We start from the raw sequence: 214,472 nt of genomic DNA, 5'->3' as shown, positions 1-214,472 counted from the left end.
AAATTTGGAAACTTTAGTAGATTACACTGCTTTTAGAGGTGGAGAGGTAGTCAGTCTTTTACTCTTTACAAAATACGTGTGTTAGTAATTTGGGGAAGAACAGTAACTCACCTGAACAGTGTAATGTGAATATGTCACTTACTAGAGGAAAGAAGGCACTTGAAAAACGTCTCTAAACCATATAAAAACAATTACATCATAGTGATGAAAACCCAAGGAATTTTTTTAGAAAACATTACCAGGGCTAATAACAAAGTACAGCCACATGTAATTTATCTTCCCTTTGTGTCTGTGTGAGAATTCTAGAGTTATATTTGTACGTAGCATGGAAAAATAAGAGGCTAGTTTATCAACTAGCTCATTTTTAAAAGTCTAACACATCCTAGGTATAGGTGAACTGTCCTCCTGTCAATGTATTGCACATTTGTACCCAGATCCAGCATGGGGTATGTTTGCCATTTACAAATGTTATGTCTTAAGAGAGGAAATATGAAGAGCAAAACAGTGCATGCCAGAGAGAGAAAGCTGATACAAATATAAATGAAACAATAATTAGAAAAATTGAGAAACTACTCATTTTCTAAATTACTCATGTATTTTCCTAGAATTTAAGTCTTTTAATTTTTGATAACATTTCATATTCAAATATAGCATCCCAATGTGAGATAAGATAAGTATTAGTGATGGTACGAGTAATTAATATCTGTTTTTTTTTCTTTTTATTATTATTATTATTATTATTATACTTTAGGCTCTATGGTACATGTACGCAACGTGCAGGTAAGTTACATATGTATACATGTGCCATGCTGGTGCGCTGCACCCACCAACTCGTCATCTAGCATTAGGTATATCTCCCAATGCTATCCCTCTCCCCTCCCCCCACCCCACAACAGTCCCCGAAGTGTGATGTTCCCCTTCCTGTGTCCATGTGTTCTCATTGTTCAATTCCCACCTATGAGTGAGAATATGCAGTGTTTGGTTTTTTGTTCTTGCGATAGTTTACTGAGAATATCTGTTATATAATATTCATTTTCATAGTGGAAGAAATAAAATAAAGGTTGTGATGATTGTTGATTATTTTTTCTAGAGGGGTTGTCAGGGAAAGAAATTGCTTGCTTTCTTTCTCTCTTTCCACTAAGAAAGTTCAACTATTAATTTACGCACATACAATAATTACTCCATTCTAAAATGCCAAAAAGGTAATTTAAGAAACTTAAAACTGAAAAGTTCAAGATAGTCACACTGAACTATATTAAAAAATCCACAGGGTGGTTGGAACTAGGCCTTATATTAAACAGGATAAAAATTGCAATAAGACCCCAGGCTTTAAATATGGCTTTAAACTGTGAAAGGTGAAACTAGAATGAATAAAATCCTATAAATTTAAATCAAAAGAAAGAAACAAACTGAAATTAAAGTTATTATACAAGAATATGGTGGCCTGGATCTAGTGAACATATAGTAAAGATAAAACAATATTTCTGAAAAATCCTGAAAAATCTTTTGGGCTAAAATATTTTAGAATCATATGTAGGTTTGGCATTAACGGATGAAGACTAGAGGATTTTCTCCCTCATAAAGCGTTTGGACATACAGTATTTGATTAAAATGATGACACCATTTTTTGTAAAATATGATTAATTTTGGCATAATAATTTATTATGTTAATATTTCAAATATATACTTTGCATTTAATAAACCACTGAATAACTGAAGATAATGGCTTATAAGCATGTTTTTGCTCCATACACCAGGCTGCTATTGCATTGAAGGCAATGAATTCCATCACGGGGATTATATGATCCAGGGCTGCAGATCACTGTGAAAAAATAATAAGTTAATAAGTAGTATTTTCCTAATACGCATAATATAAAATTTCCAATCTCAATTCTTTTAAGTGTATAGTTCAGTAGCATTAAGCATATTCACATTGTTGTGCAACAAATCTACAGAACTTTTTCATCTTGCAAAACCGCAACTCTATACCCATTTCCCTGTTTCCCCAGCTGTTGGCAACCACCATTCTACCTTTGGTTTCTATGCGTTTCACTAATCTACATACCTCATACAAGTGGAATCATACACTGAAAGTTTTAACTATTTACTCTGAGATTCCTGTTAAGGAGCGTGCAACCTGGATCCCTCCCATGCACGCTCAGTTGACAATAGGGTTGGTACTCCTATGAGAATCTAATGCCATTGATGAACTGACAGGAAGCAGAGCTCAGGCCATAATGCTCACTTGCCCGCCACTCACCTTCTGTTTTGCAGTCTGGTTCCCAACAGGCCATAGACCAGTACTGTTCCCTGGCCTGGGGTTGAGGACCCCCGCTTTAAGTTACATAGCAGAAGCCACAAGAGGTCAACACTACAGGAGGAACCAAATGTGCTTCACACATGGCCATCATAACTGTATTTTAGGTGGAAAGAGACTGCATTTTTTTCTAATAATCTCCTGATTTCAAGTCCTATTTCTACCACTTGCTAAATGTGCAATTTTGAAAATATTAATCGAATTTAATTCAGTCTGATCATCCCTAATATGAGGATAATGAAATCATGAATTTGATTAAATGACATCTACTACTGCATGACAGAATAGAAAGAAACCAAGGTCAGATACCATCTCTGTCACAGATTATCTTTGGTATCTTAGGTAAAACAGTCAACTCTCTTAGTTCCACTATCCTTATTTTGTAAAACAGGTGCAATACAATAATAACCAATTTCATAACATTAATGTATAAAAAAAATCACACAGTGTATCATAGGCACTCAATAAATGCTTAACTTTATGCACTCAGGAACACTGCGTCTACCAACCTGTTCTATTGTGGATAAGGGGATGGATATCAGGTGGTGCCATCAAGCCTCATAATTGGGCTGGGGTCTTTGATTATTCTGTTCCTCTTTTTCCTATTGCAAATGTAGTTGCCCAAGGATCTCAAAATATGTTAATAGCACATCTATGGCTTGTTTATTATGGGCCATCAAAGAAAATTCTTTTTCTAGCATCATGATTCAATGACACAAGTTAATATTTGAATCTAGTTCATACTATATTTTTAATTTCATGTCATTTACTTTTAAAATGTATTTTTCCAAATTGGGAAATATTTTACCATTTTTTAGAGGAAATATTTGCCATTCTATGTTCCAAAGAGTTCCTCAGTTTTAATAGATGTTTTATTTGGGAGAATAATGTTTCAGATGGAAAAAAGTTTAATTAAACAAAGTAGATTTATTTCCTCCAGTGATAACAACAGTATTTGAATTGGTAATCTACACAGTAAGCTTCCAATGATGTTTCTCAAATGTGTGTTGATTATGGCACATTTTCTCTCAAAACACACCTTAATATTTATTGAAGAACAAATGTGGAAATGTTGAGCAAAGATACTAAAAGTGTTAAATTATTACACATGCAGAAGAGAAATCTGCATGCAGTCTTTACACATATGCTTTATATTGATTATCAAAAATAGAAATGACACCAGCATAAAATCATCTAAATACAAGCTTAAATAAATATGACTTTCTAGTTACTATTCTTAGAATTAATAAACCCTCATAGTATGATATGTGTAACATCATATAGTTCCTATGTGTAGCACTCCTTCCCAGTATACATACTAAAATATTTTTTCTCTGTTAAGTAGAACTGGGGGAAAATGTTAAAATGTTATTTAAATTTAAAGTACAAAATTAGCCAACTCTTTAAATAAAGAGACAAAGAAGGATTTGCGACTAATCAATATTGACATAAAAAACATGATAAAGTACAAAAAAAAGTTATGAACTTTGGATAGGAAATAATTTCTTAAAAAGGAAAATGCACTAACCATAATGTAAAACATTTAATATTAAAATTAAGAAATTAATTTTAAAAATCATAAAAGTAACGATTGGGTAAAATAAAACTGTGGAAAGACTCTCCAAGCAAGATGGACTCCCTGTGGCTAACAGAGATGCTTTAAATTTGAAAAGAGAAGTAGGCATTCATAGTGAGGTGAGAGGCTGGTGAGTGGTCACATACTTTGTGTTTCTCTGAAGAAAATACAGCCTTTGACAACAAATTTTCTGCCTGTACAACTCCAAGCTGGAGTATCTCCTATAACCAAAGACTGAACATTCCATAATTGACCATCTGAAAATCCTCAATGAAAAGGGATTTGTGGTCTCAAACCTGTAGGCAACCCAATCACTCTGTTGCCTCAACCAGTCAGGGCTTGGCTACATCAACCAACTGGAACAGAACAAGTTTGAATCCCTCCTTTTCATAAACAGACATGATTGGGAACATGGGTAGGAACTTTATGAAAGCCAAACCCTCTCTTTGTTCTCTGCAGTGCACCTTCATTTATACCAAAGGCTGTGTCTCCCAATTCCATCCATTGCTTCTCAGAAAATATAAGCTTTCCTTTTGGCCTTTGCAGATCTCATGGTCTTTTGTTAACGATAGTCAAGGAATAAAATTCGGAAAAAAATTGCAACTATATAATCAACAGAAGAATGTTATTCAGAATAAATAATTAACTCATATAAATCAATTAGAGAAACAAATAAAAACTAATTTAAAAGTAGGCACCAAGGAGAAAATACAAATGGTCAACTAATGGCTTTTTTTGTTGAGCCAACAAAAAAGTACTCAAATTAGATCTAGGAAATCCAGATAGACATCAGAATGTAATACATTGAGAGTGAGATGCAAGAACTTCCAGTGAACTAGGAAGCTCCAGGCCCTCATTCCCCCATGAAAACATTAAATAAGTAACTAGAGACTGGCCAAAATAACTTTACAAGAGCTATGGAAACCAGCCATAGGTCTATAGCAATTAAGTAAGTTCTGAATCCAAAAAAAAAAAAAAAAGCCATGTTGGAAATGATTAAAAAAAAATTGTGGCATTTTTATTCACCACTGTCCCACCTCCTTCCCAATGCAGCTCTGGAAGGTTCCATCCTACACAACTGAGAGAACACAGCAGACGAAATTTACGACCTTCTGACCTGTATGAGAGTCCCATGCCTGTGGGATGGGTGCAGTTCCTGAAAACCACAAGGAGACAGCAAAGGGGAACATAGGTGGGGCAAGAGATTCCTGAAAAATATAATATAACATGTAAAGCCCAGATAAGCAGCAGGAGTGAGCCTCTTAGAGAAATTAAGACATCTAAAAGCAGCCATGTATACAGAGGATTCAGAAAAAAAGCACATGCTCAGGACTAAGCATAAGAAAAGATGTTCTACATCATTAAGCATAAGAGAAAAATAAATCAAAGCTACAATGAGATATCAGCTCACAACCATTAGCACAGACACTATTAAAAAAACAGAAAATATGTATTGGTCACGATGTGGAGAAATTGAAATCATACTTGGTGGAAATGTAAAATGGTGAAGCTACTATGAAAAACAATACAGAGCTTCCTCAAAAAATTAAAAATAGAATTACCATGTGATCAGGTAATCCTGCTTTTGGGTATATATCCAAAAGTATTGAAAGCAGGATCTCTAGGAAGTACTGTATATCCATGCACCCATGTCCATTGTCACATTATTCACAATAGCCAAGAGGTGGAAGCAACTCAAATTTTCACTGAGAGATGGGAAAAGTGTTAGATCTGATAAATTCAGCAAAGTAGTAGGATACAAAATTGATACACAAACATCAGCTCTGTTTGTGTACATTAACAATAAATAATCCAAAAGGGAAATTAGGAAAATAGTTCCATTTAAAATACAATCAAATAATATTTAGGCATAAACTCAACCAAGGTGGTGGAATAATGTATACAATAAATTACCAAAAATTGTTGAAATAAATTCAAGAAGACACAAATAAATAGAAAGACATACCATGTTCATGGGTTGGAACACAATATTAAGGTGTTAACACTACACAAAGCTATTGATTCAATGCAATCTCTATCAAAATCCCAATAACATTTTTTTCGTGAAAAACAAAAATCCTTCTCAAGAGACTCCAAATAGCCAAAATATTGAAAAAGAAAAACGAAGTTGAAAGTCTCACATTTCCTGATTTTAAAACTTACTACAAAGCTGCAATAATCAAAACAGTGTGGTGCTGCCAAAAAGACAGACATACAGACTAATGGAACAGAATAGAAAGCCCAGTAATAAATCCTTGCATATAGGGACAAATGATTTTCACAAAGGATGCCAAGATCATTCAATGGGGAAAGAACAATTTTTTTCAACCAATGGTACTGGGAAAACTAGATATACACAGACAACTAAATGAAGTTGGACTCTTAGACCATATACAAAAATTAACTCAAAATGAATCAAGGACTTAAGAGCTAAAACTGTAGAACATTTAGAAGATGACACTGGGGAAAAGCTTCAGGACACTGGATTTTACAATGATTTCTTTTTTTTTTTTTTTTGCATATTTTTGTATAATACACAACCTTTTAAACGTTACTGCTAATATCTGAATTTTTGTGTTTGTGCTTCAGTCCCTCTGAGTCATTGGTCTTCTTTTGGTTCCCGTTTGTATTTTTCACATTGTGTGTTTCATAGTAGTGCACACAAATTTTTTTGGATTGTTACTGCTGTACTGCTCACTTCCATTCCTTAGATGTAAGCATCCTGCAAGTTTTACTTGAATATTCCTCTTCCCTCTGTGACTTCCGCTTATTTCCTTTTTTGGGAGATACTGTGTATCATCTACATCTTCTTCAGATATTTTTCTCTGCTCTTCATGTCTTTCAAATATCTTTTCGCTTAGTCCCTTGGATATTCCGACTCCTGAAAACTTTATAGCTTTAGCTTTGTCTAAAAACTTCTGATATTTAGCAATATTCTCATCTAGAGCTTTAATAATGGCTTTGGTGTGATTTTTCCATATGTTCTTCCTCAGATTCCTAGTAAGACTCTTCATCATCTCTTGCTTCTGCTCCTCTTCAATAGAAAAGCTCTCAAGCTCTTTCTCCAGATATGACATATCCACAGGAACCAGGTCATCCCCAGAAGACTGAGGCACCACACTGAGTTTGCCAAAGTTTTGCTGAACCCATGCACAAGAATTGGTTGCATCTCTGAGTTAGCATCCAGTGACTATTGTCTTCTTTTTCTTTTTCAATCACAGATTCTGTCACTTCACCTGCAGTTTTGGTATTCGTTCTGTCACTTCCTCTTCTGGATTGTTCTGGGCTGCTTCTGTGGCAACTTCCACAGACTAGGAGGGTGAAAGCTGGGGGGCCACAGGTGACTCTCCATTAAGCAGCTTGACAAAGAAAGGAATCCAGCCCTCTCAGCCAGTCATTGAGGACTATCCACCCACAGTCAGTAAGTTACTCTACCCTTTAGTAACTTCCCAGTCCAGAAAGTTAGCTTCTCAATAAAGTTCTCAGCATTCTACCAAGAATTAATCTTTTATGTCTTGCTGATATATTCTGGCTTTACTTGTTCAAGTACAACATCAGTGCAGTCTTCAGGGGTCTTAATTTTTCCTACTTAACTCCTTTTAGCACAATGTCTGTCTTCAAGTCCTCAGAAGAGTAAACCAAACCTGGACAGTCAATGAAGCATAACCAACATATCAAGGTAATGTATTTCCAGATATTTCATCTACAATGGGGGGACCACATTGCAAACTTTCTTGGAACACTATGTTTATATCATAGAGCTCTTGCCAACATTTAGATAGCCAATGAACCCAACACTCATCTGTTTCTTGTCAGTGTACAACTTTCCAAACTGCCACAGAAGCTGAATAAATGCTCCTTTGCGAAAGGGGTCAGTAAGACTTGCATGGAAAGCAAGTGTTGGCTAATCCAAGGAGAGGACAGCAACCCATCATTTTGTTGCCCAGGTTGGAACAAGGTCACATTTGTTATGTACAAACATAAGGTGTTTCCAGGGTTTAGTCTTTTTCAAGTATGGCTCAAGGCTCAATGTGAAGGGAATGGGTACCCACTGGATCTCTAGCATCAGCAACCAGAACTACAACATCTGGTGAATCTATAACCCTGGAGAGCTCACCCTATATTCCTTTGGACTGTCCCTTTTTACATATCTCTTCTTGTGCTTCATTTATCCCACCAGTGTCTTCAGTTACTGAATCATGATCTTTTATAGAAACTGGTCATAGCTCTCAGTGGACATTTCAGCATTTTCTATAAAAGACTGCATATCACTTGCAAATAAATTTGGTTGCTTCCTTTGTGACATAGGGCCAAATGTACTTTTAAAACTTTCAGTATCAGGAATGTGCACCTTTGAGTTGAGGCTGGATTCAATCTTAGAGAAGAGACATTGGTAACTTGCTTTGTTTCATGACAACTGTGTATGAATCCTTCATAACTGTATCCACTTCCTCTTGAAGTTTTTGTAATCATGACTGCTTAATCACATGTGCATTTTCAAACTATTTGATATTTGGCTGTACTTTTGCCACTGTGCCAGAAGCCACCTTTGATTGATATTCCAGGGGCTTAATGATCTTACCACAACTGTTCTTGTATTTCTTTTGCCTGTACATATTCAGGCCTGAGACTGTGGCCTGGTCCCTCATGTTTTGACCTCCTGCTTCCTGCCCTCAGTCTGGGTTTGTACTGGCATTGAAGAGGTTGATGGTGCACTGTCCTTTTGTACTTGGGCTTTACCATCTTGGCGATGAGATGGGAACTGAAGTGCTAAGTCCAGCTTATGTTGGGTAAATGAGTTCAGAACTTCCCAGGCCTGGCTGAAGTGACCTGTTTTATTACAGCTTCAATCTCAGTAGTTGTTATTGGTCTCCTCAGGTGTTAGATTTTTTCATAGTTCAATCTTGGTAGGCTGTATGTGTCTAGGAATGTCTTCTAGGTTTTCCAATTTATTGGCGTATAGTTGCTCCTAGAAGCCTCTAATGATCCTTTGAATTTCCATGGCAGCAGACACAATGTCTACTTTTTTACCTGTTTTTATTTATTTTGTCTTCTTTTTTTCTTAGTCTGGCTAAAGGTTTGTTGATTTTGTTTATCTTTTTTAAAAATAACTTTTTCATTTCATTGATTTTTGTATTTTTTATTTCAATTTCATTTATTTCTGCTCTGATCTTTATTTCTTCTACTAATTTGGGGTTTGGTTTGCCCTTGTTTTTCTAGTTCTTTAAGAAGTATCAATAGGTTGCTAATTTGAAGTTTTTCTGCTTTTGTTGATGTAGGTGCCTATTGCAATAAACTTTCCTGTACTGCTTTCACTGTATCCCATAGGTTTAGGTACATCATGTTTCCATTTTCATTTGTTTCAAGACATTTTAAAATTTCCTTCTTAGTTTCTTCATTGAGACACTGGTCATTCAGGAGCATATTGTTTAATTTCCAGGTGTTCATATAGTTTCAAAATTCCTCTTGTTATTCATTTCTAGTTTTATTCCATTGTGGTCAGAGAAGATACTTGATATAATTTCAATTTTTTGACTTTTTAAAGATTTGATTTGCGGCCTAACATATGGCCTATCTTTGAGGATTATCCATGAGCTGAGGAGAAGAATGTGTATTCTGCAACTGTGGGATGAAATGTTCTGTGAATATGGCTATTAGGTTCATTTGCTCTATAGTGGAGATTGAGCCTGATATTTCTTTGCTGATTTTCTGTCTGGATAATTTGTCCAATGCTGCATGAAAGTAGGGTGTTAAAGTCTCCAGCTATTATTGTATAGGGGTTTCTCTCTCTTTAGCTCTAATACTGTGTGCTTTATATATCTGGATGCTCCTGTGTTAGATTCATATATATTAAGAATTGTTATATCCTCTTGCTGAATTGATTTCTCTATTCAATGACCTTGTCTGTTTTTATACTTTTTGTCTTGAAATCTATTTTTTTTCCTGATATAAGTATAGCTACTCCTGCTCTTTTCTGGTTTTGCATGGAACTTTTTTTAACCCTTTATTTTCAGCCTATGTGTGTGTCTGTCTGGGTGTAGTGTGTTTCATGTGGGCAACAGATTGTTGGGTCTCGTGTTTTTATCCATTCAGCTCTCTATGTCTCTTTATTGGAGAGTTTAGTGCATTTATATTCCATGTTATTACTCATAAGGAATTACTTTTGCCATTTTGTCACTTGTTTTCTGGTTGTTTTGTGGTCTTTTCCTTCTTTCCTTCCTTCCTGTATTCTTTTTAGTGAAGGTGATTTTCTCTGGTGGTATATATACATATCTGTTGTGTTTTTTGATTTGTGGTTACCACAGCCTTGCAAATAATATCACGTAACCTATTACTTTAAACTGACGACAACTTAATGTTGATTGCAAAAACAAACAAGCAAAGAGAAAACTAGTAAAAACTCTACAGTTTAACTTCATCCCCCTCTTTTTAGCTTTTTGTTGTTTCTATCTTATTATACAGTGTTGTGAAAAGTTGTTGTAGTTATTATTTTTATAGGTTCATCTTCCAGTCTTTCTACTCGAGATATGAGTATTTATACACCACTATTGCAGTATTATAATATTCTGTTTTTTTGTGTGTATTTACTTCAGACAATTTCTTATTGTTCATTAACATCCTTTTCCTTCAGATTGAAGAGCTCTCCTTAGCATTTCTTATAGGCAAGGTCTGGTGGTGATGAAATCCCTCAGCTTTTGTTTTTCTGGGAAAGTCTTTATTTCTCCTCCATGTTTGAAGAATATTTTTGCCACATATACTATTCTAGGATACAAGTTTTTTCTTTTTCTTCCTTCAGCAATTTAAATATGTCATACCACTCTCTCCTGGCCTATAAGTTTTCCACTGAGAAGTCTGCTCACAAATGTACTGGAACTCCACTGTATGTTGTTTCTTTTCTTTGGCTGCTTTTAGGATCCATTCTTTATCCTTGACCTTTGGGAGTTTGACTATTAAATGTCTTGAGGTAGTCTTACTTGGGTTAAAGTTGCTTGGTGTTCTATACCTTTCTTGTACTTGAATACTGATACCTTTTTCTAGGTTTGGAAACTTCTCTGTTACCATCCCTTTGAATAACCTTTGTACCCCAACCTCTCACTCTACCTCCTCCTTAAGGCCAATAACTCTTAGATATGCCCTTTAGAGGCTATTTTCTAGATCTTCTAGACATGCTTCATTCTTTTTCTCTTTTGTCTTTTCTGACTGTATATTTCCAAATAGCCTATCTTGATGCTCACTAATTCTTTATTTTGCCTGATAAATTCTGCTGTTAGGAGTCTGTGATGCATTCTTCAGTGTATAAATTGCATTTTTCAGCTCCAGAACTTCTGCTTGATGGTTTTTAATTATTTCAATTTCTTTGTTAAATTTATCTGACAGGATTCTGAATTCCTTCTCTGTGTTATATTGAATTCTGTTAAGCTTCCTCAAAATAGCTATTGTGAATTCTCCATCTGAAAGGTTACATATCTGTTTCTCAAGATTGATCACTGGTGCCCTATTTAGTTCATTTGATGAGGTCATGTTTTCCTGAATGATCTTGATGCTTGTGGATGTTTGTCTTGGCATTGAAGAGTCAGGTATTTATTGTCGTCTTTGCAGTCTGGGCTTTTTTGTACCCATCCTCCTCAGGAAGGCCTTCTAGATATTCAAAAAGACTTCAGTGTTATGACTGAAGTCTTTGGTCACTGCAGCTATATCTGCATTAGGGGGCTCTCCAAGCCTAGTAACACTGTGGCTCTTGCAGACTTGCAGATGCACTGCCTTGGAGGTCTTGGGTAAGATTCAGAAGAATTCCCTGGATTACCAGGCAGAGACTCTTGTTCTCTTCTCTTATTTTCCCGCAAACAAACAGAGTCTCTCTGTGTGTGCTGAGCTGACTGGAACAAGAGGAGGGGTGACTCAGGCACCCTGTGGCAACCACCACCTGTGACTGCACTGGGTCAGACCTGAAGCCAGCATAGCATTGGGTTTCACCCAAGGCTCGTAGTCACCACTGCCTAACTACCACCTATGTTCACTGAAGACCCAAGGGCTCTACAATAAGCAGGTAGTGACTCCAGCCAGGCTCATATCCTTTACTTCCTGTTGGCAAGTTTCCTCCAGCTCTAACTGGGTTCAGAGATGCCATCTGGGAACCAGGGACTGGAATCTACCTGGTCCTCTATTCTACAGCAGCAGAACTGGCACCAAAGCTGCAAGACAAAGTCTTTCCCACTCTTCACTCCCCTATCCTCAAGCAGAGTAGTCTCTCTCTGTGACCATCATTGCCCCAGGCCTGCAGCAAGTATTGCCTGGCTACCACCAATGTTCACTCAAGGCCCAAAGGCCCTTCAGTCAGCTTGTGGTGAATGCTGCCGGTTCTGAGTCTGTCCTTTCAAGGCAGTGGGCTACCCCCTAGCTCAGAGAAGGTCCAGAAATCCTATCCAGGAGCGATGGCCTGGAACCGGAGACTCCAGGAGCCCACTTGTTGCTCTACTCCACAAAGCTGGTATCCAAGCTAATGCTTGATTCTTATGAAGGTGCTTTTTTGTGTGGATAGTTGTTCAATTTGGTGTTCCAGCAGGAGGGATAATCACTGGAGGGTTCTATTTGGCCATCTTACTTGGCCTTCTCCCTGTTTTGATTTCTTTTACGTGATACCAAAAGCACAAGAAATAAAATAAAAATTGGGTTCTATAAAAATAAAACCTTTTGTGTATCAAAGGACACTATCAAATATAGTGAAAAGGCAACCCACAATATAGGAGAAAATATCTGCAAATCATATGTCTGATAGGTGGTTAACATTTTTTTTTTATTTTAAACTCCTATAATTCAATAACCAAACAACCGAATTAAAAAATGGGAAGAAGACTTGAATAGGTATTTCTCCAAAGAAGATATACAAATGGCCAATAAGTATATAAACAGATGCTCAACACTACTGACCATTAGGGAAATGCAACTCAAAACCATAATGAGATACCACTTCAAACACAATCAGATGACAAGTATCAAGAAAATGGAAAATAACTAGTGTTGGTGAGGATATGGAGAAATTGTGAGCCTTGTGCATTGCTGATGGGAATGTAAAATGGTATAGTGGCTATGGAAAATCACTATGGTGGCTCTTCAAGAAATTAAAATAGAATTTCCATATGAATCAGCAATCCCATTTCTGGGTATATGCTCAAAAGAATTGAAAGCAGTGTCTCAAAGAGACATTTGTACGCATTATGGACAATGTTTGTGTCCCTCCAAATTGATATATTAAAGCCCTAATCTCCAATGAGGCAATATTGGAGATAAGGTCCCTAAGGAGATAAATTTAAATGAGGTAATAAAGGCAGGGCCCTTATCTGACAAGATTAATCTTCTTATAAGAAAACAGACCAGAAACACTGCTATCTCTTTCTCCATGAATATGCACCAAGGAAAAGCCATGTAAGGACAATACCAGAAGGTGGCTGTCTGAAATCAAGAAGAGAGCCCTCTCCAGAAACTGATCTTGGACTTCTAGCATCCAGAATTGTAAGAAAATAAATTTCTGTTGTTTAAGCCACCCATTCTATGAAATTTTATTATGGCAGCCTAATACAGTATATGTCTAAAATAACTGAAAGCAGGATCTCGCAGGTATTTGCTTACCTGTGTTTAACGCAGCATTATTCACAATAGCCAACAGGTGGATGTAACCCAATGCCCATCAGTGAATAAATGAAAAACAACATGTGTGTATACGTACAATAGAATGTTATTCAGCCTTAAAAAGAAGGAAATTCTGACACATGCTATAACATGGATGAATCTTAAAAATATTGTGCTAAGTGAAATAAGCCAGTCATAAAAAGACAAATACTATATTATTCCACTTATATGAGGTATCTAGAGTAGTCACATTTATAGAGAAAAAATGTAGAATGGTGGTTTTCAGGTGTTGGAAGGACAAGGGAATGGGGAGTTATTATTTAATGGGTACACAATTTCAGTCTAGAAGTTGAAAAAAATTCTAGAGATGGATGGTGATGACGATTTCACAACAGTGGGACTGAAGTTAATGCCACTGTGTATTTAAATTATACATTTAAATACACTTAAAATGTTAAATTTTATGTTATGTACATTTTACCATAATAAAAAGTGATATATACACATTCATATATTTAAATTAGCTAATATCTACAATTTGATTATGCCAAGAATTCACATAGATATGGAATAACAGAGTTTCTTCCACACTACTGTTGAAAATGTATTAATAAAAACAACTGTGAAAAATAGTCTGATATATTTTAATTAACTGCATATCTTGTGACCCAATATTAGATAAAGACCTTTAAGAATCTTGAACAGAATATATAAACAAAAATATTCATTACACCACTGCGTGTCACAGCAAAAAATTAAGAACAACCAATTTCAACCAACAATAAAACAGACATGCACCCTGATATATTCATATAATGGAAAATTATACAAAAATTAAAAAATTTTAAATAGTGTTATAATCACAAAAGTACAAACAAATTACACACATGTGGTCAACAATAATGTGAATAGGTTAAAATAACTATAACTGGATAGATTTATAATTAGATAAATTCTCAGTCTTGACTGGATAGAGTCTCAATTTTGATATTTAAAAATCCAGCTGTATGCTGTTAACACAAAAATATAAGTTTAAGACAAATTAATACATACATATGCAAAGCAATCACAAAATCTCAACCATGACAATTTTATTTTATGTGACTGGAAAAACCATTTTAAAATTGGCAGCTTTTAACAAGAATAAAAACAATGATCTCTACACATAAGACATTTTTGTAAGTTTTAGTAATAATCATAGATCAGTAAAATAAAAATCATAATTCTTTAAAAGACGTGTATATATGTATTTTATATGTTTAACATATGTATATGTCTATTTATATGTACACATATAAATACACAAATTAATATGGTATACACCCTTACTTCATAGACCTGAGGGTAAAGAAACAAAATTATGAAATTACTGAAATAAAATATTAGAGATTTTTTTCATGCTTATGAGATAGGTAAAACTTTCCTAAGAAGAAACAAATATAATTGCAAGGGGTCCAAAATACTCAAAACATATTTAAAAAATGAACAAAGCTTCCAGATGCAGTGCCAAATTTCAAAACTTACTACAAAGCTACAATAATCAAAACAGTGTGGTACTAACATAAGGAATTGCCTACCACCAATGAAACAGAATACTGTACATAAATAACCTCATACATCTAAGACAACTGATTTTTCAACAAGGATACCAACACAATGAAATGTGGAAAGAACAGTTTCTTCAGCAAATTATTCTGTAACAACTAGATAGCCACATGTCAAATAATGCAGTTGAACTCCTACAACACACAATTTATAAAAATTAGCTCAAAATGCATTGATGACCACTTTGAAAAAAATATAGGGGTACGTCTTCATGATTTTGGATTTTGCAATGGTTTCTTAGATATGACACCAAAAGCATAAGCAATAAAAAATAAATATAAACTAGACTTCATTTTAAACCGTGACCAAATGGACAATATTATGGATGTGAAAAGAAAAGCAGAGAACAGGTAAAAATATTTGCAAAGCATATATTTGCTGAGAATCTAATATACAGAATATCTAAAGAGCCCTTACTACTCAAAAACAAATAAACAAAATCCCAAGTAGAAACACTGGCAGAGGATTTACGTAGACATTTCTCCAAAAAAGATACATAAATGGCCACTAAGCAAACACAGGAAAAAATGCTCAACATCATTACATCATTCAGGAAATACAAACAAAAACTGAATGAGACACTATTTCACATATGCTAGAATGGTTAGAATAAACTTTTTTTTAAAAAAAAAGGAAAATAGCAAGTGTTGGCCAGGATGTGAAGAAACAGGTACTCTCATACATCACTAATGGGACTGTAAAATGGTATATCTCTTGTGAAAAATGGTTTGGTTTATACTCAAAAAGTTAAACACAGAATAAGTAGAAAATAGAATAAAGTGGAATGACCCAGTAATTTCACTCTTGGTATGTACCCAAAAGAACTGAAAATGGGCACTTAAATATATACTTTTCATGAATGTTCACAGCAACAGTATTCACAATAGCCAAAATATGGAAATAACCAAATGTCCATCAATAAACAAATTGTATATATACATAAAATGGGATATTATTCAGCCATAAGAAAGAATGTAGCACTGATACATGCTACATCACAGACAAATCTCAAAAACATTACGCTATGTGAAAAAAGCCAGATACAAAATAATACATATTGTTTTATTTTATATGAAATATCCAGAATAAATAAATCCATAAAGATAGAAAGCATAGTGATAGTTGCCAGGGGGTAATGGTAGACATGAATGAGGCGTAACTTTTTAATAAGTACGGGGATTCCTTTTTGAAGTGATTAAAATATTTTGGAATTTGGTAGAGGTGTTTGCAAAACATTGTGATTGTACTAAATGCTATTAAATTGTTCACATTAAAATGGTGAATTTTAATTAATGTGAATTTCAACTCAATTAAAAAAATAAATAGAGCTTCGTTTGATCTGTGGACCAGTATAAATTGGTGTAACACATGTGTATTTGATAATCAAAAGGAGAGGTCAGTCAATCATGCATAAAACAATAAATGGTTAAAAGCAGTGAATTTAATGAATGACATAAATGAGCAGGTCAAAGATACCTGACAAACATTCCACACAATATATACAAAGAACTCCACTTTTAGGCACTACAAACTGCTATTTATTTCCTGTATAGCTTGGAGAACTTCTCTATGAGTTTAAAATAAAGATAAATGAGTTTTAATAAAGAGAAACTCCCATAGCTATACAGGAAACAAATGTAAAAGCCCATCACATCACAGGCAGGGTGGAGGGATCTATATAACTAGAAGCTCTCTTCTCATCAGAAACAATAAATGCTAGAAGAGAATGGAGCAATGGTTTACTAGACATAAAAGTAAATTTTACAACTAAGAAACTATCTTTTGAAACTAAGGGTAAAAATCCAATTTGTAATAAAAATTAGAGAGACATATTATCCAGGTAACAAAATAATATATTCTCCCAATTCCTGCAACATGCAATCTGTAGAATCAATCTGCACATGTACCCGTGAATAAAAGTTAAAAAAAGAAAAACTAAAGGAAGTTCCTTAGCCTGAAGAGATCTGTTACCAGATGTAATAATAGGAAATCCAGGTATCAACTTGCCTGAAACAATGAAAAATAATAATAATCATTCAATATACATAGAAAAAAATGGCTTTCAAGACATTAGTTATCAAACCACAAGGAACTATAATTCTTTGGAAATGAGAAACAAAAGATGTGAGCCCTACAATTGTGAGCCTACAATTAGTAAACTAACTTCCATAGCTTACTGTCTTGAGTGAGTTTTCAAATTATGTTACAGGGAACTAAGGTGGAGCCCAGCAAAGTCCCTCAATTGAGGAGACCAACCTAAGAGTCAGAGAAGACCAACACTGCTGGAGTTAAGACTATGTCCCAGAGAGGAGATAGCTACATACACAGAGAACCCCAGAGATGAGTAGAATATTTCTCCTAAACATGTTACACAACAGCAATCAGCAGGTATGTGTGAGGAAGCTATGTTATGCTGGGAAGAGGAACATCTATTTTGATAGCAATAGAGGGAATAGTGCCTGGCAGTCACTCAGGATAATGAACAGTGTCTGCTCCCAACAGCCAGTATGAGAAACTCAAAATTCAAAAGGCACTGGGTAAAGCACTTGGGAAGGTAGTAGGAAACAATTACCTCTGGAGTGAATATTGAACAAGAACCACCTATCAAATTACAAAGCAATACATAAAATAATCAAACAGCTTCCAAGAAATGCATTAATTGCATGTGAAAACAAAGACTCAGAAGAAACAAATTTTTAGGAACATCAAAATATCCAGCACCAAATAAGGCAAAATTCACAATGTTGGAATCTAAACAAAGATTACTGTGCAGTAATAAGAGGCAAGAAAACATAACCCATAAGCAGGGAAATAATCAAACAATCAAAACCAAACTGGAACTAAGGAGGTAAAATACACTGAAAGCTATAAAATATTGCTGAAAGAAACGAAAGATGACCTAAATAGACATTCTGTGTTCATGAGAATAAATACTTAATATTGTTAAGATGTTAATATTACCCAAAGGGATCTAGAGATTCAATACAATCCCTGTCAAAATTCCAACAGCTTTTATTGAAGAAATGGAAATGCCAACCCTCAAATTTATATGGAATTCAAAGGGCACTAAATAGTCAAAAAAAATTAAAAAAGAAAACAAAGTCGGAAGATACAAAACTCCCAATTTCAAAAATTACTACAAAGCAATAGTAATCAAAATAGTGTGGTACAGGCATAAGGACAGACTATATAGCCCAATGGAACAGAAATAAGCGTATATATCCATGACCAGCTCATTATTTATAAGGGTGCCAAGTCCATTAATTATGGAAATAATAGTCTCTTCAACAAATGGTAAAGAGACAAGTGGATTTCCAACTGCAAAAGAATGAAGTTGAACCCTTACTTCATATCAAATACATTAATTAACTCAAAATGGATTTATGACCTAAATATATTAGAGCAAAAACTATTAAATCCCTGGAACAAAACATAAGGTTAAATCTTCATGCCTTTCATACAGCAACAAATGCTTAGATCTGACACCAAAAACAAGGGTAACAAAAGAAAGCACACGTAACTTTGACTTCATCAAAATTAATATTTTGTCCATCAAAGTATATTATCAAGAACTTTGCAAATTGGCAAAGCAGAAATGTTTACAGGGTCTAAATAACTGGTACAATATATAAATACTAAACATAAGAAAGCTGGAATGGTTTTATATTAATATCTAACAAAATAGGCTTCAATGTAAGAAATATTATCAGGAATATAAAAATGTACTACATAATGATAGAGGAGGAAGTGATCCGGAAAAAACAGCAATCCTAAATGTCTATTTAACTAGTTACTGAGTTTCAAATACGTGGCAAAACTAAAAGGAGAAATAGAAAAATTCACAATGATAGCTAGGAGTTTCAAACATTCTGTTCTCAAAAACTGATATAACAAGTTAAAAATAAAAAAACAGGGATATAGAAGATTAACTTAATAAAACCAAAAATATCAGAATAAACATTTTATTCATGCGAGCATATAACATTTATCAAGATGTGCCAGATTTCTGGCCAGAAAACAATCTTTAGAACAACTGAAAGGACTGAATTGATATAGAATATGTTTTCTGAACATAAGATACTTAGTTGCAGATTAACAAAAATTATATTGGAATTGACCAGATATATGAAAATTAAACAACATACTAATGAATAAGACCTGGGCCAAATCAAATTATAAAATTAGATAATATTTTGGACTTATCAAAAACTTAAAAATCAACAAAAATAAAATTAGTGGGCTATAGATAAAGCAATGTTAGGAAGAAATGTAAAGCTTTTAAATACTTACATAAGAAAAAAGAGAAAGTTATGAAATCAATGTTCTATGCTACTCTCATAACAAACTAAAGAAAGGGCCAGACGCAGTGGTTCACACCTGTAATCCCAACCCTTTGGGAGGCCAAAACGGGCGGATCACAAGGTCAGCCATTCGAGACCAGCCTGGCCAACATGATGAAACCCCATCTCCACTAAAAAAACAAAAATTAGCTGGGTGTGCTGGTGTGTGCCTGTAATCCCAGCTGCTCTGGAGGTAGAGGCAGGAGAATCACCTCAACCTGGGAGGCAGAGGTTGCAGTGAGCCGAGATCACGCCACTGCACTCCAGCCTGGGCAAGAGAGCAAGACTCCGTCTCAAAAAAAAAAAAAAAAAAAAAAAAAAAAAAAACTAAAGAAAGAAGAGCACATTAATTTTCAGATAAGAAAGGAAAGACTTTGGAAACCATTAAAGGTATTAGCTAAAATTAATGAAATAGAAATCGGATAAGAGAAAATTAATAAACAAAATGCTGGCTCTTTAAAAGGACTACTACAATTGATAAACTTCCAATTAAAGTTTGGTAAAACTTAAAAACAAAAAACATATGTAGATGAATAATATCAGGAATTAATGAGAAAACATCACTACAGATCCTATGACATTAGAAGGAAAATAAGAGAACACTATGATCAATTTGTGGAATAAATTTGACATCTAAATAAAATAGACAAACTCTTGAGGATATATATTATCAAAACAGGCTCAGAAAATCTGAAAAGCCCTATATCAATTAACCACTGAATTATAATTAAAATCCTTTGCACATGGACTTATCATTTTGTTGTTATGGTCTAAGCCACTAATATCCAGCCATCCCATTGATTACAATTATATACTCAAAATAATTACATTGTAAAATAACTACCTGAGTACTCTAAAAAGCAAAGAGATTCAAGTGAATTTAGAAGGATGGTTGAAAGAAACAACTCACACAGGGAAGAGTATCCATTCTGTTTGTCTGTTTTTAAATTTTCTCTCTCTCACATTTATTACCATTATTATCTAGAAAAATCTTAAATATCTAAAAATATTTTGAATTTAATAACAATGAATATATAACACTGAAATTAATGGGATAAATCTAAAGCAGTGTTTGAAAAAATATCATTTTATATGTAGCTTTTATTAGGAAAAAATGGAAATTTCTAAATATCAATGCCCTTATTGAAAATTTCAAGAAATCTATTTTTGAAAAGTCTCCTAAAATATGTAAATTTAGCAAAGTAGTAGTAAGCAAGGGCAACGAACAAAAACTATTATATTTCTAAGTACTAGCAATAAACGATTACAAACCAAAATTTAAGCCACAATACCACTTATAATAACTCCCTCCAAAATGAAATAACTATATGAATCTAACAACCATGTATAAGATCTATATGATGCTAAGTACAGACTACCAATGAAAGAAATAAAAGACCTAAATAAATAGATGGGCATGCTATGTTCATGGATCTAAAGATTTAATACAGTAAAATTATGAAAATTCCACAAATCCTATATTGAGCTATAAGTGTAATACAATTGCTATCAATATCCTAGAATAATTTTTTTTGTAAATACAGATAAACTAAACTTCATATGGAAAAGCAAAGAAACAAGAATAGCTAAAATTAGCTTTGTGAGAGAAGAAAAAAGTAGGAGAAATCACACCACCAATTTTAAGACTTAACTAACCATAGTAATGAAGACAGTGTTTGCTATGGTTTGAATGTTTGTCCCTTCCAAACTCATGTTGAAATTTAATTGCCATTGTAACAGTATTTAGTAAGATCCTTAAGAGGTGATTAGACCACGAGGGCTTGGCCCTCATGAACTGATTAATGTCATTATCATGGGGGTGGATTCTGAGTTTGGCCCCTTTGTCTCTGTTCCTCTCTCTCTCATGCCCTCTCTTTGCACTTCCATCATAAGATTACACAATGAGAAGGCCCTCACCAGATGTCAATACCTTGATCCTGGACTTTCCATGCTCCAGAACTGTGAGAAATACATTTCTGTTCTTTATAAATTACAAAGTCTCAGATATTCTATTATAGCAGCACAGAGTGGATTAAGACAGAAAATTGATTTTGAGAAGTGGGACTGTTGCTAAAACAGTCCTCTCATCACAGGCCCAGAGTGCGAAGGTCTGGGAGAAGGAAATATGTGAAAAGAGAGGCCTAGTGGGCCCTCAGGACATCGAGGCTTGCTTCCCAGGGAAGTCTCAGCTCTCTGCTCCCTGCATTCTGGCACAGGCTCCTCAGTCACCCAGGTGTTGCTGAAGGAGGCCCCAGATAGGACTTGAGCCACTGATTGTAAGAATACAAGCAACAAATCTCAGTGGTGTCCACGTGGTGTTAAGTTTTCAGGCAGGCAGAATGCAAGGGCTGTGGAGGCATGGCTTCCTCCACCATTATTTCAAAGAACCTTGTTGTGAACAACCTGGGGGCCCAAGCAGAGACTTACCATAGGGGCTGAGCCACAGCAGAGAGCCTCTACTGTGGCAATGCCTGGCAGAATTGTGTGGTCAGAGTTTTCAGAGAGTCTCCACTACAGTAATGCATAGTAGAGCCACAAGAGCAAGGCCATGGGAGATAAGCCATATCAGCCTGGCAGAGCAGCAGGCATCTGACTCCAACCTACAAGAGCTGTTGTTTGAGCTATGACCAACAAAGCCATAGAAGTGTGGCTTCTCGAGCCGGAGAGGGCACAACCCCCACCCCAGTGTGCCCAGAAGGCAGGACAAGGGGTCAAGGAAAATTATTCTGGAGGCTTAATATTTAATGTTGTTTACCTTGTTGGGTTTTGGACTTCCTTAGAGCCATTTATCCCTTTCTTCTTGCCTATTTCTCCCTTTTGGAAATATATCCTCTGCCTGTTCCACGATAATATTTTGAAGTAGATAATTTGTTTGATTTCACAGGGTCACAGCTGGAGGGAAATTTGCCTCAGAATGTATTGTGCCTTGAGTCTTGCCCACATACATCTGATTTAGATGAGAGACTCTATACTTTGAACTTTTCAGTTGATGCTGAAACAAGTTAAGACTTTTGGGGCTACTGGAGAAAAATGACTGTATGTTATATGTGAGAAAAACATGAATTTTGGGGGTCAAGGTCAAAATGGTATGATTTGTATGTATCTTCAAAAAGGATATGTTGGAAACTTAATCCCCAATCCAACAGTGTTAGGAGGTGGGGCCTAATGGGACGTGTCTAGGTCATGATGGCTTGACCTTCATGAATGGATTAATGCCAATTATAGAATGGCTTGAGGCTGAAAGGTCAGTCTCTTGCTCCATCTCACTCTTTCTTTGGCCATCATGAGATGACACAGGAAGGAGGCCCTCATCAGACGCCAGACCCTTGATCTTAGACTTCCCAGCTTCCAGAACTGTAAGCCAATAAATTTATTTTCATGACAAATTATGGAGTCTGTGGTATTGTTTTATCTATGATAGCAGCACAAAACAGACTAAGACAGTGCTTTATTAGTGCAGGGACACACACATAGATCAATGGAACAAGCTGGTAACCCAGTGAATTCCATTAAATATCAGAGGACAAAATAATATCAATCCTACAGAAGCACTTTCAGAACAGTAGGAGAAAACAATGTCCAACTCATTTTATAATGCCAGCATAACCGTAATCCAAAATCACAACAAAGAAATTATTTAAAAATACAGAAAAATACTCTTGAAAAAAGTATAAATATTAACAAATCAAATAATAAATAAATGGACCATGACCACATAGGTTTTTATCCCAGAAATGCAAGGGTTGGTTCAGCATTAAAGAGTCAATCAAAGCAAATTACTATACTAATACAATAAGTGTTCTCAGATGTTCTTTGTCGGTTTTCAAACTGGCAAAGAACATCTCAGATAACCCTACAGCTAATACCGTACTTAAAATTGAAAGAGTTATTGCTTTTCCTCTAATATTGGGAAAAGGGCAAGAATGCCTTCTTTTGAAATTTTTATTTAACACTGTACTAGAGGACCTAGTCATTGCAATAAAGCAAGCCAAAAAAAAAAGAAACAAACATCAGAAATAAAGAATTAAATCTGTTGCAGAACATATATTTATATTAAAAAGGATCTACAAAATAATTATTATATCTAACCAATGAATTAAGCATAATCACAGGATCCAGGTTAATATTTTAAAAATCCATAATATTCTTACATACTAACAGGAAAATTAAATCAAATAACATGCTAACTGGAAAATTAAATCAAATAACCATTAAAATAACTCAATTTAAAAGAGAGCAAATAAAACATAACATTCTTATGAATAAATCTAAGAGATTTGCTAGAAATCTGAAATGAAAACTATAAAACATCCCCAAAACAAATTTAAAAATAATTTACACACATGGAGAATCAACATGTTCACTATTTAGAAGACTAAATATATTTGAGATAACATTTAATTAATTTTGTCTTTAGAGTCAATGAAATCAATTCAAATTACAGTTGAACTGTTTGTAGAAATTGATATGTTAATTCTAAAATGCATACAATAATTCAAAAAACAGGGAAAAAAGCAATTTTTAAAACAAAAACAAAGCTGGAGGATTATCCTATGTGATTTCAATAGTTACTATAAAGCTACAGTAATCAAGATACTTCAGTATTGTTCAAATAACAGACATAGATGAATGGAGCATAATTAAATGCACAAAATTGCAGTCAGCTGAATTTTTGACAGAGGCAACACAGCATTTTAATAGAGGAAGAAAAGTATCTTCAACAAATGGTACTGGATCATTAAGATATGATATCTTTATGGTAAAAAATGATCGTCAACCTTTTTCTCACACCAAACAGAAAAATCAACTCAAAATGGATCATGGACCTAAATGCGGAATCCAAAATACTATTAAAAAACACAGAGGCCGGGCGCAGTGACTCATGCCTGTAATCCCAGCACTTTGGGAGGCTGAGGTGGGTGGGTCACCTGAGGTCAGGAGTTCGAGACTAGCCTGGTCAACATGGTGAAAGTTCGTCTCTACTAAAAATACAAAAAAAATAGCTGGGCGTGGTTGTGCATGCCTGTAATCTCAGCTACTCGAGAGGCTGAGGCAAGAGAATTGCTTGAACCTGGGAGAAAGAGGTTGCAATGAGCTCATGCCACTGCACTCCAGCCTGGGCAGCAAAGCAAAACTCTGTCTCAAAAAAAAAAAAAAAAAAAAAACCAGTAGAAAATCTTTGTGAATTTAGAGTAAGATAAGGTGTATTAGAACAAAAACACATACATAAACTATAGAATAGAATAAATAAAATATACTTATCCAACTTTTTTATTTAAAAACAAAAATGCAGGCCACAATCTGAGAGAAAATACAGCACATATATCAGCAAAGGACTTTTGTCCATACTATTGTAAGGACTCTTACAAGTCAATAATTAGAAGATAAACAACCCACTTAAAAATGGGAAAGATAGTTAAACAAAGTATAAAACACATACCAATAGCCATTTGGAACTTGAAAAGATGCTCAAGATATCTTTTAATCAGGAAAATGAAAACTAAAACCACATGAGATACCACAATACACACATACTGGAATGGCTAAGATGTAAAAGACTGACAACACCATGCTTTGGAAAGGGTTTGGAGCAACTGTCACCTCACATATTGCTGTATAACTAGCTAAATTGACTAAAAAAGAAAGAGAGGACCAAATTACTAAAAATCATAATTTAAAAGTGAGGATATTACTATTGATTTTATACAAACAGAAAGAAACAAAATACTATTAACAACTGTATGCCAACAAATTGGATAACTTAGATGATACTAACAACTTTATAGAATACATAATCTATAAAAAATGACTCAAAAGAAATAGAAAATGTGAATAGATGTATAACTAGTACAGCAATTGAATCAGTAATCAAAAACTGTCTTATAAACAAGACCCCAGCAAGATGGTTTCACTAGGAATTTCAAACAAACATTTAAAGAAGTAACACAAATCCTTTACAAACAATCTAAATGTTTGCAGAGGAAGGAACTTCCTAACTCATTCTATGAGGCCAATATGATCATGACACCCAAGCCAGGAAAAGACGTTACAAGAAAACTACAGACCAATATCCCTTATTATTACTGATCCAAAATTCAATAAAACATTAGAAAACAAAATTCAATAACATACTAAAGGACTATATACAACGACCAAGAAGGTGTTATTTTCAGAATGTATGAATGGTTTAACATGTGAAAAAACAATCAATGTAATATACTACGTTAGCAGAATGAAAAGGAAAAAAACTACAAGCTCATGTCAATTGATGCAGAAAAACCACTTGTCCAATGTCAATCCCTTTTTTCTGATAAAAATATTCAACAAAGTATGAATAGAATAATACTCTCTCATCATGCTAAAGACTTTATATGAAAAATTCACAGCTAACATCACATTCAATTATGAAATGATGAAAGCATTTCCCCTAAGATTAATAACAGGGCAAGGGTGTCTACTATCCTCACTTATATTTAACATAGTATTGAAAGTTCTAGCCAGAGAAATTGAGCAAGAAAAATAAATAAAAGACATCCATCTGGAAAGGAAGCAAAATTATCTGTTCCCAGATGACATTATCTTTTTTGTATAAATCCTCAAGATTCTAAAAAAATCAAAATCTTTTATATCTCATAAACATATTCAGTAAAGGTGCAACATACAAAATCAACTTGCAACAATAGCTGCATTTCTGTACATTAGCAATGAATAATCCAATGGAATTTAAGAAAACTACATTTACAGTAACATTAAAAAGAATATAATGCTTAGGAATAAATGTATGCAAGGAGGCAAAACGGCGTGTACACTGAAATCTGTAACATACTGCTGAAACAAATTAACTCATAAATAACTGGAAAGGCATTCTGTGGTCATGGATTGGTAGATTCAATATTATTAAGATGGCAATACTACCCAAAGCAATCTACAGATTCAGTATTGTCCCTATCAAAATGTCAAGCATATTTTTGCAAAAATAGGAAACCTCATCCTAAAATTCATATGGAATCTCAATGTACCACAAATAGAACAATCTTAGAAAAGAAAAAAGTTGAAGAATCCACATTTCCTGATTTTAAAACGTATTACAAAGCTACAGTAATAAAAACAGTGTGATAATGGCAATAAAGACAGACATATAGACCAATGGAACAGAATAGAGGGCCCAGAAGAAAAAACACTTGCATAAATTGTCAACTGATTTTGACAAGGAAGCTGAGACTATTCCACGGGTAAAAGATTGTCTTTACAACAAATGGTGCTGTGAAAACCGGACATCCACATGCAAATGAATGAAGTTGGACCCTTAACTTACACAGCAAACAAGTAATTTAAAGTAAGTAACACACCTAAGCTAAAACTTTAAAACTGTTAGAAAGCCTAATGACACTGGGGGAAAAGTCTGATGACACTGAATTTGGCAACTACTCCTTGGATATGGTAACAAAACCATAGACAACAAAAGAAAAAATCTGGACTTAAAGTCTGATGACACTGAATTTGGCAATTACTGCTTGGATATGGTAACAAAACCATAGGCAGCAAAAGAAAAAAAAATGGACTTAACAAAAATTTATAGCTTTGTGTACTTAGGACATTATCAAGAGAGTAAAAATACAACTCACAGAATGGGGAGAAATATTTGAAAAATCACACATCTGATAAGATATTAATGTCTAGAATATATAAAGAACTCCTAAAACTCAATAACAAAAAACGCAACCTAATTTAAAATTGGACAAAAGACTTGAATAGACATTTCTCCAAAGAAGATATACAAATGGCCAATAAACACATGAAAAGATGCTCAATATCAATTAGTCATTAGAGAAATGCAAATCAAGCCCACAATGAGAAACACTTCACATTCACTAAGATGGCTAGTGTAAAAAACAAACAAGTAAGTGTTGGTTTGGAAATGGAGAAACTGGAAGGCTTGTGTATTGCTGGTGGTAATATAAAATGGTGCAGCTCTTGTGTAAAAGTTTGACCTCTCATAGAATGACCATATGATTCAGTAATTCCACTCCTAGGTATATATGCAAATATTTGTAAGTTGGGATTCATATAATTGTATACTAATGCTAATAAAAGTATTCTTCACAATTGCCAACAGATAGAAACAACCCAAATACCCATTAATAAATGAACAGGTATATGTAGTAGAATATTATTCTACCTTAAGGAATTTAGTTCTCATACAGGCTACCACATGAATGAACCTTAAAAATATTTTAACTAAAATAAGCCAGACACAAAAAGACAAATACTGTATGATTACACTTGTATAAGGTACCAAAAGTAGACAAATTCATACAGACCGAAAATAGAATGAAGAATACTGGGAGATGAAGGGAAGGGCTAATGGAGTTATTGTTTAATTAATACAATTTTTGATAGCCATACAAAAAGGATCCTAAATGGATAGTGGTGATGATTGCACAATATTGTGAATGTACTTACCACTACTGAATTTTACACTTAAAAATTGTTAAAATTGTATATTTTATGCCATGTATAATTTACCAATAAAAAAAAGCAGAGCTTCTGGGAGACATGGTTAATGAGAAAGTTTGGGCAGGATAATTAAAAGGCAGGCCTGGAACATGTTATGATGCCATAAAGTGAGAAACTGCTCAAAAAATAATGAAGGTATATTTCATGAGTACAAATTTTACTTTACAGAAACTATAATGGTGAAATTTTGGATAACTTGAACAACATAATAATGATGGCAATGAAAAATAACTAAAAAATATTCATAAATCCATAATGGCAAAAAAACAATAAATTGGGAGAGAATATAACTCTCCCTTAGAGTAGAATTATAATCAATAAATATAGAATAATGAATACAGAAACTGCCATTAGGCAAACAACACAGAAACAATTGTCACATGCAGGAATTATCACTGGATGCTAAAATTAGTTCATCATTTGATGTTAAACTTTGTCCATACATTTGGGAAATGTCTGATGAATACGCATGTTTCTGTAGTCTCAAACTACTTTCTAACAAGACTTTAAGACAAAGCAATGAAATAGCATCAGATCTGGTGCTTGGCATCCCCTGCATTGGGGGACTTGAGTGCAGGTTTGCCCAGCCCAGGCAAGAGGCCAAGCTGGGCAGGACTGAGCTGGGCAAACCTGCACTCAAGACCCCCAGTGTGGGGCATGCAAGCACCAGATCTGATGCGGGTCAGGGAGCAGTTCTCAGGTCCCTAGAGAAATGTCCCATTGAGGAGTGGAAGAACTGCTGCCATGCCAAAGACCCAGCATGGGGAAATGAGTGACTGGCTCCACAGCCTAGTGAGCAGTTGTAGGACCCACTTTGCTTTTATCCTCTAGACCCAGTGGCATTCCCTCCCATGCCCTGACCTTGGCAGCAAGTGGGGACAACAAGTTAAGTCACAAGCAGTTTGCTTTCAGTCTGCAAAACTCAGGCAAATAGCTTCCTGCTACAGTTCCATGAAGGTGGCAGGGGTCAGGGGTGTCATACTCATCTGTCAGTTCTGGCTATGGGGGCTCCTACCTTCCTCAAGACCAGAGTGCCAATCCCCAGTCTGAGATTCTCAAAAACAGTGACTGCCACTGGTGCTAACTGGCATGTTCCCAAGCAACTCACTAGGATCTAGGAAAAGGAATGGCCTCCTCTTTTGGTGCCCAGGTCTGGGAGCATGTTTGGTACACTTCCCAGTGCTGTTCCTTCTCATAGTTTCCTGACTGCTCCCCAAGTCAGATTCAGGGTTTGGGAGGGTCAAGGAGCTCTGCTGTGGCCTGGATTGCCTGGCTACCCAGTGGGAATGTGTATCACAGAGACACTCTCCCTCTCAGGTACTGGGCTTTCACACAATTTTTCACTGGACCTCATCATGTGGGCTACTGCCCATCTTCTTTTCCCAGAATACAAAGTTTTCTTTCGCTTTTATATTGAACTCCCGTGTTCTTCCTTGGATAAAAATTCTCAGTGTGAATCTCTATACACTATTTTGCTATTTCCAAGTGGGTGAGGTGTGCTGGCAAAGCCTCTATTCTGCTATCATTTTTTGGCTTCCAGGATGTCCTGGCATCCTGCATACTAATCTAATTCCTTCAGTTAACAGGTCACAAACGCTTCATAAGAGTCACCTGGGGTCTCCAGTATCTCAGGAGAAGAGGCAGTAGACATGGGACTCTGAGCCATACACACTGAATTTAAATTGATCGTTTCAGTGAAGTATTTTTTGTTCCAATTGTACTTTTTTGTCCCCTTTCCAACTTGGCTTCTTTTGGATAAATAAAGTGGAGTTTTGGGGTAACTTTTTTTCTACCTACTAATTGTTATATACATACTATTTTACTATCTTTTAGTGGCTGTCCTAAAGAATACATCATGCATCTTAATCTACTATTACAATCTAATACCAATCATTACTTATACCAGTTCTAGACAATGGTTGAAACTGAAAACATTTTATTTACTCCTCCTTGCTTTTGGTGTTACCATGATCATATATATTTAGTTCTACATATTTTAAGCACATAAAGCATTATATATTTTTGTGTAGTCAATATTTATTTACATTTATCTCTATGTTTTTCCTTTCCATTGCGCCTTATGCCATCCTGCATGAACATGTTTCTGCCTGGGATCATTTTAAACTAACTGAAAAATTCCCTTTAGTCCTTTTTTGAGTGTAGATTTGCCTACAGCAATTCTCTCTTTTATTATGTCAAATGGTGTTCTCATTTTCCATCATGTATGATGATATTTCCATCAGGTATAGCATTATAAGTTGACAACTGTTTGATTTCAGCACATAAACATGTCATCCTATTGCCTTTTGGTAACTGTCATGCATTTCCACACACCCCCTTCTATCCATGACAGAAAGGAAGGGAGCTATGCTGCCTCTTGAATCCTTATGCCCTGACATTTTACCAATGTCTTTAATAGAATGAGTAATTTTTAAATTTTATTAGACGTTTCTAGTTTTTCCAGAAAGAGCTTTTGTCTGCTATAAGCTACTTCATCATGGCCAGGAGAAGCACTAATTTTTGTTTTTTAGATTTTGACCCAGTAAGTCTTTATGATATTGTTAATTCTTCAACATATGTAAGACAGTTTCACTCAAATAAGTTTTTCAAATTACATGGACTGCTTTTACTGAAAATAAACGTATCGGCCGGCGCAGTGGCTCACACCTGTAATCCCAGCACTCTGAGAGGCGGAAGCGGGCAGATCACGAGCTCAGGAGATTGAGACCATCATGGCTAACATGGTGAAACCCCGTCTCTACTAAAAACACAAAAAATTACCCGGGCATGGTGGTAGGCGCCTGTAGTCCCAGCTGCTCGGGTGGCTGAGGCAGGAGAAGGGCATGAACCCAGATCCCGCCACTGCACTCCAGCTTGGGCGACAGAGCAAGACTCCGTCTCCAAATAAATAAATAAATAAATAAAAATGTATCTATTTAAGGAAAATCTGGGCATTCCACACTGCTAATCCATAGAATGACCTATCCATTGGCCATGATTTTTCAATTATTTAGTTTCTTCAGAAATATAATGATTCAAAATAAGAACAATGTCTTTGTGGGTCGAAAAGGCGGATGAGTTTTATTTCGTACTGATAATAGAACTATTTAAATACATGTAGTGAGAACGACGCAAAGGAAACTTTTTTTCTCTCTGATCTTCTGATGTAAAATCAAAACAAGGGTTCAGGGATGCAAGTCTTTAGGATAAATTTATTGACTCTGAAATGCTTTATTTAAAAACATTTTTACCTACTAAACAATTTGTTTTTCCTGCATAGTTAAAGTACCAATGTACACTTTATTAATAAAACCATCTCAAGATGATTAAATATGCTAACCTGCAACTTAATCATTTCTGTTCACACACACAGATACCGTGTCACAGTGAAAGAACTCCCTGCTGGAATTTCCATGTGATTATCAAAAGGCTTGAATCAGCAATAGCTATTCTTTTTTTAAAAAAAGAGAAAGCAATAGGAAAAAAAGTTGTCTAATCTATTATTGAGCTACACATTTAATCCATAATAATCAGTGGCAAACAGTCTGCTACCTCAGCAGAAGCACGGGCATCCTATCAAGGTACTGCCTTATCAAAACTAATATTCTGACATTCTGTGTGTTGCCTTATCAACATTAATACTCAGATATCTCAAACTCAGTGTATGTAAGAATCACCTAGGAAGCTTATAAATGTAGATGTCTGATTCCTAAGTATTGGATATGTTTTGAGAAAATCTCCAGGAAATTCTGATACACCTAAGAGTTTTAAAACCACTGCCATAGTTTAGAGAGAAAAAAATAGGAAGGGATCTGGGGTATTATGTCAAAGAATGTTACTTGACCTACAAGTTTGTTTGTTTTTTGTTTTTTGTTTTTTTTTTAAAAAATTAGCAGAAATAAAATGGGGGAAGTTGAATATACAAGCTATACAAAAATATAATAGAAATTGAAAAGTAAAGCATTTCAGAATCTGTGTTTTAACAAAATTCTTTTAAAAACAATGTAATATTTGGCTAGTCTTTGGTTGTAGTATATTATATAATTTATAAGATTATAAGACACTGATAATTCACAAATTTAATAAGTCTCTCTTTAAAGTGCCAAAACTGATTAACAAAATGATGTACATAATAAGCAATGGTAAATGTCAAATCACAGAGAAGCTTTTCAGTATAAATTAATTTAAAAGTACTAAATAAGTTAGGAAAAAGAAAAATAATATACGTAGAAATGTTAAGTCTTCACTAATTTATAAGGAAACAAGTTTTGTCTTCCAGAAAGAAAAGAACAAATCTGGTGCTTATTTCACCTACTATGGAGAAAGTAAACAAACTTCCCTTATGTCATAAAATGCTTTGTCTCAATCTTGTTTGTTGAATATAAACATGGTATATCATTTTATTCTGGACAGAAGTTGTTTCATGAGATACCTCATATATTTTATGAGCTCATCATCATTTTATCTAGTAGTCAGTTTCATACTTGAATAAATTTTAAATTCATTTACTATATTAATTTTGTCTTTTAACTAGTGTCATCCTAATTTAAAATACAGGGTAATTTGTTAAATCATTTTCTATTCAGAGAATGATTTAAGTATCTTTTTGAGTAGTTACATGCTTTTCTAAAATGTTAGGGTGATAACCTTCTGTGAAATAAACAAAAATTATTGTTATCCTATGGGTTCCCGAATGTTACATTAAGGGAACTGAATCTTGCTTAATAGCTTACAGGAATGATAACACAAAGATAATTATAAATTAAAATGTTTATTAACCATAAGATGGCACAAAATGAAATTTAGCAACTCACTAATTAATAAGTCTATTGACCAATGATGAAAAAATCCAAAAAATAAATTTTATTTTATTTAAGCAAAATTCCCCCCCATAAACTTGATGCTCATTCATGCTATTGCTTGGATGGTACTTGCTATCCTGGTATCCTGCAAAGTAACTTCCTCAAGACTCAAAGACAAGTCTCACCAAGAAAGCCGTATCACAATTACATTGAACCCTTGTGATCTATCCTATTGCAAACTCAATTTTCTTTATATAATCTTCTTGCATTTTTTCCCTTAATAGTCTCTTGTTCCCTAATTGTTTCATGGATGCATCTCTTAAGTATATAAACTCCGTGGGCAGAGATCAAATATTCAGGAGCACAAAACAGTATTTTAGAGACAGAAAATATTTTTGAGATTCATGTTAAATTTTCTCATATACTTCTTATGACGGGAATAAAAACAATTAATTACCTTGATCAAATAGTGTAGTACATAATAAGTTGAGTGTAATCATTACATGGTGAAATTAGAAAACATTACAATTGTGTTGTTACCCAAAGTTTTTAAATACAAAAAAAAATTTTAATGATAAAATTATGTGTAATTCTGACATTCAAAGCTACTACTTCACTTGAAAGAGCTATGTTTGACAATTTCAAACTACTTATAATTGAGGAGATGCAAATATTTTAACAATTTTAGTTTAAGTCTTTTTTGAATAATGATATAAATATATGTAATAGACAGCTTAACTACTATGTTCCAGTTTATTTTTTGGGTATTTCTATGTTTTTCTTTATCCTTATCTGTGTTCTGGAGTTATATATATATATAAAATATATATAATATAATATATTAGATATTAGATATTATGTATATTACATATCTGTGTTCTGGATATATATCATATATTATATAATAGATAAATATATATTTATATATTTATACTATATATTATATATCATTATAATATAATTTTATATTATAATTATATATTATATTTATATTATAATTATATATCAAATTATATTATAATTTAACTAATAAAATTAAATTGTATTATAATATGTTATGTATTATATAATATAAAATAATATAATATAATATATAACATGTAATATAAATATATAATATATAACATATATTATATAAAACAATATAAAAATTAATTTTTCAGTCTTAAAAGAGTTTAAACAATTTATAGTAATATCACTAAATTTACATCTGTCTTAGTCTGTTTCATATTGCCATAAGAGAATATTTAAGCCTGGATAGTTTATAAAGGAAAATATAGTTCATTTGTCTCACGATTCTGATGGCTGAACAGTTTGAGACTGGGCATTTGGTGAGGGCCTCGGGCTGCTTCCACCCATGGCAGAAGGTGAAAGGGAGCCTGAGTGTGCAGAAATCACTTGGTGAGAGAGGAAGCCAGAGAGGGGGGCAGGTGCCAGCCTCTTTTGTATAGCCAGCTCTCACAGGAACTAACAGAATTAGAACTCAGTCACCCCTGAGGGAGAGTATTAATCTATTCATGAGAGATCTGCTCCCACAACCCAAACCTCTCCCACTACACTTTACATCCCAACATTACCACATTTGGAATTAAATTTAGACATGAGATTTTGTGGGAACAAACAAAGCATATCCAAATCATAGCAATATCATTCTCATTAAGTCATTTCTAATTGTTCTTTTGTCCTTTCTTTCTGCAATTTAAGTTAGATTAAAAGCCTTTTCATAAAATAGACTACTGACTATTCCTTTTACTTTGTTTTCTTTGATTTGGCTAGAGTTATCTTTATAACTTTTTGTGTTTTGTTATTTAAATATATGAACTTTCACAAAAATATAGTACAAAGGTATATTAGGAAATAGGATACAAATTAAACAAATAAATAACTTCCAACTGTTAACTTTGTAACTATTTTTAAAATTGTGATTATATATATTATTTTATATATATAAAATCACTGATTTTAAATATCACTGATTATTTCTATCATATAATGTAAGTTATATATTATATACTTATATATAATGTAATATATATTTATATACAAATTAGAAATATTTATATATGTTATATATAGATCATATATAATTATATATTATATATAATATATAATACATATGATATATATAATCACTGATTGTAAAAATAGTTACAAAGTTAACAGTTGGAAGTCATTTGTTTAATTTGTATTCTATTTCCTAATATACCTGTGTAATATATTTTTGTGAAACTTCATATATTTAAACAATAATGAAACACAAAAAAATTATAAAGATAACTCTAGCCAAGTCAAAGAAAACAAAGCAAAAGGAAGACCCTCACTGAATGCTCAATCTCAAACTTCTCAGCCATCAGAATCGTGAGACAAATAAACTTTTTTCCTTTATAAACTATCAAGGCTTAAGTATTCTCTTATGGCAATATGAAACAGACTAAGACAGGTATAAATTTAGTGATATTAGTATACATTTTTAAAACTCTTTTAAGACTGAAAATTAATTGGCCCATTAATCTCTCAATAATAGAAATGCAAAGACTTTGAATTCATGTGCTCAATCTAAGTCAACAGCCTCTACAGAACTCTCTTCTACAGTAAAGATGAAAAAGAAAGAATGAATGTCAGAGAGCAGCTCAGATCCTGTAGTGCTAGGACCAGAAGTTAGAAAAAACAATTGGTAATAAAACAATTCATATACTTATTTCAAAAGGAAGGAAAAAGTCACAAAGATATCTACTGTAGACTATACAAACCTAAACTCATCAATAATAGATTCTAAAAGATATATTAATTGGCTTTTTTTAAAGTCAGGAATTCTAAGTGACTCATAACTATTATTATTTGTGTTTCCTCCCAGATAACTGCCTAATGATCCTAAACTCCCTTGCTGTAATATTAATACCAAGGCCAAAATTAAGTCAGACTGTTTTTCTTTCACATCTTTAGATTCACTTTTCAAATAACACTACTTTAAATAAACTATGAAAAAATACCTAAATGATAGTAAAAATAAGTGATAGGCATTCACTTAGGCTTAATGAAAATAAGTAAATTTTCAACAATATAAAACATGAAATCATAATTCATTACGTACCACAGCACTCAGGACATTTTGGATGTTGCTGGATATTCATTCCATACCCTGGAAAGCAGCGATTAATCCAAACCATTTGGAGAGTACCTTCAATATAGTATATTTGAGGTAATTGTTCTGCACGTCTGCCAAGAATTTCCACTTGTTGATTAAAAAATCTCTCTATGAGATTTTTAGCCTAGAATATAAATACAATTTGATAAACTGTTAGCCATAAAAAATGTAATTTTAGAACAAATAAGGATGCATGTGGATTTAGAATTTGAAGAAAACAAAGTCTCAAGGTCATTTTTTCTTGCACTCACAGACTATAAATAAAACACACAAAACTGAAAAGATGTCATCTATACACATCAAATATTTCCAAATGCATTTCCAATTACAATGCAAAGAAATCATTTGAAGATTTCTTTTTGGTCCCTTTGTATTTTGAATAATATATGGATAAGTATACGAGCAAAATCAAGAAAGCTCTTTGAAATTGATTAAGAAATGTAATGTACTTTAAAATAATATATTATAAGCATCTGTAAGAAGCTTACCCTGAGGCACAACATCAACTCTTTTCACAAAGAAAAATTTAATTTAAAAACAAGAAAAAATATAACTTCTAGCTCTGTTTCAAAAATTAAGTCCAAAAAAATAAAGCATCATTCTGATCTATAATTATCTTTATGTTTGTAATAATTATACTGGCTTGCCTCCTAAAATTAACAAGAGCCTTAGACTTCTCTGACTGCTAAGATCTATGCATTCAAGTATGAGGTATGCATAAATTCAAACTGCTACAAGCTAGTTAGTTCTACTCCATTCTGTCAGACTAACTTGCACCTCCAATCTAGTCAGGAGCCCCAGGGATAAATGGACCACACAGGCTGATCTATAACTACTAATGGTGCACCTCATGTCTACTGAGTTCTTCCAATATCTTGTAAATTACATCTCTTCCATTACAATTTCTATAATGTCCAGGTTCTCCCATGCAAAAACACCCACAAAGGGTGATAAAATAATAACTCTGTTTCACACATAAAGTAACTTAAAATATTGCATAAAATTATTTTCAGGTTATCTGTATAAGGCAGTGGTTCATAACCTTTTTGGCACTAGGGAATGGTTTTATGGAAGACAGTTTTTTCACAGACCAGGGTGGCAGGATGTTTTTGGGATGAAACTGTTCTACTTTAGATAATCAGGCATTAAGATTCTCATAAGGAGCATGCAACCTAGATCCCTTGCATGTGGAGTTCACAATAGGGTTTGTGATCCAGTGAGAATCTAATGCTGTCACTGATCTGACAGGAAGCGGGGCTCAGGCAGTAACGTTCACTTGCTGCTACTCTCCTTCTGCTGTGTGGCCTGTTTCCTATCAGGCCATGGACTGGTACTGGTCCGAGGCCTGGGGATTGGGGACCCCTAGTATAAGGTATATATAAAACATAAATAAATTTTCTATTTAGATTTGGGTTCCATCCCCATGATATCTCATTTTATATATATGCAAATACAGCAGGTCCTCAAATAATGTCCTTTCCTTCAATGTCATCTTATTATAATGTTGAAGAGAAAAAAAATGCTTCCTAGCTAGGCCACTGTGCATGTGGAGTCTGCATGTTCTCCCCATGTCTGCATGAGTTTTCTCCAGGTACTCTGGTTTCCTCCCACATCTCAAAGATGCACGTTACATTAATTGGCATGACTAAATTGGCCCCCTGGGAGTAAGTGTGGATGTGTGTGAGTGCACCCTGTGATGGAACAGTATCCTGTCCAGCGTTGGTTCCCACCTTGAGCCCTGAGCTACCTGAATAGGCTCCAGCCACCTGTGACACTGAACTGGAACAAGTAAATAATTATTACACTTTGTTTTTATTACTCTTTCTTAAATATATGTATTTCTCACATTTATTTCAATGTTTAACATTAAAAATGTTTTGGGTCTTTATTTCAAAATGTGGTGATATTTTTGCAACCGGAAATATGCCAGAGCAACTTAACTCTTGTTTATATCATTTAGCCTGTGGTAAAATTTGTTTTGTTATATGTCATTTTGCTTAAAGTTGCAGTTTCCAGAAGCCTATTGATGAAATTAAGTGAAGACTTACTGTATTTCAAAATCTGAAAATATCTGAAATCTAAAATACTTCTGGTTCCAACCATTTCAGATAAAGGATACTCAAAATATGTATAAATGTGTTATGAAATTAATTGCATTTAAATTTGAGACTATAATTAAAAGTGTCAGGAGACACATTCCTAACCACTCAGATTATGTCACACAGAGCCTAATTAGGCTTCCTAATATCTCATGCAAAAAAAAAAAAAAAAAAACCTAAATGAAGTTAGACCTGAGAAAACCTAGTGATAGATGCAGGAGGCAGATAAGGGAGGATCCCTGGAGAATCCCCAACCCACCCCACAAGTGTTTACATCAGATGCTTTTGTGCAGATGTGGGAACCTGCCCAGGGTCTTGTCTGCACATGCTGGCAACAGACTGGGGGCCTGCCTGCACACTGGGAAAATGGGGTGCAGCCACCGGGGATTCATGCCTTAAGCAGTGAGAAGGGGCCTGGCCTCTTCAGCTGGTGTGTGTGGTGACCTGGTATTCAATCTGTGAGTTGAGAGCCTGCTGGCAGAACCCCTTTTTCTTCACTGAGAGCTTTCTTTAATAAATTCCGCTCTCCTCAAACTTTCAATGTGTCCATGCACCTAATTCTTCCTGGTTGTGTGATAAGGACCTAGATTTTAGCTGAACTAAGGAGAAAAATATCTTGTATCATTTTGGTGGCCCATGTGGGGACATAAGGAAAGGTGAGTAAAATGCAGACCAAAGCATCTTGTCCCCTCTTGTATCTGAGCCTTTTTGTCCTTGGACTTCTCAGAGTAGAAGAAACTGCATCCCTCACCCCTCATTGCTCTTGGGGGTCAGGAATGTCAACCTTGGTCTAACCCAGCCTTTTCTATGGCATTTTCCTTCTTTTTGCAGAAGTGTAATGGCACCACCCCACCACAATGGCCGCAGGCACCCAAGGGACTGAAAGGCAAGCAGCAGCACCCCATTCCCCCTTCCCTCCCAGCTGGGGCTGGGGCCCATGCCCAAAGGGTCCTGCGTGGCAAGCTGGCCAGCATTCCCTGCCATGTGTGTATCCAGTGTCTTCCCCTCCCTTGGCCAAGAAGTCCAGCTCTGTTCCAGCCCCAGGGAAGAAACAGCAATTAAGTTTCCCTCCTTGTTGGAAGAACCATTCACATAAGAATAAGAGGTTCTTCCCTCAGTTAACACAGCCCTGAACTTTAAGCTGTTTTTCTTTTTTTATTCTCCACCAGGTCAAGAGTTAACTTTTATGCGAAAGGCTTTTTTCCTTTTAGAAGATATTTTACTAGGCCAGGACCCCAACTATTACTGTTTATATTCTCCATAAAGTTTTATTTATGAAAAAGGATTTGTGAGGCTGGTCTTAAGTTATAGCCAATCTGGAGTGCTTTACATGTCTTTACGGTTCTGTCAAAAAGAGGGATACCTTAGGATGGGATATGGGCCCAGGACTCCATAGGCCCTCTATTAAAGACAGTCTGGTAAACTGGTCAGTGGCAAACTTCGCTGCAGGCCTTCATCTTGTTTTATGTCCTTGGAAGCATGACCTGTAAGCAGGTGGCAGTGCTTTTAGCCCCCAACATTTTACAATGGCGGCCTGGGTTCAATCTTGGCTTAGGGAGTGAGTCCTTTCTGGTTTGATATCTGTGTGACCTTTGACATTTGTTGATTCTCTTCCCCTCCACAAACCACCTTGAATTTTCCTCTCTCTGAGCACCTGGGAGATTACCTTTGATAAAGTTTCAAAGCTACAAATATTGGCTGTTTGGCATGGATAAAGTCAGGTAATAAGGGATTTAAAAGGATTTTTTTAAAGAGTACTCAGCTTAATTCAAAGTGGATATCCAAGTTATAAGTATATTTAAAAGGCCTTTATGATTTTTCTCTTCCTAAACTTTATTTTCCTGGAAAAAGATTTTTTTTTCAGTCGACTAAACTATTTTTCTCCATTTTGCCTTGCCTATCTTAATGTGTGCATGAGAGGCCCCAAGATAATTTCTCATGGCCTGGGACTCCTTGGGAAAAACAGAAAAGGTGCCACAAATTCCATTTTGGGAGAGACCTCTGTTTCCCTAGCAATTAGAGGTGGATAGATCCCTCTCAAAATCTGTTTTTATCTTCCAGCTATACCTGTTTATTAGGTGCTGGAAACTGCATGCTTTCCTAGCCTTGCTTTAAGCCTTTCCTAGCCTTAGAGAGTTCCATCCAGAGGCCAATAATCCAATTAGGAGACTGGAAAACAAAAAGTCTCATAGTTACTGGATCTTCTTCTGCCTTTCTGTGTAGTTATATATGTGTTGTGTGTGTGTGTGTGTGTGATGTCTATAAAAAAGAGCTCTAATTAACTGACTTAAAGAAGGATAAGCACTTGGATCAAATATTTTTTAAAAGGAAAATAAAAGCTGTGGTACCTTTTAGTTCACGTGACATTAATTTTTGAAAAATAAAAATAGCCTTAAAGACTATTGGTAAAATGCAGATGTTATCAAAATGTAAATTTTTGCCTAGGGTTAAAGGATTGTTTTGAATTAGATAAGACAAAGCCAAAAGTTCAAACAAGTTGTGGAAGAACTGTAAAAATTAATCTTGCAAAAAAAATTTCATGTGTGAATACATTAAATTCAACAGAGTATTATATGGCTTTTCTGTAAATTAAGCATTAAAATAAAAGCATAACAAAATACTCTTAATGCACTAATCTGCTCTTTAGCTAAATCTGTAAAAGGTTATATAAGGTTTTTGCTTTTAAAAAAAATTCTAAGTCATCATTTTGGAAAAATAAATAATATGGAAATTTGGAATTCTTTCATATCATCAAGTGTTTTAAACCTCTAACATACTTAACAGGCCTCCCCAAATCAAACCTCAGTTTCAAAAATTGTCTTTCCCGACACCTAGCTTTTAGATGCTACAGAGGGCCCCTGGAGCATCTAGAAGAGTGGTAAACAAGATTATTTGACATGTTTAGGTACATGGGATTGCCAAAATGATGCTTAATCTTCTTTAGGTTATATTTTATGTAATAATGTTAATTTGTGTTCCAAAATTGTATGGGATTTCTAAAATTCTGAGTATATGCTATCAATCACAATTAAGGTTGTTATGCTAAGTTATTATAAACCACAGAGATAACCAAATTTCTTTGTTAATCATGTTTCTAACTGTAACTACCATGGACATTTTATTATTCACAGATAATTGTTGTCTTATTTTAATCCTCTTCAAAGGATGGTTTATAATCAGCCACAAAACTTTGACAGGCAGTCTCAAATGCAGGTTTCTGAAAACTTTGGAGATTTTGACATTGGAATAAAGAAAAATATACAGGACTCATGAAGAGTTGAAATGTTCACAAATATCAAGCAAAACAAGAGTTAGCTGAATGGACTGAACTAATAGAAAACTGAAGTAATGTTTTCAGTAACGACTTTTGATTGGAACATTGCTGATCCTTGTTTTGTTTTTCAGAGTCAAGGAAGCTTATTTTGAGCTATTTATGACATTTAATAATTGAGTAAGTTATACTCCTATGAACAAAATTTGGAGCATATTTCTCTCTCTCTCTCTGTGCATGGCTTCTTCAGAATTTGGAAACTAGTTCTGAGTATTCTTAATTTATGCCAATATAGTTGTTTGCATCAGTACAATAAGGATCCATTTTCTTTTGCAACAGGAATGCAATTGGAGAAATTGGTTGTTTTACCAAGGCTTTGACTGGAAGGGTATGCTTCCCTTTAAGGAATCAAGCTCAACTTGCAGATAAAGGTCCCATGGGAGAAACTGGCCTCATACCTTGTGTACACAGTCCCCGTACAGGGTTCCTAACCTGTGGTAAGTAAAGAATGTCAGTTTCTAACAGGCCCAGGAATCCCATGCTCTAGGGACCTCAAGAAGAGAGGAGTTTGCCCAACACACAGGTTTGAGGGTACAAACCCATGGCTGGGCTTGGCTTTAGAAAGTCTTATCTGAGATTCCTTGTGGAACAGAGTTCCATCAAAGCAAATCTAAAAGGTCTATGTAAAAATATTCTTGCTGCATTTTATGCAAATAATCAGGCCAAGTATAAGACTAAAGTCTATTTTGCAAACAAGCTAGTCCTATCATGATTTGTTTTTAACAAAAATGAGGACTAGAGAGAGAGAAATTCTGTTTCAAAACTTATCATACATTTGTCATCAAAATCTACACTCATTAGTTGCTTTTAAGTTTTTGCCTACATTTTAGAGTAACCCTGCTTATTCCTGTGAACCAACCAGTAATCTCTGACTGCAGACCAGAAGGAGAAAAAGGGTATGGGTAATGTAAAAATCTGGATCAATATTCTAGTTCTGAGCAACTATCCTGAAAATCCTGCCAGGTGATAGGAATAAATAGGGTGCCCATTACCTAGAGTTTTCCTTTTTGGGAAAGCAAGATCAAGGGAGCCAAACAAAGTCAAGACCCATCACCCAAATCTTAGCAAGCATAACTATAGCCACCAGTTTTCTTGGCATGTCACAGGATATCCTTTTCTCTCCCTTGTTGGAAGAGGACTCAATTTTACAGCTTCACCTTAGCATTCAGTTTATGATAAAGAGTCCCCCCAAAACACATTTTTGTCCCAAATTCAATTCCAAGCTTCAGGTCAAAGCCCTAGGAAAGAAAACCGGTTCTAAGGGATCCAGAGGCAGACAATAATGGAAGTTAAAAGGCACAGAGCAGGTAAGCATAACTAATTCCTGCTGATTAAGCCAAGCCTCCTGTTTCATGGATAAATGTCATTCTAGTATCCATGACATAAATGAGGTCTAGAAAACTCAAAGGCTACTGACAGCAGAGAGGATAGGGCGTATGTGGGTAAGAGCAGATATTCCCACCCCCTTGGGCACCCCATTAATATGGGTGAAAGCCGCTTTGACACCCATGGACAGCACCCTGTCGTAGTCACCAGACTCAGGGATACAAGGATGGATGAAAGAAAGAGGGATGCCTCACTTTCTCTCCCTCATATACCCTGGATATTCACTAGGAAGAGAAAGGAAACTGGGATGAGTCGCTCCCCTCTTTCTAGATGAGTAACCATTCATCTTCAGTTTGTACCCCTTTGGAATGCACCCTGCAACCCTGGGACTCCTTTGAAAAAAACGTCCCCTGAAAAGAAAAGCTTTATAGAGGGATTAAGTACATATGGGGGGGACTATGTTTTACAATAATTGGTCGATGGTTCAGGAAACAAAAAAAAAAACCTGTTACTGTTTCAACAATGAGCAATCTGTAAAATATACACATTTTTGCATGAAAATGAACAGCTTATTTTAATTACTACAATCTGTCCTACTGGCCATGCCAAGCTCATTGTGAATAAATATGACTCATTAACATATATTAAATATATGTTCTAGATTGGTCTATATATTTAATATATGTTCTAGATTGGTCTAACACACCTAACAAGAAGTCTAACAAGATTAGTTAACTAATTAGTCTAACAAGAAGGCAGCAACTAGCATTATGCGTGTTTTAGGATAGGCAACAGGTATCATACAGGATTATAGTCCAACTAGGGCTCAAATATCCACTAGGGGAGAACTAGTATTTACAAGGTGTTACAGATATTATACCTATAAAATAGAGTTCTTTGAATATCTCTGATTAACACCTATATTTGGGAATCTCTGGGATAAATGACTGTAATAATCAAAAGGGGTTGGAAAAATAATTTTAAAAAGGAGATGGAAACACAAACCTGTCTTGAATGAACTGGAGACAAATGTGAATTTTTGTAGGAAAGGTATTATTTTGATGCTCAGAATGCAAATAAGAGATAGGGGTGTACAGACTTTATAACATAAAGTCTCTACAGATAACTATAAAAAATGATTAACCAGAAACTCAAAATTGTCCCTCTCTTGTTAGGAACATCAGAACAGGAATAATGTGATGTCATATTACTGAATTAGGCAGAGATATATGAGATTGAGCTAAATTTGAGAGCAAAAGCAAAGGAATGAGGAAGAAAGTAAGGGTTTTATAATTTGAATTCTATGAAAGCTGGAATTCACTCCTAAGAAACATAATTAATCCTAAAACTTCAGATCAGAAAATTTTCACTTTGCAATGTAGGGACAACTTCAATCCTGAAGCAAAAAGCAAAACAATCCATTCTTCACTTTGTTTTTTCTCCAGAAACTGAAACTTGCACTAGAAAATTAGGCTCTTCAAAAGAAAGATTAAAGACAAATTATAATCTATATTTTGAAATTATTAGAGAGGTAAACTGGCATATTAAGTTTTTTTTAAGTGGTATATTTCTCATTGAAAAAAGCAGATAAGACAGAGAGTGGGCAGGTAGAAATGAAATTTAAAAATAGGAAAAATATGTCTATTTTTAACCTTGTGGTGTCCTAGATACCCTGAAAAAACCTCCTGTCAAAAATCACCTAATTGAAACACAGATTTTGTGTAGACACATTTCTACAGTAAGAGAGGGTGGGAGAAAAGGAAGAAAGAGAGGGAAAGAGGGAAAAAGAAAAGCAAGAATGTAGGAAGGAAGGGAGAGAAAGAAGAAAAAGGAAATGAGAGCTAAAACTGAGGAGAAAACTACAAACCTAATGATAGCTATGTCCCTAATTCACAGTGGACAAAGAAATTAAATTTGATTATAAAGGGGAGAAAACAAGGATTCTTAGAGGGTGGTAGAGGTAGGGAGGGTAGAGAGGTTGGAGGAGGAAAACTCCAGTATGAATTCTTAGACCAAAGTGGCTATCTACTTACTGATAAAGGTCTAAAAAGCACGGCTTTATCAACCAGAATTATGAAGTAAATAATGAAATGAAGAAACATCGAAGCCACACCAGCCAAATTAGATCATCAAGCAATTCAGATAAGTGAATATCAGTTACGTAAAATACAAAATGATTTTAAAAGTGTATTTAAAATATATAAGCTTAAAATGGAATGAAAACATAAGGGAATTTATATCATGAAAAGAGAGAAAACACATTTGAAAAATAAACTATTTGAAAACACATAATGAATGGAGTGAAATTAAAAATTAAATAGACAGCTTTAGCAGCAGATTAGACCTAAATGTAGCCACAATAATGAAACACAATGAATAGCTGAAGATAATATTCAACATGAAAAACATAAACAGCTGGAAAAAAATATTACAATAGTATAAGAGAGATGGAGAAATCAATGAGAAAATCCAAATTACAGTGAATAGAAATTTCATTATTTTAGATAACTTCATTGAGATATGATATAATTTACATAAAATGCATTTATTGCAAGTGTACCACTGAACTGAAAAGCAAATGCAGAAAAGGGAATTTTCAAAACAATTCTGGCTGAAAATGTTTCTTAACTGCTGACAGCCAATGAATCCTCAGATCTGGGAGGCACAGTAAATTCTGGAAGAAAAATGACAAGAGAAGGAAGGACTAAAATATACAAACAAAAGCAAATAAATAAATAAAATTGTGGGTAAATCTAAACAGACACTGATATTCTGAAACAATAACAAGTAGAAAAATAAAAAGAATAGAACTAAAATACTAGAAACTAAAACAATGAAAGATAAAAGCAAGTCAGGAGAGTTAAAGGTTCTTAAGGCCTTGTATATTTCAGGAGTGTAAAATAAACTAATTTTCAGGACTGCTGCCTGGTACATATGTTAAACTTGAAGCAAAACCACTAAAATAAATATTTAAAGTGTACAACATCAAACAGAAAAATAAGGTAAAAAAAAGTTTAATCAATTAAAAGAGGAAAATCTGAGGAACAGAAAACCAGGATAAATTATACATAAGAGAATGCCGAAAATCAATCCACATAGAATAATAATTGTGACATGTAAATAATAAAGAAACTACCAAGGTAGAGCTATGAAAAGGAATCATTTTTTAAAAGACACAATCTAAAGAAGGCAAAATAAAAGGAAAAGGGCTACAAAGAACAGATAGGAAAAATAGAAATGACAAGATGTTGGATTTAAATCCAAATATATTGATAACTAAATTAACCGCAATTAATTTAAACATTCCAATTAAAATGAAACAATTGTCAACTGGATTGAAAAGCAGTCACCAACTATAGTCTATGAACAATAAATGTTTTTCTCTGTATTAAAAACAATGAATTGTAAAATAAAATTTAAAAATATTTGTAACAACATTAAATAAGAAATACTTAGAACAAAAATCTTCCCATTCACTGATGAATGGGGCCTAATGTAATCAACCTGTCACCAGGTAGCTGGCTGATCACCATAAAGAATGGTGCCATGTAACAGGGTTCAGTGTGGGTTTCTGTTGTTGGCAGACTGGGCACTTAATGGTGGCCACAGTCATACAAGGTTTAGTGAATGGGAATCCATATTGCTGAACCCATGCATAATCTCATGCCCACCACCATGGCCATGTTGTTCATGAGCACATTGGGACATGACTGTGGTCGCTGAGGAGAAAGGCTGACAGTATCCACAAAAGGGGTCATCCCATCCCCTGCCTTATTAAAATTCCCCTTTGCTGTAGTCACCCATGAACATTCACATGGGACACACATATCTTCACTTTCTGCCCATTCAGAGAGGTCTTTCCACATTCCTCTTCTCCAAATATCTTTGTCACCAACTTTCCAATCATCATCTTCCCTAGTCGCTGAATATCCAGCCAAACCACTGGTGACAGCCCAAGAATTAATATATAATTTCACATCTGGCCATTATTCGTTCCAATTGCACAGTTTTGATGCATTGCCCAAAGTTTTCCCCACTCAGATTTCCCTTCACAACTGTCCTTCGGGGATGTCCCAGGCAGGAGGCTGTAGTCCAATAGCTGTCCAATTTTGGGTGATCCTGCATATTGTTGAGAACCATCTGTAAACCAGGCCTGAGCTCTTCCTCTGTCAACTGATCATAGAGAACTCGCCATGAAGCCATAGGTTCAGACTGGGAGAGAGACGCAGTATAGCAGGAATGGGGAACATGGGCATTTGAGCCACTTCCGCACTAATTTACTTGTGCTTCAAGGTCTGCTCAAGCCCAATCAAGTGAATACCACCTCCACCTGCTAACAGTGTTGCTGTGCATGATCAACTTTATGGCTTAGTGGGTTAAATAACACCCAGTTCATGATGGGTAGCTCAGGTCACATGGTAACCTGGTGGACCATGGTTAAGCATTCAATATTTCCTAAGGCCCTGTAGAAGAAGTTGTCTCTCCGAAGGAGAGTAATTATCGGCAGATGTCAGGGCCTTCCTCCAAAATTCTAAAGGCCTGTGATATGACTCATATATTAGGGCCTGTCAAGGGCTCCAAGCAGCATCCTTATCAGCCACTGATACTTCAACCACCATCGGATTTGCTGGATCATATGGCCTACATGGCACATAAGCTTGTACAACAGCCTAGACCTGTTGTAGATCCATTTCTCTTGTTCTGGGCCCATCAAACCTAGCAGCTATCAGGTGACTATGTAAATGTGCCAGAGTAACATACCCAAATGAGGAATATGTTGCCTCTAAAATATAAATAAGCCTCCTAGGCATTGTACCCATTTTTTGATGGAAGGAGGACCCAGATGCAACAACATACCCTTCAACCTATAAGTGTTATCTCAAGAGGCCTCATACCATTGAACCCCTTGAAATTTCACTGAGATAGAAGGTCCCCAAATTTTAATCAGATTTATTTCTCACTCTCTGACACATAAAATGTCTTATCAATAAGTCTAAAGTAGTTGCTACTTCTCACTCAATATCTCCACTTAGCATAATGTCATCATAATGGACCAGCGTGATATCTTGTGAAAGGGAAAGGTGATCAAGGTCTCTGACAACCAAATTATGACATAGAGCTGGGGAGCTGATATTCTTCTGAGGCAGGACACTGAGGGTGTATTGGTGGTTTTCTCAGCTGAAAACAAACTGCTTCTGGTGGGCCTTATGGACAGGGATGGAAAAAAGGTATCTGTCAGATCAACAGCTACAGATCAGGTACCAGGAGATGTTGTAATCCGCCCAAGCAGTAAAACCACATTTGGTATAACAGCTGCAACTGGAATCACCACTTGGTTAACCTTAAAATAATCCACAGTCATTCTCCAAGATTTATCCATTTTCTGCACAGGCCAAATAGGAGAGATAAATGCGGATCACCACATCTGCATCTTTTAAGTCCTTGATGACGGCAGTAATCTCTGCAATCCTCCCAAGAATGCAGCATTGCTTTAATTTACTATTTTCCTGTGGTATATATACATAATGGAATACTATTTGGCCATAAAAAGAATGAAATCCTGTGATTTGCAACAACATGAATAAAACTGGAGACCATTATGTTACGTGAAACAAGCCAGTCACAGAAGACAAATATCACATGTTCTCATTCATATGTGGGAACGAAAAAGTTGTTCTCAAGGAGGTAGAAAGTAGAATGACAGTTACCAGAAGGTGGGAAGAGGGTGTGGGGGCGGGCAGTGAAGAGGGGTTCATTAATGGATACAAACATAAAGTTAGACAGAAGGAACAAATTCTAATGTTCCATGGCAAAGTAGGGTGACTATAGTTAACAACAATGCATTTTATATTTCAAAAAGGACTTCAAGTACTTCCACACATTAAATTAATAAATGCTCGAGGTGATGGATATTGTAAATGTCCTGACTTGATCATTATGCATTCTATACATTTAATAATATATTACATGTATTCCGTCAATATGTACAAATATTATGCATTAAAGACTTTCTATTTTCCTGATAATGGCAGCTCTAATGGCTTTCACTTGGCTTTTCTCACCATAATAGCCCTCACTCCATGGGTCACAAGACTTTGCAGGGGTTCTCCCAGCTGCTAAATATGTCTGTTCCAATTATGCAACTGGAACTGGGGAAGTAACCATAGGATGGGGTTGGGGACCCATGGAACTACCATGAGATGGACCTGAACTAAAACTCTACTGACTACCCGACCTCCACACATCCTTACTCTGACTGGAGGGCCACAGGGACATTTTGAGTCTTGGAATCAATGTCAGTTCAGAGTCAAGTCCATGAGTCCCTGGAAGACCTGATTATTTCCTTTTCCCCAATACACAGTTACCCTAGTAAAAGGTCATTAAGTCCCATTAGGGAAGGCTGGGAGAAAGATTAACAGTATAAATTTTTGGTTGTTTACTAGGGTCTTTTCACAAGGGGATCCAGCCACCAATTCAAGGTGGTCTGAGTCTGTAAACTGGTTCAAGCCTAGGAACTGATTGAGGTGACTTGATCTTCTGCTTTTATTTTATGAGTTAGACTTTGTTCATTTGACCTGGAACTTTTCTACCTAAACAGATCAAGTAGCAATTTAGTAGGTGTCTCATCTATTTCACTTCTAGGAGCACCATCATTAACTAGCCAATGCCATAGGTCTGCATATGTCAGACTATGCTGATGGCTGCCTTGAATCTGCTGTCCCTTAGGGTTACTATGCCCACCTTGCCTTTGGTGGTTGAGTTTCTCACTTAGTCTCTGCTAAATTACTATTAACTCTGAATCCAATTACTTCCGTTGCATTTAGGCTTCCAATTGATTGACTGTGTTTCCCACTGTAAAGTCTGGCCTACACAGAAGAGCAATTAACTATTGAGTTCTTCAAGGATGCTGGGCTCTGCTCCCATATTTATTTTTCATAGCATTGGTGAAAGATATGTCTTCTGAGCCCTACCAATGTGAGTGAGTAGGTCTTAAATCACAAATTGACTTTAGCATTCCAGTCTCCCTAAACCTTTGAAATCCTTTGTCTCATTAACCAAGACAGATCAGGCATTTCTAATTCACTTACAGTGAGCCAGCCATATTTTGACCCATGTTTCAGCTAATCAACCAAACTGTTAGGCCCCTTCTAACTCCATGAGCTGCGATATTAACTGCAGAATGTCTGCTTAGTGAGCCCTTATCAGTAAATATGGCCTGATCCACCTTTAACATCTAATACCCCATAGCTCTAACATTCATTCACACACATTTTCCTTAGATTTCACTTGCATAAATTAGAAAACTTAAGTAGTTATTCTGAAGTATGGCCACCTCCCTCATTGGTCACACTTTGTGCTTCACCTTTAAGGGTCTTCTAGGACTTGAATCCAATTAGAGGTCTAGAAGTAAAGGGAGGTATTAGTGTTGTTTCCTGACGAAAATCAGCATTTTCTTGCATGGCAACTGCCTCGGGGGAAGCCATTACCATGTCCTCAGGCAATGTAGGATTGATCACCTCAGAGAGAAGTGGAAAGGCAGATACTACCATTGGAAGGGATGCCCCACTGTAGGTGGAACACCACTGTCATTAGGGCTGAAGAAGCCACTTTCACTGTGGTTAGAGAAGCCACTTGTGCTGGCAAAGAAGACTCATCAGAATTTAGGGGCTCGATATTTTCAATTTCATCAGGGGCTTGCAAAATGTCCCCATCCCACCTTAAAGGATCCCATTCTTTCTCAATTAAATGTCTTTACTTATTTATTTATTTATTTATTTTTGAGACAGAGTCTCACTCTGCCGTCCAGGCTGGAGTACAGTGGCGTGATCTCAGCTCACTGCAACCTCTGCCTCCTGGGTTCAAGCAATTCTCCTGCCTCAGCCTCCCAAGCAGCTAGGACTACAGGCACACACCACCATGTCCAGCTAATTTTTGTATTTTTAGTAGAGACAAGGTTTCACCATATTGGCCAGGCTGGTCTCGAACTCCTGACTTCGTGATCCACCCACCACAGTCTCCCAAAGTGCTGGGATTACAGGCATGAGCCACCGCACCTGGCCTAAATGCCCTTATTTTAACAGTAGATACCCTGTGAAGCTGAGACTTCAATTTGCTTTGTAATTTGGCCAGTCACAGGATGGGGTCCTGCAATTGATTTTCAGCCCTGCAGCTATAGGAGATAAAACTCTCCCCTTCAGGGCACACCTGGAATGTCTGAAGCCATTTATGTGATACTTGAGCTGGAAATTCAAATATCTGAGCTAACCCTTTCCTTTTACTATTTTGTCCAGTGACATTAGGAAAAAATAAGAAATATCACTGAATTCCATAAATTTTCAAAAATGTTCAGAGTCACCAGGCTCCTTGCTTCTTATAAGTGGTTGACTACAAGTATCCACGGTACATAATTTTCACATCTCAATAAATACTTCCCGCTGCAGACTCTCAGTGCTCTCTTTAATATGAGAATCAGAGTAATTCGTATCATTAAATCTGGTAAGACTAGAGAGCCAATTCCAGAAACTCCAGAACTATTTCAGAAAACTTACCCTTAAAAATCTGTTCCTCTAGAACCACTCTTCAGAGAAATAGGATAGTGTATGTGCGTGCACACCACACACAAATGCACACAAACACAAACACACACACACAGGTTGAGCATCTCTAATTTGAAAATTTGAAATCTGAAATGGTTCAAAATCCAAAACTTTTTGAGTCCTGGCAAGAAGCTCATCGTCGCATTTTTGAACTTTGTATTTTTGAGTTAGGAATGCTGAACTGGTAATTTTAACATAAATATTCCCAAACCTGAAAAAATCCAAAACCCAAAACACTTCTGGTCCCAAGCATTTTGGGTAAGGGATACTCAACCTGCTGCATATACATACATACACAGACACACATGTATATAATAACTCTCCAATTCCTATAATAAATCTCCATATATATGTATATATATGCATGTGTGTCTGTATATGTATATATATGCATGTGTGTCTGTATATATATTTATATATATGTGTGTGTATGTATATATATATACTATATATATCATATATATATAAAACGTGGTGGTGTTATAATTTTTGCTTCAAAAGCTGGTGAGGAGAGAGTCTATTATCCTGTGATTTTTATGTGTCAAGCTGACTGCACCAAAGAATGCCCAGTTGTAGTCAGTATAATATTATTTCATATGTATAATACAAGGAGTAGATCTCCAAGATTTACTATGGGAATTTGTTCATGCAATTATGAAGGACAAGAAGTCCCACACTTTACCATCTGCAGGCTGGAGAACCAGAAAAGCCAGTGGTGTAAATTCCAATACAAGTCCAAAGGTCTGAGAACAAAAGGATGATGGTCTAAGTCCCAATCCAAGTCCTAAGGCCTAAGAATCAGGAGCACTAATGTTTGAGGGAAGGAGAAGATGGATGTTCCAGCTCAAACAGAAACAAATCCTCCCTTCTTCTTCTATTTTGTTCTATTCAAGTTCTCAGTGGAGTGGATGGTGCCCACCTACATTAGTGAGTGTAATCTTTACTCAGTCGAACAATTCAAATGCTAATCACTTTCAGAAATACCTTTCTACACACACCAGAAATAATGGTGTACCAGCTACAACTGGGCATCCTTTAGCCCAGTCAAGTTGACACATAAAAACCACAGGATAATAATCTATCTTTCTTCTCACCAAATTTTGAAGCAAAAATTATAACCCCACCTGATGTGCTTGATGTACACAGAGGAAATTAGTTATTTTTTTTAATAGGGAGGGTAGATAGAAGTAAATAGATGTAAGACTTCTACACTTTATTTTTAAAGTGGTAAAATATCTATACCAGTAGACTGTGATAAGGTATGTATAGATATTATAATTTATAAAGTAACTACTATGAAAACTGTACAAATAAAAGTAGTCAAAAATGAGGATATAAAAATACATATTTGAATTTTAATATTCTAATTTTAAGCCTTAGTAATTAATTGCAAAGCTGTCAATAAATAAGAATCAAATATGTTTTGTGATGATTTCTCATTCCCAAGGAAATAGATGTTGATCATTTTTCTTAAAGAAATTATTAGACATGTATGTCCCTTTCCCAGGGTCAATTAAATACTCTGAGAGAAAAGAAAATTTAATACTTGATGAATAAAGCACTTGTTTAAAGAATTTTTTGATGACTACACCAACTTGATTTATATTCCTATTAAGTAGAGATCTGCAATTAAAAGTATCAAATAATATAAGAGAAGGTCCATAACTTCTATTTTAAGGAAAAGCAATGAAAGCATCTGATGACCTCCAATGCAGGTCTCCCTATCTTGCTACCTGTTCTCCAGTAACGTTGGACTGAAAGCAAAACTTCTTTATACCCATCTCACTACAAAGTATACTGCATTAACCCAGCAAATCTCAGCTTCATTCACCATCCAGAAGCGGTACAGGTAGTATTTGAATGATGCTCAGCATTATAGTATTTTGTATGGAATAAAAAATAAATAAAAAACCTATAAATTGTTCTTTATATTTTGATGACCCAAGCTGCAATGAGCTGATTCATGCCCCCACCCCTACATTCATATGTTGAAGTCCTAACACCCAGTACCTCAGAATGTAATGGTATTTGGAGATATGCAAAAGATATAGGCCTTTAAAGATAGGACCTTTTAAGAGGTAATTAGGGTAAAATGAGGCCATTAGAGTAGGCCCTAATTTAATGACTGGTCTTCTCATAAGAAGAGGAGTTAAGGACACAGACACACATACAAAGAGGAAAGACCATGTGAAGACATGGCCATCTGCATGCCAAATAGACAGGCCCTTGGCAGAAACCAACCCTGCCAACACACTGATCATGCTCTTCTAGCATCCAGGACTGTGAGACTATAAATTTATGCTGTTTAAGCTTCCTGGTCTATGTTATAGGCTACAGCAGCCCTAGCAAACTAATAAACTAATCTTTCATCTTATTGTGCAGAAGTGAAGAACATGAAACTTCTGGGGAAGTTCTACAAAATTTTACCGTGATAAAATCAGAGACTTCAAAGAACCTCACCTTACGAGTTGTACAGTATTTGCTATGACAGAAACCTAAAATTTTCTCCTGGAGGCTTTTTAATGCTTGGAGACAAAAACTTTAAACAATATAAGGAAGAAATAATTGAACATCTTTTCCTCATTCTTTCCACTCCCATCAGTTTTTCATTTGTTATACATATAGGTGGGGGAAGAAAACTTAAGAAAACCTGTTCCTCTTTTTTGTATCTGGTAATGAGAGGAACATAAAATTACTGAGAACTTCTGCCTCTGGCCAAGAATGAGTAACAGGGACTGCCACTTGATAAAAACAAAAAACAGACAAAATATATGAAACAATAGTTTATAAGACACACACTGGGCATCTTGCAATGAAGGAGAATAACCCATTCCTAAAGAGCACAAAACAGATGAGGTGAGGTGTCTGAATACTTTACCTTACTACCTTGAACAAGTTTTAGCTGTGGTAATGATGGGAAACCCAGGAGGACCCCTGACTTGAAAAGATGGAAATTAGAATCTGGGAATGCCAACATGACTATTGTTAGTAGTAAAATGTAAAAAAGAGAAGAGAGAGCTGCATAGAGTGAGCCCTCAGAACTGTGAGGGTTATCCTCAAGTATTAATATTTATTTTGTATGAATGTATGCATGTATTTTTTTTAGATAGGTCTTGCTCTGTCACCCAGGCTGCAATGCAGTGGCACAACCGAGGCAGCCTCCTAAATAGCTGGGACTACAAGCACACACACTACCACACCTGGCTAATTTTTAATTTTTTGTAGAGACAGTGTATTAGTCTGTTCTCACACTGCTAATAATGACATGCCTGAGACTGGGTAATTTATAAAGGAAAGAGGTTTAACTGACTCACAGTTCCACATGGCTAGGGGGGCCTTACAATCACGGTGGAAGGCGAATGAGGAGCCAAATTATGTCTTACATGGCAGCAGGCAAGAGAGCTTGTGCAGGGGAACTCTCACTTATAAAACAATCAAATGTCATGAGACTTATTCACTACCATGAGAACAGTATGGGAAATACCACCCCCATGATCCAATTATCTCCACCCGGCCCTGCCCTTGACATGTGGAGATTATTACAATTTAAGGTGAGATGTGGGTGGGAACACAGCCAAATCATATCAGACAGGGTCTCATTATGTTTCCCCGGCTAGTCTTGAACTCCTGGGCTCTAGCAACTCCTCTGCCTCAACTTCCCCAAGGTGCTTAGATTACAGTTATTAGCCACCACACCCAGCTCATTCTCATGTATTTAGCTGAGTATTCATCAGCATATGTACAGAATCTTCCCAAGACCTAAAAAGAACTACCCAGAAGGATAAAGTATCTTAAGATAATACCAGGTCAGAAATGCTACTTCTTAATACTACCAGAATAGAAAAGCTGAACATTCACAGGACTTCTAAAGCATAAAGGTCTTGCCTTAGAAGTAAGGAATAATTAGATCTAGATTAAACACACTGCTCAGATCCTACTTTAGAAGTCATAAAAGCAATACTTGAATGAATCAAGCTGTTTTCCAAATAACTTGTATTCCAGAACAAAGCTCAGGAACATTTATAAGAATATCAAAATTCCCAGCACCCAACAAGGTAAAAATCACAGTATTTGGGATAAAACATTTATTGATAAAATGATTGTTATGCTACCAAAAAATCTAAAACTAAGGGTAAAAGTTACTGTATGTTTTCGTCCATGCAAAAATGCAATGTGTTATTCCAAAGCTAAAACAGAAATTATTCTACAGACACAATTTCCTAATAATTCCCTACTTGTTTTGTAGGAAAAACCCTAAAAGACATACTAGTACTGAAAATGGTATGGGAAATACACAAATATACTGTTAACATAGTATTATCATGATTGATTCTTCTGGACTCTAATTTGATTTGAAAGTGAAATAAAAATTCCACGTGAAGTAACATCAACAAGACAGCAGACTAGGAAGTTTCATGTTCTTTTTCCCCCATGGAAACCCTGAATAAACAATAATATATGGATTTAAATGGCTTTGTAAGAACTCTGGATACTAGCTAAGAAGCTGCAGAACCTAACTTTAATGCTTGACCAGGAAAGAGCTGCAATTAGAAGAGGAGAAAATGTCATTACATTTTGCTCACTCTATCTCGGACTATCCCACCTCACCTCCAGTGGCACAGCACAGTGCAGTTGAAGTGAGGATGCCCAATTCTTCATTCCTCCATAGAGAGAGAAGAAAAGGTATGGAATGTGCTTACAGCATTCTAGCTGGTCTGGGGAACTACTTGAGAGACTAATTTCTGTCTCACTTGACTTGGAGAGCTGATGGAAACAGTGGCATAGTTTGGATACCAGATTGGAGGCCACTGACAGCAAAGGCAGGTGATGTGGTGCGCTAGAACTGCAGAAAAAGTTTGAAGGGACCCAGAACTCATATAATGGAGTAATTGGGGAAGCACTTCTCCGCACTAAGACACAGAGACAAGGAAAAGTGGCTATTTGTTAAACACTCAAATTTCAACAAATGTTTACAAAGTATATAAAGAAACAGGAAAAAAACGGCACATTCCACAGATAAAAATAAATCTTCAGAAACCAACCCTAAAAAACACACATCTCTTACTGAACTGACAATTTTTACAAATTTCCCTAAATATGCTTAATTACATAAAAGAGAACATGGATAGATGAACAAAATCAGGAAAGCAGTTTATGAACAAAATTAGAATAATAATAATAACGTGAGCATGTCTGCATTGAGGGATGCCTAGATGGCCGGTGAAGCATTTTTCTGGGTGTGTCTGTGAGGGTGTTGCCAGCAGAGACTGACATGTGAGTCAGGGGACCTGGAGAGGAATACCCATCCTTAAAGTGGGTTGCACCTTGTTCAGCTGCCACCACAGCTAGAACAAAGCAGGTGGAAGAAAGTGGGATAAGTTTGCTTGCTGAGTCCTCTAGCTCTCTTTTTTTTTTATTCCCATGCCAGGTGCTTGCCTCCTTTCCTCCTGCCCTGGGATGTCAAACTCCAGGTTTTTCAGCCTTTGGACTCAGGGACTGGGACCTGCAACAGCAGTCTTCCAGGAACTCTCAGGCCTTTGGCCTCGGACTGAGGGCTACATTGTAGGCCTCCCTGGTTTTGAGTCTTTCATTCTAGGACTGAGCCACTACTGGCTTCTGTCTTTCCCCAGCTTGCAGAGAGCCTTCCACTGGATTTTGCCTTGTAATTCTGTGAGCCAATCTTCCCTAATAAACTCCCTATTATAGATACATATATCCTATTGGTTCTGTCCCTCTGGAAAACCCTAATACAATCTACAAATAGACAGAAATAATAAAACCAAACAGAAATTCTGGAGGTTACAAGTACAATAACTGAAGTGAAAAATTAATTGCTATAGAGATTCAACAGCAGAACCAATGAGGCAGAGGAAACAATCAGTCAACTTGAAAACAGGTCATTTGAAATTAGCATCTGTGGAGGAAAAAGAATAAAATATGAAGAAATATGAATAGAACCTAAGCGATATGTGAAATACCATGTCAAGTTGATCAGCATAAGCATTATGGGAATCCAAGGTGGAGAGAGAGAAAAGGGCAGAGAGTTTATTTAAATAAATAATGGCTGAAAATTTTCCAAATTTATACAGACAGAAATGGCCACACAAATACATAAAGCTCAGTGAATGCTAAGTAGGAATAATTTAAAGATACGATATAAGCAGAAGTTATCATTAAACTGTCAAAGAAAACAACTGAATCATTTTAAAAAAAAAAGGCAAGAGAAACCTGACTTGTCACACACCAGAGAAACTCTGTAAGATCATTGACTGATTTCTTAGTGAAACCATGGAGGCCAGAAGATAGTAGGATGATATATTTCAAGTGCTAAAAAAATTTTAAATGCTGTCAACTGTAAATTATATATATAACAAAACTGTCCTTCAAAGAATGGAGGAGAAATTAGAGTATTTTCAGATAAACAACAACTGAGGAAGTTCATTACCACCAGCAGAATGTGTCTACTTGGAATGAAAGTTCTCTAGAGAATAAATCAAAGTCTTATAAAAATATAAAGTAATTCTGTAAACAAAAATATGTAGAAAAGTATAAAACCCTGCATTGTTGTAATTTTGGTTTGTAAGTCAATTTTTAACTCTTAAAAGATTTAAAAACCAAAAGCATAAATTTATATTAATGGACACACAGAATATGAAATTGTAATTTGTGACATCAAAATATGGGAAGGTGCAGAGCTGTAAAGGAGTATAGATTTTGCACGTGACTGACATTAAGTTGTTATCAGTTTAAAATGGATTGTTATAACTTTAAGATGTTCTATCTAATGCCCCAGGCAATCACAAATACAATATCTATACAATATACACAAAAAGAAATGAGAAGGGAAACAAAGCATGCCACTATGGGAGATCAACTACACAAAAAGGAAGAGAGTAAGGGAGGAAAAGAGGGCAAAAAAGCTCTAAGACATACAGAAAAACCCCAAAATGTCAATAGTAAGTTCTTCCCTAATAGTAATTACATTAAATATAAATGAGTTAAACTTCATAACTATATATATGTGTGTGTGTGTGTGTGTGTGTGTGTGTGTGTGTGTGTTTTGCCTACATTAATATCAGGTTCTAACTATATGCTTTCTATAAGAAATTCACTTTAGATTTAAAAATACATACAGGTTGAAGTGAGAGGATGAAAAAAGATATTCCTTGGAAAATAGTATTCAAAAAGAGCATATTAATATCAGAAAAAAGACAAGTCAAAAAATGGTTACAGGAGACATAGCATTATATAATGATGAAAGGGCCAATTCAACAAGAAGCTATAATAATCATAAATATATATACACCAAACATGAGAATGCCTAAAGATATGGAGCAAATATGGACAGAATTGAAGAGAGAAATACATAACAAAAATACCCCACTTTTAATAATGGACACAACAACCATAAAGAAGATCAGTATGTCAATAGAGAACCTGAACAATACCACAGATCAACAAGACCTAAAAGACGCACAGAACACTCCACCCAATATGACAAAATACTTTTTCCTAAAGTGCACATGGAACATTCTCCAGGGGAGACCATATGTAAAGCCACAAAACAAATATTTATAATGTAAAAGGTTGAAATAATACAAAGTATCTTTTCCAATCAATTTTCCATTTCTAATTTAATATGATTAAATTAAATACTGGAAAATCCACATATATTGATTAAACAAGATATCCCTAAACACGAAAGGGTCAGAGAAGAAAGCACAAGGGAAATTTGTGGGATTCAGTTAAAGCAGTGTTTAGAAGGAAACTTACAGCTATAAATGCTTACACAAGGGATAAACATTTCAAATCAACCTATCTTTACAACCTAGAGAATTAGAAAAAGAACAATTTACACCTATATATAGCAAAAGGAAAATAATTCAAAAGATTAGAGCAGAGATAAACGAAATAGAGGATAGAAAAATTCAGAAAACTAACCAAAACAAGAATTGCTTCTTTGAAAGATCAACAAAACTGATAAACGTTTAGCTAGATTACCTAAGATAAAGGGAGAAGAAAACTAAAATCAGAACTGAAAGTGAAGAAAGTACAACCCATTTTACAGAAAGTAAAAAAAAAAATAAGAGAATATTATAAACAATTGCACTATGGTCTGAATGTGTCCCCCAAAAATTCATATGTTGAAACTTAAATGCCAAGGTAGGGCCTTTGGGAGGTGATTAAGTCATGAGAGCAGGATCCTCATGAATGGGATTAGTGCCCTAATAAAAGAGGCTGAAGGGAGCTGTTGTTCCTTCTGCTATGTGAGAACCAACCAAGAGAAGGCACTATCTATGAAACAGACAGTGAGCCCTCAGCAAGCCTCTGCTGAAGCCTTGAGCTTGGCATTTCTAGACTCCAGAACTGTGAGAAATAAATTTCTATTATTTATAAATTACCCTTTCTAAGGTATTTTTATAGCATTCCAAATGGACTGACAGAAAAAGTATGTCAACAAATTGGATAACCTAAATGAAATGGACAAAGTCCTAGAAACATACAACCTACAAAGCCTCCATCATAAAGAAACAGAAAGCCTGAGTAGACCTGTAACTGGTAAGGAAATTGAATCAGTAACCAAAAACTTTCCAACAAAGAAAAGCCCAGAACCAGATGGCTTTATCTGAGTAGACCTGTAACTAGTAAGGAAATTGAATCAGTAACCAAAAACTTTCCAACAAAGAAAAGCCCAGAACCAGATGGCTTTATCTGAGTAGACCTGTAACTAGTAAGGAAATTGAATCAGTAACCAAAAACTTTCCAACAAAGAAAAGCCCAGAACCAGATGGCTTTATCGGTAGCAATGTCACTGATCATTTAGAGAAGAATTAAAATCAATCTTCCTAAACTCTTAAAAACTGTAGAAGACAGAAACCTCTAGACTCATTCTATGAGGCCAATACTGCCCTAATCCAAGGCAAGACAAAGACTACATGAAAAGAAAACCATGAATGAATATCCCTGAGGAATACTGAGATAGAAAACTCTCAACAAAGCAGAATCCAACAGCACATTAAAAGAATTATTGTACGCCATGACCAAGAATGATTATTGCTGAAATGATAAGATGTTTCAACATACAAAAATCAATCAGTGTAATACATCACAACAGAATGAAGGAAAAACTACCTATTTTTCAACTGATGTAGAAAAGGTATTTTTTAAAAATTAATGCACTTTCATAATAAAACACTAAAAAAACTTCAGAATAAAAGAAAACTACTTCAACATAATAAAGGCCATATAACAAAAGTCCACCACTAACATCATACTCAATATTGTAAGACTGAAAGCTTTCCCACTAAGATTACAAATAAGATGAAGATGCCTGATTTTGCCTCTTATTTTCAAAACAGCACCAGTACTCCTAAGAACAGCAATCAGGCAAGAAAATGAAATAAAATAAATCCAAACTATATAGGAAAAAATAAAATTATCTCTGTTTACAGATGATATGATCTTACATACAGAAAATTTGTAAGATTCCACACCAAAAAACATAACAACACTGCAATAAATGATTTCTGCAAACTTGCAGGACAGTAAATCAACAGGCAAATATCAGTTGTTTTCCTATACATTAAAAACAAACTATACCAAAAGGAAATTAAGAAAACAATTACACTTACAATAGCATCAAAAAAGAATAAAACACTTAGTTAAAAAATTTAACCAAGGATATGAAAAACTTGTATGCTGAAAATTAGAAAATATTGCTGAAAAATACTTAAAATGATACAAATAAAGGAAAAGACATCACATTTTCATGCATTAACACATTTAAGATGTTAATACAACCCAAAACTATTTATAGATTTAATACAATCCCTATCAAAATGCCAATGCCATTTTTTTTGCAGAAATAGAAAAACCCAACCTCAAACTCATATGAAATCTCATGAGACCCTTACTTGCCCAATAATCTTGAAAAAGAACAGAAAAATTGAAAGACTCACACTCTGATTTCAAAACTTACTACAAAGTTACAGTAATCAAAACAGTATGGTACTGGCATAAAGACAGACAAACCGACCAATGGAACAGAATACAGAAACCAGAAATAAGTCCTCGTATACATGGTCAAAATGATTTCTAAAAAGCATCTACAAACAATATGGTGAAAAGATGAATGCCTTCCCCATTGCTGGAGAACAATGAAAAGATGTCCACCCTCACCACTTTTATTAAGCACAGTACTGGATGTTTTAGCCACTGCAATAAGCAAAGAGTAAAGAAAGACACATACAGGGTCAGGCACAGTGCTCATTTTGCAATAAGCAAAAGATTAAATGAAGACACATACTGGGCCAGGCACTAGTGGCTCATGCCTGTAATCGCAGTACTTTGGGAGGCCAAGCCGGGTGGATAACCTGAGGTCAGGAGTTCAAGACCAGCCTGGCCAACATGATGAAACCAAGTCATTACTAAAAATACAAAAAAAAATCAGCCAGGCATGGTGGCACGTGTCTGTAATCCCAGCTGCTTGGGAGGCTGAGGCGGGATTATCACTTGAACCTGCTAGGTGGAGGCTGCAGTGAGCCGAGATTGTACCACTGCACTCCAGCCTGGGTGACAGCAAGACTATGTCTCAAAAAAAAAAAAAAGCACATACTGATTGGGTATGTTTTGTAAATTCTTAAAACTTAATACTTTCCTGATACTTCAACATCCCCTCAAACAGACTGTGAGCACCCCACCCAGATGGCCAGGTCCAGCAGTGAACCTGCCACAAGTTCACCTTCTTGCTGTCCCCTGATTAAGGCATTTGCCCAGTGGTTCTCTAGTCGTGTCTCTCATTCTGCACCCCCCTTACCCGAGCAGGCTCCCCACTTGCTTGGTTGCACTTACTCTCTGAAAGCTCCTACCACAAGGCCTCCTGCTTGCCATGCCATGCCCCTATCTCTAGGGCTGGTGGGTATTAAAAATCCTTTAATTTCATATATCTCTCTGAATATAATTTCTGTGGTCATGTTAGAACCATCCCTAAACATCTCACAAGTGAGACTTACTCCCTATATATAAAACACAGAGGAAACAATAAAACTATCTCAGTTTACAGCAGACGTAATTGTGATAGAAAATCCCAAAGAATGTAAAACAAAACAAAATGAAAAAAGTCTAAAATAATTGAATATATCAAGTTTACAAGAAACTATATCAACACATAAAAATAAATTGCATTTGAACATACTAATAATGAACATTTGAAAACCAAAATTAAAACATAACATTCTTCAAAATAACTCCAAAGAAAAGGAAATAATTACATACAAACTTACCAAAACACGTACAAGATCTGTATACTGAAAATTACAAAATACTGATAGAGGAAATAGCAGGCCTAAGAAGATGTAGAGACATATCATGTTCATGGACTGGAAGAATCAATATAGTAAAAATGTAAGTTTTCCCCAGAATTATATATAGGTTTAACACAATCCCTATCAAAATCCCAAAATGATTTTTGTACACATATGCAAGCTTATTCAAAATGTATATAGAAAGGTATGACCCTAAAATAGCTAAAACAATCTTGACAAGAATACAATGGGATGAATAACACTACCATTAGTAAGTCTTACTAGATAGCTACAGTAGTCAAGACCATGTGATATTAGAAGACATAGAACAATGAAACAGATTAAAGAACCCAAAAATAGTCCCACACAAATATGCTCAACTGTATTTTAACAAAGGTACAAAAGCTACTTAATGGAGAAAAGATGGCATTTGAACAAATGATTTTGGAGCAATTGGACATCCATAGGCAAAAAAAAAAAAAAAAAAGTAAAATAATCTTTAGCTTAAATCTCATACCTTATAGAAAATTACTAAAAAATTATCACATCTTTGACAGGAAATGTAAGACATAAAATCCAATGTAAACAAATCAGTTGCACTGCTGTACACCACCAATGACCAAACTGAGAATCAAATCACGGACTCAACTCCTTTTATAACAACTGCAAAAAAAGTAAAATGCTTAGGAATATACCTAACAAAGGAAGTAAAAGATCTCTACAGGAAAAACTATAAAACACTGCTGAAAGAAATCATAGATGACACTAACAACTGGAAACACATCCATGCTCATGGATGAGTAGAATCAATATTGTCAAAATGACCATCTTACCAAGAACAACCTATAAATTCAATGCAATTCCCATCAAAATACCATCATCATTCTTCAGAGAACTAGAAAAAATAATCCTAAAATTTATATGGAACCAACAAAAAGGCCCCACATAGCCAAAGCAAGACTAAGCAAAAAACAAAACAAAACAAAAAAAAACAAATCTGGAGTCATCACATTACCCGACTTCAAACTATACTATGAACTACAGTTGCCAAAACAGCATAGTACTGTATAAAAACAGGCATGCAGACCAATGGAACAGAATACAGAACCCAGAAATAAAGCCAAATACTTACAGCCACCTGATCATCAACAAGGCAAACAAAAACATAAAGTGAGGAAAGGACACCCTATTCAACAAATGGTGCAGGGATAATTGGCAACCCACATGTAGGAGAATGAAACTGGATCCTCATCTCTCACCTTATACAAAAATCAACTCAATATGGATCAAAAACTTACGTCTAAGACCTGAAACCATAAAAATTCTACAAGATAACACTGGAAAACTCTTCTAGACACTGGCTTAGGCAAAGAGTTCATGACGATGAATGCAAAAGCAAATGCAACAAAAACAAAGATAAACAGATAGGACTTAATTAAACTAAAAAGCTTCTGCACAACAAAGGAAATAATCAGCGAAGTGAACAGACAACCATGTTGCCCACAAAGTCTAAAATATTTACTACGTGGTCCTTCACAAGGAAAATTTGCCAACCCATGACAGAGATGATCTGAACAACACTATCATCCACTTTTAGATAATTATAAAACATCACACCCAGCATCTACAGAGCATTTTAATATGTACTTAATATATTCCACAAGGCTAGATAGCATGTTGAATAAATTCAGAAGGACTTAAAATATACAGAGTATGTCTTTAACCAAAACAGAATTAAACTAGAAATTGATAATAAGATATTAGGAAAAATTCCCAAAATCTGGAAATTAAGCAACTCACTACTAAATAACTCAAGAATCAAAAAGAAAGAAGGGGTTGGGTGTGGTGACTCATGACTGTAATCCCAGCACTTTGGAAAGCCAAGGCGGGCAGATCACAAGGTCAGCAGTTTGAGACCAGCCTGACCAACATGGTGAAACCCCGTCTCTACTAAAAATACAAAAATTGGCCGGGCATGGTGGTGAATCAGAAGGCCGAGGCAGGAGAATCGCTTGAACCTGGGAGGCGGAAGTTGCAGTGAGCCAAGACTGCACCACTGCACTCCAGCCTAGGTGACAGAGTGAGACTCCGTCTCAAAAAAGAAAAAAAAAAAAAGAAGGAAATTAGAAAAAAAACTGAAGATGAGAGAGAACACATATCACTCAACATATCAGAAAAGAGAGATAATCACTACAAATCTTACAAATATCAGACAGATAATATTAGAAGCAATTTCATGCCAGAAAAATTTGACAATTTTGATCCAATATATGAGATTTTTGAGACATGCAACTCACTAAAAGTGAACAAAATGAACAGGAAAATCCAAATATCCCTACATGTACTTAAGATATAATTACTTATTGAAAACCTACCCACAAAGAATACTACAGGACCCAGTGCTTCAACTAGTGCGTTCTATCAAACATCTTAAGGAAAGTAAGCTAATAACTAAAAACACTTTCAGAAAATATAAGACAAGGAAACAGTTACAAGTCATTTTGCAAGGCCAGTATAGTCCAAATATCAAAACCTGACCAAGACATTACAAAAAATAACATGACATATAACTTATATATATAAATCCTTAATAACACATTAACAAATATAACACAGATATAAGTTGTTTTCAACAAGATCAGAAAAAATATTTGAAAAATGTAACACCCATTTGTAATGTAATCGCCCCATAAATTGGGAATAGAAGAGAACTTCCTCATTCTGATAAAAGGTATCTATGAAAACCTAGAGTTTGCATCATACTAGATGGTACTTTCCCCTTTAGGATCAGGAGAAAGAAAAGGACGCCCATTCTTGCCACATCTATTCAATGTTATACTGTAGATTACAGGTATTCAGAGAAAACGGAATACATAAATAAAATGTACAAAAATAAAAATAATGAAGTAACACTGTCTCTATTTGCAGATGACATGACAGATTACATAGAAAATCCTCAGTAATCTGTAAAACAACTCTATAATTAACAAGTTAATTTAGCAAGGTGGCATGATACAAGGATAATATGAAAATATCTGCTGAAAACTGAAACAACTAGCAGGTGAATTTTTTAATATTCCATTTAAAATAGCATCCAAAACCCCCACAAAAAACTTAGGAATAAATTTAATCCAAATGACATATAAGACCTTTACACTAAAAAATGCAAAAAGAAGATAATTTTTTTCAAATTGATATATTTAATTCTGCAGAGATAAAATTATTACATAGAAGACTGTTCCAACCCTAGCCCTACTATTTTATAATATAGTTATTTAAATTATTTTACAGTATAGTCGTTATAATGTCACTTGATGTATGAAGTTGAAAAAGAGGAATATAAAAACCTGCATAATGTAACAGTGATTGAAGAAAGGCATCACATTTCTCTGACTGTAAAGAATAGGGTAATTTCCATGGGAGAGCTCATGAAGGAGACCACCATATAATGAAGTTCTTTTGGCATGTACAGAAGTTCAACATTAAACAAATATAAATATATTGCAAATAAAATTTCTGTGTAAAGCCATCAGTAGCAAATGTCTTGTTATATTTATTATTATACTATTTCCAATTCTAGGTAATAATAGTCTATTTTGAAAAACATAAGACAATGGCATTTCTCCTTTCAAAGACTAGTTTTTATTAATAATATTATAAAGAGATATAAAAATAATGGATTATGAATTTTCCAATATAAACTTTACCCAATTAAAATCTTTTTTTAATATTAGGGAATATTAGTCATCTTTCTTAAGAGTGATATGTCAGAGATGACCCTGATATGAAAGACTCAATAGATTATTTTCTGGGTTGTAATCAAGCTGCACTTGGTCTGATTTTCAACTGAACACTTGAGTCAAGTAATTATACAATTATTTGAATATAATGACACTATGATAGCTTGACTTGCAAACATACTTAAAATAAATGGATGAATGAGTAAATACCATCTGCTATGTATGGCAGTGGCATTGTTTTTCTTCTTCAACTTCTAGAAAAAATTAATCAATTATATATTATCCTATCATCCTTTATCTATTTCTGTTACAGTAACTGCTACATTGCATACATAAGGTAACCTGTCTATATGTTGGTTCTCCTACTTTCTCATGAACTTCTCTGAAGGAGGAGACAATATATTATTCATCTCCAAATAATCATATATGTTAATTTTTTTAAACATAGAGAGAGAAATGTAGCATTTTCATGTATTGGAAGATTGAATACTATTAAAATGGCACTTCTCACCAAATTGATAATTTCAAGGAAACTCCAATCCTAACCCAAGCAGTCCTTTTTGAGAAAATTGACATACAAGCTGATTCTAAATTTTCTTGGAAAGGAAAAGAACCTAGAACATCCAGAACAACCTTGACAAAAAATCGAGGTTAAAAACACTACTGACAAAAGATAATGAAGAAAGTATGGCACTAGCATAAGGACTGACAAAACAGAGAAGAGTGGAAAGAAAATGGTACACTTAAGAAATATATTTAGTTATTATTTTTTATTTATTCTTTTTTTTCTTTTTTTTTTTGAGACGAAGTTTCACTCTTGTCGCCCAGACTGGAGTACAGTGGTGTGATCTTGGCTCACTGCAACCTTCGCCTCCCGGGCTCAAGTGATTCTCCTGCCTCAGCCTCCTGAGTAGCTGGGATTACAGGCACCTACCACTACGCCCGGCTGTTTTTTTTATTTTTAGTAGAGATGGGGTTTCTCCATGTTGGGCAGGCTGGTCTTGAACTCCTGACCTCAAGTAATCCACTTGCCTCGGCCTCCCAGAGTGCTGGTATTACAGGCTTGAGCCACCACTCCCGGCCTAATACAATATATTTAGAACAAATCTTCAAAAGCTAGATACAACATCACCGGGACAAGTATGCCAAAGTAAATTTGGCCTTACTGTAGTCTGGAGACAATTTCAGTTACTTAAATCTTCCTAAAATCAAAAGATTGTATTTAATAACATATAAGATGCTAACACAAGATGAAAAGGTACTAAAGTTGAAAGGGAAATGAGACCAACAATGAGACAAATACATCAAATAATTTTTCAGATTTTTAAATGAAGGTGCTTTTGTGAAAATACCATTGCCTGCAAATTCTGAATTCTTTCTACATATGCCAATATACTGTTCTTATACTATCATCAAGACAGAAAAGCACCAGCTGTTCTTTATTTTGCTGTAACAAGCCAAATAAGAAACTTCTGTGCTGAAGAAGAAAGAAAGATAAACATATTGCATTTAAAAAAAAAAAAGTTTCCATGGGACAGGAAAAGTCAGACAGCAGATATTTGGGGAGGGAAAGGAACAAATGAACTTAATGAAACTACAGACCTCTTGTACTCAAAGCTTCATCGTTTGGAAGCTTTAAAAATTATTTTGAGTTTCTATATAAAGCATAGCAATAAAATTGCCTTTCAGTAGAAAATACTGAAATTTCATCCCTTCATTTCACCATACATAAAAATCAACTCATGATGGATTAAAGATTTAAACTATTAAAAACCCTAGCAGAAAGCTTAGGACATACCACTCTGAACATAGGCCTTGGCAAAGATTTCATGATGAAGTCTCCAAATGCAATTGCAACAAAACGAAAAATAGACAAATGGGACCTAATTAAACTAAAGAGCTTCTGCACAGCAAAAGAAACTATCAACACAGTAAACAGAAAACCTACAGAATGGGAGAACATTTTTGCAAACTATGTATCCAACAAAGGTCTAATATCCAGAATCTATGAAGTACTTAAATCAACAAGCAAAATACAAACAACCCCATTAACAAAAGGGCAAAGGAAATGAACAGCCACTTCTCAAAAGAAGACATATAGGGAGCCAGCAAGCATATGAAAAAATGCTCCACATCACTAATCATGAGAGAAAAACAAATCAAAACTGCAATGAGATAGCATCTCACACCAGTAAGAATGGCTATTATTAAAAAGTCAGAAAATAACTGATGTTGGTAAGGTTATAGAGAAAAAGAACACTTATATACTGCTGGTGGGAATGTAAATTAGTTTAGCCACTGTGGGAGGCAGTTTGGAAATTTCACAAAGAAATTAAAACAGAACTACAATTTGACCCAACAATCCCATTACTGGGCACATACCCAAAGGAATATAAATCATTCTACTATAAAGACACATGGATGTATATGTTCACTGCCACTATTTACAATAGCAAAGACATGGAATCAACCTAGATGCCCACCAATGGTAGACAGGATAAAGAAAATGTGGTACCTATACACCATGGAATACTATGCAGCCATAAAAAAGAATTAAATTCTGTCCTTTGCAGCAACATGAATGCAGCTGGAGGCCATTATCCTCAACAAATTAATGCAGAAACAGAAAGCCAAATACCACATGTTGTCACTTATAAGTGGGAGCTAAACGTTGAGCACACATGGACACAAAGAGAGGAACAACAGACACCAGAGCTTATTTGAGGGTGGAAGGTGAGGGTTGAAAAACAACCTATCAGCTACTATGCTCACTATCTGGGTGGCAAAATCATTTATACACCAAACCCCAACGATGTGGAATTTACCCATGTAACAAACCTGTACATGTACCCCCTGAATGTAAAAGAAAAAAGAATAAATAAAAATGACATAAGAAAGCTCAAACAATTATCACCTTGAGCCCACCATCAGGGAAAATAATAAAATGGATCAGATTCCGTCCCCTACTCCTAATCCCTATGCTTGAACACACATTCCAACCCCATTTCCAAATAAATTATCCTAGCTCAGGGTCTGTGACTGTTTAAGATTGGTAGAGGGTAAAAGATGTGTTAGGTAATAACTGACTAATGTTTAACACAGTACTCACATATTAAAAACTGAGAGAAGAAAATTAAGATTAAGTGCTCTCTTCATGGTGCCTCAAACCCTAAATCTTATTTCAAGAGTTAAAAAGAAGAAAACCTATCCCAAGGAAGAGAGGCAATGCTTAAGAAAATTTTTTAAATGGAAATATAATATGCGAATTGATGACTTAGACCAGCAGTTCCCAGCCTTTTTGGCAGCAGGGACTGGTTTCATGAAAGACAATTTTTCCACAGACTGGGAGGGTGGGGAATGGTTTGAGGGTGACTCAAGGGCATTACATTTATTGTGTACTTTATTTATATTATTATTACATTGTAATAAATCATGAAATAATTATACAACTCACCATAATGTAAAATCAGTGAAAGCTCTGAGCTTGTTTTCCTGCAACTAGAAGGTCCCATCTGGGGTTGACAGGAGACACTGGCAGACCATCAGGCATTAGATTCTCATAAGGAATACACAGTCTAGATCCCTCACATGCACAGTTCACAGTAGCGTTTGCACTCCCATAAGAATCTAATGCTGCGTTTGATCTGATCTGACAGCAGAAGGCAGATCTCAGGCAGTAATGCAAGTGATGGGGATGGGGGACTATAAACACAGTGAAGCTTCACTCTAACCTGCCACTCACCTCCTGCTGTACGGCCCGGTTCCTAACAGGCCATGGATTGGTACCAGTCTGTGGCCAAGGAGTTAGGGATGCCTGACTTAAACTATATTTCAGGAGGCTTACTGAGTACAAATTAAGAAATAATCCCCTTGTCAATTTCACTAGGCAAAAATAATGGATATTGATCTCTGTATACAATACTTATACCTTTAGTAGAAACACTTTACAACCATTATAATGTAAATAATTATATATGCCAAACATTTAAAAATATTACTGTTTACAATGTGTTTATGGTCAGTAAATTATAATTAGGCATAGGAAAATATTTTCATAAATTCATTGAACATGAACAATATATTAAGTATAATGTAAAAAACAACTAATTTAAATTGCTTCTAGAAGATATAGCATCATTTTCATCCTAAGCATAGATACAGGATGCCGGGTATGGAGCAAAGCAATATGAAAATAGATTATAAAGATGGTTCAAATTTGCTTGTTATTTATGATGGACAATGGTAACATGGACAATATTCTATCTGAATAATAACTATAAATTAATTAGCAATAGCAAATAAGGCAAAACAAATAGAAAAACCATTCTTCTTCATATAACCAATTACAAAAGGCTAAATTTGAAAGTATTTTATAAAGATAAATTCTATTAATGTCTTATCTTTTATTAGCGGGTAAAGTTTTATTTTTATTGTTGAAATCCTTAACTGTGGGGATTCAATGTATTTTATAAATAGCTAGGATGCTTACTTACACATGGGGCATGTTCATTTAACTTTTTTTTTCCTTTTACCAGCCTCACATAACATACCTTAAAAAGTCTTTTGGAAGGTTCACAATTATGGTCTGTACATGGCTTGGGTCCTTTTTCAGTGTCTAGAGATGAAACTGAGAAAATATATTATATTTTATCATGGGTATAATGTATTCTGTCACAATATTTAAATTGGCTTTTGAAAAATGAAAGGATATTCTAATATTTCTCTTCCATTAAAATATTAAGCAATTTTCCTAGTGCTAAATGACTCTTTTTAGCAAAAAACCTAAGTCAACAATTTGCTTTCTATAAATCTAAACAACCTTATTTCTTCAGTGAACTTAAGAATTAATCAACTTTCCTGATAATGTCTGGCCGTTGATTTTGTAAAATCTGAGCAACAGATTTGTTTCAATTTTAATAACATACATATGTATATGTATGTATACATTTATGTGCATTCATTCAATACTCTATTTAACTCTATATAATATACTGTGTGTCATTTAACTCAATTCTTAATCTCTAGCTGCAAAATGATAGAGGTAGGACAAACTCTGATCACAATACTGGAAAGAGAAATGAGGTTGGATTTTAGTAGGGGCCATGGTAACTAAAATGATGAATATTTACATTCAGACATACATTCATTTATTTAATAAATAATTGCCAGGAGCCTACTGTGTGCCAGGAATTACTCTAGGTGCTTGGGATACGTAAGTGAACAAAATCAACAAAATCCCATTGAATTTAGCAATGTAGAAATGAGTACCGTCTCTGCAAGATCATCTGAGAAATGTACCTATTGTACATTTCCATGTACTTAAAAAATACATGGAAAGAAATCTGATTTCTAGCCTGAGTTCTACAGGAGGTCTACTAATAAACATAGGTATAATGTAAAATAACATTTGAGGCTTCTACTCTAATTTGTAAAACAAGGGGCTGAATAATGTGATTTTTGTCACCCTTTCCAGTTATGAGGATATATTTAAAAACAAATACTTTACCCCAGCAACCAAAATCTCTATAATTTATCTACTACCAATCTTGACAATTTTGTTTTTCCCATAACTCTACTCGGATGCTATCCATTCGCTATTCTACTCCAAATATTGCTCTATGATGCCTGTGTACATGACTTTAAGTTGTTCATTTTCCATAAAATTCTTTCAAAACACCAATAATTTTTCACGGGCCTCCTTAAGTGTTCATCTCCTTAATAACACCTTCACTTCCTTAGAACCCATAAAACACTTGGTAACTCTTCTACAGTATTTACATAAGTTGTACTATTATTATATGAATATTTTCTTTTTACCATAATATAATCTTGAAGAGGGATCCTTACTCTACATTACCAACATTTACCTAGTATGTCATATAAAATATGTCTGATGGACAACTGTTGATATGAAGATCATAAAATTGATCATAAAAGTATGAATATATGCAGAGTATATTCCAAGAATAATGGGAAATCTTTATTTTGTTGTTTAAACATATTTCTTTCATACCTTCCCAAACCCATAAATGGTGTAAAACTTCACTCTTGCCATCTGAGTTGATATTATGAGGTACTATACAATATTATAGACAAGACTACAAAATCCAACCTAGTGATTTTATAAAATTAGATCAGTTAATTTCAGACAGAGGTCCAACTAGGGTCACAGACTTGGGGGAGAAAAGGTTTTACTTATATTCTACTTTTACCTTAAGTCCTTTTAAAATGAGGTTATCTAAATCTAGGCCCAAGAAAAGTTAAATCTCTAAATTTTATCGCTTGAACCCGGAAGGTGGAGGTTGCAGTAAGCTGAGATTGCGCCACTGCACTCCAGCCTCAGCAACAGAGTGAGACTCTGTCTCAAAAAAAAAAAAGAAAGAAAAGAAATATACGTAGAGTTTTGAAAAGCACTAGCAAACTGTAGCCAGGTCTTTTAAATATTAATAACCTAAGGTACAGCTTTTGAATGTACTATCCACAAAGTAATTCAGAAGGTGGCAGACCTGAGTCTACCAATGCATCATAAAATGATTATGAGATTGAATCATCACGATGATGTAAAATTTTCTTACTTTTGAATCTTTATACAAGTTTAAGGCAATTTTTAACATTCATTAAGATCTACTATTCATGAAACTAATGCAAAACTGTCAGAAACCACAACATAGAATCAAAAGAAATATAAGGTCTTTTCTTATCTATCTTTTCAGAATCAGTATACATAAAAGATTGCTAAAGTAACAAATATCTAGGAGACTGTTTCAGCCCAAGTCCAGTATTAATGGTGTCAACAGCCAACAGACATTATATCCATCCCCACCGTATCAGGCAAAGCACATGACACTCATGTTGTCTGCATCAGCTATCTCCTCCTGAGCTTCTTGCACATCCCCTCTTTATTTAGGCTAGCTGACTAACCTCATCCTGTATACAATCACCTAGCTTTTTGTAAGATAAGTTTTCTACAAGACGAAAAAATAAAGAAGATAGGAATGATGCAAGCAAAAATAGTAAAGAAGAAAACAGCTGGCCACCTTTTTCCATAGAAACATGGAAAAAAATGAACAAAAATGGTCAGAATCAACTTTTGTCAGAACTCCAGAAAATGATCAAATGTTTACAACAACCAAGTGAATGCTAAATCAACAAAAGATGACTTCAACACAGAATTTAAGAAAATCTCTGTCAAGTCAGTAGCTAACCACAAAGGTTAAAGAGAATTCAAAGGTTAAACATGTGTATGTAACAAAAGTTAAAGTAAATAGAAGACAGACCTCAGAGGACATGACAAAAGAAGAAGAAAATTATGAAACAAACAACTACAACCCACACAAGCAAGAACCATACACACTGAAGAGGCAGAAGGATCTGATTTCAAAAGTATCCATTAAAATATTTTAAAATGTAAAGTTTTCAAAAAAAATAGAAGTTATATAAAGAAACAAGAATGCATGGCTCATTCACAGAGAACAAAATATAATAGAAATTGTCCCTGAGGAAACACAGACATTGGACTTGCTGGACAAAAACTCTAAATCAGCTATCTTAAATGTGCTCAAAGAACTAAAGAAAACCATGAACAAAGAACTAAATAGGGAAAACGATGCCTTCACAAATAGAGATTATCAGTAAAGCAAAAGAAGTTACAGAACAAAATCTAATAAAAATTATGGAGCAGAAAATTGTAACAACTGAAATGAGGAATTCACTAAACATTTTCAACAACAGATTTGAGCAAGCAAAAGAAAGAATTAGTGAACTTGAAGACAGTTCACTGAAATTATCCAGTCAGAGAAGAAACAAAAAAAAATTTTAAGTGAAGAGAACCTAAGACATCTGTGTAACAACATCAAGTGTACCACCATATACACGATGGGAGACACAGAAGGAGAGAAAAATGAGAAAGTGGCAAAAAGAGTATTTGACGAAATAATGGCCAAAATTTCCCAAATTTGATAAAACACATACAAGATAAATAGAATCCACATAGGGTAAATACAAGGAACCCCACACTGAGACAAATTATAATGAAACTTTCAAAAATCAAAGACAGAAGCTTCTAGGTTGCTGAACATGCGGAGATACTGGGTGGTGGCATGCCCAAAGTGGGCATGTAAGCTCCAGGCCCCTTCCCACGTGCCTTGCCCTGTGCATCTTTTCCATCTGGCAGTATATCTGTATCTTCTGTAATATCATTTATAATAAATGGGCAACCATTTTTTAAAAAATCAAAGACAGAGAATCTTAAAAGCAGCAAGAAAGAAGTAATTTGTCACACACTAGGTGTCCACAATAAGATGAACATCAGATTTTTCATGAAAAACCACAGAGGATAGAAGGCAGTGGGATGATATATTTAAAGAACTGAAATAAAAACACTTCAACCAAGAATCCTGTATCTGGCAAAACAAGCTTTCAAAAATGAAGGAGAATCTAAGATCTTCCAAAAATCAACAGCTGATGAAGAATAGATAGTAACTTGTTACTACACACAAAAAAAAATACTGGAAAAAGTAACTACACAGGAGTACATCTAGGTAAATATAAAATGTAAATATAGATAAACATAACAGTCAGTATTCTTTTTTCACTCATCTTTTTTATATGATAATAGTGACAAATGAATAAAACAATAATTACAAATCTATGTTAGTGGATACACAATACATAGTAATGTAATTAGGGACAACAGCATAGAGAAGGAGTGACCTTCACAGGAGCAGAGTTTTGGAATACTGTTAGAACTAAGCTGGAATCAATTCAAACTAGTTTCTTACGAGTTTGAAATTCTAATTATAGTTCTCAGGTTAGCCACCAAGAAAACAACTAAAATATATTACTAAAATGAAATGAGAAGGAAATTTAAACGGTATTCTATAAATAATTAAACACAAAAGAAGGTAGTAACAGGGATAATCAAACAAAAAAGATATGAGACAACTTCTGGTTTCTATTTGACATCTAAGGAACTTGTCAGTTGTCAGGCCTGTATCAACAACAACAAAAAAATCTGCAACTTTTCTTAGACCCATCAGAAAATTGAGCTCACTGGGAAAACTGCAGCTTCCAAAAATGTAGAGGCAGATAGGTGTATACAGAGAATCACAACTTACCAGGAGCAGAAGACTGCTACTGGAGCCATTACCAGGATAATTTAAATTATAATTGAGGGACTGCTAAGAAATTCAGAGTGGACAAGCTCCACAGTTAAAACTGCAATGGGGAGCATTCTTGGGCGGCAGGGGAGGGCTTCCAAACTTTCATGAGTTTTATGTCTAGGAAACCCAACAAGTTCTCAGGGTTAAGACTGGAGGAAAATCTCCTTGTGCTTCTAGCAAATGGAAGGAGAAAAGAAATCACTTAGAAGTAAACCAAACCAAAGTACAACAGGAGCATCTGAAGTACAACTAGTATATTGGAAACCCTGCCTCAAGAGAAATACCTTAACAAAGTTTCATTTTTACCAGAGTCTCAATGACCTGGGGGAAGGGAAATACCAAATTCAAACACCCTCTAGCCCTCTCAGTGTAAATTGAGAAAGAGAAGCACTTGTGAAGATCTCAGGCAAAGGACTCAGGCTCTCTGAAAAAACTCAGAGCAAATCACAGATTTATAGGATGCTTACCCCCCATACATGCATATATTACCATTATATTTACAGAGTTCCATATAATGCCATGGTATTATTATGGCAAGCATTTCAAGTCTTATTCAGGAAAAAGTCTCCATATCACTGAAAGACCATAGGAAAGACAATAACAAGACGATCAAAAAAAAATATAGCCTCTAGTACTACGATAAACAGAACAAAGCCCAAATCCCAGACAGATAAACAGAAATATCACACACTAAAAGAACTATTTAACCAATTTTTTACTACCTGGTGCATAATGTTCAGCTTTCCACACACACACACACACACACACAAATGGAAAACATACTAAAAGTCAATTAAACACAGTTTCAAGAAACAGAGCAACCATCAAAACCAAACTCAGATATGGCAGAGATTTGGGAATTATAGTACAGAAACGTAAAATAACTATGAATAATATGCTAAGAGTTCTAATGGAAAAAATGGGACAAGATGCAAGAACAGAATGGATAATACAGTGAGAGAGATGGAAACTCTAAGAATCACAAGGAAATGCTAGATATCAAAATCACTTTTACCAAAATGAAGAATGCTTTTGATGAGCCCATCAGTGGGGCTGGAGGAAAGAATCAAATAGATTGAAGCTTGAAAATACATCAGTAGAAATTTCTCAAAAAAAGAATTGAAAAAACAAGAAAAGAATATCCAAGAACTGTGGAATAATAGCATAAGTTGTATAATACACAAAATGGTAATGCCAGAAGGAGAAGAAGAAAAAAAGGAAAAAGTGCTTAACATCACCAATAATCAGGGAAATGCAAATGAAAACCACAATGGGATATCATCTCATGCCTGTCAGGATAGCTATTGTCAAAAAGATGATAGATAATGTAGTGGTGAGGGTGTGGAGAAACTGGAACCCTTGTATACTGTTAGTAGGAATGTACATTGGTACAATAATTGTGGAAAACAGTATAGAGGTTACTAAAGAAATTAAAAATAGAACTACCATTTGACCAAGCAATCCCTCTTCTGGGTACATATCCAAAAGAAATGAAACCACAACCTCATACATTTATCTATGCTCCCATGTTCACTGCAGCATTATTCATAACAGCCAAGATGTTCAATGATGGATGACTGGATAGATATAAATAAATAAATAAATGCATTATACACACACACACACACACACACACACACACACAGAGGAATATTATTCAGCCTTAAAAAAGGAGATTCTGCCATTTGCCACAATACAGATGAACCTAAAGGACATATGTTAAGTGAAATACTATAGGCTCAGAAAGAAAAATACAGAATGATCTCACTTTAAGAAAAAAAAACATTGAATACATAAAATGAGGAAGTAGAATGGTGGTTACCCAGGGGCAGGGCAGGGGTGGGAGTAATAAGGAGATGTGAATCAAAGTGTACAAAGTTGTAGTTAAGCAGGATGAATAAATCTAGAGATCTGATGTTCTGATGTACCACATGAGGACTCTAGTTAATAATATGGTATTATATGCTAAAAACTTGCAAGAAGAGTCATTTTACCATGAGTCATGCTCTTACCATGGGGTGGAGAGGAAAAGAAAGGTAATGATGTGAGATAATAGATATGTTAGTTTGCTTGACTTGCAATAATTATTTTAATATATACATATATGTGTATAAACATGTTGTATACCTTAAATGTATACAGTTAAAAATTGTTTTAAAAAGTCAATTGCTTTCCTATGTACTTGTAATAAACAACTGTAATTTGAAAACAAATGCCATTACACTAACAAAAATGAAATATATAACAAAATATGTGCAATATCTGTATGAGGAAAACTGTAAAACTCTGATTAAAAAAATCAAAGATCTAAGTAAATAAAAAGATATTCCATGTTCATAGATAGGAAGATCCACTATTGTTACAATGTCAGTTCTTGCCAATTTGATATATACTTTAAACTCAATGACACTCAAAATATCAGTAAATATTTTGTGTTTATCTACAAACTGATTCTAAAATTTATGTGAAAAAGCAAAAGACCTAGAAGAGCCAACACATTATTAAAGGCAAGAACAGACGACCAACATTACCCAACTTCAGGACTTACTATAAAACTACAGAAATCAAGACAGTATAGTACTGATGAAAGAACAGACAAAGAGACCAATGTTAAGTGAACAGAAATCCCAGAAATATACCCATGTTAATATATTCAACTGATCATTCACAAAGGAAAAAACGGCAATTCAAGGGAGAAAATATAGTCATTTAAAAAATGATGTTTGACCAACTGGATATCCACATGCAAATAAATCTAGACTTATCCTTTTCACCAAAATTAACTTCATAATATAATCACAGACATCTTTGTAAAATACACAAAACTGGAAAGCTGGAAACAAAGAAGAAAATTAAAGTGACCTTGGGTTTGTTAATGACTTTTTACATACAAATATGCATGTAAAAATGTGTGTGTCTATACTTTGCTCAATTTTTCTGTAAAGTAAAAACTGCTCTAAAAATAGTCAATGTAAAAAAAACCCACACAATAGAGAAAATGTGCAGCAAAAAGGCAAAAGTAAGTCCTCCCTTATCAGTAACAATTTTAAATGTAAGTGGTTTAATTTAAAGGCACCAATTAAAAGGCAGAAGTGGACATAATGGATAAAAATGCAGAATCTAACTATTGTCTGCAAGAGATTCACCTTAGGTGCAAAAACAGAAAAATAGGTTAAAAGTAAATGGACGAAAAAAGATATTTTGTGCAAATAGTCATCAAATCCAGATAAAACGGACAAATTGCTGGAAACACACTACTCTACCAAAACTAACTCAAGAAGAAACAAAAAATATAAACAGATCTCTATACAAACATCAGAGAAAACAAACTTTAAGTCAAAAATTGTTACAAGATGCAAAGAAATGCATATTTTGATAAAAGGGCCAATCTATTAAAGAAGATATAACATTTATAAGTATATAGGCCTCTAACAACAGAGTCCCAAATTATATAAAGAAAAAATTGACAGAACTGAAGGCAAAAGCAGACAATAATAGTGGAAGACATCAATACTGCACCTTCAATAATGAATATAAAAGGCAGAAGATCAATAAGCAGATAGAGTACTTGAACAACACTAGATCTATACAATATATACAGGACCCTCCACCCAACAACAGGAGAATACACATACTTCACAAGTACACATGAAACATTCCTCCAGGTAGACCATATGTGTAACCACAAAAGAGTCTCAGTAAGTATAAGAAGATGAAAATGATATAAAGTAGCTTCCATTATCTGAGAAACAAAAATAGATGCCCCTTTATCAACTAAGATGGACCCCAAGGTTAAGAAAACAAAAATTAGCTATGAGCTAAAGTTTCAGGGCTCAGCTAGCATGTCAATTCCCTAAATTTCTATGGCTACAAAAAACAAACAAACAAAAAAAACCACACACACACACACCTTGCTAAACTCTTTAACAACAGGAGCTATCAGACAAATTGCCACACTCCCTTCCTAACTCTGATTTACAACCCAGACCACTAAAATTCTGACTGAATAGGGAATCTGCCTTACAAATACTCCTTCCTGAAAGGCAACTGCAGACCTTAAGCCAGTTTCAGCAAGCTCATAGAGACTGCACACAAATTGTGTTTTATAGTCAACCTTTCAATAGACAGAGCCAAATTCTACCTCATTTTAATGCTAAAACCCCACCTGAAAGTAAACATGGAATGTAAGTTACATACATGTCTACCCATTGAACATGTGCTCAACCGCCCTCATAAATATGTATAGCTTTACCCAAAACAAGCTGAATATATAAGACCCTATTGTTAATATGGACCCTTTCCCTTTGGAAGAGAGAGTGCCTTCAGTCCACACCACAGACCATATCTTCCCAAATTGCAAGTTGATGTCACCAATAAATCTCTTCTTTCTACTATTTAGCTATCCTGGTGGTCATTTGCACTAGACTTCTATGACCACAAAAGAAAGAAATCAGGAAGCCTTAACAGAAGGACGTCTAGAATGTATACAAATATGTGGAAATTGAACAACGTACTCCTAAACAACAAACAGGTCAAAAAAATTATAAGGGAAGTTAGAAAATACTTGCAGATGAATGAAAATGAAAATACAACTTACCAAAAAGTATGGGTTGCAGTTAAAGCAGTACTCAGAAGGAAATGTATGGGTGTAAACATCTATACTTAACAAGAAGAAAGATTTCAAATCAATTACTTAATGTCATACCTTAAGAAACTAGAAAAAGAAGAATGAATTAAAACCAGAGCTAGCAAAAAGAAGGAAATAATGAAGAGTAGAAAAGATATAAAATAGAGAACAGAAAAAGCAATAAAGAAAACAAAACTGGTTTTTGGAAAAAATGCAATAAAATTGACAAACATTCACATAGAGAAATCAAAGTAGAGACATTACTACCTACCTTTCAGAAATAAAAAGGATAACAAGAGAACACTATAAACCATTGTAGGCCAATAAATTAAGTAACCTAAATGAAATAAATTGCTAGAAACACACTAACTACCAAAATTGACTCAAGAATAAACAGAAAATATGAATAGGTCTATAACTAAGTAAGGAGTTTGAATCACTAATCAAAAACCTGCCAACAGAGAAAAAACTAGAACCCAAAGGCCTCAGTGATTAATTCTATCAGTTAAAGAAGAATTAAATAAAATTCATCTCACTTTCTTCCAAAAGAATAGAAGAGGAGGTAACACTTCCAAACTCATATCATGAAGCTAGCATTACCCTGACACCAATGCCAGAAAATTATATGATTACAGGCCAATATCACTTATGAATGCAAAATTCTTAATTAAAAAATAGCAAACCAATTCCAGTAGTATGGTAAAGAATACACCATGACCAAGTGGGGTATAATCCAGGAATGCAAAGATTGTTGAACATATAACAATCAAAATAGAGTACACTGCATTAATAGAAGGCAGGGTGAAAATAAAAAAAACACATGATAATTTAATTTCATATAAAAGTAGTATTTAACAAAATACAAAGTCCTTTCATTATAAACCCACAGCAAGTATCATACTCAACAGTGAAAGACTGAAAGCTTTCCTCCTAAGATCAAGAACAAGACTAAGATGCCAATTGTGCCACTTCTATTAAACATTGAGCTGGAAGTTCAAGCAAGAGCAATTTTGCAAGAAAAAGGTGTAAAATGTATCCAGGGTGGAAAGCGTGAAGTAAAACTATTGCTATCCACAGACAACATGATCTTCTATATAAAAACTACTAAAGATTTCACAAAAAAAAAAAAAAAACACTATTAGAGCTAATAAAGGAATTCAACCAAGGGTGCAGAATCCACTTTTTAAAAAAATAGCCAGTGTATTTCTATACACTAGCAATGACCAACGTACAAAGGGAATTAAGAAAATTCTACTTATAATAGCATCAGAAATAATAAAATACTTAGAAATACATTTGTCAAGAGTTACAGGACTATAGTTATACACTGAAAACTGTAAAATGCTGCTGAAAGAAATTAAACAAGTTCTAAATAAATGCAAAGCTATCCTGTGTTCACAGATTAAAAGACTTAATATTGTTAAGGTGTCAATAATATCCAAAGCTACGTCCAGATCCAATGCAATCCCTATCAAAACCCCAAAGGTGATTTTTGTCAGAAATGGAAGAGATGCTAATAATCATATGGAATTACAAACAATCTCAAATTACCAAAACAATTTTAAAAAGGAAGAACAAAATTGGAGGCACTCTCACTTCTCAATTTCAAAAGTGCCACAAATCAAACAGTAATCAAAATGGTGTACTGACAGGAGAACAGAAATATAGAACAATGCAATAGAATTGAGAGTTCAGAGATAAGCCCATATATTTACAGTTAACTGACTTTCAACAAGAGTGCCAAGACCATTCAATGTGGAAAAGAATGGTCTCTTCAACAAATGTTCTTGGACAACCAGACAGCCACATGCAAAATATGAAGTATAAGGTTGAACCCATACCTCATACTATATATACAATTAGCTCAAAATGAATCTTAGACCTAAGTGTAATAGCTAAAACTACAGAAGGAGTAAATCTTGATGACCTCAGATTTGGCAACATATTCTTAGAAATGCCACTGAAAGTACAAGAAACACAAGGAAAAAATAGGTAAATTGGACATCATCAAAATTAAAATCAACTGGGCATCAAAGGATATTATTAAGAGAGTGAGAAAACAACCTATAAAATGGAAGAAATATTTGCATATCACATATTAATAAGAATACAGTATTTGGAATATATAAAGAACTCTTACTACACCACCAAAAAGACATAAAACCCAATTTTAAATTGAGCAAAGGACTTGAATAAACATTTCTCCAGAGAAGATACACAGATAACAAATAAGCACATGAAAAGATGGTCAACAACATTTGCCTTTGGAGAAATGCAAATCAAGCCCATAATGCTTCATTTCTATTGGATATCATCTCTTTTATGAGTCTAGTATACTTTCAACTTTTTTTTGTTTTTTTTTGTTGTTGTTGTTGCTGTTGTTGTTGTTGTTGTTTTAACAGATTCTCACTCTGTCAGCCAGGCTGCAGTGCAGTGGCACAATCTCGGCTCACTGCAACCTCAGCTTCCCGGGTTCAAGTGATTCTCCTGCCTCAGCCTCCCAAGTAGCTGGGATTACAGGCCCACGTCACCATGCCCAGCTAATTTTTGTACTTTTAGTAGAGGCAGGTTTCCCCATGATGGCCAGGCTGGTCCCAACCTCCTGACCTCAAGTGATCCAGCTGCCTCAGCCTCACAAATTGCTGAACCTGAAGAGAGCCAAACTTTCAGGTTTTCTAAGGACTGATCTACCTATTAAACAGACCCAGGGGCTGGAGAAAAACTCTCAATGTATTTCTGGTGAAGAGGAGAGAGAGGGAAGGACAGGGAAGGGAAGGGGAATAGCAAGGGGAGAGGAAGGCAGAGGAGAAAGAAAGAGAGAAGAAGAGAAGGGACCAGAGGTGAAAAGTAAGGAAGATAAAAAACAGAAAATGAGACTGAACTTCTCTTGTTTTTTTCCCTTAAAGTTTCATGCCTCTCAATTGTGCTTCTAAAACTTCAATCCTAGATGGCCAAAAAAGAAGAGAAGGGAAAGTCAGGGAAATGGTTAAATACAATCAAACTCTGATAGCAGAGAAATAATAATTTTTAAAAAAAACACTAAAAAAGGAGGAAGGAAACTAGCAAGCAATAACATTTGAGATGAAAGGGGAGGGATGCCCTACTATCACTCGGACCCCTTAAAAACACATGGGTGGGTATTCCTAAGTGATCATTCATAAACCATTATAAGTATAAAGATAAATATAAAGATATAAATATAAAGTCCAATTCTTTGTTTTCCAGAAAATACTGGGCCTCTACTCCACATTATTAAGAAAAGCATACTAAGCTGGACGGTTCCTCTGGTCTATGATATTAACCCATCTTATAATTAGATGATTTTACAAATTAAATCATTATATCTAAATATCATGGCATTCCTTATATTAAATTCCACTCTACAGTAAATTATCATAACAGTGTAAGTTATTGAGGGAGCAAACTTTTCATTAGTACACGAATCAGAATTCTATTTGAGGGGTTAACAGCACTAAGTCAAAGTAGAGAACAAAATATATTTGGATGTGTAGTGTTTATATCGTAAAAATGCTGTGAGTAATTAACAACATTTTTTTAACTATTAGTTATGTGTTCTCCATTTGCTTTTCTAACAAATTGTATAGACTTACCTGAAAATGCAAAGAACAATTCATTTTGCAAACCAGCTCTTTGCATTTTAACATGATGGCATTCAGACTTAAGTAAGGAAATTTCACATGAAAGGTCAAGAAGCAGTTTGCTTAAAATCTGAAGAAGTTTCTTCTCAAAAGAAATATTATAAATACTATTGCAGGGAGCTGCATGATATCGAGCTGTGAACTGATAATAATAATGAGGCTCACGATAAGCTGTAAAAAATTAAGAAGAGAAAGACACAAAAATGGTTATTTAAATAATTCAAACATATCGCAACTATTTAAGAAATATCATTATTTGGTATAAATTCTTGGTACATGTTTTTAGATATAATTATATTTATTTTTAGTTCACCAACACTTATCTTGCAGTTACTAAGTACCAAATACTATGATAGACACTTTACAAATAGTGACTCATTTGAATCTCTCAACATCATTAAGATTTTCTATTCGTCATAAAGAAATTGAGGGAGGCAGGAATTATGTCACATGTCCAATGCCTATGCTATCAAAACTAAGATTCTAACTTACGGAGCCTGGTCCCAGAGCCTCTTCTATTAACCTCAACACTATGCTGCTCAAACTCAGGTATAACACTTCTCTAAGTTTAAATATTTATCTTGGAAGAAATTAAAGTCATATAATTATGAACAATATTCAAAAATATATGTTTCTAATAAATACACAATTAGTTTTATTGAGTTGAGTACAACATCTGGAACTGAGAACACACACACACACACATATATATATATATTTTGCCCATCCCAAATTCTCACTGAAATGACACAAGAAAAATAAAAATGAAAAGAAATTCACTACAATACCAAAAGTCAGAAAAGTTCATCTTCCAAAACAGGGCGCTCTGTTGCTACTTCTGTCAAACAAGGGAGACTTCCCTGCCTGTTGCTGGATTATGCTCAGGAAAAGCTTCCTGCACACACTGAAGTGCACCCAGCTATTGTTTACCTTCCTACCTACACATTTAAGCTAAAATTAAGTACACATACTTAGCTACTGTCCATCTTTGTATTCGGAGTAGAGACCAGACAGCTTCTAATTGCTGAGGAAACCTCTATAGGTTTCATTTCTGAACAGGAATTCTAACATGCTTTTTGTACTGATTCATCCATCAGTGTAGGTACACATTTATCATGTATATATTACATATATCATGATTTATAATATCAAAGATATATAATATATACAAATATCACATAGAATAACTGAACCTGAGGGGTCAGAGCTGGAAATATAGTTGAGTCACAGTATGACTGGGAACAGGGAAAGAAAACTTTTTCTCTCCAGAAATCTGACTCATATCAAGGTATTACCTGAAATAGAACTAAGTCTGAATTTAAGTCAAAATATCCCCCAAATTCTCTGAAACACTGTATCAAAAGTATACTCTTCTGAGTGTCCAGCAGAAGTACACACAAACCAGCAACAATTCAGGATCAGCTTATGTGCATAAAAGAGTTAACGTTGCAGGTGGGAGGCTGCTTGCAGGATTAGCCCTTGGCTGGTAAACACTTCCCTACACAGACAGGAATCTTTTTCTTCACGATAAAACTGTCTTCTTAACCACCTGATGCACTGAACATCTTTTTGCCTTCTGGGAGTCTGAGATTGTTGTAGTTGCTAGGCAGAAGCGCCTACAGAACTGGTCCCTAATAAACATTCTGGATGTATTACTGTTTATTCTGTTGCTTTTGTTTTTTCTTCAAAATCTCTCGCAAATCCTAAAGTATCTTCAAGAAGATTCATGGAATAGACTTTAAATACACTTAAGTACAGATTTCTGACATCACTGAGATAATACAATTAGACTAGGTAAGAATTTGAGTAACTCCAATTTTAAAAACTGGACTCATTAAATTGCTAATCTAACATGAAGCAGAAAAAGAATTATGTGGGACTGAACTGATGCAGGACTAAAATTATTTTTATGACTTTTTGTTGAAAACATTGCTGATTACTTTTTTTTTCCCAGAGTCAAGAAAGCTTTTTTTTTAGCTACTTGTAGTTTGCAGGAATTGGGTAAAGTATATTTTTGTAAGCAAAATCAAAACATTTACCTTTCTCTCTGATTTCTTCTGAATTGAGAAACTAACCATAAATATTTTTATTTTATGGCAATATAGTTATTTGCATAACATTAATAAGAATCTGTTTCCTTTCATGATAAGACACAGTTGAAAACACATATTACAAAGGCTTTGATTGGGATGTCACATTTTCAGGTATGACCAGGCTGCTTTAAGGAACTAAAGGTTAACTAGGATCCAATTAATCCCTTGGAAGAACTGGCCAAGTACCCTGTCTACATGGTTCCTTTACAGGGTTACTAGCCTTGTGGTAAGTAAAAAAATATCAGTTTCTGAGAGGCGCAGAATACTCTAAATATTTTGGGGACTTCAAGAAAAGAATTCACTCAAGTACTACAGGTAAAATCCGAGGGTGAGTCCATGGCTTGACTTCCTAACCTGGAGAGGATTTTAAAAGTCTTTTCCTTATGACAAGTTCCAGCAAAGCCAACTTTAAAAGAGTCTATAATAACGTCAATCACTATTCTTTCTACAGTTTGTTTATTTATTTATTTATTTATTTGGAGATGGAGTTTAGCTCTGTTGCCCAGGCTGGGGTGCAGCAGCACAATCTCTGCTCACTGCAGCCTCTGCCTCCCAAGTTCAAGCGATTCTCCCACCTCAGCCTCCCAGGTAGCTGGGATTACAGGTGCGCACTACCATACCTGGCTAATTTTTGTATTTTTAGTAGAGATGGGGTTTCACTATGTTGGCTAGTCTGGTCTCGAACTCCTGACCTCAGGTGATCCACTTGCCTCGGCCTCCCAAAGTGCTGGGATTACAGGTGTAAGCCACTGTGCCCGGCCTTGCTACAGTTTATATAACTAATCAAGCCAACTATAATGAGGCTAAAACTTATTTTACAACAAAACTGGACTCACTGTGATCTTTGGTAGAAATAGGTGACCAGAGAGAGAAAAATTATGTTTCAAGAAAAATTTAAAAACTTTAGTGCGCCTGTTATTAGATTCTAGCTTTGTCCATTTGTTTTTGAGGGTTTTTTAAAAATTATCTAGGCTGAGTCTTGAATTTTTAGTTTCTTCCAATATCTGACTATGACTCTCCAGACTAAAATTTCCAATATTTTTCCCACACACTCATCTGACTTGAAATCCCTAGACATCAAAACTGCTTTTTCTAAAGCCGTGCAAGTTAATGCTAGACAATCTGATATAAACTTTGAAGAAATCACTACAACAACTTATGTATGTACAGAAAGTTCAGTGGAACACCTGATTCAAATGACAATCTGGGAAAATCTATTGCCACTCCCTGCCCATTCCAACTGAAATGTTTTGAGTCAAAATCTAAAATATTCTCAGCTGACTGCCCTCCAAACTCAAAGACTAGTTTGCAGACTGCTCCAGATGTTAACTTTTGTTTTTCTGTGTTTTCCATAAAAATGATTCCACACTAAATACCAGTGTGCCTATACCATATAGAAGCCAAATTTGAAAAAAAACTCACCTGTAACACCACCTCCTGAAATCAGGCTCACCTGTTCAACTAAGCGTATTATTCTCAGGACTAAGAGACTCATTCAATAAGATATGGAACCCAAATTTGTTCCTTTCTACTTGTTTCAATCTGTTTCTCACCCTTTGCCAGGTTAGAACCTCTAACCCAAATCTCCCCAAAGCTACCAACTTGGACTTTAATATGTAAAACTTTCTAAAACTAAAGCTGTAAAAGGGAGACTGAAGAAAAACAGAATATTTCTTCCCCAAATATTGATGATTGTAAGGTTAAAGACACTGAAAATGGAGGGGACCATTCTGCCTTAGCCTCTATTTGCCCCATGGCAGGACACCAATCCTTCCTTACTGGAGACAACACTTGCTAATCTGTCCAGAGAAAGCCCCAGCAGGCACCAAAGGAATCTGGGAACAGATTTTACTATCATCCCACATTTTCTAACCTTTTAGAAGACTGGAACTGCTCTCTCCTATGTTTTGTCACTAAATTGGATTTATGGCTCTTTGTTAAAATATTATGTAAGCAAGGCCCCTAAGCCACCAATCAGGGATACTTTTGAATTGAGGCCTCTCCAGCACGATAGGTACAGCACACGCATAAACTTCTGCCACTTTCTCCCTTGTTAACCTGGCTTTTGTTTTCAGCAGTGTCTCAACTAAGAAGTTATTCAATTGCCAGTACAGTTCAAGGCCACTGCCTTGCTTTCTACTAAATAGGTGACAGTAATTCACCCACCGTAAGTGCAAATATCAACACAGTAGAAATAGCAAATAATGTCTTAGTATAATAATAAATTAGTTTTCACTTTACTGATCCCTTGAAAGTGTCTCAGGGACTCCCAGAGTTTCACAGACCATAATTTGAGAACCACTGATCTATAGTCAAAGTACTGTTAGAAATTGACAAGAGCACAAAAACAGGAAAACAGGCAAAATATATAAACAGAAAATCTTATATGGGAAAATAAACATACATAAATAGATGCTCAAAGATAACAGTGTTAAGAAAAATGCAAATTATAAATGATACAGTTTTTTACACCCACTATATAGGTTAAAAGAGCAATAAAACCTATTTTGTTGGTGGTAAGGATACAAAGAAGTACATGTACATTATTAAAACTTAATAAAATGTAAAAATGTAAATCCTCAAAATGTTAAAGAAAGGAATAAATTAAGAACAGGAAATTATAAAACAAAAACAGGTGGATAACACCAAAAACAAGTGGGGATTAAAAAAATGCAAGATCTAATATATTGGAGAATGAAAATATAGTCATTGAAATAAAAAGAAAAAAATCACCAAAGTTAAAAAATAAATTACTTAAGTGAAATAGATAAGCCAAATGGCAGACATAACATACCTGAAGAAACATTTGGTAAATTGCATGACAGTACCTAAAATACAACACATTTGAAGATTCTGGTATATGAAAGACAAGCTAAAGGTTTTGAATGATAAGTTAAGAAATCATAATAAATATGTTTCTTTGTTTGTTTGTTTTGAGACGGAGTCTTGCCCTGTCGCCCAGGATGGAGTGCAGTGGCGTGATCTCGGCTCATTGCAACCTCCACCTCCCAGGTTCAAGCAATTCTCCTGCCTAAGCCTCCCGAGTAGCTGGGACTACAGGCGCCTGCCACTGAGCTGGCTACTTTTTCCTTTTTTCTTTTTAGTAGAGACGGGGTTTCATCATATTGGCCAGGCTGGACTTGAACTCCTGACCTTGTGATCCGCCCTCCTCTGCCTCCCAAAGTGCTGGGATTACAGGCATAAGCCACCACGCCTGGCCAATAAATATGTTTAATTAGCATTCCAGAAATAAAAAACAGTCAAAAGGAGGCTTTGAAAGAAGTCAACAAAATCCAAAACTTCAACATTGTAATATGTAAACCACATTCTCTGACACACAAATCAAAATAAAAATCAACAACAAAAATCCCTCAAACATTTTTAAACAAATAAAATAGTACTAAATAACAAATGACTATAAAAGAAATCATAGTAAATATGACTAAATATTTAGAAATGATGATAAACATATCAGTAATTGTGGGATTCAATTATAGTAATAAAAAGTAAATATATAGTCTTAACTAGATTTACCCAAAAAATAAAAAGAAAATAAATGAGCTAACTGTACAACTCAAGAGTCTACATAAAGAACAAGGTTAACACAAAAAAGGAAGTTAGGGAAAGAGAACAAGAAAAATCAAACAAGGAATGAATCCCTGAGAAATATAAAAAATAATTATAATTTAGGTAGAAGGACAGTAAAATCCATGATACATAAGGAAAACATCAAATAATGTACTAATTAACAGAAAAAACTGTAAAACTTAATATATAAAGAAAAAACAAATAACTACATAAAACACTATAAATATCTTCATGTCAATGAATTTGGAGAGTTGGATTAAAACTATTTCTAGGAGAAATTAAATTATTATTCATAATATGAATTACTATAATGTGTGCAAGAAGAAATAAACTGAATAAAGTAATAACTACTACTAAAAAAATAACTGGGAGACAGACTTCTGACTAGACAGCTGGAGGAGCTCTGCAAACTCCAACAAACATGCTATAAATTCTTTTTTAAAAATAACCATTGAACAGTCTTTGGAAATTGTCCTAAGAGCATAGAAAAAATAAAGAAACATTTATTCAAATAAGTCTATCGAATGTCAGTAAGAATTGTGTAATAGTCTGTTCTCACACTGCTATAAAGAACTACTTAAGACTGGGTAATTTATTAAGAAAAGAGGTTTAACTAACTCACAGTTCTGCAGGCTGTACAGGAAGCATGGCTGGGAAGCCTCAGGAAACTTAACAATCATGATTGAAGGCAAAGGGGAAGCAAGCAGGTCTTACTATGATGGAGGAGGAGAGAGAGAGAGAGTGCAGAAAGAAGTACTACACACTTTCAAACAACCAGATCTCATGAGAACTCACTATCACAAGCACAAGGAGGAAATCCACCCCCATGATCTAATCACCTCCCAACAGGTCCTTCCCCCAAAATTGGGGAGTACAATTAAACATGAGATTTAGGTGGGAACACAGCCAAACCATATCAAACAGTATTTGAACAAAGCATATGAACCAAGACCTGCTCCCTTCCTCCCTCCCCTCAGCTCAAGGAGAGAGACACTCCATTCCAGATTTCTACAGCCTAACCAGCTGACCCAGCTTTCAGTCAATAGACTATCTCCCAGGAAAGGAAGAATGCCAGCATTTCTCATCCTAGCCCCAGCTCCGTGTTGCTGAAGTAATTAAGTTGCAGGTGAATCTGGCTGAGAGATGATGGCTACCTTCTTCCACCTAGTCCTACCTCCTGAGACAGAGGCTCTAAATCAGGTAGAGGAACACTGAGAATATTGAGTCCTCCATCACCCTTACCCCAATTCATGGTGTAAGGGTTCCACATCAGGACTATAAGCTGATGATACCTATGACTCCTGCTACCCCTACATCAAGTGCTCAGCTCCTAAAGCACGGTGTCACCCAGAAAGAAGCACACCACTGTCCCCAGCCTCAGCTTCAGTGCTATCGCTCAGAGAATTTATCCAGGGAAGAGAACCAGGCTGCAGAACACAAAGCTCTGAATCTCAAAGGAACTGGTTTCACTTGCATGTAAGTGTAGACAAGCTCAACTGAGAACAGATTCATAGATTCACTGGCATTATAAGCTGAACTACAAGTTGGCCAGACAGCAACACAGAGTCACCTGGGAGAAGCAATACTGGGATCAGAACATATCTCAAACACTGATCTAAAGAACTAATACTTCAAGAAACCCAAATTTAACTGGATCAGTAGAGCAATTTGTTTCCTAGGGCACTGTTGAAAGCAATAGATCAATCATCTGAGTGAGTATGTTTAGGAAAAGAGACAGAGATAACCCTGCCAAAACTGCTGTGGGTACACCCAAGCTGCATCTTCCAAGCACATACATCAGAGGCTTCACCTAGCAACTTCACCCCAGAGTTGCTACAATATGCAGTCATGTGCTGCATAATTATGTTTTGGTCAACAACAAACGGCATATACAATGTTGGTACCATAGATGATAATACCTTATTTTTAGTCTACCTTTATTATATTTAGATATGTTTAGATACACGAATACCACAGTATTACAACTACATACAGTATTCAGTACAGTATCATGCTGTGTAGGTTTGTAGCTTAGGATGAAAAGGCCATACCACGTAGCCTACGTGTGCAGTAAGCTATACCATCTAGGTTTGTATAAGTAAACTCTATGACGTTCACAAAATAAAACTGTGTAATGACACATTTCTCAGAATATATCCCCATCATTAAGAAACACATAACTATATTATCTAAAATGTGAAGTTTCTGACAAAAATTTGGGAAACACGTAAGGAAACAGGACATATACTGGAAAAAGGGAAGCAACAGAAACTATCTGTGACAGTGACTAGATGTGGGATTTAAAAAATAAACACTTCAAATAATTCATTATAAATATGTTAAAAGAATTAAAGGAAACCAAAATGGAAGAAGATATGATTATAAAATCACATCAAATAGAGAATATAAATAAAGACTGAAATTATAAAAAAGAATGAAATGGAAATGCAAGAGCTGAAAAGTAAAAATACTAAGAGGGCTCAAGAGTAGATTTAAACTGGCAGGAGAAATAATTAGCAATATTTGCCACATACCTAGCTTATAATAAATTCTAAAAGAAGTGATTCAGAATTAAAAAATGTGATGCCAGCCAGTAATCTGAATCCACACACCAAAAAAAACAAAGTGTACCAATTAAGGTAATTATGTAATCAAAAAGACAGTACAACTATGCAGTTCTTCTACTCTTTTCCCTTTTACTGATTTAAAAGCAATTTCACAGAAGAATTTATATATAACATATAAATTGGGCCTATAACACATAAATATATATTTGCCAGTAATAACACAAAAGAGGTGGGTGAGAGAAGCTGTATTGGACTAAAACAAAATTCAGATGGTAACTTGAATCCAGGGAACAAATGAAGAGAACCACAAATGATAAATAAGAAGGCTCTATATGACAAAACCTATAAATATATACTTCCTCTCCTTTCTACTCTCAGCTTATTTGAAAGATACAAAATTACATAAAATAATAACAAGGTATTGTTTAGTCTGTAACATTTAAAGATGTAATATGTGTAATATTGATACCACAAAATACAGAGAAACAGAACAGAAGTACAAAAGAGTAACATTTCTATAGCTTGCTGGAATTAAATTAGTATAAATCTAAAACTGATTCTGATAGGTTAATATGTATGTAGCAAGCTCTAGAGAAATTAATAAAGAACTGGAAATAAACAGCAAAAAGTAATTAAAGAAATGAAAATACTATATTAGAAAATATTCATTTAATTCAATAGAATTAATGCAGAATAGAAGAACACACATGAAGAATATGGAAACAAAAAGTAAAATAGCAAAGTATATCCAAGTATATCAATAATAACATTAAATGTTAATGGATTAAACAAGCCAATCAAAAACCAGATGGTCAGACTAGATTTAAAAAGTTATATCCAACTACACTATATATTGTCTACATGAGACGCACTTTAAATTCAAAGATACAAATAGGTTGAAAGTCATAGAATGTTAAAAGATATACCATGCATACTGCAATCACAAGAATGCAATAGTGGTGACACAATTACCAAACAAAACAGACTGTAAGTGGCTGGCAAGATGGCCGAATAGGAATAGCTCTGGTCCGCAGCTCCCAGCGAGATCAACACAGAAGGCAGGTGATTTCTACATTTCCAACTGAGGTACCTGGTTTATCTCATTGGGACTGGTTAGGCAGTGAATGCAGCCCACAGTGGGCGAGCTGAAGCAGGGTGGGTGTCGCCTCACCAGGGAAGCACAAGGGGTCAGAGAACTCCCTCCCCAAGTCAAGGGAAGAAATGAGGGACTATGCCATGAGGAATGCAGCCCAGACACTACCCTTTTCCGACAGTCTTCGCAACCTGCAGAACAGGAGATTCCCTCGGGTGCCTACACCACCAGGGCCCTGAGTTTCAAGCCCAAAACTGGGCGGCCATTTGGGCAGACACCAAGTGAGCTGCAGGAGTTTATTTTTCATACCCCAGTGGTGCCTGGAACACCAGCGAGACAGAACCATTCACTCCCCTGGAAAGGGGGCTGAAGGCAGGGAGCCAAGTGGTCTAGCTCAGCAGATCCCACCCCCACAGAGCCCAGCAAGCTAAGATCCACTGGCTTGAAATTCTCGCTGCCAGCACAGCTGTCTGAGGTCGACCTGGGATGCTCGTGCTTGGTGGGGGTAGGGGCATCTGCCATTACTGAGGTTTGAGTAGGCAGTTCTCCCCTCACAGTGTAAATAAAGCTGCCTGCAAGTTTGAACTGGGTGGAGCCCACTGCAGCTCTGCAAAGCCACTATAGCCAGAGTGCCTATCTAGATTCCTCTTCTCTGGGAAGGGTATCTCTGAAAGAAAGGCAGCAGCCCCAGGCAGGGGCTTATAGATAAAATTCCCATCTCCCTGGGACAGAGCACCTGGGGGAAGGGGCGGCTGTGGGTGCAGCTTCAGCAGACTTAAACGTTCCTGCCTGCCAGCTCTGAAGACAGCAGTGGATCTTCCAGCACAGAGCTCAAGCTCTGCTAAGGAACAGACCACCTCCTCAAGTGGGTCCCTGACCCCCATGCCTCCTGACTGAAAGACATTTCCCAGCAGGGGGCGACAGACACCTCATACAGGAGAGCTCTGGCTGGCATCTGGCAGGTGCCCTCTGTGAGGAAGCTTCCAGAGGAAGGAATAGGCAGCAATCTTTGCTGTACTGCAGCCTCCACTGGTGATACCTAGGCAAAGAAGGTCTGGGGTGGACCTCCTGCAAACTCCAGCAGACCTGCAGCAGAAGGGCCTGTTAGAAGGAAAACTAACAAACAGAAAGGAGTAGCATCAACATCAACAAAAAGGATGTTCACACAAAAACCCCATCCAAAGGTCACCAACATCTCCAAAGGTCACCAACATCAAAGACCAAAGGTAGATAAATTGATGAAGTTGAGGAAAACCAGTGCAAAAAGGCTGAAAATTCCAAAAACCAGAACACTTCTTCTCCTCCAAGGATTACAACTCCTCACCAGCAAGGGAACAAAACTGGATGGAGAATGAGTTTGATAAACTGACAGAAGTAAGCTTCAGAAGATGGGTAATAACAAACACCTCTGAGCTAGGGAGCATGTTGTAATCAGATGCAAGGAAGCTAAGAACCTTGAAAAAGGGTTAGATGAATTGCTAACTAGAATAACCAGTTTAGAAAAAAACATAAATGACCTGATGGAGCTAAAAACCACAGCATGAGAACTTCAAGAAGCATACACAAGTATCAATAGCCAAATCAATCAGGCGAAGAAAGGATATCAGAGATTGAAGATCAACTTAATGAAATAAAGCATGAAGACAAGATTAGAGAAAAAACAATGAAAAGGAACAAACAAAGCCTCCAAGAAATATGGGACTATGTGAAAAGACCAAACCTACGTTTGATTGGTGTATCTAAAAGTGACGAGGAGAACGGAATCAAGTTGGAAAACACTCTACAGGGATATTATCCAGGAGAACTTCCCCAACCTAGCAAGACAGGCCAACATTCAAATTCAGGAAATACAAAGAGCACCACAAAGATACTCCTCAAGAAGAGCAACACACCACGATCAAGTCAGCTTCAACTCTGAGATGCAAGGCTGGTTCAACATATTCAAATCAATAAACGTAATCCATCACATAAACAGAATCAATGACAAAAACCACATGATTATGTCAATATATGCAGAAAAGGTCTGATAAAAATTCAACACCCCTTTATGCTAAAAACTCTCAATAAACTACGTATTGATGGAACGTATCTCAAAATAATAAGAGCTATTTATGACAAACCTACAGCCAATATCATACAAAAGCTGGAAGCATTCCCTTTGAAAACTGGCACAAGACAAGGATGCCCTCTCTCACCACTCCTATTCAACATAGTATTGGAAGTTCTGGCCAGGGCAATCAGGCAAGAGAAAAACATAAAGGGTATTCAAATAGGAAAAGAGGAAGTCAAATTGTCTCTGTTTGCAGATGACATGATTTTATATTTTGAAAACCCCATCATCTCAGACCCGAATCTCCTTAAGCTGATAAGCAACTTCAGCAAAGTCTCAGGATACAAAATCAATGTGCAAAATCACAAGCATTCCTATACACCAATAATAGACAAACAGCCAAATCATGAGTAAAATCCCATTAACAATTGCTACAAAGAGAATAAAATACCTGGGAATACAACTTACACGGGATGTGAAGGACCTCTTCAAGGAGAACTACAAACCACTGCTCAAGGAAATAAGAGAGGACACAAACAAATGGAAAAACATTCCATGTTCATGGATAGGAAGAATCAATATATTGACAATGGCCATACTGCAGAAAGTCATTTATAGATTCAATGCAACCCCCTTAATGCTACCATTGACTTTCTTCACAGAATTAGAAAAAGCTACTTTAAATTTCATATGGAACCAAAAAGGAGCCTGTATAGCCAAGACAATCCTAAGCAAAAAGAACAAAGCTGGAGGCATCATGCTACCTGACTTCAAACTATACTACAAGGCTACAGTAAACAAAACAGCATGGTACCAGTACCAAAACAGATATGTAGACCAATGGAACAGAACAGAGGCCTCAGAAATAATACTACACCTCTACAACCATCTGATCTTTGACAAAACTGACAAAAACAAGCAATGAAAAAAGGATTCCTTATTTAATAAATGGTGTTGGGAAAACTGGCTAGCCATATGCAGGAAACTGAAACTGGACCTCTTCCTTACACCTTGTATAAAAATTAACTCAAGATGGATTAAAGTCTTAAATGTAAGACCTAAAACCATAAAAATCCTAGAAGAAAATCTAGGCAATGCCATTCAGGACATAGTCATGGCCAAAGACTTCATGACTAAAACACCAACAGCAATGGCAACAAAAGCCAAAATTGACAAATGGGATTTAATTTAACTAAAGAGCTTCTGCACAGCAAAATAAACTATCAGCAGAGTGAACAGGCAACCTACAGAATGGGAGAAAATTTTTGCAATCTATCCATCTGACAAAGGGCTAATATCCAGAATCTACAAGGAACTTAAACAAATTTACAAGAAAAAAAAAATGACCATCAAAAAGTGGGCAAAGGACATGAACAGACACTTCTCAAAAGAAGACATTTATGTGGACAACAAACATATGAAACAAAGCTCATCATCACTGGTCATTAGAGAAATGCAAATCAAAGCCACCGTAAGATACCATCTCACACCAGTTAGAATGGCAATCCTTAAAAAGTCAGGAAACAACAGATGCTGGAGAGGATATGGAGAAATAGGAACACTTTTACACTGTTCGTGGGAGTGTAAATTAGTTCAACCATTGTGGAAGACAGTGTGGTGATTCCTCAAGGATCTAGAACCAGAAATACCATTTGACCCAGCAATCCCATTACTGGGTATATGCCCAAAAGATTATAAATCATTCTACTATAAAGACACATGTATATGTATGTTTATTGCAGCACTATTCACAATAGCAAAGACTTAGAACCAACCCAAATGACCATCAATGACAGGCTAGATAAAGAAAATGTAGCACATACACACCATGGAATACTAAGCAGCCATGAAAAAGGATGAGTTCATGTCCTTTGCAGGGACATGGAGGAAGCTGGAAACCATCATTCTCAGCAAACTAACACAGGAACAGAAAACCAAACACTGCATGTTCTCACTCATAAAGGGGAGCTGAACAATGAGAACACATGGACACAGGGAGTGGAACATCACACACCAGGGCCTGTCGGGTGGTAGGGGAGCTAGGGGAGGGATAGCATTAGGAGAAATACCTAATGTAGATGACAGATTGATGGGTGCAGCAAACCACCATGGTATGTGTATACCTATGTAACAAACCTACACGTTCTACACATGTATCCCAGAACTTAAAGTATAATAAAAAAAAAGAAATGGTGGGAGATGTCTTCACAATATATCATGCTTCCACACCCTTTCTGATAAAATTATACACTAATGCTAATGATATACTAAAGGACAATACCAAAAAGTCAAGGCTCAGGTCAAAAAGGAGATGGATATTCTTACAGACCAGACACAGAGTACATATACAATGTGGGGAAAATGCCATAGGGTTGCTGGTCTATGGACACAGTACCAGGGAAGTGGCAGCAGGAACTTGGCCTCTGTGGAGAATAGCCTTACATGATTTTTATGTGAGATAGGAGACTAAAACTAGACTCACAGAATAAAACTAGGGACTGAGTATAGCACTCTGCTCATAGAAGCTAAAAAACCCAAATGGCAAAAAAAAACCCCAAACGGCTACAATTGGTGCTTGAAGCTATGGCTCATAACAAGCAGGGTGCGTCATGAGAAAATGATCGAAGTTCCTGCTTTCCAGCCAGGAACTAAACCAAGTCCCTCACAGCTTTCCTGAATGTATGGCAATATCTCCGTATCACAATAGGTCATTAGAAGACCTGATTTGGAACAGAGGCCCAGTGGGTGGAGTGCACGAGGAAGCACTGGATGCAGAACCACTGGACAATGAGAAATATGTTTCTATTGGATTTAACAACAAGGGGACTATTGATAACCTTAACCTTAGTAGTTTCATGCAATTGCAGATGCAAGTACCAGAATAGTATGGGAGGGTAACTGAGGGTGAAAGGAGGAGTTGAGTGTAGATATCTTTCTCAAGAAATATAGACTACGCTTCTCCTACAGAGTCAGGTACAAGGAACACTGAAAAAAAAAAAAAAAAAACAGACTTTAAAACAACAACAAAAAGTTACTAAAGAAACAAAAGGGACTTTTATTATGATAAAAAGGTCAATATATCAGGAAGAAAGAACAATTAAAAACATACAGATATTAAAGAGGAATTAGATAATTCAATATTAATTGGAGACATCAATATCCCACTTACAATGATGAATAAAAAAACTAGGAAGAAGATCAACAAAGAAATAGAAGACCTGAACAACACTATAAACCAAATAGATCTGAGAGTCATCTACAGTAAACCGGCTAACAACAGCAGAATATGCATTCTTCTCAAATACACATGGAACATTCTCAAGGATAAAGCATATGCTAAGCCATAAACCTTTGAAATAATCCAAATTATTTTCTCTGATAAAGTAAAATTAAAAATCAGTAACAAAAGAAATTTGAAAAACTCAGAAATGAAAATTAACAGACTCCTAAATAATCAATAGATCAAAGAAAAAATCAAAAGATAAGTTAGAAATAATCTTGATATAAATGAAAATGAAGACAAAACATGCCAAAACCTATGGCATGCAGGTAAGACAGCACTTAGAGGGAAATAATATGCCATGCCTATGGCATATTATAAAAGAAAGCTCTCAAGTAGCCTAATCTTTTATCTTCGGACAATGAAAAAGAAAGAGAAAATAGAAAAACTAAATATAAAGCAAGCAGAATGAATAAAATAATAAAGACTTCAGCAGAGATAAGTGATAAAATAAATAAAAAATAGTGAAAATCAATGAAATCAAAACCAGGTTTTTAAGAAATCAACAGAATTGATCAAATTTTAGCTAGATTTACAAAAACAAGAGATAGAAGACTCAAATTACTAGAATCAGAAATAAAAGGGGAGAGAATATTGACCTTAAAGAAATAAAAGAATTATAAAGGAATACTACAAACAACTCTATGCCAACAAATTAGACACATTTAGATAAAATAAATTCTTAGGAAGACACAAACTAGTGAAACTGACTCAAGTAGAAATAGACAATCTGATTAGACTTGTAACAAAAAGGTCGAATTAGTAATCAAAAAACTACCTATGGAAAACAACCCAAGCCCAAATGTCTTCACTGATGAATTCTACCAAACAGTTAAGATATATTAGCAACAATTCTTCACAAACACTTTCAAAATTGGAACAGAAGGGAATACACCCGAGCACATTCTATGAAGCCAGTAATACCCTGATACCTAAACCAAAGACATCACAAGAAAACTATAAACCAATATCTCTTATGAACACAAACGCAAAAATTCCCAATAAAATACTGGCAAATCAAATCTAGCAAAATATTGAAAAAAATCATACACCATGACCAGGTGGGATTTATCCCAAGAATGAAAGTTTGGGTTAATATTTAAAAAATCAATTCATGTAACAAACCATAGTAATGAAGTACAAAATAAAAAACACGTTTATATTAATTTATGTAAGAAAAAACATTTGACAAAATCCAACATCCTTTCACAATAAAAACAATCCTCAAATATAAATGTAGAATAAGGGAATTTCTTCCATCTGATAATGGGCACCTACAAGAAACCCACAGCTAACATTATATATACTCAATGGTGAAAGACTAGATTATTTCCCCCTAATATTATGAGAAAGATAATGATGCCCACCCTCAACATACTTTTTCAACATATATCTAAAGTCCTAGGCTCCTCAATAAAAAAAAACAAAAATAAATAACAAATACACAGACTCTGTCTCTGTGTCAACATGCTACGAATGTCTCACGAAGAATCTACAAAAATCTAAAAATCTAGTATTGTTACGTAACTTTGACAAGGTGGCAGGACACAAAATCAACACAAAAATAATATTTATTTCTACATATTAGCAATAAACATGTGTAATTGAAAGTTTAAAATATAATATTATTTATAATTATTCTAAAAAATCACAATAACACACAGTATACACTTAACAAAATATGTATATGCAAATAAAAGAAATCAAAGACCTAATTAAATGGATAGACATACCATGTTCATAAACTAGAAGACACAGTATAGGAAGGATGCAATTCTTCCCCAAATTAATCTATAGATTGAATGTAATTCCCATCAAAATCACATTAGGATATTTTGTTGATGCACATAAGAATATTCAAAAATTTATATGGAAAGGGACAAACATTTAAATAACAAAGACTATTCTTGAAAACTATCTTGAAAAGAACACTCTCCTTGGTATTGAGGTTTTCTATATACTTACAGTAATCAACAGCGTAGTACTGGTAGAGGAGGTATAAACCTATAAATCAATGGAAGAAATTACAGAACCTAGAAAAAAAGTACCCACACAAATATCTTCAACTGATTTTTGACAAAGATGCAAAAACAATTCAATGGAGGAAGAAAAACCTCTTCAGGAAATAATATTGAAGCAACTGAACATCCATATGTAAAAAATAAAAACAATAAAAATCAACCTTAAACCAAGCCTCAGCATACTTTACACAAAAATTAACTGAAAATGCATCGCATAGTTAAATAGAAAAAGGAAACCTGTGCTGGGAGAACTGGCTAGCCATATGCAGAAAATTAAACCTGGACCCTTTCCTTATACCTTATTAAAAAATTAACTCAAGATGGATTGAAGCCACTGCACTCCAGCCTGGGCGACAGAGCGAGACTCTGTCTCAAAAAAAAACAAAAAAACAAAAAACAAAAAACAAAAACCCTAGAAGAAAACCTAGGCAATACCATTCAGGACATAGGCACAGGCAAAGATTTCATGACAAAAATGCAAAAAGCAACTGCAACAAAAGCAAAAATTGACAAATGGGATCTAATTAAACTAATTAAACTTCTGCACAGTAAAAGAAACTATCATCACAGTGAACACGCAATATACAGAGTGAGAGAATATTTTTGCACTCTATTCATCTGACAAACATCTAATATTCTAGAATCTCCAAGGAACTTAAACAAATTTACAAGATTTGTTTAAGTTAAAAACAACCCCATTAAAACATGGGCAAAGGACATGAACAGACACTTCTCAAAAGAAGATATTCATGGGGCAAACAAACATATGAAAAAAAGCTCAACATCACTGATCATTAGAGAAATGCAAATCAAAACCACAATAAGATACCGTCTCACACCAGTCAGAATGGCAATTATTAAAAGGTCAAGAAATAACAGATGCTGGCGAGGTTGTGGAGAAACAGGAACACTTTTACACTATTGCTGGGAGTGTAAATTAGTTCAACCATTGTGGAAGATGGTGTGGCAATTCCTCAAAGATCTACAACCAGAAATGCCATTTCACCCAGCAATCCCATTACTGAGTATATACCCAAAGAAATATAAATCATTCTATTACAAGGATACATGCACTGATATGTTCATTGAAGCACTATTCATTGAAGCAAATAATGATTCCATGTCATTGAAGCAAAGACATGGAATCAACCCAAACACCCATCAGTGATAGACTGGATAAAGAAAACGTGGTACATATACACCATGAAATACTATGCAGCCATAAAAAGGAACAAGATCACGTCCTTCACAGAGACATGGATGGAGCTGGAAGCCATTATCCTCAGCAAACTAATGCAGGAACAGAAAACCAAACACCACATATTCTCACTTATAAGTGGGAGCTGAACAATGAGAACACATCAGCACAGGGAGGGGAACAACACACACTGGGGCTTGTCGGTGATGTGAGGAGGAAGAACATTAGGAAAAATAGCTAATACATGCTGGACTTAATATCCAAGTGATGGGCTGATAGGGATAGCAAACCACCATGGCACATGTTCATGTGACAAGCCTGCACATCCTGCATGTTACCCAATAACTTAAAATAAAAATAATTTTTTTTAAAAAAAAGGAAACCTACAAAACTTTTGGGAAAAAAACAGACTATCTTTGGGATCTACAACTAGGCAAATAATTTTTCATCTTAATACAAAAAGCATGATTCACAAAAGCAAATCTGAGAAACCAAATTTTCAAACAGGCTCTGCAAACATCCTGTCAAGAGGATGAAAAGACAAAATACAGACTGGTAGAAAATACTTGCAAATAATATATATCCAACAAAGAAAGAGTATCTCTCTGTGTATGTGTATTAAATATCAAAAAACCCAATGGTAATACATCAAACAATCCAATGAAAAAATGGTCAAAAGATATGAACAGAAATTTTACCAAAGAGGATGTACAGATGGCAAATAAACTCATAAAATATATTTAATACATCATTAGAAATTATAGAAATGCAAATTAAAACCACAATGAAATATTACTTCACACCTATTAGAATGGCTAAAACAAAAGATAATTATAACACCAATTGCTGGTGGAGACATGGAGTAACTGGACTATCCTTACATTGCTGGTGGGAATACAAAATGGTACAGCCATTCTGAAAAACAGTTGGCAGTTTCTTATAAAACTAAATATGCAACTATCATATGATCAACCAACTGCATTTTAGGTATTTACCCCACAGAAATAAATACTTATGTCTATAGAAAAACAATCCACAAATATCCATAGAAGCTTTACATGCAACAGCCAAAAACGCAAAGCAACCTAGATATCTTTCAATGTGTAAGTCATTAAACAAACTGTGGCATATGCATACTATGGAATGCAACTCAGCAATAAGAAAGAGTGCGTGATAGATGCACAAAACTTATAAAGGAATTTGGAAAAATGAAAAAAAGTCAATCCCCTAAGATTATGTACTATAGTACTGTATTTGAATAATACTTTTGAAATGAAAATACAGAATTAGAGAAGATTGGTGGTTGCCAGGAATTCTGGATGGAGGTAGGAGGGAAAGTGGGTTCAATTATAAAAGGTCAACACAAGGTATCCTTCTCTTGATGGGACTGCTCTGTATCTTGTCTATGGTTGTAGATACCTGAGCCTACCCATGGGATAAAAATGGCAGAATTACACACACACACACAAAAGTACACATAAACCTGGAAAAATATGAATAAGATGGGTAGACTGCAACAAAATCAATATCTTAGCTTATAAGATATTACGATTTGGGGAGGCTGGGTAATGAATACATGTGATCTGACTGTATTATTTCTTGCAACCATACGTTAATCTACATTTATCTCAAAACAAAAAGTTTAACCTGAAAAAACAGGCCTAAGGTTTAACTTGCCTTTTCAGGACCATTCTCAGTCTACTTTTCTAAACTACTGGAACTTAAATTATTGAAAACTTAGTAATTGCTGAACATACAATAACCTTTCCTTGTATGTAACTGAAAATGGTTTAAGAGCCAACAATTCAAGTATGACAATGAAGCAGAACAGTTCTAATGCTCAAGCACTTCTGTTCTTGTGTATGACTTGCAGCCTTAATTTTCTGTGTGAAAATGGTTACATTATTTCCTTAGCTTTGTTTGTTGGAGACAAAGAAGGAATGCTTGTTAAGTATGTCAAAACATAATCTTACCTTGTGAATTTTTGTTAATATATTATAGAAGATAGATTTTTCATTTGCCTAGAAAGCTTGTATAACGCATTTGGAAATTTCTGCTCTGTAACATCTTTAGAGCTGACAGTCTGTTTTTTACTTCATGCTGAAGTATCATCTGGCGGTTTTGTGAACTGGTCAGAAATTCACAGGTTTTAAGCGTCTTAAGAAAATTTATATTGAACATTGCTCTTTGTCTAACAAATAAAAGATGTTAATTTATTCCTGTTTAAAAAAAATAGGCCTAGAAAATATAGGAAACAATTTTTCTTTTCTTTTCTTCTTTTTTTGCTCTCTAAGGCAGAGTCTCACTCTGTCACCCAGGCTGGAATACAGTGGCATGATCTGGCTCACTGCAGCTTCCGCCTCCCAGGCTCAAGTGATTCTCTGGCCTCGGCCTCCTGAGTAGCTGGGATTACAGGCGTGCACCACCACGCCTGGCTAATTTTTTTGTATTTTTAGTAGAGACGGGGTTTTTCCATGTTGCCCAGGCTGGTCTTGAACTCTTGGCCTCAAGTGATCCACCCACCTCAGCCTCCCAAAGTTCTGGGCACTTTTTATTCTCTAGGTAGGAAACAATATCTTAGAAAACAAAACTAAAAAAACAAAAGCAAAACAACTCAGAGAATTAAAATTGATAGCTCTCATTACAAAAAAAATGGAAACTTCTGTTAGTATAAACATCTTAAGTGAGAGAAGGTAGAAATTATTTAAAGCATGCATAAGAAAAGACTAGTATCCAAAACAGCAAAACATCTAAAAATCAGTAAGAAAAAGACAAACTATGCAAAAGGAAGATGACACTGGAATTGAAAAGGCAATCTACTGAATAATAAAAATATGAAAAGCTGTTCTAACTTACTAATAATTAAGAAGTGTATATTAAAGCAATGAGTCACCATTTTATACCTAGTGTCTTGCCATATTCAAAACCGATAACGATTCTTGATTTTATTTTTGTAATTTTCTAAAATTTTTAAAGGTTTTATATATATATATATATATAAAAAATTATAAGTTGATTTTACTTCTTACAATCCAGGTAATGGTGAATATCTTGCTCAACACAGTAAAAAACATGAGTCAAAAAGAAAATGCCACTTGTAGTTTATATAAAATTTTTAAATTTGCAATTATCCTTTACTTAGAATATAAGAGATTAATAAGCTAAAAACAAAATACAGAATACAATGCATTTGACATAAAATTAATATCTACATAGCTATATATCTCTTAGTAGCTACTCAGACACACACACGTACACACACACAGAGCTCACACAAATAACAAGATTTGAATAACCCACCAAAGACCAAAAAATGCATATTAAAACTACAAAATACCATTAATTTATTATATTGGCAACACTTCAAAATACAGCATTAAAGGGGTTTTAGAAACTGAGGTTCTCATCTATTATAGCAAGGTTGCAAACTGCTATACAAAAGAATCAATCAAAATAGCACTATGAATTCCCTGCAGATTTTCCTTTATAGAATTCATCTTTCTGAAAGACTAACAACTTATCTTACAAAATACAGCAATGTTAGTATGGTATGGGGTATGGTGTATGTGTGTGTATACACAGATCAATGACAGATGGATGGACAGATATTTAAATGTTTCATACAGTACCATCTGAGGTAGGGAAAATGTGAAACAAACTAAATAATAATTAACTGAAGAACACTCAAATAAAATCCGAAACACCATGTAGCTATTAGAAAGATTAAAGGAGGTATGTATAATAAAATAGAATCAATTGCATTTGTTTTAAGCATAAAAAGAGTAGGTCTCCAAAGTCAGTTTATTAATCTGGTCTTCATCCTGCTGGCATTCATATAACAGTGGTGTACATAGTAGGATATCATAAAGCATAAGAATACTAACTCTAGGACCAGAATTCCTAAATTGAAATCTGAGTTCTCCCCTCCCCTACTTAATAGCTATGGTCTAGAGAAAGTCACTTAACCACTCTCAGTTTCCTTACATTTACAAGACCAAAAATAGCAGTGCCTACATCACAGTTTGTTTTGAAATATATTTAATATAAATAAATCAGAACAATGCTTACACTAAGCAAGCATTATATAAATATGGATTTTGCTGTTGTTGTAATAATTACTTGTAAAAACACAGCACTGCCTGGTACATCATAAGTGCTCAGTAAATATTAGCTATCATTATCATTATTATAAACCAGCACTCATTTTAGGCACTTTTACATTTGTTAGCATATGTGAATATGTACTTATGAGTGATTCTGAAGTACATTTATTATAAGTTAGGTACATGAAGTAACAAGATGGAGATAACTACTATGTAACAAAAATGAAACATGACTGATTAAAAGGTTTAAACAAATTATTTGCCTAACAAAGTTAATTATCTTACCAAAACATTATGTTTCTCTTTGGCTACATGGGAAAGTATTTTTTGATTAACCAAAATATTATCAAGAAACCACTAATAATTCTGCCAGTTGTTTGGCACCTTTGCTGTCAAAGTAATGATGTGTAAGTTACCTTATTGACACTGTAACAAATTACCACAAACCTAATGTTCTAAACAACACAAATTTATTACCTTATGGCTCTGGAGACCAGAAATCCAAAATGAGTCTTACTAAGCAAAAATCAAGCTGTATTCATTCTGAAAGCTTTAGGGGGAATCCAATTCTTTGCCATTTCTAGCTGTAGTGGCTGCCTGCATTATTTGGCATGTGGCTTCTTCTTTGATCTTCAAAGAAAATCACTGCAACTTCTCCTTTTGTCAGCACATTTCCTTTTTCTGCCTTTGACCCTCTTGCCTTCCTCTTAGAAGGAGCCCTGTGATTACACTGGACCCACGTAGATAATTCAGGATAATCTCCTCAACTCAAGAGCCTTAATTTAATCCATCTGCTAAATCCCTTTTGCCATGTAGGGCAACACACTTACATGTTCTGGATGTGACTAGATATGGACATGTTTAGGAGCCATTATTCTGTCTGCCACACATGGGTCCCACCAGTGAGATGGAACCTACAAGCAACTTGAGCTCAGGCTGTTCTCCTGGCTACTCCATATTGACAGAGCAGAAGCAGCGTCATCTCGGACAAACCCCGCCACTTTAAGTTCCAGCTCCCTTTCTAGCCTCCCGCATTTCAAGGAAATCACCTCTCTTCTAATTACAAGCAGCCAGAAAGAGCAGACAGTAAAACACAGATAAGACAGCTGGGGCACAGAGGGAGATGGGGTAAAGTCTCTCAGGTAACTGCCAAACTTCACCCTTACACAATGGGCCCCAGTAAAACAGTAGGCCTTGGCTAGGTGTGGTGGCTCATGCCTGTAATCCCAGCACTTTGGGAGGCTGAGGTGGGCAGATCATGAGGTCAGGAAATTGAGACCATCCTGGCTAACACGGTGAAACCCCATCTCTATCAAAAACACAAAAAATTAGCCGGGCATGGTGGCATGTGCCTGTAGTCCCAGCTAGTCGGGAAGCTGAGGCAAGAGAATCGCTTGAACCCAGGAGGTGGAGGTTGCAGTGAGCTGAGATCGCGCCACTGCACACTCCAGCCTAGGTGACACAGTGAGACTCCATCTCAAAAAAAAAAAAAAAGTGGGCCTTAATAAGCACATTCCTTTCCCTTCGGTTGCACTAAGAGAAGCTAAAAGCAGACTTGGGGGATATGCCTGCAGCTGCAAAAAGATGTATGGGAACAGACATACAACTCTCCCTCCCAGATAAGCACAACAAAGAGACACAGAAGCAGTCCAAGCCTCTGATAAACTCTCTCACCCTGAATCCTTAAAAACTCTTAGTCTGTAAGAGTGTGTGCCTCTGACCTAACTCGGCCAGAAGGCGCCTCTCAGGTTTGTTTTCTCTAAAATAAGTCTGTCTTGACTGGCAAGCCACCTTTTCATGTTTCTTTCCTCTTTCTGTAATTCTTACACATATCAACTGAGCTCTGCCAATTGTAAGCCTCAAAAGGTCAATCCACCAGAAAAAGAATTTACAGTGGTGTTTCACGCTCCTGTTTTGGGGGATGGCAGTGTACCAGAAATCATGATACTCAAATTTAAAATACTTAGAATCTAATACAGTACAAGCCATAATATCATCATAATAATTTGAAAACATTTATACATCCCTGGCCCTAAAATTTATCTGTGCGTACATGTCAACATTCCCCTGAAGAAAAATAAGACTACGATCTGTTAACCATTCTGTGCCTTCACCACTAGCCCTTTACAAAGTACTTATACAGGGAGGCAGTAATTCTTTTCTAATTAAATGAAACTAAAAATAACAAAGTCCCTTTAAGACAAACCTACTTAAACATATTTAAATGTTTAAAATCATTAAGAAAGGTTAAAACACAACTAACTTTACTTCTTACCATATATAGCATATTTTAGTTGAAGACGTTTAACAATTTCTTCCACAGTAGGTTTATATTCGAGGAAACATGTATAAATTCCACTCATACTCTCCTCAAAATTTTGGAATACAAGGCTTCCTGTGGATGTTATTTGTGCAGTGCGGTTTCCTACTAAAGGAATAAGATACAGTTATGAGTTGCTTAAATTACATGAGACAAGTATCAAAATATTTTCTCAGCAAGGTAAAACCATCATAATTTACCAACACAGTCAATGAAAGGAGTGGGGGGGCATAGCTAGGACACTGCATCTGGTGTCTGCTAATAGTGGATGCCAGGATAACCTTCTTACTGCCAGATGTTCACTAATCAGAGTTCATCAATTGCATTGTTGCCTAAGTAGAAAGAGACTAACAAGGATACATACAGAATATGCTCCTAATCTGCTCCTTGCATTGAACTGGGCACTATCAGAAATGCAGTACACATATATACAAATATATACACATACATATATACATATACTTTAACATAATTATATTTATATTTAATGATAAATTATGCCCTCAGTAAGCTTACAAACTGCATATGAAACAGATAAATAATATACCCAGAACAAAGGCTATCAGAATATAATCACTAACAAGAGACTTCTTATCACTACACATGATAAAAAGCAAAATTCAGCTTATAAATTTGAGGTTTGCAGAAGAAAAAAAAATATTGGATATGAGATCACCTGACTTGCCCAACATCACATAATCACACAGTTGCAGTGCTGAGGGTTAGAATGGGATGTAAGCTCCCTTTTCATTTCAACATACTTCATTATTTAAGTGTCAAGCAGGGAGAAAGCTATGTTGTGAAATGGAAAGTAAATCTGCCTTTAGAGGCATTGACACTTGGGTTTGAGACCTACCTTTCCCTCTCACAAACTGTAACCGTGAGTAACCAATTAATCTTTCTGAGATCCAGTTCCCTCATTTGTACAATGAAAAATCATAATATATGATAGCCTATCTCACAGGATTTCTCTGTATAACAAATACAATGAACGCTAAAGTACTTGAAAAAGCTATAAATCTGTTATTCTGAAAGTTCATAATCACAGATTTTAATTAGAAAAATTCTTAGGTATTAAAATTTGCTTAGTCTGATATTCCATTCATTAGAACTGAAAGTACTACATCAGGAAATAACTACCTTTTTTCTATTTTAGGTAAATGATTTATTGCTTATAAATTTTAAGTTGATATATTTCTCCAAGACAAATAATGAGTGTTCATAGGGATGAAATTTTCATTATTTATTTGTTCAATAAATATTTACTGAGTGTCTAGTACATGCAAGCCCTGCTTCAGGTATTGAAAGAGAAATGAACAGATGAATATACCCACCCTCAAGGAATTTATGCCTTGAGAACTTCCATTTCTATATCCTGGATGAAGCTGAAAAATGTGATATGAATTTAGAATACATTTCTATTGTAATGCCTATTTCTTCATGATTATCTTTTAATGAAATATTACATATTTATCCTAACATGCCAAGTGTTTTATAAACGAAGTTAACAGTTTGCAACAGTTCACTATGTATTTCAGCAGAAACACCTCGTAGAGATGTAATAAAGGGTTCTCATGAAGTTTAAAGAAATTATAGAATATTACATCATCAATGAGATTACATATTCCTTGGCAATCATTTGAAATGAATGTTTCCCACACTAGAGAAAGCAATTAATAAGTGTATCAAAATATATACCTAAATGCCTACTACAACACTAAACATTATGACAGCCAGAAAATGTAGTAATATACAATCTATAATAAAATGCCCCCTGACTGCCTTCTTATTTAAAAAACGTTTAAGTAGATCTAAAAAGATAAAGGGGCTTAGAGCCAAGATAGCCAACCAGACACAGCCAGCAAGAGCATCTCCCACCAAGAGGTAAGACCATCAAGAAGACTAGCACACTCTGAGCAGATCTTCAGAAGGAAGGCATTGAGAGTAGTCGGAGGGAGGACGCAGATCCTGGACTGAAGGAGCAAGAAGCTGGGGACCCTGCACAGGGTACCCAAGCATCAGGACTTATTCCTTGCCTTGAGTGGCTTCTGGGGAAGGGATAAGTTAAATAGACATGGAGCGGCCCACTCTCACTATGGAACTCTGGAATCCTAGCTACAGAAGAACCCATGGACATTTAAGCTGGAAAGGGAGAGCTTCTTGGAGAGCTGGCGGGGACAAGACTCCCCTGCATGGAACCCATAGTATTTGCCATGGGACCTGCTGCAGTGGAGCATGGCCAGGGACACCATCCCCCAAGGCTTGTCAAAATCAGAGCTGAACTGAACAAAATGGTGACACAAAAAAACATACAAAAGATCAACAAAACCAAAGGCTGGTTTTCTGAAAGAACACATAAGGCTGGTAGACTGCTAGCTGGACTAATAGAGCAAAAAAAAGAGAGGATCCAAATAAACACCATCAGAAATGACAAAGGGGACATTACCACTGACCCCAGAGACATATAAAAAACTGTCAGAGACTATTACAAATACTTCCATGCCCATTAACTAGAAAACCTAGAGAAATGGATACATTCCCAGAAACATACACCCTCTCCCATGATTGAACCAGGAAGAAATTGAAACCCTGAACAGACCAGAGTGAGTTCTGACACTGAAACTATAATCAAAAACCTATCAACAACAAAAAGCCCTGGACCAGACAGATTCACAGCCAAATTCTACCTGACATATAAAGGGCTGGTACCAATCCTAGCTAAACTATTCCAAAACATTGAGGAGGATCAACTCTTTCCTAGCTCATTCTATGAGGCCATTATCATTCTGATATGAAAATCTGGTGGACACAAAATGAAAAAAGAAATTTTAGGACAATAACCCTGATGAACATAGATGCAAAAATCCTCAACAAAATACTAGCATAGCAAATCCAGAAGCACATCAAAAAGCACATCAAAAAGCTAATTCATCACAATCAAGTAGGGTTTATCCCCGGGATGCAAGGTTGGTTCAACATATGCAAATCAATAAATTTGATTCATCACAGAAACAAAACTAAAAACAGAAATCACATGATCATCTCAACAGATGCAGAAAAGCCATTCAATGAAATTCAACCTCCTTTATGTTAAAAACCCTCAATACACTGGGCATCAAAGGAACATACCTCAACATAATAATAGCCATGTGTGACAAACCCACAGCCAACACCATACGAAACAGGCAAAAGCTAGAGGCATTTCCCCTTGAGAACCAGAACAAGACAAGAATGCGCACCCTCACCACTCCTATTAACATAGTTCTGGAAGTTCAAACAAGGGCATCAGGCAAGAGAAAGAAATAAAAGTCATCCAAATAGGAAAAGAGGACTTCAAATTATCTGCCTTCACAGACTATTTGATTCTATACCTAGAAAACCCCATCATGGCCTCGTGTGGTGGCTCACACCCATAATCCCAGCATGTTGGGAGGTCGAGGTAGGCAGATCATTTGAGGCCAGGAGTTCAAGGCTAGCCTAGCCAACATAGTGAAACCTCATCTCTACTAAAAATACAAAAATTAGCCAGGCATAGTGGTGCAAGCCTGTAATCCCAGCTAACAAAGGGTTGATTTTAATGATTTTAATGATTTTAATGATTTCTCCTGGCTATTCCATATTGACAGAGCAGGAGCACCATCATCTTGAACAAACACTGCCACTTTAAGTTCCAGCTCTCTTTCTAGCCTGATGCATTTCAAGGAAATCACTTCTCTTCTAATTACAAGCAGCCAGAAAGAGCAGACAGTAACACACAGATAAGACAGGAAGCTGAGGCATGAGAATCACTTGAACCTGAGAAGCAGAGGTTGCAGTGAGCAGAGATCACACCACTGCACTCCATCCAGCCTGGGCGACAGAGTGAGACTCCATCTTAAAAAAGCAAAGCAAACAAACAAAAAAACATTGTTTCTGTTCAAAGGCTTCTAGATCTGATAAACAACTTCAGCAAAGTTCCAAGATACAAAATCAATGTATAAAAATCAGTACCATTTCTATTCACCAATGATATCCAAACTGAGAGCCAAATCAAGAACACAATCCCATTCACAATGGCCACAAAAAGAATAAAATACCTAGGAATACAGTTAACAAGGGAGGTGAAAGATCTCTACTATGAGAATTACAAAGTACTGCTTAAAGAAATTACACATGACACAAACAAATGGATAAACATTCCATGCTCATGGGTAGAAAGAATCAATATTGTTAAAATAACCATACTACCCAAAACAATTTACAGATTCAATGCTTTTCCTATCAAATTACCAATGAAATTTTTCATAGATTAGAAAAACCTACTGTAAAACTCATACGGAACCAAAAAAGAGCTGGAACAGCCAAAGTAATCCTAAGTAAAAAGAGCAAAGCCAGAGGTAACACACTACCTGACTTCAAACTACACTACGGGGCTATAGTAACTAAAAGAGCACAGTACTGGTGTAAAAACAGACACATAGACTAATGGAACAGAATAGAGACCCCACAAATAAAGCCACACACCTACAACCATCTGATCTTCAACAAAAATGACAAAAACAAGCAATGGAGAAACGAGTCCCTATTCAATAAATGATTCTGGAATAACGGCCTAGCCACATGCATAAGATTTAAACTGGCGCCCTTCTTTCTACCATACATAAAAAATCAATGCAAGATGAATTAAAGACTCCTGGAGAAAGGGCAAAGCAAGATGGCTGAATAGAAGGCTCTACCGATCATTCTTCCTGCAAGGACACCAAGTTAACAACTATACATTGAAAAAATACCTTCTCTCAATAACAAAAATCAGATGAGCACTCATAGTGCCTGGTTTTAACTTCATATTGTAGCCTGATTGATAAGGAATCAGAGAGACTGATGGGGTTCAGGAGGATATTTATTATTTAGGTGCACCAGCCCAGTTGGATTAACACCCAAAGTCCCAAACAAAGAGTCGTTACCTTTTAAGCATTTTGTGGGGTGGGGGGAGATCAGTGCAGGGGGAAGCATATTACAGAAGAGAGAAACAAAGACAGTTATTCAATTAATTGAGACATGCATTACATCATTTTTTACTTTTCAAGAAATAACATGTTTTACGACTTGAGTTTATCTGTCTGGTGACCTTGCAGCTGCACAGCTAGAGAAACAGAGTCTTTACAATGCCTGGGAAGGGAGGAGAGATAAGGCTCACTAGCCATAGAAAAAGAAGCAGTTAATTTTTGAAAGACTCCAGTTCTTTCTTTTTCTCAGGGGGAATTGGGTTTTCTTACATACAACTGAGTTTCTGCTTACACGTTTTTAAATTTAATTCCTGTTCCATTCCCCCATTTGGTGCTTTTTATCACAGAGGTGTTCATAGAAAGCACCACTATTTGCCATCTCTGCGGAGTTGAGCTTTTTCTTCTACTGGAAGCAGCTGATATTTGGTTAATGCCATCAACTGCGCAGTAGTTTGTCGGGTTACTATTGCCTCTATAGTTGACTGAATACTCCTAACAAATAGAGGTAAAAGGCAAGGGAGGATGAGGCAGATGCCAAGGATAAGCAAGAACCTACCAGTGAGGGTTTTGAATCTTTTAAAGCTTGAGAACCATTTTTTTTTTAAACAAGGAATCCGGAGACCACCTGGACTAAGTCTGAACTGGAACATGGGCCAAAGCACATTCTAGCTGTGATTTCCATGATAGCTCGGCCATGATCATCAATTTCTAAGCAACAGTTGATTAAATTAAATTTTTCACATACTCTTCTTTCTGAGGCTAAGAGGTAATCTAAAGCTAATCTATTTTGATATATAGCATTTTTTATTTGTGTTCCTTATATTGCCAATAAATCTAGTGCCCTTGATGTTTCATTGGTTATAATTTCAAGAACTGCCTGCAACCTTATGACGCAGTTGAACATATAGATTGGGGTGCAGTACCCCCATGACCCATCTTGCACCCACGTAGCTGGCCTATAATATTTAATGATTTTTTTCAGGAGGCCATTCATTATCTTTCCAGTCTCTTATGTATCAGGGGACCTGCCCCGATAATCACGCAGGTTCTTTTCTATTTTTCCTAAGCATCAGCCAGCTTGAGAAATAAAGGGACAGAGTACAAAAGAGAAAAATTTTAAAGCTGGGTGTCCAGGGGAGACATCACACATTGCTAGGATCCGTGATGCCCCACAAGCCACAAAAACCAGCAAGTTTTTATTAGGGATTTTCAAAAGGGGAGGGAGTGTGTGAATAGGTGTGGGTGATAGACATCAAGTACTTAACAGGGTAATAGAATATCACAAGGCAAGTGGAGGCAGGGCAAGATCACAGGACCACAGGACCGAGGAGAAATCAAAATTGCTAATGAAGTTTTGGGCACCATTGTCATTGATAACATCTTATCAGGACACAGGGTTTTGAGATCAACCAGTCTGATCAAAATTTATTAGGCAGGAATTTCCTCTTCCTAATAAGCCTGGGAGCGCTATGGGAGACTGGAGTTTATTTCATCTCTGCAGCCTCGACCATAAGAGACGGCTACACCCGGGGGGCCAGTTCAGAGAGCTACCCGCAGGCGCACATTCTCTTTCTCAGGGATGTTCCGTGCTGAGAAAAAGAATTCAGCGATATTTCTCCCATTTGCTTTTGAAAGAAGAGAAATATGGCTCTGTTCTTCCCGGCTCACCGGTGGTCAGAGTTTAAGGTTATCTCTCTTATTCCCTGAACAATTGCTGTTATCCTGTTCTTTTTTCAAGGTGCCCACATTTCATATTGCTCAAACACACATGCTGTACAATTTGTGCAGTTAATGCAATTATTACAGGGTCCTGAGGTGACATACATCCTCCTTGGCTGACAGGATTAAGAGATTAAAGTAAAGACAGGCATAGGAAATCACAAGGGTATTGATTGGGGAAGTGATAAGTGTCCATGAAATCTTTACAATTTTATGTTTAGAGATTGCAGTAAAGACAGGAATAAGAATTATAAAAGTATTAATTTGAGGAACTAATAAATGTCCATAAAATCTTCACAATCCACGTTCTTCTGCCATGGCTTCAGCCAGTCCCTCCGTTTGGGGTCCCTGACTTCCCGCAACACTTATGTCCACATCTCTTTGACATTTGTGTCTATTTTTGTGATTATGCTCCTATTTTTTTATTTTTATCATAAACTGGATATCTTAAGAGTTCCTCTTGCTTTAGAGGAATTAGAAAGAGGAAGGCTTGATTGTTTTTAACACACATGCCCTCATCCATTTAGCCAGCAGTTGCCAATATGCCCATGTTCTACAGATCTAATACAGGCCAGAGGGTGCCTTCCAAGCATTTGGAGCCTCTAGTTGATCTCAAGAGTGGCTTAGAGGAGAGAATCAAGAGAAAGGGTTTGGATCTGGTAAGTAGGAGTTATTCTGGGCATTTCTCCATAGAGTTTTGTTTTTAGTCTTATTATAATACTGTTGCCTTAGGCAGGTTGTTTTTCCTACTGCTTCTGTGAAAGCCTTTTCTTATCAGGCGATACAGTACTTTTCAATTATGGAGGTTTTTAACAACCAAACACTGGCTGAGGCTGTTGGTTCACTGACTGGGTTAGGCGAAGTGAATTATCTTGTGGCATTAATTTTTTTGCCTCCCATGGCCACTGGTCTCCCATTTTTGTTTCTCACATACACAGTATGAGGAAATCCTTAAGCTGCCAGCTATGTTTTCAGCTAGTTGAGCAAATATGTTTTTGGTTGATGGGAGAAGCTCAGGCACTGACTCATTAAAATGCTTATAGAATGACTTATGAACCTGGAATTGCAGGGTTGGATGCATTTGAGTCCTTCTAGTCTTTTTGACAATTAGTAGTGGAACTCCAAGGCCTGTTCCTTTTAACTTGTAACAGTGCTGTCTGTCCTGTAGACCAAAAAGGTAGCTCTGGCTTTAAGACAGTAAAATTTAAAGAATTGCATATCCTTGTATTACAATTTCATTTGGTTGACATACTACTTAGTAGAGCAGTCTTTCCTGAATGTAAGCATTGGAGCTGTGTTAGCATATTCCACTGAATGTTACAGTCTGGGCATCCGATTTGTGGTTTTCTGTACAGATGTTTAGGGCTGCTGTTGCTAAGCCTCTCTTGTGTTAAACCATTGCAGACTGCTTCTGATTGTTTTAGGATTATGAACATATGCTGCATGGCAGGTATCAAAGTACAAGGAAATAGGCCTTTTATAGGAGAGAGGGTCTTCTTTGGTTTGAGCTATAAGCTCTCTTTCTTTCTTTTTTTTCTCTGATTTAATATGTGTTTTAAACCAGAATTTATAGGGTAAGAGCTTAGGGTCATAACATACATATAGCTGATTATTTCCTGGGTCACAGACCGAATAGGTGGTCTGCTTGTATGTGCAGGTTCCTAACTTGGTTCCTGTACATTTATAGTAGGTATGGTAGAGTTGTAACTATGGTATTCCTTACCCAGGTAGTGTCTACACAGTGTGGGCATTTTTCTAGAGATTTCTTCCCTTTTAGTATAGGCAGAAATGGTAAAAACATTAGCATAGGCAATAGAACTATGCTTACACTACACATGGGCATGGCAAACATTCCTCTGTGCATAGACATTTGCAGCATTGGCAGTAATAACATAACAGAACAACCAGTACTGACAGAATTATAACTAGGCTTATACACTGTATTCACATTTACTTATCCAGAGATGGTCCTCTTAGCTTCAGCTGTGCATAGACTAGTCAGCTTTCGGGATGTCATTAGAGCAGAGCTTGCAGGATCCTCAAGCTTCAGCTGTGCATAGACTGACCAGCCTCCAGTGTGGTCAGAGCAGGGCAGTTGTCCTTACCAGTGGCTGGGTTTCACTGTAGGACTACTCGGGTGGGGCGATCTGGGTCTTGTTGGCTAATCCACTGGTCGTCGTCGGGAGTCACTACTGCCGCTGATTTTAGCCAGCTAGGGTGAATCCAAGGTGTGACACCTGCAACTTTAACAGCAGTGGGAGTAGACATGATCACAATATGGGGCCTATCTTATATGGGTCCTAGAGTGGTTAGATTCTGTTTTTTAACCTAAACAAAGTCCTCAGGTTTGAAAGGGTGTACTGGGTCTGTTAGACTTACAGGCATTTTTTTTCATACCTAACCATGCATCTTTTGTATGGCCATACTTAAAGCCTGCATTTGCCTTTATGTTTGCCTTTCCCTTTTTTTTAGCCTTTAGTGTTCTTGCTTTTTGGTGCCCCTTTCAGCGCATCACTGCCACCTCTTTTGGAGCCCACACAGCATTTAAGAGCTGTAGAATTTCTTCCTCGTACTTTATTTTTTTACTTCCAGCAGTTAAAATCTTTTTTTTTTTCCTTTGTAAATAGCCTCATGAACATGCAAAGCAGCAGAAGCATATTTGGAATCTGTGTAAATATTTGTCCTTTTGCTAGCCAAAGAGTTCTTGTCAGAGATATTAGCTCTGCTTTCTAAGCAGAAGTTTCTATAGGCAAAGACTGCACTACTGAGTCCAAAGTCACCACTGTATACCTAGCTCGGTGGACTCCCTTTAATATGAAACTACTTCTATCAGTAAAATATTCAATGTCTGGGTCCCTGAGGAGCCGATCTGTCAAATCTCTTCGGCGTGAGAACACTTCATCTACCATGTCCACCCAGCAATGAAGAGGGCCTCCTGGCACTGACTCAATGAGGAGCAAGGTAGCTGGGTTTAGGGTATTCACAGTCTCTAAAGTCAGTTTATTAGCTTCCTGCACCAGTAGGGCAGTGGCAGCTAGTGTTTTAAAATAAGGAAGCCATCCAAGTGCCACAGAATCTAATTGCCTGGATAAGTATGTCACTGGGTGATGCCATGACCTTATGACTTGAGTTAGAGTTAGAACCGGTGTGGTCAGAGCAGGGCAGTTGTCCTTCTAAGGACTTCTAACTTAGTAGTTGTCCTTCTAAGCTCTAACTTAGAGTTAGAACCTCTATGGCCTCCCTTTCACTTGTGGACATACAAGAAGAAAAGCTTAGTTAGTTAGATCTGGTAGTCCTAAAGCTGAAGCCTGAGTCAAGGCTTCTTTGATTTTTTTTTTAAAGCCTTCTCCTGGTTGGCCTCTTAGAGGAGGGACTCCTTTTTTTCTCCTCTTTGTGGCTTTGTATAATGGCTTAGCCATGAACAAGACATTTGGCATTTAAATGTGGCAGAACCTTGCTGCCCTTAGGAACTCTCTTATTGGATGCCAGGTGGTTGGAGTAGGAAGTGCACAAACAGTCTGCTTTTGTTCACTACCAAGCCATCTTTCTTCTTGGCTTATATAAAAGCCCAACTACTGGACACTTCTAAAGCACATCTGAGCTTTCTCCTGACACTTTATATCCTGTCTTTCACAGCAGGTGCAGGAGGTCTTGGGTTTTTCTGGGTGCAGTAGCCCTTGGCCAGTGGTTTTTTTTTCATACTATGGCCCTGACCATTTTCCTTATTCTTTTGACATTTATCCTTCTAGTGTCCTTTTCTTTTGCATCATGCACATTAATCTCTCTCTAGCCTCAGCCGGCTTTCAAACTCCTGTCCAGACTAGCTTTTCCACGACTGCGTTCACGCCCGTGTCCACACCTCCTTGCAAAGCCAGCTTCTCTTTCCGTAAGGGCTGCTGCTAGTAAATTAGCCTTTTTAAAGCCTCCGATCAGCCTTCTGATCTCGGTTAATTTACACCTTGGTAGCCACTTTAATAAGCTAAGTAGCATTCACACCTATGGAGCTTCTAACTTCTGCAGTTTATGCCTGATATCTCCTTGGTCCTGCCTTACAAACACAGTATTCACCATGTGCTGATTTTCAGCAGCCTCAGAGTTAAACGGAGTATACAACCGAAATGCCTCACAAAGTCTTTTATAAAATTGGCTGGTGCTTTTATCTGCACCCTGGAGCACCTCTGAGATTTTTATATTGGTTGCCTTTCTTTTACCATCCGTTAGCCTCTGCAGAAGTGCTTCTCAGCACCTTTGTAGGTGCTAAAGCTCGACTGCATCATCTGGCTCTTAGTGGGAGTCCTCTTGTCCTCTCAAGAGGCATAAGCATAACTTGGACATGGCCAGACCTAAGACGGCCTGCCTGACTTTTTGAGCCTTTCATTTTAATTTCCCTGAGCTCTGATTTCTCCTTCTCATGTGAGATTGAGAACCTGTATTCCTTTTAACTTAACTGCTTAGGGGCAGTTAGCCTTGGTAAACGGGGGTAGATTGGAATGTAGGGAGGAGGGGTCTATATTCCCTACTGTGGTTCTTGCAAAACTGGTTTTTCTGCCTTTCCAGATACTTTTTTTTGTCTCAGCTTCTGGGGCAGCTGATTTTTACTTTCACTATTGGCTTGGCGGTGCTACAAGCCTCTGTGACTTTCCCGTTAACTCTGTAGCTGCCAGCACAGCTGGTTTCTCTTGGCGTGAGCTGCAAGCATTTTACAATAAACTGCTAGGCAGGGCTGCATTCATTTAGTCATGAGTCAATACAAAGACTAGGTCTGAATGCCTTGGATGTCCTCCAACCCTAGTCACCACCTTAAAACACATGACCAATTTCTCTATAGTGTCTTCGGCCAGCCATCCAACACTAAGAGGGCTATTCTAATTCACCGTATGTCCTTAACTTTTGAACATCCAGCTTTATCCCATAATCACCTCTAAATCTTCTTTTTTTTTAAATTCTTTATCATGCACTCCAAAGGGGTTGGTTTTGACGCTTTCCCTCCCATTTCCTTCCTCGCAACGCACTTTCACTCTCACTTTCACTCTCAGATCCACCAGACCGGGTCCCTTACAGGAGTTTCGGACACTGCTCAGCCAGGAACGTGCCTTCCCCTGTCACAGCCTGCTGTGGCTACGAAGCTGGTCCTATCAGTCTTATGCAATGTCCTCAGTCTGATTTCCCCGACACTTGCCTTGGAGCACACAGACCATGCTAGGGATCTATGCCTCCCCACGCCACTCCCTGCGTTGGCCTCTCCCAAGACCATCCCTTTCATGCCATTTCACACACCTCCCTTGCCCCAGGACTCCTAATTGGACAAAACGAGCCTCTCTCATTTCCCAGGTGAGCCTAGTTAGGCTCCCACATTCACACACATACACACACCACTCCTACCCCAGGACTCCTCATTAGACAAAACGAGTGTCTCTCATGTCCTGGGTAGGTTCACACACACCCACACACTCCCAGTTCCTGTCTCCAGATCCAGTGAATCACTTTCACTTTGTCAGTGGGGACACGAGGTTCATCCAAATTGGCAGGCCACTCCTGCCACCCCCAGCCACTCTGGGTTGGATTAGTGGTTGGTACCCGGGAGGTGATCAAACTCCCCTTCATCCCTGTGGGATGGGCTTTCCTATCTTGGGCCCTTCCTCCTTACTTCAGTTCCTAAAGTGCTGGTATTGTCCTACAGCCCCATACCCGGTTCTGTTGCACTGCCAGGCAGGGTGCCAGGACACAAGAGAGCCAGTTTCCATCCGGGTGAAGCTCTCCCATGGCGCGCCTTGGATGCTGGGTCTCCCCCAGCCCTGGGGCTCTAGTCCCACAGGCAAAGGGGACAGTAAATCTGTCATCTCCAACCCCAGACAAGCCCCCAGAAATGTAGTGGAATTGATAAGGAATCAGAGAGACCGATGGGGTTCAGGAGGATATTTATTATTTAGGTGCACCAGCCCAGTCGGATTAACATCCAAAGGACTGAGCCCTGAACAAAGAGTCAAGTTACCTTTTAAGCATTTTGTGGGGTGGGGGGAGATCTGTGCAGGGGGAAGCATATTACAGAAGTGAGAAACAAAGACAATTATTCAATTAATTGAGACATGCATTATATAGTTTTTTACTTTTCAAGGAAAAACATGTTTTACGACTTGAGTTTATCGGTCTAGTGACCTTGAAGCTGCACAGCTAGAAAAACAGGGTCTTCACAATGCCTGGGAAAGGGGGAGAGATAAGGCTCACTAGCCACAGAAAAACAGGCAGTTAATTCTAAAGGACTCCAGCTCTTTCTTTTTCTCAGGGGGAACTGGGTTTTCTTACATACAACTAAGTTTCTGATTACAAATTTTTTAATTTCTTTTAATTCTTCTTCCAATATCACTAAAACAGGCACTGAAAATACTTTTTAAAAATCCAAAATCACCAATGCCACCCCTACCCCACCACCACCCCCATGCCCCACAGTGGTGGCCTGGTGCAAATAGTGTCTCTGGGTACTGGGGGAGGGAGAACACAGCAATTGTGAGGTATTGAGCTGAGAGCTGTCCTGTTAGAGCAGAAAGGAAAAGCAGACCAAATTCAGCTGACACCTGCCCATGGAGTGAGCATTTAAACCAGCCCAAACCAGAAGAGAATCATCGATCCCAGCAGTATGAACTTGAGTGCCTACAAATCTTGCCACCAAGGTCTACAGCACTCTGTTTACTTTCCAAGTAAACTTGAAAGGCAATCTAGGCCATAGGGCTGCAAAACATAGGTGAGTCCTGGTGCTGAACTAGGCCCAAAGACAGTGAACTGAGGGCGCACACAACATACTGAGACACCAGCTGGGGAAGCCAAGGGAGGGCTGGCATCACCCCTCCTCTAACCATAGGCTCCACAGTTTGCAGCTCCAAAAGGCACCCCTTCTTTCCACCTGAGGAGAGGAAAGGAAAGAGTAGGGAGGACACTGTCTTGCATCTAAGATACCAGCCCAAGCATAGCAGGATAAAGCACTGGTCAGAGTTGTGATGTCCACATTCCAGGCCCTAGTTCCAAGAGGGCATTTCTAGACATACCCTGGGCCAGAAGGGAACCTGCTGCCTTAAAAAAAAAGACCCAGTCCTGGCAGCATTCATCATCTGCTAACTGAAGAGCCCTTGGGCCCTGAATAACCAGCAGTGATAGATACCCAGGTACAACATCGAGGGCCTTGGGTGGGCCTCTGAGACTTGCTCACTTCAGGTGAGACTCAGCACATGACCAGCTGTGGTGGCTATGGGGAAAAACTCCTTCTGCTTGAGAAATGCAGAAGGAAAACTAAAGGGTACTTTGTCTTACACCTTAACTACCAGCATGGACACAGAGGGGGAGAGCAACAAGTGGACTCTCAGGATCTCCAGTGAACAGGGCTTGATGTTTGGATGGCATTTCTGAACCTGCCCTGGGGCCAGACAACAGTCCACTGCCCTGAGGTAAGTCCCAGGCCAGGAAGCACGGGCCTTAAGGGAACATTGGTGGTAGCTGGCAATAATCCCACTGGCCTGGGGTGGTGGTGGCTATCAGGTGAGGCTCCTCTCCCTTTGGAAAGAGTAGCGGGGTAGAATGGGAAGGAGTGTGTCTTTTGCTTTGAGTGCCAGCTCAGCTGCAGTATAATAGAACATCAGGCAGACTTCTAAGGTTTTTCACTCTAGTCCCTGAATCCCAGACAGCACTTCTGAACCCACCCAGGGATTGGGGGACCTTGCAGCACTGAAGGGAAGGACAAAGGCCTGGCTGGCTTTACTTCCTGCTGATTGGAGAGCCCCAGGGCCTTGAGCAAACACAGGCTGGAGTCATGGAGTGGTTACAGCAGGCCTGGCTTCAGGTCGGACCCAGTGTAGTCACAGTGGTGGTAGCCACAGGGGTGCTATTGTCACTCTGCCTCCAACTTTAGGTGGCTCAAAACAGAGACAGAGACTCTGTATGTTTTGGGAGAAAGTAAGGGAAGAAAACAAGAACCCCTGCCTGGTAATCCAGAGAATTTTCCTGGATCTGGTACAAGACCATCAAGGTAATACCTCTGTGAATCTGCAAGAACCAAAGCATTACTGACCTTGAGGTGCCTCCTAAAACAGATACAATTTAGATCATAACATCCAAGTCCTTTCAAATATCTGAAAAGCCTTTCCAAGAAGAATGGAGCCTCCTAAAACAGATACAACTTAGATCACAACACCCAAGTCCTTTCAAATATCTGAAAAGCCTTTTCAAGAAGAATGGCTACAACTAAGCACAGACAGTGAAGACTACGATGAATACTTAGCTCTTCAATGGCCAGACACCAAAGAACATCTACTAGTATCAACACTATTCAGGAAAACATGACCTCAACAAATAAACTAAATACCAGGGACCAATCCTGGAAAAACAGAGATATGTGACCTTTCAGAAAGGCAATTTAAAATAGTTATGTTGAAGAAACTCAAAGAAATTCAAGATAGCACACAGAAGGAATTCAGAATTAGATATATTGAACAAAGAAATTGAAATAAAAAGAATCAAGCAGAAATCCTGGAGCTGAAAATGCAATGGCATGCTGAAGAATGCATCGGAGTCCTTCAACAGCAGAATGAATCAAGCAGAAGAAAGAATTAGTGAGCTTGAAAACACACTACTTAAAAATACATGAAGGAGACAAAAGAAAAAGGAGTAAAAAACAATGAAGCATTCCTACAAGATCTAGAAAATAGCCTCAAAACAGCAAATCTAACAGTTAATTGGTCTTAATGAGGAGACAGAGAAAAAGATAAGGGTAGAAAGTTTATTCAAAAGGATAATAACAGAGAATTTCCCAAACCTAGACAAAGTCATAATATCCAAGTTTAAGAAGGTTACGGAACACCAAGCAGATTTAACCCAATGTAGACTACCTCAAGGCATTTAATAATCAAACTCCCTAAAGTAAAGGTTAAAGAATGGATCCAAAAAGCAGAAAGAAAAAACAAATAACATACAATGGAGTTCCAATACATCTGGCAGCAGACTTTTCAGTGGAAACCTTATAGGCCAGGAGAGAGAGGCATGATATATTTAAAGTGCTGAAGGAAAAATATAATTTATCCTAGAATAGTACATCTGGCAAAAATATCCTTCAAACATGAAAGAGAAATAGACTTTCCCAGACACACAAGAGCTGAGGGATTTCACCAATACCTCAACTTTCATACAAGAAATGCTAAAGGGAGTACTTCAGTTAGAAAGAAAAGAAAACTAATGAGTAATAAATAATCACCAGAAGGTACAAAACTCACAGGTAACAGTACACAGAAAAACACAGAATATCACAACACTGTAGCTGTGATGTGTAAACTAGTCTTTGATGAACCAATCAAAAATAGTAACTACAGCCAACGTTTCAAGACATACTCAATACAATAAGATATAAATAGAAAAAACGGAAGTTAAAAAGCAGGAGGATTAAATTAAGGCACAGAGTTTTTATTAGTTCTCTTTTTGTTTGCTTATGCAAACAATGTTAAGTTTTTATCAGGTAAAAATATTGGATTATAAGATAGCAATTGCAAGCCTCATGGTAACCTAAAACCAAAAAGCATACAATGGATACACAAAAAATAAAAAGCAAGAAGCTAAGTCATATCACCAGAGAAAATCACCTTCACTACTGGAAGACAGAAAGGAGAGAAAGAAGGAAGAGAAAACCAGGAAACAAATAACAAAATGGCAGGAGGAAGTCCTTACTTATAAATAATAACGTGTAAATTGACTAAATTCTCTAATAAAAAAATAGACTGAGTAGAAGAAAAAACAAGACCTCTGATCTACTGCCTATAAGAAACACACTTCACCTATAAAGATACACATAGGCTGAAAATAAAGGGATATATAAAAAGATACTTCATGCCAACGGAGAGCAAGAAAGAGTGGCAATCGCTATACTTACATCAGACAAAATAGGTTTCAAGACAAAAACTATCAGAGAAAAAAATGGTCACTATATAATAACAAAGGGGTCAATTCAGCAAGAGAATATGACAATTATAAATATGTATACACCCAACATCGGAGCACTCAGATATATAAAGAAAATATTATTAGAGCTAAAGAGAGAGAGAAGCCTCAATACAATAATAGCGGGAGACTTCAACACCCCACTTTCAGCATTAGACAGATCCTCCAGACAGAAAGATCAACAAGAAAACATCAGACTTAATCTATACTACAGACCAAATGCATCTAGTAGACATTTATAGACCATTTCATCCAAGAGCTGCAGAATACATATTCTTTTCCTCAGTACAGAGATCATTCTCAAGGATAGACCATATGTTAGGTCACAAAACAAGTCTTAAACATTTTTTAAAAACTGAAATAATATTAAGCATCTTCTCTGACCACAATGGAATAAAACTAGAAATAAATAATGAGAGGAATTTTAGAAACTATACAAATACATAGAAATTAAACAATATGCTCCTGAATGACCAGTGGGTTGTTAAAGAAATTAAGGATGAAATTGAAAATTTTCATGAAATAAATGTTAATGGAAACACAACATACCAAAACCTATGGGATACAGCAAAATCAGTACTAAGAGAGAAATTTATAGCTATTTAAGTGCCTACATTGAAAAAAGGGGAAAAACTTCAAATAATCTAACATTGCATCTTGCAGAACTAGAAAAGCAAGAGCAAACCAAACCCAAAATTAGTAGAAGAAATAATAAAGATCAGAGGAGAAATAAATGAATTTGAAATGACAAAAAATACAAAAGATCAATAAAACAAAAAGTTGGTTTTTTGAAGAGTTAAACAAAATTCAAAAACCTTTAGCCAGACTAAGAAAGAGAGAAGATCCAAATAAAGTCAGAAATGAAAAAGGAGACATTATGACTGATACTGCAGAAATTCAAAGGATCATTAGTGATTACTATGAGCAACTATATGCCAATAAATTGGAAAATCCAGAAGAAATGGACAAATTCCTAGATACATCCAACCTACCAAGATTGAATCAGGAAGAAATTCAAAAGCTGAACAGACCAATAACAAGTAACAAGATCGAAGCCTTAATAAAAACTCTCCCAGTAAAGAAAAGCCCAGGACTCAATGGCTTTGCTGCTGAATTAAACGAAACACTTGAAGAAGAAATAATACCAATCCTACTCAAACAATTCTGAAAAATAGAAGAAGAGGGAATATTTCCAAACTTATTTTACAAGGCCAGGATTACCCTTATACCAAAACCAGAAAAAAACACATCATAAAAAGAAAACTACAAATCAATATCTCTGATGAATATTGATGCAAAAATCCTCAACAAAACACTAGCAAACTGAATTCAACAAAAGGTTAGAAAGATCATTTGTCATTACCAAGTGGGACTTATTCCTGGGATGCAAGGATGGTTCCAGTATACCAAATCAATCGGCGTGATATATCATGTCAACAGAATGAAGGATAAAAACATGAACGATCATGTTTTGATTAAACTTCAAAATTGATGCTGAAAAAGCATTTGATAAAATTCAACATCCCTTCATGATAAGAACCCCAAAAAAACTGAGTACAGAAGGAACACACCTCAAAATAATAAAAGCCTTATACAACAGACCACAGCCAGTATCATACTGAATGGAGAAAAACTGAAAGCCTTTCCTCTAAGATCTGGAACACAACAAGGATACCTAACTCACCACTGTTACTCAACATAGTGCTGGAAGTCCTGGCTAGAGCAATCAGACAAGATAGATATAAAGGCATCCAAATTGGAAAGAAAGAAGTCAAATTATCCTTGTTTGCTGGTGATATGATCTTATATTTGGAAAAACCTAAAGATTTCACGAAAAAACTATTATAACCAATAAGCAAGTAAAATTTCAGGATCAACATAAAAAAATCAGTAGCATTTCTATATACCAACAGTGAACAATGTAAAAAGAAATAAAAAAGTAATCCCATTTACAACAGCCACACATAAAATTAAACATCTAGGAATTAACGTAACCAAAAAAGTGAAAGATCTCTATAATGAAAACTATAAAACACCTGATGAAGGAAACTGAAGAGGACACCAAAAGATGAAAAAAAAATTCCGTGTTCATGAATTGAAAGAATCAATATTATTATAACGTCCAAACTACACAAAGCAATCTGGAGATTCAATGCAATCCCTATCAAAATCCCTATTCACAGAAATAGAAAAAACAACCCTAAAAATTATATGGAACCACAGAAGACCCAGGAATAGCCAAAGCTATCCTGAGCAAAAAGAGCAAAACTGGAGGAATCACATTAACTGACTTCAAATTATACTACAGAGCTATATTAACCAAAACAACATGGTACTAGCATAAAAATAGACACATAGACCAATGAAATAGAATGGAGAACCCAGAAACAAATCCACACACCTACAGTGAATTCATTTTTGACAAAGGTGCCAAGGACATACACTGGAGAAAAGACAGTCTCTTCAATAAGTGGTTCTGGGAAAACTGGATATCCATATGCAGAAGAATGAAACCAGATCCCTGTCTCTTGCCATATACAAAGATCAAATTAAAATAGATTAAAGAGTTAAATCTAATACCTCAAACTCTGAAACTATTATAAAAATTGGGGAAAACCTCCAGGACACTGGTCTGGGAAAAGACTTCTTGAGCAATACCCCACAAGCACAGGCAACCAAAGAAAATACAGACAAATGGGATTGCATCAAGTTAAAAAGGTTTTGCATAGCAAAAGATACAATCAATGAAGTGAAGAGACAATCCACAAAATGAGAGAAAATATATGCAAACTACCCCCTTTGACAAGGAATTAATATCCAGAATATACAATCAGTTCAAACAACTATAGGAAAAAAACCTAATAATCTGATAAAGAAAATTGGCAAAAGATGTGAATAGACATTTCTCAAAAGAAGACATTCAAATGGCAAACAGGCCTATGAAATGGTGCTCAACATCACTAATCGTCAGAGAAATGCAAATCAAAACTACAAGAGGTATCATCTCACCAGTTAAAATGGCTTATATCCAAAACACAGACAATAACAAGTGCTGGTCAGGATGTGGACAAAGGGGAACCCTTGTACACTGTTGGTGGGAATGTAAACTAGTACAACCATTATGGTGAACAGTTTGGAGGCTTCTCAAAAAACTAAAAACAGAGCTAACATATGATCCAGCAATCTCCTTTCTTGGTACATACCCACAAGAAAGGAAATCAATATATTGAAGAGATATCTGCATTCCTGTTTGTTGCAGCACTGCTTACAATAGCTAAGATTTAGAAGCAAACTATGTGTCCATCAGCAGATGAATGGATAAAGAAAATGTGGTACATATACACAATGGAGTACTGTTCAGCCATAAAAAAGAATGAGATCCAGACATTTGCAACAACATGGCTGGAACTGGAGATCATTATGTTAAGTGAAATAAGCAGTCACAGGAAGACAAACATTGCATGTTCTCACTTGTCTGTAGGAACTAAAAATCAAATCAATTGAACTCATGGACATAGAGAGTAGAAGGATGGTTACCAGAGGCTGGGAAGGGTAGTGGGGAGTTCTGGGGGGAAGTGGGGATGATTAATGGGTACCAAAAAAATAGAAAAAATGAATAAGACCTACTATTTGATAGCACAACAGGATGACTATAGTCAATAATAACTTAATTGCATATATTAAAATAACTTAAAGAATGTCATTGGAATATTTGTAACCTAAGGAATAAATGCTTTAGGGGATGGATACCCCATTCTCCATGATGTGCTTATTTCACATTGACTGCCTGTATCAAAACATCTTATCCACCCCATACATATATACACCTACTATGTACCTAAAATTAAAAAAAAATTTAATATTCTTAAGAAAAATTTTTAAAAGACTTAAGTGTAAGACCTAAAACAATAAAAATACTAAAAGAAAATCTAGGAAACACCACTCTGAACATAGGCACTGGCAAAGCTTTCATGAACAAGACTCCAAAAGCAATTGCAAGACAAACAAAAACAGACAAGTGGAAACTAATTAAACTAAGGAGCTCTGCATAGTAAAAGAAACTATCAACAAAGTAAACAAACAACCTACAGAATGGGAGAAAATGTTTGCAAACTATGCCTCCCATGAAGTCTAATAACCAGAATCTATAAGGAACTTAACAAAACAAACAAAACTCAAGCAACTCCACTAAAAAATGGGCAAAAGACATGAACAGACACTTCTCAAAAGTCAAACATGTGGACAACAAGCATATGAAAAGATGCTCAACATCACTACTAAGAGAGAACAAAAAAAAAGAGAAGACACAACCAATATCAGGAGTGAATGAGGACACATCATTATAGATTCTGAAAAACAGAAATCTGTTATCTATAAAGAGATAACACAAAATACTACAAACTACTTTATGCATATAAATACAACACATTAAAAAATCCAATGTTAGACAAATTCCTTGAAAGATACAATCTACCAAAATTCATAAAATGGTGTGTTCCTACCTCATTGAGATTATATCTATGAACTCTGATAAACGACTTCAGACATATGACTTTAGGAAAGTACCTTATTCTCTTAATGCTTTTGTTTTCCCATTTATAAAATGGAGAAAATGGCTGTAATTACTGCAAAAGGTCATTGTTAAAATTAATATGTGTAAATTGTTAGAATAATTTCGGACACATGGTAATCTTATGTATTATTTTTATAAAATTCACTGTACTAAGTAAAATAAGGCAGAAACTGAAATACGTAGAATCTAAAACAGTCACACTAATACCCATACAAAAGTCGCATTCACACTCCACCCTACCACAAATATAGGGTAGAATGGTGGTTATTAGGGACTGGGGGGTTGGAGACATGTGGTTCTTGGTCCAAGAGTATAAAATTTCAGTTATAAGATGAATAAGTTCAGGAGACCTAATGTATAGAATGGTAAATACAGTTAACAATAATGTATTGTATACTGAAATTTTATGAGAGTAAATCTCAAATGTTCTCACCACACACACACAAAATGGCAACTATGTAAGGTAACTGATATGTTAATAGCTTGATGTAGGAAAGCTGAACACATGTGTGAGTACTTATACATGTTTGTGTGAATATTTAGAAAAGCAGGTAAGTCCCCACACCAAAAAGAGTTAATTCATCAGAACAGTATTAGGGTCAGAGTGGGAGGTACAGAACTTGTTGCAATAAATGCAATTACCTTTGTAAATAAACAATACTAAACTTTCGAGAAACAGAGAAAAAGAGAGACACCAAATCTAAGACTTGCTCCCTATGTTTCATAACACATCTAAACAACTTGAGTATTTTCTCCAAAGGAATGTACAAGTAATCACATAATTACATGATTTATTTGGCTCAAATTAAGGGAAACTATCTTTGAGATATTCATAAAATGATAAGTACAGTGTAGTTTAAACTACAGTCCAAAAAGCTTCTCTGTTCTTCAAACTTTAAGAAATTAGACCTCTTCCAGTCCTTTCTGAAATAAAAAGTATAGTGTTCTTAATAAGTTTTACAACTGGTAGACAGTTACCTATGATAAAATACTGTATTGAAAACCATAATATAATCATAAAGTTAAAATACCAGAATTCCCTGAGAACAGTTTTTATAAAGATAAAAACCAATGTAGTAACAGGATTATATCTTTACCTGGAAACACTACATTTATGAATACCTACTTTTCTATTATAAGAGTGAGTAAAATAAATATTGCTCCTACTTAAAGGATAAATTGAATTTCATACTATATTTTGCAATATAAACTGCAAGACCTGGCGTCGCACCTCGGAGAAGAAAAAATTTCAAATTTCAATTTCCAAATCAAATGAGCAACAAATGACAATAGAAAATGTTTCTGTTTTTCAACTTGCAAAGTTTCAATATAAAATGTAAAACATATTTAAAACACATGTTTCTATTACATTATGTGCTACTATTAGAGAGCGATAAAAATAAAATTTGATTGTATTTCCAGTATTGGGTGCTTTTACACCTGGACCACTTCTCTGATTATATAAGCGCAAAACCTATTAGAATTTCTGTTGTTGAGCCCTGCTGATCCCATGAACAAGCTGCACAATCATTCCTACTTTGCTAGTGTAGTGAGGCAGAGGTTATGTCTGATCTTTCTATCCCCCATAAAACCTAGCACAGCGGCGTCCACCAAGTAGTCATTCACTAAATGAATGATGAATAATTTGTCCTAAGAAAAACACAGACTGACCTGAAGAGGAGATTAACTCTTTAAAATTACCTATTTTAGTATCAACGTAAATATCACAGAAACGTACAGCTGAGATCTCTTAGCTATATAAATGTGAATTAAAACATATTAAAAAATTAGTATTTCCTATGTTTCTTTAGCAAGTCTTTGTAGAAATATATTGCTCTCCTTCATCCAAGAAAATAAAATAAGCCTGTAAGTTTCTGTCCACAGGCATGATCTCAAAATAGCAATAAGATTTTTAAAAAGAAAAGAAAGAAAACATGGTAAATAGAGCAATAAAGAAAAACTTTCTCTGAGGGTATGCAAAAATGACTGAACAGATCTTCAAAATGAAAACTCATTAATCTATATTTTTTGCAAGGCAAGAAACAAAGCCAGCTAAGTTAACTGTAGTTTTTTAAAACTACAGTGTTAAAAATCAGCTTTTATCCAATTAAAAAATTAGAATAAAAGTAAAAAGTAAAATCTGTATTTCAGGATTAAAAAACAAGAAGTTGACTAGAGGAAATACTGATCAAATCAGTCATACAAACAGTAATTTTTAAGTGGAAAAAAGTACCTTTGGGGGATTATAGATGCTTTGAGAACCCCCCAAACAGTTCATTCTTAGAGTATGTCCCTGTATCAAAATAAAATACGTAAAAATGGGAACACTATCTACATTGTTAGCTCTAACTCCAAAAGGAAATCACAAGAAAAAGAATTGAGGAAATAACATAAATATGTATGAGATACAAACATTCTTTTTGTGTTGCACACAATTCAGATACATTTATTTAATTACAATAATTGAAACAAAATCCTACCTGAAACAACTTTTCCTTTAGGCCCATACCATTGGAATGATGGGTCTATCAGTTCAGCATTTCTCAGTTGTTGCGTTACACATAACACGTGTGGACTCTTTTGATGGAGCATGACATACACTTTCACTGAAAATACAATATTTAAAATGTTCCAATAGTATTTTATCTTCTTTTCTTTCTCTATAATGTACACTTTTGTAGTTTGGGTTACATGCAATAATAAGAGTACTTTGAATTATTGCTCCTATTACTTGAAAAACTAAATTTCATTGCATTCTATGTAATAAACATTAAGAATATATTATGTATTTGTACGTATATATGTGTATGCATGTATGTGTGCGTACATGGATCCCCAACCTGAGCATAATGTGTTAGTACTTTTCATTCAGAGCTCATACACACTAACCTGTTTTATTCTCAGAATATTATTTCAATAACAAAGTATTAAGATAATACTATATCTACACTTTATCTGTTTTGTAAAGACACCAAACATGATTAGAGCTTAAAAATTGTTTAGATTAGCAGAATAATGCATTATTCACAATGATGTAGCATGATGTACTGAATAAAAATGATAAAGTGATTAAAAAGTCAGCAAATTTATGCTTTTATTGATTTTAAATATTAAAGCATTTTGTTCCATTTGCTTTGAAATTTAAATCCTGATAAGTAAGCAAAAATAGTATCCTTTAGGAGATACAAAAGGAACCCGGTAAAGATTCCATTGTTTTGAGTTTACTCATAAGTAAACTCTTAGGAAAGGTTGCAACAACCTTTTAGATACTGCATGCCAACTCTTCACTGATACACTGTATACAAAGATTTTTGTGATGGAGTAAAATAAAGAGAATCAAAATTCTCTTTGACTTTTGAGAGACTTCCTCTAAAGTTTTACCATAAAGCATGATGCTTATTGAATGTACTTTTAGGTACGTACCCTTCCACAGGTTAGGAAAGATCCCCTCTGTTCTTGGTTATTTGTTTTTATCATAAACATAAATCAGCACTGAATTTTAAGAAACGTTTTTTCTATATTGATTGAGGTGACTTTTTTCTTTTTGAATACTTTAATGAAATGCTTGCATTAATAGATTGCCTAACTTCTTTAATAAATGCTTACCCCATAAATTTTCACTCCTCAGCATGATTTACTGGCCCTACACTCCATGATCTTTTGCATATATCTCACTATACCTCTTTTCACACCCTCTGCCCTAACCATGCCATGGCAGCACACAGCATCATTCTTTTGTGATTTTATTGATATAAATTCCTCCTCATCTTTGGAAACTCAGCATAAGTATATCCTTTGTGCTTTGGCTTGACAGTACCTCATACCATGACTGTACCCTTCCTCTCACCCCCACTAATCCCTGTACCTATTTCACAGCAAATATAAATGAATCCAGAAGAGTTTCCTAATGCAAGATCAACATACAAAAACAAATAATATTCCTCTACATCAACAATAATGCATTAAACCATTTTATAGGAAAGAAGATAATATTTAGAGTACAATAAACAAAAGTCACTCTATAATCAAGTAAGATCTCTGTGGGAAACATCTTCAGACTCTAGCAAAAGACATAAAATTAGACCACAATGCCATAATCATGATCGCATACACATAACTTTAAAGATGTCAATTTATTCCCAAATTTATTTATCAACACATAAGCAAAATCCCAGAAGAAATTATTTAAGAAGCTCTTCAATACTGATTCTAAAATCCATTTGGAAGATTAAAGCTTCATAAATATCTGAAAGAATTCTATAACAGAAAAGCAAAGAGGAGGGACTAGCAATAAGAGTTACTGAGATATATTAACATTTACACTAAATAAAAGAAGAGAGGCCTGGTGTAGGAACAATTAATGGGTCTAGGGAAAAAATCAAATTGGCATAAATAACTGATATATATATGGTAGACAAGGTACCTAAAATCACTGGAGAAAATATAGATTATCAATAAATTATAGTTAAAAGTTATCTCAAAATATATGCAAAGGTAAACTTAGATTTATACCTCTTACCGTATATAAAAATAAATTCCAGGTACACTGAATATCTGAAAGCAAGTCATTATTTAAAGAAAATAATACCTTTATGTCTGAACCAGTTATAGAAAATTATCTTAATGCAAAAAGCACAAATATAAAAATACTGAACTCGACTTCTTAAATGGTAACACTTTCTGTTCGATCCTGTATAACACAGGCAAAGTTAACAAACTTGACTGCAGGGAGAGGGTATTTGCAACAAAGTTAATAATGCATTTATAACTGGAATATAAACAATATGAAAAAGACCTCCTTTGAAAACAACAAAGAAAAGAATGGGCAGAGGCACCTTAATCTTCAGCTTAGCAAAAATGGAAAAAGTTGGGTAAAATTTTGTGCTGATAAGGATGTGGGAAAATGGGACCCCCCTCAAGAACCACTGAAGGAAGTGTGAACTGGTGCAGCCTTTTTGAAGAGCAAAGTTAATGAGAATGAGAATGCTCAGGTCCTATGATGCTAAAACCTCTTCTCCTGGATAATACAGTCCCAGAAAACTTCTGAACATGTACCAAAAAAAAAATTCAAAATGGCATTTATTATATACACCAAAAAAATAGAATAAACTAAAAGTGCAACAAAATGTAAATAAAGGCTCAGTGAATTAATTAATACATGAATTAATGAAAATGGAAAACTAACTGAACTGAAAAGAATATGTAAAAGGTGAACGAGTTAAAAAGAGGGTCACAAATCTGAAAAGTGGCCAACACAGACAGATGCCAAGACCTTACCTGACAGAAGAAATGGTGGGCACAAAAAATCATGCAGTCACTATATTATGGGTCAAAACCAATGAAACATCATATAATAATCTACTCAGTGATATAAGAACTACCTAGTGAATTGGAATGGTAATCTATTTTAAGAATAAATTTAATATTATACAATAAAAGAAAATGAAAGGGAAATTAGTTACCCAGATAACATTTTATAATTCAGCTTTAAAAGTTGTCATTAGGGAGATCAATAAAAATGGCAGAAAAAGGAACTCCAAAAATTACCTCCTTCATAAAAGTAATGAGGAAAAATGTAGAAATTATCAGAAAAAACATTTCCAGAACTCAAACTCAAAATTAATCAAATACAGCAATCCAGAAAACATTTATTCAAGAAAAACAACTGGATCTGATTTATGGGTTAATTGTGTCCTCCCTCTCTTATTAATATGTTGAAGTCCTAATCTCCAGTACTTCAGGATATAAACTTATTTAGAAATAGTCTTTACTGAGGAAATCAGGTTAAAACGAAGTCATCAGGCTGAGTCCAAATCCAATATGACTGATCTCCTTATAAAAAGGGGAAATTTGGAAACACAGATGGATACAGAGTGATAGGGAAAAGATGGCAATCTAAAAGCCAAAGACAAATGTCTGGAACAGATTCTTTCTGCAAAGTCTTCAGAAGAAACCAACTCTGCCAATACTTTGATTTTTGATTTCTAGCCTCTATAACTGTAAGACAATAATTTCTGTTGTTTAAGCCACCCTGTCTGTGGTTCTTTTGTTCCAGCATCCCTAAGGAACTAATTACAATCAGTAGGAACAGTGAGCTTGCAGTATTTTAATGTGCCTGATTCCCATGCCTCCTTCTCCAGCTCTGCAATAAGCAGCCATAATAACCAACAGTTTACAATCACAGTGAGAACCAGCAGCCTGGCAGCCAATGGAGGGGGCAGGCATGGTTAGAATCCCTTCAAAGCCTCCTTCCCAGAGTACTATCAGTATGTGACCTGTGAGTCAACATCCTGGAAGATCTCATATTAAAGGCTATCTGTACTTGACCTGATTTGGACTTTGCCTACTGAAAAAAGCCTTTTCCTCAAAAGAATTCGTTAAAAACAAGTAGAGGCCCTCATTTAACTTTGTGACTGCCTGATATACTGAGCAACAATTGGGGAAAACAATAGGTTAACCAAAAACCTTAAGAGGAAAAGCTGGGGAATGTCATGTCCACAGGAGCTTTGACTTGTTCTGAACATTCCTGAAAAAGTAGCAGGACACATGCATGCAAAGGACTGTGTACATGCCCAGGACAATCTGTATGCTCAGTAAAGATGAAGAGGCCTTAAGTTCTCTCTTTTGGCTGAAATTGAGGTTCTGCACAGCATAAAGTGAATGATAAGGTAGAGTTGCCAACTATCTGAAAGGTATGTCACAACGTGCACAAAGACACCCTCAGCAAAGACTAGGAGACTAACTAGTTCAAGATGTTTAATGAAAACTCTGTCCAATCATTAGCCTAACTAAGGTAATTAAGCAGATATTTCAGTGCTTATGTGATGAAGAATACATAACTTACACAATTAGTTCAGAAACTCACTGAACAAATACACGATATCAGCAAACAGCAACAACATCACACTCTGGGAAGTAGAAAGAATCTTATTTCCAGTGTTGCTATGTTGTATTATTGTAAATGTCAAGTTTTCAACTAAAAATATGAGACATGCAGAAAGCCAAGAAAATATGGCCATATGCATAAAAAGGTAACCCACTGAAACAGACTCCAAGGAGGGCAAAATATTGGAGAAAGATCATTATGTTGGACTTACTGGATAAAAATTTTAAGTGAGATATTTCATATATGATCAAATAAAACCATGTCTACATGTAATAAAGAATGTATGACATTCCAAATAGAAAATATCAATAAAGATACAAAAATTATTTTTAATAAACTGCAGATTAAAAAGTACAATAACTGAAATGAGAAATTAACTAGAAGGAATCAATAGCAAACTGAGAAGGCAGAAGAATCAGCAAATTTGAAGATTGGTCAACATGGGATTACCCAGTCTGAGAAAAAGAAAAAAAGAATAAAGATCAATAACTCAGAGATCTGTGAAAAACCATTAAGCATATCAATGTATGCATAATCAGAGTCCCGAAAGAGGGGAGAGAGAGAAAAATAATTTTTTTAATAATGGCAAAAAATCTCAAATTTGATTGAAAACATGAATCCACGTATCCAAGAATTCGATTAACTCCAATTATGATAAACTTAAAGGAAATCCATAGCCAGACACATCATAATCAAACTGACAAAATCCATAAACAAGGAGATAATCTTGACAGTAGCCAAGAGAGAAGCAACTTATCCCACACAAGTAACCTTTGATTAATAGTTTCTCATAAAAAGTCATAATGAAATAGAAAGTCTGAATAGGCCTAAAATGAGTGATTAAACTAGTAATCAAAAAACCTCCAACAAAGAAAAGTCCAGCACCAAATGAATTCACTGGTGAATTTTACCAAACAATTAACAGAATTAACAACAATCCTTCACAAACTCTTCCAAAAGATAGAAGAGGAGGTCATTACACACCAACTTGTTTTATGAAGCCAGTATTACCTTAAAACCAACATCAAAGGCATCACAAGAAATTTACAAACCGATTTTCCTTATGAACATAGCCATAAAAATCCTAAAAACACTAGCAACCAAATCTAACAACATAAGAAAGGATTATACATCATAAGCAACTGGAATTTATCCCAGGAATGCAAAGCAAGTTCAAAATACAAAAATCAATGTGACGCATCATATTAACAGGATAAAGAACAAAAAACACATTATCGTCACCATACATGGAGAAAACGCATTTAGCAAAATTCAGCCCCTTTCACAATAAAAGAACTCAACAAACTAGGAATTGAGGGGAACTCCCTAAACCTGATAAAGGGCATCTACAAAAAACTCACAGCTAACATCATACTTAATGGTGAAGACTGATATCAGTTTTACACAACACCAGTATGAAAATATCAATTGTGTTTCTATATGCTAGCAATGAACAATCCAAAAGCTAACTAAATAAAACCATTCGTTTACAATAGCATTGAAAGTAACAAAATATTTAGGAGTAAATTTAACAGAAGAAATGTAACACTTGTACACTGAAAACTATAAAATATAATTGAGGGAAATTAAAGATCTAAATAAATTGAAATAATGGAAAGACACCCCAAGTTCATAGATTGGAAGACTTAATGTTGTTAAGGTGACAATACTCCTAAAATTGATCTACAGATTCAATGAAATCCCTGTTAAAATCTCAATAGACTTTTTTGCAGAAATTGACAAGCTGATTGTAGAATTAATATGGAATTGCAAGGGACGCAGGGAAGACAAAGCAATCTTGAAAAGAACAAATTTGAAGGACTCACACTTAATGATTTCAAAACTTATTATAAGCAACAATAATCAAGATAGCAAAGTATCAGCATAAGAATAGATATATAAATCAATGGTATAGAATTTAAAGTCCAAAAATAAACCCATACATCTGGGGCCAACTGCTTTTCAATACAAGTGCCAAGCCAATTGAAAAGAAAAAGAATAATTTCTTCAACAAATGGTGATAAAACAACTGGATAGCCATGTGCTAAAGAATAAGCATGATCTCTACCTTGCACCATATGCAAAAATTAATTCAAAATAGATCAGAGGCCTAAATGTCAGAGTTAAAACTACAAGATTCTTATAAAGAAATATACGAATAACACTTTGTGACCAGTGATTAGGCAATAATTTCTTAGATATGATACCTGAAGCACCAGCACCAAATAAAAAATAGAAATTAGACTTCTTTATCAAAGTTTAAAACACATGCTTCAAAGAACACATTAAGAAAGTGAAAATGCAATCCACTGAATGGGAAAAATATTTGCAAATTATATATCCAATATATAGAATATATAAAGAACTCTACAATTCAACAACAAAAAGAAAACCACCAAATTTAAAAATGGGCAAAGGACTTGAATAGGCATTTCTGCAAATGACATATCCATATAGCCACAAAACACATGAAGAGTTACAACATCATTAGTCATTAGGGAAACGCAAATCAAAACCACAATGATACCTGTTTACACATACTAGGATAGCTATAAAAAAAGAAGATGGACAATAACAATGTTTAGGATACTGGAAAATCTGAACCCTCAAACATTGCTGGTGTGAAAGTAAAATAGCTTAGGCTCTTTAAAAAATAGTTTGGCAGCTCCTCAAAATATTAAACATAGAGTTACCATATGTCCCATATGTACTGCTAGGTAGAGAAGTGAGTATTATTCCACCCTAAAAAGGAATGAAGTATTGATGCACTCTCTAACATGGCTGAACCTCAAAAACATTATACTAAGTGAAAGACAGACACAAAAGGGCACATAGTGTATGACTCCATTTATATGAAATTTCCAGAACAGGCAAACCTATAGAGACAGAAAGTAGATAAGTAGTTTCCAGGGCTGAAGAATGATTGCATAATGGATTAGGTCTTTCTTTTTGGGGTGATGAAAATGTTGTAAAATTACATAGGGGCAATGGTTGCACAATCTTGTCAATATACTAAAAACAATTGAATTGTGCACTTTAAAGGAAGAATTTTATGGCATGTGAATTTGCCACAACTTAAAAAACACCAAAACAAGTTGTAGTTGCTATACTTCATGTGACTACTGCAAATCTTTGAATCCAAAATATGTATGATTTGTATTACCATATTTGTACTACATACATTTAATATTATAGCTAATTATTATATAATAAAAATCCACACAGGCAACTTTAGATAACTTTTAGGAATAATTATTCTTTGTACACTTATGCAGTTATAGCATACAGTATCAGAACTGGATGAGTCCAACCATATGCAAACAACTTTAATCCACTTCTGTAGAAAGAAAAGGGCCTTAGGAGACTAGGATAAATGAAGAGCATAAGCCTTTTGGACAAGACTGATAAAATTTAAACAAACGCCAATAACTTTTAAAAATTAGTGAAAATATATTTATGAATACCTGGAAAACTTGTTGATCCCACTATTTTCACTGAATCCTTGGTCAAGCGAAAAGCTCTTGGTAATCGAACCAAGTGTCCAACTATCAAAAAAAAATCAACAATTTGTCTCATTAGATATTCTAAAATATTCAAGTATAGTATTACAGTATCTTTGGTATTGGTTGAAGGGGAGAGCCATAATTCAATCTCCTCTGACAGTTGATATCACTGTTCTAACTCTATTCCCCCTCAGATGATCTGATAAATTTAATCTACCTACTGCTTCTCCATATTATATCTCACCTCTGATTTTTTCTAAATCCATTTAGAATACTCTCTTCATTATTAGAAGTTCAAATCTCCCACCATTCAAGACCCAAATCACAAGTCCCTTCTTCAGAACTCGTTTGTCCTTAGCACTTCTTATCTGCCACAGTACATCACCAGCACCTTTTTAATAACACTCATTCTACATTGTACTATAGTTCTTTGTTTTTAATTTCCTTAAGTTTCGGAGGAACAGGTGGTATTTGGTTACATAAATTCTTTAGTAAGGATTTTTGAGATTTTGGTACACCCATCACATAATAAACAGTAAAGCCAATTTGTAGCCTTTTATCCCTCACCCACTTCCCACCGTTTCTCCCACCCCCGAGTCTCCAAAGACCATTGTATCATTCTCATGCCTTTGCATCCTCATAGCTTAGCTCCCACTTATAAATGAGAACATATGATGTTTGGTTTTCCATTCCTGAGTTACTTCACTTAGAATAATAGTCTCCAGTCCCATCCAGGTTGCTGCAAGTGCCATTAATCCATTCCTTTTTATAGTTGAGTAGTATTCCATATATATATATATATACACACACACACACACACACACACATATATATACACACACATATACCATACACCACAGTTTCTTTATCCACTCGTTGATTGATGGGCATTTAGGCTGGTTCCATGTTTTTGTAACTGTGAATTGTGCTGCTATAAACGTGTGTGTGCAAGTATCTTTTTCGTATAATGACTTATTTTCCTCCGGGTAGACACCCAGTAGCTGGACTGCTGGATCCAGTGGTAGTTCTACTTTCAGTTCTTTAGGGAATCTCCACAATTTTCCATAGTGGTTGTACTAGTTTACATTCCCACCAGCAGTGTAGAAGTGTTCCCTTTTCACCACATCCACACCAACATCTATTCTTTTTTTTATTTTTTGATTATGGCCATTCTTGCGAGAGTAAAGTGGTATCACATTGTGGTTTTGATTTGCATTTCTCTGATAACTAGTGATGTTGAGCATTTTTTCATATGTTTGTTGGCCATTTGTATATCTTCTTTTGAGAACTGCCTATTCGTGTCCTTAGCCCACTTTTTGATGGGATTGTTGGGTTTTTTTTCATGCTAATTTGTTTGAGTTCCTTGTAGATTCTAGATATAGATTCCAGATATTAGTCCTTTGTCAGATGTATATATTGTGAAGGTTTTCTCCCATTCTGTGGGTTGTCTGTTTACTCTGCTGACTGTTCCTTTTGCTGTGCAAGAGCTCTTAAGTTTAATTAAGTCTGACATATTTCTCCTTGTTTTTGTTGCATTTGCTTTTGGGTTCTTGGACATGAAATCTTTGCCTAAATGGTGCTGGGATAATTGGAAAGCCACATGCAGAAGAATGAAACTGGATCCTCGTATCTCACCTTATATAAAAATCAACTCAACTCAAGATAAATTGAGGACTTAAATCTAGGACCTGAAACTATAAAAAATTCTAGAAGATAACATCAGAAAACCCTTGCAGACACTGGCTTATACCATAGTTCTTGATGCACACATACCATTTTCCTTATTAGATTATAAGCTCCATTGATAGTGGGATCAATGTTTATGTTAACTTATCAAGAATCAGTATCAAGCACTATACCTTGCACACTGTAAACATTAAATAATAATTGTGAAACATATTCTGATAGTCTTTATTGTTAAATAAGCAAATGTGATGGGCATAATAGTGTGAGGGGCAGTATAAAAATGCAATAAAGCATTATACCCAAATAGCCTTTAGCAGACAGGAATAGTAAAGTGCAAAGAAAAGGATGTGGTATCAAAGCCAGAGGACTTGAGTTTAAATCCTAATTCTGCCACTTACTGGTTTTAGCAAAATCACTTTAAACTTTAGGAGCTTCAGTTTTCTTATATGTAAAATGGGACTAATAATAATTCCATCCTTACAGTTACTGTAGAAAATGAGAACACTGTATAAATTGTAAAATGCTATATAAGAGGCCTTCACTATTCATCACTTAACAAGATACTAACTGCTTATTCTATTTCTTATATCTCATAGGTCTAATCTTATTATTTCATCAAAAGATCACCAGGTAAAAATTTAAAATACAAACCCTTTCACACCTAATACATGACCATGAACCACATCCAAGAAGCATCTTTCTCCTACATGGCAATTGATGGCTATCGGCTATTTATATACTTATAGAAGAATAATCTTTGGATTCCTGATGCCCTGACTTTGATTTTTAATCTCTATTCACTCAATTTATTTCCTTTCTCCTCCCCTATCCCCTGCCTACCTCCACATTCCTTTTACATTCATATTCTTGGAGGACTTCTTTTTTTCATTATTCCTTATTTGAACAACTTTTTTCATTTGAAGAAAATCTCTGTGATTTTATCAATTTTGGGAGATATTTTGTTTTATGAGTCTAGAATTTCAACACAAAATAATGCAGCCAAAACCTTTCTAGTTAAATAACAGTTCAATTAAACTTTCACTTCCTTCCTCAGTGTTTGTTCATCAGTATCTTAAATGTATTTTTAAAACAGTATAGAAAAGTACTTAATTCTTTAGAGGTCAAAACTTTAAAATCGCATTATTTCCTGTATTTCACAGCTAAAACCAATAGATGGCGCTCCACCATCACGGATAATTTGAAAGCAGCAGGTTGCCTATTTGAAATACACTGAGCTCATCATTACAGAGTTCACACACTGAAATGCAAACCTGGCAGATGACCCATGGACTGAATTGGGGAGTTTATGAACAAAGCAATTTAATTGTAAAACTTCAACTGTGGGTGACGTAGTGATCTATCTATACCTTAATTTCCTGTCATTCACTCCTCTATGCAAATACAGAGTGCCTTTGTACGACTTCCATAAAAAATAAGCCCTTCTTGTCACGTATTAGTGAGCAAGGTGTCTCTATATAAAACGGATGCACGTGACACAAGAAAAGGCAATTCGAAGAGTGGGGGAAGCTGCGGTTGTCCCTGCGGAGCCGGCAGGGCGGCGCAGACCCTCACCTGATGAGGGCACCCGCACCAGGAAGGCGGAGATAAAGAGGAAGATGGCGGCCCAAGAGAGCAGGGAGCCGACGGCCCAGGTCCGCCGCCTCCCCCGCCGCGCTGGGCCAAGGGCGTAGGCCTCCATCCACACGCCGCCGTCACCGGCCCACCGTCCGCGCGGAAGGTCGTTAGGCAACGCGCGCCTACCTGCAGCCGGAAGTTGGCGGGCGGAGGACCGGAAAAACGGACCTGATGGACGTGCTCCCACTTCCGCCAGGGTGGTAGACTAGGGGTCAGCCTCTGTCTCCACATAGCTGGTGGGGCCTACACTCGCCAGCTGTGCTGTGCGGCCCCCGGGCCTTCGGGACAACACCGCCACGCAGGGCATCCTCAAGAACATAAGTGATTTGTCAAAGATCCTAGAGCTGAGAGAGAATCGTTGGGCCCCAAAGCCCGTGCTTTTACCTTTGCATAGCGTTTGTGATTGGAAGGCCGTTTTTATAAGCCAAGTGGTAGATGTGGGGCCCAGTTTCTAACAACAGATAATGAGAATGCATGAGTTAAGATGTGTAAAGCCCTCAGTGGATTGCTTTGATCTAGTAATGTCAGCAGATAGTATTTTATGGATGTGTGGAACTTAATTGGGAGATAAATGCAATACACATTTAGTGGGAATTAAAGGTAAGTAAGGCCTTTAGCCTCAGAAAGAAGCTTGATGGAAGGACAGAGGAAACAACCATAGATGAAATTTACTTTCTAAAATAGACTGGAATATCATCTTATAGTGTCACCTAAATTCAGCAAAACATACAAAACCATCTATCCTGCATGGGAGACCAGAATATACCTTCTCAAATATGAAGGATTGCTGCCCTGAAGACAAGAACCAGCAGATGCAGGAGAGCTGTCCACCTGCCCTCTTTTTACCCAGAAGCAAGACATAGATTTAGAAAGAGAAAAGGTATCCTGCCCCACTCCTTTACCAGGGAGAACAAAGTTTAACCACTGAAGACAGCTTCAGACCCTCATTAGCCTTGAAATGATATCAGAGGAATTAATATTAGCTTTTTTAAAACCATCTTTTGTCTGCTATTTGTTTGCTTAGCCCAAGTTACTGCCTGTAGAGACTTAGAGTCCTTTTCCTTTGTCACATCTCTAAAAATTTCCTAGTCTTTGTTGAAGATGCTATACAAGCTGGAATTCAAAGATGCTTCTTTGAGAACTGCTCATTCTCTGGGTGTTCCTTATATATAAATGAAATATATTAATAAACTTCTGTTTTTCTCTTGTTAATCTGTCTCTTGTAAAGGATCCATTCTAAGTACAAAGTTATGGGGGTTATTATTTTCCCATACACAGCCTAAGAGGCCATTTATAGCCAGAATTTGTTTTAGAGAAATTGAAAGAGACTCATGCCTCTACTTTTCTGCTGCTGGAAGGATTTACTTAATGGGAGCAGAGCTGTGATAGAAATAAATCTTAAGCAGTTGGTTTAAATACATTGAAGAATGAAGTTTGAGCAACTAAATATAGAATGCCTAATTACAAGTGAGTTATCACTTTTGATATGAAGAAATGAGTGATCATGAGTGGACTAAAAACTGTCACTTGATATGCTATGATCTGGATGAGGGATTTAAGACTGACAGCCTAACCACCTAATTTAATCTCACTTGTTTAATAGTATATCTCAAAATTGTAAAGACTTTCAGTGGGGCATAGGCATTCTGATTATAACAAACATATCACCCTTGACAGTTGGCCTGATTAACGATTATGTGCCTGACTCTTCAAAGCTAGAATCTTGCCTGTTTTAACATTTTTGCTGCAGTAAGGATGATGTGAACTTTTACCCCAAATTCTAATATTTGCATTTCCTCTTATAGTAGTTCATGCAAGATGAAGTTATCCAGGTGAAAGAGCTTTTAAGTGAACTAATATGTTAGCGATTTAAATGTTATTTTGTGTGTAGAGAGTTAACTGATACCCGTTGTGGTTTCCTAAAATGAATTTAAAACTCTTACTGTTCTTACTCTGGAAACCATGGCAAATTTAAGGGAAGTAACGATAATTTAGGGCATGTAAAGATGTACCTGTACTTTCGTTATAATTTTCTGTTTTTCTTAAAAATTAGATATACCAGGGCTGGGTGCGGTATCTCACACCTGTAATCCCAGCACTTTGGGAGGCCAAGGCGGGCGGATCACAAGGTCAGGAGATCAAGACCATCCTGGCTAACATGGTGAAACCCCGAATCTACTAAAAATACAAAAAATTAGCCAGACATGGTGGCGGGCACCTGTAGTCCCAGCTGCTTGGGAGGCTGAGGCAGGAGAATGGCATGAACCTGGGAGGCAGAGCTTGCAGTGAGCCGAGATCACACCACTGCACTCCAGCCTGGGCGACAGAGCGAGACTCCATCAAAAAAAAAAAAAAATTAGATATACCAATGTAACTTTAGTAATGTTTATATTTTGTAGTGCATTTAGATTTACATTTAATTAGATAGCAAGTGTTATATATATAAATACTTAATTGTAGTCACATATATACTTTTGGGAAATGTCACTGAATTAACTGCTTTATTTACACTCCTTAAATATATTTTATACCCATAAAATACCAATTTATGGAAAAATTTTAAAATAAGTAAATGAACACAGCTTTCCTGAGCACTGAGGAGAAAAGTATCATGGAAATATTAGTACCAAGGCTATTTTTGTTTTTCTTAAGAATTATGATGTACATAATAAATGGTTCAATGTGTTAAGAGTTCTAGCAGTTGCCAAGCAACAAGGGCTCTGCTTTTTTCTCCTTCTGTCCTGTTCCTTCATCGCCCTATTCTTCCTTTGGTGGAGGAAAATATTTACCTTAAAAAGAAAAACAAAATTATCTGCCAACATTTAGAAAGCTGTGTCAATTTTATACTAGTTTAACACAGATCTTTAGTTATTGGAAATAGAGTTTATATAGTTAAATATAAAGGAATTATCAGAAATACTTTATAGTTATCAAAAATTCTAAAGAAAAAGGCTATGGATGTAGAGATTCAGGACACACCTGGAAAGATAAGTATCTCTAAAAGGTCCATCCTTTCAGGAACTGTTGAGAATATAGATTACCCACACTATTGTGATCTCTTAAGAAAAATGAACATGCCTTTTGTGAAAGGTCTTGAGAACAGACATAACTATGGCAGGTTTGAAAAGAAATGCAACCCTGCTTTTCTTAAATTTCACCCTTATCCCCCTTCAGTTTTGCCAGACTATCATTTACATTATCCTTATCCCCCACCATATGGGCCACATTATCCATTATTTCCACTTCGGGATGATGTGACCTTAGGTGATTCCTGTTCAGGGTTTATGAGTCCTGGTGGTGATGCTGATTTAAATCCTGGCATTGGCAGAACCATACCAACCCTAGTGGATTTTAGTGATGTGAAACCTCAACACCGAGTTCCCAGACCAGACACAGGATTTCAAACAACAATAAAAAGGCAAAAAATTCTATCAGAAGAACTGCAGCAGAACAGGAGATGGAATTCCAGGGAAGTACCAGACATTTCTATCAGAGCAAGACTTGGAGGTAAATGAAGTGACATGAACTTTCTATTTTTTAAATACTCGAGGGAAGAGAGTATGGACATAAGATTCAATATTTAGGCAGTTAAATTAACAAAATTACAATGATCTGAAAAAGGTTTTATTTTTAAGTTACAGATTATAAGAAACAAAGGAATGATAAACCTTATAAACTTATTTGTAAAAGAAAATTTATTCTTTAAGAAAACATTCATTAGTGATTAACACAAAATATATAACATTATTTATTCTAGATATATGGATACGCTTGTTTTACCACAGGGGAATTTATGTATCACTTTTATAATTGTATAGAAATCCTCCTCATCTGTCTCTCTCCTTTGAAAGAATTAATTCACTGATGATTATGAAAGAGTTAGTTTTAAGGATTGAAATAAAATGGGAAAAATTTAAGTACTTGAACCTAAAATTTTTGGCTCCAATAAGAACAGAAGCTGAAATGAAGCAAACTCTGCATAAATAGCTCCACAGCCGTGGAGGCAGGTTTGATGACCCCTTACTGACATCTGCACCATGTGGTTTCTCTGTAAGAACTCCTGTAAATGGAGTTCCTCTAAATGATGAGAGACACCTCCAAAGGAAAGCCACAGGTACTATTTTCTGTATAAAAGCTGGCAGGCAGGCAGGAATGTAAAAAGATCAACATTTTTAGCTTGGGAAAAGGAAAGGACCAAATGCTATAGGAAGAAGACTTTTAAACATTATTCTAAGAAATGATAGGTTGAAGAAATGGTTTAGCAAAGCTAACATAGGGCTAAAATGGTGTTAACAGACTTTGTAACACCAAGTCAGAACCAGGTATAGAGCTCATCTGTCCCATGTATTTCACTGCCTGAATCAGTGAAACAGAGGAATTTAGAGAACTGGCTTTAGACTCAGACTGTCTGGCCTTGAGCTCTGGCAAAAACTCAGTTGCTGTACGACCCAGGGCTAGTTACTATTCTCTTTATGCCTGTGTATCCTTACTTGTAAAACTCACCTAAGAGTAAAACTTCGTAAGATAATAAGTAAGGGTCATTTTATGTTAAAAAAAAAAATCGCCTAAGAGTGAAACTTCGTAAGATAATAAGTAAGGGCCATTTTATGTAAAAATACCTAAAATAAAGAATTAATGTCAGATTGTAAGAAGTCCAAAATTTTCAGTTTCTTCATACATAAATTAGGAATAATCTTACTTCTTTTATACATTTGTAAGAATCAAATGAATTAACACTTGTAAAGTGCTTAGCAGAATCCCTGAAACCTGATAAAACATTTCATTAATAGTAGCTCTTATTATTAGCTATTAAGAGTTTCAAAAAGTAATACCTGCAATTTGGGGACAGAGTTCAATATAATTTGTCCTAGGCTTTCAATGACTTTGTACATCCTGGAAACAATTAGTTGTAAATGATAAGTACTTTCAGGTTTTAACAAACCTAAATACACATTATTTCTAATACATTCTCATAAAGACAGACATTTCAGAATTAATTACATCACACACTGGTATGCTCTTCAGTGGACTTTCACAAATATCAAAGAAAGATCATAAAATATTATATTGCTGATTTCTTCTTGCCCCATTCCAAACTTGTGTAGACCTTTTACTGAGTTTAGTACTTCCTTTCTTGATCCAGTTGTCTCTCTTTATCATCTACCAATTAACTATTCTAAACTTATTCTAATTATATTCAAATCCTTTCTAGAACTCTGCCTCTCATTGCAGTAGATGATCCAGTCTTTGTTATCACAGAAGAGATAGACCTCATGTATTGTCACTTCCTTGATTGTCCTCCACTTTGGCCTCATGATATCAATATTGATACCACTTCATATGTCTTTCTATCTTTTTTTAAACCATTGTATTAAGTCACATTGCATGACAAAATACTAAAGACTGAGTGGCTGAAACAACACATATTTGTTTCTCATAGTTCTAGAGGCTGGGAAGGCGAGAATCATGGAATCGGTATATTTGATTGCTGGTGAAGACCTTCTTTCTAGTTTATAGAAGGCTTCTTTTTCCTTGCATCCTCAGAGAGAGAGAGAGAGCTCTAGTCTCCCTTCCTCTACTTAACACTAATGCCATCATGGAGGTCTTACCTTATTTACCTCATCTAAAGCTAATTACCTCCCGAAGTCTTCACCTCCAAATAACATCACATTAGGAGTTAGGCTTCAACACACAAATCTGGGAGGGATACAGACATTCACCACAACCATCTTTATAGTTAATTAGTATTAAGTAGTATATTCATACTGTGCAAATATCACCACCATCCATCTCCGGGATTCACTTCATCTTGCAAAACTGAAACTCTTTGCCCGTTAAACAACCCCCTATTTCCCTCCCTGCCAGGAGTTATGAACTCCTGGCAACAACTGTTATATCTTCTGTTATGTATGATTTTGACTACTTTAGGTTCCTCACTTAAGCAAAATCACGTATTATTTGTCTTTTGTGATTGGCTTATTTCACTTACCATAATGTCCTTCAGGTTCACTCATGTTGTAGTATATGTCCAAAACTTCTGTGTGTATTAGGTCTATTTGGTCTATGTGTTATTCAAGTTCTCTATGTCCTTATCGATCTCCTGTCTGGATGTTCTATTCATTATTAAAAGTGTGGTACTAAAATATCCTACTATTATTATATTGCTGTCTATCTCTTCCTGCATTTATGATTCTCTTGACCTTGGTGAGCATTTTTGTGACAGTTTTCTGTGGGATACATTATTTAACTCTATTTTATTAGGATTGGTTTCTGAAAATTTATCTTCTTCCTTTGTTTGGAGGATCTTTGCCTGATTCTTCATTTTCCTTGACTATCTGTGTAGGTGTTTCCACATTAGACAAAGCAGGCGCTTCTTCCATTCTTCATGACCTGGTCTTGTAAAGAAGAAGATCTTCACCCTTCAGCCTGGCCGGAGATTTGGGAACCTCTGCCAACGTTTTCCTTCCCAAGTGAATCTGAGAGATGGGATTTTTGTTCACTTGCTCTGTGCTGAGAGGAGAGTGAGCTATGGTGTCTACTAGCCCAAACTCCCATTTACATTATCCCGTAGAAAACTAGACTGCGCCAGATTCATCAGAGTTTCATGACAGATAAGACAGATGCTCTTTTTTGGAGCAACCCCAGAGAAGCTGGGGTCCTGAATCAACTCTTGGATCTATGGTGACTATCTCTAGATCTAGATCTGTGGCATCTACAAGCCCAGGCTACCTTCTCCGTCTTCCCCCAGGGGTTAAACTATGTTGGATTCATCAGAGTTCCAGGACTGGTGAGATAAATCATAGTTCTTTAGGCAAGTACCAAGAAGTTGGGGTGCTGGACACATGAGTGAATCAACTTTTTCTAGGGGGCTGAGAGAGAGGATTATTTAAAATCTGCTTACTCTGTGCTGAGCATATGGGAGAGTCTGTGCTATCCACCAGTTCAGAATGCAATCTCTGTTCACTCTTGGATCATTAGATTGTACCAGACCCCTCAGGGCTCCAGGCTGGCAAGACAGAAGCCAGTCCTCTGAGGAGCTCCCTTGGAAAAGTTGGGGTGCTAAACATGGGAACCAATTGAGGGGAGAACAACCTGAGTGAATCTGGGAGCTAGGAAATCTCTTCCTGATTGTCTGCTACTGCACCAGGGGCAGGGAATCTGCAAGAGGGTGACTAACTCAAATCTGCATATCAGCTTCAGTGCATCTGTTTTGCATTCTGTCAAGGTGCAGGAGCTTTTCACTTAGTTTCTGTATTTCTCACAAAGGTAACTTGTTCATGAATTGTTGCTGAATCAGTTTATTAATTGGGGAGAGGAAGTTCAGAGTTTCCTACTCTGCCATCTTGCTAAGGTCATTCCCCGTAAATTTTGTTGTTTAAATTTTCATTTTTCAGTTGGGCACGGTGGCTCACGCCTGTAATCCCAGCACTTTGGGAAGCCGAGGCAGGTGGATCATGAGGTCAGGAGATCGAGACCATTCAGGCTAATATGGTGAAACCCCATCTCTACTAAAAATACAAAAAATTAGCCGGGTGTGGTGATGAGCACCAGTAGTCCCAGCAACTCGGGAGGCTGAGGCAGGAGAATGGCGTGAACCTGGTAGGCAGAGCTTGCAGTGAGCCGAGATCACGCCACTGCACTCCAGCCTGGGTGACAGAGTAAGACGCCATCTAAAAATAAATAAATAAATAAATAAAAATAAAAATAAAATAAAATCGTTTTTCTCAAGATAATTTCCATTTCCTTTATGATTTCTTATTTGATCCTTTGTTTTGTGGCATCATGTTTAATTTCTATATATCCGTTAATTTTCCAGTTTCCCTTCTTTTGTTGATTTTTAGTTTCTTTTCATTTTTACTGGAAAAGACACTGTATGATTTTAACCTTTTTAAATTTATGAAGAAGTGATGAATGGTAGCTGGTCCAAAAGTGATCCTCAGCAATTCACCCTGTTCCTGTATGTGCCTGCCACTCTTACCAATAAACTCTGTTTACTTCCCACGTTGACATTGGGTCTGGACATTTGACTGCCTTGGGCCAATTATATGTTAGTAAGCATCGTGCAAATGGAGACTTGATAAGCACTTGCACGTTGGGATTAGTCCTCTTCAGAGTCTTATCTGGGATCTCAGTCACTATCCTGTGAAAGACCAACCTATGCCCACAGAAACAAATACAAGACACTTGCCAGTATGCCCACCTAAGCCCCCAGCTAATGGTCAGTACCAACTTGCCAGCCATGTGAGTGAGGCCGTTTTTGAACCTTTGCAGCTATTGAAACTGACACCATGTGAAAGAATCACCCCCAAATATCTTCTGAATCCCGGGAGAGAATAAATAGTTGACTTAAGCCGTTAGGTTTTAGAATTGTTTGTTTTTCAAATAGTAGATACTGAAAAGGAGTGGAGGAAAGGATATCCTCATACTTAGTCTTAAATTTGATGACTTTCAGGTGTAATTCATTGTCTAGAGTCCGTCCTTCTAATCTGGCTTAATATTAGAATTCAAGTTTTATTGTTTTCCTAATTTCCTGCTTTTTCAAAGCAGTTGTTTGAATGGCTCCAAATAAGATAGATACCACAAAATGCCATCCTGTTGCTCTTGGCACAATAGACTTCTAGAGAGTTTCCTTTGTCCAGCTTGTCACAGACAGAATCATCTTCATGGTTCTTAAAACTGAAATGACCATGGGATTCAGCATTCCTTTCCTCCCTTTGCTTTGGCCTTTCACCTCTGTGTCTGTATTAGTTTTCTCTTGCTGCTGTAATAAATTGACACAAACTTTCCAGCTTAAAGTGAAACCCATTAATCACAGCTTTGTGGATCAGAAGTCTGGGGAATGTCATCTGGGTCTTCTGTTTAGAATCTATGATAATAATAATGCCAAAATTGGCCGGGCACAGCCATGGCTCACGCCTGTAATCCCAGCAATTTGGGAGGCCAAGGCAGGCGGACTATCTGAGGTCGGGAGTTCAAGACCAGCCTAGCGAACATGGTGAAACCCCGTCTCTACTAAAAGTACAAAAATGACCTGGCTGTGGTGGCGTGTGCCTGTAATCCCAGCTACTCAGGAAGCTGAGGTGGCAGAATTGTTTGAACCCAGGAGGTGGAGGTTGCAGTGAGCAGAGATCATGCCACTGCACTCCAGCCTGGGCAACAGAGTGAGACTTTGTCTCAAATAAATAAATAAAGCCAAAATCAAGGTGTTATCTTGATTCTTATCTAGAGGGTCTGGGGAAAAATCAACTTCCAAGCACATTCAGATTGTTGCAGAATCCAGTTCCTTCCATCTAAACTGTTTATTTCCTCATGTACTGTCAGCCAGGGGACTCTGTCTGCCCCTAGAGGCTACCCATATCCTACTCATGTGATCACCTCAAGCTGCAAAGTCAACAATAGTGCACTGAGGTCCGCTGACACTCTATTCTCTAACTGGCCCTTCTAAAGCCGCAGACTATCCAGCATACACATGTTCTCTATTCCTCCTTTGAAAATCCCCATTTCAGATTCTGTCCTGAGTTTCTCGGTCAAATATTGACTGAATTATCATCAATCATCATCATTATCATCATCATGAAAATAGTATTACTACATTAGTACTAAAAATACTAATGATATTACAACCACTAATTGTTAATTAATAAACATGTTGAGCACTTAAACTACATGCCATAGTTTGCCTATTTCTTTGTATTCATTAATTATAGTTTTTATAACTCTGACAATAGTCATTAAAGTTTAGGAAAATGAGGCTCAGATGGGTCAAATAACTCATGAAGGTCACTCTGGAACCCAAGCAAGTAAGTATATGCATTACTTATATATATATATAATGTATATACTTGTAAGTATATAATATTATATGTAATATATAATGTATATACTTGTAAGTATATAAGATCATATATAATATATATTTATATGTATATAATATATAATATTAGATAGGTGGCATCTGTGATAGAGCTGCACCAGAGTGGCATGCACAGATGACCATGGAGCTCCTATCCTTCCCTAAGCACCTCTCACAATGCATCTCTCACATGCTTCAACATCTCTGTGCTGTCCATTCTGATCTCAAATTTTAACTTTTAATTTTACATTTTGCCAAGTTGGATTAATTCGTGGAACAAAGCTATGAAGTAGGGGACCAAATCAGAAGCCCCCATGGGATAGGAGAATCTATCTCTATGGAAACTACCAGAGGCACCCCAATTATCTTCACCTATGCTAGTCACCTGCCCAAACCAAAGTAATCTATCTCTCTTATTAAAAACCCTTCAAGGGCAATCCATCTGCAGGTTGAGTCTGAGGTTTTCATGTCCTGATCTTGGACTATTTCTTTTGCTTATCTTCTACCATTTCCTATCTACCATTTTACAGTCTGCTATACCTAACATTTTTTAATTTCTATACACATTAAGAGGCTCTCACAGAGCAGGACTACCATTGTACATACTGTTTCCATTCCTGGAACAACTACCCTTCCACTACTTCTCCTTTTTCATCCAAGTTCTACTTTAATTGTCAAGATTATATCAAGTGTTATCTTTGGGGAGATGTCCCTGAGCCCGGACAACCTGGTTAGACTAGGTATTCTTAGATATCCTTCCTATGCACCCCCACAGCACTCTGAGCTCAGCTATTGCTGTATTGCCGCACCATATTGAAATTATCTACTTATGTGTTTGTACTTTCCATTTGCTTATGGACACCTCAAAACCAGGAGCCCGGTTTTTCATCTTTATATAAAAGCTTCCAATTACAGTGTACTGAATATTTTTGAAGGCTGCTTTTTATAATTTGCTAGTATTTTAGGACTTCTAATCTATCATTATATGCATTATCTGCATAATAACCAGACTCATCTTGTGTCACCACCATCCCCAACATGTCTGTGTGCACATACATAGATGTATAGTACCAAATAGGTATCTTCCAATAATAAGTAAGAAATAACAAGTGATTCTGCACTATTATAATTAGGCTCACGTAGAAATTCCAGAGCTATTCTGTTCTCACAGCTAAAAGATCCAGAAAAGTTATTAAATAATCCATTAAAAATGAATTACAATCACACAGTCTAGCTTCTAACAGTAAATATTTCTGTTGAAAAAGAACTTTTATTGTGTTTTTAACCAAAATCCCATTCACTTTTTTTGTGTTTTCAGGTTGGACAAGCCCTGTGAAAGTTACTCCTTTACAACCTCATCATGAAGGACGCTCAATAAGTCACATATTTACATTTGATGAGGAGGCAACATGTACAGTAAGATTTTCTTGCTGGGTGGTATTTTATATATATATATAAAATTAGTTTATTTCATTGTATTATATATATATAATTAGTTTATTTCATTGTTTAGTTATTTGATATTGTATGCCTTGGATGAATAGCTACTATGTATACAGTTCTTCTTATGTTCCAGGTACTGTGCAGACCCTTGCAATCAATGTATATTATGCATTACCTTGCATCATTCCTGCAATACCAGGGGGAGGAGTGAGTAGTAGATGCAGCTGGTGCCCATCACAGACTTCCTTCACTGGCAAGTGTGTCTATTCCCAGTAGCAATGAGTGATGACCAGTGAAAGGCTAACAGCCACCAGACTGGAGGACTGCACCTTCTCATACTGTCTCTTTCAGATTTTGGCCAGTGACTGACTGACTTCTTAGAGCAACAGATTAATGCTACTCTCCAGCTGCATTCTCACTAGCTTCTTTTCCTTCTCCTATTCTTCTGTCTTCACTCCCCTTGGCCTGAGGGCATTCCCACAATATATCACTGGAACAACAATCCTGTCTGAATCCCTGCTCCTTAACAAGTAGTGTTGTTATTCTCATATTATTTGAGAAAACAGGAGCCCAATGATGTTAAGTAACTGAGTTTTGATAAGACGGATAATAAATATAAAACCAAAATTTAAACCTAAATATTTTTCAGAATTTAAGGATTATATTCTTAATCATCTTCTTGTGTAGATTTTATAGTCTCTAAATCCTTGGCATTTAAATTGAGATACTTAAAGAATCCTAAGACATACACAGATATAAAAACATTTTTAAAAAACAGCTTTATTGAGATATATGTCATGCACCATAAAATTCAACCCCTTAAAGAGTGCAATTCAATGTTCTTAGAATATTCACAGAGTTGTGCAACCGTCACCACAATCTAATTTTAGATTTTTATTACCTCAAGAAAACCCATATTCATTAGCAGTAAAGGTATGAATACATTGTAAAGAATCAATTTCCATTTCTGTAACTCCTATATGTATTTCTTCTAAAATTGATCTGCCTGAGAATTTACCCATATAGTGCCATGTTGATTTCTTTTTTTCTCACCTTTTCCTTCACAATAACCCTTTCTAGTTTACTACAAAGGGAAATGGGGCATACCTCTCACATATTAACAGCTGTACTACGGTACATGGCCATGAAACAAAGAGCATGAAACAGAAAGATCATTTAAAGTATGTGTCCTCAATGCCTCCTTTACTCAAGATGTCACACACTGTAGGACTTTATATTTTTCTTTGTCCTGTGCATTTTTCTTTTATAAGAAATTTATGGTATTAGAAATAGTGGCAATTTTGCCTGTTCTAGGCTATTCTGAATTTAGACAAAATGCATAATGTGATTGCAAGGGTAATGAAAATTTTTATTTATTAGTTTTATTTATTCTATCTTGAAATCCTTAACAAAAAAATCCATTGGTCCTGCAGGTAAATCCTGTGAGAGCAAATCAAACTGAACCTTATAAGAAATTGAAGACCTTGTTACCTTTTTAAAAAACCTATGCTACAAATTTATGGCAAGATTCCATGCTTTAACTATTTTAAAACTAGAATTCTGAAGTAGGAACTTGTCATGGAAAGGCTTATTAGCATACTTATTTAAATTTAAAATAAGTTTAGACTTTTTATAGCGTGAATAAATCTAGATATTATTTCCAGCAGTGGAAGCTAAGTAATATGGACCAATATTTCCAATGGCAAAACAACTGGATTAATATTCCTTTTTTCTAATACAGTAGAGAGAAATTACTGGGCCAACAAGAGGATAGATGCTCTAAAATTTAAGCCTAGCACTTAGGGTCACTGTGACACTGAAAGAATCTGCAGTTTTTGAAGAGGCAACCAAGTTTGATTTGAACTTCTGGTGGTCTCACAGAAGTAAAAGATGAGAAGTCGGAGTTGATCCATAAAAGCCACCTATGACTGTGGGCTGAATACCTGGAGGCCTGAACCCTCCAAGTAAGGATAGGTCAACAGTAAAAAGCACTTGAACAGACTGCAGCCTAGCTTAATCCAAGTAAATAAGAAAACTTCAAGTCCTGAACTAGGATGAAGGTGATCCTAGACTGCTCTCATTTCCAGAAATCAGGCAGAAGTAAATAACATTTTTCTTCGAAGGAAGATATTATCTTATTAAACCTCAAAGTATTCTCATTAATAACTTTTAAAGTGTAATGTTCATCACATAATTAACGTATCCAAATACATAAGGAGAAAGTACACTATGAGTGAGAATAAGCAGAAATGAAAGAAAACAGAAACAGATGCACATTGAGTCCATATATTACAAATATGCATAAAATGTTGAAGGAGAAAAAAATGAGCTCACAATTTTTGTAAAAAAATTATAAATTACCAAATGGAAATTAAAAGACTGGGGGAGGGGCCAGGCATGGTGTCTCACACCTGTAATCTTAGCACTTTGGGAAGACAAGGCAGGATCACTTGAGGCCAGGAGTTTGAGACCAGCCTGGCCAACATAGCAAAATCCCATCTCTACTAAAAATACAAATATTAGGCCAGGCTCAGTGGCTCACACCTGCAATCCCAGCACTTTGGGAGTCCAAGGTGGGCGGATCACCTGAGGTCAGGAATTTGAGACCAGTCTGGCCAACATGGCAAAACCCCATCTCTATTAAAAATACAAAAATTATCCAGGTGGGGTGGCACATGTCTGGGAGGTCAAGGCAGGTGGATCACCTGAGGTCAGGAGTTTGAAACCAGTCTGGTCAACATGGCAAAACCCCATCTCTATTAAAAGTACAAAGGTTATCCAGCTGTGGTGGCACGTGTCTGTAGTCCCAGCTACTCTGGAGGCTAAGGCAGGAGAATTGCTTGAACCCAGGAGGCAGAGGTTGCAGTGAGCCAAGATAGCGCCACTGCACTCCACGCTCCAGTCTGGATGACAGAGTGAGACTCTGTCTCAAAAAAAAAAAAAAAAAAAAAAAAAAGAAAAGAAAAAGAAAAACGAAAGAAAAGAAAAGAAAACTGGGGGTAAAAGTAATTCCAGAACTGAAAAATACAATAAACAAAGAACTTTATAGATGGGTTCAGTAATAGATTAGACACAGTTAGAGAGGGAATTGGAGAATTGGAGAACTGGTAGATAAATCAGAAGAAATTATGATGAAGCACAAATATACAAAAATATGAAAAATACAGAAGTGAAAGTCACAAAACTAGGAAATATAGGCCGAAAAAATAACACATGCTTATTTGGAATCCCAAAAGTGTAAGAGAGAAGAAATAGAACACAAGCTAAGATACAATTTTTATATCCACTGCATGTTTATTTCTGATAGCTCACTGAGGCATCCCCTCACATTCTCTGCTGCACATTGAGGATGAGTTATGGCTCTAAACAAACAAGCCAAAGGTGACAGCAACAGAAGCATTCTGGCAGTCTCAGCCCCAGCACCAAGAGTAGTGGCAGAAAAAGTCTCAAGTTAAAGGAGGCAAAGCAGGGAGAACATAAGAATGGAAAAAGGAAAAATCTGAAAGTTCATTTTTCAACATAGTTTATGGTAATTGCATTATTTGGAATCTGGACATCAGTGCCATATTTTGTCAGGTCTTGTTAAATATGAAGCAATTCTGGAAATTGAGGCATTTAATGATGCTGATGGTACTAAAGTTTTATTAGGACATAAAGGAAGTTCTACTTCAATGTGATTACTTTTATCAGAAGAAACTAAGGAACATTTACAGTTAGAAGTAGAGATTCCCACTGAATCAGATTCCAAGAATAGCAAAGATATCAAAGAGCAAATTTAGTCCCTTCTCTATGAAATAGTAGACACACAACATGTAGAAGACAGCAATAGAGAGAAGATGCACCAGCAAGAAAATAGCCACTAGAAAGTGAAGACAGACAGCAAGGAAATAAGGTAGATGATAAATCTGAGTACCTGGAAATGAAAACATTTTATAAATAAACTGAAGATACATAACATATACAAGTGAGTTTATAGGAATATAATCAGAAAGTAGAAGAGATGCTATATTAGAGAAAAATCCAGATTCCCCTGAAAGATTATGCCATACTATCGTGATATTGCATACCAAGATAATAGTCAACAAGCATGTGAACTATAGAAAATATGACATAAATTTCAGATACTGCTAGAGGAGATTTAAACACAGGTTTAGAAAAAGTAATTGTCTCTCTGATAAAGGGCAATAAAAACTGGTGTATTTCAGACTATGATGACTCCGGCTGATGGGAGTTATTATAAACAGTGATACTTACATTGATTGTACCTACCCTGATATTTTTGTCAGAAATTACTATATTAGTTTCAAACATACTACTTAAGACATAAATTTTTATCTATTTGAAACATGTACCTAATTAATCAGAAAAAAGTTAATGACATTTCAATAGAAGTTTGAAATGACCATAATGTAGTTATTTTAGTTATCAAAGTATGGGGGATTGGGTTGTGAAATGCCTCTTAGGACACAAGCAAAATATATGAATTGATGTATAGTACAAAACACTTCTTAGCACATTAGACTGGTCATATCACAGCTGCTGTTATTAGACACCTGTTTAAATTTTAGGAAACTTACATAAATTACTAGCACTTAATTTCAGGCTTGATTTGCCTCTGGCTAATTAAGCACTCTCACACCAGTAGCTTTAGTATTGCACTACGTTTTTGAAATAAAAGTAAATAAAGCCTCCCCATTAAGATTGATTTATGATATATAAAATGTTCTCATGGCCTGCTTGTTTACAAAGTGTAAACCATTTTCACTGGAATTTACCTATTTATGGCTCAGAAATAGTTTTATGTTGAAAATATTTATATTTTAGAAAAGGAGATAAACACAACTTCATTCATGAAATAAATATTAGCCTAAAGAATAATAAGAAATGTTTTCCTTTAAGTGTCAGAGGCAGCATTTGATCAAGTTAACACAGTTTAATTAATTAATTAATTAATTAATTTAAGACAGAGTCTTGCTCTGTCGCCCCAGCAGAGTGCAGTGGCATGATCTTGGCTCACTGCAACCTCTACCTCCTGGGTTCAAGCAATTCTCATGCTTCATCCTGCCGAGTTGCTGGGATTACAGGCATGTGCCACCACCCCTGGCTATGTTTTGTATTTTTAACAGAGACAGGTTTCACCATGTTGGCCTGGTTGTTCTCGAACTCCTGACCTCAAGTGATCTGCCTGCCTCGGCCTCCCAAAGTGCTGGGATTACAGGTGTGAGCCACCATGCCAGGCCAACACTGTTTTAAAATAAGGTAATTGTTTTGGTTACTAGGGTCAAAATCAAAGAGATTATATATTTTTTATTATATCTACCTCAAATTGCAATCTAATAATTTCTGCATATGTAGAATAACCCAAAATAATAAGCTGGTAAAATAAGCTGTAATTTTTCTGATGTGATATTACTGATAGATACAGCATTGATATTGTTGATACAACATTGACATTAATTTGAATAATGTTCATTTATATTCTCAAATTTAGAATGCTATTACTTTCATAAAGCAATACTTTTATAAGAAGCTTAGGAGTAAAAGAGCTGATGAATAAATAAAGTAAGTTTTACTGGATTTTTCGGTACACAATCATTCATAAAATTCTGGGAATTGAGGATCAATTCTGCTGTAGTCAATTTGAATATTTTGTAATTCCAAATCTGAATAAATAAAGCTTGTATTTAATTACGTGGTAAAATGAAAAAAGTTAATAAATTTTTTAAAAATGTAAAATTTCTTCACTTAATATTATTTGAAAGCAACAAAATACAGAAGAATTTAAAAAGTAAAGACCTAATCAACCAGAGAAAAACTGCATAAAACCAAAATCAATGATAATATCTTAAAAGCAGCCAGAGGTGGGGGAAGAAAACACAAATTACCTTCAAAGCCTTGATAGATCTTTTCTACATAGCAATAATAGATTACAATAGGAGTTCTTATATATATATATTTATTACATATTTAATATATAATATATTCATGTTTAATATGTTGTATATAGTTTATATATTATATATTGTATATGTGATATATATTTTTATATATTATATTATGTGCTATACATTATATTTATATATGGTACATTATATTTATATATTTCTATATTTGATATATACTATATGCTTATATTTATATATAATATTTACTACATTTATATTTGACAGTATATGCTTATATTTATGTATAATATATACTACATATTATATAAATATATTATATAATATGTATACATCATATATACCATATAATACATTATATATACATATTATTATATATAATATATTGCATATATTATATTAAATATTATATATAAATATGTTACATGTTATATGATATAGATTATAATATATAATTATAACTAATATGATATCTAACATATATAATATAATATATAATCTTATTATATATTATATGTTATAATATATAATTAGATATTATATTATATTACTATATATTATTACATAGTATATGATTATATATAAAAAGCATAAGCTAATATACAATATGTAAAATATAAATATATATTTATAATATGGAAACCATCAACTAATATATATAATAAATATATATGTAATATCTTTATTACATATAAAATGTATATTATATATTTATGTATATGATGTTATATTATCATATACATGATAAAATGTTCTATTATATTATATGTGTATATGTTATATATATTATATTATGTTATATGTGTATTGAAATGGTGTCATTGTCTGGGGTAATACCCGAGGTTTGTGATCCCTTGGCCATGGAAAACTAAGACACATCAGAGTGAAGGTAAGAGTGGTTGTTTAACAGGCAAAAGAAAGAAAAGAGCTCTCTTCACAGAGAGGGTTCCTGGAGAAAACGGGTTCCTGCTTCCGCAGTGAAATGCAGGTTTTATAGATGAGCTTGAGGAGGTGGTGTCTAATTTACATAGGGCACACAGGATTGGCTGAACCAGATGTGCCATTTGCATAGCACATGGGAATCTGGCCACTGCCACCCTAATCTTATTATGTAGATGGGTTCTCTACCTGGCTGGCACCATGTTGCTTGCTTTCTACAGTACACGTGGTGACAAAGAAAACGGAAGATGGAGCCTCCATGTTGAATATACCTGGCTTCCTGGTAGCCCTTCTCTATTGGCACAGCTGACAGCATTCACACATGCAAACTTCGAGCTTATTTATCTATGTTTACAGCTAGATTTTTCAGGCTGATCTTTGTTAGAAAAGAAATGATTTAGGTGCTGCTTTTTGTTAAAAGGGAAACCCTGCCAAGGACTCTGTTGCACTTACTATCTGCTTAAATAATTTGTTTCTAGCTCCTGTATCAACATGTCATTGTATTTTGCTACACTGACAGAGCACCATTAAATTAAAAATATTGCAAACCACACAAAATCCACAAAACAAACAGAAGAAAATAAAATAAATCTATTCAAAATTCAACCAACTATAATAAAACAAAAAACAAGAATCAAAACAATCTAGTGAAGACAATTACTCCCACATCAACTATTTAGCAGTAAATGAAACATTGTACTACACCACTCCAAACTGAATTACATATTTTCAAATAAGCCTTTGAGATTATAAAGGTCTGCCTTCATACAGAAATCCAAAAATTAAATACAAATCAGTGACAAAAAATAAAAAATTATCTTGGAATAATAATTAAATGGTGCAAAGGAAAAACAGAAAAAAATAAAAGTTTAATAAAGAACGTTGAATAAAAAATGAAAAAACATCCAAGAGATGAACATGACACAAAGAATATTTAAAAGTATTAAAGAGAAGGTGATTGAAGTGGAAGATAAACAAAGAAGAAACAATATACATATAATTGGAGTTCCTGAAGAGCAAAAACCAAACAGTGGAACAGAATGTGTTAAACCGTGGTTTCTGGACCTTGGCATGGTCAGAAGTTTGGGCTTCATAACTCTTTGCTGAAGGAAACTATCCTGTGCAATGTAGGATGATTAGCAGCACCCCTGACCTCACCCACTAGATGCCAGTAGCACCCTTCCCAGGTGAAAAGCTACAAAATGAACAGCAAAGTAAATCAAAAGAAAGCACGAAAAGAAAAATAAAAAAATGATAAGCAAAGTAATGAATAAATTAGAGAAGATGAAGTAACAGGCACTCAAGCTACTTTTCTGCTTTAGCCAAATAGAAAACTGGACAAATTATAAAAAATAATCATTTCCAGACACTGGCCAAAGGCACTGAAGGACCGGGATCTCTAAAGAAGGGAAACTAACAATGTGAGCCCTACAATTACACCAGCTTGCTTCCTGGGGGCAGTTTTTAAGCCACAGCCCAGGAAAGTGAAACCCAAACATAGCTTTACATTCTTGTTGGATTGAAGAGAGAGATTAGAGTTCTGGGAAGCCAAGGAATGTTGAATTTGCAGGGTAAGATGGCAGAGAAGAGGGAGTTATGAGGATGTGGAGAAGCAGTGGGGCTTTGGAGATATGCAGAAGAGATAGCTCAGGTCTTTGGGTACTGATCTATATATACATAAGAAGGAACTACTAAAGCTAAGGAAAAACCCACTGTAAAGAAGTGGGCATAAGCTTTCCCTGAAACTCAAACAGGACAGGGAATGTTTTATGCCCCCACAAACTAGAATAAAAAACTTTATAGTACATAGGTACATCAGGTCAGATCTTCAAAGGGATATTACCTTTGTAGTCAGGCTTAACTAGTCCAACTTTAAAGAGTCCTCTGGACTTTCTCAAATTTTAAAAGCATCCAACTGATTCCAATTACTTTATTTGCTGGAAAAAAGAATCCAAAACTTAAGAATAAAACAACTTCCAGCAACCAACCAACAACTTAAAGTCCAAAATAAGTTCTCAGTTTAAAAAATAAAATGAAACTACTTTTCATGCAAAGAAGCAGAAAAATATTACCCATAGGGGAAAAATCTGTCAATAATAACAGTTCTATGAGTGATAGACATAGAAGACCAAGCAGCTATTGTATTCAAACAACTATTACAAATCTGTTTCATATGTTCAGATCATAGAGACAGAGCCATAACCATGATGAGAACAAGGGATGATATGAAGATGCAAACGGACTTCTAGACATGAAAAATACTTCTGAAGTAAAAGATAAGTTGGTAGTTTTAAGAACAGAGCAGATCTTGCATGATGAAAGATCAGTGAAAATAAAGACATAGCAACATAAACTATTCAAAATGAAAAGAGAGAAAATAAAGCTTCAAAATAAAGCATCAGTTACTGTGGAACGGTATCTAGTAAGAAGTCTAACATACATGCATTAGGGTCTCAGAATAAAAGTGAGCTGAAAAAAAGAATGGTGACACAATTACACAAATTGTTGCTAACTGATAAAAATTATAAATCTGAAGACACAAGATGTTCAACAAATTTCAATCTGTATAAATTTTTTTTAAAATTATGCCCAAAACACATCAATGACATTACTGAAAAACAGTGATTGAGATAAAATCTTAAAAACAGCTAGAGAAGAGATATTTACAAAGAAACACATGTAAGAATGACTTCTGGCTTTTTGTCAGTTTGTGCAAGCCAGAAGAAAATAAATGCACATATTTTAAGTAACAAAAATAAATAACAATAAACTAAGAAGATATTAACTAACAATAAAAATATTTAAAATTAGAGGCAAAATAGAAACATTTTTGTAAAAACAAAGCTGAAAGAATGCACTGCCAGTAGACCTGAAGGAATTTCTTTAGACAGAAGAAAATAATGTATATGAAAATTCAAGTTTACATAATGAAATAAATTGAGATGAACAGAAATGGTAAACATACGGGTAAATATAAAATACTATTTTTCATCTTGGAGTTCTTTAAAGTATTACTGTTTAAAGCAACAATAATAGTAATGTGTTTCAGGTTTATAGCATACAAAAAAGTAAATTGTGAGACAGTAGTAGAAGGGATAGCAAAGAAAATGAGCATATGCTGTTTAAATTTTTTTACGCTATTTTTGAAATGATATATTATTATCCTGTAAACCCTGGAGTTAAAGATGTATATTGTAAAATATGTATACTATAAATCCTAGAGAGACAGCAACAACAGGAAAGAAAAAAATTTTTAAAGCATATGTAGTAAGTTAATAGGAGGAGATAAAATGAAATTTTAAAATTAAAAAAATTCTTAACTAACTCAAAAGAAAATAACACAAAAGAAAAATAGAGAAGATAAAACAAATAGAAAACAAAAACAGATTTAAACCAAATTATGTCCACTGTTAAATAGAATTTAATATAATGAACTTAAAAGTCACAAATTGTTAGTTGGATAAAAAATTAAGACCCGGCCGGGTGCAGTGGCTCACGCCTGTAATTCCAGCACTTTGGGACGCCGAGGAGGGTGGATCACCTGAGGTCAGGAGTTCAAGACCAACCTGACTAACATGGTAAAACCCTGTCTCTACTAAAAATACAAAAATTAACCGGATGTGGTGGCGGGCGCCTGTAATCCCAGCTACTCAGGAGGCTAGGCAGTAGAAACGCTTTAACCTGGGAGGCAGAGGTTGCAGTGAGCTGAGATTGCACCATTGCGCTACAGCCTGGGCAACAGAGTGAGATTCTGTCTCCAAAAAAAAAAAAAAATTAATACCCTACTTATACACTGACCACAATAAAACCATGTGAAATATAAATAGAAGTTTAAGGTAAGATGTGAAAATATATATCATTCAAAAACTAGTCAAGTTAATGCAGAATTAGCTGTAATAACATCAGACAAAGTGAATTTCAGAACAAGAAATTTTACTAAGGACTCAGATATTTTACAATAAGAAAGGGATCAATCCATAAAATGTACATAAAATGTATTTAAAATGTATATCACCTAATAACAGAACTCAAAATACACACTCAAAATATAAGTTTGAAGCACAAACTTATAGAACTGAAAGGCAGATTTACTGTTAGTAGATATCTCAAAACTCTGTCGTCAGTAGTTTATAGGAAAGGTAGATAGAAAAAAAGGGGGATATGGAACATATGAAAAACATTATGAACTAACTTGGCCTAATTGATGTAAATAACAGTGGCACACAGAACATTCACTGAGATAAATTATATTCTGGAATATCAAACAAATCAAATGAAATCAAAAGAATTGAAATTATAGAAAGATGTTCTCTGATTGCAACACAATTAAACTAGAACTCAATAATAAAAGATGCCTGGTAAAAAATAAAAACATATATGCACATTTAGAATATAGCGATATACAAATGGTTAATACATCATTATAAAGTTAGGTTTATTTCAGTTACGTAAGGTTTGCTTAACTTTAGAAAATTGATAAATGTGATTCATTGCACTAACTGATTAAAATACAAGCCATCTACTCATCTCAAGATATGAAAAAAAAATTGACAAAAAGGATTGACATTCTCCTTAAATTAATAATGGATATCTGTGAAAAGGTAAATCAAACTTAATATTAAATAGTGAAATGTTGAAAGCATCCCCTCTGTAATCAGTCTCAAGCAAGTATGTCCTCTTTCACGTTCTCTTTTCTCCTCCTCCTTTCACCTAAGCACTGAAGTTCTTAGCCAGCCCAGTCAAGCAAACATAAAAATGGTATACAAATTGGAGGTGACTAAACAATACTATTATTCTTCGTAATATGATTATGTATGTAAACATCCAAATAAATAGGCAGTTAAATTACTTTTCATTTTATTTTACCTTATTTTATTTTTAAGACAGAGTCCTTCTTCGTCACCCAGGCTGGAGTGTAGTGGTGTGATCACAGCTCACTGCAGCCTCAACCTCCCAAGCTCAAGCCATCATCCTCCCTCAGCCCCCCAGGTAGCTGGGACTACAGGCATGCACCACCATGCCCAGCTAATTTTTGTATTTTTGTGGAGACTGGGTCTCGCCATGTTGCCCCAGCTTGTCTGGAACTCCTGAGCTCAGGCAATCTGCCACCAACTCCAGGCTATACAGTTAAACTACTATGATAAAAAGAAACTGAATAAGGTTTTTAGAAATAAACATTATTGGAAATGCATTTATTGTATTCTAAATATCAGCAAGAAACAGAAAGTTTTAAAACATTTAACCTATCACTTAAAATTGTATCGAAAACTATTCACTATTGAGTAATAAATTTATGAAACTATATTCAAGAATCCTATGGCAAAACTAGTAAATGTATTGAGAGAAAATCTAAAACCTAAATAGACAGGGAAATATGCTATTATCTGGAATGGAAACTTAAAATGTTTAAAAAGTTCAGAGCTTCCTAAGTTGATTTATAGTTTCAGTGCCATCTAAATCAATATTCTAACTATATTTTTGTGGGATTTTGAAAAGTTCTTTAAAAAAATAGATACACAAAAACAAAGAATCAGAAATAACTAAGACTATTCTTAAGTACAGGGGAAAAATTCAATATCCTTTTATAGCCTCACAAGGGTCACAATGTTTTAATGGAAAAACTTCTGTTTTTCAAGAAAAAAATGTTCACTCACTAGGATGTAACCTGAGTGTTGAAGCAATTCTCCTCTTGCCTGAGAGAATAAAAACTACTCAAAGCTTTTCCTGACCTACAATTAAAAGAAACAATAAGAGGCGTTCTTGAGCTTGCAGGATAATACAGATTCTGGGTCCCACATTTTCCCTAACGGCCTCACCATTGGGTTAGCTTACTAGAAACTCAGTATCAGAGCCTTTACCTTGAGAAGACAGCCATGAGCAGGCTTTTCTGCAAACGAAAATAGCCTTACAACAGCCTTCAGTTTTAGAACTTCCAAATTATGCTAAACCTTTCACCCTGTTCATTCATGAAAATAACGTTCAGGCATTAGGAGTACTTACCCCAAAACGTGAAGGAAAATAGAGGCCAATCGCATATTATAGCCTGTGATTGGACTCAGTAGCTAAGGCATATTTTAATTGTTTAAAAGCAGTAGCAGCAGCAGCCAAATTGGTAGTTTCATCTGAGCCGCTTTTAAGACACGAGCTTTATTTGCAAGTCTTGCACACTGCAAAATATATATATTAAATTCCAGTCAAACTCTGTATTTGTCAGCAAGTAGATTAACACCTTCTGGAATTCTTCTCTTGTCTCCTAATTTCTATCTGAAATGTTGCAACTTACTTAACCCTGCTACTCTACTACCCCTGCCTCATGCAGGTGAAGACCACAATTGTGAGTGTAGTGTTAGAAATAGTGGCTTCTCATGTTCATATGTGAGATAATCCCTTTGATAATCCTGAGTTGATACTTTTTGGTTTTGGGTCTTATTATAAAACTCAGAAGGAAAATACCAGGCAGGGTATGATCTTTTCACCTGAAATGAGTTAATACAGAAGAGAACTCTCACCTAATATAAGTCAGTTTCTCCTGAGCTTGTACATATAGCTAAAGACAAGTCAGTAAATATTTATACAGATAGTTACATGCTTTTGGAGTAGTCCATGATTTTGACGTGTTATAGAAACAAAGAGAGGGACCCCCCATTAAAAACAGTCTCCAAGCAAATGCACTCCTTTCTGCTATCTTCTTATCACCACGAACTGCCATTATTAAGATTGAAGCTCATAGCTGTAAAACTGAACCTGAATATCAAAGGAATTCCCTGGCAGATTTCTATGCTAAATCAACTAGTGCCGAAACTGTTAGGATACACAATTTGAATAAACTCTGTAAGATTGATCCAAGTCAACTCCCATATGTTGACCTATTTAACAAACTGTGAAATGTGCCTGATTTGGAAAAACAAAATTGGTATCCGAATGGCTGTAAATTCAGTGTTAAACGTGAACTCAAAGAGCTCTCAGATGGGTGCCTAATACTTCCTTCTGGTACTTCCTGAGTCCTTGAAGCTTCCACTGTTAAAAGGTTTGCACTCCACAAAGCTCTTCACTCTACAACTCATCATGTAACAGACAGCATGATCCAAATTATGAACAAATACTGGTGGAGTAACTGTTATCAAATTGATAAAATGGCTTATAACCAATGTTTGCTTTGTCAAACTCATAATCCTGTGAAAACAATAAAAACTTCAGGTGGTGTATTTTCACTATCGGACTTTATTCAGTTGTCATTTTCAGTGGGATATCCGTATATTTACATGTTATCTGGCTGGATACATGGTATCTGATCTTGTGATGGTAGCTAAGAAGTTATTTAAAAAGTATTTCCTTTATGGAGCATCCCTGGGGAAATCTCCGGCAACAGAGGAACCTATTTCACTGGACAATTTAGAAAGCAGTTGAATAAGCTTATGCGCACAATGGCATCACCATTGTCCCTATTACCCTTAGTCTTCTGGAAATGTCAAAAGACAAATGGCATTTTACAGCTGAAATTGGCAAAGTTAACTGAATCAAACTGATTGCATTGGCCAAAGATATTACCTCGGCTTTAATGGTAATCAAATCCACCCCCAGTGGAAAACATCGATTGACTCCTTATGGAATAGTTCCTGGAAGGCATATGCCCTTAATAATAGAACCTTGAGTATCTTCCATTATCCTAAACTCTGATATGACTAAATACTGCAGGTTTTGATGCATTATGTCTAAGTGTATTTTCACCAGGTGAAGGAGATCTTCCATGACTCACAGACTGAGAACAACCAGACCTTTCAAAACCCAGAACCTGGAGATTGGCTCTTCTGAAAATGACATCAGAGACCTCATTGAACCCACGGTCTTCTCCCTATTGGAAGAGACCATACCAAGTTCTACTTGCCACCCACGCTGCAGTAAAATATCAAAGAGTTAAACCATGGGTTCACATCTTAAAACTCAAAAGGGCCCCTCCAAGCTCCTGGAAATGTATGCCTGTTTGAGACTTGAAGGTAAACCTGACCAGGAAAACTTTTCCCCAGAAGCAGACGGCATCCTAGACATTGACAGCTATCCTAAGGCCATAGATCAAGACTTTTCTGACATCATAAAAACTGAAAACCTTATCCTTTTTCCTCTTTTTCCTACTTATGCCATCCTAATCCTTCGCTTTCTTTACAGGAAAAGCCATGGACTGTAATTTGTGGATGGCTTTAGCAAAGGCTTATGCTCCAGTAAGAAACCAGAACAATTGTTAAATTTGTAGCTAATGCCCCCAAATCAGGAAACGATTCCACTAATGCCACTGCCTGTCTGTGTTACCAGTGACAGTCATGCTAAAACCTCAAAGGAGGAGTAGAAATTGATATTCTAGACATGACTGCTACTTGCTTTCCTATGCTTATTGAAAACAATACTCTGACCTTTCCAATTAATAACAGAGTGGCTACCAAATATAAAAAACCTATCCAAGTGATGCTTACAAAAGGTATATTGTGCTTCCAGGCATTGAATACTGAAGATTTGGGGATCACTTATGGGGGTACGAATAATTGCTTGTATGATGTCACTGGACTAAATCCAGTAAGGTCTCGTTCCACTGAATACTGTTATGCATCCTTCCAGCATGCTATAAAGGGACCACACACAGAAAATAAATTACTCATTGAACTTGGCTCACACGCTATGTAGGTCTGTGTGTGAAAAAATGTAACTGGCATCTGCTCACATGCCACCAGGTGGCCCTCTTTTCCAGCTCCTGGGGGCCTGCAGACACATTGGGTCTGAGGAGAATCTGTTTACTGTGTTCTGCCTCCTTGCTGGTTCACATCTTGCTAATGGGCCTGGCTCACTCCTGTCTTCCAAATAGCTTTCTCTGAAAGTTTCCATAATACCTTCCATAATCAAAGGCCAAAGTGATCAATAACCAAAATTAGTACTAACCTTAAAGTGGAATGAAGATAAATTAATTTCCACTAAGAAAAGTTTCTAATGAGGTTCCTGGATGCTCACTCTTGTTGGTAGATGGCGCCAGTTGTATGGAACTTGAAGGTAATCCATAAATTGGGAAAAAATCTTGAAATTTGTAGCCAATTATATTTTCCAGGGTTTAAATGGAAAGAAGCCACTCTCCTGAAGGGGGATTAAAAAAAGGTCATGTTCAGCAAAAACACTTGATAGAACACCATACGGTGTTAGATCTCTTCTTGGCTTATATTGGGGTCTTGCATATGGTGCTAAACAGAACTGAATGCTGCACTTATCTTCCCCCTGGTTTTACTACTACAGAAAGCTTAATTTAAAAGGTAGCCAACACTGCAATTCCTGTAGACACTGCCACCGAATGCACCAGGGACATTTCTTAGGGGAAAGAAACACATGATGTGTTTATGGGAGTAGCTAACAGCTGGTTTGCAGGCGTCCTAAATGGTGGATGGCAAGGCTGGCTAGTCTAAGATTTTCTCATCTCTGTGTTTCATTTAGTCATCTACAGATTACTATGATTGATATTACCAGGCTAACTACAAAAATAGATACCTCTTTAAATCAGACCATTTTACAGCACACTATGGTTCTTAATTGCCACTCCACCCCAAACACAGACTATGACCACTAAGACTTAAATACTGATGAATTGTCTTTATTGCCTGAATTTTGAATTGTTTGTTCTGGTGAGTTTGGTTCGCAGAGATTTCTGTTGCATAGTGTACTTCACTTTCTTTATATTATCCTCCCAGTAGCCATTATAGTGGCCTCCCTCCTGTGTTATATCCCTTAAGAATCATAAATACTTATATGTAGCCATCCTTTGTACATCAAAATATCTCATTACAGTTAGAGTAACAAAAACACAAGGAAAACATAATCATCCAACTAATTTCATATAACGAATTGTGAATTTATATAGAGATCAAACAAGTCCATTATGAAGGTGACAGAAGGGAGTGTCAATGCCAAGATTTTGGTTAATCTCTTAAAATTGAGTGGCTGAGCAAAAGAGAATAATTGTTAAATTAAATTACATTTGGCCTGAAACTAACCTATGTATGTAATAAACTGTAATCTAAATTATAGGTGAACCAACTGCAACCTAACAACTTGTGAGTAAATTCTTGCAACGTGCAGCTGTGTTGCAGCCAATCATAGCAGCCAAGCTTTCAGCCAATCACAGGTTGCAAACCAGCAAAACTTGTTAAACTAAGGCAAACACGGAACTGTAACCATGTAGACTATTTTTGTATGTCACTTCTGTTTTCTGGCTATAAATATTCCCTGCCCACAATTTGTAGTAGAACTCTCTGAACTGCTTTTGTGTTGAGTGCTACCTTGTTCACGAATCTTTTTTTTCTGCCCAATTAAACACTGCTAAATTTAATTTAAGGTTCTTTTTTTTTTTTTTTTCTTTTTTTGAGATGGCGTCTCGCTCTGTCACCCAGGCTGGAGTGCAATGGCATGATCTCAGCTCACTGCAACCTCCACCTCCCAGGTTCAAGCAATTCTCCTGCCTCAGCCTCCTGAGTGGCTAGGATTATAGGCACTTGCCATCATGCCTGCCTAATTTTTTTTTTTTTTTTTGTAGAGATGGAGTTTCACCCTGTTGACCAGGCTGGCCTTGAACTCCTGACCTCAGATGATCCTCTGGCCTCGACCTCCCAAAGTGCTGGGATTACAGGCATGAGCCACCACATTCGGCTTTTCTTTTTAATAGTAACATATTCACAGGTTCCAGGGATTTGAACATGGATATATTTGGGGCTTTAAATATGAATATATTAAAATGATTTTAAAAATTCAAGTAAAGGAAATGAGGGAAATTTATTCCCAACAAGTGTACATTAAAAGAAATCCTGCCTAATAAAATGTTACTTTTTTCTTTTTAAGATTCATATGATTGTTTTAAATAAAAGTATAACATTGTCCTCTGAACGTATGTATGACAACTGTAGAGTAAGAGATGAAAGCATGTGATAAATTAACATAAGGTTGCAATGTTTGTACACGTTATGTGAAGTGGTATGTTAACTCTAAGTGAACTGTGGAGAGTTAAACATGCACATTGTTTTCTCTAGAGGAGTCACTAAAATGCAGTGTAAAGAAGTATAGTTAAAGAGTCGACTGATGGCTTAAGTTGGAATACTTAAAAAGCAAAAAGACAAATTTAAATAATTCCCAAAAAGGCAGAAAAAAAAGGAACAGAGAAATAGAAACGTAGGGCTTTCCAGAAGCCAGTAATAAAATGCTACACTTAATCCAAATATATCATAATTACATTAGTTACATTAATGGTAATATACTAAACATTCCAATTATAAGGCAGACATTGTCAGAATAGATAATAAAGCAAGACACAGCCATATGCTATTTACAAGAGGCATACTTCAGATATATAAAGATATAAATCCATTGAAAGTAAGCAAATGAAAAATACATACAATGTAAATAAAATATAAATAGGCTGTAGTGGCTATTTTGAGATCAGATTAAATAGACTTCATGAAAAAGGGTGTTACAAGACATAAAGAGAGTCAAGTCTTAGTTACAAAACAGTTAATTTGTCAAGAAAACCTAACAATCATAAATGTATATGCATCTAGTAACAAAGGTTCAAAATACTTGAGGCAAAAATGAACAGACCCAAAAAGGAGAGATACACAATTCCACTGATCACCTTACGGGATTTTAACATCTTTGTCTACTTGATGAAGCAACTAGACAAAACAACTAGTAAATACATAGATCTAAACAATACATCAATCACCTTCAGGTAGTTGATATTTATGGAACACTACACCAAACAAACACTAAATATTCTTTTCAAATGCACATGATATGTTTACTACTATACATGATATGTGGGGACATAAAACAAGTCTTAATACATTTAAAAGTATTGAATTCATCCCACATATGTTCTCTAGCCAACACAGAGTCAAATTAAAAATCAATGACCATAAGACATCTAGGAAAATATCAAATATTTTAAAATTAAACACACTTCTAAATAACCTACAGGTCAAAGAAGAAGTCACAAGATAAATTAGAAAATATTTAAACTTAGTGCAAAATAAAACATATCAAATTTTGTATAATGCAGTTAAAACTCTGCTAAGAAGAAAAATTAGCCTTATTTGCTTACCTTAGAAGACAAGAAAGATCTAAAATTAATGATAATGTTTCAATATTAAGAAACTAGAGGCTGGGTGTGGTGGCTCACGCCTGTAATCCTAGCACTTTGGGAGGCCAAGGTGGGTGGATCACTTGAGGTCAGGAGTTCAAGATCAGTTTGGTCAACATGGTGAAACCCCGTCTCTACTAAAAATACAAAAATTAGCCTGGCATGGTGGCGGGTGCCTGTAATCCCAGCTACTTGGGAGGCTGAGGCACACAGATCGCTTGAACCCAGGAGGCGGAGATTGCAGTGAGCTGAGATCATGCCACTGCACTCCAGCCTAGGCAACAGAGTGAGATTAAGTATATATATATATATATATATATATATATATATATATATATATATATATATAAAGAGAGACTAGAAAAATTATTAAATTAAACCAAAAATAAGAAGGAAGAAAATTTAAAATTAGTAAGAATGGAAATTGTGAAATGGGGGATAGATACACAAGAGAAAAAATTTGAAAAGTCAAAAGTTATTTCCTAAGTGTCCATAGACAGACGAATGGATAAAGAAAATATGGTGTGTGTTCGTGTGTGTATAAATATATATTAGAATATTATTCAGCCATAAAAAGAAAAAGAACCTGCCATTTACCACAACATGTATGAACCTGAAGGACATTGTAAGTGAAATAAACCAGGCACAGAAACAGGAATATTGCATGATTTTACTTATATGTGAAATCTTAAAAAGTCAAGCTTATAGAAGCAAAGAGTAAAATGGTGGTTTCCAGGAGCTGAGGGTTGGAGAAAATGAGAGATGTTGGTCAAAGGGTATAAACTTTCAGTTTTAAGATGAATTAGTTCTGGAGATACATTATGGGGACTGTAGTTAATAATACTGTATTTCTTACTTGAAATGTGACAAGAGAACAGATTTTTGGCATCCTCACCACATATACACATACACACACACAAATGATAACAATGGGTGATGACAGATGTGTTAATTCACTTGACTGTGGTAATCGTTACACAATGTATACATGTATCGAATCATCATGTTGAACACCTTGAATATATACATTTCTTTTTCAATTAAATATTTTTAAAAGCCCAAAGGTTTTGCTTTGAAAGGATTAACGAAAGTGACAGACCTATTGTTAGTCTGATGAAGAAAAAGAGAATACACATTATCAATATAAAAAATTACAGATCCTAAAAAAAGATAAAGGAATATTACAAACTTCTGTGTGCCAATTAATTTGGCACTTAGATGAAAACAAAATCTTTAAAAATACAAGTTAACAAAATTAATACTAGATAAAATAGAATAAGATAAATGCATATATATATATATATATATGAAGTTCTGTTTTTTTCTTAATCAGAAGACTTACCACAGTGAAAACTTCAGGCCTAGAAAGTTTTACTGATAAATGTTATCAGACATTCTAGGAAACAACCACCAATCTTATATAGGTTATTTCAGAAATAAAAGAGGGAGTACTTCTCAAACAATTTTAGGAGTCTAACTTTACCTCATATAACAAAATCAGAAAACGATTTTACAAAAAATAGAGGAAATCTTAGATTAATATTTCTCACATGCACAAACACAAACATCTTTACAAAGCAAATAAAAAACAATAATTTATAGAAAAGATATAATCAAGTAAAGTTTATCTCAGGAATGCAAATATTCACTTACCATTAAAAATTAATCAATGTAATTTAACATACTAATGGAGTAAAGGAGAAAATTAATCATTTTGCTAGATATAGTTTGAAGAATTTTTAAAAATATATAATGAACAGGTATATTGAACACAGAGTAGAAAAAAAGTGAAAAGGGAAATCACAAACAGAAAAGTTAATTCTTCATAGGAATAGAAAAAATACTACATTTATATGAAAACACAAAAGACCTGGAATAGCCAAAGCAATGCTGTGCAAAATGAGAAAGCTAGAGACATTACACTTCCTGACTTCAAAATATACCACAAAGCTATAGTAACCAAACCAGCATGTTACTAGCATAAAAACAGACACAGAGACCAATGGAACAGATTAGGGAACCCACATATAAATCCACACAATTACAACCAACTCATCTTCAACAAAGGCTCCAGGAATGCACAATGGGAAAAGGACAGTCTTTTCCATAAATGGTGCTGGGGAAACTGTATAGCCATCAGCACAAGAATGAAACTAGACCCCTACCTCTCACCATACACAAAAATCAAGTCAAAAGGGGTTAAAGATTTAAGTCTAAGATCTGAAGCTCTGAAACTATTAGAAAAAAGGAAGGAGGAAATGATCTAGGACATTGGTCTGGTCAAATATATTTTGCGTAAGACCTCAAAAGCACAGTCAACAAAAGTAAAAATAGAAAAAATGGGACTACATCAAGCTAAAATCTCTGTACAGCAAAAAAAAAAAAAAAAAAAAATGAAGAGACTACTCACAGAATGGGGAAAATATTTGCAAACTACCCATCTGACAAAGGATTAATAACCAGAATGTATATAAAGACCTCAAACAACTCTATAGCTATGTATATATATGTATGTCTTATTTTTATGTGTTATTCTGAAAAACGTCTATTCATATCTTTTTCTATATATATACTGATTAAAAATGGGCAAAAGATGTGAGTAGACATTTTTCAGAATAAGACATAAAAATAGTCAACAGGTATATGAAAAAATGCTCAACATCACCAATCAGAGAAATGCACATCAAAACCACAGTGAGATATCATCTCACACCAGTTAAAATGTCTTTTATCAAAAAGTCAGGGAATAACAAATGCTAGTGAGGATATGGAGAAAGGAAAACCTTCATTCGCTGTTGGTAGAAATGTAAATTAGTAAAGTCACTATGGAAAACAGTATGGAGGTTCCTCAAAAACCTAAAACTAGAAATACTATATAATTCAGTGATTCCACTACTGAGTATATATCCAAAAGAAAGGAAAACAATATATCAAAAAGATATCTGCATTCCCATGTTTATTGCAGCCCTTATTCACATTAGGCAAAATGTGGAATCAAGATAAGTGTCCATCAGTGGATGAATGGGTAGAGAAAATGTGGTATATATACACAACGGAATATTATTCAGCCATAAAAGAGAATAAAATTCTGTCATTTGTACCAACATGGATGAAACTGGAGGTCATTATGTCAGATAAAATAAGCCAACTACGTAAGACAAATATTGCTTGTTCGCACTGATATATGAAAGCTACAATGGTGGATCTCATGAAGATAGAGAGTAGATTGGTGGTTACCAGAGGCCAAGAAAGGGAGTGTGGAGGGGGGATAAGGAGAGGCTGATTAATGGGTACAAATATACAGTTAGATTCAATAATTAAGACCATGTTTGATATATCAGTGGGGTGACTATAGTTAACAGTAATCTGTTGCACATTTCAAAATAACTAGAGGAGAAAATTCATATGTTTCTAGCATAAAGAAAAGATAGATATTTAAGGTGATGGATATTCCGATTACTCTGATTTGATTTTTACAGATTATATGAATGTATCAAATTATCACATTTACCCCCAAAATTTGCGTATCTATTATGTATCAATACAAATACATTTTAAAACTATGAAAGTTGATAGTGGCAGAATAGAAGGTACATGCGGAAGTTAGAGATAAAGCAATGCAAAAATTAAGAGACATGAACCACAGAATGAAAAGTCCAGTATTTGTCTGATAGTAATTCTAAAAGAAGAGAATAATTATAATTCATTGACAGTAAATAGATAAAGATGGAGAACTATTTGATGAAAGTCATGAATTGTTAAATTGAAGAAGTATAACAAGTCCTGAGCCAGATGAACAAAAATATAGCCTCTCCTAAACAAATTATATTGAGTCTGTAAAAAATCTCAAGACAAAGATAATGTCCTAAATTTAAGCAGAGGGGAGGGAAACAGAATACCTGCAAACAATTAAACTCAGTGTGTTTTAAAAGCAACAATACATCCTCGAAGTCAATGAGGTAAATTTGTTACTAAAAAAATCGACACTAGAATTGAACTAGAATTCTGAACCCAAGTTAGAACACTTTTCAAAACTGAGGGTGAATTAAAACATAGAACTAGAAAAAATTTACATTTGTGAAAGAATTAACAAAAATTGAACTTAAGCAGAAAGAAATGGAATCAAGTACCTAGGGGAGAAAGAACAAGTACAATAAAAAGCAAAAGGAGGCAACGAATTGGTAAAATATCATTGAAAATTGAAATAAATAGTAACCATTAAAGATAATAATGATTATAACAATAATTAGTTAATTAATTTTGATAAAATAACTGGAAGATAGAGAAAAGTATCTCATAACTAATCTCCTTATTAGAAGAAAAGACAATACATTTTAAAAATGTTTTAATTACATTGTGCTAAAACTAAGTATTTGCTGATGTTTCCAATTCAAGAGCTTTCTCTTAAGTTCTCACTTTCCATTAACTTTAATATACATTTTGTGAATTTTAATTTAATGATTATGACAATAAAACAATTCAAATTCCTTAAACAGGAGAGGAAAAGTAGGGAAGCATTAAATCTGGTCAATTCAAGAGGTGCATGAAAGAAGAAATATGAAGAAAAAGGAATCCAAAAGAAAACATGACTAGAAAACAATAGCAATTCCCATTTATATTTGGTCTCTTTTAACTTATTTTTCATGCCTTCTAGGATGAAGGTGAACCACTTGTTCAAACAAACAAGAAATGTAATGCAAAGGACTCATTTTACAAGTCCTCTACACAAAAGTAAGCAGTTTTCCCAGTGGAATTTTGATTTTGGAATATGTTTCTTTTTCCATTATGACACATCCTCTTTATGTCTATAATATCCTGGATCTTATGAGTGACCCAGAGAACATCAAACACAGACATTTACTGATATTGATTGCTAAAATAAACATTGAAGGAAGAGTCTTAAGACACACCTATGCTTGATGGAAGAATAAAACCAAAACAGAAAGTAAATGGTCAAAGAGAGAGGGGGGTGATAAGAGTACAGCATCCTAGAAAGCCAAGACAGAGAAAGTTTAAAGGGGAGAATTCATTGACTCAGTCAACAAATATATTGGGTACCTATTACGAATCTATGTCTTAGACTATGAGCTACATCAGTGAGTAGGCAAAGATCTCTGCTCTCAGATCTCTCATTATAAAGGTGTATTGATCTGTTTTCATGCTGCTAGTAAAGACATACCCGAGACTGGGCAATTTACAAATGAAAGAGGTTTAATTGACACGTTCCACATGGCTGGGGAGGCCTCACAATCATGGCATAAGGCAAGGAGGAGCAAAGTTACGTCTTATATGATAGCAATCAAGAGAGCCTGTGCAGGGCAACTCCCATTTATAAAACCATCAGATCTCGTGAGACTTATTCACTACCACGAGAACGGTATGGGGGAAACTGCCCCCATGATTCAATTATCTCCACCTGGCCCCACTCTAGACAGGTAAGGATTATTACAATTCAAGGTCAGATTTGGATGGGGACACAGCCAAACCATATCAAAAGGGAAACAGACAATAATAAACAAACACACTTAGTAAATAGATCATATCGTAAAAAGTGACAGATAAGTCTATGAAGAAAAGGTAGAACAGGACAAGATCAGGAGTCCCACATGTACAGGGTAGCAGGCTTCGGTAATAAGTAGGAGGTGTGGGGAGGCCTCCCCAGGTGCTGAGGGGTGTGCAGAAATTTGGAGGAGTTGAGAGAGCAGCCATGCAGAGACTTGGAGTGACTGTGTACCCTGAAGAGGGAATACAGAGCAAAAGCCCAGGTCAGAAGTATGCTTAAGATGTTAAGGAAGAACAAAAGGCCAGGGTCCCTGGAGTAGGGTAGCAGTAGGGTAAGAGGAGGGAGTAGCAAAAGGAAAGGTCAGAGAAGTGCTAGGAACCAGATATTGTGGGACACTTTAAGCAATTGTAATTTTACCAGGACTGTCATTCTGAGTGACATGAGGCTTTAGCAGAGAAGTGGAAAGATCAGACTTATACATGAAGGTAATAATCATGGTGGCTGCTGCGATCAAAGTAGATTTTTACAGGGGAGAGAAGATGGAACACCAGTTAGGAGGTTATTGTTGTCATTTAGGACAGAGATAATGGTAGCTTGGGGGAGAGTGCTGGCAGAAAAATTTGTAAGCAATGGTTGAGTTCTGGATGTATGTTGAATGTAGAGCCAACACAATTTTCTGATTGTGATGAATCTGGAGGAAAAACGACTAATGATTCTAAGGCTTTGGCCTATGCAGCTGGATGTACTGATATTGCCATTTCATAAAAAGGTGAAGGCAGTGGAGAAGTCAGTTTTATATACATTGAATATAAAGATGTTCATTAGACATCCAAGTGGGTATGTCAAGTAGGCAGTGTGAAATATGGATTTGAAGTTTGAGGCAGAGGCCTAGGCCAGAGAAATCAACCTGGGTGTCATGGCTTATAGAAAGGTATATAAAGCCATGGCACTGAATGAGAACACTAAAGGAGAAGTATAGTCATACAGGCAAAGGGCACTGAGTCCTGGCATCTCGTTAAAAAAGAGAAAAAAAAAGAGGAGAAGCCAGCAATAGAGACTGAGAAGGAGCAACCAGTATGGTAGGAGGAAGAAGAAGAGTCTAGGTCCTGGAAGGCAGATTGAGGATGTGTTCAGGAAAGAGTAATGAATGCCTATTCACATCATGCAAATAGGTCAGGTGGGATGAGGCCCAAGAATGGATAATGGGGCTGACTAGTGGTTTTAGAATTCAGCAGAGTGATAGAGTGAAGGCCAAAACACATGGCATGACACAGAGAAATGGAAGAACAGGGAGAGAGAGGCAGCAAAGATAATAAAGAAATGACAACACGTGTGGACCTCAAAGCACTCCATATCTGCCCACTCTTTTTTGTTCACATATTTTGAACACTTCAGACAGGCTTCACATTTCAACTTCATTTTTTTTTCATTCAAATTGAAAGTATACCCATAACCAAACATAGCGTCATGAAACACATGTATGAATGCCTACTATCCCAGGGGTGTTATGAAAACATTTAAAAACATGATATGAAGTTGGATTTCAAAGTATTAGAACAACATGAGGAAAAAGTCTTGTTCATCAGCCATCTTAGAATCCAACTCTAAGGCTCAAAACATACCTGCTTGCTGAATATGGGACCTTAGCATCCTCCATTCTTTTTCACCTCAATTTTCTCATCTTAAAAATGAAGGATGATAACTAAATGGCCCATAAATTCCTCTCTGACTTTTGGGTTTATTTCCCATTGTATTCTTATCTTGATTTTAATTTTAAAAATTCCAGTGATCGTCTCAGAAACAGTTAATATTTTTATTAAGGTTGTGATACTTCACTCAGAATGGAAAAGTTTTATTATAAGACAAGGTATCAAATCATAGTATTAAGTAGTTTCTCTTTAAACATATAAAGTGTCCTTAGGGAAAAGTTTATTACCTTCATGGAAAATTCCATAAAATATTTATGAAATTTATCAGAGGCTCAAACAGTGAGGTATCTTTTAAGATTTCACTGAACTCACAGATTAATTTCTTACATACAACACTAGTCAGATATGTTAGAAAACATTTAAGACTTTGCTATGATTTAAAATATCTTATTATATTTAGTACTTCTATGACATTAATTTTAAGATAAGTAAGTTCAAAATGTATTCACACACAACAAGAACACTATGGACTCATCACTGATCTATTTAACTTTTCCAATATTATGTTTTTTAATTTTCACAGCATTCCTATGTGGTAGAGACAATTTTTATATTGGTCCTTTTTCACTCTTGTATCATAAACACCTAGCACAAGGCTTGAAATACAGTCATCTCTGAACAAATGTATGTTGAGGAAGTGAGGATCACTGGTAATTCTTTTAAAAATGACTTTGACTGACAGTGGGATTTTTTTGAAAGATATGCCTTGCCCATAGAATGGAAAGATCAAGTTTCACACTAAGTGGGGATAGGGCAGGAGAAGGTCTGGGGTTCCGTCTATCTTGTCAGAATATAGTCTTTAGAATGAGGGTTTTATGGTTTTCAATCAGGATCCAGTTGAAATTGATTTCACTGTGTCTGTCATATATGCCTGTGAAAAAGCAACTTTCAAAACTTCAAAGATCCCCATATTTGTGTGTGTGTGTGTGTGTGTGTGTGTGTGTGTGTTTAAAATAATTGCATGTCATCGGATGGCTGAAGCCCTTCAACCATGCTAAAAAAGTTGTACAATTTGGCTGCATTAGTGTGGAATAGTGGGAATGTTGCTGAATCTTAGGAGGCAGATTATTTTTGCAGGGGAGAGTCCTGACTTTGACCAATAGCTGACCTTAAGCAAAGGAAATCAGTTTTCTAAACCATAGTTTATTTGTAAATTAATGGTATTCTCTGAAGTTCAAATGAGCATTTTTTTGGAAACTGTAAGATGTATGTAAGTTTTCTACTTCTGTGTGACAGACTGCAGGAACTTAGCAGCTTCTGTTATCTAGCAGTCCTGTAGGTCAGAAGTCTAGGTATGTCCCAACTGGGTTCACTGTTTAGGGTTCCCTAAAGCTGGAATCAAGGTGTCAGATGAGACTTGGTTCTCGTCTTCCGGGATCATTCAGGTTGTTGACAGAATTCCATTCATTGTGGCTATAGGACTGATATTTGTTTCTTCAAGGGCAGACAAAGAGCATATGTTGCTGTTTTGTGTCTCTTTTTAGAGCTTGCTTGCTAAGGTTGGGCCTATTCAGGAAAATCCCACCTTCTGATTAACTCAAATTCAACCAATTAGGGACCTTTACTATATGCGCCAATCTCTTGGGGCGTATAAAATCACATAACACAGGAGTACTACCTCATCATAATCACTTGCTCTGCCTACTGTCCAGGGGAGGTGATTATATATGGTATACACACCAAAGGGCAGGGATCCTTGGGGTCATCTTCAGATTCTTCTTATCATAGTATAATATTGTTATAAACTTTACCAATTGAATATGCTTTTCATAAGATGTTCTTATTTAATAACTTCATAGAGCTTATGAAGATGTTCCTTGGGATAAGATGCTACCACCAAAACTTGTTCCAGAAGAAACAACATTGGAAAAAGCCACTGACCCCATCTCACAGTGTTTTACTCTGAAAAGATATAAAGGGGTGCCAGCAATAACTCAGGTCAGCAGACTTCTCTGAGCAATAATGTATTTCTCATTGTTATTCAAATGAGTTCTAAAACTTTAAGTCAAAATAATACTTATTTTATTGTTAACAATACCTAAGGAAGTAAATTTATGTAAGATAAGTAAATATATATATATACACACACACACACACACACACGTATGGAGTTGAAATTTCCATAATCATGCAAGTTATTGATGACTGCAAATACTCTGATGTTTTCAATATTCAAAACTTTTATTGATTATATAAAGACTACCTCTTTCTCAAAAGTAATTTGCAATGACTGTGTTTATTTTTGGAATTGCAAGAGAATTAGTAAATAATGAAGAAGACAGAAATAATTTTACCAGATAACCTATGCTGAAGATGGTTCTTCACATAGGATCTAGATCTTAGCTCTGTACTTTTCATGGCAAAAAGAGAAGATCCATAGATTGCTATCTGATGTTGTCACTTATTATGTGATAAAACAAAGCATACCAACTTTTCAGTAGTGACACTCATTCTTTTCATTTCCGAGTATCAAGAAGAATTTATCACGGGAATTATCATATCTATGCCATAGCCAGAGAACTTTTCGTAATGTGTGAATCTGTTTGTGTTACTCCACTGATTAAACCCATCCTTTTTTATTAAAAAAAAAAAAATCCATACTCCTTGACATGACACAGACCCAATTCTCCATTATTTGCCCATGGCTCCCTCCTTAGCTTCATCCCTGCCCCATTCTCATCTTCTTACTTTTCCTCTTTATTGCCCAAACATCACCCCACTCTGTACTCTGTCCTTTCTCTGCTGAGCTTCTCTCAAGTCCTCAAGTCTCCCATGCTGGTTTCCAGGTTGTGCGCTTTGCAAAGAGTGTTCCACTGCCTTCATCACTCTCTCTATTTATGCTAGGTGAATCTCAAGAATTCTTCAGGTCTTATTGTAGCCCTCACTTTTGACCTCCCGACACTGGATTAGATGTCTCAGCTCTGTGCTTGCAAAGTACCTTCTACTTCCATTGATTCCTTTATCTTTTTGTGCCACTTCTCACTGCGTAAGAGTCTGGTTAAGCCCTTGGGCTTTTCCCATAATGAAGTTTTTGAGTACATAAAATCCATAGGATTAAAAAGAAAATCAATTATATTGAAATACAGCTCTTAATATAGATCCCAAGAGGTCCGCTGATGGTAGGTTACGAAGCCTATATTTTCTTGTAAAATTTATTCAGCTTTTACAGAGAAAAATGATAATAAAAGAGGAAAAACATGGCTTTAATATAAAGACTCAAACCTGAGATTTTTCACATAGAAAAAGTGAATTAAAATAAAAATATATATGGTTTCATCTAGCTAATTTTAAAGGATCTCTAAACTACTTTAAAATATTTTTATACCTGTGAAAGTTGGTCCTTTCATTACACATTCCTTGGCGTTAAATTCTACTAGCATCCAAAGTCTTTCTTGGGCCAGATGATATTCAAAGCTTAGGATCTATGCTGGTTTGGAAGTGGGAAACTGGCCTGGGTTTGCAGAGGGTAGACTACAGTGGATCCAAGTCAGAACAGTAGCTAAGGATGAAAACTAAAATCAGACTTTCCACATGGGTTTCGGTATGAAACAGGTGGATAATGAGACAGATTCCAGCTATGAGAAAACAAATTGAAATTGGAAGTCTGAGACCAGATCAAAGACCATGAGTGGCTCCAGACCGAATCCATGAAGTGCTAGCGAAGCTTGGAGACTGCATTTCCTAGAGAGCCTGGGGCATAGCTATGATGTAGAAAGGACTGTCAAGGGGACAGGAGCTTATCCACCAAAAATTATAATGTGCTCATTAACTGCCATTGATTTTGATGATTATTTTTAGATGGTTGGTGAGCTCTGGGACAGATTTCAAACAAGATCTTTCTTGACACCAGTCAAACCAATTAATTTGTAAGTTTTATCTCCTAAAGTTCTCACACTAGGTTTCTCACTATCATGTATTGTAATTAAGAAGCTAATGCTGTAGCCCTTGGCTTAGAGGGTTGGGTGAGGGATATGTTCTCTGATGGAGAGCATCCCAGGGACCCCCTGACTCACGTCCTTAGGGCTGGGAAGATGATCCAAATCCCAGGGCAGTTGCTCAGTGTGCCTGCTTCCTTTACTTTCTCTTTACCCTCCTAAGATTTAGAATATTGGATGTACCATAACCATTTTGGAAAACTGAGTGCGGTGACTCGTGCTTGTAATCGGAGCACTTTGGGAAGCCAAGGTGGGAGAATTACTTGATCCCAGGAGGTAGAGGCCACCCTGGGTGGTCTGTAATTGAAACTGAGTTGTAATTTCTCTTTTGTAGACATGATAAGACCCTATCTCTACAAAAATAAAAAAAAAAAATTAATTGGCCAAGAGGGATGGTGGTGCACCTGTAGTCCCAACTCCTCAGGAGGCTGAGGCAGGAGGATCCCTCGAGCCCAGAAGTTCCAGGCAGCACTGAGCCATGATTGCACCACTGCATTCCAGCCTGGGTGACAGAGCAAGATCCTGCCTTAAAAAAGAAATAAATAGGCCGGGCATGGTGACTCATGCCTGTAATCCCAGCACTTTGGGAGGCCTAGGCAGTGGATCACCTGAGGTCGGGGTTTGAAGCCAGCCTGGCCAACATGGTGAAACCCCACCTGTAATCCCAGATACTTGGGAGGCTGAGGCAGGAGAATTGCTTGGATCCAGGAGGCAGAGGTTGCAGTGAGCTCAGATCACGGCACTGCACTCCAGCCTGGGCAATGAGTGAGACTCCATCTCAAATAAATAAATACAATAATATAAAATAGGGAGGACTTTTAAACAATTTGATATAAACAATTATAATATTGCTAAAATCCATGGTCTTTATATAAAGTAGATTATACATTATTTTCTATCAATTTTTGTATTATATAGTTACTTTGTGTTCTATTAATGTTAGAAACTATGGTTTTATTACTACTACTCCCTTACATGTAATTTTCACATTTAGTCTAAAAAAGCTTGGTGTTTCTGCCTTTGAAAACATCACAGTATTGTCTGTTCATTTTTGCTCTTAACACAACCCACAACACAGGTTATCATCTTTGTTTTTATTTTGTATTCATTTTTGAATGTTTTATGTACACAAAAATGTATAAGAATATGATATTTTCTGTGTGTCTGCTCCCCAACTTTAGAAATAAAATATTACTTACACAATGGAAAATTTCTATTTTTTTTTTTTTAAGCACATCTATCTTCCTTTGGGAGCATGACTAGTATTCTGGATTTGACGTTTCACATTTTCATGCATTCTTATAATTTTTTAAAACATGTGCTATTGTTAACCAATATATGGAATTGTGTTCTTTGTTTATAAACCCAGTATTAGTGGTATCATACATACATTTATGCAACTTTATATTTTTGTTCATATGAAAATTTACATATGAGGAAGTAATACTAATAAAGTCATAGTTTCTAACATTAATAGAACACAAAGTAACCATATGATACAAAAATTGATAGAAAATAATTTACATTATTTAATTTCACATTATTTAATTTACACAAAATTTATATTTGTGTTTGTAAGATTCATATCTCTTGACATCTGTGTTTCTAGGAGTTTGTTTTCACTGTTGTAGAGTCTTCCTTTAAATGGATGTGCCAAAAATTATTCATCCATTCTAGTAATTATTTTCTGATTTTTATTACAGTTGGTACAGTGCCCACATACCTTCACATACCTAAGTGTAAAAATATTTCTGAGTTTTATATACTCATATTTATGTCTAGAATTGTTGGGTCATGTGATGTGTACCTCTCTGCTTTTTAGATATTGCTATGTTCTTCTCCAAATGAGTTTCAACAATGGAATCTCCCATTATAAGTGCTTGGGCTCCCATTACTGCACATCACAGCCAGTATTTACAATTTTCAGATTAAAAAAAAAATCCAGTCTTATGAATAACAAATTGTGCTGCATTATAATTTTAGTTTACGTCTACCTGATTACTAACGATCAGTTTTTGCAAGTTTATGACCTGTTTGAATTTTCACATCTGTAACTTGCCTGCTTATATATTTTGTCCCTTTTGCTGTTGGGCTTTTACTTATTGATTGTCACAACTTTTCTGTTCAATATTCTGGGTAAAAATCCTTTCTTGGTAATATGAATCAAAGTATCCCCTTCTAGTCTGTGATTTTTTTATTTTAAGACTTTTCTATTTTTGCTTATCTGAAGTTTTGAATTTTACTGTAAGTAAATTCATCAATATTTTTCTTCAGTTTTTGTTGTTTTTGTGAAGATTTTAATGAGTGTTTCCCTGCCTTGAAATAATAAAGATATCCTCCTTTTATAACTTTTTTTCTAAAATATTCAAAGTTTTGCTTTTCACATTTATTATTTTTAAAGCATTTGATTACTACTTATGATAAGAGCTAAGGATCCATTTTCTCAACATAAATAAGCAATTATGCTAGCTCAGTTTAATGACAGGATCTTACTAAATAGTTTAATGAGTGATTTGTAGGCCTGTTGGCTAAAGCCTGTGAGTGCTGAGTCACAATCAGCATTTTGCAAAAATGAAGTTGAATAGGAAATATAAAAGTGAATCACATGGAATTTTAAAATGGAACTATGTATTTTTCAATAACTACTGTGGGCAATTATGAAGAATAGCGTGAGACAGACAGACATTACATATAAAAAACACATGCCACTCCAGAAAAAATTATTCATTCCATCTTTTGCTCCCTGGAATTTCATCTGATTTTCTGGTTTTTAGATGATCAATTTGATCATCACCTCAGTGGAATGGTTAATCTTATATACTTAACTTTATATTTACCTAATCCAAATTAAATTTAAAGCAAAATGCAGAAGATATTGGTCCACAGCAAAATTAATGAGAGTTCTTGCTAAATTTTAACGATCAAAAATCAATATCAAGGATACCATTTTAAAAATCTTTAACAACTGCACCACTTCAATAAAAGTAGTATAAAGTGACCTTTAAATGGGATTTTGTTTTGGTAATTGGTAGAAAAAAGAATGAAATGGAAATACGCAATGCTGTACTCAAGTCTGACTGCTGGATCTAGAAATGCAAATAGTGACAGTACGGAGAACAATATTGAGTCTTGTCAGAAAACTACCATTTTATTGAACCATATCTAAAAATGATGTGCAAGATTTTTGATAAAAATTATTTAAAATATGGTTTTGCCAAATGTGTAAAATACCCCACTATAGACCCCAACGTGTAAATTGAATGGTAATCGTTTAAATAAAAGATTGAAATATTTAAAAATTTAAGATTATTGGCCAGGTGTGGGGGCTCACATCTGTAATCCCAGCACTTTGGGAGGCCGAGGCAGGCAGAGCACGAGGTCAGGAGATCGAGACCATCCTGGCCAACGTGGTGAAACCCCATCTCCACTAAAAATGCAAAAATTAGCTGGGTGTGGTGGCACGTGCCTGTAATCACAGCTACTCGAGAGGCTGAGGCAGGGGAATCACTTGAACCTGGGAGACGGAGGTTGCAGTGAGCCAAGATTGTGCCACTGCACTCCAGCCTAGGCGACTAGAGTGAGCCACCATCATCTCAAAAAAAAAAAAAAAAAAAGATTCTTGTTCATATAGCAAGCTGAAGTTGATGATAATCCCATTTGAATACCTTTTTTAAAATGTAATTTTTTTCTACTAATTCTTAACATGTGAATGTTAGTTCTAAAACTTTATTGGTATATTGGTATTTTTAATTTACATATCATGTGGTAAAATGGCAAATAGCTCAGGCAGATGATAATTTTTTTATTCCAGTTTACATAGATCCGCTTAATTTGTTGATTATAAGTCAGCTGGCAAATGAAAAGCTATGTGGGTTAGACAGCACTGCCACATCTCAGAATTCTTCAGCATACTATTCACAGTGGAAGCCTCTTGTATGTAAATGTTCCTTCCAAGAGCTCACACAAAGACCTATATGTGAACGTTTATAACAGCTTTATTCATGATCTCCAAAACCTAGAAACAACCAAGATGCCCTTCAGCAGGTAGATAGATAAAGGTACTGGAGTATGCCCATACAATGGAATACTACTCAGCAATGAAAAAGAACAAACACAACACACAACAATATAAATGAATCTGAAATACATTTTGAAAGCAACCAGACCCACAAGTTTATTATATGGTTCCATTTATTTGACATTCTGGAGAAAGCAAACTACATCCTTAAATAGTCTCTGTTTAAAATCACAAACCTTTAAAGGACAATTCCTATGAGATATCTGTGAAGGCTTTTGTCTTAATTAGAGAAATACTGTAATAATTTGATGTTTATTAACTTAATATAAATAACCCAGTTGCCTCTCTTCTCTTTTTTGAAGTGTGAGTTCAAGTTCTAGAAGTAAATATATTCCTCTCTATACGTAAGTAATGTTTCTCAGTCTTGTAAAAAAATTTTAGATTTATATTTTGATTGTAGTTGCTTTCAGCTCACACATGTTGTATTCACTTTTTAAGACAACTTATATATTGTAACACATTTCTAATGTTTGTGTGGCCTGTTTAATATCAGAAGTCCCATCTAAGGTTTGATTTTGATGAAAGAAAGAAAGAAAAGAAAGAAACAAAGAAGGAAGGAAGGAAGGAAAGAAAGAGAGAGAAAGAGTGGCATTTTTCTGTTTTTCCAGATAGGTTACCTTTTGAAATAAAATACCTTGGATGCTACCACTATTGAGTGTTACGAATCATGAAAACTGTTATAATTGCAGAAGGGATGAGACGCTCAGTAACAGTGAAGTGCAGGAAATATCACCTCTTATTTTCTACATTTAATGCCGGCTTTCCATGGATGGCAAAAAAAGTACATTATCTGCCAGTTGGGGTCTTCTCTTGGTTTTTAGATGAAAGAAGAACCTTGAAACAAAGTAGATCCAAGAATATGGAGGAGGGATCTGGACCTTTAGTCCTGGCCCACCCCTCCCATTACTCGGCCTCTTCAGCTCTGCAGTTGACTAGTGTTTCTACCAGTGGCCCCAGAAGTCTTTGAAACCCTCTGATTGGCATTAACTCAGCCTCTCAACTTTCTCTCAGGCCCAAGGGCACGTGGCATGTTGCCCAAGCTCCTCTGCACCTGTGAAGGTTTCCATTCACCAGGAGCCTTATAATCTCTGGCACACACCCGCCTCTTCCTTGCCCAGCCTCCAGCCGGTCTCCAGAGGAGCTGTGCTGGGGCTGCAGGAACAGCCCACTTCTTTGTTCAGAAACACAAAACAGCCCTTACTGTCACTCTGGCTCAAACTTAAGATCAAGGAGCATGCCACCGCTCATTCTGAAGAAGAGAAAATTATCTTTATATTTTTTAAGGAAAATTGTTCTATCATTATGCTTTACATTTTGCATTTTGAGCCTTTGATCTACTTTGGCAAATAAATTTCCTTTGGAAGTTAGAATACTGTTCAATGGTTTCTTCTATGTTTCTTATAAAGAAATATATGCCTTCTTTCCTTTCCACTCTTAACAGTGGTCATGTGCAGTCTACAAATGCTGATGATGTTGACAACCCCTTGGGAGACATCGCATCGCTAGCCAAGCAGCGGTGCTCTAAGCCTCTTTATACAAACACAAGTCGGTGAGTTCCATTCATGATTATTTCCCTTGTTTTATTACTAAGGATGAAACATGATGATGGACTTTACTATAAATGAAGCAATTTAAACGTGGCTTTTACTGAACATTGCTGAAGAAGAAAGATACCTGCTTCCTAAAAGAAATGTGGTTTGTCACAAAGGAGATTTTGGGGATTGACTCACTTGGGGCCCTTGAGCAAGTCACTTCATCTCTGTGACTTCAGTTTCTTCATCTGAAACTTGTGAGAAAAAAAATGCCACCAAGTGAGGTGATCGTGGGGGGATCAATAATGTTTGTAAAGTATCTGAGACACGGCAGATCACTAACAGAGAGGAATCACTTTTTTTTTTTTTTTTTTTTTTTTTTTTTGAGATGGAGTCTCGCTCAGTCGCCCAGGCTGGAGTGCGGTGGTGCAATCTCGGCTTACTGCAAACTCCGCCTCCTGGATTCACGCCATTGTCCTGCCTCATCCTCCCGAGTAGCTGGGACTACAGGCGCCTGCCATCACGCCCGGCTAATTTTTTGTATTTTTAGTAGAGAGGGAGGTTTCACCGTGTTAGCCAGGATGGTCTCGATTTCCTGATCTTGTGATCCGCCCGCCTCGGCTTCCCAAAGTGCGGGGATTACAGGCGTGAACCACCGCGCCCAGCCGAGAGGAATCACTTTTACACGTAGGAACTTGAAAGCTGTCGTGCTGTGCTTCGTCCTGAGGAAGGATCGGTGGGCTGGATTCTTCCATACACTCTGCAAGGAAATCATTGCTATTACACATAATAATTCTAAAAATCTAAAGGAAGGATATAGGAAGAATGCCAATTTAAAATATTCTTCAGGCACAACAATTTAGGATTGTTTCTTCTTTGATACGTATATCTAAATTTTGAAATGTATGAAATATTCTTTCTAAAGAATCAAAACATATTATTTGGGGTCATTTCTTCAAAGAGAGTGAAGAGCAGTATGGCAGCATTTTAAAGATTTGGTGTAAAAATGAACCACTTAACTTCAATAAATTTGGGCATATAGCATTCCTACGTCATCTTGCTGTTAATTTCTGTTTTTAAGCAAATGATATTTGAGCGAATCATATAAAAGAATTGAAGACATTAACTGTACTTATCTGATTTGGGCACTAGAGGGCCTCCAAGGTTGCAAGGTTTTTCTTTTGATTCGCTTTCAATTTTTAACGGAATCTTAACCTGTTAACACAAAGAAATGTTTTTCATTTTTATTTATAAAATATTTATAGACACAGAAAGATATAGTGTCACATATAACGTATCAAATAACATAAGTAAACGCCTGTGTATCCCCTACCTAGTAACATAGAGAATCTTACTCAAATCTTTTCAACCATGTGTGTGGCCCCAATCTCATTGCCCATGCTTCTGCTTCCCCAGCTCAGAAGCTATACTCGTTAGACTTTATGCCTTTCTTTTGCTTACTTTTCTTTCTAGTTTTGATACATACATATGAATCTCTAAACAAATTATTATGTAGTTTCCACAATACTGCTTGAGCTAAAAAGCAAAGTACAGGAGAATACAAACAATATGATGTCATTTGCATGTGAGCACATGCGCTTACTTTGTGCCAAGTAAGGTATAGAGAGCCATCCTATTAAAAGCAAATATGTCTCTTCTTGAATTTTTTTATCTTAAAGTTTCTTGAAGAGAAATGGCTTTATGATAGTATCTTTAGAGTCCTTTTTAATGATTGGTGGCACTTAATCATGGCTGGGAAGCCCTGCTATACCCCTGCCTTTTCAGTGAAAGCCTTTTTTTTTTTTTTTTTTTTGAGAAAAGAGTCTCACTCTGTCACCCAGGCTGAAGTGCAGTGGCGTGATCTCGGCTCACTGCAACCTCTGCCTCCCAGGTTCAAGTGATTCTCCTGCATCAGCCTCCTGAGTAGCAGGGATTACAGGTGCACACCACCATGCCTGGCTAATTTTTTGTATTTTTAGTAGAGATGGAGGTTTCGCCATGTTGGCCAGGCTGGTCTGAAACTCCTGACCTCGAGTGATCCGCCTGCCCTGGCCTCCCAAAGTGCTGGGATTAAGGTGTCAGCCACCACGCCCGGCCCAAAAGCCATATTTCAGGCAAGGGTCAAGGCCATTTACTCTCTAGTTCAAGTGGTTCCAGCATTGGAATCACCAATTTTTCTACAGGGCAAAAGTTTTAAAAATTTCCTTCATCAGTTGATTTTGTTTTATGGTTACTAAGTCATCTGACATGCCCTGTGTTTTTTATATTGGTAGTGATTGTGCTAATAGCTTAAAAATAGTAGTTTTTATTTTTATTGTAGAACTGAATCTGATCATTAAAGAAAAAGTATAGAAATATTGATAACAATGACAATATAACCAAACTCTTACACATAACCATTATTAACATTTTGGCATATTTCCATCTGTCATACACACTTCTAATCTTGCTTTTGTATATTTATATAGCTATGATCACACTACACAGAACATTTTTACCACCATAACATTACCACATAATTATGGGTACATGTTTTTATGAGCTTATCATAGCTTCTATTTGTGTAGATGTACTGTAACTGCCTCATTCACTTAGGTTACATATGTAAATTGTTTCCATATTTTTTATATGACTCTTTCTTGATTTGAAATTATTTACTTAAGTGACACTCCTCCAAAAGGATTCTGGGATCAGAATATGTAAACATTCTTAAAAAGTTCTTAAACTTATGGCTATCATTTTCTTGAAGTGTTATGTGAATTTACAGAGATTTGGTGAGCCAATGGTTATGCTCAGTATTTATGCTCACCTTTAATACTAACATTGAATCTCCACAAATAACTTTTTTCCAAAAGTGTTCATTATGAAAATAATTCAGATATTTTTGAAGTGTAGAAAGCAAAATATCTCTTTTATTTTCAATCCCAATATTAAAAGTTTGATTTCTTTTTAGACTCTTCCCCTCATGCATTTATGAATGTGTGCAACATATATATACAAGTGTATTGTGTGTGCATGGATAGGTGGAGTGTGTGTGTGTATGTAAGATTGAAATATGCACTAGATACTTTTGCATATTAAAATCTTTTTAATGGCTAGATGTATCTCACCAAGTCTATAACAAGTTTATATTGCCCAAGCCCTGACTACTTTTCCTGTTGTAAACAATATAGCAAAAGCAGCCTCTACATATATGTTTGTACACTTATCCATGCATTCTTTTGGAACAAATCACTAAAAATGAAATTGTTGCCTGAGTTTTCTTATTAAAATTATTTTCGAATTTGGTAGGCATGCCCAGTTATTAAATGGCATTTAGAGTTCAGGAACTCAAAATGTTAATGCGGTTTCTACTGCAGTTCCTAACTTATAACTTGAGACTAGTTTAGGAAATAGAAAATCCAAAATAGTCATTGGGTTCAACAAAAATTATTGAAGCTCAGTATAGCTAAACAATTATCTTTGTTTCTTCAACAAACATGTACTGTTGACCGGATCTGGGTAGTGTTCAGGAATTTTTTTAAAATGATGCAAATTCATCCCCACTTATAATCTGTGTCAAGCAGAAACTTAAGGTAAGACTGAGATGAGAATCCTGCTTTTTCAGGCCTGGCACGGTGGCTCACATCTGTAGTCCTAGCACTTTGGGAAGCCGAGGCAGGTGGATCACCTGAGGTCAGGAGTTGGAGATCAGCCTGGCCAACATGGTGAAACCCCATCTCTACTAAAAAACACAAAAATTTGCCAGGCTTGGTGGTGAGTGCCTGTAATCCCAGCTACTAGGGAGGCTGAGGCAGGAGAATCGCTTGAGCCTGGGAGGTGAAAGTTGCAGTGAGCCAAGATCGCGCCACTGCACTCCAGCCTGGGTGACAGAGACCCTGTCTCAAAAAAGAAAAAAAAAAGAATCTTGTTTTTCAAATCTGTTGTTTTTATCCTCTTCAATATAAGATCCATATTCTTTGCAAGGGCTCAGTGAAAAAGTTTGAAGAGAAGCTCAGTCCCTTTTAGTATTTTAGTAACCATTTTACAGTCCCATATACTTTCAGTGCTTTGCAGTCATGAGTCATCAGTACAAGGAACATAATAATTGAATGATCTGTAATGGCAAATGTTTGTCCTTTCCCAGGGATATGGAAAGAGGTGTTGGGGTGCTTTTTCTTTTGTAACGGACTCTATTGTAGATATATTTATACACATATGTATATATATACCTATGTATATATATGTGTGCATGTATGTGTGCGTGTGTGTGTGTGTATGTGTATATATATATATGCATATATATACACATATATATATATGCATCTTACATATATGGGAGAGAGCCCTGGGATATAACATATATGCATCTCACCCTTGTATTTCCAAAGAATAAACAGCCTCAGCACAGGTGAGGTGCAGGCCCAGATAACAGAGCAGTACAGCCCATGCCTTCTGAACCCAAACCCAGCACTTGCAGTCACCATTTGCTTGTTTTTCCAAACTAGGCAGCTGCCTCTGAGGTACCATCCTCCACTAAGTTATAATCTTTTATCTCAGGACGTTACAAGGTTTCATATTTACTGTGCTTTTTGACCTCAATGATTTCTCTGAGGAAGCATTTGCAAATAAAGAGGAATTGTCGAACATGGACCCCCAGGCAGCCCCTGGCACATGTCTCCCATCAAAAAGGGGGCTTCCCTGTCAGTCACTGGACTGTGTTGCAGCTTAACAAAAAAATCTTACCACAACCCAGGTTAAAGAATAACTCTATGAATAGTAGTTCCTTAGATCAGCCCAACACTTCTGCCTTTTCAGACTACTTTCACACACTCCCTCATTTGTCTTTCAAATAGTGTGCTAAGGCCAGAAGTGAAGGTGCAAGTTCTATCCCCATTTTGCAGATGAGGAGGCTGAGGCCAGAGGAAATGACATAAAGAGCCAAGATCACTCATTTCATGAGTGGTAAAAAGTCCAGAGAACTGGCCTCTTAATCCCCAGGGCAAGCTCTTGCCTTAACTCACATTAAACATGGCTTCTGCCTTTGGCAAATAATGGGTTCTTGGAGCTTTGAGTTATACTGTTTCTACATTCCCTTCTAAATGGAAGAATTGAAGATCCCAAGAACACAGGAGGAAAGAATATACCCACCAGATGAAGAGAATAATCAATAAACCTGTAATTCCTAAAAAATATCTTGTGGCCACGACATGATATTCAGAAAAATGCAATCCAATGACCAAAAGTCATTGCAAAATGTTTCTGGTTTTATTTGCGTTTGTCATTGAACAATAAAATCAGACAAACCCCAACTCACAATGAACTCCTGTCTTTTCCTCTCCAGCCGCTTCCGCCTCACAGTTCTCTGCAGTCCTTCCCTTCTCTCAGCCCCCTGGGCTGACCCTCCCTAAAGTCCAAGCCTGGAATTTACTACTCTTCCTCCCTCTCCCACTTTCTGCTCCTCTTGCTCACCCTAACTTCCATCCATCACCTGCTGCTCCTCTCACATTGGTCTGCACCTGCTGCATGCTGGGCACTGTGCCAGGCCTTTACTTGCATCACATTGCCCCCAGCACCCTCCAAGAGAGTGCAGCTACCCTGACTGATGGCCAATTATAGGTGAGGATGCCTGAGAAAACTTCAGTTGAGGTCTAAGTTCACACAGCTGGTCAGGGCAGCCCTGGAATTAAATGTGTCTGTCTCACACCCCCCTCCCTTATGTCGCATCAATGGTCTTTGTCCACTTGGGATCTTTAAACATTTAAATGTGCATTTTTAAAATTAAAAGCATTAGTGTGAAAGCTGTTGGGAGCTAAGTCAGCTTGATGTCTGCCTAGAACTGTACCTGATATAGAATGGCTCTAAATGAAAGACTATCACATTGATTTGAACCTGCACTTACACCCCGCCCGGTATAATTGCAGCCCACTGTGAGCTAACGAGGCTCTCCTGGCTGGGCTGGGAGTAATGCCAACGGCCCTTCCTATTCAGTTCAGTTGCACTGAGGTCCAGTTCTACCACTTGCCAGCTTGGTTGGTGCTGGCCATGATACTTAGACTTTCTCTGCCTCAGTTTCTCCATCTATAAAATGGACATGATCATAGGACCTATGACACAAGATTGTTGTGAGAATTAAACAGTCAATTTACATCAAGTATTTAAAAGGGTGCCTGGAATATAGAACATACTCAATGACTATTAGTCATGTTTAGAGTGTAGAGTGAGAATTTGTATGCATGCCTAAATTTTATGCATATATACAATACATATATTCTACATATAACATGGTTTTCTCCACATATTTCCCATCTCATATTTAACTTACATACCATCTGTGCTCCCTTCTTCTGAGTTACTAAACTTCTTGATTTTCTTAAATTACTTAATTTCTATTTTATCATGTTTTGTCGAGAACCAATTCATTGTAGACTTGGGCAATAATATATTCAAATTTATCAATTAGTGAACAAAATCCTGGCTTATTTGGAACTAGGGAGTACAAAATGAGGTGCTTAAAGGACTAGAAGCTGTGGAGCAAAGGCAAAAATGAAGACTTCTTATTTTTAAGTGGGTCTCTGCTTCTCTCTACTTTCCTCAAATGGGGAGTGGAATTCTTTGAACATGTGACTAATCTGGAAATCCATTTCCCGACTTGTATGTTTCAGTATCTTTAATAGCTTTGTTCCCTCCAGCTGAAAAATAATGTTTCCTATCAGCAGCAGTCTAAAGTGTTCCCCAGAGAGTATTCTCCTCTTAATATAAGGTCACTGTGTTGCACTTAAGATGGCAAAATTCCCCTTGTTATGGCCATATGTGCCAGGGTTAAATGGAATAGATTTAGAATCAGTGTGGGTGAGGACTTTCGTTTTCAAATATTTGGCAGTTTATTATGCAACTGAATTCATTCTCAAGACTGAGCAGCTAATCAGTCTACTCTTTCATGAAATGTTATTATTAAATATGATGTAATCTAATAGCATTAAGACAATGCAACATATGATACCATTTAGCATCAATAACATGCATGCCACAGAGGCACAGAGGCTGTGCAATGTTTTTTATCAGGCCCTTCATGTGATTGACAGATGGCCTGCGTCCATCCCTCTTTCTTAACTGCTCTGATGGCAGGATATGACTTTAGAGGCATTTTAATTCTGCAGGTGTTTTCAAAGGCAGTGGAAAAAACCTTTCACACAGATGGAGGGGATTTCCTTTGTAACATGCATGGAAGCTTTAATGAATGGTTGGGGGAGAGACACACGCATGAATAACCTTGCCTCATTCTGGGTTACCTCTCTAACTTACAGCTGCACTTTTCCAACAAAATTCCAAGAAATCCTGCAGGGCACTGCCTAGAATTTGGCAGCTTCAGTTCACTCACCTAGGTCCCTCCAGCAAGCTTGACAATGTGGCTGTAAAACAGAGGCTCCCGAACTTAGCAGCACAGAAGAATCATCTGGAGAGCTGTCAAAAGTCCCAGTGCTCAGGCCACACCACTTACTAGTTACATAAAAATGTGGGGCTGGGCCGGGCGTGGTGGCTCACGCCTGTAATTCCAGCACTTTGGGAGGCCGAGGAGGGTGGATCACGAGGTCAGGAGTTCGAGACCAGCCTGACCAACAGGGTGAAACCCCTACTCTACTAAAAATACAAAAATTAGCTGGGCGTGGTGGTGCAAACCTGTAATAGCAGCTACTCAGGAGGCTGAGGCAGGAGAACCACTTGAACCCAGGAGGCGGAAGTTGCAGTGAGCCAAGATTGTGCCACTATACTCCAGCCTGGGCAACAGAGTGAGATTCCATCTCAAAAAAAAAAAAAATTGTGGGGGTGGGAGCCAGGCATTGGTACCTTTAAAGATGCCCCTGAGATGTCAGTGTGCAGCACCATTGGGAACCTCTGTCTTAGCATCTTTTCAGCTGTCTGTACTGGATAAACTTTGCAATCTCCATGTGTATGGCCCTTATTTTGTAAATGTTTTATTTCTTTAAATTACTGTATTTCAATTGAAATTAGTTTAGCATCTATTAAGTGCTAACACTTTGCTGTTTTCACGTTCATTGAATTCCTCTAATCCCCAGAGTGCCCCTAAGAGATTAGTGTCGTCCTCTTCATGCAGCAGTTGACCAAGCTGAAGCACAGAGAGCTTTCTTCACTGGAGTAAAACCTCACAGTTGATTAAGGGGCAGAGTCAGGCTTGCCACAGAAGCCTGCTTCTCGATGCAGTGGGCTTCCCCCACTCTTTAGCTGCCTTATTTTCCTAGTCTCACAAAATCTGTTATTTTGTACTATTGATTCTGCTGTTGCCATAGATGTAATTTCCCTTCACTTTGTTAGTCTCTGGGTGTCCTTGATTATATCACCTGCAAGCCAATAAGTCATCACCAACAGAGTCATAAATTACACAGCTGGAAGAGAATTAGGAGATTTATTAGTGCAATTCCCTGCCTGATACGTATTTTCCCCCTAACATTCTGATACTTGCACATAATCAATGTGGGAAGGACACCAAGAAATTGCAATGTGAATCCTTCTCATTGTTTCCACTTCTCCCTCACCCAAGTCCTTCCGGTTGGTATCACTACCGGGGGTCAGGCTGAGGCTAGAAGGCTCCAAAAGACTATGTCCAGTCCAGATCCCAGAGATGATATGGGTAACCGGGGTCTGAATCTTCCTCCCAACCCTTAAGCACACACCCCTTTCACTAACCTCTCTTCTGCCTGCCTTGTCACCTGATACTTTCAGGAGCAACTCCTATAAGCTCCAAATTTTGAAAATTACTCCTAAGATAAGTGGTTTCTGGAGAAGGCTTTGTTTGGCTTACTTGTCGTGTGGGAAGGTCATGGATATAACGAAGGCAGCTACTGAAGAACCATTCCTCCACCACCCACAGAGGTTTGCTTGTTGCTACTGTGTTGCATTTTGTCTGGGTGCCAATTTTGAATAGGGAACCATGCCACAAGGATGTCCTGCTCTCAGAGAAAGGCCCAAGGATGGCAAGTGAAAGCCACTGAGATGAATGAAATTTGCAATCTGCCCACTGGCCCTTTCCTCCCTGGGGGCAAGTTCATGATGGTGGCCTTTCTTATTCCTCCCTGAGGCCAGCACAGTGAGCTGAGGCCATGGCGTTGATACGACTCTGCAAAGATGGTAGGCTATTACACAGAGCCTCATGACCTGTAAATGTTGTGTTCTTGGACTTCGAAATACAATTTAAATCTTATTTTCCTCAACTCATTGCAGCACACAGAATGGAGCTTCACACTGGGCCTGTCCCATAAACCTTACCCACCTCCTAGGAAATAATCTGTGTAAACCACCTTGTGTGCTATCATGGCAAGAACATTCATTATTCTTCACATTCCTTCCTCTGAACTACCCACTTAAGCCTTTCTCTTAAATGCTTGTTTGCCTTTTCGGGAGAGAGAGAGCTTTTATACACACTGAAGAACGGCTTCTTCACTCTTGTGTTTTCCTTTTATCTCCCACTGTCCCTGGTGGAGAAAAGAACAGGGAAGCAGAAGAGTCAGTGGAATTCAAACTAAACTGTTTAAATTCAAATTCTAAACCGACTGTTGTAGAATTAATGCTGGTGTACATTTGTTTCCAATGGGCAATTTTAGGAAATCATCTGAAATTTATAATGCAGTACATTAATGGTGATAAGAAAGATATCTGATAAAAGTAACAATGCTATAAATGTAAGAGTGTATATTCATTAATATTAGAGTCTGCATTACAGAAATATGTGTGGGATACAGGTCTGCCGCTCTGTCAAGACCTGGTATCTTCCTTCATTATGAAACAGAGCTCAGCAGTGAGTCATGTTTGTAAAAGACATGGAAATTTAAAATAGCAGAAAAACATGAACTTGAAATAAATTTTATCGACCCCAGAATAGGGCTGTTATCTAAGTACCTGTGCATCAGCATGCCCCAGGCCTGCACTGTTTCGTTTTTGGACAGCCCAAGTTCCACACCTTATACAGGAAAAAAAAAATTAGACTGCATCTTTCTTTATATTTTTCATATTTGGGTGCTAGTTACCATGACAATTTCACAAATCATCATTTTAATTTCCTCTCTTCCTCCTCTCTTAACTCTTCACTTTAGTGCTGCAAATATTCCAGGATATACCGGCAAGGTTCATTTCACAGCCACCCACCCAGCAAATTCTAATATTCCATCAACAACCCCATCACCAGATTCAGAACTTCACCGGTAAGTATGAATCCTATTACTCAATTTGCTCAGATACATTAGGAGGGGAAATCCTAATTGTGTTTATTCCATTAAAGAACAATTAAATAGTAAAAGCAAATTTACATTGTTTTTAAAAATGTGGCATCAAATCCGAAACAGAAAAAAGATAATTTTCCATTTTCCTACTGAGGGGAACTTTATTAAGCCTTGTATGTGTTTCCTTTTTGAATCTTACCCAAAATTACACTGAAAACCAGGTGTAGATTAATGTTATTATGAATGTGACCAAAAGGGGCATATGAAGGTATTTCAGGCGCATTAGAGGAATGGCATCTTTGCTTCTTAGACTCACAGCTGTGCACACACATCACCCTTCTGCATGACCATCAGAAGACACATGGAACATACATCAGATACATAGTTACTTCTTGTGAACAGGCACCTTACTTTTATAAAAGACAAAATTCTGTTGCAAGTCACATATATTTTTAAACCCACATTTTGGAAATTGAAAGCAGGAGATGTGGCCAGGCATGGTGGCTAACGCCTGTAATCCCAGCACTTTGGGAGGCTGAGGTGGGCAGATCACTTGAGGTCAGGAGTTCAAGACCAGCCTGAAGAACATTGTGAAACCTTGTCTCTAATAAAAATACAAAAATTAGCCAGTATGGTGGGGGGCACCTGTAATCCCAGCTATTTGGGAGGCTGAGGCAGGAGAATCACTCGAACTCGGGAGGCGGCGGTTGCTGTGAGCTGACAGTGCCACTGCACTTCAGCCTGGGCAACAGAGTGAGACTCCATCTCAAAAAAAATCCCAGAAAACAGGAAATGTTAGATGCAAGGTTACTGAAGTTTCCTTTATTTGAAGCTACTAGTGAGAAGGAGCACATCGTTACTCATTTATTATAACTCAAATTTGAAAGCACCTGATGGAATTCCTGGCATTGCAAATGGTTTTGAAAATGCAAACACAGTCTGAACGATGTCTAGTGGTTGGCCCAGTGCAGATGAATATGCTAGCACAGTAGGAAGGCAGACTATAGGGACAGCAGTTCACCCCCTAAAGGAGAACTTGTTCTAGATCACATTCTTTTGGTAGAGGATTCATTCATTTATCACACATTTTATTTATTTATTTATTTATTTATTTATTTATTTATTTGAGACGGAGTACTCTGTCGCTCAGGCTGGAGTGCAGTGGTGCGATCTCAGCTCACTGCAACCTCTGTCTCCTGGGTTCAAGAGATTCTCATGTCTCAGCCTCCCAAGTAGCTGGAATTACAGGCGTGCACTATCACGCCCAGCTAATTTTTGTATTTTTGGTAGAGACAGGGTTTCCCCATGTTGGCCAGGCTGGTCTTGAACTCCTGACCTCAAGTGATGCTCCTGCCTTGGCCTCCCAAAGTGCTGGGATTACAGGCATGAGCTGCTGTGCCTGGCCTTATCAAACATTTATTGAGCATCAATTCTGGGCCAGGCACTGTTCAAGACACTGAAGATAGAGGGCTGAACAGACAAGGTCCCGGCTTTCAGGAGCTTATTTTCTGGTACGAAAGATAGACAGTAAAGAAGCACACAAGTTAACTGAAGAAATGAAATAATAATCTTAGCTAGTGAAATGAAGAAGAAAGACTGATGTAGAAGAGAGTTCCACAGAAGGGGCTTATTGAGCTTGATGGTAAGGGAGAGCTTTCTGAGGAGGTGACTGTCAGGCCATGGATACCAAGCCAGAGCTCCTGCTCTGATCAGCTTCTTAAAACTTTCAGAAAGGCAATGGCTATGAATGGGAGCAGCTGCCATGCATGGGCCTCTTGGGCTGTGGCTCCTGGTCCACCCAGCTGCTAATCCTTTTATTCACTCACCCATTTGCTGGTGGATTCACATGATCTTTTACTAAGTCAATGCATGTTTACTGTGCTCCAACAAATCACAAGAACTGCTTGCAAGGAGCTCACCATCTCACAATGAGAAATAATTGTAGCAGAGGATGACAAAAAATGTCTTAACACTAATAATCACTTCTGTTGGCTGAGTGCTTTGTGGGTACTAACTCATGTCACGGTCCCAGGAACCCTGTGAGGAAGGGAATGTTACTATCCCCATTTTACAGATAAGGAAACTGAGGCACACACAAGCTGCCTGGGGCTCTGGGATGGGGCACTAGAGAAGACTTCACAGAGGAGTGGCTCAGGCAGTGACTTGAAGGAGTGGGGCTTGGTCCCACGTAATTGAGGGCAGCAAGCATTCCTCATGGCACAGTAAAGGCACCCTAGGAGGCGGCTCTCAGGCCCTGACTAGCCTGTTGTAGGCCACTGCGTATAGACAGTTCTACGCATCCCACAAGCCCTGTGTGCGTGGCCTTTTCTAAGGTGCTTGCCAACAGGAGGCTTTATCAACACATCTCACTTTCTGGATTGGTAATTTTCTAGCATCTCTCCAGGCCATTTGATGAGAAACATTTTAAAAGGAGGTCAATGGCTTTCTAGGCTAATAACTTGCATTTGTTTTTTTCTCAAGACACATTTTTTTCCCAGTCTCAATATTTGCATGTATTTAAAAAACAAATTCTGTTGTGTATATCATCCTAACAACATGATATTATGATGAGATATGGGTATATAGTAAAATGGTTACTATAGTGAACATATTAATATCCGTCATCTCCATAGTTACCCATTTTCCCCTTCCCCCTGTGGTCAGAACAGCTATAATCTACTCTGTTAGCAAAAATCCTGAATACGATGCACTATGACGCCCTGTAGTCCTCATGATGGATCTTATGTCTCAGGCTTGTTTCTCCTGCGTGTCTGCTACTTAGCATCCTTTGACCTACATCTCCTGTTGCCTCACCCCCCACCGAATCCCTCATAACCACTGTTCTATTCACTATCTCTGTATATTTCACCTTTTATTTCTTTTTTAGATTCTACATGTAAGTGAGATTGTGCAACATGTTTCTTTCTGTGTCTATTAGCAAAATGACTTCCAGGTCCTTCCGTGTTGTGCAAATGGCAGGATCTCCTCCTTTTAAAGGCTGAATAATATTCCATTTTCTTTATCCATTCATCTATCAACAGACATCTAGGTTGTGTCCATATCTTAGCTATTGTGAATATGATGCAATGAACACAGGAATGCAGATATCTTTATGAGTTGGTAATTTCATTTCCTTTGAGTATATCTCCAGAGAAGGAATAAGTTATTTTTATGTTTAATTTCTTTAGGAAACTCCATACTGTTTTCCATAATGGCTGCACCAACCTACATTCCCATCAACAGTCTATCATTTCTTTACACGCTCATCAACACTTATTATCTCTTGTCTTTTTGATGGCAGCCATTCTAATTGGTGTGAGGTGATATCTCACTGTGGTTTGTATTTCCCTGATGAGCAATGTTAAGCACTCTTTCATACACCAGCTCACCATTTTTGTTGTCTTTGGGGATATGTCTGTTCAGGTCCTTTGCCCATTTTTTAAATTGGGTTATATATTTTCTTGCTATTGAGTTGTATGAGTTCTTTATAAATTTTGGATATTAACCCCTTATCAAATATATGGTTCCCAAATATTTTCCCCCAGTCTGTAGGCTGCCTTTTCATCTTGCTGATTGTTTCCCTTGCTGCACAGAAGTATTTTAGTTTGACATAGTCATATTTACTTATTTTTGTTTTGGTAGCCTAAGCTTTGGGTGTGATACACAAGAAATCATTGCCAAGGCCAATGTCAAGACATATTTTGAAATGTTATAAATCCATTTCCAAAGGCAAAGCTGGTAGACATTTAGACAAGTAATATATATTTACTTCATGTGAGGGACATAAAACAATGTCAAAATTAAATACATCCTTATATTGATCATTTAGACTCACTGTCCAAAGAGAGCTGGGATGAAACCTTGTGGCTGGTTCTTGATTTAGGAGGGGTCCAATGCAGAGATTCTTTGTCAGTGCAGCTATAAACATTGCTAATCCGTTTTCTTTCTTTGTTCACAATCCATCTTCTCACCCCCAAATCTCGGACCCCACCCTGATCTCTGATTGCCCTAACATATCTACACAACACATAATCAAGCCATCCAATGTGTGATAAAAGGTTCCTATTATCTTTCAGATAAATCTCTATTTCTAAATGAAAAACTGTCCCCTACTGTTACTCCCGGAGAATATAACTTGTATCTTTCAGCCAGACTTTCACATCCAGATTCAGGCCCATAGCTGACTCCTGGGGGTCCTCGCAATCCCTCTCAATACACACATACTACACACGTGGCTGTCATCCATGGCCCTCACTATACACACATACTGCACATACAGCTGTCATCCATGGCCTGAGTGGGGACCCAGCACCCTCTGAGGTAGCTTCCCTGGGATTCTTATTCTCAGGGTGCAGATAACTCTCTAGAGAAAGTGACACTAACCACAGTGTCACCCACAACTAAGTGATGGCTCATGCTGGGCCCAGATGTCAAGGCCTGCACTTCTGCCTTCTCCCCTAATAGCAGCTCCTGGCAAGTGGTGGTATTCTGGCATGAAAAATCATGGTGCGGAGGGGCAGGAGGGAATTTAAACGTGTAAAAACTCACTGTGCTTTCATAAGGACTGTGCCCTCTAGTAGGAAGGCCTGGCCCTTATGATCAGAAAATTGGGCCTTCCAGGCTCTTCACATCAAAAAGTATCACTCTGATTGTATCTAACACTATAATTTATTTTTCTAAAACTTTCCAGTGAAAGTATGAGCCTTGCTCTCTCTCTGATGAGTGTCATGAGAACATAGTGAGCTAACTTCCTCCTGACTGTTTCTGCTTGATTTGATGCATTTTTTCCTGTTATTTCTAAGAAGTCGTCTTCACATGGGCATCCCCTGGGAACTCCTGAATATTCACTGCTACTGTACTCTCACTGCTCCTCTGCAATAGGTTCCTCGCTTATTAAGAGCTAATGCCATTCCTGTGGTGGCTGTCTTCAAACCTCTCTGTGCCAAACGAGCTTCCAGTCCCTTCCCCACGCCCCTCTCAGCTGGTCTTGCCTCCTGCTTGCTGGGGCACCCAAGGTGACCCCTTCATTTTCCCTGCTAGTGTCCCCTCCTCCTCTCCACATCCCAGGCTCTATTTCCATCACTGTTGTCTCCCTTTTCCCCCAGGAAGACACACTCTTACTTTTCTAAAATATTGGTCATTATTTCTGAGCTCTGAGTCCTGTGGTCCCATCAGTCCTGCTTCCTCCCCTTCTGCCCCGCAGTGCTGGCCTCTCTCAGCTGGCCAATTGTTTATGAAGAACCCCAGCGGAGTCTCCCTGTGGCTTCCCTGTGAGCTGCCACCCTGTTCTCCCCTCTCGTTCCTTTCACTTCTAAACTTCCTGAAAAAGCAAACAGCTAATCTCCCGTGCCTCCTGCCTTCACTTCCTTCCTGAGCACTCTCTCCTGAACCTGAACCTCCTGGCTCTGGATTTTGACACCAGCAGTCAAGTGACATGCTCCTGCCTGCCAGGCTGTACACTGGAAGGGGGACAAGAGAGAGGCCATTGGATCCGCTTGATGCAGAGGCAAGGAACAGTGCATTTGGCTGGATCTCTGTAATTGAGAAAACTGCACTGGTGGTTTGGAGGTTTTATGTTGTTTGGACCTCAAATGTTGATGCAAAGGGGTCCATGGCCATATACTCCCATACCATATTTGGAGCAAAGTGCATAGGGCCCCCACAGTGCCTCAGGATGAATATTGGGATGGAATGCAAACTGAGAGGAAGGGACAGTTGAAAGAGATTTGAAGTGAGGAGATGGGATGTGTTGGAGGTGAAGAAGAAGGGATGTGACCTACCTCCAAAGTTGTGAGCAAGGGCAACACAGGCACAAATGCTTTTTCTAGCTCCCATTTCCATGACAGTCCAGTGTTTCTTGCCCACACCCTCCCACCAGAAGGTAACCTTCACAGAAACTTGCCTTCCCACCTCTGCAGCCATTTCTCACAACATATAATATACATATGTGTATGTGTGTGTATTTATATATATAAAGCAAAATAAAATATTAGTTCAAGGTGATCATAGCATAAAACAAAGCCATTTTAGATGTAGTCACTATATAGAGGGTTAATTTTAATTATTTTTAATTTCCCATACCAGCATTGTAACTCGCTGCTAATACAAGCAATGCATTGTGTGTGTAATTCAAATAGCAACAAATTCACAGCAATATTACTTCAGGCCACGGGCTTGTAGGGTTGCTCACAATAGCTGGCCCAACTCCTGTGATACTGGGACAGCCACCTCCAGGAATAATAGGGAGTTTGGGAATGCCAGTAACCCAAGGGGATAAAACATTACTTGCAAAGCATTCCACATTTTCAAAGCTTTTCAAAAAAAATTATTTTAATTATCACACCAAACTTGATAGGGCAAATTTGTTCCTACTGGGTATAAAAGCAAAGTAAAATGAAGCTCAGCCATGAGCCTCCTGTGGGAACAGGCAACTTAAATGCACTGGCAGAGCCAGTAAAACCCTGTACACCCTGCCTTGCTCACCCTCCCCCAGCAGCCTCTGGGGGAGGCCCAGGCCCCTCCCACCCATGTTTTTTCCTGGTCTCTGGCCTCTGGGTGAGGCCCAGGACCCCCACCCATGTCTTCTCCCAGCCCCTAGGTGAGGCCCAGGACCCTTCCACCCATGTCTTCTCCCAGCCCCTAGGTGAGGCCCAGGACCCTTCCACCCATGTCTTCTCCTAGCCTCTGGGTGAAGCCTGGGTCCCTCCCACTCCCCATGTCTTCTCCTGGCCTCTGGGTGAGGCCTGGGTCCCTGCCACCCATGTCTTCTCCCAACCTCTGGGTCTGGCCCAGGTCCCCCAACCCATGTCTTCTCCAGGTCTCTGGGTGACCCACCCATGTCTTCTCTTGGCCTCTGGGTGAGGCCCAGGCCCACCCCACCCATGTCTCCTCTTGGCCGCTGGGTGAGGCCCGGGTACCCCCCACCCATGTCACCCCTGTCTTCTCCAGGCCTCTGGGTGACCCAGGTATGTCTTCTCCTACCCTCTGGGTGAGGTCTGCCTGCCCCATGTCTTGTTCTGGCTTCCCTGGGCCTTATCTGTCCGCCCTTCACTCCTCCTTGGAGGAGACTCCTCTTGATTCCCCCGGCCACCCCGCCCGGAGAGCTCTCCCCAGCGTGCGCTGGGCCCTCCCCAGGCACGGTGCAGTGGGGTTCCTTGGGTGGCTTTCTGCAGATCACCCCCATCCCTAGCACCCACCATAATTCTCTGCGCAGCGCAGAGGTGCAATCCCTGAAACTGAGTGCTCCCCAGCACGAGTCATCCTCGCTCCCTGCCTGCAGTGCGCGCTCTCCTCCCCTTCCCGCACATGGGTATCATTAGTTGGATGAGGTTGTATATTTGTATATGTCTTTTATGTCTCATTTTCCTCCTTTTTTCCCCATCCTGCCTCAGCGTCTTACGGAAAGAAATGGCAGTTGACCTCTTCCGTCACCAGGCTCCGCTGTCTCGACTGGTCACAACTGTGAGACCCTACAATCCCTTCAACAAGAAGGACAAAGAAACCATAGACTACTAGAGGAGGCGGCCTTGCGCGGACTGGCCAGGCCTCCGCCTGGGGAAGGCTTGTGCGGCGGTGGGAAATAAAGGTGGCTTCTCCCCGCTGCGCAGTGTGGTGGGGTTTGGTGCTGTTCTCCGCTGGCCTGCGCATCCCTGCCCAGCCCCGCCTCTCTCCTTCCGCAGGTGGCGCTCAGCTGGACCCGGGGCGCCGGCCACCCAAGGCTGAGACTCCCAAGCCGCTGGCAGCAGGGGAGCAGGGCCTGTGTTGCAGAAGATTCCTCTTTAGGGTTGGAATATTGGGTCTACCTAGAGGTTTCACATCGGACCACTTCAGTGCAGGGATTCTAGAGCAGAGAGCAGACCATAGCTTTTAGAATCTCAAAGGCAATCTAGTCAAAAATCCATATGCTGTCAGTGGGAACACTGAGCTACTGAGAAAGTGCGTTCTTTTCTCGCAGGGGACACATCACACAAGGGGACAACATCTACCCTGTCTTGGCCTGCTCCAGTGTTTCCCTCAGAGAGAAGTGTTCCCCAGTCCCCATGAGGGTCCTGAAGTCTAAGTCAGGACCACTTTGGGTTAGAGGGTGGCCTGACCCGGCCTTGACCAAAGAGAGCACCAGCTCGCAGAATCTCTCAGGGGTGCATGTGGGCTGAGGGGGAGCCCTCTGGCCTTCGGAATATACACATAAAGTATATTTATATAGTATTTGCATACACATATACACATACACAGAGCCTACTGGAGTTTACAAAGTGCTTTTGTAAACCTTAGCTTATTTGATCCTGCAACCTTGTAATAAGTTCTTGTAGCAGGCATTTTACAAATATCTTGCATTTTATGAATAAAATAGACTAAGGCCAGGAGAAGTGAAGTATTTAATGTCACGCAACTAATAATTAGTAGGGTTATAACTAGAATCCAGGTTCTCTAAATTTAGATATTATACCTCTCCTACCCTTCCATTTTTTCAGCAAATTGGATAACCTTCAATGAATTATAAAAACAAAACAAATAGAAACTGAAAAAAAAAAAACCCTCCCTGTGTTTCTAGACTTTTCTGAAGTGTCTCAGGGTTTTTATCTGACTTCTAAGAAGTTAAGATCAAGATAGTTATACCTCAGAACTCCAAGTAAATGTGTAAATGCTTTTGGGGGTAGTTTGTTCTTGATTTTCCCATAGAAAGGAGGAAGTCAGCTACCTTTGTGATGGAATCATGTATTGCCTCAATGGACAACAACACAGACTTCAATGGTGAGTGTTCTACCAGGATGAAACAGGAAGGGCAACAGCCATCCATCCTGAGGGCGGACGTGCCTGCATGCAAAAGGAATGGTTCCCCCTGAACCCAATCTTGTAGTTTCATTATTTTTAGAAAGAGTGAATTGGAAAAAAAAATAGACCCAAATAAAAATCTTCAACTCTGGAATGTTCTCAGCAAAACACAAATGGGGCAGTATTAGCCTCCTTCAGGAAGCAGGTTAACGTAGGTACCTGAGATTACATTTTGCGGTAAACATCCCTGGCAGGCCACTTTGTCAGGGGGTGGTGGTGCTCACAATCTGAGGCACCTCTTCATCATTCTGGGCCTGGATAGGGCTTCAGTAATACTGGATCTTAGCATTTTCCAGGCTAAGATAATTTTTCCATTCTCTACAGTGCAGATACCTAGACACCTGTCAGAGCACTTGAACACCCCAATGCTGCTTCTAGAAGGATGTTGGCTTTGTCTGTAGCATCCCTGGGCCTCATTCAGAAAAAGAGAAATGGTGACTCTTCATTTGCTTGTTCAGACTTCTCACTTGTGAAGATAAAATGCAAATCCTGCTCACCACAGACCTAGAATCCAAGGTCAGTCACTACAAGGAAGAACATAGAATTACCAGTGTTCCTGACCCTGAGCTGTGGGGTGGGTGTAAGTTGTAGTATTTGGGCTTCTGTGGTCAACATTACAACTAAAAGTCACAAAAGCCATGGAAAATAGTCTCAGGGATACACATCTGCTCTTCAGATTCTGAATTCTGGTCTTGCATGATTTCTTTCGCCAGGAGCCAGCACAGCTGTGCTTCCTCGGACTAACAACTTGCCCTTCACTCCCTACCCTCCAGGCACCGTCTCCTCTATAAAGTCACCCTCTCAGCTTTTAGTTATCCCCAGGGATGACACAAATACAGAGAACTGTGGCATTTTTAAAGCATTTAGGTGAAAGATGTTATAAATTATACAGTTCACCTGAGAGAGAAAATACATGCTAAACCAGGCAGTGGCTCACACCTGTAATCCCAGCACTTGGGGAGGCCAAAGTGGGAGGATTGCTTCAGCCCAGGAGTTCAAGATCAGACTGGGCAACACAGTGAGACCTCTTTTCTACCAAAAAAAATATATATATATCAAAAAATGAAGTAGGAGGATCGCTTGAGCTCTGGAGGGTGAGGCTGCAATGAGGCATGATTACGCCATTGCACTCTTGCCTGGGTGACAGAGTGAGACCCTTCCTCAAAAAAAACAAAAACAAACAAAATGAAAGACAGAAGAAAATCCATGCGAATAATCTTATTCTAGCAAATAAGGATGTTAGAATGCAGCATATTAAAATATTACAAAAGTACAATACTATGAAAAAATATGGCACTCAACACAGAGCAGAATGGAAACTAGAATCGAACAGAGGAAAGCATTTTGAACTCCTGAGTGCAGGATAGGTTTTTTTCAGTAGATGGTGTTGGGACAACTATTTGAAACAAAAAAGAAATGTAGATCCACTAAATGAATTGTTCCTGGAATACAGACTTAAATAGATAAGTTACAGATTACTCGGAAATTCAGGGGAATTGGTTTATAAGGTGGAGGGTGTGAAAAAAATTTCTGAAAAGGACACTGAAGGAGATAAAAATCTACTTTCAGTATAAAAAATACAACCAAAATTTTAAGATAAAACTGCCAGGAAAATATGTCAAAGGATTCATATTCTCATTGTAAAAACAGCCTATGATTTAAAAATGATTATACTAATAAAAACAAGTCAAAGGATGTTAACAAAAAATAAGAAATATGAATGGCCAATAACATTTTTATACCTCAGTAGTATTAGAGAAATTACAGTAGTATTTCACTTTTCACCCACAAACTGGTGCTCATGAGCAGAAATAGATGTCTGTATACCACCAGTAGTTTACATGGGTAACACCTTCCTAGGGGATATTTGGCAAAATGTTTTAAGAGCTTTCACAAGTGGCATACGTTTCAACTTTGTCATTTCGCTTTTAGGATTTTGTCAAAGCAAATAATCATGCAGTAAGCAAATATATTTGCATAAAGAATTAAAGGTGCAGCATTTTATTTAACTGAGAGAAAATGAAAACAACTTACTGTCCTGTAGGGTAAACACAACTGATAGCAATAACTTAAGCATACTCTTAGAATGACCCTTATGGCAGATGCACCGAGATGTGTGTTCTGAGCTAGGGAATCTGGGAGCGGCTAACACAGAGATTGGTTTCTTATCTGTAATAAACATCTGAGCCCCTGTCCCATCCTGTGGAACATGGCCAAACAAGAGATTGAGGCCCTGAGTTTTGGGTTCATGAAGGTTGGCAGGTGGAGTTCACTAAGAGGAGGATGTTAAGTGAAAATGCTATATAAACTGCACGCTGTTTGCAAGCAGTTGCAGTTTTCCTCCCCACCCTGCTGCCACTGGGTTATGTGGTTATGTTGTCCAGGATAGTTCTGTAATTAAGGCAGTCCTATTATCCAGCCTGCCTCCATTGGACTGTCTCCCCTGTATGTATGCTCCTAATAAAATCCCATGCCTCATTTGCTGTCTCTGGGTCTCTTCTTCAGCCTCTTGAACCTAGTGTCTTCCCTATTGAGATGCATAGTTCGATACAACACGCCTATCAAAAGAAAATGTGATAGGCTGGGCGTGGTGGCTCACACCTGTAATCCCAGCACTTTGGGAGGCCAAGGCGGGCAGATCACCTGAGGTCAGGAGTTCAAGATCAGCCTGGCCAACATGGGGAAACCCCCATCTCTACTAAAAATACAAAAGTTAGCCAGGCATGGTGGTGGGCACCTGTAATCCCAGCTACTCAGGAGACTGAAGCAGGAGAATCACGTGAATCCAGGAGGTGGAGGTTGCAGTGAGCCGAGATTGGGCCACTGTACTCCAGCCTGGGCAAGGAGAGTGAAACTCCATTTCAAGAAAAAAAAAAGAGAGAGAGAGAAAATGTGATAAATTGTTGTACATTAATATACTGAAATATATGCATTAAAAAGATAATAGAGCTTCGTATTGATTATCATGAAAAGATGTATATGCAATATTGGCAAATGCAAAAGCAGGTATTACAACAGTGTGTATTTAATTATTTAAATTTTAAATATATGTATACATAGAAGAATGTAGAGAAAAGGTTAATAGTTACTAGTTCTGAGATTACAGGTGATTACCCTTTTTTACTGTTACTACAATAGGCGTGTATTCTTAAAAACTGGAAAACTTGAGAAGTTATAAAAAAAGTCAATGCCCTTTCTCTTCAAAAGTCCTTACATAAGAAACTATCCAAAACTTTCCTTTTAATAATTTAGAACCAGAAAAATGAGTGTCCCTCCTGAAAAAAAACTGGTTTTAGAGTATGAGAATCATGTACATTACCCACCTCAATCTCTTATAAAATCTGCTGGTTTGTAATATATACAGGAGTGAAATTATATAAGGTAAAGTTCTTCCACTTCCCCCTGCCTGCCAGGGAACTCAAAGCTGAAGTGAATAAATATATTAACTGATAGCTTAAACACTTGAGCCAGGGTTCCACATTTAAAACTGACATTTGAATAAGCCACTAATGGAGTCATCCTGACCCAGGTTCAAGTTTGACAACCACTGATGACTCTGAGGGCTGTGTGTTTTCTTCCTCCTGCATTAGCTAGATTTTAATAAAATTTGTATGTTCTCTGTTTCCTCAAGGATCCAAGGTATCTCCTAATACTGTAAGGACTTAAAGTGGACACAGAAAAATCTAAAACCTACGTGGCTTCATGTTTAATTTGTTTCCATGAGTGTTTCATGCACAAAATCGAGCGTTGGTTTTAGGAAAAAAATTAGACCCCTCTCCTAATAATTGTCCAGATTGCCTCTGTGGTCAGAGAAGGCAATTATCCAACAGTAGGAATAACTAACCAACCCAGAATTATTTTCTCATAAGTGAAAATATTCCAAATTTAATCTATTTGCTCCCTTTAGCACAGTGTAGACTCTGGGCTGGGTGACATGGTTTTCAGTGTTTTTTGTTTTTTGTTTTTTTGTTTTTTTGACTTTGTGTTGTAATACACCCTTATGCATTCTATCCAAATGGTATTTGGAAACAATACTGTGGTTTTATTTGATGCCATTGTATTTTTTTTTCATTATGGTTGGTTTAAATATAATACTCACAATTGCTGTTGTCAAAGCAATTCCCATTTCACCCTCTATAAATGTAGATTCCTCATGGAGTGGTGAAATTGACACTGAAGAGCTGTTTCAGCCCTGTTCATCTTACCTGCTAATTACAGGTGCACAGGAAGAGCGCTGGTTTCCTCTGTGCCGGCCCAGACTTGGATGGTTACCCAGACTGGGTTTCCAGGGCAAATCCCATTGGTTCTAGTTTGTAAACTGTAAATGGAAACAGATTTACTTCCTTACATGCACACTTTGGAAATAAAGCCCTAAAAAGTGTTCAGTGTTAATCTATGTTTCCAGTGCTGGTAGATTGTTTTTATTGTGTCTTCCGTGGGCAGAGCCACAAGATAAAAGATAAAGTCAGACAGCAATGGGCCGGTGAGGACAGGCAGGAAGAGGTGTCTGGGCAGAGGAGGGGTGGGGAAGAGGCGCTGTGGGTGTGGTGCCCTGAGGTTGTAGGGTGCACATTGTGGAAGGTTGGGGTATCTGCACTGGAAGGCCAGTGTCACAGCATTGAGGCTGTCTGCTCTGGAGGGACCAATCGCTAGGGCCTAGACACAGCCCTGGGATGGCAAGCCCACAGTGCTAAGCACAGTTCCAATGCAGGATTGCTGAGCTCAGGGCAGGGCTGCAGGCTGAGTGGGAACTGAGCTGAGCAAAGCAGAAATCAAGGAGAACTGATGTCTGATAGCTGAGGGTACGGGGTGGTATCAGAACACTGACTGTTGTCTAATTCCTTCTAGAAGAATGACTTCCAATCACAAATTAGTATATTGAGTAAATATTCCCCAACATTTAATGGCTTAGTACTATGCTTTCATACTCAGTTATCTAAGAAGACAGATACAACCAAAGTCTTCCCTGAGAAGTTTACTAAAAAGTCAATGTTTCAAGGTAGATGCCCTATGGGTCCTTTCCTGGGATGATTCTAAGATCATGTGAGCAATTGTAGACTCCTAGTCCACAATCTAAAGCTTGCCTAAATAGACTACAAGGATAACAGTCATGTCAAACGCTGCTGGGAGCACCTGGACTGGTTTCTAAGGAAAGTCTTGGCCTTCCGGTTGCTTCCTTGGCATGCATCATGGTGGAGTGGCCTCTGTTAAGGCACAGGCCTTGGTAAGAAGCTCAGTGTTCAAAGCGTGAGGTCCAGCTTATGCTGAACTGAGCTCAACAGTGTGGATGGGGTGGGAGAAACCACTGCAACTCTACCTTCCTCAGCCAT

General features: G+C 36.4%; 2 protein-coding genes and 1 pseudogene across 4 annotated transcripts; 1 reads left to right on the top strand and 2 right to left on the bottom strand.

The window, feature by feature from the left end:
- Positions 1–1,640: 1,640 nt before the first annotated feature.
- ZPBP (zona pellucida binding protein) lies at positions 1,641–143,202 on the bottom strand. 3 transcript variants are annotated; one of them, XM_024249912.2, is made up of 8 exons: positions 142,982–143,202; positions 139,685–139,765; positions 131,815–131,940; positions 108,041–108,193; positions 83,725–83,943; positions 70,876–70,952; positions 35,876–36,053; positions 1,641–1,822 (listed from the first exon to the last, which is right to left on the bottom strand). In XM_024249912.2, the coding sequence occupies exons 1-8, from the start codon at positions 143,106–143,108 to the stop codon at positions 1,728–1,730; spliced, it is 1,056 nt and encodes a 351-aa protein (XP_024105680.1). In that variant the 5' UTR covers positions 143,109–143,202; the 3' UTR covers positions 1,641–1,727. The 3 variants fall into 3 exon arrangements, with proteins under 3 accessions (XP_024105680.1, XP_024105681.1, XP_054415170.1); XM_024249913.2 differs by having other exon boundaries at positions 108,041–108,190; positions 142,982–143,182; XM_054559195.1 differs by lacking the exon at positions 131,815–131,940 and having other exon boundaries at positions 142,982–143,186.
- On the bottom strand, positions 6,438–8,636 carry LOC103891110 (nucleolar GTP-binding protein 2-like; annotated as a pseudogene).
- A 2,517-nt stretch (positions 143,203–145,719) lies between the features above and the next one.
- On the top strand, positions 145,720–208,868 carry SPMIP7 (sperm microtubule inner protein 7). Its single transcript, XM_024250279.3, has 9 exons — positions 145,720–146,551; positions 154,216–154,313; positions 177,994–178,070; positions 182,351–182,489; positions 184,350–184,417; positions 188,867–188,908; positions 190,006–190,113; positions 200,185–200,292; positions 207,702–208,868. Exons 1-9 carry the CDS (start codon positions 145,999–146,001, stop codon positions 207,823–207,825), a joined length of 1,317 nt encoding a protein of 438 aa, XP_024106047.1. The 5' UTR covers positions 145,720–145,998; the 3' UTR covers positions 207,826–208,868.
- Positions 208,869–214,472: the final 5,604 nt, after the last annotated feature.

This window comes from Pongo abelii, chromosome 6 (genome assembly GCF_028885655.2).
Source record: "Pongo abelii isolate AG06213 chromosome 6, NHGRI_mPonAbe1-v2.0_pri, whole genome shotgun sequence".
Taxonomy (NCBI): domain Eukaryota; kingdom Metazoa; phylum Chordata; class Mammalia; order Primates; family Hominidae; genus Pongo; species Pongo abelii.
Note: the sequence above shows the minus strand (reverse complement) of the source record. Positions and strands in the feature narration are given on the sequence as shown.

Excerpts from the sequence above, each read along its gene's own strand:
- ZPBP (XM_024249912.2), bottom strand. The coding sequence starts at position 143,108 with ATGGAGGCCTACGCCCTTGGCCCAGCGCGGCGGGGGAGGCGGCGGACC. Across the intron at positions 131,941-139,684 it reads GGGATCAACAAGTTTTCCAG|TGAAAGTGTATGTCATGCTC; the intron begins GTATTCATAAAT and ends TTGTATTTTCAG. Across the intron at positions 83,944-108,040 it reads ACTAAAATATGCTATATATG|CTTATCGTGAGCCTCATTAT; the intron begins GTAAGAAGTAAA and ends AATTTTTTACAG.
- SPMIP7 (XM_024250279.3), top strand. The coding sequence starts at position 145,999 with ATGGATGTAGAGATTCAGGACACACCTGGAAAGATAAGTATCTCTAAA. Across the intron at positions 182,490-184,349 it reads GGGTGCCAGCAATAACTCAG|ATGGTTGGTGAGCTCTGGGA; the intron begins GTCAGCAGACTT and ends GATTATTTTTAG. Across the intron at positions 200,293-207,701 it reads CCAGATTCAGAACTTCACCG|CGTCTTACGGAAAGAAATGG; the intron begins GTAAGTATGAAT and ends ATCCTGCCTCAG.